At 39.4% G+C, this 288358-nt stretch overlaps 2 protein-coding genes and 1 long non-coding RNA gene across 3 annotated transcripts; 2 read left to right on the top strand and 1 right to left on the bottom strand.

Moving 5' to 3' along the window:
• Positions 1-68324: 68324 nt before the first annotated feature.
• EEFSEC (eukaryotic elongation factor, selenocysteine-tRNA specific) lies at positions 68325-246072 on the bottom strand. The gene is made up of 7 exons (XM_060766181.2): positions 245693-246072; positions 188885-189092; positions 180780-180876; positions 175699-175863; positions 137916-138557; positions 127767-127923; positions 68325-69259 (listed from the first exon to the last, which is right to left on the bottom strand). Exons 1-7 carry the CDS (start codon positions 245997-245999, stop codon positions 69075-69077), a joined length of 1761 nt encoding a protein of 586 aa, XP_060622164.2. The 5' UTR covers positions 246000-246072; the 3' UTR covers positions 68325-69074.
• Positions 246073-247234: 1162 nt separating this feature from the next.
• Positions 247235-251824, top strand: LOC132769317 (uncharacterized). The gene is made up of 2 exons (XR_009630834.2): positions 247235-250441; positions 250915-251824. It is a non-coding gene; the product is annotated as an uncharacterized lncRNA (long non-coding RNA).
• A 3090-nt stretch (positions 251825-254914) lies between these two features.
• RUVBL1 (RuvB like AAA ATPase 1) lies at positions 254915-275891 on the top strand. Its single transcript, XM_060766183.2, has 11 exons — positions 254915-255149; positions 258224-258310; positions 259392-259524; positions 261483-261634; positions 262618-262707; positions 263487-263636; positions 264639-264702; positions 266266-266464; positions 268976-269078; positions 273702-273793; positions 275408-275891. The coding sequence occupies exons 1-11, from the start codon at positions 255009-255011 to the stop codon at positions 275565-275567; spliced, it is 1371 nt and encodes a 456-aa protein (XP_060622166.1). The 5' UTR covers positions 254915-255008; the 3' UTR covers positions 275568-275891.
• The last annotated feature ends 12467 nt before the right edge of the window (positions 275892-288358 follow it).

Genomic DNA, 288358 nt, shown 5'->3' with positions numbered 1-288358 from the left:
CTCTGCGACGATGGAGAGCAAAGTGTTTTTTGTCTCGCTCCAACAGAGCTACCTGCATTTTCCTCTCCTTTTCCCTATATGAGGGGGGGAAGGGCAATGGGGTTGCCCTTTCTTCCATCTGATGTGGACAGAGTGCCAATGATTCTTATCTCATCCCCACAATATGATAGGGGAAGGATGTGCAGGGTGCCACAAGAGCCCCCCCCCACCCGCATTCCTACCATTTTGCCAGCAACTGCTGGTGAAATGGAACAGCGTATGAAGAGATCATTAGTCTGGATATTCAGGCAATGTCTCTTCACTTGTTGACTAACAGTGAATGTGTGAACTGCCTCCATTAGAAAGTATTACCCCAGTTGATCAAAGAGCTCAGTGATGGCAGCTTCAGCACTTGAAGTTTGCATTAAAAAAACCTGGGCTGTTCTAGAACGCTTCCAGACAGGAGTAAAACCCACTTTGGTGCAGGTTTTAGTCCCTACAGCACCCCCAAAACCTGTGCTTCCTCGGCAAGGGTGGCTACATGCAATCCTGATTAATATTGGGATGGCATACAGCCACCCTAAAGCCCCCCCAAAATTACCCCTTAAAATAAAATAAAACTTACCTGTCTGCCATTATATTCCTCCTCGCGCCCTCCTGTTGTGAGGAAATAACCAGGATTATGGCGCAGCTGGCTGAGTGTCAGCTGCATTAAGATCACTGACCAAAAGGTCATGAGTTCGAAGCCAGCCAGGGTTGGAGTGGGCTTCCAACCAATTGTGTAGCCTATTGTCAACCTTTGCAACCCGAAAGACAGTTGCATCTGTCAAGTAGGAAAATTAGGTACCACCTTGTGTGGGGAGGCTAAATTAACTAATTTACGAGGCCATAAAAAAGACTCCAGCAAAGCACTCCAGCAAAAAAGCATGCGGGAATGTGGAAGTACTTCATCAGTGTCGCAGATGGATGATGAAAGTGAAAGCTCCCCTGGCGGCCAGAAAAATGTAAATAGCCTCTGTGTATGTCTGTATACGTTGTATGTCTCATTGGCATTGAATGTTTGCCATATATGTGTACATTGTAATATGCCCTGATTCCCTGTAAGTAAATAAATACTGTTAATAGATAAATAAATAAATGACATACTAGGAGATGGGGGAGGAGGAAAATCCCTCCCCCCCCCCCCATCTCCTGGAATATCATTGCCTCATTGAAAAGAAAAATGGGTTCCCTTGGAATTAAAGAGACCAATATCCACTAATTAATTACAGCAATGCAAACAACGCATAGAAGCTCTTGTGTAATAAAGAAAATAGGACATTTACTGTGCAAGGACTTGGAGTCTAAAGGGCTCATCCAGGAGATCCTTTTTTTTTTAAAAGAGATGCTTATTCTACAAATAAATGATTCCCAGATTGAGTTAGAGATCGGTTTAAAAACAAGGCAGTCCCTGCTTTGTGATTTACAGTGAACAAAACACATAACATATATACAGTACATTAATTGGAGCCGGATGTCTTGTGTTTCTTTTCTATTATGATTTAAAACCGTTTTTAATGTGTATTTTTAAAACATACCTCTGGTTTGTTTCTTAACTTTTGTATTAAAATAACTTTTTAATAGTTGTACTGTGTTTTTAAATGATTGCAAGCCAACTTGAATCCTGTTCTTGGTGAAAGGTGGGGTACTTAAATAAGAGAGAGGGGGGCATCTACACGGCACCTAAAACACAGCATCTACCAGTTAAAAGGGGAGGTGGCTACATGACATTGCTTGTAAATCTGTGCTAATTCGCTGCAATGGATGAAAAACATAGGGTAAAAATGTCCCCTTTTATACCTATTCCAATAGGAAAATGCACATATTTGCATCATAGTATATCCGTGCACTCATGAAAAACATGGGATTTCCTTTCCTCCCCCCTGTGGGGACTGCTTCAGCACACGTCCGCTTTTTAAAAGCCCAAAAGAGATGATCAGCCGATTGGGCTGTGAAACAAACACACAGTTGATTTAAAGGAAGCATGAACTGAGAACAATTAGAACTCCCTGAAACTCTTTATTTAAAACTTTATAATATTCAACAGAGCTTCAATAAAAATTGGGGGAAAGGGAGAAATACAGCAGAAGTTTTTTTTAAAGGAAATTCACTCCATTATGTGCTGAACCTCATATGCACACGTGTAAATCTGCTTATATTTATATATTCACATGTGCACATAATCGCATATATGATCCAGTGCATAATGAAGTGATTATTTTATAAATTTTTAAAATACCTTCCGCCAGATGTCCCCTGTCCACCCTCTGTCTTGTTCCGATACAGAGGAAGCCTGTGAGGATGGTGGAGGACATAATCCTGGGACACACAGGTCTTTATGGGTCAGGTCCTGCAATTTTGAACCCCCATTTAAAACTCACATCTTCGTGCTGTCTGGAAGCGCAGAGAGAGAGAGAGAGAGAGAGAAGCTGGATCAGAAAAATGAGAACAGTTCAACTATTGTTTGCCTTGTATTTTGCTTGGAAGAATAAATTCCCATAGACTTCAAAAGGAGTGCTGTGCAGAATAGGTTTTTAAAATAATCGAGTATCATATATGAAGAAGCTATGGATTTTAATACAGCATACTGCTGCCTGGCCACAATTGTGACAGTGTAGGGAATTGAAACATACCATCATTTAAGCCCCCAGTGGTTAAACCACTGAGCTGCTGAACTTGCTGACTGAATGGTCGCAGGTTCGAATCCAGGGAGTGATGTGAGCTCCCACTGTTAGTCCCAACTTCTGTCAGCCTAGCAGTTCGAAAACATGCAAATGTGAGTAGATCAATATGTACAGCTCCGGTGGGAAGGTAACGGCGCCATGCAGTCCAGCCAGCCACATGCCTTTGGAGGTGTCTATGGACAATGCCGGCTCTTCAACTTAGAAATGGAGATGAGCACTACCTCCAGATTCGGACACGACTGGACTTAATGTCAGGGGAAAACCTTTACCCTTTTGTCATTCAAGTGTTCAGTATCTCACCTCTCTACACAAGTTCAGCAGCGCTGCTTTGGGAATCTATTATCCCTTGACTTGTCCTCCATACAGACTACATAACCCCACCTTCCTGGCCTACATCCTACCTGGCATGCATTTTGAGGTTGTTTAAATTTTATTTTACCACAGTTATGGAAATATGCAAAGGGGATGGGGTAAAATAATAGAAAGGAGTGTGGAGTTAAATTCTGTTATCCAGAGTTGTAGTCCAACATTCAAACCACTATCCCACACTGGCTTTCAACTCAGATTACCAATATATAAAACAAGCCTTGCATTAGGAATGGTGACTCTGACCTTCATCCATGGAACTTATTCCCAGGGATGAGCAGGTGCATAGATGGGTTTGAAAAGGCAAATTCTAAGAGGAGAGTTCAGTCACTGACAGCCATGACGGCTCTATGCCAGGGTTGGCAACTTGTCTTCATAGTCATAACTTTTCTCTTTCACCTCATTTGCTTCTTTTAAAAAATTCAAGTAACTGTGCCTCCAAAGGCAGTTTTGCAGATAATTCCAATCACTAATAGGGAGTTTCATTCATAATTCAGCATTTCCTTTTCTCTCTCTATTATTCGATTTTGCAGACCTCCAACTCATACATGCTTGTGCATTGCTAAACAAGGTTTGCCAATTACACTTCGCCCTTGCAGAATACACAATAACTTCACATATATTACAGAATAATACAGAATACAGAATAATACAGAATAACTTCACATATATTACATTGTACTATTTGGTATAAATTCGGCTTTCCATACGTACAGGTTCTATACCTACAGATTCAAAGATCTATGTCTAAAAATATTCCCCAAAGCAAACCTTGATTTTGACATTTTATAAAAGGGACAACATTTTACTACATAATGAGACTTGAACATCCATGGATTTGGTAGTTACAGGAATTTTGGAACCAAGCCCCAGCATATACCAAAGGTTCACTGTATTTAGTAAATGTAAAAATGAAAAATACTTTGTTTTGAAAACTAAAATGTGAATATACTGAAAATTATAAGGAGACTTTCTAATGGCTACACCTGTGCTCTGTAAGCATTATCTTCGTTTTTGCCATCAAAATGCAGGTGGGGAGATAAAACAGAATCCATAAGTATTGCAATAAACAATAGAATGCACATTGTTTGGAGAGCAATCGTCTCATATAGTCACAGTCTTAAGGACTACATTAGTAGCAGAAGTGGATATAAAGTTTAACCTGAGCACTGAAAATGCCAAACTCTTCAATTATCATATGCATCATATGGCATATTAACTGTGGACAAAACAAATCCACTAAACTAAAACAATAAGCATATTCTAGAAAATACCAGCATTACCGGTCTCTAATCAGAATCAGCCCTTAAAAGATTAACTTCAGAATCAGTCTTCTTTTTTTTAGTCTTCAAGTAGGTTAGAAAATGTAAGGTTTGCATGAATTGGCACCAGATACCAGGTCCTGAAATGCATCTTGGATGTCAGTGTTGTGTATGTCTACAAAAATATGCAGAAATTACTGTCCTCTAATCTTCTAATCATACATACAAATCTTCATATTACATGATTTCTGGTATTTTGTATGAACAAATCCTTATCTTTAAAACATTTACTCACAGTAAAAGAGAAAAATATTTCAGTGTAGTCTTTTTCTACACTGTCCAAAGCTTCAATTTTCCTCCTTTGGAATATTTGTCCTGGGGCAAAACATTTTTTTTCTGAAATTTTCCAGCCTCCTTCTTTACATTACTTAGTAGAGTTCTTCATACATATTTTCATACCATATTTCTTTCTATATTGACATGGCTTTCATACTGTATTGTCTTCCAATTGCTTGGAAGGTTTGGACATTTTAAAAGGGGATAAGCACTCCACATATAACCAATGTGTTTATGCATCCGATATATGTATAGTATAAATGTGTAAAAACACAGAGAGGGGCAAACTCTCAATTCATGCAAACCAACACAGTATTGCTATATAATTCTGGGTTTCTGCCTCTTTTATGCAAGCCTGACCTTTTACAACAGGCAGGGGATTCAAAGAGATGGCATTGTGCAGGTAGTTAGAGATGCTTAGCTTGAAAGAGGGAGTTCAAACACTGGGCCACCTTTTGCTGCATTGAGGGAAACTTCATTTATATATCCTTTTGAAATGTTGCTTTGGAATGTGGGGGATTAGTAGGATACAGGATAATTATATTCATTTGAAATGAGATTCAGTGGAATAAACTTGACACAGTGGGGAGACAAACAGGTAGAACAAGAGTATCAGCCCTAAAATTCAATGTGTTGATTTTGATCTATAAAGTTGTATATGGCTCAAGTGCAGGTTACCTAAAGGACCATATCTCCGTGTATGAGCCTTTCCCCAATCCACAACCTTCATTGGTACATTTTGATGATGACACTGGAGAGGGCCTTCTTGGTGACTGCTCTTAAGTTAAAGAATGCCCTCCCCAGGTAAGTTGGTCTGGCTCCTTCTCTGTTGTCCTTCTGGATGCAGATAAATCCTTTTTAGTATTTAAATAAGCCTTCAAGAACCAGCTGAATCCAAATAGACATGCTAAACTTTAGACACCTTAATATCCTTGTATACCAACATTGGGAGAAAAGTGGGGAACAATCAGAAAATCAACTGTTCTGAGAGAGCCCATGGTCTGAGTTCTGGTTTAGGACACCAGGAGCCTATTGTTCAAATCCCTATTTGGCCAAGGAATCCCTCTGGGCAAAATTGGGCAAATCACAATCTCTCAACCTCTGGGGAGAGTAATGGCAAAACCTCCTAGAGGAAATCTTGCCAGGAAAACCCTGCATAGGGTCACCATAGGCTGGAAACAATGTGAAAGGATACAACAACAATTACAGTCAGGGGTTTGCACTATTCTGGGGACAGACTTTCAGGCAGGCTTTCCAAGTTCCACCACACGCAGCCTGTACTGTTTTCCTCCCACTGCTTCATCTGCAACTGTGAATCATCGGTGCTTGCTGCAAAAAACATCCCTCCTTTATCTCTCTCCGTACATCTAGTAACATGCCAGCCATAGGCATGCAAACTCCCCCTACCTTGGCAATGCCTCTGTAACCTCCCTCTTCCATTATAGCAATTATAGCCGGGTACTCCTCTATAATTCTGATCGGCTAAGTATTTAATACTTTTGCTGTGGGGTCTAATAGAATCCTGCTCTAATTTTGCCAGAGGCCTTTATATCAAAGGCTTGAGCTGTGTGAAAGGTGATTTAGCCGAGATGGTGTCAGCGATTATGTTCAAAGGAACTGCTGCAGCCCCACCACGAGGGACACTGCAGCTCCAAGATAGGGGGCCCTTATCATATTTTCTATTCTCAGATAAGATTATGTTTCCTTTTTCACCCACCTTCCTGAATCTTCCTGATAACAATTGGGGGCCAGTTTAATCATGGAGGTTGAAATAACGAATAGGTCAAGGGGGTGGCAGTTGGGGGCCAGCGAGGCCTTGGCAGGGGAGAACTGGCTGGTACAAAATTCTGGGCCAGAACTAATCAAACAGAAATGCAGGCAGCCAGCACAAGGTTCTGTCTGTGGGAACAGCTGCTAAATGACGACCAAACAAAAAGCACATGCGGCCAAGGATCCTGTGGTTGATTGTCAGATGCGACACAAATTGTTTGCCTTCTGTGATCTGAGAAGGCAAACAAGATCAACTCAGGGGTTGGGTTTTGGGGGCGAGGAAACAGGGTTAGAATAGCAACAACTTAGCTTTTTGCAAATGGCTTTTAATTGTACTTTAATAAAGAATAAAAATATTAAAGTACTGCCTTCTCGGCATAAGCTTTACTTATTTTGGACAGAGCACATGAAAGATCAACTGTGTCAAAGAGGGATGGAGCACATACAATATAATTGGTCCTCTATTTTAATAAACCTGAGCAATTGGCTCTTGGACAGGGATGTCTGTTTTTTCCTGTATGTATATACTTTACCTTTCTTCCAAAAAACTAATGGCAGTTTACATGATGCTATCTCATTTTATTATATAAAAAAACAGTGATCCCATACCCTCCAACTGTTCCCAATCCAGCTGATTGGATTAATCCTCTTTTGTCATGGTTTCTGAGATACTTTCAAAAACCCTAGTTTCTCTCCTCTTACTTTCCCCCTTAGTTTTCAGCGTACTTCACTTGCTACCTCATTCGAAAAGCAAAAGAAGTTTCCACTCAACTCAACAGGTTAAAAAGAAGACAGGAGGGGACAGAATCTTGCCTTTCTCAGGGCCTGTCCAGACAGTACTTTTATCCCAGGAGCTTCTGCAACAAACAGGAGGGTGGCCATATGCTGTTCCCTATAAACACAGAAGCAATTGCTACAAAAGTAAAACAAACACGAGTTTTCCAGGTGTGGGAGTATTGCGGTTTTGAGTCAAATATCTGGATCTTCGCATGTCTACATGTCTTCATGTCCTTGCAATTGGAAATCATGGGATTTTTTATCTGGGTATGTTCCCAGTTGGTCGATTCCTAAAAAAGAAGGTGGCACTTGAATAGATGGAAGAACTTTGTTTTTGTGCCAGAAACTTCATGAAACATGTATAGGGCACATTTTCTCTGGCCAGGTCAAAGAACGGAACTTTTGCAGTGATTTGCTACAGTGATTCTCCACATATCCTCATAAAAAAACAACAGCCAAAGTTTCTGGTGGAAGTCTCACGGCGGCCATCATGGGGCCCTCTAAATCTCGCAACAAAGCATCAAGTCTGGACAACGGAGGCAGAAATCCCCGAACCAACAGGTCTGTATGTGGACCTCTTCTGAAGTCCCAGGATTTTTTACCCCTGTTTAAAACCTGTGATTAAGTGCTGTCCGGAAATGCCCTCAGTAGGTTCAGGCAAAAGCAAACTGCTGCAATCTTTTCTAGATTGTCTGTTTTTGCTCATAAATACCGTTTCTTTTTTTTTTTTACCACACTCTGATGTTGCTTGGCCACAAAGGTACCAGTTTTTATCTATGACAGTGGTTCTCAACCTGTGAGTCCCCAGATATTTTGGCCTACAACTCCCAGATATCCCAGCCAGTGTGATGTCCTCCAATTGGTAGGCTGGAGAGATGAAGGTTCAAGGTTTCTCATCAGTGAGTGAAGCTTTGATGATCCACAAGAGGGACTCTCTGCTGTGTCTAGAGTGAGAAACAAAAGGGCCTCCACAAGTTATTGTACTCTGTCACATTGACCATATTTTGATATATGTTGTTTACAGTATTTGTCTCTGAAATGTTGCTGGTTATGAAATGTGTCTCTTTTTTTAAAACATTTTTTTAATTTAGTGCTTCTAGCCAAATTGATTAAGAGCTTTGCACATTTTAGCCAGTTTGTATTTCTCAGTAGTATAACAGAAATCAATGAGAAATCTACTGTTAGCTTGTGTATTGGAAGGATCTTGTGCTCGAGTCCAGCACACTTGTACACCTTCTATGCTGACTAGTTCTGGACCTGCTTGATGACTTTATTACAATGTCCAGTAAATTCCCTGGACAGGCTTTAGGACATGAAGCGGCCTCTTCAAATCTGGCAAAGCAAGTGGATGGCAGCTTAGCACAGAGCTTTTGGTAATAAAGTCTATTTGAAGACTCTCAGTGAAAAGTGTGTTCCTAATAAAGGATAACATTTCATGGTCATTATGCGATACACTTAACTTTAAAAGGAACAAAAATGCTGAGAAAGTCATTTTCTGAAAAGGGCTCTCAGATTTCATTACTATGGGTCAAGTGCCTGGGGAGAAGAATTAAAGAAAAACACGAACTTGTGCACAAATTAATTAAAGATATTTCCACTAATAAATTGTCCCTGTATCCCAAGGCAGAGCCTTCACTTTGCAAAATGTGGTAATATTCAAGTTGTGGTTTTTCCACAAGAGGAACAGATAAGCAATGTTTAAAATCAAATGAAAAGAGTCACCATTCAGGGGTGTTTTTTCCCTTTTACTTTATAAAGTCTACAGAAAATGGCCAGTGTTTAAATATGGGGGTGGGAGACAGATGCCCCAACAATACTTCAGAGAGCGAAAATCTTTCTATTATTTCCGTCTTCATTTCTCCAAACATGATTTCTTCCTCTAACTCCTAGCCAAAAAAAAAGTGAAGGATTTGGTTCCCCTTTGATGGAAGGATAGTACCAAATGCTGTAATCTGATATCGTTTGCACCACCAAAGGAGGGGGAAATGAAGATAAAGAAAACAATTACTGAAAGCACCATTGCCAGCGCCAGGCCTGATACAGTTAGACACTGAAGATCTCTGGTCAGAGGAATAGAAGCAGCCTTTAGACATGACGTCTTTAAATAGCGAGTAAATGGAAATCCTAGTAAGATCTAAGCCCTGCAATTAACTTCCAGCGTGACCCAAGGTGAGAACGGTTACCACCTCTTCGCTTAAAAAAATAAATCACAGGGACACTTCGTTATGCTGCTCAGCTCAGGAATACCAGTCTCTTTCTCAGAGGTCATAATGCTTGTCACCCACCTACTCTCTGCCTTGATGCCTTTAAGGAGAGCTGTAATTTGCAGAAGCATTCCTGTGCCATAACATAACTTGGCAGGAAACCTTGGAATCATAGAATCATAGAGTTGGAAGAGACCTCGTGGGCCATCCAGCCTAACCCCCTGCCAAAAAGCAGGAAAATCTCGTTCAAAGCACCCTCGACAGATGGCCATCCAGCCTCTGTTTAAAAGACTGACATCACTATCCTATACGAATCTAACACTGCAGTATATAACACTATAGTGGCCCTGCAATGTGTTGGACTGCAGCCAATGACAGCTGATGGTTTCCATGACATAATGGATCCAAAGACCTCTTGGAGAATGCATCCATGCCACAGAACAGCAATTTCAATTCTCTTTAAGTGCTGTAGAACCTGCGAATTTTTAATGTGGTGAGGTTCTTAGCATTAAAACGAGAGTGTATCATCAGAAAATGACACTCCCCAGGGTGCAGGATGGAACCATGGCACTTAAAGCAACATCAGGCTGCTATTGCTGCATTGTTTGGATTCCTGCTTTCAAGGCTGGCTCTACACTGCAAAATTAATGCCATTTGACACCACTGTCACTGCCATGGCTCAATGCTATGGAATCCTGGGATGTGCAATTTGGTGAGACACCAGAATTCTTTGGCAGGGAAGATTATAGATCTTGTAAAACTACATCTTCCATGATTTCTTAGCTTTGGGCCATAGAAGATAAAGTGTGTCTAACTACAGGAATTCTGCAGAGTAGATCCACCCAAAATACTGGTCTTATTTGGTGGGATAAGCTTTACAATTGGATAACTCTCTTGCAATTTGGAATAAAAGCCAGAGTGGATTTACTGTCCCATTTGAAATGGGAGCTTCCAGCTACTATTGACCGCAGCTCCCATCATTTTAGAATGGAATGGTGGGACCTGTAGACTAGCATAACTAGAGGGCTGCCAGGCTAGGGTAGGTTGCATTAAGTACTGTAAACCTCAGTGGTACTAAGTCTATATGCACAGAATTATTCTGCACAGTCCAGCTTGTTGTGTGTTTATCCATTGTAGTGCATCTTCAAGTTGTTTACAACTTTTGTCAACTCTAGAATGAATCTGCCACGGGGCTTGTTTTGGCAGGATTTACCTTCCTCGGAGGCTAAGAGAGTATGACTTGATCAAGATCACCCAATGGGTTTCCATGATTAAATGCTAAATCCTAGTCCAATATTGAAATCCCTACAGAATATTGGTTCTCATTTAATTCACCTGTATGAATATTCCTGTTTAGTGCTCCACAAGGTTTTTTGAGTAAGTAAGTATGCAAATCCTTACATGTTGAACATACTTATGAGTCTGTGTATAGGATTGCATGTATCTGTGTACTGTAGAGCGTGTGCCATGGAGGTTCTGTTATCCAACAGTCTAAAACAACCAAATTCCTAGGGGCCTCATCTTATAGACCTTTCTGAATGCAATAAATTACTAGTTCTTGGTTGAGAGGACAATTTCAAGATATTTTGCTCAGGATTGCTCATGTTTTCTTTTTATTATTCACTGGGTGGGATAAAACATTTTCCTAGGAATAACCACTTTTAAGGAGAATGTAATAAATGTGGTAAAGTGCCCTTCTTTCATGAATATTGTTATTATGGAAGGTGAAGTCAAAATAATTGATTTAGTGGTTTGACATATATCTCATCTTTCTTCCAAAGATAGGACATAAGTTGGATCACAGTTGCATTACATAAAATTAGAATATATTAAAAGATTGCCTGTTCAAACAGAATTACATTGGAAGCCCAATTCAAAACAATGAAAAGCACAACTTAAAAACATTTCCCTATGAAAAATACAGAATACTTTGCATTTTGTACAGAATACTTTCTCCAACAACTGGTCAATTTGCCAAAGGCCTCCCTAAATCTTTGAAGGGTTTTACTTGTCTACTAAAAGATTGGAGGGAAGGTCCAGACTCAATTCCCTTTATGTGCAGTTCCAGAGCCTGGGAACCTTCACAAAGAGAGCAAAATAGATATTCTAGTTGTGCACACATCTTAAGTAATGTCTGTACATGCTCTTCATCATTTTACAGATTATGTTGTTCTTCTCTAGTTCTTTCAGGCATTCCTCAATGGGAACTGAAGATAGTCCGGAGTCTGATGCTAATTAGAATACTCTTTTCCTCAGTCCGAGATTTTACATTTTTATTTGCATATCCCTAAAGATTACAAAATTGTGTCAGTGGCTTCTCACAACAACCTTAATGTTCTAATTTGATATAAAATGTATTTGAAGGAAATTGGCTTTACATTACATCCAGATGGAAGAGAACAACCGCACTCAGTGTTTTCTATGAGCACCTGTTTCTGTATGAGTACCTATGCACTTTTAACTTTTGGAGCTCTTTCTCTTCTAAATTGCAAAACCTTGCTTTTGTAGTAGAAAAGGATGAATCTAGGGCTTTGCACCATTTCTTTCACACAACAATTGGCATTTTGGAATAAAGAATTGTCTATGTGCTATATTATTTCCTTCTCAGATGCCATACATTTTGATCCAACACCTCAATAAGCCCCCTGCCTCTAACTAGCAAGAGAACGTATGAATAGGGGGAGGGGAGAAAAATGCACCTTAAATCCAGAAAAAAGAAAAAAGAAAAAGAAAAGGAGAGCAAGTTTTATAATAGCTTGTACTTATATACTGAAGGTGGAAGTAAGTCTATTGAATGCTACCTGAATGAATGAATGAATGAATGAATGAATGAATGAATGAATAAACTTTGCCTATCATGACCAAAGGGTTGAACTGTGTTTATCATGACCAAAGGGTTGCCACCCAGTAATGCCACCCAGTGGACAAATACATTTTAAATTGTAATTTTTTTAATGACAAATAGAGCCAGGGAAACAAGAAGAGTAAGGAGATTATCAATGGATATAGCTGCTGAAAAGGCAAGTTCACTAGAAATCTATTTATTTAATATTTACTATACCCCTTTTCCCAGTATGTGAGCCAAGGGAGGTGAAAGATATTAAAAAACAAATTAGACCAGAGTTTCTCAAACTGTGCTCCCCCTTCAACTCCCACAATTCCTAACAGATCATAATCTGGCTGGGATTTCTGGGAGCTGAAGTCCAAAACACCTGGATTAGCAGAGTTTCAGAAACACTGAATTAGAGAGTTAATACAAAAAGTTAAGTTGATAAATGGGAAAGTAGAGAAATTGAAACTGAAGACTGAAAAATGGACAAAGAGAAAAAACAATTCAGACAAGATGAGGGAGAAATAATATTGTCTAAGATTTAGAGTGATTCCAGATGGGTCCCCAGAAAATATAAGAATGAAACTGATTAATGCATGCTTGGAAGAAACTAGATTTTGAGAGGGAAGGGGTTAATCAAATAAATTCTAAGCTTGCAAGGACAACAAATCTGCCAAATATCTATTTTCTAGAAAAAAAAATCAAGAATAAATCAAAGATTTAAAAAAATGAATAATTATTTTCAATGAAATTCCAATGAGAATGTTGTCTAACAGCATATGGTATTCTGGTAGACAAGTTGAAACAGAAAAAGATCCAGTTTAGATGGGAAAACTTGGAAAGACTCAGTCTCAGGTTTAAAAGTCAAAGATTTCAAACACACCTGATACAGACAGGAACAGATTTGATGAGAAAATATAGAAAGGAATTAGAAGGAGGCCAAGAAGATAAAAACAGAAATGTAACATCTAAAGAAAAAAAGAGAAATATAAAGGGAAACAGGCATCCTCGGATGCAGGGGTTCAAAGACTGGGTTAACAACAGTGTTCTAATTGTAAATAAGATATGGTGACACTGAGGACTCTTCTGATTAGTTGCTTCAATTATGGATTACAGCTGCTTTTTTAAAAACATAAATAGAGTTAACTCTCCACAGAAGGGAGACAGATATTTCATTATTTGACTAAACTTAACATAGATATAATCTGTCTACAAAAGACACATATTACAAAGAAGGATATAAAATATTTGGCATATAAAACATTGGGAGAATAATTTATTTTCAAGAAACAAAAGAAGAAGAACAGTGTGGCATTGTACATTCATTCTACACTGGGCTCAGAGTTGGCTTTGGCTGACATATGGGGGTCCAGACCGATTTGCAAATGATTAAATATTTGCTGGTAGGATATGAGCTCTGAGTGAAGAATAATAGAATAATAGATCTAGAAGAGACCACAATGGCCATCTAGTCCAACCCTCTGCCATGCAGGAAAAGCACAATCATAGCACCCCTGACAGATGGCCATCCAGAAGACGTGGTGGCCTTTAAAAAAATTAACTTTTGGATCTACCATATAACAATTGGTTTTTTCTGGAAGATTGGAATGTGGTGATTGATATCTCCACATTTAAATCTTCAGATATAAAAATTAAAACCTCCCAAAGCAAGTAACAAATATGTATTTTGTTGTAATGTACAACTTGGAAATAGCTGTTTCATGGAGGTACAAAATGGAGTTATAAAGGACTATACTTATTTATCTGAAAGACACAGATCTTTTTCAAGAATTGACATAATTCGGTCCACTGTTGAAAACTTTTTAGGTGAAATCTCTTTTCCTGTACAATAGTTTGAATCCATGGCTCTGTGTCCTAGTCTCAATAGCCACAGGAAAATAAGCTTGCTCTCTCCTTAATATGACATTCTTTCTAACACTTAAGTATGGCTATAAAGTCTCCTCTTAACTGTATTTTCTCCAAGCTAAACATACCCAGGTCTGTTCTGGCACAACTTACCTGTCCAAACAAACCTCCCCTTATGAACCTGTGAGGACTTTCAGATCATCTGGAGAGGCCCTGCTCTCGGTCCCGCCATCATCACAAGTACAGTTGGTGGGAATGAGAGACAGGGCCTTCTCAGTGGTGGCCCCTCAGCTATGGAACGCCCTTCCTAGGGAGATTAGATGGCTTCTTCACTCCTATCATTCCGAAAGCATCTTAAGACATGGCTTTTTGAGCGGGCATTTGAAAATACGGAGTAACAGATATAATAACGGAATAACTATATGGCGGAACTGGACACTGTTTTAAGGAATATTGATTGAAGTATGTTCTTGTGGGTTTTTTCGGGCTATAGAGCCATGTTCTAGAGGCATTTCTCCTAGGAGAAATGCCTCTAGAACATGGCTCTATAGCCCGAAAAAACCCACAAGAATCTAGTGATTCCAGCCATGAAAGCCTTCGACAATACATTGATTGAAGTATGTTTTATTATAATGTTTGATTTTATTGTTGCTACTGTTTTTATATTGTATATTGTAATCGTGTCCTTGGTGGCATTGAACTCTTGCTTTGTAAACCGCCTCGAGTCGCTGGAAGGCTGAGAGGGGCGGTATAGAAATGTACTAAATAAATTTAATCTAAATGATTTAGTGGAAATTTATTAACTCTCTATTTTCCAAATGAAAAATCAGCAGTGTTTTTGAAAGACTGGAAATCCCTGATTGAGTTTCGGGGGGGGGGGGGGGTGAATTGATGACTGTTGGGGGTTTTTTTAAGGCGAATATGAATTAAACTAATAGATAATAGTAAGTGCTAGACAAAGTAGGGAGAGGAGGGATGACAAGATTTAAAATATAACTGCATAAAAGATGGTTGAAAGTCATCTTTGTTAGTCTCAGTTTTTTGTGTGTGTTCTTTTGTAGCTTGTTTTGTTATATGTCTACTCATTTTTTTATTCTCTGTAGATTTTATTCAACTGAAGTTATATTTTAAAATGTCATTTCTATTTTACACTAAAATACAAAAGTTAGTAAATTTGGCAAAACATAAACAAACCAAAATAAACAAACCAAAAACTCCATAACAAAATATGAAGATGTGAAGAATCAGAAAAGAGGCCACATTTCAGATTGGTTTCACTATAACTAACCTAAGTCCATTCATTCCCATATGTCTCTTCTAAGCCAACCTCTTACCATATTTAGAGAGATATGTATGAATTAGGCACTTCAATGCTAGAGCAAGTGTGCACTTCATAAAGCCCTTCAGATGTTGCACTGCACTGCAATTCTTATTGGCTAGAGTCAACACAACCAATCCTTCAACATCTGGAAGGCTACCTGATTCCCACTTTTGTGACAAGGCATCCATGATTCAGAATAAGACTCTGTGGGACACATAGGCCTCCTGTCAATGCTTTAGACATGTTGGACTACATTATTAACTTTAAACATGCTGAGAAAAGTTGGGGTTCTCATTGCTATGTCTTGCTTTCAGACATGCTACATTGTAATAAAGTTCAGCGACCAGCTTGATGCCCTGCTATTACTGCTGTGCCACAGACAAACGGCAACACTGGAAAGGGACCTAACAAAATCATTAAAATCTGCCTTGCTGGGTCAAACAAAGATTCTGTGTTTGCCAACATATATTCCCAATCACAGCTTCCTATACGCACCCCAAGGTCATGAACGAAGAAGGACGTCCATTGGATCAGACCAAGGATTCATCTTCTCCAACATCCTGCTTCCAATGAAGGATAGCGAAATGCTTCCAAGGAGTATATGAATTGGGCATAAACACAGACACCCTCCTTCTGCCTTAATTTTCTAGCACCTGGTATTCAGAGGATTACTGCCACTGAGTATGGAAGCTCAATTCAGCTGTCATAACCTATAGCCCTTGATAGACTTGTCCTCTACGACCTTGACTCCCTGCTTTGAAAGCCATATTAGTTAGCGGGCATCCCCTGTTATTTGTCCTCAACATCTGGTGCTCAAAGACCCTTATGTAAGGAACAAGAGGCGTCCCTGTTTTGCTATGCATTGGCTCCATCTCAGCTGGCCCTCCTGCTTCTCACACTGACGAGAGCTGAAGCGGAAGGAAACAACGTTAAGTCCTGCTTTTCTTTCTCCCCCTCCCCTCATGCCTCCTCCTCCACTTCCCAGCCCCCCAACTTAAATTTCACAGGCACCTGAATCTGATCACAGCTTCCTCCGTTCAGTGTAAAGTTTAGTCTGAGACAGAGTGCATACCACAATGAGTTGGGATAATATTAATGTATAGTATTCAAAGCCCCAGGGCCTGTATGTTTCATTAATTTCCTCCCCATTAAAGTAAAACGAGGATATCCTGTAGAGAATTGCAGTGAACCGTTCGGACTGCGAAACTCGTCCTGACCTTGCTAAGAAAAACACACAGACAGGGAGAGAGAGGGAGAGCAAGAGAGAGAACGCAGCTGATGGCAATATACAGCCACCCGAATGAAATACACTCTCCTCACTCGGCCCCTGTTTGCACTAGTACTACTGTGCAAATATTTAGCTTAACAGGATGGGAAGAGCTGGGACAGCAGGCATGAAAGAAATACCCACTGATTTATTTGTTTAAATCCTGAAACATTTCCCATAAATTCTTCCCAGTGCATTCACCTCAGGCACAGTGGCTGCCCCTGTGACCAAGCAGACGGGGGGACAGAAGTTGAACAAGTGTGGAAAATGTAGTTCGCTTTGTTCACATTGTCCATCCACATGATTTCAGCCACCACTCGCCATACTGCTCAAGGTATGCCGAGCTCAGAGGCTGAGCCAAAGAATTGCCATTTCCTTTCTCAAAGGTCTGTCTGGCAATCAAATGTTCATTGAGATGCGCCAACTAAACAGGCTGTAGCTCTTTTTGGTTGTTGTTTTTTCCCTTAATGGCCTAGAGGTGCAGTGGAGGCCTGCCAACTCCAGAAATCTGTTTCCTTCTCTGGTTTGAGAGACCCCCAAAGGCTTTAAAGCGTAATGCTGTGTCCTCTGTGAGATTTCCTTTGTGTCTCAATGGTTTGTCCACAACCTGACCTCCCACCGAGATTAAGGAAACCGCCTTGCCCATTTAAATACAGGAGTTGATGCTTCTGGCCAAAGAACCTTTGCTGCCAAGCTGACATTTCCAAGAGTGTATACTCAAATTTTAAAGTAAAAAAATGTGTCTTCAAGTTGCCTGGTAACTTATTGGAAACCCATGAATGTAATATGATATATATATATATATATATATATATATATATATTGGCAAGGAATATTCAGAAGTGTCTTCCTCTGATAGCTTAGGGCACCCTATATCCCATGGAGGTCTTTACTCCAAGTATTAAACAGGACTGACTCAGCTTAACTTCCAAAATCAAACAGGATTTGGTTTTTCATACTGGATTCACCTAGGGCAGTGGTTCTCAACCTGTGGGTCCCCAGAAGTTTTAGCCTACAACTCCCAGAAATTCCAGCATATTTACCAGCCGTTAGGATTTCTGGGAGTTGAAGGCCAAAACATCTGGGGACCCACAGGTTAAGAACCACTGACCTAGAGTAAGTGCTACACCTGATGTGTTTTTAATTGGTACCTTAGATTCATATAACCTAGATATTGATGGGTTGGGGGTGGGATACAACCAAACAAATGAAACCCCAGATTTCTTTTGATCAAACTATTTTAAAATGCCAGAAGGAAGTTTTTGAGTCACCCATAACTCAACATTAGTCTCTTCTCTCAAATAATATGCTTTTATACTTGCTGCCAACATAAAAATTCTTTGTTATTTGCTGGTAGTATAGTGACCACCTGAGTTTCATCAAGGAAGGATGAGCATTGCCTTTAGAGTATTCCAATATATTGGGAGTGAGGCAAAATATTAGGCAACAAAACAATAACTCCACAAAGTTTAGTCAGAAGCACCTTCCAGGGAGGTCCAGTAAGACCAGCTCTCTCGTGTGTTTAAGATTGAAAGAATTCCTGAGCTTGGCATCTTATTTTCCCATCTGTGCTCCTTAATTGCAAGGTCCAATCGTTTGACTGATACTGACTCTAGGGCCCATCCACACAGCTATATAAATCAGAATATCAAGGCAGAGAAATCCTACAATATTTGCTTTGATCTGGGTTATCTGAGTTCACACTGCCATGTATTTCAGTTCAAAGCAGAAAATGTGGGATTTTATCCAGCTGTGTGGAAGGGACCTAAGGCCCCTCCTACATTGCCATATAATCCAGATTATCAAAGCAGATGATCCACATTATCTGCTTTGAACTGGATTATATGAGTCTAGACTGCCATATAATCCCGTTCAAAGCAGATAATCTGAATTTTATATGGCAGTGTAGAAGGGGCCTAAGTAGATGTGAATGTTATGTTGATGGTCATGAAAGGCTGGAAACAAAAGCATGGTGTGGAGGAGAGAGGTGCACTCCAGCAGTGATTTCCCCCACACTAGCCCTACTGAAATTAATGAGAACCAGGGGTGCATTTATACTGTAGAATTAATTTAGTTTAGCACCATTAAAACTGTGATGATTCAATGGTATGGAATGATAGGCGATGGTTTTTCAAGACCTTGAGCCTTCTCTGCCAAAGGGTGCTGATGCCTCACCATGATGCCATAGCATTGACCCATGGCAGTTAAAGTGGTTTCAAACTATATTATTTCTATTGTGTAGATCTATCCTTTCAGATAAGAGCACTTCCCAGCAACTGCTTCACTCCGCATTCTCTTCCTTAATCTCTTCTTCAAGCTTCTTTCCCTATTTCTGAAGCCATTTGGAACAAAAGCCCACTTGGGTATAGGGAACCAATTTCTAGGCAGAGCAGTATCTTCCTCCCTCTTCCCCCAGTGTGGACCAGATACATAGTGTAGTGATACCAAAGTAGCTTGGTACCACTTTGAACTGGATACTAGTTCCTAATCCATTTGAAATAGCTGCCACTTGTCTGGGAGGAGGGCTCATACCCAGTTTAAGGGTCTCTCAGCAAAAAAGCCTCTGGTAGGTCTCCTCTTACTTCAGAAGGCCTTGGGTATAGCAAAGCTGGCTTGATGTAGCAGGGCTTCTGGAGTAGTAGTGTTGGTGTGCCATTTGAAATTCCCAGTGCCATGAAGTGATGCAGCAAGCGCAATGTGAGAAATTGAAAGAGTACAACCCAACATTTGCCACTTATTCAGAATCTGGCTCCATTAAAAAAGGAAAATACTAAGGTAAAGGAAACGGGTGCATTTTAAGGCAACTCACACAGTACTGCAACTGTGATCCCCAGAGGCCATGGTAAGTGAGGGATTCTGGTAGCCTGAGGTCCGAAATGATAACTTTTTCAAGCTTTGGTAGTGAAGAAATTAGGCTTCCTGGACCCCAGCATCTACTAAAGGATTTAACATGATGGTTCCGTGCCTGATTAGAGATTCCACTGTCTTCCAGTAAGAAACCAGAAAGAATTCAGACCACTTCACATTTGCGTCATACCAGTCATGTGCCCAGTGTTGTCAAGTACTCATCCTACTCAGGTTTCCTTTCTTATTGTCATGAAGGACAAGCAACAGGTGGTGGCATTCAAGCAGAACTTCGCAACAACATGTATTTCCTTGTTCCGCTTGTGGTGCCAAATCTGGAATCTTCTCCAGAACCTCTTCTGTCCTTTCGGCTCTGTCGATCTTGACTTTTAGTTAGACCTCACTTTCCTCAGGATGTTTGTCTGAACTGCATTTAGACAGCTCCTGCTAGTATTATTGCCATCTATTCTTGGAGACATACAAGGGTGGGTGGATAATATAAGTGAAGAGAACAACCAAGATCTTTACAAGGCTTACTGTGGAACTCAGAGAGACTGTGTGGCTGTCATCCCACCCATCTGCTCCCCTTTTCTCCTCTTGACCTGAATGTACTTGTGTCATAATGAATGCTTTTGACTGCATACTGCACAGAATAAGGACAGAGTTGGGTCTGGCTTTCATTATGGGGTTTTGTTGTTGTTGTTTTAGCTGCGGCCAGCCGTTACGAGCAAATCCAAGAGTGCCCCTGACAAATCCTTTCCAACTGGAACTCCCCACGTCCAGTTCATCTCTGAATTCTATGAACTGACAAAGCACGTTAGACCTGGCACTCCCTACCTTTCTGTAAAAACTATTCACATTACCTTTTAAAAATCATACCCACAAGTCATTCACATGCTGAGAAAGAAATATGTTATGATTACTGATTACAATACTGAAGTATTCTTGGTTGAATTCCCCATGACTTCTCTGTTTCTCATTTTTGAAGCACTATGATGGTTAAAAGAATAAAATAAAACTTGAAAAATTATGATCAAAATGTCCAGAATGTCCTTAAAAGGTGACTAGAAAGACCAGGCAGAAAAGGTTACCCATGTTTCAACCTTGTTTTGCTTGTTACTTTATTTCTGAAATGTGCAATGATTATTCCATTGTTACTTTGCACACCATAGCCCAGTGATGGCAAACCTTTTGGACACCTAGTGCACAAATCGGGGGGACGGGGGGATGGGGGGGACACTCAGGGGTAGTGAGCGGGGGGGGGGGAGCAAACAAGTGGGAGTGAGCAGGCAAGCAGGAGAGTGGGTGACTAGGGGGGCAGATGAACCAATGGACCAACAGGTGAGCCAGCAAGCAAGCAGGTAAGTAGGAAATGGGGCACAGTGGGTGTGTCAGGAGAGACACACCCACTGATTCTGGCTGACATGCCATAGGTTCACCACCACTGCCATAGCCCAGAAGCCTGTTACAGGCAACTCAATTACTTCTAATTTGTTACTTTTCAATTTGGGACCTATTTTGGATGAAATAAAAATGTGCCGTTCAAAAGGAGAAATAGCCCAATCTATCTATTTCTTTGTAGAATTCTAAAGTTGAATCTCAGTGAACGTTCAGAAGAGGTGTGGAGAGTTGTTGCAACTCTGTGTTCTTCAGCATTGGCCATGCTGGATGAGGATGCTGGAAGCTATAATTCTAGGAGGTCTCCACAATTCCCACTCCTATCCTGGAGGGCGAGGGGGAGAGAAATAAATGAAAAAACAGATATGCTCACAAAGAGGTTAAAATTTCTACCAGAATTGACAGAGAGACTGATTATTTTACTACACACATGAGTACATACCCACACACGTCTGTGCACCAATAAACCCGACAAACATCTTGTTACTGCCAGTGGAGATTCTGACATCTCTTCACTTTAGCACTGGCATTTATAAAGTTTTCCCACACTAAATACGGAGAAACAAATACTTACCCCCTAGGAGGTTATAGTGTAATGAGTGCTCATCTGTGGGTCTTTTTGTCTTTTTTTTTCATCCTCCTATCTTTTTTGTATTGATTTGTTGCTGTATTGATTTGTTGTTGTTGTATTTATCATCCATTTTTTAAATCTAACACTGTGCAGTGTGTTTAAGCCAGTGCCAACTGCTGTCAATATCACAGAGACCTGCCAACCAGGCATTTTTACATATAATTCAGTCACCACAATATTAAGGTATTTTGAGATATGACATCTCTCACTGGGGGCACTACCATATGAATTGGGGAGGGCTTTTCAGCACTCTCCCTAAGTGGGCTCTAATGCTTAAATTGGCCCTGAGCAATGAACAGAGAACAGCCATGGAAATTAGGGTCAGCTAATCATGATAACAGAATCTATTCTCTGACAAGATTTGTAAAGATTTATAGCCATGTTTTTCTGTTGCACAGCATCAGTGCCAGACATGTCTGAAACAGCTTCTTCTGTCACTAATGCCTGTCTCCATGTAGACCAAAAGGCAAACATAATGTAATGAAAATTACTAGAGGTCATGGCGATGGTAATATGTGAAATGTTTCCCCTCATCAGGAACTTAGTTTGTGAGATTATGCCTGTATTATTATTATTGACTAAGAACCAAAGAGAAGCTGGTTGGCATTATAAACACATTGACATGAGATGCAAGAGGGTCTTCTGCTCTTGCTTCAAAGGCAGCTTCTACTGTAAGGTCCAGAGGGAATCTTCAAGCCACACACGAATCTGAAGGATCTTACTTAGCTGTAAAGATCACCTTCAGATATTTGTCATGGAAATACCGAAAGTAGAGCAAGGCATTGTCTGGTCTGCTTTTTGTCACCCTTGACTATGTCTAACATGGCCCGAGAACTAGTCTTGGACAAAGTCATCTCCTGAGCTTTCAATGTCACATTGATCTAAGCAGCATGGCCTTACTTTGGATATTTTGTGCTGCCTTCTTCATTGTCATTTGATCAGAAACACAGCTTTGGACAGAGTATTCCATGTTCTTTCAAATCATTTCCCCCCGCATTTGTGAGCACTGGGAGTTTCCATGTCAATGAGGTGGAGAATCTGTTCTAGATGTCAGTCTGTCCAAAGAGCTGAACCTTATTCCCCAAAAGAGTTTCAGCAATTTTGATGACTCATTTCAAGGTCAGACTAAAACCCAAGATGCTAAAGTAGAAATTGTGTGTGCAGTTCTATTTGGTGTGCCTTGTTCTCGTTGGAGTCTAACAGATAAACACAAAAACCATCACAACTCAGTTGAAGCTACAGAGCTAAGGCTGGAAGAAAAGTTGGAAAATGTTCCTATTCGTTGTCATCCCTGCCCCAACTTTTACATTTTTAGCGCATGATGCAGATGCCACACCTGAGGAACCATTTTTGTCCTGACAAGCCATTCCGATTGCACGGACATAATAAGTCTTCCTCCTGATTCTACAGTTACATATTGTCAAGGAACCATACAATAACATAACACACATAGAAAATGAAAGAAGTGCTTTTCTTATCTAAAATGATTGAGAATATAGGTTTTTCAGATTTTGGATTTTTTTTCCAGATTTTAGAACATCTGCATTTGCATATATGTGAATGAGAGGAAGGGGGTCATACATCCAGCACTCACTGGGTTTTTTTTTCCCTAAAGAAGCCCCAATGAGGAAAAGTGAAGAGGTCAAAGAGAAGATACCTCCATTTACACTAGGCTCCTGTAAAACGCATTTATTTATTTATTTATTTACAGCATTTCTACCCCGCTCTTCTCACCCCCGTAGGGGGACTCAGAGTGGCTAACAATGGTATAAAGGATTAAAGACTTATCAAGGCAGGGTGGACACCACAGATCCCACCTCTACCCTTAGAATTAGCGTGGAACAAAAGGCTGAGCCTGAGTGACCGATGCACTTGATAGTAGTAGCCGCCACCACCTCAGTAATATGGCCTGAGGAACCAAACAGGGTGTGAATGTATACGAGGTAAATTTGGCTTGAGTATATTATAACTATGATGAGAGAATTAATTCTAAAAGAGGCGAAAGGATTGAGGTCCACTCTAATTAGCGATGGAACAATTAAGAGTTTATTTTATATTAAAAATGAACAACTACTCGATGTAATGAGTGGTACAGTATCTTGAAGTAATCATAAAACTTTGGTTGCTGGAATCAAACACTTCACTCTGACATAAAAACTTTTATATCTGAGAATCTCTTTAAACCACTGTTCTACTATTAGACACAGTATTCCCTGGGATACAGACCCAAGACAAAATGGCAATAAGGTATCTGTGAAACCTTTACAAGGCTCACTAAGGCACAGCCTTCCTTTACTAGTTCTTCTAACTCAGTAAAGCCCTGGCTTCATGCCTTCCCCTTATTCCAAAACCTTAGAGATTCCCTAAAAGTTCTCTCACTTCTGTCAGTTCCCTGTTGTAACTCCTCTCTCAACAATCTGCATCCTACTCTGTCTAAATCTCAGACTCTTCTCCTTTCTGGCAGATAAGACAGTTCCTTTCCCTCCTTTCAGCTGACTCCACCCCTGATTGTTACACCCAATCAGGAGTCCGGCTGACTCCTCCTCCTTCTCTGTTCAACATCAAGGAGGCCAGCCACTGCCATAAAGGCTTCGGCCTAGCCAGCTAAAAGGTAGTTTTATTACAAATGGCAACGATTCAATGCCACAGTAATTACAATAATAAAAACAAAATAAAATCATACAATACAATACATTAAAACGACATTAGTTATCCAGTCATAAAGGCATTTCCATTATAACAACCATCAGGTCCAATTCACTGTTCAGGTGCTGTTAAATCCATTAGCCAAAAGCCTGGTTCCGCGACCACGTCTTCAGTTTTCTTCTGAAAGAAAGGAGGCAGGCCACTGATCTAATTTTGCTGGGGAGCGAATTCCACAGGCGAGGGGGTCACCACTGAGAAAACAGCATCTCCCTTTATGTCCCACCCCAGAGTTTGAGATCATCTGGGGAGGCCCTGCTCTCGACCCCACCGCTATCACAAGTGAGGTTGGTGGGGACGAGGAGCAGGGCCTTCTCAGTGGTGGCCCCTCACCTGTGGAACTCACTCCCGGGGGAAATTAGGGCATCAACATCCCTCCTCTCCTTCAGGCGGAAAGTAAAGACGTGGTTGTGGGACCAGGCCTTTGGGCAATCTGACAACTAGATAAGGACAATCAGACGATTAGGACTGACAATGTGGAATTGGAATTCGGACTATGAGATAGCGAACGCTGACTGTCAGTGAGGAGTAATTGGGTTTGTATTGGTTTTATTGGTTCTATTGTTGTAATGCAGGAACTGTTGTTTGATTGTTAATTGCTGCTATTTGTTTACTACTGTTATATGATGCCAGCATCGAATTGTGCCTTTGTAAGCCGCCCTGAGTCCCCTTCGGGGTGAGAAGGGCAGGGTAGAAGTAACCAAAATAAATAAATAAATAATAAACCTTGTCCCTGTCCCTCATTTGCGAAGCTGGTGGGACTGAGAGCAGGGCCTCCCCAGCAGATCTTAGACTATGAGACGGAACATAGAGAGAGATATTATGTTAGCAAAAAAGTTGGGAAGGGAAGAGAAATCCTCTCCAGCACCCCCACCAATGCCCACCTTAGACTTTTTCATTTTTTTCATTCTGGATACAGGTAGGGGTCAATTGGATCACTCCATGCATGTTTGCCTTCACTTCAGGGATGCCCATCCTTCTGTGTACTGCCATTGGTGGGTGCTGGATGTGTGACTAGCCTGTTTAATCACACAAAATGGAACTTCTCAGTGGGCATTAAAATTAGTTTTTGAAGTATTTCAGCTTTGCAGATAAGAGAGTATGGTGTGAATTACTATTTTCTATGGAAAAGCATCCCCATTCCTACTCCAATGCATGCTACAGTTTAAGTTTTTTTGTAAGATGGAGGTTTTCCTGGGCATCATTCAGGATCAAAGAATGCACCCACATCCATAGACTTGTTGGGTGAGCCATCACTGACGGGGGAGGGGTGTGTGTGTGTGAATCTGAGACTCACCACATCTCAGGTCTTATCACCTTCCTCTCTGAAAATATTTTCTTTCTAATATTAGGAGTAAAGCAGGGCATAAATAAAATAAAGAAATGTACTTCTTTAAAAAAAAACAAGCACATTGTGGGAGAAGAATGTAGGTGTATTTGTGAACTAATTGGCATCAGTCATTCAGCACTATATGCAACCAGCCTTTTCACAGATTGAAATAAAATTTCAAAAAGCTGCGGAGAAAAATATATATTATTAGATAGGACGTGATGTAGCATATCCCACTGACTTTCCCCATGGTCTTTATACTGAGGCAGGTAGGACTCCATCATGCTTTGGTCCTTCAGTTGATGAAAGGCTCTGCTTCCATTCCAACGGCCATTGATGTGACCTCAGAGGAGCAGAAGACCAAGCAGGAATGGATCTATCGTGCCTAGGCTCAGAGGCAAATGAAAAGGAGAAAAGAAGAGATAAGTACAGCTCCATCATATCTAGGCCCAGAAGCAGATAAAAGACCCTCGCATCCAACCCAGTTTCCATTGCTGTGACCTGGGCAGGGGAGTCGGGGAGAGAGGAAAAGACAATATCTGTTGTACTTAGTCCTTGTCTCCATTACTGTATCCTTTTCCTGGTTTGTCACGTCTCACGTAGATTATTCTGAGGGCAGGGAAATGTTAAATTAACCATGCTGTGGAAGCCTTTTTGGCTTAAGTGTGGGGTATAAATATAATAAATCAATCAATCACCATTCATCTCCTGTCTTTTAAATCTATCAGCACACATTTGCAAATCCAGAAGTAATTAAAAACTCTTTGACTCTACCTTATTTGGGGCTGAAAAAAATGTGTGATATAATGTAAAGATTCTTCAACTAATAACCCAAAAATAAAAATAAAAAAGCAGCCCACAATTCTTGACTTGTAAAACAGGGATGAAAATAGAAGTGCCTGTATGTTTGTGTGCACACGCACAAGTGTGTGTGTGTGTGTGTGTGTGTGTGTGTGTGTGGTGAGAATTATCTTAATTAAAATTCTCCCTTTCATCCTCATAATTACATTCAAACAGGCAACAGCAGCAGCATCGCTGCTTGTCACAGTGCCAATTTTTTTTTTTGATTTGATCACCGGGACATCGCACAAAATAAAATAAAATAAAATGGGAAAGGGGGAGAAAACTGCCAGGATAAAAAAAGTAATTAATTTTGGAGGGCTGTTAGAAACTCGGGGAAAGAAGAAGAGGGAAGGGAATGAAAGGAAAGAGGAGGAAGATGAAGAGAAGGGAAAGGAAGAGACACACTAGCAGATAATGTGGCAGCCGGGATGGAAACACCTGTAAGCCAGTGGAAATCTAGCAGCTATCAGCGCTGGCTGCCTTCCATATCCATTAGCTCCAGCAGTCTGCCTGGGCTCCAGGAAAGGAGGGTGTTAAGCTCCACCAACCACCGAAAGCTGATGAAAATGTACCAAAGGGGCAGTCATGGGGCTGCCATTTGATAAAGAAGAAGGTGGGGATGTGGGTGGGGGGGGGGGGAGACTGCACGAGGAAAGGGGGGGGGAGGCGAGAAGAGGGAGGCTAGAAAAAGCCAAGAGTAAATCAGTCTAATTAATGCCTTTGCTCATTTATCGAGGGCAAATGCTAATTATTCTTTTTAATCACTTTCTGCCGCAGTTGCTCATTCTCCCTCGCTTTTTTAATGCCTGGCTCTACCTAGTGCAAGGGGCTGTTGGGAAAGCATTCGGGACCTCAGGCCTATAAATAAAGAAACTGCAGCAGCAAAAGAAAGATAAAGTGCTCCACTGGGTTTGGTGAGCCATTGGGCATATCAGCGAGAAGGTGAGATGGGGAGACTAGGCAGCTCCTTGATCTCTTTGCACTTAAGCTGCAGTCGCACAGGAGACCTACCCCGGTGGAATCACACAATGCGGACCCATTCGTCCATGCCTCTAAATCCAGCAATGGGATCCTCTCTCATCCTGTGCCTTATTTCTGTTCTCATGCTGAATGGTTCTCAAGGGACCAAACAGTAGAGTGGGCTAAGAATAATATGTGGTCCTCCAGATGTTATAGGAATGCTGCTCACAACATCCTTCACCCTTTGCTATGCTAGCTAAGCTGATGTGAGTTGCAGTCCAACAATTTCTGAGAGGCTACGTGGTTCCCATCCCTGCAGTAGAGGAACAAATAGACTACAAAGCATAATGTCAAAATGCCAAACTCTTATGCTATCAGAGCATTGCAAAATGGCCCATGTCTGACTCTAGGCTCGTGGTTCTCAGTCTGTGGGTCCTTCAATGTTTTGGCCTTCAATTCCCAGAAATCCTAACAGCTGATAAATGGGCTGGGATTTCTGGAAGTTATAGGCCAAAACACCTCGGGACCAACTGCTCTAGGTACTAATTCACTCAGTAGAAATTATTGCACATACTAGTACAGGAATGGAACTGGTTACTTCTCTGTTCCTCAGTAGCAATAGTCCCAAGACATACAACTGAACAGGAGCACCTCTATTCCTTCCAGCACTTACAATGCCCTTTGTGTCCTGGGGTGAAGCCACACTGTGCCATTATAGTGGTTGATAGCCCTGCAACTGTTATTGCTCCATCCTATCTAATCCTGCAATTTACAGTTTGTTGAGGTGCTGAGAATTCTCTATTGCACTCCTCTGAATTAAGACATCAGAGCTCTTTGTCAGTGGGTTCCAAGCAGATCCCAGGCTTCCACAGAATGGAGTCAAGATGAATCAAGTCAATCTTATGCCTATCTGCTCTCTATCAGAGACAAATCTCAGTTTTGCATTCTTTCTCTTTTATAGGCTCCCATTCACAGCATTCCCTAAGCTCTGATGGGCTGATACTATCCAGGCTAGGGAGCCCCCAGTGGTGCAATGGGTTAAACCTTTGTGCTGGCAGGACTGAAGATTGACAGGTCAGAGGTTCGAATCCTGGGAGCGCATGGATGAGCTCCCTCTGTCAGCTACAGCTCCCCATGTGGGGACATGAGAAAAGCCTCCCATAAGAATGCTAAAACATCAAAACATCCGGGCGTCCCCTGGGCAATGTCCTTGCAGATGGCCAATTTTCTCACACCAGAAGCAATTTGCAGTTTCTCAAGTCATTCCACACACACACACAACCATCCAGGGTTGCTTAGCTTTTCTCTCTACAGCCCTCCAGCCGGACTGAATATTTGGATGATGCAGTCCTAAAACAAATGTTCAAATATTTAAAAAGCAGAGATATAGTACTATGGGAGACTTCAACCATGCTGATATTTGTTGGAAGTCACACTTCGCCAACAGCATGATGTCCAATATATCCCTCACTAGCATTGCAGACTGTTTCATTGAAGATGGAGGAAGAAACAAGGGGATCACATATTTTGGATTTGATCTTAACAAACAGAGATGAAGGACCACATGACATGCATTCTGGCCTTTGTTTCCATGCACTTTGGAAACAGTTACATGACTCCAAATGGGGGAAAGTGGGAAGAAGACAGACCTTGAGAGGGAAAGTATGTGGGATGCCAGAAGACAGATCTCTATAGGAGGACCTCCTGTAGAGGTCCTTCACTTCCCCCTGGTCATGGAAAGAGGTCCAAAGTGGTTAATGGAATAGAAACCATGGGATCTATAGGTGGAGGCACAGAGGAAATGGGAAGCTAAGCATAGCCAGAAACACTCTGGACTATGTTTTTGGTAAGCTTAAGGAAATACTGGGTGAAATCCCATGGCAGGAAATGCTCAAAGGGAAAGGAGTTCATAATACCTGGAAGTTTCTTAAAAGTGAGATACTGAAGGCACAATTGCAAACAAATTGAAGAAAGAATAAAAGGTTTCTAAAGAAACCAGGGTGGATTTACAAAGGACTTTCAGATGAGCTGAGATTTAAAAGAAACACTGATAAGAAATGGAAGGAGATGGAAACCACCAAAGAGGAATACAGACAAATAGCCGGTGCTTCCAGGGGGAAACTCACAAAAGCTAAAGCTCAGAATGAGCTCCGGCTCACTAGAGAGGTAGAAATAAAAAGGGTAGGGTTTTTTGCCTGTGTTCAGAACAAGGTAATATAGGACCAGAATATGTTGAAATGCTAATAGGGGACAGAAAGAAGTGTGAACTATTCCATCCCTTATTTGATTCAGTTTTCTCCCACAAGGAACACAGTGTCATAGCTGGTGACAATAGAATAAATCATGCAGCGAGGGAACTACAGCCCAGAATAACTAAATAGGTTCATAGTAAAGAGAATACTCACTAGTGGTTCCTCTTCATCCTGGAATGAAGCGACTAGTGGGGTGCCTCAGGGTTTTGTCCTGCATCCAGTGATGTTTAACATTTTTAGAAATGACTTGGGTGATAGAATAGAAGGCACACTTATCAAATTTTCAGAAGATAATATTCTACAAAAACTGATAAGAATTCAAAAAGACTGTTACAGATTGGAGAAGTGGACCACAACTGCATGAGAGAGGGCTCTGCTACATCACCCATATGAACCCTTCCAACTCTAAGATTCTATCTTCTAAGGGCCCTTCCACACAGCCATATAACCCACAACATCAAGGCAGATAATCCCACAACATCTGCTTTGAACTGGGTTATCTGAGTCCACACTGCCATGTATCCCAGTTTAAAGCAGAAAATGTGGGATTTTATTCAGCTGTGTGGAAGAGGTTGAAGAACACACAAGCTAGGAGAGGTGTCAGCAGTTTGCTTTGGCCTGAATCAAGCAAGAGGGATAGATTCTTCACTCCCCTCCTGCTGAGTTGAGGGCAAACTGCTTTTACTCTTTGAATTCATTTTGCCACAACTTAAGTATGCCGAGGACAATTAGGAAAAAATGGGGAAATGGGATGAGGAGAAAGAAACTGGGACATTTTAACAGCGGTGGGAACATGGGAGTACAGAGGATTAATCAGAACTGTCCATGCCAAATTGGGACTGTTGGCTGGCATGATTCTTTTCCTATCTCACAGCACTCACTGAGCCATTTAGCTCTTTTTGAGACTATTTTCTGATTTCACTCCTGGGGACATCTAGAGAGGTGCTGCTCCCTTTTGTGAGTAGCTCTTTGGCTACTCTCTCACACTTTTTCTCTCAAAAAAATATGCTGAAGGAAAAAATGCCCCCTCCCTTAAATTACTTTGTCCCACCTAGATAATAGCACTAAAGAAAAAAACATAACTTGATTGTATTATCATAATTGAAGCCATATCCATTTCTGTTTTGTTTGCTTTTGTTATTCACAAACATTTTATTGAAAATATCTTTCTTTGCACAAGAGACATTTCTTTGCAGGGACATCTTTTGTCATGTGAGGAGCAGCAGAGACACTGAAATCTGCTTTACATTTTCCTGCTTATTCTTTGAAAAAAATTGTACAGAGACGTGACCAGAAAATGGTCACAGGGACATGTATTTGTAATACCAGAAAGGTCAGATGGGAGTGCGAAATGTAGGAACTGAGACAAAGAGTGCAGTAGGTTTATATGACATACCTCTCAGAACGGGCTCAGAGTATTTAACATCTGTTCAAAGGACGGCCTGGCTCACAGATGTTTGTACATTATCCGATTACATCGACCTCAGAGACTCAAAGCTAAATGTGTGAATGGGCTTCATCCTAAAGCATAATAATAATAATAATAATAATAATAATAATAATAATAATTTATTTATATTCCTATTTCCCCGAGGGGACTCAGAGAGATGATAGTATATACAAATACAAACAAAGGCAAACATTCAGTGCCTTGATACAATTAGCAGAAATTCACAGAGATTCACAATCCAATCCAATAAGCCTTTATTGGCATATACATAGCAAACAAGTATAAAATACAGTGCAAGCCATAGAAAAGGAAACTTCACATTTGCTACACATTCAGTTTACAGACTTCATTCAGCAATCATGCCACTGAAAGGCAGCAGTTTCTCACAGAAAAGCACAAAGGCAAAGGCTTCCCCTTTCATCTCCGGTTTCTGGAGGCAGTGCTCAACTTCCAGCTCTGGGGGAGGTGTTCATCTTCATTTCCAAGCCAAGGAGCCTGCATTGTCCGTAGACACCTCCTGGTCATGGGGCCGGCATGACTGCATGGAGCACCTGTTTGCCCTCTCACCGAGGCGGTACCTATTGATCTATTCACATTTGCATGTTTTCAAAAACAAGGTTGGCAGGAGCTGGATTTAACAGTGGGAGCTCACTTCATCCTGTGAATTCGAACTACCAACCTTCAGGTCAGCAAGTTCAGCAGCTCAATGGTTTAACCTGTTGCACCACCCACGGCCCCTATGTGATGAAATGTTTTTATTTGTCATGTCTATCTACATGTATACAAGGAAGCCATTGCTTGATGCTAGAGTCAAGAAGTGATAAGCATCTGCCCAAGAACTGTATTGAAACATGGGCTTGTAGGGCTGGAGAAACCAATAAAAAGAATATTTATATCAGTAGGATATGGACATGCAAAAGCATTTGTTCCATTTTCTGGGAAATACCATACTATTATAAATGCAAAAAACATCATTTCTCTATCCCTCATAATGTGACCCACATCTAGAAACTATTATCACATTAACAGATTATGTAGATGATAAATCACAGTGTGTTCCAACTGCATCTCACCTTAGGGCAATCCATGGATTTGCTTGCTATGCAGGGTGAGCATTATTCAGATCAGTGTGTCAGAGAGCTTGAGAAAAGGATGAGCCATGCTGTATTTCTCACACCTGTATTTAAAATGTAATGTGGTCCTTGTCAATCATGAGGCCAGAAGATAACAGTAGTATTAGAAACAACTATGCTAGTGTACAATGGACTGAATCAGAAGATGAAACAGCCCTCATTGACAACACTGGTTTCCCAGCCAAACCCCAGGAAGTAAGCTTTGTTTCTCCTCTTTCTCCCTTGGGTGGGGGAAGTAAAGTAAAGGTTAAGCATTCTTAACACCCACGACAGGCCCTGAAACCTGGCAGCTCACCAAGTGTTTGCAAATGCTAGCTGAGATTAGCCATGACAGTTTCTCCTCCCCCTTTTCATAACCAGAAGGGAGAATGACGTAGGCACTCTCAGCCCCTGGGTCCAATCTCGTATCAGAAGTTGAGGTATGAAGTTCTCTCCTCTTCTCTTAAAACCCATCTATTCTGGGGTGGGTAGAAAACAGAAGCTGGTTTAGAGGCACTTCGGCTTATGATCCCTTTCCACTTCATCACACCAGAGAGAAAAATCCACTTAAAATCCAGTTTCTGCCTCCTGTAGAATTCTGGGGTTTGTAGTTTAGTAAGGCTGTTAAAGGCTCCTCCCTAAACTACAAGCCCCCGAATTCTGCAGGAGGCAGCAACCAGATTTCAAGTAGATTTCTTATCTAGTGTGTTGAAGCCCAAATAATTAGATGTACAGTGACAATACTATTGAGACAAGTGAGTTTTGAGGGAGATGGAAGTCACTATATAAAGGAGGTGTTGAATTCCAACCTCCAAAATGAGCAAAAAAAAGGGCACATACAACTGATGTGCCAGTTTATGTCAGTGATGCCAACCAGTGCTCTGAGGAATCAGCTCACTATGGACTGAAACGATTTTGAACACTTGAAAGACAGTCTAGCCAGGAATTAGAAAGTTTGAGGCCTCATTTTCTTCTCTCCTGGAGGAAAGGGGTGTGATAGCAGGTTCTCCATGACCAGCTGAAGCGTTTAGGACCAGACCCCACAAACACCAGTGTTCTTCCTATTTCCCCATTTCAAAATATAGCAGTTTTTTCTAGGTAAGTGCAGGTAGCCCCCAAGTTACGAACAAATAGGTTCTGTAGGTTTGTTCTTAAGTTGAATTTGTATGTAAGTCAGACATGTATGTTTTTAAGTGTAACTCCAGCCATATTAGCTTTGGATAGGGAAGGGTTAACACCCCTGAGGTGTTTGTTTGCTGTCTGTGCTCCTGTTCAGAAATTTTCACCTTGTTTTCTGTCCCTGTGATCATTGGACTTTGAAATATTTGACTTGTTATGGAGATAAGTATTGCAGATAACGTTTCAGTTGAGATACCTTTTTCCCCATTACATCTCTTTCAGGAGTGCATTTCCCTCCCTGTTATCTCACCCCTGTTCTTAACTGTGAGTCATTTGTAAGTCGGATGTTTTTAATTTATGGACTGCCTGTACTCCAATGGAAAAATATATTAAGAGAATGGCACAGCTGGGGAAGGAATTTGTCACTTGTCATCACATACTTACCAGGACTATCCAACAAACATATATAAGATAAAACTTTAAAAGTTGCATCTAAAATCCAGATGGGTCACAATTGTGGTATCTGATGGAAGAACTGCACATTCCCAAAAATCACATATTGCAGGTTAAGATACAGTATCTCAGTAACAAGTGCTGGTTATTTATTTATTTATTTATTTACAGTATTTGTATACCGCTTTTCTCACCCGAAGGGGACTCAAAATGGTTTCCACATAGGTAATGGCAAAATTTAATGCCAACACAAACAATTACAATTATACAATTATGGTTAGACATAAATCAAATTAAAATACATCCATAAACAGTAGAACAATCTTTATTTATTTTATTTTTATTATTACTGGTGCTTTTACCCCGCCCTTCTCAACCCCCGGAGGGGGACTCAGGGCGGCTTACAAAAAAGGCAGATTTCAATGCCTATACATAATAATACATAGTATACAAAAATATAAAAGAACGATATACAAAATGTAATTAAAACGATTATCACAATAAAACATCAGCACTGGTACCTAAGACATTGTATAAACATCATATAAAAACATCATATAAAAGTCATTCTTATAATCTTTAAAACAGTAAAACAGTCTCGTCTGTCGAATTTGTCGTTCCAGTCATTGTCTTTCCGAAATGCTGCATACATTTGTTTCTACTGCCCGAAGGCCTGGTCCCAAAACCATGTTTTTAGTTTTTTAGGTTAAGAATAATACGTCTGGATCCCATGCAACAAATGAGTGACAGCTGTGCTAAGTTTGTGCAAAAGAGTAGAGTAGAGTAGAGTAGAGCTGTTTAAGAAGGAAGGAACTTTGAAATCCCCAAGAAATCTGGACAATGGATATAAAAGTATAGCAGTAGTGCTTTAGTAACGGGCAACATAATCCTTTGCCTGTCTCTTCAAGAGAGCCTATTCACATGGAAGTGTAAATAGGATTGCATTCCTCTATCTCTTGAAATAAGGGGAAAGGTTTGGACTAAAAGAAGGTGACTGTGGCCACAGCTAAGAATATCTGAAATACAGCTATAGAACAGGGTTAACCACAGCAAGTGACAAACCATCTTTGCAACATTAATCCAAGACATACTTTCTTGGAAGTAAATCCCATTAAACTGAATGGGAGTTATACAATGGAAGCCAGGATAAGCCTTTTCTCCCCGTTTAATGAACGTGAACCCTGATGTTCTACAAGAGAGAAATTCCATATCCAGGAGGGATGAGGAATAAGATGGTCTTTCTAAAGACCTATGAATGTATAAATCAGCTCACTTTTCATCCTCAAGCAAACAGCAATAGGTAGTTTTGAAACAGATCAGAAAGTAAACAATAGAGTTTTGTAGTGCTGTGTGTCATGTTCTACAAGCTTCACTAGAGTTGTAGGGGTTCTAAAATACCTTGGTTATTGTGTCCCATCACACACATCCCTCTGAGAATAATAATAAATAAAATAATAAAATAAGAAGTGTGAGATCCTGAATGGTACAGTAGTTTGAACATTGGACAAGGACCCTAGGAGACCAGGGTTTGGGTCACTGCTGGACTATGGAAACCTACCAGGTGACCTTGCCTTTGAGCTAAATAATTCCCATCGAGTGTGTTCATATGCTTTTTAATGGTGCATTTAGAACATAGAGTTGGAAGAGACCTCATGGGCCATCCAGTCCAACCCCCTGCCAAAAAGCTACCAAACTATTTCACAAAGATTATTGTGTATATTTTGTTTCTTGTGTATTAGAGAAATACTCCATTGAAAAACAGAACTGGTATGGCTTTAAGTTGAGACCAATCTGCTAAAATGTACTACTTCCAAGTTCAAAAATCTCCCCTATGCATGCATGTCAGCACATTACAAATTTGTACATGTAAATGGAGAAGATACTCATTTGCACCATATTATTAGAAAGGTATTACATTTCTAATCTATGAATTATATTGGACTGGATCCAGACTATATTAGTTAAATTAGGTCCCTATGCAATTAATCTGGCTCAGATGTAACCCAATGTGTCTTATTACCTACCTGCAGTAAAAGGCAAGATGTATTTCTTTCTTTGGCGTTCAAGAGCAAATCAAGCCTGAATACTGATGAAATGGAGACTCTCAAACTTTGGATGTATCATGAGAAGGCAGAATTTATTAGCAAAGACAATTTCAGTAAGACCTTCAACAAGGTCCCCCATAAACTTCTGCAAACAAACTAGTCAAATGTGGGCTAGGCAAAACTATGGTTAGGTGGATCTGTAACTGGTTAAGTGAACAAACCCAGAGGGTGCTCACCAATGCTTCCTTTTCATCCTGGAAAGAAGTGACGAGCGGAGTGCTGCAGGGTTCCGTCCTGGCCCCGTTCCTGTTCAACATCTTTATTAATGACTTAGATGAAGGGTTAGAAGGCAGGATCATCAAGTTTGCAGACGACACCAAATTGGGAGGGATGGCTAATACTCCAGAGGACAGGAGCAGAATTCAAAATGATCTTAAGAAATTAGAGAGATGGGCCAAAACTAACAAATGAAGTTCAACAGGGACAAATGCAAGATACTCCACTTAGGCAGGAAAAACGAAATGCAAAGATACAGAAGGGGGGACGCCTGGCTCAAGAGCAGTACGTGTGAAAAAGATCTTGGAGTCCTCGTGGCCAGCAAGTTAAAGATGAGCCAACAATGTCATGCGGTGGCAAAAAAAAAGCCAAGGGGATTTTGGCCTGCATCAATAGGAGTATAGTGTCTAAATCCAGGAAAGCCATGCTACCCCTCTGTTCTGCCTTTGTCAGACCATATCTGGAATACCATGTCCAATTCTGGGCATTGCAATCGAAGGGAGATGTTGACAAGCTGCAATGTGTCCAGAGGAGGGCAACTGAAATGATCAAGGGTCTGGAGAACAAACCCTGTGAGGACTGGCTTAAAGAGCTGGGCCTATTTAGCCTGAAGAAGAGAAGGCTGAGAGGAGACATGATGGCCATGTATAAATATGTGAGGGGAAGTCATGGGGAGGAGGGATTAAGCTTGTTTTCTGCTGCCCTGGAGACTAGGACACGGAACAGTGGCTTCAAACTACAGAAGAGGCTATTCCACCTGAACATGAGGAAGAACTTCCTAATTGTGAGAGCTGTTCAGCAGTGGAACTCTCTGGCCCGGAGTGTGGTGGAGGCTCCTTCTTTGGAGGCTTTTAAACAGAGGCTGGATGGCCATCTGTTGGGGGTGCTTTGAATGCGATTTTCCTGCTTCTTGGTCTCTTCCAACTCTCTGATTCTATAATGATGTTTTATAAAGTGGATGGGAGTAGGAAGACTGCTGTAGAGGTAGATTGACTCAATCAAGGAGGCCATTGCTCTGAGTCTTCAAGACCTGGGCAGAGTGACTCAGAAGTATCTCATTCATAGGCTCACCATAAATTTAGTCCACTTGGTCACAATTCACAACAAAGACATTTCTTTCAGTCCTTCTAGAACTCAAATATTCAAAAACCTGCATATTATAAGGGGGCATTTGTAAAATTGGTTCTTTCACCCAAGAGAAGCAGACCCAACCTTTTTATTTAAACCGGCATTTAAAGATAAAGGTGTTTAAGATCTAGTCAGGGGATGCTATGGTTTTTAACTCTGAATAAGAGGTATGTATTGATGGTTTTTAACTGAAAAATTTAATGTTGTTTATGTTTAATTCTGTTTAAATGTTTGTTAATGATTGTGTTTAATTCTGTTTTAATGTTTGTATATTTTAAATTGGATACCAATGCTTTTATGTCAAGCCATTTTGAGTCCCTTTGGGGAGATAAAGTGGGGTAAAAATCAATATAATCAATATAATAAATATTATAATAATAACAACAACACTAATACACAAAAAACAATAAGTTAGAATCAGAAAGACTTCTCAAAAAGGTAACATAAGAGTGCCCCACTTATTCACGGATGCAAGAAGAGTTGAATTAACTTGGCATTGCTGGAACATGACTCACTTTTATGACTGTTCCAAAGATCAATTCACATGTGGCAGTAATTAAAATTTTGCCAAAATAGTAATCAACTCATACATTGATTAAAATGCTTTTTGCTTACAATGACAGCATTACAAGAGCCAATACCAAATTGCTCTTTTTGATTTGATGTTTTTGAATAGTTGTTCCCACTATAATTCATTATTTGAAAGGAAGAAACCATGTTTTTTGAAAGGTGGCAAACCTGATGTTTTCTAATGACACAAGATCATAATTTAGCATTAAACAATCTTTAACGCTTTAGCTCACTGCCTTTCCCTCATCACCATCGTCAGCAATCTACCCCCCCCCCCTCTCCTTTCGTTTGAGCAGTTGCTGGAAGCAGTTACCCCATAGTACTATACCTTATCCTCTCTGAGGACAGCTTATTCTAGAGGAGGAGAGCTGCTCAACCTTCATGCCCAGCCTGAGTAGGGCCAGAAGTGGGTCACCCGTGGACCTTACTTTCTTACTTACTTACTTAGATGATCCTTTGTAGCCCGAGGTTGGTGATCTTCCAAGTGTTGTGTCTTAGTGGTGAATCCGTAGGTAGCCATGGGGCCCTATTCTTGATCTGCATGTTCTCCTGCAGTGAGGACATCGGTTTCCAGACAGAAGGCAGTCCGCATCAGGGTTGGTTTAACATGGCTTCCTCTTGGCACGTTTCTCCCTTTTGCCCTCCATTCGTGCCTCTTCGAATTCTGCAGCACTGCTGGTCACAGCGGAGCTCCATTTAGAGTGCTCAAGGGCCAGGGCTTCCCAGTTCTCCGTGTGTATGCCCCAGTTTTTAAGGTTGGCTTTAAGGCCGCGGACCATAACAACATGAGGTCTTGTAAAGTTTGCGAGCTTACAGTGCAAACAGTACAGATTATTTTCAGGCATATTGAGATTCTGGATAAGAAAATGAATGTGATTAGAGTCGCAATAGGAGTGGGCGTTATAGAACTATCAGAGGGACTACTGGGCTTAGAAGTGGTGAAAGAGAGGCCTGTGACCTCGCTAGTAAGGAGAAGATTAGAAAAACAATACCAGCATAAAGCACTTCAACCACACAAGGTGGCATTAGATATCCTAAACACCCCACTAAATAGAGGGAGGTGGGAGTCTCAGGAAGATAGTGATTAAGTCCTAATGCCAATTACTAGTTTGAGAGTTGATGGAAATTAATATCTCTGCAATAGAATGGATAAAGAAATCGCCTTACATCAATTGTGTTCTCCTGACTTTCAACTCTCCAGAGATTCCAAAGCAACCGCAAAGTATGAAGGCCGACCTACTGGGAATAAAAATTAGGGTGTGGAGAATTTTCCAGGATTTGGTCATACACCCCTTATTGCCTGGAATCTACAGGAGACCTCAGAGAAAACAACACCCTCTCGACCAAGATAGGAGTTTAGATAGCCCAGACAGTCCCCTACTGTCTGGAATTAAATGGAGACCACATAGGAATAATCACAGAAGTGCTTCATCTGTGGATTCCTACATGGCTGGGGACTGGACTAAGTGTCCTTTGTAGCCCCTCCTCATTCTATAATTCTATGACCGCTTATATTAATTTTCTGTTTGCCAGTTTCAATGATATTATGATCTCTTATTCTAATATAGTTTGCTCACAGAGGCCACTATGTAGTTCTATAAAATACAGAATAAACTGGTAATCTTCTGCAAACTTATAACCACCTGTGACTTGTTTCTTATGTTCTTTGCATTTGTATATTGTATTACGGTCATAGGACAACCTCTGGGATTACAAAGTAAATAAGAGCAGCCTGCAGGTATAGGAAAATCCCAAAGTAGTGTACACACAGTAACAAAAGCATTGTATTCTTTCATTAGAGTATCTCCTGGTTAGTATTGATACTGGTAGTAGACACAGCAACAAGAGCTAATGCATCTGCAAGGGACAGGGAGGCACAATCTACCCATGTATTGAATGTTTCTCACTTCAAGTCTTTACTCACAGTTTAGCTACAAAAAATCAAAATTATCGTTAAAAGCTGCACCTGTAACCCTGCATTTGATCTGTCACATAAGCTTTTTGGTGTCCACCCAGTTTCAGGAACACCGCAGAGATTGCACAGCCTGTTTCTTGAAGACATTGCCGTGATAATAGCAACTCTTATTGCAACCAAATAACTGGGGGGAAAACCATATGCATGTCCAATTCAGGACCAGTAGCTGTTGCAGCAGGTTGCAAAAGTATGAAAAGAAAGTGAATTCAGTTAAAAGGTAATTTAAATTTTAATTGGAGGACCATGGTAATGCGAAGAGGGGAGGTTCAGTACCCTGGTCAGCTCAATGGAAACATAGTACTTGTTCCCATGAAGCCTCATCTCCAACAGTACTGTCATAATTTATATTTATTTATTTATTTATTTATTTATTTATTGCATTTATTGACCGCCACTCTCAGCCCTAGGGCGACTCGTGGCGGTGAACAACAACATAGAAAGACAATGTACAGTAAATCACGACAATACAAACCAAACCACTACAACATAACATATACTTATGCTAAAAATCCGCTTCGTCAAGTCCTGGGGTCATAGTCAATTTCATAGTCCTAGTCCATTCCAGTGTCGTTCCAAGATACACTCAGTTGAAGGCCTGCTCGAAGAGCCATGTTTTCAGGCCCCTACGAAAGGCCATCAAGGAGGGCGCCTAACTTCAGCAGGGAGGGTGTTCCACAGCCGGGGGGCCACCACCGAGAAGGCCCGCTCCCTCGTCCCCGCCAGACGTGCCTGTGAGGCAGGCGGGACCGAGAGAAGGGCCTCCCCGGATGATCTCAAGGTCCTCGTGGGCTCGTAGGCCGAGATGCGGTCTGCAAGGTATTTTGGGCCGGAACCGTTTAGGGCTTTGTAGGATAGCACCAGCACCTTAAATTGGGCCCGGTAGCAGATCGGCAGCCAGTGGAGCTGGGACAGCAGGGGCGTTGTATGCTCTCTGCGTCCTGCTCCTGTTAACAGCATGGCTGCCGCGCGTTGGACTAGCTGAAGCTTCCGGGCCGTCTTCAAGGGCAGCCCCACGTAGAGAGCGTTGCAGTAGTCGAGGCGGGATGTGACCAAAGCGTGTACCACCGTGGCCAAGTCAGACTTCCCAAGATACGGGCGCAGCTGGCGCACGAGCCTAAGCTGTGCAAATGCTCCCCTGGTCACCGCTGAAACCTGAGGCTCCAGGCTCAGCGATGAGTCCAGGGTCACACCCAAGCTGCGAACCTGCGCCTTCAAGGGGAGTGCGACCCCGTCCAGCACAGGCTGTAACCCTATACCCTGCTCGGCCTTGCGACTGACCAGGAGTACCTCTGTCTTGTCTGGATTTAGTTTCAGTTTGTTCGCCCTCATCCAGACCATTACAGCGGCCAGGCACCGGTTCAGGACTTCGACGGCCTCCTTAGTAGCAGGTGGAAAGGAGTGACAGAGTTGGACGTCATCTGCGTACAGGTGACACCGCACCCCGAAACTCCGGATGATCTCACCCAGCGGCTTCATGTAGATGTTAAACAGCAAGGGGGACAAGATGGAACCCTGAGGAACGCCACAGGTCAACGGCTGTGGCGTTGAACAGGAGTCCCCCAATAACACCTTCTGGGTACGACCCTCCAGAAATGACCGGAGCCACTGCAGAGCAGTGCCCCCAAGACCCATCTCTGCAAGGCGCCCCAGAAGAATACCGTGGTCGACGGTATCGAAGGCCGCTGAGAGGTCCAGGAGCACCAACAGGGACACACTCCCCCTGTCTAGCTCCCGGCGCAGATCATCCACTAAGGCGACCAAGACCGTCTCGGTACCATGTCCCGGTCTGAAACCAGACTGTGCCGGATCCAGATAATCCGTGTCTCTCAAGAATACCTGGAGTTGTGAGGCCACCACGCTTTCCATGACTTTGCCCAAGAAGGGAAGATTGGAAACAGGCCGAAAGTTGTCCAATTTAGTGGGGTCAAGTGATGGTTTCTTCAACAGCGGCTTTATCACAGCCTGTTTTAGGCTCGCTGGAATCTTGCCTTCCCGAAGGGAGGCATTAACCACCACCGTTACCCACTCGGCCAATCCCCCTCTGGCCTCCTTCAGAAGCCAGGATGGGCAGGGGTCTAGGATGGACGTGGTGGGTCTCATTCCTCCAAGTATCTTGTCCACATCCTCGGGTTTCACAAACTGAAAAGAATCCAACAAAATCGGACAAGCAGGTGCTTGTGTCACATCCACGGAGACTGCATTTAATGTGGCGTCCAGCCCAGAGCGGATCAAAGCGACTTTGTCTGCAAAGAACCGAGCAAATGCTTCACAGCGCGTTGCCGAATTGTCAGGGCTCCCACCTGAGATAGGGGGAGTTAAAAGACCTCTGACAATCCGAAACAACTCCGCCGGACGGTTTTTTGCAGACGCAATAGTGGCCGCAAAGAAAGTTTTCTTTGCGGCTTTTATTGCCGCGGCATATGCCCTTAAAAAGGACACAAACCGTGTTCGGTTTGGCTCGCTTGGGTCCGAGCGCCACACGCTCTCTAGAACCCTCTTCCTTCGCTTCATCGCTGCCAGCTCCTCAGTAAACCAAGGGGCTGGTTTAGCTCGGTTACTTGAGAGGGGACGTTCCGGAGCGATCCTGTCAATAGCCCTGGTCATCTCCCCATTCCAGAGAGCGACCAAGGCCTCGACATGGTCACCTACCGAGGTGGCGGGAAACTCCCCAAGAGCCGTCAGGAATCCATTCGGATCCATTAGCCTCCTGGGGCGGACCATCTTAATGGGTCCTCCACCCTTGCGGAGGTTGGGGGGCGCAGTGAGCCTAAATCTAATCAGGAAGTGGTCAGTCCATGGCAACGGAGAGATAGACAGCTCCTCCACACCGCCACCCTGCTCCCATCCCTGGCAGAAAACCAAGTCCAATGTGTGTCCAGCACAGTGGGTGGGGCCAGTTATTCGTTGGGACAGCCCCATGGTTGCCATGGCGGACATGAAGTCCTGAGCCGCACCTGTGAGGGTTGCCTCGGCGTGGATGTTGAAGTCCCCCAGCACAAGAAGCCGTTGGGACTCCACCGCCAGGCTCGAGACCACCCCCGCTAGCTCAGGTAGGGAGACTGTAGTGCAGCGAGGTGGACGGTACACTAGCAGAATCCCTATTCTGTCCCGGTCACCCACCCTCAGGTGGACGCATTCAAAATTTGTGGTCTGCGGGATGGGGCTCCTGGTCAGATGGATGGAATCTCTATAGACCACTGCGACACCGCCTCCCCGTCCTCCGGCTCTTGGTTGGTGTTGCACGGAGAACCCTGGAGGACAAAGCTGGGAGAGGTTTACGCCCCCCGCTTCATCCAGCCAGGTCTCCGTGATGCACGCCAGATCTGCCCGCTCCTCCAGGATTAAATCCTGAATCCAGGTTGTTTTTCCGTTGACAGATCTGGCGTTCAACAACACCACCTTCAAGCCAGAGGGCCCGCTCACCTGGTTACACCAATTTACCTTAGGAGACCGATTGGGAATAGTTAATTTGGATAAGCGGTCCGAATTAAGCCGAATTCGAGGTCTCCTTCTCCCGCATCTCCTCCTTCCCACCACGACCTCTATGGGGCCCCCTCGGCTAGTGGAACACCTCCCCCCCTCCATGCCGCAGTCCAGAGCCCTGAGATTACTTTCTCCTACGCTTGTTGTTAGGTTTATTGGTTCTTGCCAGCATCCCCTCACCCCCTCCTCCCCCCTCCCCACCACACTTTCAATCACAGGCTCCAGCCCACCTCCTCTTCCGCCCCCTCCGCTACACAAGAGCAACAGAGACAGTACACAAATGGGGGCAGGGGACCACATGGGTAGCAGCGATACAGATGGTAGTCGATGTTTCCGGCTACTTCAATGGAACAGTTCTTAAAGTGCACAGATTTTAGGAGCAGCCCGTCAGTGATCGTAAATGATCGTATTTAGTCAGCAGCAACACACATTCATAAAGGGCACATTAATAAAGTGCTAGGTCTAAAGTGCTCTACTTAGCGATAATAAAGTGCGGCACAGAGGGACGGGAAAGGGGCGTAAGTGCTGGTGCAATCTAGCAGCAGATGGCAGGCGCCTAAGTGCTCTATTTCGTTCTTATCACAATGGAGACAGATGACAATAGATGACCACCAGGAATGTACTAGTTGGTATTATACGACTACCCCTTATGGGTGGAAATAGTGGTAGTTAACTAGATATTGCTATGACCCCGGTAAGTCTCTAGACGGTTGGTAAACCAGCGGATGGGCTTCCGGAGATGATAACTCGGGGGTGGGGCAGCACAGATGGTCAATCACACTCTTGCTCAATAAGTAACAGCGGAAAAGCCAGCTTAAAGGTCTACACAAGAATCTACAAAAATGGCCAGCAAAAGGTCCATACAGCGGTCTACACACAGCGGTCTACACAAGAGGTCAGTTCACATCATTTCATAGGACCCATACATAAATGGTCAACACTGTCCTATGCAGCCAGATGGAATGGCTACACAGCCGTGGCCTAGCTAGGGCAGCGCCCAATGGCACCGCCAGCCCCTCAGGGGTCCAGTCAGCTCACCTCGGAGCTTTCTCGCTCCGCAACCTAGCCGTTTCGCCCGGAAGGGGCGAACCGGCCACTCAGTTGGTCTCGGCGTGGTTCACCTCCGCAGCGGCGGCGGCGGTCTCTCTCGGAGCAGCGGCTCCCGGCGGCGGCTAGGCCTCTTTGGCGGCGGCGGTAGCCTCAGGGAAGACCCCTGTGAGAGCCACAATGATCTTCTCCAGGGCGGCCCCCACAGGATCCTGGCCTCTGTGTCGGCGGGGGCGGACTCGCCTGAAGATGGAAGGCGGGGTGGACTCGCCCAAAGATGGAAGACTCGCCTGAAGATGGAAGGCGGGGGGCGGACTCGCCCGAAGGTGGAACGGCCTAGCGGCGGCCCAGCGGCAGCCCAACGACGGTGACTTCCCACCGGCAGCGGCGGCGGAGGCCAGGCAGCACCCGGCCTCCCCACCCGGCGGCCGGCGACGGCGGTCCGGCGACGGCGGCTCAGCGGCGGCGGCCCAGCACCCGGCTTCTCCACCCGGCGGCCGGCGGCGGCGGCGGTTTTGCGGCCCAGCGGCAGCCGGCGGCCCAGCACCGGCTTCTCCACCCGGCGGCCGGCGGTCGCGGTGGTTTGGCGGACTAGCGGCAGCCGGCAGCTCTGGTCCCCATTTCTTCTCCTGTGCTATGCTCCTTTAATGAGGAACACAGAGAAATAGTCCTTGGACCTGAAGGACAACTCTCCTAAATTCACTATCAGTTCTTCTCTCTCAATTCCTAAAGAGTATGTGGTTTGAGAAGACAAGCAAGTAAGGGACTCCCTGGTTTACACAAGGTGATTTCTTGGAAGAATCTGGCTCAGGGTATATTGCATTTGAGAGTCCTAACAAGGGGGATCTCTAGCATGAAAAGTTCCTGCCCCCAGGCTCAGGTTTGTATGAGCACCTAAATCTAGTGCCTTTGAAGTTTGTCCAGCTGTCTTCTCCTCACCAAGCTGAAAAAACCCAGATAATTCAACCTTTCCTGGTATGTTTTGTTCTCCATACCTCTTATCATCCTTGTTGCTCATTTCCGAACTTGTGCCAACTTGTCTATAGCCTTCCTAAAACTTGTCTATAGCCTTCCTAAAACGAGGTTCCTAAATTGAACACAAAACTCTAGATAAGGCCTAACCAGCACAGAAAATAGTGGAACTATTACTTCACTCTTTTTAGAGACTATGCTTCTATTAATGCAGGCTAAACATCGTTCACCTTCTTTGTTGCAGTATGAAAATACTGGTACATGTTTAACTAATAATCAACAATAACCCAAAGATCCTTTTTACACATAGTACTGCTGAGTCATGTATTCCCCCATTCTATACTTGTACGTTTGATTATTGTGGCCTTAATGTTGTACCATAGACTCTCAGTTAACCTGAATTCAAGAAACCAGAACTTTCAATCAACTGGCAAAATGGAAAAATATACTTTAAATAAAAAATAAAATAATTTTTATAATACGGTGGGACTGTGCTACATTAAGGGTAGCTTTATTTGCCTTTATTTGTTTTTAATGCTAGTATTTCAAAATTAATATCAAGTCAACATAGAGTTTATGTCATGATAAAGTATGGGGTATAGTATTAATTAGGCTCATTTTAATAGGGACACTCGGGAAACTAGAAACGACATTTATTCAGCATCTACCAATCTCCATGGGTGCTGGTTAACTATTAGTCTACTATATTTTGCATTTGTCTCTACTAAATTTCTACCTGTGTGCTAATAAGGAATTCCCTGTGTTCGCCAGTGTTTCAAAGGGATTTAACACATAGCTGGAGTGCATTGATCTTCTCTTCCAAGACAGCTATCATTTGCATTTGTTGCAGGTGGAGTTAGTGATGTTTTCCAGCAAAAAATCAAAACATTATACAGACACTGCAAGCAGACAACTCTGGATCCCTCTGCTTCCATCTCTGGGAGTATTTCTCCTTCCCTCCTCTAATATCTATATAGTATCTAGATGGGGTGTAATATCTATGTTACACCCCACTGCACACTTCCATCCCTTCTGTAGACTGACCATTGGGGGGAAACACCAATAGTACCAGGATTTGAACAGAAGCAGTGCAATAGATGGTGGCATTTGTCACCTTGAATGACATGTGAAGAGAGATGTTATCTTGACTGAGGCCTCTTGGTACAGGGCATATGCATTGGAGACACACAGAGAACGAAACAATTTATATACATATATTAACCTGCCCACACACCCCTCACTGGAAGAGATGGATTTTTTGTAATGTGAATTTTCCCCGATACAGTAGGCTTTCTTGCTCTCTTCATTTTATTCTGCTTTATCTATCAAAAATATATTAACCCAAAAGCCTGTTTCCATCAAAGTCTCGATTCCATGAACATTTAAAGATAAGGCTTATCTTATTACTGGTGCATTAACAACAGAAATCTAAAGGGCTACTGCCAATCATCCGCTTTCCACAGGTTCTTTCCTTCTTCTCAGGAAAGCTTTGCAGACAGCCTGGCACAGACTTCACCAGGCTGGAGACAGTATTACATGCACATAGTGTGTGCTACGCTGACTCACAATGAGGGAAGTAGCTATTACAGACAAGGCTGGATTATCAATGATGCAAATGGAAGACATGCTCCAGGGCCTTCAATGGTTAGGGGCCCAACACTGTTGCCAGCACCACAAGCAGACAGACAGACAGGCAAGCTTCATATGCTATGAGATGCTTTCCAGACAGAGAAATGAGCTGCAGATGTCTTTCCCCCTGACCACTTCAAAGTCTGGTAACATTTAGCATCCACTCTATCCCTATTTTCTGTGACATGAGAAAAGAGGTAAGCGATGCATTGTTGATGCCTCTGAGAATCCAGTCTCAGTCATGCCAGCTGGAACAGGGGCCAAGGGATGCCCCTCAGGGCTGAAAGGGCCGGTTCTAGGGAGAACCACTAAGCCCACTCTACCAACAAAACCTAGCACCCAAAAGGAGAACTCTCATATTACACTGAAGGGCCCTTCTTTCTGGAATGGATACACAGCCCCAATCCAGACTTGGCAGGAAATAATGTAACATGACATGTCTTCTCATCTTCCATCCTTTCCATCATTTTAATTTGTAATAAAAGGAGATATGTGACACCATCAACTTGCTGTTCCTGCATCCACTTATTGGCTACTGATTCTGTGAGGGAGGTAATCCCGTGACATGTATTTTATGAAGAAGAAGAAGAAGAAGAAGAAGAAGAAGGAGGAGGAGGAGGAGGAGGAGGAGGAGGAGGAGGAGGAGGAGAAGAAGGAGAAGAAGAAGAACTTTATTTTTCTACCCCGCCTCTATCTCCCCGAAGGGACTCGGTGCAGCTTACATGGGGCCAAGCCCAAGGCAAAATACAATTAAAAACAAAACAATAACAAATTAAAACAGCATAAAACAACATAACAATAATAAACAAGCATCAAAAGCAACAGCAGACTAATTTTGTAGGGGGGGGGGAGGAGGACCACTATGTGAACTGGTTAAAGGATAAAGTGATTCAATAAGGTGGATAGAAAAGTATAATAGCATAGTATGGAAACAGAACAATTAAACAGGTTCATTTCAACTTAACTTAAAAGTATATATAGTAATGTAATATAGGAATTCAGATTCAAGTCATGATTCAGGTTATGATATAGATCATTTGTCATAGGGGTCATCAATCAAATGCATAATGAAACATCCATGTCTTTAATTCCTTATGGAATGTGGGTAGGGAGGGTGCTAGCTTAATCTTCCTGGAGAGGGAGTTCCAGTGATGAGGGGCCACCACCGAGAATGCCCTTTCTCTCGTCCCCACCAACCGTGCCTGAGACGGGGTGGGAGCAAGCGAAGAGCATCTCCAGAAGATCTTAAGGACTGTGTGGGCTCGTAGGGGAGGATGCGGTCATGAAGATAGGCAGGTCCTGAACCGTTTAGAGCTTTATAGATAGACTCCTGCATATGCTCAGCCTTCCTTATGGTCCAGCTCTCACATCCATAGGTGACTACGGGGAATACCATTGCTTTAACTATGCAGATCTTTGTTGCCAATGTGATGTCTCTACGCTTCACTATTTTATCGAGATTGGCCATTGCTCTCCACCCAAGAAGTAAACATCCCCAAGAATGCTTAAATCATTCTCACTCATGGGAACTTGGAGATCTGTCCTTCAACCACTCTTCTTGCTAGACTAGAGTATTTGGCTGAACTCCTGAAGGGAGACTCACCTTCTGTAAGTCTTTTTCATCTTCTGAAGAAGACAAATTTTCCATAGGGAAGAGCATTAGAATAGATCAATTACTTTATAAGTGATGATGCTATTGCAGGGCAAATGTGGACATATAGTACAGGTGACTTCAGCTAACATACAGTGTGGCTGTCATGTGGTTTCAAGTTGACTCAAACTTGTGGTAATCCTATCCCAGGCTTTTATGGGCAATATTCATTCAGATGAGATTTAAATTGCCTTCTCTGAGGCTGAGATAGTGTGACTTGCTCAAGGCCGCCCAGTAGGTTACCGTGGCTAAACAGGGATTTGAGTTTTAGAGTTCTAGTCCAGTGCTGAAACCATTACATCATGTTGATTCACTGGCTCAATGTTTGAATTTCCTAAAGCACAGTTCAAATCCAGAACAATAAATTAATTTAAAGTATATATTTTAATCAGAAGCAGTTCAACTGTTGCATTTTTAGGTCTTCTCATGAAGATGAAAAAAAAACTCATGTAGGCCGTGAAATAATCATAAACCCAAGATTTCACATATTAAACACCAAAGAGTATAACACATTCCTTTTTTTTTTTTTTTTTTTTTTGGTATGATGATTTGTGAGCTTGAAATGCACAAAGTACCATCTAATGGTCCTGGTAAAAATGCAGTAGACATTGTGGCAAAGGGGGAATGGTGCCAGTGCAATCAGAGAGAAATGCAATGTAAAAACTACTAATGGTGAAATCCATACAAAATAAAACTATCAGTGAAGGCTTGCACTCTAGGTTTTATAAACTAAACCATTTGAGGAAAATATACCACACAGATGTGAAAGCAGTAAAAACTCTGTTTGAGCATGGGGATGTCAGGAGTTTATTTTTCAATGGGATATTTATATTCAGATAATGACAGAATGTTTGAACTGTGTATGTCAGGTCTTTGCTCACTGCTTATATTCATGTCACTCACTATCTAAAGAAAAATAGATAAATGGGAAATGAGAAAGAATCTCTATTTTACATTACATTTAACTTTGTGTTTATTTGCTGCTGTTCTAAGCATTGCATCTACAAACGGAGGGGGTGAATGGATGGAGAAGTGGCAGCAGGGGTGGGGGCCTCGCCTGGGAAATAATAGGTACTGAGCAGAATGAGAAACCCCCCAAACAGGTCTTGGAAGTGGGACAATGGAAATTCCATTGTGGAATAGTTCATGCTATTTTTCATAGCTTAAGCATGACAACCACACAAAGTAACTGAAGCTGCTTAGGCCAAAAAAGGACAGATGATCCACTTACCTGGCAGGCAATATGCAGCAAGCATGCCAGGGAATTTTGAACTGAAGGGATTGCGGGGCTGCCAAATCCTTTCTAATGTTCTCATCATTGGACTTCCACGGCATAGACACCTCTCAAGACAGAAGCCAGGAGGTAAGCGAGGGCCTTCACAAAACAGGCAGAGAAAGGAGGCAATTGCATTTGGGGGACAGGGTGAGCAGGGAATTCGTGCATTAACCTTATGAAGATTAAGTAGCCTGGATATATCCTTCTGTGTCAGCTTCTGACATTATAGCCCTACTGAGACCATAAATAAAAGACTAAGAGTAGAAAAGCAGAATTGAATGGGTTTGACCAGTGTTCATTGCAAAGCCAAAATGAGTAAAAAATCAGGAATTCACCTAAAAAATCAGGAATTCACCGTTTCAAATTAAGCTCATCGCCCAGTAATATCTACCAAAGTCAAGAACCCCCTCCCCAATTGGTTTCAGATAAGAAAAAGAAATTGGTCCTATTTTAATGTACATTTTATTGGGTTTGGTGAGATGATGACAACGTTGACTGCGGATTTCATCAGGCAGAGCTGGGGGGAAATGGGAAAGTGGGGGAAATAATCTTCTTTGTGTGTAGAATCGTCTTCCTTGCATGAGATTCCTTTAAAGAAGATGGAGAATTTACTTACCCCCATCAAACAGGATTGCCTCCTCCCGCCTCTAGCCCAACCATCCATAGAGGAGGCAGAAGTCATTGCTTTTAAGGCAGACACCCCTTCTCTGGACTCCCTTCCTTCCCCTTTCCATCTTCTTACTCTCAATTGCAGAAGTGTGAAACCTACTAGGCACTAGAGCTAAAGAGAAAACAAAGTTAAAAAGCTAGCAGTAGTGCAATTTTGAAAGCCAAGATTGTATTGAAAAAGAAATGATAGGAAAAACAAAGTGGTGATATGTTGTCATTGCAGTGTTTCTAATGTTTAATTTATTTAAAGGAAATTACCATGCCAGGCTCATGAAGCAGAATTCTGGGAAAGAATGTCAATGCTTGATAGAAGACCGCTTATAGGAATGTCTATTACTCCACATCACTGAAGCGATTCAACACAGATCCCATCTCACCTCCACCTCCCGCTTTCTCCCACTTCCACACAAATCATGAGCTCAGAGCAGATTACAATGCACATATACATGGCAAACATTCAATGCCAGTTAGACATACAACATATATAGACAGACACAGAGGCTGTCCAGCTGTGTCCAAGCTTTTCCAGCTGTGCCCAAGCTTTTCCAGCTTCAAGAGGGTATGCTGGATTCTAGCTCGATTCAAACCACAAGGGGAGCTGCCACTTCACCATCCATTGTGACACTGAGTCCTTTGATGGAGTACTTCCTCATTCTTCTGTGCACTGCTAGAAGGTTTTATGGCATCGTAAATTAGTCAAATTAGCCTTCCCACATAAGCAGTACTTAAATTTCCTACTTGACAGCTGTAACTGTCAAGTACGGCTGCATAGGTTGACAGCAAACTGGACGAATGGCTGGAAGCTCACTCCGACCCAGGCTGGCTTTGAACTCATGATCTCGATCAATAGTTATTTAGTGTAGCAGCTCTCAGCTAACTGTGCCACAGCCCGGTCCCTCCCCTGGTAAAACATTAAACATTATTAAGCACATCACATAAAATAACATCACATATCACACAAAGACATAGCAATTCTTTGTAAACAGTCCTGGGTCATTGTACTTTCAACTTTCACTTTAACTTTAAATATTCCTATGATGGGACGCTTAATTCCACAGCCAGGGTTTTAGCTGTTTCCTAAAGGTCAGGAAGGAGGCTGACCTGATCTCATGGATGGCTGATGGGCCAACCTAATCTCAATTGTCCATATGGGTTGCTGAGATAGTGACATCTTGGCTTTGTGATGGTTCAGTATATACAAAATTATTTAAAATCTTGTATGAAATTACTTCTTGGCTATGTTTATAAGTTGGATATGAAACATAAATGAATTTCAAGTTTCTACTGTTTTCTATCTGTGGCAAAAGCTCTTGGCCAAGACATCCCTCCCAGAGCATCTTGGCTCTGAGGCCAATTCCTTTCCCCAAAAACCTAGGCATAAAGAACATACCCATAAACCATAGTTAACATGTACACTTGAGGGACAAATAAATGGTTGTGTTTTGCTAAATATGAACAAGAACACAAAAGAAGAAAAAGTTGGAGTCTGATTTGGCTCTCGCTGGGAGTAGATGATGAGGATATTACCAATCATGGAAAATCACATATCAAATATGAGCATCAAGACATTCTTGAGGTCCAGACAAATGATACAAGGTTTAGTTCAAATTCATTTTATATCCAAATTTTAACAAAAGATGACTCATTCCCTTCGAAAGCACACCTCTCCTTATGGGATGCTTTTCTATGTTATCTTTATATCAACCTCTTCAGGCAAGTAATTAACTGATTCATTGATTAATGTACTACTCGATTCATTGTATCATAAACTTTTATAAAAGAAGTAAAATAGAATGTAAACATCCTAACCATTTCTGAGGTTGATGAGACGGATCCAGCTCAAGCAAGTGACGTCACAGTTGATAACATTTGAACTCAGGTCTTCCTTCCTTGACCCTGGCATTGTCTATGCTACACTTGCAACTAATTTACAGCATTGACAGCATCAAAGGATGACTAACGGCACCAATACGCATGACTGGAAAATCAGATTGCCCTGTGTAACTAACTTATTATTCATGGGTCACGTACTGAAAAGGAAGGGCTTCTATTAAGTAGAATATATTCTGCTATTATCTTCACAGGCAAAGAGTGCACCTTTCACCAGCTGTATAATATAAATGGTACCAAATGAAAGATGCAAAAGAAGAAACATCATACTTTCATGGCCGGAGTCACTTTCATGGCTGGAGTCACTGGGTTATTGTAGGTTTTTCGGCCTGAATGGCCATGTTCTAGATGTATTCTCTCCTGACGTTTTGCCTGCATCTATGGCAGGCATCCTCAGAGGTACCAACAACCCAATCATACTTGTATGACTATACATAGACTGGAAGGCAAACAAAAGGTGAGGGACCTCTATTCCAGTGAGGATCACATTTTGCCCATTTATATCCTTTAATAGATACTAGCCAGAGCTTTGAACTACTGCTCCCCAAATCCCCTGTGGAATTTTGGAAACTGTAGAGCAGGCAGGGCCGTAGCCAGAAAAAAATTTCGGGGAGGGTTGAAAATTTGGGGGGGAGGGGTGAAAACTTCGGGGGGGGGGTTGAAAATTTCAGGGGGGGGAGTTGAAACCTGCTCTTAGCTCATGCTGAAGCAAAGAGCACAGCAGGGGCAGAGCATCCTTCCATAGCCTACAGCTCTGCCCCTGTCAACCACCTCCACCAAGTCTGGCCTCCTTAATGAGAGCATTCAACCCCCCACCCCCAATTTGGTTGCTTTGCTACATCGGCTATTGCTGCAAGTAATGACAGTGTGAATAAATTGTCAAAATTTGCTTGAGATAGTGCTTGCAGTTCTTGAGGGACTCTTATTTTTTTGCGTCTCATAGCATGGGGATTTGGTTAACCAGTTAAAATTCATGAGCAAACCAGGTTTATTTTTTTAAACCTGAAAAAATTCGGGGGGGGGGGGGTTGAACCCCTAACCCACCCCCCCACCCCCCACTACAGGCCTGAGAGCAGGTCATCCACATTCACATGGGTTGGGGGGCACAGGACTCTTGTGAAAGTGGTAAACTATAAATTAAAAATGTATTGTTTTTACTTGTGAAAATATGTCTCTATAAATATGTAGTCATCCAGTGCATCTCTGTGGTCAACCTCTAGCAAAGTTGACCATGGAGTTGCACTGGAAAACCTAGAGATTTGTAGAAAGACCATATTTATCAAAATCCAAGCACATTAATCAAACCCGCCAATGTGGAGGGTTTGTGTACTCCACAAATGTGTATGCCACAAATGTAATTTTTCCAAAACAGAAATCCAGCTGAAGAATGGCCATGTTTCTTCATAGTAAATGCAGAAGAATCCATTGCTAGGCCTACTGCCAATGTCTGCACACCAGTCCAGCATAAAGTCAGCCCACAGTCCCTTTTGTCACCAATGCAGCAGGTGGAGGTTTCTAAGCAGGCGTCCAAATTTCAAGGTTTTTATTTCCCAGTCTCATCATTTGCCTGTTGCTGGTGGGGGGAGGGAGGGAGGGGGTTGGAGAGAGAAGATAAAGGCCGTCAGTCTGAAGAACAGGCGAGCTCTGTTCACAAAGTGCCTCCGCAAATAGAGGCTATGGAGCTTTAATGGGGTACTCAGGTTTCCACCGATGCCAATTGCAGATAGAATAGCCCAGTGGCAAACAAACTTAGGTCCCTGGAGGCTGCTCAGATTCTCCCCTCATTTGTTAGTTTACGTGTAAAATACAGTCCGGCTAATTCCTGCTTGCATAACTGGAAAGATACATTTACCAGCTCTTTAGATTCATAAAAACAATATAAATCTGAACAAGTAAGCAGTAAGCAGAACTAATGGACATTTTCCAGGGCCTAGGTAGCATGTTCTTTTGGTTTCATATGACTTTAAGGTGAGGTCGCATGCAGAATATAAAACATTTGAAATATTAACACAATATGCTTTACATAATCCTTCAGTCATATGGGCTTGAGACGTGTTATCGCTTTGGTTTTATAAGTAACTTGCTGAGGAATTTGCCCTGCAAAACCGGGTTTTTGTAAGTAACTAAAACAAATAATTTTCCCCATTACTTTCCATAGCATCATGAGCTTAGTGGTAAGATACACTTATGAAGAAATATTAGTAGTAGAATACATTTAGTAAGACACTTCACGCGCTAAAGGAATTAAACTATCTAAGTGGAGTGTGGTTCTATCAAAACAACTACAAGTATCAGCAAATATGTGAAGCCTATCACAGCCCTTCATTCATGCCTGTCTGATCAGATTTTTCTAGACAAAAGAAATTAGAATTACAGTAAAACTTGGATTGGAATTGCCCCAGATTTTGATATGCTGGAACTGCGTATCAGTTATCCAACTTCTTTTTTGCAAATATTCTTAATACTTATGATAACGTGAGGGAAAAGATCAGTGTTCAGAGTTGAAAAATATCATACTCTTGAAGAAAAAAGGGTAAACAGACTGCATGTACTTGATCTCATTCATTCATACTATTAGTGTGGCATTGCTGGAAAATTGCTGGAAAATTTCTGGAAAATTGCTGGAAGAAACATTAACAACCTCAGATATGCAGATGACACCACTCTGATGGCCGAAAGCGAGGAGGAACTGAGGAGCCTTCTAATCAAGGTGAAAGAAGAAAGCGCAAAAACTGGGTTGCAGCTAAACATAAAAAAACCAAGATTATGGCAACAAGAATGATTGACAACTGGAAAATAGAGGGAGAAAATGTGGAGGCCGTAACAGACTTTGTATTTCTAGGTGCAAAGATTACTGCAGATGCAGACTGTGGCCAGGAAATCAGAAGACGCTTACTTCTTGGGAGGAGAGCAATGTCCAGTCTTGATAAAATAGTGAAGAGTAGAGACATCAGACTGGCAACAAAGATCCGCCTAGTCAAAGCCATGGTATTCCCTGTAGTAACCTAAGGATGTGAGAGCTGGACCTTAGGGAAGGCTGAGCGAAGGAAGATCGATGCTTTTGAGCTGTGGTGTTGGAGGAAAGTTCTGAGAGTGCCTTGGACTGCGAGAAGATCCAACCAGTCCATCCTCCAGGAAATAAAGCCCGACTGCTCATTGGAGGGAAGGATACTAGAGACAAAGTTGAAGTACTTTGGCCACATCATGAGGAGACAGGAAAGCCTAGAGAAGACAATTATGCTGGGGAAAGTGGAAGGCAAAAGGAAGAGGGGCCGACCAAGGGCAAGATGGATGGATGGCATCCTTGAAGTGACTGGACTGACCTTGAAGGAGCTGGGGGTGGTGACGGCCGACAGGGAGTTCTGGCGTGGGCTGGTCCATGAGGTCACGAAGAGTCGGAGATGACTGAACGAATAAACAAAAGTGTGGCATATCATTTGAAAGATTTTGATGGGCTGAGTTTGTCATTATTTTGCTATGACTACACAAGTACAATTAAATTTTTATTTGTTACCCTTTTACATGACAATGGCTGGCTGGATTGTAAACCCAAAGAAAATATTTGGGATGGTCTGCATTAGCATATGGGTGCATGGCATATACAAAATTTGCCTCAGGACACCGCTATTATTTTCTTCATTCATCTGTATACAGTGTTTGGTGGCCAATCGGAAGATGCACATTCTCTCAGGGGGAAGTGGGACAGGTATTTACCACAAGGAACATAGGTAAAAGTAAAGGTTTTCCCCTGATATTAAGTCTAGTCGTGTCCAACTCGGGGGGTTTGGTTCTCATCTCCATTTGTAAGCTGAAGAGTCATCATTGTCCATAGACACCTCCAAAGTCATATGGCCAGCATGACTGCATGGAGCACTATTACCTTCCTGTCAGAATGGTACATATTGATCTTCTCACATTTGCATTTTTTGAACTGCTAGGTTGGCAGAAGCTGGGGCTAACAGCAGGAGCTCACCCTGCTCCCTGGATTCAAACCACCAACCTTTCGCAAGTTCAGCAGATCAGTGGTTTAACCCACTGCACCACCGGAGCTCCATACAAGTAACATATGAACACCTAAAAAGCAGCAACATTGGGTACTACAGCTAATTTGTAAATATAAATTTGATAGTAATGATTAGGGGGTACTTCTTATTAGTGACAAGAATTTTACTGAATACAATTATACTAAATGATAAATCATGTTTAATACATTGTAGCATATTTTAAATCAATGCAACACACACATATCTCAATGTAAGCTATCTTGTGAGTCTATAAAAACCCTGAACAAGAAAACATGGGATGGATGTGGGTTGAACGGAAGGTACAGAGACACACTTTAGTTACCAAAATATATGTGTTCCTAGAAAATGACCTTTTTAACAGAAAATTTGGCCCTAAAGGAAACCTTCTAAAAATCAGCTGTAATTCTTCTTCCACAATTTCTTTAGTAATGACATTTTTTTTAATTCACCAGCTTCTATTTTTTCATTGATTTTTATTTTGGACATCAGACCTAGAGTCTTTTAATGTACAGGGACAGCTATTGAGGCAGGTTAATGTGATTCCCACCTCCTCTGTTTTGCTGTCTATGCATACTTAGTCTGGGACTCTGGAAGCAGCTACTGTTTACCTTGCCTGTTGTAGGCAGGTGAACACAGTTACAGTAAGATTAGCTCAGGAGGGTCAAACTCATTTCTGTGGAGGGCCACATCAACCTTATGGTTGCCTTCAAAGGGCCATTGAATCTATGGATGGAAAATACATGGATACTGGGAACCAGCTATAATTATTTTACATTGTGATGAGTGTTCTTTAATTTTTACCCAGTTTGAGTCCTCAAATATTATGGAACAACAACCTCCATCACTTTTGATGTGCCATGCAAACAGATCTTGTGATTCTGAGGTTGGGGAAAGGTTAAAGGACATTTTAAAGTCAGACATCATATCCACAAGCCTTGTATCTAAATTTAGACCCACTATCCCAACTAAACTGTAGCCTTCTAGATGTTACTGTAATCAAACTCCCATCTGCTGTAATCATGATGTCTAATTATAAGGAATACAGGAGTTGTAGTCCAGCATCTGGAGGGCCACATAAAATGACATGGTGGGCCAGATGACATGTGGATTAGTTGGAGTAGTCTCCCATTCTTTCCCAGGTCAAGGTTTACTGGATTGTTTACTGTGGATACGCAGCTAGCACAAAAGACGGTGTTTCTCCAGCCTTCTTTCACCATTCTCCTAAAGCTGATGCTGTTAAAAATAAACCTCCAGCTAGAATGAGGAAAAGAAGAAAAAGGGGGGCTGGGTAGGCCCAAAAAGGCTGTTAAAGGACCTTTCTTATCAGGGACTTTGTTTACTAAGATATGCTTATACAGGCAGTTCCTGGGTCCCGTAGGTTTGTTCTCAAGTTGAATTTTTATGTAATTTGGAACAAGTACATTTTAAGTGTAACTCCAGCAATGTTTTTAAAGAGTTTTGGATAGCATAGGGAAGGATTAAGACTCATGTAATGTTTGTTTCGCTGTCTTTGCCCTTTTCAGAAGGTTTCACCTCACTTTCTGTCTATGACAATTGGATTTTGAAAATGTTGAGTTGTCGTGGAAACAAGGATTGGTAAGAAAGCTTCAGTGGAGATACCCTTTTCCTCATGATAACTCTTATAGGAGTGAATTTCTCTTCTGAGGGGTAGATTTCCTCTCACTTCCTGTTGTCTCACCCTTCTTTGTAACTAGAAGTCTTATGTAAGTTGGATGTTTGTAACTTGGGGACTGCCTGTATAGACCCTAAGAAAGTATTACATATCAACTAAACAATATAGATGTCTCCTGCTTAAACCATCAATGCAGGCATGATCTTTAATCTCGGTCTGAAACTCTGTATATTGCTTGGCAAGGGTACAAAATGTCTTCTGTACACTGACAACAAGAACAATTCTTCTCTGACTTTTATGTTATATTATATTATATTTATTTTGCATATTTGTATCCCATCCTCAGCCCTGGAGGGGGACTCATGGCGGCTTCACAACAGACATTCATTCAATTTCAACAACAGCAATTCAAACAATTTGTTAATGCTTTAAAATTACTAAAACATTGCTTAAATCACACAGGTTTGAAATCATAGTACAGGTTAATCCATTCTCATTCACACAGATTTGGTCTCATTCTAAATTTCTGCCTCTACTGTTTGAATACTTGGTCCCATAACTAGGTTTTGAGTTTCATTCTAAAAGACAAGAAGGAGGGGGCCAATCTAATGTCACTGGATAGAGAGTTCTACAGGCAAGGGGCCACCACTGAGAAGGCCTTGTCTCTTGTCTCTACCAGTCGCATTTGCGAGGATGATGGGACTTAGAGCAGGGCCTCTCCTGTCGATCTTAAACTTCACAATCGTTCATAGTAGGAGATACGATAGGTAAGCTGGGCCAGAACCATTCAGGGCTTTATAGGCTAAAGCCAGCACTTTGAATTGTGCTCGGTAGCAGATTGGCAACCAGTGAAGCTGGTGTAGCAAAGGGGTTGTATACTCTCTGTATGCTGCTCCGGTGAGCAACCTAGCTGGTGTCCGTTGGACTAGTTGGAGCTTCCAAGCAGTCTTCAAAGACAACCCCATGTAGAGTGTGTTGCAGTAATCTATTTGGCATGTAACGAGAGAGTGGACCACTGCTGTCAAGTTTGACTTCTCAAGGTATGGGCACAACTGGTGCACAAGTTTTATTTGTGCAAATGCTCCCCTAGCCACCGCTGAGACCTGGACAATCTACATGCACAATCTCAGCTGCTTTTGGGAAAAAATCATTCTGTGCACATTAACACTGACACATACAGACATATACATTTTCTGATACAGAAATAAATGAAAATCCTTCTGTTTCCAACATGAAACCAGCAAGAGCTGATTGGACACATGTGTGCTATTTGGGACAATAGTGCTGATGATGTGGCAGAGGGAGTGACAGATACCCGCAGGTAGAAGGGGCATGCCTAATCCCTGCCATGCAGCAGCCCGAGAGAGACAGATGATCCTTCTGCCCGCTGAACCGCCAGCAACAGCTCCGACATCTTAATACACAGCATGTACTAATTAAAATTCCTAATTAAAGTAATAGAACTAGCCAGCACAACTAATGCTGTAAATTAGCAAGCTTTATGTACCAACTGAAGAAGGTTTTGTTGCTTTTTCAAAGAGCATGCTGTGTTAGCATTTGAAGTAAATTATTCCGGACAAAGCCACGGTGCCTCCCGTCCCTTGTACCATTTCAGTAACATGCATCAAATAGCACTTTCTGAACAAATCTCTTTTGTTACAGCAGGTTCTTATAAAGCTTCATCTCTCAGGCTGCCTAGAAACAGCTCCACTGCTCAAGTGAGACACAAATGGAGCCAGGATGCCAGGCACACTGCCCTATTTCTCTTTCTCTTTCTAACAGTCATTAGGAGCTTAGCAGGATGGGTGTGTTGACTTCATGAGACGCCAATATTCTGAAAAATTCCTCCTTAGAGAATTACACTACTCTCCTTAGACAATTTTACTGCTCTCCTTAGAGAATTACTATCCTTAGAAAATTGTACTACTGTCTATAGAGGACTGTACTACTCTCCTTATAGGATACTTCTCCCCTAGGAGAACTACTACTCTCCCTAGAAAATTATGCTACTTTATGTTACCCCCCCCCCCCCCCGAGGATTATATCGTTATCCTGAGAAAACTGTCCTGCTCTCCTGTTTCACCAGATTTCTGATTCCCAGTTCATAGCACATTCATAGAAACAATTCCCCTTGTACTTTACTAACTAACTGTCTATCATTGTGTTGTTATGGTGTTATTAAATGAAAAATTAGACAATCAGCTCAATGTATGTTTGTGTTGATGCTGTGCTATTGTTGGATCAATTTAAATACTGTGAGCACATGGATGGTTCCAATCTAACCTTTTCCCCTTATCTTATTCTTTACTTGGCCACTCCGAAGCTTTGGATTTTTAGGGTATGTATGAGACAGAATTTCCAAAGACTGTTGTGTATCCTAGGACTGACTGAATTTGATTTTTGACATTGTCCCAAAGCTACCAAAGTTCACAGTCTTTTGGCTGACTTATGAATATATGATGTGGCTACAAATGTCAAAGATCTTGCTAAGTCTGGGATTACACAACCTTAAAATGTGCTAATGAACTCACAAGAGTATACACCTTACTATGATCTTTATTATTATTACCATCATCATCATCATTCCACCTTTTTCCCATTGTGGAACTTAAGGCGACTCAACAGTTAAAACAGTGTGGCAGTTTTTGGATTTAATCATAATAACACCAGCTAAAAATTGTGAACTTGCTTGGATGAGCTGGAACAACCAGCACAACAAATACACAACCAGAGTATTGATTTTGCCATAAATTTTAATATCCAAAACTGATGAATGAAGCTGACTCAAGTCGCCAGAATTTACCTTAGATTTTATTCCACAGCCCTATAGCAAGGCTGGGCAAAGCGCAGTTTTGAAGTTGTACTTGGGGTTCTCATTCCTCTCCCCATTCCCTGAACCACCCCTGTTCTGGCAAAAACTGATAGATAACATTTCCTGGAAATGGTTTACATTTTAATGGATTGCAGGGCTCCCTTGAAACTTTGTTTAGCCTATTATTTTTTTTCAAAATAAGAAGTGGACTTCTACCGTCTTCTAGTTTGTTTTCATATTTGGGGGAGTTTGGGGCCATTTGTGTATCTCTTGGAGGATTTCTGGGACAAAAAAAATGCACCCAAAGGCCTACCACAGTTGCCCACGGCTGCCCTACAAGAACATTCCAGGAGCAATTGACAGTGTGGCTAATGCAAGCAGTCTCCGAGTTACAAACATTCAATTTACAAAGGCCTCACAGTTAGGCTGAGACAATAGGAAGTGAGAGAAATCTACCCTTAGGAATGGAAATTCACTCCTGAAGGAGTTATCATGGGGAAAAGGTGTCTCAACTGAAGCTTTCTCGCCAATCCTTATTTCCACAATAAGTCATTTTTTTCAAAATCCAATGATCACAGGGACAGAAAGTGAGGTGAAGTCTTCTGAATAGGAGCACAGACAGCAAAACAGAAAAAAAACACTACAGAGGTGTTAACCTTTTCTTATGCTAGCTGGAGTTACACTTTAAAATTTATCTGTTCTGGCTTGGATACAAATTTAACTTAAGAAGAAACCTACAAAATGTATCTTGTTTGAAACTTGGGGATTGTCTGTACCATACTGGCTAGGGAAATTTGGGAATTAAGTCTCAGAAAGTAACTTTTCAACATTTTTCTTAATTACAAACATAGCTGCCTTACTTGCCTTGTGATTGTATGCAAATAACACAGAATTCTAACACTTTGCCTTAGAGAGAGAGAGAGAGAGAGAGAGAGAGGGAGGGAGGGAGGGAGGGAGACTTTTAACTACGAAAGTTTTTAGCACATTGAATTATTATTACCTAGGGAGTTTAATTATTTTCTCATTCTTTTAAAATAAACTCTTCACTGTTTTCTAATTGTATTGAGGGAGATAAAGAGGGAACCAAATAGAGAAATATTGACATGATGATGTGGGCGCCATTTCCCACAAAGACGGATGGGTGCATTATGCAGGCTAATCCCCAGACATGGCTTCGGATCAAATTAGGCAAATATTAACTGTGCTCTCCATTCAGGATCTTCACGTGTATATTTCAAGCCTAAAGAATGGAAGCAGAGCCAAAATAAAACATGTCATTTACTGAAATTAGAAGTAATATTGGAGTAGTTTAACTGGGTTTTAGAAGGAGTAAAACATACTTTTAAAAATAGAAATGCATTTAACCATAGTAGTGAAGGGGAGCTAGCATGTTTGTAGTAGTTTGAATGTTGAGCTACAACTTCAGAAACCACTGTGGGCAAATCTTGCCAAGAAAACCCAGTGAGAGGGTCACCAAAATCAGAAGCGATTTGAAATCACATAACAACAAAGTGAAGAGATGCACTTTTGTGCCTGCATATCCTAAATCTTGAATTACTGAAATCTTGGATTTCATTTTTGAAATGCAAAAGAAAGTTCATGGAGGACACATTTGCATCTACACTGTAGAATTAATGCATCTTGGCACCACTTTAACTGCCATGGCTCAATGCTATGGGATCCTGGCAGTTAGTTTTACAAGGTCTTTAAGTCTCCTCTGACAAAGAAACCTGGTGACTCACTGTTGAATAATGACAGTTAAAGTGGTGTCAGACTCTATTAATTCTACAGTATAGAACTGTAGATGGACGCTTAGTGACCTTCTCAGTGGAGAAGTAGCAACTTTTTCTCACTACCAAACCACCAACTTGAGGCAGGGGTGGGGAATTATATTTGGGCTCCGGGAATATAAGCGAAAGAATGAGTTCCACATTTGCTCCTGCCTCCTCCTCCTCTTGCCTCCCCCTCTACCTTCCGCAAATTATTTCCCTACCCAATTTCTTTCACAAACACCCCTCTCTGATAAATTCAAAGGTAGCATGTCTCTCATGTCCTAGAACAAGCATGTTATATTTGATCAAGTGCTATGTCTTTACCTTTATTGCTCTGTCGATGAGTTCCTGCGACTTAATGACTCAAGTCCTGTCATTAAGAAGTAAGATGTGAAGCAAACGTAGCTGTATTCTATAGCCCCAATTCCCTCTTTTTTCTGACTGGTGAACTTCTCTTCTTTATCCATTTTGCTGGGCTATTTTCTTTGGAAAGACCCCTATCAGTTGGTCTACTTACTAGAAATAACGGGTAAACCATTATCATTGGAACGAATTCTGACAAAGCCATTTGATATTCAAGCACACATTTGGATACTTCCTCATGCAGGTAATATACAGGCACCTGTATGATGGTATTAAGTTAGATTTAAATCTGCATGTATTTCTTCCTCTTCAGCATTTATATCTATTGATATAAAGATATAATTGAAGAAACATATAGATGAAGGAATGGTTCAAGAATCATGTGGGAGTCTGACCCCCAACAGTTCAATTTCAGAAGCACAATGGACCAAATTGGACCAAATTCCATGTGAAGGAATCTTGCCAAAAAACCTATGTGATGGACTCTCCTTACAGTCAATATTTATTTATTTGTTATGTCAGAAGCGAATTGAGAATAGTTATAATGTATAAAATACCACCAAGAAAGTTAAAAACTTGGAATTCTGCTACATGTCCCTTGACCAGAAGCTGGCCACTTCAAGTGCCTCCTGTGCTGCTGTAAGGAGGTCCTCTATTGTGCATGTGGCAGGACTCAGGTTGTATTGTAGTAAGTAGTCTGTGGTTTGCTCTTCTCCACACTCGCATGCCACAGACTCCACTTTATAGCCCCATTTCTTAAGACTGGCTCTGAATCTTGTGGTACCAGAGCGCAGTCTGCTCGGTGCCTTCCAATTTGCCCAGTTTACTGTGTGCCCAATAGGGAGTTTCTCACCCGGTATCAGTCACTGATTGAGGTTCCGGGTTTTAACCTGCCACTTTTGGACTCTTGTTTGCTGAGGTGTTCCTACAAGTATCTCTGTAGATCTTAGAAAGCTATTTCTTGATTTAAGACATTGGCATGCTGGCTGATATTCAAACAGAGGATGGGCTAGAGATGTCAATGCCTTGGTCTTTTCATTACTGGCTACTACTTCCTGATGGATGTCAGGTGGTGCAATGTCTGCTAAACAGTGTAATTTCTCCAGCAGTGTAGGGCATAGACAACATGTGATAATGTGGCATTGAAGACACTCAACAGCACAACAAATTAATCTGTAATTCTCTATGCTGAGCAAAAGGCAGGGGCAATGGGTTGGACCAAAAATGAAGCTTTGAATTAACACTTGAAGCCTATAGACAGCAATGGAAAGCCTTAATATTAAACATCTTTATAGGTTGACAGTGATGAAGGGGACTTCACTATTAGGAAAGACATTGTTGGATAACATAATGGCATGTTATGAATTCATGTGGGTTTGTTTTTAAGTGTTTTTACTTATTTATTTTAATTATATACAAACAGATTTTTTTAAATAACTGCAATGTTTAATTCTATTTTAATATTTATTTTTTGCATGTTTTAGTTGTATACTTTTTAAAGTTGGGGGCTGTTTTGGGTCTCAATCTTGAGAAAAAAGTGGAGTACAAACGAATAATAATAACAAAAATCACCACCACGACCACTTCCATTTTAACTTCTCTTCCAACTAATCACAAAGAAGTTGGCAGCACCAAGGAGCTCTAGTAGAGCAGCAACCTGGGTAAAGGACCCAGTGATAATAAATTCACACTTATGGAATGTGTCCTAAATAGCTGGAATTAGGCAAAGCTTAGATTTCCTTTCAGCGCCAGTGCTTAACTGATTTAACTGTGAGAAAATAAAGAGTGTTACCATCTGCATCATTAGGCTCTGGTTTCATTTATTGTGAGTTGCTTTAAGTGTTGCAAACAGAAAAGCAACTCAGATTTAAATTAATAATAATCATTGTTATCATGCTCAAGTGTCAAATGAGTTCCGTGGTATCAAAACAATTGAGTTTAAATAAATTTCAGCAGAGGGGAGAAGCCGGTTAAAACCCTTCGAAACCACATTTTCTCTATGACTCCATTTTCTGCTCAAACCAGCATGCATCGGCCTTTGTGCATCAATATCAGCCTGGCATTTCCTGGCTTTTCTCAGTCTTTTTTCCTTTTGCAATAATTACGGAGCATTGTCTCCTGCAACATATGCTATCAGTACGACATGTTCCATAACATTTAACTCCGTTTCCCTGCTGCCATTCTGGAGCTTCATGGCTTAATGATACAGAGTCAGTAGATCACAATATGACCCTGTTAATATTTTTAATGCCATTTTTACAAATTACACCATAATGCACCGATTACCAGGATGAAAGCAAAGTCTCGGCTGCGTCTGTCTGGAGCCCAAATAAAAGAACGTTTGAACATCTGTTCATCCTACAAATGTCTTTAAAAAGCTTTGATTTTCCTGTAATCATTTGGTTCCACCATTTCACTCGTTTGCTGAATGTGTATCCAACAGCCTCAGGACAGTAGCCAGAGATCAGTGGTAATAGTACATTATAATCAAAGTTCCTGGGTGCACTTCTGTTTTCCTTTCAGAATGAGAAAGGAGGGGAGGCGGCAGAGCCACTCTTAGCTGTTTGTCCTTTATGAATACTGAGCTCATAGCGACAGGCAAAATACAGTATATAGGTGTAGAATAACTCAAGGCAGAAGTTTAACACAAAATTTAAAGAACTTAGATATTTTTCAGACAAATAATTCTTGGTTCTAGGAATACAAAACTGATAGGTCAATGAGAGAGAGGGAAAAAACAGAAGTATAAAATCTATTTGCTAGCACTGAATATTAGGACTTACATAACTGTTGACTTACTATTCAATAATGTCTGTAATGAGTCTACTCTAGCTAGGACTAGCAGTTGGATTTAGGCTAAGAAGCTCAAGTCCATCTAGAATTCTTGTTCTTTTCCAGGAATTTGCACAGTACTACAAAAAGTATTCCCTGAACATGGCCAGAGGTCTTCCCTTTTTATGATTATGTATGCAACATATGGGATGGCTTCAAAATGTTTTCCAAAGGGCCACATTCCATTGCAATTAATTGGGATCACAGACTGTCGAGAAGAACAGGAAAATGCAATGACACCAAAAATGAACTTGGGGAAAGAATAAAATGTCAAGTGATAACTGACATCCATTTCCCTTTACACACTACCTTCTGTATCAAATTTTGCTGAACCAAAGCAAAATATAGAGTGAGAAGAAGCAAATCACCATTACAGGCTTGTGTCCACATGCACAGTTAATTCAATTACAAAAATCCTTGACACATATGAACTCCTGTTTATTGTAACTAAACACTAGCAGGGAAGTTCAGCAGCAGTGCGCTTACTATGTTCTTTTCGCATTTGCACAACTGCAGGATACACATGGAAAGAGATGTAGCTCTGAATGCTCCACACTATTAAAAATGGCCTGCATTTTCAACATTGATGTATGTAATACTAAGGAAAGGTTTAATTTGTTTTAGTTTATCTCCTGCGTATTATGAAGTTTTGGGTAAAGAAGATTAGTGAGTCGGTACTAATACTGCTTATATAAATAAAGCAACATCAAAGAAATAGAATGGGAGAAAACAGAAAGGTTTGCATTGTCCAGCATACATCTCATTTGTGCTCAATATTTTTTAGTCACTGAGGGACAAGAAGAAACAGATGAGGAGACCAACTAAATTGATTGGTGAAGTTGGGGAAAGTATCAGGAAACTCCTTAACTTTTCATAGACTATTTCCTTCATGTTATTTTTTCAGGGCCAAGTTTGACATCAGTAGGGTAGACTGGATATTGGGTATAGAAGACTGGATTTAATGAAGATGAGTAGAGGTACCGCTTTGAGAATAAATTTAGTACTCTGATTGCAAAAATGGACTGTATGCCCAAAGTTAAAATTCAGACAAGCTATTTATTTATTTGTAATACATATTTTAAGCTGCCTTTTCTTCCAAAAATTCAAAATGGAAAAACAGGATTGCTCTCTGGGTTGTTGTAGGTTTTTCGGGCTACATGGCCATGTTCTAGAAGCATTCTCTCCTGACAATTCACCTGCATCTATGGCAAGCATCCTCAGAGGTTGTGAAATCAGACCTCACAACCTCTGAAGATGCTTGCCATAGATGCAGGTAAAACGTCAGGAGAGAATGCTTCTAGAATATGGCCATATAGCCTGAAAAACCTACAACAACCCAGTGATTAAGGCTTGCTCTCCTTAAAACATTTTCTTCTCACTTTATCACTGTGATGTACATTAGAAACAGGACTAATGTAACTCAGTGGGCTTCATATTTGTGCAGGACTTTGAGGATTTTTGTCTTATTGTGATTCTGTAATGGTAAGCAATTATGGCCTAGTTTTTTTAAAAAAAATTTCAGATTTTGATGACTGGCTACCAACATACTTATCTTCAATACATAGAGCTAGGTGCATCTACACTGTAGAATTAATTCAGTTTGACACTTTAATGTTATGAATTCATGGGAGCTGCAGGATTACAAGATTTTCCACCTTCTCTGCCCAAAAGTGGTGGTGCCTCACCAAACACCAAAGTCCTGGGATTCTATAGCATTAAGCCATGGCAGTTAAAGTGAGGTCAAATTGTATTCATTCTACAGTGCAGAGACAGCCTGAGATCAACACCTATCTTGCAAGGGTTTCAGGGATCTTTCTAGGCATGTGCATGAACTTACACACAAAAAAGTACAATACTTAATGAACAAATTAACAAAACAGGAATGAAAAGAGAGCCATAGTTTCAGAAGGCTGAGATGGTATTTATCTTTTCTCAACCATTAGCCTTCAGATGCCATTCGTAACAGCATATAGCAAATATTGCTCTGAAGGATTCTGGCAAGAAGTGCAATTTTTCCTCTGCAGATAACGTTTTTCCTCATTGGGTCTGGTAGCACAAATCATACAAAGTAATAACGGAATTCGCCTAATTCCTTGTGAATTTGCTGAAAGCACACCCCATAATCCTGAAGGATGTACTAAAGCTTTGGCTGAAACTTATTGACTCAGCAAAAATAGTTCAAGATCGCTCCATACAGCACTTTTATCCTGTTTAATTTAAATGAGAACTCCCCAAACTAATTTCGGCACAAAATTTGCCACAATGCAGGACTACTAAGTAGAAAAAGTCTTTATGTTTTTTTGTTTTTGTTTTTTGTTTTCAGACTTCAACAGAATTACCAGATGATATTGTAACACAGCACATGACTTTGCTTTGCAAAGGAAAGGATCATAATACAAATAGTGAGAAAGCACTATGGCTGAATGAAAGACTAATTGTAAATGCATTATATTTAAATAAAACCACTGTAATTCTCAAGGCATTTTTGGTTTTGTTTTAATTCTCATAATTTGACAGTTTGATGATAACAGTATGCTTTTAGATACGTTGAGCAACACTGACGACCAAAAATACTCAATAGTAGATCCGAGTTGCTTATATTATCAGTTTTCCTAGAGGAAAACATTAGCCAGCAGATCTGAAAAGCTTGTACAAAAGTATTACACAAAAGCAGATCTGAACCCGGGAAACAGCAAAGGTTTACAATGCATACCATGAAATTATGTACATCCCTAAAGATGTTTTGACACTGAAGCCAGTTATAAATGGTGCTCAAGATACAAACCTCATTTACAAAGTAATCCCTGCTTTACAAATACCACATTTGGATTATTATATATAAGGGAATTTAAACACCTCATTTAGTTTGATTGTGCCATGTTTGCCTTTTTTACTTTCTCATTTCTATCGTAATATATTTCTTGCATTTGCATTTGTTATATATGAGAAAGTTTAGTTATAGATCGGGCTTTGTGTGTGTGTGTGTGTGTGAGAGAGAGATTGAGAAAGAGAGAGAGAACAAGAGAGCTTGCATATAAGACAGTGCATTTGAATTAGCTGTAAAAGAGCAATAGCAACAGGTCCTATCTTTCTGCAACAGCAGGTTAGAACAAAAAATATCCATGGTATCTTGGGCCAGCAGTAATCAACAATAAATGGTCTTTAGTCCATGGGAACTGACTTGCAAGTGATTTTGGTATCCAACCTTTAAAGGACACTTCAGATGTTTCTCAAGACTGAATCATTTTCTTCTGTGAATCAAAGACATATCTTTTAAAGAGAAGAGTGATATGAACAGGCTGGACTGAGTCAACCCTGCTGCTTTCATCCTCTTTTGGTGTATCCCCCTTCCCTGCCTTGGGCTTCTTCTTGGAGATGGTAGTCAGGAGCGCCTTTGTTTCTGGCTTCACCCCATCTGAAAAGAATAAAGAGACATATTTTAAAAAAGGAAAAACCTCTGGGCAAACATTTCAAAATTATTAGTATCAATCTCAAAGTGGTTTGAATGTGAGCTCATCCCCGCAGGATCTCAAAGTAGGAACAGCAGTCCAGAAATCCAGGAAAATTGGCAAGTTGACCACTTCAGTTCAGGCTTTCATTGAGTAATGGGATAAACAAACACAAATCATGAAAACACATTGGTTATTCTGCACACACTGATTCATTATAAACTCCAGCACCTCATCTTCCTTACACTTCAGAAACCTACATCTGATAAGCCAGCAATTGAGGCAACTTGTGCCTAGGCTGTTTTAGAAAATTCGGCATGTAAGAACAAGGATATGAGGGAGAAGGATTCTAGCCCATGCTGCTCTCTGCTAATTGTCCACACACAGAAAGGTTTTCCTTTTGTTTGGTAGAACATTTTGCCACATGAATGCCTTACTTGGGTGATCCCTCGTAGCTTGCGGATGGTGGTCCTCTAAATGCAGTGTCTTGGTGGTGGATCCGTAGGTGGCTGTGGAGCCCTATTCTTGATCTGCATGTTCTCCTTCAGTGAGGACATCAGTTTCCAGGTGGAAGGTGGTCCTAGTCAGGGTTGGCTTGACATGCCTTCATCTTGGCACATTTCTCCCTTTTGCCCTCCATTCGTGCCTCTTTGAATTCTGCAGCACTGCTGGTCACAGCTGGCCTCCAGTTAGAGCGCTCAAGAGCCAGGGCTTCCCAGTTCTCGATGTCTATGCCCCCGTTTTTAAGGTTGGCTTTAAGCCCATCTTGAAATCTCTTTTCCTGTCCACCAACACTATGTTTTTCGTTCTTGAGTTTGGAGTAAATTGGGAGACAGTGATTGGGCATTCGGACAACAGTTGAGTTGATGGTATAGGAGCATCGCTTCAACACTGGTGGTCTTTGCTTCTTCCAGCATGCAGACATTTGTCTGCCTGTATTCCCAAGAGATTTGCAGTATTTTTCGGAGGCAATGCTGCCTCCAGGAGTTGCGTGTGACGTCTGCTGACAGCCCACATTTTGCAGGCATATAGCAGAGTTGGGATGCCAGCTTCAATTTGAAATGGGAAAGTCTATAAACAGATATAGGGGAGCCTAGACCTAATGTTTGGAAGGCAAAGCTATTGGTGCGTAAAAACACGAATATCTGTCCCTTCTTATACTTATGACACATCAGAGATTTTTAAAGAGAATGAATGCTGTCCAGGCATTGCCCTTGAGACCTTTTAATGTCTTCAAGTGGATAAGAGAGATCTAAAAAGCATATTCAGTGCCACCTAGCTGAATATTCTGAAAATGTAATTCTTGGGCAACAAGCCAATTTCAGCTCAGGTATTTCTAACCTGTGGTGTCATATAACCTTATCTCAAACACTTAATCAGCTTCTCTCCTCTCATACTGAAATTCAGAGACAGATTCTCATATCGTAGCCCGACAAAAAGATTGAGATGTTTATGATTTACTGGAGACAGGACGTCTACAAGTACAGGTGATCTGTTCCATTGCAGACAAACTAAATGGCTATTCACGGCTGATTGTGGTGAATCAGCCTGGTCTTTTTTCTTCTAGCCTTGTCAGGCAGCTATATCCACTATGGGGTGGGTGCAACATGATGCAAAGACCGAAATTGAGACAACGCTGTAACAACACAAGAGTCTATTAACTTTTCTCTTCAACACTGCAAGCTATTTTTCATGCCTCCTGCATCACCTGATTTCTGAAATATGATTCTGTGAGCCTAACCTCCCGCCTGTTGGTGATCATTCATAAATCCGCAAGCACTTCTCAGATATATGAAAGAAGGAATGGCTGGACATTTTAAGGACCATAGCATACACCTGAGATGTTGTCCTGAGTTTCTTGGAGGAAAAATGTTATAACAGCAACAAAATCTGAAATGTCAAATGTGGATGCAACTAATTTTTTTTAAAAAAAATTTTTTTTATTGGTTTGTGGTGCATACAGAAAACAAAACCGACACCAAAGGAAAACCGAAATAAGCAACTAATTTTTAACATACCAGCAGCAGGCAAAATGCAACCATGGGGTAATATGCAGATGCCTCCAACACACTGTTTTTGTATCTTTGGACCTGTCTCATTTCCCCAACCTGCTTTTTTTCAAATAAAAAGAGGAGAGGGTGACTTACTTCTCTAAGAAACTTCTAAAAGTAGCAATTCGCTTTGAAAATAGGGGTCTTTTCCACCACAAAACAGTAGCACTATAATTCAATTTAACTACAAGGCCTTCATCACATGGGATAGTGGGATGTATAGTTTGGTGAAGTCCCAGAGCTCTCTGACTAAGAATTCTAAACACTCAGTCTAAACTGAAAATTCCATTGGATGGAACCAGTGCACTTCAAAAAAGTAGGAACACAGTGCTCTAATTGTTTGGTGTAGAAGAGACTAGATTGCAGGGCTATACTTTTACAAAAGTTTTATTTTCCCTCAAACCAGAAATGAGCTTCCAGCCACCTCCAGATTTATTTCTGGCATTTTGGATAGCGTTTATGCCTTCCTAGGGAATTCCTGGGACAAAGAAGCAGTTCCTATACTGGGTTACTATGAGTTTTCCAGGCTGTATGGCCATGTTCCAGAAGCATTCTCTCTTGACATTTCACACTTGACTCAAGCAGGCAAAAGTTCTTTCTCCCACTCTGGACATTCCACAGATATATAAACCTCACCTGCCTAGTTTCCAACTGACCTCACAACCTCTGAGGATGCCTTTCATAGATTTGGGCGAAATGTCAGGAGAGAATATTTCTGGAACATGGCTGTACAGCCTGGAAAACCACAGCAACCCAGTGATTCCAGCCATGAAAGCCTTCAACAACAAGTTGCTAGACTCATGGCAGTTGCCCATTCCTGTCATGTAGGCTCATTTAACAAGGGAATTGTGTTCATTTGGAGCTCTCTTTTAGGTATGTGTATGTGTGGGTGTGCCTTCAATTCGCTCACTGACTTAATTTCATAGTGTTTTCTTAGGCAAGGAACACTTGGAGTTGGGTTAGTTCTTTCTCCTGGAATACAATCTGCAGATCCTAGTATTCACTAGTGGTCCCCCATCCATTCCTAACTAAAGTTGACCCTGCTTAAATTCCAAGGTCAGATAGGATCTAGTGCCTTTAATAAAATTCCCAGGACTCTCTGGGGTAGAGCCACGTTGATCAAAATGGGATCAAACTGCTTTAACTATCTTCAAGGCTATGCCACCTACATCATAGAAACAGTCACTGGCCTTTTCATTTGATGGTTAACAGAAGACTTTCTCAGATTCTTTAGTCATTTAATTTATTTGTTTTGCAGAGGAAGAAAGCAAACAAAACAGCAACAACCAATCGTCACTGTGGAATCACTGTGTTTATTTGTAATCAAAAGCACCAGTCATCTATATTTTATTATGTGGTGGAAAACTACTATGAAGTCTTTTTGAACAACTCACATTCATTTATACAGGGCTTGCTCAGGAGTGTCTTCCATGGGCTATGTCTCTGGTGATCAAGAAACATCTAAATAAACCCATTTTCCCCAATCTAGCTCTAATGGTTAACCCTAGAACCTTGAATTGTGACCTGATGCAAAATGTGAGCCAATGTAACATATACAGCACAAGTTAGATATACATAAACACCCAAGGACATAGAAAATGCAGCTAAATTTGGGAAATGGCAGATAAAATTCACAACAAACTTCACAAAGAAGACCTCACTTCAAACTGTATTCTGTGGGAAATCAAAGAGTGCAGGAAGGAGGTACTTCACTTATGAGCTTTGAATTAGGGCATTGTCACCAAGGTGTTCTACAGCAAAGGAGGTTGTAATAAATACAGTAGCTCACTACTAGAGCAAGAGAAATCACTAGCTGCCAGTCAAAGCAGTTCAGGTATTACTACTACATATCTAAATTACTTAATCAGATCCGACTACCCCTATCCTGCAAACAGATTAGTGGCTGCTGGCATCACACCCTGACAAAATGGCATGCAGTGGGTTTTTCCCCCACCCTGGTGCCAGGAGGTCTATGGGCTGAAGAGGCTCTGTGACATCAAGTACACAAAGGGAGAAAGCACAAGCAGACAGGCAGAGGCACAATCTAGGTTTCATCTGCCTCGGTGGATTTCTCACATTACACACAAGGCATACTTTACATTTTACAAGACCAAGGAAATGAAGGAAAATATATCTGTCACCGAATAAGACATCAACTCCTTAATAGCTGAAATGACGGATATTTTTAGATGGAGGTCTAGTTTAACTTACTTGCATTAAGGGTCTAATCTCTTTTGAACAATAGCTATGTAAGCTTGAATACATAGTGAGAAATCTGTTCCATTAATTAAGTGCTGCCTGTACTACTCGGATTTGTATCAAACGTTAATAGATTTCTCTCCCTTCCTCTGTTGGACAATTACCTTATTTTGCCAACTTGCTAATGGATTAAATTGAAAAGGTCTATGTGTTTAAAAAGAGAGAGAGAAAGAATGTAGCTTCAAAGTTCTAACAGGCGACTGGCCCACATTGTACGTGAGGAATACTTACATATGTTAATATTATTCATGGACAGTCCTTTGAGGCATATTAGAAAGTAGGAAGCTTAGCAAATTCTTTCCCACCCATCACCTGCTTTTACCTCCAAATGTATAAGGTTATTGAAGCTTTATTGGCATATATAATTTTATAGAAGGCTAGCCTGTGGTACTGGGATAGAAATATAACCATCCATAACTCTTAACCCATTATCATGCTTGGCTATGTTTTGCTTGCTTATGCCTCAGGTTGAATATCTGGTTGACTAACAAGCAACTAAACTGCAGGATTTTAATGAGAGATATATAACAATTGGTTTATGTGATTGCAGAAATACTACTGATGCTTCCTATAACATGCAGTTCTTGATGCAAAATACCATATTTCACCAGCCAAGGGAGGCTCTGCAGCTCTTGTCACAGTTGTGCGGGTGGGTGAAGGCTCATACACCTCTCCTCTCTGAGCTCTGTCTCCGAAGACATTCCTCCGGAGATCAGAAGGGAAGGGAAAGGTGTACAGGGGAGTTAACTCCCTGGCAGGCATGTGTATAGATGAACCTTCACCCACCTGAATGCTTGCCGCAGAGACTTGGGAGACTTTCCTTGGTTTCCCCCAGCTGCTGCCAGCTGATTGTGGTTTCCCAGTTCTCCCCAGCAGGGGCGACTATTATGTGAGAAATTGTAAAACCCCAAAGCTGGGACACTAAAAGGGGGTGCAACTATTATGTGATGAAATACAGAACTTTCTAAAGTCCATCTTGTTCATTTCCAAGAAAATGAGGTACATGTAATTGACCCATATGCGGCAAACAGCATTTATGCTTCAAACAGCAGAATGTCGCAGGAAGGGGCCAACCCATGGTCCCAATCATTATATATTTTGTAGTTCATTAAGATACTAGTTTTGCATACACAAATGGGAAAAACAGAAAAATTAATTCTAAGTCACTTAAGGGTTCAAAGTGGAGAAAATTTTCAGGACTCTTGTTATAGTTGTACAACATTTTCTAAACAAACGCCTAGCTTTGGTTACTTTAACGCTCTTCTGAAAATAAAGTGTAGCCTAGATTTTTAAAAATTAATTGCAATGCAAATTTTCATCTCTAGCTTGAGTATGCAACTGAATATAAACACATGCAATCAGAGTAATTTGGTATTCAAATTATCCACAACAAAAATGTAGGCTTTTATTCCTTCAGGGAGTAAACTGCAAGAAATGGCAAAGGTTGCTTTTAATAATTTTTTTCTTCCACCATGTAGTGCCTGATATTCCATATCCCTCTAATCAAAATGAGCCAGAAGCACCCAAATGCTGCTAGAATTTGATGCTTCTTCACCGGGCAGGACATCTGTCTATAAGGTTCTCTCTTTGTCTCTCTCTTTCATCACACACACGTATTTGGTTAAGTGTACATTATCCATGCTAGGGGTCTGAATACATAGGCAGACGAGAGAAAGTTCAATGTGTTGTCGAAGGCTTTCATGGTCAGAATCACTGGGCTGTTGTAGGTTTTTTGGGCTGTATGACCATGTTCTAGAAACATTCTCTCCTGATGTTTCGCCTTCATTTGTGGCAGGCATCGTCAGAGGTTGTGAGGTCTCTGAGGATGCCTGCCACAGATGCAGGTGAAACGTCAAGAGAGAATGCTTTCTAGAACATGGCCATACAGCCCGAAAAAACTACAACAACCGAGATAAAGTTGTTAAAAATTCCAAAAGGCTGAACACTGCTTTTCTGTTGTTACAAAGTATAACTATTTTGTAAAGAGTTTCAGGGAAATTGAGGCTACATCACACACTCATTTCAGGTGTAGTTCCCAAAAGGAACTACACCTACTGCTTATGGCCACATCTCAAAACCAAGTAAGTGACCCTCATGTTCATTTTGCATTTGTTGCTGGGGCTAGTCATATGTTGAGTACTCATTGAGATTTCCCTCAAGAACAGTTAGAGAATTTTTTTCTATCCTTTAGTAAAATAGCTGAGAAGGAAAAATCCCCTTCCTCCCAGTGGGTTTTTTTCTCTTTGTGTGGGCTGGATACAGGTGAAGGCCAATGGTACCACTTTGTACTTACCCTCATGGCTATTTCTAGAGCCTTTCCATGTACCACCATTGGCCTGGTGGCAGGGAGCCTGGAAGCATATGATATGCCTGTTTTTTTACAGAAGTCTTGTATAAGCAGAAACCTCCCCTCCCTATCCCAAATTCTCTTTCCTCCATCAGGTTCTACCTTATAAGATAACTTTCTCAATCCTACTTTGACTAAATATTGGTATGCACAACAGACATTTGGGTGGGACAGATGAGTGTGGATCCATCTCAACTATCTCCATTGAGTACTTTGGGCTGAATACCATGTGGTAAAGATTATATTAATATATATCTTACAAATAGTTAATTTAATGTACATACAATTTAAATTATACAATTTTATATATGAAGTTACAATTAATTTAATATATAATTATCCATAACAGATAATTTATATGTGAGTCATCTGAAACTTATATCTGGAGTGGGCAACTACTAGATATCTAAGGGCTATATCCATCTTAAGGGAACTTGAAAGGTCGGAGCTCCAATTCTGTGGGTCCTCAAATTGCTCCAAATTGGCTAATCTTGGAATCACTCTAAGGAACATGATGTACCTATTTTTCCCATTTCTACCATCCACACATGTGCCTGATTTATACCAGAAGAAACCTCTTTTTTTCCAAAACTAAAAGTCACTTCTGGGTTTTTGATGAATTCTCCCTGTACCCAAAGTATGATTGATGGACAAGAGGAACTTAAAGAAATGACCAACTATGCCTCTTATAGGGTACCATTAGCCTTTTAGATCCAACATTTACATTGGCAGGTGATGAAAAGAGATGGGAAGATAAATTTGAATACTAACTTTCGAAATAGATTCATTGGGTTCAGTATTATCTGTGGTCCTCATACTATCCAGATTGTTCTACCCCTCTGCCATTTCTATCACCATATTTTTTATAAAAAATTCACAACCTTCATGTTTTCTATCCATCCATCTCAAGGTGGTTTTTCCGACGCTTTCTGGGACATTACAAAAGATTTTCTAAAATACGCATGGCTTTTCTAACAAACCATCTTTTGTAGTCTTATCCTTCACCTCTCTTGCCTCTGCTCTGTCCTTTACTTCAGCCATGCTCTCCCAGTTTTTGAACAAGAGTGAACAAGCAAAAATTGCCAAGTTAATGGGAAAATGATTTTTAAAATGACCTTTGCTTATTGGATGAGGGGTAAGACAATCCAGTATCTTCTAGACTGAAAAGCGGAAAACAGCCAAGCCACAAACTAATCAGAATATTGTGAACAGGTGCCATAATGTATGCAAGAGCTGAGCTTGCCAACAGAGTTGAGGGGGGGAAGGTAAATTTATACAGCTGTGCTTTAAACCCACAAAGAGAAGTCTGTTCACAGGCTATATTAAGTATCAGAGAATTAAAAGTGCTAGTTTTGAATGTGATGACAGTTATACTCAAACATGGATGCACTATCCATATCAAGAGCATTTTAATACTGAATTATTCCAAACAAATGCATAGGTTGGAGCACTCCTTGAACACAGCTTAGTGTTGGAACTGCCCAAACGGTTTTATCATAGCAGACATATCCCCAACTAAACTGTAGCTTACATAGGCAATCCCTCGTAGCTCGAGGATGATTGTCTTCCAGATGTGGTGTCTTGGCAGTGGATCCATAGGTGGCTGTGGAGCCCTATTCTTGATCCGCATCTTCTCCTGCAGTGAGGACATCTGTTTCCATGTGGAAGGTCAGGGTTGGCTTGACACACCTTCCTCTTGGCACGTTACTCTCTTTCGCCTTCCGTTCATGTCTCTTTGAATTCCACAGCACTGCTGGTCACAGCTGACCTCCAGGTAGAGTGCTCAAGGGCCAGGGCTTCCCAGTTCTTGGTGTCTATGCCACAGCTTCTAAGGTTGGCTTTAAGCCCATCTTTAAATCTCTTTTCCTGTCTGCCAACTTTCCATTTCCCATTCTTGAGTTCGGAGTAGAGTAGCTGCTTTGGGAGACGGTGATTGGGCATTCGGATAACAAGTCCAGTGGAGTTGATGACGGAGGAGCATCACTTCAGTGTTGGTGGTCTTTGCTTCTTCCATTTGTCCGCCTGTCTTCCCAAGAGATTTGCAGTATTTTTGGAGGCAGCACTGATGGAATCGTTCCTGTAGGTAGTCCATGCTTTGCAGGCGTATAGCAGAGCTGGGAGGTCTACAGCTTTATAAACAAGAACCTTGGTCTTCCTACAGATGTCCCGGTCCTCAAACACTCTGTCAACATTGACACTGAAATACACCTGAGCTCTGCGAGTGCAGCATTTTTCCGAATGAAGCAGAGAGTATTTTAAACTATAGCTATACCACAGCATTAAGAGATACAAGATGGACAACTCTCTTAAGTGAAGTTTTAGAAGGATTTTTGTGAAGCAAGAAAGAGAAATGAGGCCAGTCCATTTTATAGTTAAAATGTTGGAAGCATCATCTTGTAAATAGTTTCCTGAAAGACTTACGCACAAATGGAATCATTAAACACAAAATATATGATCAGAGCCAATCACATGATTAGCCAACAACCATCTAGTCAATTCTGTAGTAAGATCTTTCTGTAAGAAAAGATGTTCAACCAGATAGTCCCTGAAAACTTTTAAGGAAAGTCTTATTACTTATTCATAGACAACTTATTAAACTGATCTTTAGACATGTACCACAAAAAACTTCCTACTTTGAGCATGCTAGTCAAAACCACTACCACCACCACCACCATAAAATCCACCTACAAAGTCAAGAAATAAATAGTAAAATCCAAATTAGGAATATATACAGTCTCTTTTATATATAATGTAAAATATTTATTTCCTGCTATGTGAACAAGAGGGGTTACACTCTAGTCCCATATCCACATTTATGTTTCAGAAGAGGAAACTAGAACACTTGCTTCTGATTTCAAATTCATCAGAGTTCTGTGTGGAATCCAAACCGAGGAACTGAAATTTCTTTAACGTTTAATGAGAACAAGCCAAATAAAACAGAGTTTCAGGTTAAGGCTTCATCTCAAGGGCATCTCAAGCAAAACACCTTTATTGACATCACAGGAACTATGATGCTTTTTGACTCCTCCGTTATTTGAAACAGAGAAGAAGATAATGTGCAGCTTATTCACACAATGAGGGAATCTCACTTCTTCACATAATAGACAGATCTATGGGGAAGCTTACTTAAACACCTGAAAAAAAATCTACTAAAGCAACATGGAAAGAGAGATCGTCCACAAGCCATTATCTGAATTCCACAACATGAACTACTCATTATCACCATAGATCAAGGAAGCAAAACTCTGAGATGTTGATGGTGTCCCAATTCCTAGCAGCCCCAGCCAGAAGGGTCAATAATCAGGGAAGATGGGAATCATAGCCTAAATCCATGCCTTTAAAATCAGCCAGTTTGAGAGTTAACTTGTATAACCTTGCATATGGACTTCAGTTAAATACTGCAAATATTCTGAGGAAAGAAAAGCCTAATGAATATTCTATTTTGATTCAGAAAATGGCTGAATTCAGACATCATGTTTCATGATCTCCAAACTAAATCCAGTTTTTACAATTCCAACCATCAGGAAATGAGAAAGCCCAAGTATTTCTGTATAATGTAATACTTTTATCATTCCTTTAGAGTTTCTGAACTCATTCTAAGAAAAGCGTTGTCACTCAGTTCAGAGTCAGGATTTAGCCTGAGCTTTTCCTGAGCACAGGAGAGATTTTTTCCATCTGCTTTCTTGTTAAGATTGTGAATACAGATAAAAATGGGAGCTATTCCTATCATTTCTAGCCTTAGAAATTCAGTATCAAATTAAAATGACTGGTCTGTGTATACAAACTAGGTATCTGAACCCACTTATTCACATGGAATCTACTTTTAATACTTTGATATATTTTTTCAGATCCATCTCCTTTTTCCCCCCTCAAAGCATTCAAGGGACTTTCATTATAGAGGCCAAGCACAAGTTGTTGTGGTATTTGCATGAAAAATATTTTCCTATGGCTAACAAACATGAGACTATCCCAGAACTGATTATAAATTGACATTATAGCTGGGTTAAAATTGTCATGAGGGATTTTTGGAACTGCAGAGGTTATCTTGTGGCTGATAATTGCCATTTCTTTTCAAAATTGTCCACAACGCAGGGATGAGCAATGTTAAAATGTTCTACCCCTGTGACCCTCTTAGAAAATACAAGTGCTACCAAAAATGCCAAAAACTGCGGTGGAAGATCCCAGGAATAGCTGGAAGTTATTTAAAAACAAACAAACAAACAAACAAAAAAACACCACTGCTGTTATGTGCCTCCAAATTAATTTCAACTTATGCCAATGTCTCATAGGCTTCTCTTTGCAAGATATCTTTTGAGGGGTCTTTACCGCCTTGCTCTTTGTCTGAGAGAGTGTAACTTACCCAAGGTCCCCAAATGGGTTTCTGTATTTGGTGGGTATCCAATCCCTGTTCTTAGCTCAACACACAAACCACTATACCACACTGGCTCTCAACATGAACCAGTGTTTTTATTTTATTTTAATATCAAATAATTTCTGGAGACTTACAGAAGAAGAAATTCATCCTTCTGACAGAAAAAAGGAAGGTATGAGAGAGACTAAATGAGGTCTCGGTCCTGTATTTTGACCATCCTTGCCATGAAGAGACTAGAAAATACTATACAACCATGCCCTTGCTCTACTGAGATTCAACTGATGGGACATCACTTAAAATTGCTAAAAGCAAAGGCAGTGTTTCCTGCTCTTACTCAAGGAGGAAACTTGGGACGAATGTATGTGAATTCAACAACTGCCAGGAACCCTGAGAGTGCTATAAGTGCTATAAGCATCTAGAGCAGGGGTTCTCAAACTTTTTAAACAGAGGGCCAGGTCACAGTCCCTCTGTGGAGGGCCGTATTATAATTTGAAAAAAGCATGAATGAATTCCTATGCATGCTGCACATATCTCATTTGTAGTGCAAAAAACACTTTTAAACAATACAATAATTAAAATGAAGAATGATTTCAACAAATATAAACTGATTAGTATTTCAAGGGGGAGTGTGGGCCTGCTTTTGGCTGATAAGATAGGATTATTGTTGTTGTTGTGTGCTTCCAAGTCATTTCAGACTTAGGTTGACCCTGAGCGAGGGCCGGGTAAATGACCTTGGAGGGCCGTATCCGGCCCCCGGGCCTTAGTTTGAGGATCCCTGATCTAGAGACTCTAAATAAGAAATTAGATAATCTCTTTGCAGGCATATCCTTGATGATGCCTTAGTCTTGATGTCACAACTGTATTTCTTTTTAGATTTTTCTTGGTGTGTGTGTGTGTGTTTTGTCCTTTCATTCCAATGCAATTCCAACTTGAAATGCAGAGCTGGACCCTGAGTATGTGCATATCAAATTTCATTCATATTTGGTTTTTTTTAAGTGCCTGATCCATGAGAATAATATGGAAAGGTGAACACTGATTTGAATTGGAAGATGGAAACATCTAGTTAGCTACCAGTCAGAGATTACTGGTGCATAATCACGTCTATGATCATTTACATGACTTATTTCATTAGGGAACAAAGGCTTTCATGGCCGGAATCACTGGGTTGTTGTAGGTTTTTTCGGGCTATATGGCCATGTTCTAGAGGCATTCTCTCCTGATGTTTCACCTGCATCTATGGCAAGCATCCTCAGAGGAAGTGAGGATGCTTGCCATAGATGCAGGCGAAACATCAGGAGGGAATGCCTCTAGAACATGGCCATATAGCCCGAAAAAACCTACAACAACCCGAAGTACTTTATATATTTGTTAACTTCACCAGTACTGCTAGAAGGGAACATGTTCTATGTTTATGGTTATCAAGGAGAGAGACTCCTTTTTAGTAGACTGAAAGCAGAGGAATAGCATAGGTAGTCTCACTGAAACCGGGTTTAGAAAATCCTCACATCAAGACGGGATACATCTCTTTCAAGCAGAGTGCCAATTCTACACAATAGAACTCTCCAGTAGTCCTTAAAGGCACATTTGTATCTTGGCTTTCACAGTGCTAGCAATCAAGAAAGAATGCAAGAAAACAAAACTGTTTCCCAAGCAATGTTTGCTGGTGCCATTATTAATGTAATCGAACAATTCCACAAATTGCTTCCAATTGCTGGCGTCACTTTCATGTGCAGAGCCAGACTTTAAAAGAAGGGCCCTTCTTTCCCTAAATCCTTACAGTGGGAACAAGGCTTTGCTAAACAGTTTAGGATAATTTGTACTGTAACAGGTCCCCAGGCACTCTTGACACAATTTCAATTGCCAACTAATGTTCCTGAGTAATTGAAAGGCAGCTACTATATTTAAATAATTACAATTATAAACAGTTCACAGGGGTCAGTTCAGAAGTTCCCACAACTGAAGTGGAAGTCTTTGAGAATAATAGTTTTTAAGGGCCTCAACAGCCTATGCCCTTATTCAATTGAAGGCTATGAACTTGGTTCATTCTATTACTTTTATACATTGTACATCAATAGAGTTTAGGTTTCAAGGCCGAGAGCCACCCAGAAAGCATAAACGTATAACAGTTTCTGAAAGTCTAGTCAGTCTTTCTTCACTCAGGTTAGGAACAAAGTTGACTCTTTCTCCCTAATATGCTAGTTCTCTATGTGAGTTTGCTTTTGCCACCACAAAGTGTTTGTTCAAATACATAATCTACTTCCTACAGCTTCAATCTTCAGTTTTCTAATCCTGCTGAATATACAAATTGGGATTTAAAACCATAGCAGACAAACACTCAGAGAATCATCCCTCAACCCACTACTATGTTATAGTAATATGAGAGCACTGTAGGCAGGGATACAGCTGGATTGCCTTGATATATCACTGGGCTTAGTAGCTCTGGTAACTGTCTGTTTCACAAAGCCTCAAAATCTAATCTCAGTACTTCCAAGAAATACCATGTTTTATCAACCATAAATAAACATTTCCATTTCCAAATAGGACTATTATTCCAACACACCATCCTACAATGCATCTACTGTACCTCACTTGCCTAACAGCTGTTTATGTACACCTGAGAATATACACTCTGGGTACATCCAACCATTATTATGCCTTGGCTAATCAACATGGAACTGGTGTAGTTTAAAAACACTTAAAAATAAAATAAAATATGACTGTAGCCTGGTTAGCATTGGGCAGATACCCAATTTAGGGGAGATTCAGAAGGCCCTGTGCATTCTGAAATTGCTCTGCCATATTGATAGCAATCACCCACAGCAGTGAAATGTAAAACAACAACAACAACATACTTGCCTTCCTCATGGCTTGAGGCATGTTGCAACACAATCAAAACAATCAACATAAAATACATGTATCAGAACACACCACTATAAAATACATACACCAAAACATATGGTACAAAGATTAAAATATAGCTGCAACAGAATGCAAATCCAAAACTCATGGTTCAAAGTTGACTGGGTAAGCCTGCCAGAAGAGATGGGTCTTCAGTTGTGTCTTAAATTTTGACATCTCATTTAGCTATTGGATCTCTTCTGCAGGTCATTCCACAGTCTTGGGGCAGCTGATGAAAAGATCCTCTGGGTGACAGTTGCCAGTTGGGTTCTGGCTGGTTGGAGTAAGCGTCCCCAAGAAGACCTCACATGGATACACGATACATCAGGTAACCTGGACTCAAACCATGTAGGACTTTAAAAGTTATAAATAACACTTTGTACATTGCCAGAAATTAATTGGCAACCAGTGGAGTGACTTTAGCGTGGTTGTGATATGCTCACTCCTACATGTTCACATAAACGATCTGGCTGCCAAGTTTTGAACTAAGTGGAGTTTCCAAACTTGGTACACAGGTAGGCCTTCTTCATCACTTGTAGTAAAGATAAAAATAAAAATATCATAGAGAAAAATGATTTTTTTCTTCAATAGAATAGGATATCATCCTTTAACAAAATACATGACATGCAAGCTGTATGCCACAACGAAGTTTCTGAACAATAATGGACAATTATATCCATTATGCAAATAATTATGAAAAATGGGCCTAAGCAGAATTATCTGTTGCCTGTCCTTAATATAGAGGTAGGAATTATGTGGCTCTCCAGATGTTGGACTTCCAGCATTCCTCCTCATTGATAATGTTGGGTAGGGCACCAAGGACTGCATGATTCCTATCCCTGCATTAGCAGTTTTCAGAGCACAGACCCTGCACATTGAGAAGACAGTCAGAACATAGGACAGAGGAAGCATTTCCAAAGAACAGAACAACACGAGAACTGTAGCCCCTCAGTTTTCATGCTCATTAAGAGTCCAGCACTAGATAAATTCGGGTCTTCAGCTTACTGTTAGCTGAAACATTAGGACACATCCCAAGTGTTTCACCTAATCCTGATGAGGAACAACAATGGGAAGTTTTTAAAGAGGTTTGGCTTTATCAGACATAATTAGTTTCCATTATCTCAGGGATGATGTGCATTTGTTGCCACTCTTGAGTGCCTGCTTTTTGATCAGAGGGCTGCAGTTAAAGCAAGGGTGACCTTGTGTTAGCTTTACTTGTTCTTTTTCTTTTTCTTTTAAGATCAAAGATCACCTCTGTCTCTAATATATTTCTATCCAAAAAGATTTAATTAGCAAGATAAATATTGACAGTGAAACAATAAAGGGAGCTCAAAGCTTCGGTATGTGTTTTCTACCCAGGATAGTGCTTTTACAATTTTTGAAAAACCAAAAAATCCTTTGGGGTTAAATATGATGCTTACTAGCAATCATGGAAGGAGCAACAATGCAACCATTTGGCAAACAAACTGGGAGCATTTGTTCCTTAGTAGCATTCCATTTTTTTAAAAAAAGGATAATTCTTAAAGGGGAAAGTTTTGGTTGGATTAGGTGCTTAATAGGTAACATGATTGTAATTTCAATATAATATTGAACATAGTATGCAAATATGGAAAGTTATTAAAACTCTCTATCACTGCCAGGCCAGCTATAATTTATAATGCAGGACTGCAGGTATGTGCTTTGGCATGTTTTGAAGATGGCAAAATGGAACTGGACATTATTTTAACAAACAAACAGACAGACAAGGGTATAATGATCCATGGGGGAAAGTAGGGAACTTTATTCCATAATAAAAGTCCCAACGCTGCTTCACTAAAATTATAATGACCACACAGCAGCCTACCAAATTATAACAATGACACCACTCCAGATTAGCTCATCAAAAATATAGAGGGAGAACAGATGTTGGACCAACTGTCTATTTAACAGTTAGGAACTGGGAACCACTGGAACTGAGAGACTTAAAAATGATTCTTTAAAAGGTTTCCGCTGCCACCATATTACTAAAGAACAGGGTGAGGTACTATTGAGAGGTTGCTCAGTGACACACTCTATGTCACTATAGGTTTCTGTGAGGCTGGTAAAAAGCTGACTTGAATAACCCTTTTACCACAAAGGTATTTACACTGAGGCTGGTATAAGTTGGTAAAAATAACAAGAACTTTTATTGAACAGACTTGAATATTTCAGGTACAAATGCTTGATGGTTTCAGTAAAGTTCTGGCATACAAAGCTTGTGGTTACATTTGAGAAGAGATCTTAAAAACTTCTGGGTTACAAGTCTTAAAGTTTCAACACAAAAAATTACTTCCAAGCTCCAACTCCCAACTGGCAAACTGGTTAACTCAGAACCTCAGTTTAAAAGTCACTTTTTTTTCCTTCAGATCCCTTAGGCTCCGCCCCCATCATTCTAAACCAATCCTAGCCTTTTGATTTTCCCTCCAAGACTAGAACACGCCCCCTTAAGGCAAACCTAACCTAAGATGGTGTCTCCCTGTCTCCCTTCCCTAAAATGGATGCCATGGCTTCGCCAGGCCCACTCTCTTAGGCCTAAGCTAGTTTGCCAAGGTAAGGGATTTATTACAAAGAGCATATAATGTTAAAAGAAAGTATCATGTCAAACCACACCACCACTACTTGCCTCTTAATATGTGATCAAAATTTGTCCATATTCTGGCACCAATACCCTAAGGATGCCTAATTACTCCTCCTGCAAATAGTAAGCAAGGATGTAGAGAGGAAAACAGAAAGAAACACAATGTAATGACACCATGCATGATGAGATATTTTAGTGATTACAAAAAAGAGTGATCAAAGGTGTGCAAGAGGGCGAGTGTGGAGGTTCCCACACAGGAGTTGGAAGGAGCAAGTTCCTTTAAGACAGGGGAAAGAGACAAAGACACTGGCTCAAAGCATGTGTCTAAACAGGTGATGGTTAACTCAAAGAGAGTGGGTGAAAAGGGGAGCGGAGGCTGGGAAATAAAAGGGAGAAACTTCGGAGGAACTGGGACCCATACACCATTGGATTTGTCTGTTTGGTATATCTCAATACAGGAAAAGCAGTAAGTGCCTTGCCAGCTTGTCTGTTTATTTGAGGACTGTTTTTTTTTTTATCTCAACCTAATAAAAAGGCAGCTAGCTAGCAATTAAAGAATGCAGGCTGAGGATTATGCAGCCTCGTTACTCACAGAGGAAACCAAATCCACACACAAGGTGATATATGCCCATTGTTTTGAATGAGATCCTTGGATATTCTATAATATGCACCTTCATTTTCTTTTCTAACGACCCAACCTGGCATTATGCACATGTATGCTCAAAGCGGACACATGAACTTTTGTAGAGAAGAGCAATGGAAATGTCCAAATCGCTATTGCATTGGGAAGGCAAAAGGAATTTAATAATACCTTGATTACTTCCCTAATCCAGGAAGACTATGCAGTAAGTGATGCATAGTTTTTTTTACCACTGGTCTACTAATACTGTGGAGTTGTGAATCTTCAAAACAATAATTAAAAAACAGCAGCAGCAACCCACTTTATCAACTATGCAGTCTCCATTTGTGTCAAGAATACATTTGACCTAATAAGGGGGCAAAGTGTGTAAAAATATATTTAAAAACCTTCAAGTTGAACTCATCTGAGAATATTTTTTTATCCCTTACCAAGTTATTTTCATACCAAATGTTGTCCCCAAATGGTACCAATAGATGCTTACTGCATTAACTTAGTGGGGCCCAATATAACACAGTTAACAAAAAAATATTCCTCTATCTCCATGTAGGTAAGATCTGGTTCAACAGTACAAGATGCTACAATGCCATCAGGAAAGCATAATGAAAGTACAGAGAGACTAACACACAAAAAGATCAGTGGCTCATAAAATAAGCCTTCAAGACATGCCCACATTGTGGGGAAAAGTTCAGGCAGGTACATCTAACACAGAATCAAAAGGCAACTTGTTACAAAGGAGTTCCCAATCAAAGGGCCACATTTGTGGGCTAGTAATCCTGCATCTTTCTTGAAACCCTTGACGCAGAGTAGGCACCATGGAAGCCCGTTAAGCCGGCCCAACTCCGCCAATTTATCTGGAGGCATCTGTTACTTGGAGCCGGTTCAGGGTTTAAGTTGAATGATATTCATCTTCCCCTGGGCTGCCTTTTTAAAGGAATCCTGAACAATGGGACTTCAGAATAAAGAACATTTTAAAAAATATTACACTTCTACGCAAGGGCCTTTAATGCGATTAGGGGGGGGGGAGTGGGGAGGAAGCTGGATAGCAGGCTTTTCTTTTTTAATGTTATGTATATTGTGTGTAAACAAATATGCAATTTGCTTTAAAAAGATAAGGTGATTAAATTTTTATCAGACTTGTACTCTGTTGTCACCACAACAAAGAGAATTAGGAAGAGGGAAGAAAGGCCTTTTTATTTGAATTGTGCTCTTACCAGAGGTTCTCCACAACACAGCTGTAAAGCCACTCAATGTTCTCCAAACAGGCTCTTTGATTGCATTTTATTCAACTTGTTTGCATTTGGAGCAATCGAAAGGAAAAGAACGCTCCACATTTTGATGTCTTAATGTTCCTTAATACCTTCTTTAATTTATATTAAGCTTCTTAACTAGGGTGAGGAATTCTTCAAAAACAATAAAGACCCAGTACAGAAATCTTTCACACACCATGAAAATTGAAATTATAATATATTCATGGCTTTTTGCATTTTTTAAAAAACATTATTTTGAAGAAAGATTGAAAGCACACACACAAAAACATCCTGAAGTTGTAAAAAACCGACTTGAACCACAGAAGTAGATGAAACTTTCAACTAATTACTATATGGCAGGGAAAGTACTGGGAAAGGATGAATGAAATATGTGCAAGTACACATTTAATACTACAAAGTTTTAGACTTAATGTCCTACTTTTCCCATAACTTTCCACTGTAAAGGATATTTTGTTATACTCTGAAGGAGCCAGACCTTTATCTTTTTTTTTTTTACAACATAAGTCTTATTGTTCTTTGTCTCTATTCCTAAAATGGACTTTTAGAACTTCTGAAGTCTCCATAACATAGTGCCCTATTTATATCTTTTGGAGTGAGCCAAACCCAACAGTATGCATTCAGTTTCTGAAATTCTTAATGATGAATTCTACTTCCCTTTTCAATATCCAGCAACGTAGTATAGTATCAGACTGCTTACATCCCTTCTCTCTTTTGTACTATTAAAACTCTTTTTGCAGGAAAGAGGAGCAGCTGGTGAGAGGTACAGAACAAGAAACTGACTCTATGGAAAGACTTAAGCATAATCACAGTCCTGGCTTCTTCTCCACTTCAAATCACATGTAAAATTACTCTTAAAAAAAAAGCACAGTTGCTGATATACTGTGACACGTTTGCATGTAAAATATGCATAAATCACAGCATTTTGTGGTGGCACACCAAACACACCTAAAATCTGTAGAATCTAACACAGTTTTTACTTTATTTCCCAAATGCATCTAAAACTTTTCTAATAAAATGTACAGAATGTCTGAACTTTTAAATGTATTGCATTTAAAAGTTCAATGGCAATGGGTTGGATTGGATGGCCCTGAGGCCTCTTTCAACTATGTGATTCTAAGAACTGAGCAACTAGGACCTCTTCTCCTCCAGAATCTATGCAGCAATTCAATCGGCTGTTGCTAATCCACCAGAAAAAGCCTTACAGTTGCTACAAACAAGTCCAGTTTTCCTATTTCCTGCGAATGAGGCAAAAAGAAGATGGGCAGGACATATGGCACGAACATGTCGACTAATCAACTGGATACCAAGAGACCACAAGTGGCCTGTGGGAAGACCTCATATTAGATAGGATGAAGCAATGGTTAAGCTATTTGGCCAGAAATGGAAAAGAAAAGCACAGGATTGTATATTTTGGCAAATGGTAGTTTTGCATGATGCCCAAGGGAGTGGATTGATGACAAATTGGATAGGGTAGTCCATAACGCTAAATGTTATGTGGAGAATATTGGTGTAGCGTGATACGTAAGTTGCACAAGTACTGAGAACAGTGAATCTGCTCCAAAGAATATATAGCTGGATAACCAAACTTTGACAAACTATTTGATGTTTGATGTTTTGTTTTGTGTCTGTTATAACAGGCTTTGTTTTTTATTTAGAGTTGTTAAGTCATAATTCATGTTATGTTCGGTTGTTTAAATGTTGTTAATATGGATGTATTGTTATTGTATTCGGGCATTTTTATTTTATTTTATTTTTTTGTCGTGTCAGGAGAGACTTGAGAAACTGCAAGTTCTTGTGTGAATGCTTCTGGGCATTGAATGCTTGCCTTTTATGTTTGGAATCCATCCTGAGTCCCTTTGGAGAGATAGAAAGGAATAATAATAATAATAATAATAATAATAATAATAATAATAATTATTATTATTATTATTATTGACCACTGTCAAGTTCCATTTCTAAGGACGAAAATAATCTCTGTAGCAGAGCCTCACTTGTTTGGCTGGATCCATCTCTTTTAAGCTCCCAGCACGCAATGATCTTCCGCATGGCATTAAATGTCTGAAGTTGCTATTTTAACAATCTTAAAAGGATTCTAGGAATGGGTTGTTGTGTGTTTTCAGGGCTGTATGGCCATGTTCCAGAAGCATGTTTTCAGACTGCTTTTCAGAGTATATTAGGCTGCTTTAAAAATGTTTCCATCTCTGCATTGTTTTCATTAGTTTCTGATTGTTGCTTTCAGACCCTTGTGGGCTAGGAGGTAAAAAAGAATTACAATAAATAAATGTGGCTAACAGTAAAAACTACAGCAATGTGTGAATTAAAACCTCATGCATGCAAACATTAAAATAGGATTAAACATTAGATGTATTAAAAATAAACAGTTAAAACTTTTAAAGCAATTTAAAATACATAAAACACCACACAGAACTCCCTGATGTGGTCTTAAAAACTTCCTTAAAAACAATCAAAATCTTTAATTGATCAAAAAGACATTCCAGAAAGGATCAAAATAGATCGTCATTTATCTGGTTCTGCCTTGAATGTATGACAGTACACCATTGGTGCATTCTTCCAAGCACTGCTGGGACACAAGCCAAACTAGAATACATGGAAAAGGCACAACAACAATATTTAACAAATTAGACCATTAATTTACCAGACTGGGTAGGAAGATTGAAACTTATCCATCTCACTCACTGCTGATAGTGGCTCTCCAGAGTTACATGACAGGAATCTTTCTCTGTCCTTCCCCAGAAATTCCAGGAACTGATTGTGCATATTTTATGTATGCATTTGAATATTTATACCCTGTTCATTAGCCAGGTCTTCCAGGTCTTTTAAATTGACAATTGTCTGCTCCTTGGACTTATAAGAAGACATACAAGGTCAAAAGATGATACTGGGGGAGGGAAGTAAATCTGAGAAGTGCTGGCTGTTCTTTTCTCCCTCTGAGGCCAAAGCAATGACAATCAGAAAATGAAGGAGGGCCTCTCATCAGCCACTGGGGCCAAGGCACAATGAGGTTCTATCTGGCTGCTCTTCTCTCCTTCAGAGACAAAAGCAATTATATTCAAAAATGGAAGGAGGGTGTCCTGAGACCTGAGTTCCAGTACAACAGCACTGGGCCCAAGACCGAACCCTGCAGCACTCCACTAGTCACTTTTTTACAGGATGAAGAGCACCTTTCGGGTTTGGTCACTTGAGCAATTATGAATCTACCTAACAATAGTATTGCCTAGCCCACATTTTACTAGTTTGTTTGCAAGAAGATCATAGGGGAGCTTGTCAAAAGCCTTACTGAAATCAAGATATGCTACATCTACAGCATTCCCTGCATCTACCAAGCTTGTACTCTATCAAAAAAGAGGATACGATTAGTCTGGCATGACTTGTTTTTAAGAAAACCATGCTGACTTTTAGTGATCACAGCATTCTTTTCTAAGTGATTACACACTGCCTCCTTAATGATCTGATCCAAAAGCTTTCCTGGTATTGATTGTCAGGTTGACTGGGAGGTGATTGTTTGGATCCTCTTTTTTTCCCTTCTTGAAGATAAGGACAACATTTGCCTTCCTCTAGTCTGCTGGGAATTCGCAAAGATTTTTGCCAGTGATTCTGAAATGTCTTCTGCTAGTTCTGTCAATACTCTTGGACGTAGTTCATCTGACCCTGGAGAATTGAATTTACTTATAGTAGACAGGTAATCATTGACTACTTCTTTACATATTTTGGCTTTCTTTTCCCTTATTGCCTCGTTTGCTCCAAATTGCTCAGGTTGAACACTGATTTCCTTTTGGGAAAAGACTGAAGCAAAGAAGGTGTTGAGTTGGGCTAATTTAGGGTAGACCTGAGAAGAAGGAATGAAGTTTCTTAATCGCATGCTGCTTGCCCACTGTATTTGTCCTATGGGCTGCCAGTTGCTTATAACCGACAAAATATAATACTAAGAATTTTATATATTTCTTTGAAAGCAGTTTCTGTATTTAGGATATTAAACAAATGTAACAAGGGATAGCTTTTGGATAGATTTGTTGAAAGCTTCATGCCTTTCTTACAACACTCATTTAACAAACCAAAGTTGCTGGTGAGAAACTATACTTTTTAGTTAATTTCATCAGTGGAAAAAAGCTTGTAATCATGGAACCTTAAGATCAGCTTGCTGACTTCTAATGAAGGGGAGTGCGCACAGCAATTTAAAATTAGAATAGACATGCTAACCTATTCTCACCTTTTATTGAGGCCTATTTTAATATTTCAAATATACACTACCCAAATTTGTATACTCTTTAACAGTAGTTAATCTTCAATTAAAATACCTAGAGCAGAAACTAAGATAACTGGTTTAAAAGGTAAAAGCTTATTGACAAGGAAAAAAGTATTCTTCATATTGCCTTTTTTAATTCTGCATATTAAAAATTTCATTTTTATGAGTTAAAAAAGTCTTCAGGAATAATGAAGGCTAACAAAAGAGTGAAGAGTAGTAATTTAAAAAGCTCCATATGTGGCATCCTGATTACTGTATCAGTCCCATTTCCATAACGAAGGGAGAAGTCACTGAACTGCCACTCGCCCTTTCTAGTGACAAGAAAAGGGCAAAAAGGACAGGATGTTTTCAAAGTGTCACTCTTCGAGCTCTAGCAAAAGGAGTCCTTGTCATCTTCTGCAGTTACCAGTGTGTGGGTGCTGATGTCTGGCATTTTCCTGAAACAGAGCAAAGCCCCCAGCTCGTGTGGTCCCTGCACATGCACTTAATTTGGAAGTAGCCAGGTTCAAAAGTTTATCCTCACTTTTTGACCTGAAAAATGTTTAGGATGTAGATGTGCATTTGAAAGTACACAACATGCCACACAAGTTGAGGAAACAGAGTCCCAGGAAGGGAAATTGGTGTGAAAGGGAAGTTTGTATGCCAGGAAGCAAATAGGACATACTCTCACATTTACAAGCGATATATGTATGTATTTATTTATTTACAACATTTATATCCCCCCCCTTCTCATCCTGAAGGGGAATCAGAGTGGCTTACAAGTTATATGTACATACAATATATTATATTATTAACATAGCACAATATTAGCATTATATATTACTATATTGTATTATATCACTATATTGCAATATTATTAGTAATATTACATGTAATATAAAATATATAATGATTATATTGTATTATTAGTATTATATTGTATTACAATATGATTAATATTATATGTACATACAATATATTATAATTATTAGCATAATTCAATATTAATATTATTATACTGTACTATTCCACTATACTGCAATATTATTAGCAATATTACATGCAATATATAATATAAAATTATTATATTGTATTATTATTAGTATTATATTGCATTAGAATATAATATTATTATCAATATTATATGTATATATAATATATTATAGTATTAGCACAGCACAATATTAGTATTATATATTACTATATTGTTGCTGGGGGGAGGGGCTCCCAACTGATGACATAGGAGAGAAAGTGGAACTGGCTCCCCATCTTTCATAGAGTACAATAGACATATATGACACAACTACTAGAACATGTGTTTGTCAAATATGCACAGTTAACCAGTTAAAAACAGAAAGGTGGTGTTGCAAAACTAAGCGAGATGTTACACTTGTATTCATTTTGTGCAGGCCACCCTCCCTTAATACACAATGGCCTCTACCAATAGTGTTCTTGATCTCGAAATAGGCAGCTGTTCCTCCAATGTTAACAAAAATCTACACTTCTCTTTTCTTGATCCTTCTCTTCAAGCACCGCTGTGTTTGATGATCAAGTAAATATCTCAATTATTGAATTTCACTACCAAGTGAAGAAGGTGTTGAAATGCCTAACATGATCATGGTAACCTCTCTTTAAACCAGGATATACATTTCCAATATTAATATAAGACATAAATCTAACAATGCATTGTGAATGGAAGTGCAACTGACCAGGAGCAAGTGGTTTCTGAACTATCCAAAAAGCTTGAATTCAGTATACCACTAATTTCTCCTTTCATCTGAATTATTTTTAATACAATGTCTATGTTCATATATATTCCAACAAGACCTACATGGATCAAGGTCTTGTGAAGATTTGATTGCTTGCTGGACTCCCTTCACTATTAATAAACTGATTCCTTTGCTTAAATTCTTTTGGATCTTACAAAAAGGTAATTGTAGAAAAGGGATAATACCATGTGCATGTGGAAGAAAAATAACTGCGAACACACCCAGTTATCACTAATTTACCTACAGCAAAGCATTTCTTATCTTGTTTTTACATATTAGTCATGCTATAAGCTGTTAGAAGCACGGAAATTCAAATCTGAGCAACTCAAGTCTCTTACACTACACAGAGAGCATGGAACTTTGAAAAGACAGAACAATTAACATACGAGAAATTACTACCTTGTACTTGTAGATGTTTAAGATTTATACACCATTGGATTAACAGTTGTTTGTGGGGAAAAAGCTATGAAAGGGAATTGTAATAAAAGTAACGGTTGGAATTCCCTTAGGAATTTACACCTGCGTAAGTGAACTTGCATCTGCAGGAAATAGACTAAGCTGTTTGAAATGCCTCATATTCAGCAAAGGACTGCTAGTACATTGGGACACCGACTTGGGAATGACATTGTGCATCAATAAAGTCATAGTTACATAGGGGCTCTCTTGCCACTGTCCCATTATGAACCTTCGCAATTTGTTAACATAGTTCCTTATTTATTTCTTGCACTTATTGACCGCCACTCTCAGCCCTAGGGCGACTCGTGGAAAGTTATGAACTATGTGGAAAGTTATGAACGAGAAAGAATTCTAGTCAATCTTAATAAAACTTACTTAAAAATCGGAAAAAGGAATTGAAGATTTACGTCTTCCCATATGTGAAATGGTGGTGGTGGCCAGAGGCGGCTGGCCCCTGAGGTGCCTGAGATGGTACTGGTATTTTTTCCTCCCTGTAGAATGACCCCAGATTTACACACAGGTTTATTAAAATCCACAATTTTGGCCCAAAACCTCAAAAAATTAATATCTTTATTGCATCTTTTCCAAATAAGATAAAATATCAAAAAGCCAAGAGAGAAAAAAGAAAAAGAAAACGGAAAATAGCAGGAAAAAAGACAAAAATATATAAAATAAAAAATGTCTATGACTTCTAGACATCCTCCTTGAGGTTTCTACCTCTTCCTTCTCTCTCTCTCTCTCTCTGCTTATTGGGAATGTGTTTGTTTCTTTAAATAATCATGTTCCTATTATCTTGTTTTAGGTATTCTATCACCTGGCTCCAGTCTGTCTCTTTTCTTGATTTTTCCTTAATTTTTTTTGAAATGAGATATGTTAGTCTATCCATATTTCTTATTTCTAAAAAATTTATCAACCATTATTTTACTTTCGGAATTTCTTTCTTCCTTCACATCCTGGCATAAAAATTCTAGCTGTTGTCATCATTAAAAATATAATGTTGTCCTCATTCTTCTCCAAGTTTTGGCCGTTCATCCCTAATAGGAATGTTTCTGGCCTTAATGGGATCCAAAACCTCAAATTATGAGGTTGAATTATATATGTTCTGGTCTATGAGCAAAATAAATCTACTCAATTTATTTATCTCCAGGTGCCTTTGCCAGGAGCATTGTGGCAAGTACTGAGTAATCAAAGGCTATTTCAGTGGTGGCATTCTAAGTACGAACATCCTCCCACAAAAGACTCACCTAGTACCAACAGGTTAAGCTTTTAATCTTGATCTGGCATTATCACTTTACTCTTTAAGGATATGTTGCATTTTACTCATTGTAAATAGCTAATGAATTTTTATTTTGTGCTAGAAGCCTTCATCAAAACCTTGTGTTATACAGAAGTTGTAAAGAAATAAAACATAATAAGACCATCCTGTTAGAATTTTAAAAATCAAAACATTAAATAAACATGTGGGTTTTTTGTATGTCTGAAACATTTCAGTCATGCTCACATTGATGTTTTAGTGTCTCAGATATAAAATTAAAGAGAAAACGACTTTGAATACAGAATACAAACTGAACAAAACAAACAGACATTATACACACAGACAAAATGGCACACAAAGGAAAGTTGTTTAACAAAACAGTCCATACATCAGCAACTGAAGAAATGGGAATTAACACACTAGCAGCTAGTGCCCCAGGGAGAGTATTCAGCACAAAGACACTACAGAAGAGAAGTCTATGAAGACCAGACTATTTGGCTGATTTCAAAAAATGCAAGTCTCATACTTCAGAAGTCTGAACTGTACAAAAGGAAGTTGCTGATCACAATGATTGTGCAAGAACTTTCTAAATGAACAGATTTTACTTTATGCCTGCACTACAAATGAATTCTGTAAGGTTTTGCTCTTGCTGAATTGCCATCTGCAAACTGAGAAATTATCGTTAATGAATATTAAGGAATCGGGTACAATGAAAACAGCTCTACTTCAAAAGAATGACTGAAAGCAGAACCTCTATTGGAGGAATGGGGAAAATGCGGACCCCAAAATTTATTTATTTATTTATTTGCGACATTTATATGCCGCCCTTCTCACCCCAAAGGGGACTCAGAGCGGCTTACAAGGTATATATACATACAATATATTATTAGCATAGTACAATATCAGTTTTAAGTATTGCTATATTGAATACTTATACTCAGAAGGTGGTGCTGGGGGACAACTGCTCTACCTCACAACCATTGTCTTGTGGGGTCCCGCAGGGCTCAATATTGTCCCCCATGTTATTTAACATCTACATGAAGCCGTTGGGAGAGATCATCCGGAGTTTCGGGGTGCGGTGTTATCTGTACACAGATGACGTCCAACTCTGTCACTCCTTTCCACCTACTACTAAGGAGGCTGTTCAGGTCCTGAACCGGTGTCTGGCCGCTGTATCGGACTGGATGAGGGCGAACAAATTGAAACTGAATCCAGATAAGACAGAGGCACTCCTGGTCAGTCGAAGGGCCGAACAGGGTATAGGGTTACAGCCTGTGTTAGACGGGGTTACACTCCCCCTGAAGACGCAGGTTCGCAGCTTGGGTGTGATCCTGGACTCTTCGCTAAGCTTGGAACCCCAAGTTTCGGCAGTGTCCAGGGGAGCATTTGCACAATTAAAACTTGTGCGCCAGTTGCGCCCGTACCTTGGGAAGCCTGACTTGGCCACGGTAGTCCACGCTCTGGTTACATCCCGTATTGATTACTGCAACGCGCTCTACGTGGGGTTGCCCTTGAAGACTGCCCGGAAGCTTCAGATGGTCCAGCGCTCGGCAGCCAGGTTGCTAACGGGAGCGACACTCAGGGAGCGTACCACTCCTCTGTTGAGCCAGCTCCACTGGCTGCCAATCTACTACCGGGCACAATTCAAGGTGCTGGCTTTAGCCTATAAAGCCCTAAATGGTTCTGGCCCCACTTACCTCTCCGAACGCATCTCCACCTATGAACCGACTAGAACATTAAGATCGTCTGGGGAGGCCCTGCTCTCGGTCCCGCCTGCGTCACAGGCGCGCTTGGCGGGGACAAGAGACAGGGTATTCTCAGTGGTGGCCCCTCGGCTATGGAATGCCTTACCGGTAGACATCAGACAGGCACCATCGTTGCTGGCGTTTCGGAGAAAGGTCAAGACCTGGCTTTACGAACAAGCGTTTGGTTAAACAGTGCAATCGAACACAGGAAGACGGTAAATGGAACATAGGAATGGCACAAGGATTATGAGACCGGATCTGATTTCACTGAGGCGCTATGTTTGTTTTATGTTGTTTGTTAATTCTTGTGGATTGATGTGTTGATCCTGTCGTTACATTTGTTGTGTTTTTAATTGCACTGACATTGTTGTGATAATTTTGTACCATGTAAACCGCATTGAGTCGCCTGTTTGGGCTGAAAAATGTGGTATAGAAATAAAGCAAATAAATAAATAAATAAATAAATAAATATTGTACTATATCAATTATACTGTAATATTATTAGTAAAGGCAATCTTTGAGGCCTTCGGGGTCTCCCAAGCACCCCTCTATTTTTTCTGACAATTTAAAAAACTCAAAATGGCACACACTTTGGTTTAGGTAAGTACTGTGTAAATGCAGGATGGAATATAGATGAGCCTGCCCTGAAACTATTCGATCAGCCAAAATAGAGCAACAGCATTTTTCAGAAAAGCCTTAGTAAGGCTGTCAGTTTGAGATACAATATGCCCGATACTAAGAATTGACATTTCTAAAATATTTTGAACCACCCACATGACTCAAACTATGGATGGAGTACATACAGACAACTACTGTCATCTGCCTAAAGGAAAATAATGACAAACACTTTAACTCCATTATTTTTCAGAATTCAAGAGACAATACAGTCTACTAGAACATCAGATTGTCTATGAGCTCTGTAGGCAAAGTTCTACCTCCAATCATCCGTAACATCAGAAACAGCAATGACTTCTATGCAGAAAACCTTGGACTATCATAAATACAGAAGCATCCCATAGTCAGCAAGCCTATCTATCTGTGGCCCTGTTATGACTGGCAATGCTTTGAGTGGGCAACAAACGGCCTTCTGGATGTTGTTGGCCTGCAACTCTCATGATCAAAATTGCATCGGGATGGGGTGTAAGCCAACAATATTTGGAGAGCCACCATTTGAAGAACCCGGATTTAGGATATCACACAAATGGATATTCAATAATTTTGTCAATGCATGATTTCCGAGGGGAAAGCACAGTTGCTATTTCAATATCATAGCTCATGTAATACCATCTGTATTATGACACTCCATTGTTATACTATATGCCTGGTCGTAAATGGCTTATGGAGAACATTACTGAATAGTTTTATTTCCTATGTACTAAAACTCATTTGTGAAGTACCATTCACAGAGTCTTTAACTCTGCTGTTCTCATTGTATAGAAAAATCAAACTGTATCAGAAAAGCAGGGTGTTTCTCTCTGATGCTTTTTTGATGTTGCTGCTGTTTAAAATTCAGATGGATGACATCTCTGGTGACAATGCTTACTTTCTGGGTTTGACAGAATTTTACAAAAACATTTTCTTGGCGGGGGATTTGAAAAGTTTAATGCTACATCAAATATGCTTTTGTTAAATGCTGTCAAACATGAACATAGCTTAAGGTCATAACAAACTTCTACGTCAAATCACAGACAACTTCTGCAGCTCCTGCCCTCTTGTGAGGCCTCCATGCCTCTGATACAGAAGGCCAATTATGTCAGAGCAGGATGTGAAGAACGTTCTCTTCCCTAGAGCCATTCTTGTTCATTGATTTCCTCCTGCTTGGATGAAGGCTCAGATTGTGCTTCCAGACCATGGACTCCTTTCTACAGTTCCTATATTCCCACAACAAAATGGCTCATGATTAACATCGACCCCAGCAACCAAAACCCACCTCACAAAAAGACTTGTAATTATGATAGTGGGTTCACATATTAGTTTTCAATACAGTCCAGTTTTAGGTATAGAGCATAAGAATACAGAGATAAATTCTTCTCTCTTAAGGCTCTAAAACTACAAAATCCATAGAATATTAAACTACAAAATCCATGGCCATATCTAGCACTTTTAAGATATCTTAGAAAATATAATACTAATAGCACGTATTGGCTTTTATTCAAACTTAAATAATGATTCACATAAATAGTTAAACATCATCTATTAAATGTAACATTACCAAAACTTTGTGTAAATTGATATAAACACAATTCACGCAATTACAAAAAACTGTGTAAATTGAAATGGAACATAAATTGTGCACACAAATCCTAAACATAATTTTAACAAGGAGGGGAGGAGTGATTGATCGAGAGAATGTTCTTTAAAACTGACACATTTTTGATGCTCCACCATTATCACAGTCCAGTCACAAAAAATGGAGCTTCATTTGAAATTCTGGTGAAGTCGTCTATGTCACCTGCATATTTTAGAAAGTGTACCTTCCAGAACTGGGCTTGGATGAAGGCTCAAATCATTATTCAGATATGAAAGACATTGAGTAACCTCAGACCAATCCCTCAGACCAACATATATGTGCATTTATGTGCTCTTAAGTCATCTGTCAATTTATGAGGACCCCATTAATTTTATAACGTTTTCTTTGGCAAAGAATACTCAGGGGTGATTTCTGCCATTTCCTTCCTTTGAAATACAGTTCATGGCACCTGGTCCAAGTACTAACCAGACTTTGTCTTGCTTCCAAGAACAGATGGGATCTGGTGTTTGAGGATATTTAGGCCCTAAATAACATACTTCACATAATTGTCAGAAGCTAAGATACTCAACTGAGCTCCTTGGAAGACATACAGGATAGAACTACAACAAATAAACTAGGACTGAGGAAAAACAGCCTTTTGAAATTATGTTATTCTATTTGTAGATAGAAAAAGCTGTTTGTGTTGGGGGCGCATTCCTTCCTTCAACAACACCATATGACACTCATATCTGTGGACCAGTATTTGCAGTTTCATGAAAGAAAGTTAACTCCTAATGTGATAGAATATATTTTGATACTCCTATTTATGGCCTTAAGATCTATTTATATCAGTAGAACTTGGTTGCTTTACTTTTTTTCTTCATTATACCCATTTTCAGCAGTAATAAAGATACTGCTGAAATTTACTTGCTGAAATCCTTTGTGTCTTAATGCTTGTACCACAAACAAATGTTTTAAAATTTGCAAAAAAAAAAAAAAATGGTTTGCAACCAATATAGGAACTGTTATCACCCCCCCCCCAAAAAAAAAAAAACTAGAAGAAATTCTTATATCAGGTTTGGGAGCGAAATTATTTGGAATCAATATAATTTTGTTTTAATAGACAGTGGTAAAGAGGTATCGTTCTGAAAATTATATATATATAAAAAGAAATGTTACTTAATTTAAAGTAAGAAAAGAGAACAAAAGCATTAAAGCAGCTATTCAATTTAAAATTATAAAACACACTCATAAAGTCAGAAATATTCATCTGGAAGGGTGGCAGCCTAATAAAAGTTTTATGAAACTTTTACAATTCTTCTGTTAAGGAGCTAACCACTTAGGCACTTCCCTCCCTCCTAAAACCAACATGGGTAAAATGTTCTATGTATTAAATTCTGCAGCAGAATTTAGAAAAATGGAAATGCCTCTCCAGGTTTCTCATAAAAGCTGACAGAAAATACATTCCTCTACCTGTCACTATTTTCTATAAAAAGGATTCTTTGCACTGGCTGTTTCATCTTCTCATCCTTTGAATGTATACCCTTGTTTACACCTGTTTTTTCCCTGTAATGTACTGTACAATCAGCCCTCTGTATTCACAGATTCAAACAGCATGACTTAAAAAAGTATTTTTAAAAGATCCCCAAAAGCAAACCTTGATTTTGCCACTTTATAACTGTGTCTTGTGCACAGTGAATCTTGAGCACCCACTGATTTTGGTATCCCACAGGGAGTCCTGCAACTAAATTCCAGTGGATACCAAGAGGCCTATCCTTTTTACAGCTTTTAAAAAAATGTTCCCCCTTATACCAATTAAGCATTCTCACCTGTCATGAGCATAACTCATGTGAAGCATGTGCATGAGGTTTCATAGGTATAGGTCTATCTCTTCAGATATATGGCAGAGATTATATCCACAAAGGCTTACGTAAAAATGAAAAACAGTTAGTTATAAAGGTGCTGGTGCATCACTCTCTTTCTCTGCATCTTCCTTTTTAGTAATGGGGAAGTCTTATTCCCTTAGCCCATTGCCCATAAATAGCATAAGCCAGCATATTCCATAGTTTTGCAAACTTTCTTCTCCCTTTCTATTTTCTGGCACTGACACTGGAGACCACATTTATGGCTTTATGGTCTGTGCTCTGTGACACCTAGACCAAGATGCTGATATCTGAACTGCTGTGCCCCTTGCTTAGCTGCAGGTGGAAGGTTTGTGAACATAGGCATTAAGACACAAAAAGGCTTTAATGTTGAACATTTTTATATTCAGCTTAGTTTCACCAAATTTGTTTCATTTTAATTTTTGACATATAGTGTTAACTGCCTTGAACAAGCATGGAAAGTGAAGGTATATATTGTTTAACTATATATAGTAGATTGTTGGAAAAAGCTGTCCTTAGATCATTGAATCCAGTAGCTGCTTCTGTGATATTTGCAAAGCTGAAATTATGCTGCCTGGACGCTAGAAACTGTTGAAAACATGTTGCCTGTCAGGAAATCCTAAAATGAAGAATCCTGGATAGATTAAAAATTTCACAGTTTGAAACTCATCTTTCACAAATCTTGCACATGTTTGTGTATGTGCAGGAAACTGCTTTTTCTACAGAGAAAATACATTTTTTATTTTGTTCTGATCATATAAAATGTGGTGTCTCCTGTTAATCATTCAGAATCCCTACTCTTGGTTTAAATTTTCCTATTTCCTCAGAACTTGTGGAAGAGGTTTTACTTTTTTGTTACCTTTTATTTAATTGCACAGATCATTACATTACTTCTCTTTATCTCTGAAGTTAAATTCAAGGGTCCTGACACTATTTCTGTCAATTTCTACTTTCTTCCTTACAAGTGTCTGAAGGGCCTCAATGATAGTTCCTTTTCTTTCTCTCCCCCTCACCCATCTCCTTTTTTTACAGGCTACAAACAGTATCTTTTGGCATTCTTCCCTGATAATGTTCCTGGTTTCAGTACAGAGTTCTTCTGTTCCTGCTCAATTAGGTTTAGTAATATTCAGTAAAGATGAGGAAACTTTTTACAAATGTAACAAATATTTTTTGAAAAAGGAAGAATATTTTTGAACAAAAATGCAAAGTTAACAGTAATGTCTAGCTATATTACTGAGTTTCAGCCTTCAGTAATATGGTGAAAAGAGGAATAACTCAGATCCTCTGAAGATGCCATTCACAGATACAGGTGAAAAGTCAGGAGAAAATGCTGCTAGAACATGACCATACAGCTTGGAAATCACACAACACCCCAACTTAGAACAATTTGCAAAGTCAAAGGCTCAAGATGACTATGTTTCTCTGCTCATTTACTCACCCAATTTTGTGTAATAATCATTTATTAGGAATATGAAGGTAACTAAGACTTTATATTCTGAATGGTCACAGCAAACTAATTTCAACACTAAATTCTCCGCTCTCATTTTCAAATGATGCCCAACAAGATTTGCCATGAAAGTTTTTTTTAAAGGGGGGGGGGTCAAAATGTTATTGAGCTTCCATAGCATTCAAACATGCATTCAAACGAGAACAGTTTCTTTCTCTCAAAAGCATGCTCCTCTTAGTAGAATTTTACTTTATTATGCAGTCATGTATCATAGCATGAACACAATTTCTTTTTCCTTGAAAGGAAAGAAGGAGCCTTCCAGTGTAGAGCTGCATCCAGAATCATTTGTAGTAGTTTGCAGACAAGACAGATGCTTCCCATCAATGAAGCTGTGTTTGCATTAAACAACAGATATTTTTAACATATTGTGTTACACCATCCATCTCCGTGAACTGCCCATCTTGTAAAATTATTTTAATTAGGTTATTTTCTTTCCACTATCTCCACCATCTACAATTATTTATAGTATTATTGTCTTAGTTTCTCTCTAGACTTAGCTATTAACATTGTTGCAACAGTTCCTAGACGAGGAGGTTTATTTGATTTAGTGTTTAATAACTAGCCTGAAATGCTTCAATGGGAATTGTTCCTTTCATATACATTCCTCCCTTCACATTCCCCCAAATATTCGGGGCACTGCTTTGTCTAGGAAACAAGACTGACTTCTCTATTCAATGGCAAATCTTGCCCTGCCCCTGCCACTTATTTCCGGGGAAGCACAGTAGTATAACCTCTGAACACTGCTGGATTAAATTTCAGCATAATGTTCTCAAGAATCTGAGCAACATCACTAAAGTGCATGAGGAGGGTAAAACGCCAGCCACCAAGACGGATGATTTGTTTTTATTTTTACAGAGATTTTCTGAACTTCATCTTTCACCCGGTGCTCTCCCCTTCATCTCACTCTTTCCTCCTCCCTTCCTCGGCCACCTCCAAATGCCCATCTGTCAGTTTCATTTAATAGAAACCTATAATTCCTAGCTAATGGAGGCACTTGGCTAAGGAAAGATAATCTCTCCGGGCTCGCTTCAGTTGTTTCATCCCTGTTATCATATTAATATTGATTAAATGCAAAGCACAACATTTAAGTGAGACCGCACACGTTATTTAAGAGGGATAAAAGCATACAATGTTGGGCCTGAACACTAATCTGCATGAGAAAAACTGTCTCCCTCAAAACCGACCGAGTCTGACTTCGGCAGTACATGCATCAGGCAGCTAAATAACCCAGCTGGGCATTACAGTGAACCACAGCAATCCTGCTGCACTGCTTCAAGAAGACCCAGGGCTAAGAGGAGGAACTAGTTTGTGGAAGAGAGTTTATGTGATGCTGTCAAAATTATGTGGCCAAGCCCTTGAAAACTGACTCAAGCTGGCATGTGTTTTAGCTGAAGCTGTTCATGACATTGACAACCTTTTTCAGAGGATTCTCTCACTTTACTATGACTTCTCTCATGCTCATGAAACAAAATTTAAGAAATTACAGAAGGAGTTTTGAAACAAAACTCCAGAATTTGAACTTTTGAAAATCCATTTTGGAGTTCCATCATTCACATAAATAGATAATATTGATATACAAGACATGAATGTATGAGGTGTAGTCAACATTTCAGTGAGGCAGTGTGGTGGTATGAGCACTGAACTAAGCCCTAGAAGACCAGGATTTGAATCCCTACCCATACATGGAAACTTTTTAGATTACCTTGGGCAGGTCACATTCTCTCAGGACATATCTACCCATCCCAAAAAGGGAGCAAATAAGCTCTGTGGTGGCTGCATGTTGACCAGAGCTAATGAAGATTAATGTGGGTCAAGGCCTTGAATTACCTTAACAAAAGTTGTAGGTTGCTCCAAATTCTCCCCAAGAATCCAGATGGCAACTTTGGACCCATGTAAGCAGTTGCATGAATTCCGAGACAGAACTGGATTCATACAGCTTGAGTACAGAGTGATATTCACCATTCCCCTCCTATTCACGTTATCACAGTGGACAGTGAGTGCAATATGGCAAGTGTCCATTGCTTGTCTTCTGATGTGAACTAGCTGATGCAGTGAGATGACCAGAGAAGGGATGAGGGAAAGGAAGGGCCAATTCCTTCTCTTTTCCCCTCCTGCATTGTTCTGGCACCCCAGCAGACGTCACTCCAGCAATGAGTGACTGACACTAGCCATGTTGAGCTCACTGGCTGCTGCAATGATGATAGCAAGACAGGGATGGAAAGGGTGGCCGTCCAGCAGGTCCAAACTATATGTACAACATAAGCCATGTTCCTGAACCACTTCTTATAAGTAAATAGTCTGATAAATATTATTTTTAAAACTTCATGGAACAATAATGAATTGATATATAAAGCACCATTTCCCATTCAAGTGTATTTTAATGGTATGTCTGCACCAGGTCTCATGACACATTTCATGTGTGATTGTAATAGGACTGTGGAAAGTGCTGGGACCCAAATAGTGGGACTTGATAAGGCCAAAACATTTATTACAAACAACATTCAAACAACCAGGGAAGATGATAGTATAAGTAGTCCTCATGATATCAACTGCCCTTAGCTGGAAATCCATTGGTAACAAGTTATGGTATCAAATGAGATTATCACGGATTGATCCTGTCAACATTAAATGCAAGAGGCGAACTGTACTCATCTTTAATTGCCAGGGAAATGTAGGCATTCAGAATGGCCAAAAGTGTGTACAGGATGTTACCAAGCTTCTTAATCCTTCAATTCTTAATACACACCCTTGCCTGAAGGCAATGAACCCCCCCCCCCCTTGGGCACGTCACACTCAGGACATATCTACCCATCCCCTACTGACCATCATATAACTCCCAGAATAATTAAGTCTACTCTTCTCCTTCATCACCATGAAAATAAATCACTTACTTCCGTCTGAGGTTTCAGAGATGGCTTTTTAACCGCAATTCTGAATTTGAACATTGACACCCATACAGTCATATATTTATAGTTACTTTAATAAAATGTGATTACATGTGCTCCAAAAACTCTGAGATATGATGGAACACAAGCCAGGTTTTCGGCTCCTGTTAGTGAGCAAATGTATAATTTATATGACTTTATTTATAATTTTTAAAAGGGGACTGCTGTATGATTAAAGGGCCATATTAGCCAGGTTAAAATTTTTGAATACGATCTACCACAAAATTTATACTGATGGAGGAAAAGTCCAACATCAAGTACATGCAGCAACAACTCACAGACTGATGACTTTACTGCTTTCTTTTGGCAAACAACAGCAATGACAGATGATATAGAATGCTAGTAGTCTTCACATTTACAGAAGAAACATTTTCTTAGATACCTAGACTGCAGAAAATCCATATGTAGTATCTTCAAGTCAACTTATGGCAACCTCATGAGTTTCATAAGTTTTTCATAGGCAAGGAATACGCAAGGATGGTTTTGCCAGTTCCTTCCTCTAACACAGTGGTTCTCAAGATTTTTTTCTGTTGGTTGTACTGAAATTAGTTTGCGTTTTATTATTGAAGGTGTCTTAGAATTGAATAAATATGATATTAAAGAAAAAAATAAGAAAATGTTGAAGAATATGGGACAGTAGCTTTGTTGTCGCAAGCCACTTTTCCAAAATATATCCACCTTAAGCACATATACAACAAAACACCACTGCTATCACGTTAAACATAAATTTATACACAAAGATTGACATTACTGCTTTATTGCTTGAAAGTGCCTTTCTCTATGATACAACCTTGCTTTCCTGTATGATTTTTACAAACTACATGGAGGAAAGTACTTGGAGTAGCTGCCAGGCTGCAGTGCTGTCAAGGCCACTAAATACTGTGGAAAATGTACTTCCAACTAAACAAAGTGAATCAGAGAAAAGTTCAGATTCCGATATGTAGACATTTTTAAATGGGCACATCTACACTCTTATCTGCAGAGCCTGATCACTAGCCAGAAAACACCACATTTCAGTTTATCTGGTGCCTTGCCTAAAGACAAATGCTAGGAGCTGGGAGTTACGCCATAGCTAAGAAGGTCCCTCTGAGATGTCAAGAAGGCTAACCTAACCTTTTGAGATCCATATAAACAAGCAACTGAACATGGAAAGCACTGAACCAAGGGTCTGTTGTTTATTTAACCTCTGCACTACAAGAGACATCAATCCCTGCCTTATTAAAGAAATGCACACAATACCAGCCCGGCATGTCTGCTCAAACAGCTCTCTCATATTCACAGTTTCTCAGGGGTCGGAGGAAGTTCTGGAGGGGCCTGTTTCATAAATAAAATCCTTGTGCTTGCCGATAATTGTATTAAGACTGGCTCTGAAAGCTCCAATTAAAATCCTTTGGTGGGGAAGGACTAGAGAGCTCCATCCAAGATTGCTCACAGATAGGGGATTTCTTATTATCCCATTCTGGTCATCTCTACTTTGCTTGCAGATGAAAAGAAGCAGGGGATCTGGGATAGGAAATCAGAAAGGTTTCAATCCTACTCCCCACAAATCAGGTCTACCATCAGATTTGAGGGTTTCAGGTTCTTCCCAAGATACTCAACCTTTGTAGTATGAAAGGCTAATATACAAAGGTAATCAACAAAAATCAGTATAGCTATATAATATGATTTGGAGCATATTGACAACTGTCAACAGTATAGCTGCATGCAATATTCAATCTAAAAATCTCCCACAACATAAACTTTTCATTTTTCTAGCAATTACTTTTTAATTGATTCCATGAAGTAAATGTTAGGCTTGAGCATGGATATGGTTTGGCCAGTTCCCTTCGTCCAATCCGGCTTATTTGTTCTACATAACTGCAAGGGCTCAGCCACCATGATTGTTTCAGCCAAAATGGGTCACGTGGCAGTCAGTCATGGCTCCTCCTCTCCTATTCGGAATCATGTGGCACGCGAAGAGGCTGCTGGGTTTCCCTGTGAGCCCTGCCTGTTGGGCCAATCAGAATCGAAGAACACCATGACATGTTTTACACAAGCTGTGTCTATTTAATACCTTTTGGAGATTTTTTTAAAGATTTCATTTCTAAAAAGAAAATACATTCCTAAAAAAAAATCAGCGGATTACCCAAACATTATGAAACTTGGTGGGCTAACAGTGGTAGATGTTTCCTCCAAGTGCAGTCATTTTCATCCCAATAGCCCTAAAAACGATGGGAAGGGGAGCCCGGGAAGTCTCCCCCTCCCCACTGATGCTAATGGGCTGGATCTAGCCGTAATTTTTGGCTGCAGACTGAAAACATCTATTTGGCTACTCACCCATTGGCGTCATTGAAAGGGGATAGAGTTTGAGGTATGCATAGATCCAAAGATACATATATGCTTACAGGAGACAAATACTAACGATGGTATACCACGTAAGAGCCAGGAACAATGTTCCAAGAGAAAGAAATTACTCCATTCGCTCTGGAATTCCTGTTTGCCTTCAGAGGCTTAAGGACTTACACTTTCTTGCTAGCTTTATGGATGCAACTCAACCATGTTACATGGTTAAAGAAATTCACTGAGCTGTTACCTACAAAAACCTGGTAAATGGAAAAAGTCTGAGAACAAAAAGGTTGCTTTATTAATAAGTGGGCTTCATTATCTTGGACTTGTTCATGAGGGCTTTCCTTTAAGATAAGACAGGTTGGGTTGCTGCTGGGGGAAAATGTATTCATGGCAGCTGAAGACAGCATGTGCTGCCCCTAAAAGCAGAAGACTTTAATTAGTGAAAACCCATTGCCCAGCAAGACAAGGCAGAAAAAAAACCCAATGAAGCCATACATGAAAAACATTTTAGAGTGAAAAAATGCAGTACACTAGAGTAAAGTGCTGGAAGCATAGCAAAAGCTTAATGGTGATTAATGACAATTCAAGCGGGCAGAATCAGAGTCACAATCTAAGGTTACCTAGGTCAGAAATCTTTACTTTACAGATTCAATAACTACATAGCAAGGATGACTTTCTTTGTGTCTGTTTATAGGGAGCTTATATAGGGAAGTTAGGCTACCCTTTCTTGATTGCGCTTTTGTTGGCAACCAATATTTATTTGGACAGGCTTTCAACAACTGACTAGCTGTTGAATAAGGAGCTTTTAACATGTCAATGCATTCTTTTTTGCTGCAGTTCTTTTAATTGTTACATTTTAGTATTAACAATTAAAACTGTGTTTCTGTATAATATGGGTTGAGTACCCTTATCTGAAAAGCTTGAGACCAGAAGCATTTTGGATTTCAGATTCTGGAATACCAATATTGGCCTATATACACATAATAAGATATCTTGGAGATGAGACTCAAGTCTAAACATGAAATTCATTTATGTTTCATATACACCTTATACACATAGCCCAAAGGTAATTTTACACACAATGTTTTAAATAATGTTGTGCATGATACAAAGTGTGTATTCATTGGATCATTAGGAAAAAAAAGTGTTGTCTTCCCAGTCACCCATGTGAACAATTCTGAATTCCAGAGTATTTTGGATTCTGGAATTCTGAGTAAGGCATACACAACCTTTATGGAATTTTATATTTTAATTTGTTGTTTTTAGATACATTTACAGTGAACTGCCATGACTCCTCATACTGGTAACAGGAAAGAAGGAGAAAGGAGGCAGTTGCAATGACCATGTCAGTAGGGAAAAAACAGGGAATACACATAGGTAAAGCATATTTTTAATTTTTGTATTTCCAAGGTTAGGTTTCCAGAAGAAAAATAATGGTATGTTGCACATCAATGGCTCTTATCGTAAATAAATAATATTTGAAATAAATCCTAATGATTTTGATTAAGTTTATTTAGACCAGGGTTAGGAATCATGCAGCGCAATGCCCATCATTTCTCATTTTTGGTTATGATACCTAGGGATGCTGGATTGTGAAATCCAGTAACATCTGGAATGTCACATAATTCCCACCCTTGATTTTAAATTATATAATGTATTTATTTTGCAAGTATTCACTAATACCTCAAATTACAATGAGGAAAAATACTTTCAAACACAATTTGAGAAGACCGAACCCTGTTCTGCTGTGGCTGTCTACAACTATTCCATGTCACCATCCTTGCTTTGTAAACTGTTCATCAGCTATAATGTGACAATTTCAAACTATCATGGTTTTTTCTCAGTGGCTGTACCTCGTACAAGGAAAAGTCCTTTCATCAACTTTACTGGCAAGATTTCCAGTAAAACATCAACCAGCAAGTAAAACACAGCATTTCCCATAAAATTATAGGCTGTCTTGACATGCTGTCACAAGCTGGTTTATTTTGAAAAACCACTCAGCACTGGTTGAATTCACTTTCTGGTTTTGGACTACACAAGGCCACTTTGGGCACCCTCAATGGGGTAAAAATGCAGTACAAATTGCTTTAAGAAATAAATAAAATATGTAGGCATACACTCAGTGGTTTGAATCCTTCTGGTTAGTCTTAATTCAAGAAAACATCTTGAAACAATTGTTGAATAGTGAATAAATACACTATTAAACGAAACCCCTTTGTTTCAATGGGTCTACTCTAGCTGGGACTATCAAGCGAAGTCAAGTTGAAAAATCCTGAAGATTAAGCTATACTTTCCCCGCTCCCCAAATGAAAGAAGATATCAGGGATACATATAATCTAGATGCTTCCATCAGCTTGCTCTGAATAAAACTAGGTCTAGGATGCCTGCTAGGTTGGCTTTAATCTCCTGCATTCTCTTCGGGTTCCCACTGGGTTGTAGAACCTGAGGCTTATTCAGAGTATCTATTTGAGTAAATGGGGAAGAGTGGATGGGATGACTGACACAGAGAGAGGCAGACATCTGACTGAATGAGAGAAGCAGACACAAGTATACCATGGATGTGATCTGCAAAACCTAGAAATTAAGGGCAGCAGAACAAATGGACCACAGGCTAAAACTAGGGCACAATGGCCATATCCAGATGTCATACTAACGTATTCATTCAGAAGATATCAACAGGATATGTGGACTTGCACACTTACTTCTCCTCCCACATGGTTGGGAAAAGTTCAGAAACTTTCGCATGTGCTTATGGTCAACCACGGGTTGTCACGTCAATCATGGTATAGATGTGTTTAGTTTTTAAAAAGCCAATTTCAAACAATGTTTTCTGAAACTGGCTTATAATCATATTTAATGAAGTTAAATAAAAGTTAAGTGGTTAAGTGAAAGCGGAAGTGAAAGCTTCTGGAATCTTTTACATCTGGCTGAAAACAAGTTTAATGTGCAAATGCAACCAAAACCAGAGAACAGCATATCTGTATAAAGGTGGCACTGGTATACAACAACGGAATTTTAGTCTGAACTTTAAAGATATCCTATTTACTCAAATCTAATGCTCACCTTTATTGGCTAAATGACCTCACCAAAATTAGGATGAGCATTAGATTCACATTAGTGCTGAGCCAAAGCAAAAGGGGAAGCTGCTTAAGGGGCACCTGCAGGTATGCAACCCTGGGATTTGCAGTTTGGCGGGGCATCAGCATTATTTGACAGAGAAGTTTCAATGTCTCTTAAAACTACAGTCCTCATGAGTCCATAGCATTGAACCAAGGCAATTAAAGCATATTCATTCTACACCATATGCACCATATGCAACAATTGTTTTTGTTTTTTTGGGGGGGGGGGGTTGGCATTGCTGAAAGCTTTGGTATCCGAATTCTTTTGTTTTAAAAGAAGGAATTCTAAGCAGGCAGCAATTGTAATTGCACACCTTTTTTCACCAAATTACAAAGAGTGTACTTTTTGCTGCACTGCATTACATTTGGCAGCAAATCCTTTTTTTTTTTTTTTTTGGGTTCAGGGTTTTGAACATTGGAGTATGCATTAGATTCGATGGTGCATTAGACTTGAGTACCTATGGTGCATTAGACTTGAGTACCAATAGTATTATCCAAGGTTCAGCTCCTTAGACAGATCCTTTACATTTCAAGGTAAAACCCAGAGTAGATTCCCCATAGAAAACCACTCCTTCATAGTGCATGATGACCAAATGCTAATAAGTCTCTATCTCTCTATCTATCTATCTATCTATCTATCTATCTATCACACACACACATAAACAGCTCAAATCAGATGCATCAAGCCCAAAATCTAATTCACATTTATCATTGAAGAATACTAAGTACAAATTTCAGTTTCTAACCCATGAAGTTGAGTCAATAGATCATCTTATTTGATATGTACTTTCAAAAGCCACCAACAGTGTACTTAGAGAGTAGACAAGATTTTCTTCCAGTCGATGCCACTCTAATCAATAAAACCCAGCTTTTCCACCTCCTCAATGTGGTCAGCAAGACTTTTATACTAAAACAGTTTAATCCTCTCAAGAAGGGATCATAAAGGGAAGTGATGCCTCTCTGGCAACCAGCCTCTGTCAGCTTCTGTGTCCATGTCACAGCAGCCAAGTTTTACAAAGCAGGAAGAAGGAGATTTATGCTTGAAGTACCCCCTTAAGGATTTTCATTTTTTGTTTATTTTAGAGGGTTGGGGAAGAGAGACTATGAAAGAACAAGCAGAGCTAATCTCCAGCTTTGAAATAAAATGTAACTTACACAGTTGTTGTTGTTGCCGTTTGCCCTTGGGCTTTTGCATTCACCTCAGCCGAAATCCTCCTGCTTAACTTCATCTGATATGCTAAGAGAAGGCAACCCAGAAAGCCTTCTGGCTACTGGCTCTTCTTTTTCCTCTAATAAATGGGAGTACAAAGAAACCACCTAAATTCAATATTGCTGAATGACTGCAACTAAATTGTTTTAAGGTAATGTAAACAAAGATTTGCAAATAGTATGGTCACCCATAAAAACGCTATTTTGGCTGGATCTGTCATCCCACGTAACAGTCTCACTGGATTCCAGAATAAGTAATGGTTGCTAACCTGTAACATTGTTTCTTTGAGTTGTCATCTGTGAAATGCACACATATGGTATTTTCTGCGCATGCGCAGGCAGAATCTTCTAGAAAGTTTTAGATACATTTAGAAGATTCCATCTCTGACTTTGCAGACACAGGAAATACCGTATGTGTGATTTCACAGAGACCACAATGAAGAACTACATATATTGTGACTCCCTTAACTATAGTTACACATATTCGTGCTCCAAAAATATTCCCATCTGGAAGTTTTTGTGGGCCTTTCTTATAAATCAGAGTACATAGCTCTTTAACATTTTCTTGGCTTGATCTACCTGGTTTGAGCCCCTTTAACTGTGCTACTTTATAAACTAGTCTCTACCTGATGGCCTATGTGCTTGCTAGAGAATCAAACTGCTGCAGAGCACGGCTTCTGAGAACTTGTAAGTAACCTATGCCTGTTTATTTGTCCTTTGTTGTTATGCATACCTTAAATGTGAGTAATACATACAAATGTTTATCCCCTTTTGAGACATACTCTAGCCACCTTTGTATTTTCCCTATAGATCCACTGTCCCATTGTATAAAACACCCGAGGAGGGATTACTATTGTGAAGAACTTGATGTCTCATATATCCACCTGAGGAAGACTCTAGTCGAAACCGGTCGTGGATGTGGATATCTGTATATAAAGAACCGTAAATTTTCTAAAGCAAGGGATCCTATGCCCTGAAGAGAAGTTGGTTTTACACCAAGAAAGGCTCTTTACATTACGCTTACTCTAAAGCAAGGGATCTTGTGCCCTGAAGACAAGTTGTCTTCACCCCAAAAGACTCTTTATGTTATGCATGTGTAATCTTTGTAAACAACTGGTTGTTGTTCATTATACATTGTGTTATGCCTATACCATATAAATTTGTTGTTTGTTGAATATTGTAATATACAAACTGTTAGGCAATATTGACCTTTGTCATTTATGTACCACAACTTCTAGTGGATTTGTGTTTTTTGTATTGGTGGGAATCCATTGTCTTCTTGTGCCTTCCTAGGTCCCCCAGTGATATTCTATGGAATGCTTTCAACCAAACATAATAAAAATATAAAGTTTGCTATTTTCTACTGTTTTAGGTATCTATGGGGTCTTGGAACATAACTCTCACAGATATAGTGGCCATACCAAATATAAAAAATCTTGTACTTGTCTTTTTTTATTTTAACTCTACCCTTTTAATTTTGCCCAGCCTGCTGTGCACAATTTTATTATTTTATTTCATTTCCTGTATTTGATTTTGTATTAATTTGTTTTGTTTATGTTTCATTTGATGTTATTATTTGCTGTATGCATTTTATTTTGATTTGTTGTAATTGTTGGGCTCGGCCTCATGTTAGCCACCCGAGTTCCCATTGGGGAGATGGTGGTGGGGTGTAAATAAAGTCGCCGTCTTCTTCTTCTTCTTCTTCTTCTTCTTCTTATTATTATTATTATTATTATTATTATTATTATTATTAAAGTGCTGGGAAGTGAGAAAATGGAACATTAAAGACTAGGCTCAGAGTGGCTGCCTGCTCTTGAAGTTTAACTTACTTTCTGTTCCCCATCCCTAATAAGGCACTAGCTTAATTTAGACCTCCTCTTGTCATTTAGGTAGAAATTGAGGCTACTGTTTAGAAAGTTTTTGTTAGCAAACACATATATGTCCGAGAGTTCTTTGTGCTTCAAGCTGCCTAAATATCTAAGCGAGAAGCACTGTGCATCACTTGACTTCAGTGCATATGTATGTAAATGCAGCACATGGGCTCAAAATGTTACTGTACTGCTTTCCTTTCATCCTCCAATAACTGCTTTTCCAGATAGTAAGTGTTACTAAATATGTTTAAGTTGCATTCTTTGTATAACCAGATCCATCCTGAGATTAAACATTCCAGTTAGTGTTCTTAAAGGAGAGAAAAAAGAAAGGGAAGTAAAGAAACTTAATTTTAGGAATGGGCAAGAATTATCATGCAATTTGAAAATTAATAAAGCTTTTACATGTTTTCATTCTATGTGCTAAAACAAGGAAGGTTGCACTAATCATTCAAAAGATATATTTGGGAGGCCAAAAAGATGCCAAGCTTCAACTATATTATCTCTCCTATGGGCAGAAAAGAGGGATGAAGGAAGCCAACAAAGTAGGACTCTGAGAAAGACAATGCTGTAGGAAATGGCATGCTTAGCATTTTTCCCAATAAGGGATCATGGAGTTAAATCATGACTCTTGGGGAGAAAATGACGCTTGATATCTTTTCCTACCACAAGAGAAGCATGTTGGCACACTTGAGAGCCCCTGCTTCTACCTGTGAGGTTTGCTAATACAGAACTCAAGGAATAGGGTATTGTAGACTAAAACAAATGCAGCTTATATTCATTTTTAAAACTACATATTCTTCTAAAATCTCAGAAAAGAACTACAGATGAAGCTTGTACTAAAACCAAAGATACTCCATGTGAACACTACATATTTGAAAACAGGATTTACTCTTAGCTTTCATTCACATTTAGTTAGGAGACAAGACCAAATAGAACAGGCATGGTGATCCAAACAATACATGCAGTTTCCTAATAAAAAAACTTCACTGAAGGTTTTGAAAAGACTATTCTATATAAATACATTTTATCATTCTTTTTAAAAGCTTACCTCATATTCTTTCATTTTCAGTAAGACAGTTAGCTGAAACATCCCTGAGGATATTTAGCACTTCTTGATTTATCACTTTTACTCAAATTGAAATAGGATTGTTCTAGCACTGAAATCACATGTTTTCAAAATATACCACTATCGCAGTAATATAGAAATGAGAAATTTTAATTCACATGTTAATCAATAATTTGCAAATAACCAGTAGCATTTTATCCTCTTCTCTCTGAAAGTAATAACAGCCTTTTCTTTTGGATTAAATAAAATAAAGCATTTAATTTTTTTAAATATACTGTAAACTAACTTTAATCTAGTGAGGGAAAGAAAAACTGCAAACAAATACAGTAATGGGGAAATCAAAGAAAATGCACCATGAAAAACAACTATTCTTACCAGTAAGTTTGTCTATCTATCCACCTTCAGAAAATGTCTACTGAAATTAATAACGAAGGGAAATAACTGATACTTCAGCTTGGCTCATTTGTCCTTTCTTATTAAAAGCATGATGTTTTATATTTAAAGTCAAACTAAATCAGAAGCATTCACTGAATGGTTATGAATATGTTGGACATGCACGGCTTATTCTGAATGAAAAACACGGCTGCTTTTAAACAACACATTCATATAGCAATCGCTCATTATTCAGCTCATGAAGAGTAAGGGGCAAAACCCTGCAGGCAAAAAGTGCCACAGAGCAACAGGAAGAACAAATCTTTTCCTAACAGCTACCTGATTAGGTCCAAGTCAGAACAATGAAAACCAGCCCGAACGCCTGGGAATTATCTAGTGTATCCAAACAAAAAAGAGAGGTAAAAAGAAGAAAAAGAAGAGAGAGAGAGAGAAAGCAGCTTTAAAGAAATGTAATGCAACAACACCAAATTGAAACCAAGCACAGCAGCATTCTTTTATACTTTAATATATATTCATAGCAACTGATAGAACAAGTGAAGTGGGATTGACTATGATATCAGTTTCTGTAGTTCACTTAGATATAATTCTTAAACTTCCTGGATAAAAGAATCTGGGACCTGTTATCCAATGGCTACTTTCCCTTCTTCTTTGTTGACCTCCGTCTGTGAAAAAGACCCAGAAAAAGAGGGTGCATGCCTGGATATTTCACTCTGAAAACGCACACACACACACATGGACTTTTTCTGTGCCCGAACTAAAATATTGGAATTTTTGAGCATTAAACACAGCATCTTTTGGCAGGACCTCAATTTCTCTAAGGCACTTGTCCACATCTTTCATTTTATTTCCACTGAAGGCCTATAGCCCAGAAACACTTACGTACATTTTGCATGTATTATTTCAGCAAACACAGTACTTTGTTTTCAGAAAACAATCTCTCTCTCATGAGAGAACCAAGCTGGACCAAGGAACACACCAGAATTGATTTCTAAAAGTAATGTACATGCCTTCAAATTTACCTGCCAACAAATGGCAACCCCATGAATGCTAACCCCATGAATTTCATGGAGCTGTCCTAGGTGAATAGGTTTCAGAGGTGATTTACCGTACCATTGCCTTCTTTTGAATATTGCCTGCATCACCTGGTACTTCTTGGCAGTCTCCAGGTCTGATCCTGCTTAGTTTCCACAATCAGACAGGAACTTCGGCAACTCATTCATTTTTAATCCAAGGCAAAGAAGGAGTTTGTCTGTCCATGCGAGAGAGTTCTTGCCACAAGAGGAGCACTTCTTGAAGAGAGATGTTGGTCACGTGGATTACTAAAGTGCATGTGTAGCCAATACAACAGAAAGAATTTAGAAACACCAATTGTGAAGCATTTATCTATTATTATTATTATTATTATTATTATTATTATTATTATTATTGAAAACCTGATGGAAAGGAACTAGAAAAGTATTATGCGAAGAAAACAGGTACAGAAGTGACTAAATGGGGAGAGGACAGCATTTCAAATGCTGCCTATTGAGTGCTGGATGAAAAGGAGCTAAGTTGAAATGGAAGAGGATGAAGCTCAACATTCAAATGTTCCTAAATTAAGACATAAAATGAATACATACTGTTGCAATAGAGTCATATGCATGTCTACTCACAAGTCTATTAGGTTCAATGGGAATTAATTAAGTGTGCACAGGATTATAGCCTTAAGATGACAAGTCCAGCAGTTTACCTTAAAGGATGAACATCATCTGTTCTTTAACTGATTATTATCCAATATGGTAAAATTGTTCACAGATTAGAAAAGATTTCCTTACTGTGTATTCACACATTGTATGCACTACTACACAGGTTTTTTTTTTCCTTTTCTACAACAATTTAAGTAGGGCTCAAAAATTATGTCATGTATATCTAAAAGAACCTATCAGGTTTCTCAGCTTCCAGTCATCCCTCAACAATGTAAACATTTCATTGTATTCATGAGGAGTGGGAGACCTTGTATGCACCAGTATTGAAGGAATCTTCAAGAAATCAAATTTAATTATTTTTATAAAGTTAATATGTCTAAGCCTTTATGAAAGAAACTTTAGTAGAAAGAATAAGAAATCTAACTGTGTATATAGGGGGAGTAATAGAAGTTGGGGGGGGGGGTGAGCTAAATTTAATTTTAAAAAATCTTCTTTAAAAAGAACCACAAACAGGATACAGACATATTAAAAAAGCAACACTGACCTAACAAAGGAATGTGAACTGTATTTGACTTAAACAACGTCATACTCACTACTCTTCTCTCCACTGAAATGCTGGTAACGCTAACAGAAAAAGAGACACTTCGCAATTTCCTAATCATGCCATTATTTTTGAAAGACCATTCTGTTTTGATTCTACAAAACTATCTTGTTCAGGGCCCTATCCCTACATAATGGGGGGCAAAGCCTGAAGCTCCAGGCTAGAAGGTGGGCGTGAAGGACCCTTAGCTAAAATATTCTGTTTTGTCTTATAAAAACTTAGCATGATCCTTATAGTGAACAATTCAGTGAACCGAAACTGGCAATGCTATATTTTACTATTCATTACATTGTGTAACACTGAACAAAGTCATCAGAATGATATACAAGCAGAGAAGAGAATGGGTTTTGCCTTTAGTTTTGTTCAGAGGTGAGCATGCAGTAAAAGCAAACAATTCAGAGGTTAAAAAAATACTTGATGTAACTAGAGACAATCACAACCTATTCTGCTTGTTCTGTAGACCAGTGCTGCTCAAAGTGGTGTTCCCTGGACGATGTCAGTTACCAAGCCATTAGCAGCAGGTCCCTGACATGTTTCTAAGAAAAAAAGAAATAAGCAAAGGGGCGAAATGGTGCCCATCTCTGACACACTACGGGAAAATAACTGCCACCCCCCCCCCACCCCCCGGTCAAATATCAGATATCCTGAGAAGCATTGTTGCAAGGATTCACCTGTTGTCTGATAGCAAATTTTAAATGACACATAGTTTTTTTTTCCATGGTAACTATTATCTATCTATCTATCTATCTATCTATCTATTTAGAACTTTTATATACCGGTCTTCTCGACCTCCGCAGAGGGACTCAGTCCGGTTCACAACAAAAGATTCATAAAACAGTAGTTTAAAAACATCACATCCCATGATACACTAACACATTAAAATACAGTCATATAATTACATAAGGCCAAGTCGTCAGAAGGAAGTCACAATTCATCACCATCCGTCCGTGTGGTCAGGAGTTATTGACTCACTCATCAAATGCTAAATTCCAGGGCCAAGTTTTCACCAGTTTTCTAAAAGTCAGGAGAGAAGGGGCAGTTCTAATCTCCAGTGGGAGAGAGTTTCAGAGCTGAGGGGCCACCACCGAGAAGGCTCTTATCTACAGTAAAGGACTTATTAAACAAGTGAACGTCTGCCAAAATAATCTAAATGTTTCTTCACTATTGGGGTATTTTTACATGTAACATCCAGAAACAACATATAGATACGTAGTATAGTTTTTCTGAATGATGGCAATAGTAACTCTCCATGTGAGAATCTTCTAAATATCCATCTTCTCCAACTTTTGTCAAGATAAACACTAGTGGTTTCTTTTTTATATAGAACAATATATTTCAGGATTCCTGTTATTTAAGTTCTTTACATACATGCTAAAAGAAGAAGAAGAAAGAAACTCTATATAAAACAGAATGAGTGTAGACAAAATGTCTGACCTAAGCTTTCGCTCAGTTCTGGGTACCGCAATTCAAGAAGGATATTGACAAGCTATAACCTGTGCAGAGAAGAGCAACCAGAATGATCAAAAGTGTGGAAACCAAGCCTTATGAGGAATTATGTAGGGAGCTGCATCACCTGGCTTCCCCTTCAGCCATCCTACAGAGAGAAATGTCTGGCTCCCTCCACCCACCCATCCCAGTTGTTGCTATGCAATATGAGACATCATTCATGTTGCTGCCAATATTGGCTTACAACGCTTCCTCTTCACTTGCACCATGGAGCCCCGCCGGAAGTAAATATATGTCGTGAGATGAGAGCCAGGGCATCGTACAAAGAGGGGGCATTGTACAACAGGCAATTCTTCTTATCTAATGAGGTAGTGAGCCTAATTTTCCCATCCATAAAATGAGGAATTTATTCTGATATATTGAAAAAATTAAGACTAAAAAAGGTGGCCATGTCTATTTCACATAGCATATTAAACCAAATACCAAAGTCAGAAACATATTAGAAACATTGGAGGTAAATTTCAGGCAAAAATTGGCATGATAAGAAACAAAGATGGCAGGGACCTAACAGAAGCTGAAGAGATCAAGAGAAGGTGGTGAGACTATACAGAAGATCTGTATAGGAAGGATAATAATATCAAGGATAGTTTTGACAGTGTGGTGAGTGAATTAGAACCAGACATCCTGAGGAGTGAGGTTGAATGGGCCTTAAGAAGCATTGCTAACAACAAGGCGGCAGGAGACAACGGGTTCCCAGCTGAACTGTTTAAAATCTTGAAAGATGATGCTGTCAAGGTGATGCATGCCATATGCCAGCAAATATGGAAAACACAAGAATGGCCATCAGACTGGAAAAAATCAACTTATATCCCCATACCAAAAAAGGGAAATGCTAAATACTGCTCAAACTTTCGTACAGTGGCACTTATTTCTCATGCCAGTAAGGTAATGTTCAAGATCCTGCAAGAAAGACTCTAGCAATATATGGAGCAAGAGTTGCCAGATGTACAAGCTGGGTTTAGAAAAGGCAGATCAATGAGAGGCCAAATTGCCAATATCGGCTGGATAATGGAGAAAGGCACAAAAACATCTATTTTTGTTTCATTGACTATTCTAAAGCCTTTGACTATGTGGATCATAATAAATTGAGGTAAGTTCTTGGTGGTATGGGCATACCAAATCACCTTGTCTCTCTCCTGAGGAATCTGTATAAGGACCAAGTAGCAACAGTAAGAACTGACCATGGAACAACAGACTGGTTCAATATTGGGAAAGGCGTACAGCAGGGTTGTATACTCTCACCCAACCTATTCAACTTGTATGCAGAACACATCATGCAATGTGCGGGGCTTGACAAATGCAAGACTGGGGTAAAAATTGCTGAAAGAAATATTAGATATGCAAATGACACCACTTTGATGGCCGAAAGCGAGGAGGAGCTGAGGAGCCTTCTAATCAAGGTGAAAGAAGAAAGCGCAAAAGCTGAGTTGCAGCTAAACATCAAAAAAACCAAGATTATGGCAACAAGAATGATTGACAACTGGGAAATAGAGGGAGAAAACATGGAGGCAGTGACAGACTTTGTAGTTCTAGGTGCAAAGATTACTGCAGACGCAGACTGCAGCCAGGAAATCAGGAGATGCTTACTTCTTGGGAGGAGAGCAATATCCAATCTCGATAAAATAGTGAAGAGTAAAGACATCACACTGGCAATGAAGATCCGCATAGTTAAAGCAATGGTATTCCCCATAGTTACCCACAGATGTGAGAACTGGACCTTAGGGAAGGCTGAGCGAAGGAAGATACACGATTTTGAACTGTGGTGCTGGAGGAAAGCTCTGGGAGTGCTTTGGATCGCAAGAAGATCCAACCAGTCCATCCTCCAGGAAATAAAGCCCTACTTCTCATTGGAGCGAAGGATAGTAGAGGCAACTTCATGAGAAGAAAGGAAAGCTTAGAGAAGACAATGATGCTTGGGAAAATGGAAGGAAAAAGGAAGAGGGGCTGACCAAGGGCAAGATGGATGGATGGCATCCTTGAAGTGACTGGATTGACCTTGGGGGTGGTGACTGCTGACAGGGAGCTCTGGCGTGGGCTGGTACATGAGGTCACAAAGAGTCAGAAATGACTGAACGAATGAACAAACCAAAGTCAGTGTATTATCACCACCACCACCATTGTTGTTATAAATATAATTTAAAAAAATGTAAAGGCTACTTAAAAATTTAAATCAGACTTCAACAGCTTTTTTTAAAAGCCTAGGTCAAATACAGTGTGCCCCTACATAAACCAGAATCTAGGGAAACTCAAGGCCCATCATATAGAACACAGAATATTTTCAAACTATGGTTTGTGGATCTTGTGGATGCAGAGTCTGTGGATAAAGAGGACGAACTGTTTACCTTCATCCTAATTATACTGTTTCTAATTTTATCGTATGAATATGTCAACAGGAATTTATGGGGATATAGTGTAAATGGATCACTCCTATTCTATTGATATGGAAAACACTTTATATTCTGATATACAAGAAATGCCTATATTCCTTACCTCTCTCTACATGCAAAGAATGTCAATAAACAGAGAATTTGGAATGATGGAATAGGATGAACAAGGAGGAAGGGTCTGGTTAGAAATGTAAGTGGTTCATAGAATCATAGAATCATAGAATCAAAGAGTTGGAAGAGACCTCAAGGGCCATCCAGTCCAACCCCCTGCCAAGAAGCAGGAATATTGCATTCAAATCACCCCTGACAAATGGCCATCCAGCCTCTGCTTAAAAGCTTCCAAAGAAGGAGCCTCCACCACACTCCGGGGCAGAGAGTTCCACTGCTGAACGGCTCTCACAGTCAGGAAGTTCTTCCTCATGTTCAGATGGAATCTCCTCTCTTGTAGTTTGAAGCCATTGTTCCGCGTCCTAGTCTCCAAGGAAGCAGAAAACAAGCTTGCTCCCTCCTCCCTGTGGCTTCCTCTCACATATTTATACATGGCTATCATATCTCCTCTCAGCCTTCTCTTCTTCAGGTTAAACATGCCCAGTTCCCTAAGCCGCTCCTCATAGGGCTTGTTCTCCAGACCCTTGATCATTTTAGTCGCCCTCCTCTGGACACATTCCAGCTTGTCAATATCTCTCTTGAATTGTGGTGCCCAGAATTGGACACAATATTCCAGATGTGGTCTAACCAAAGCAGAATAGAGGGGTAGCATTACTTCCTTAGATCTAGACACTATGCTCCTATTGATGCAGGCCAAAATCCCATTGGCTTTTTTTGCCGCCACATCACATTGTTGGCTCATGTTTAACTTGTTGTCCACGAGGACTCCAAGATCTTTTTCACACGTACTGCTCTCGAGCCAGGCATCCCCCATTCTGTATCTTTGCATTTCATTTTTTCTGCCAAAGTGGAGTATCTTGCATTTGTCACTGTTGAACTTCATTTTGTTAGTTTTGGCCCGTCTCTCTAATCTGTTCAATTTTAATGAACTAAAAGTAAATTAAAACAATATATAATGATTGGTTAATACGTACCTACCTTTTAATAAAATCTACGTTGAGCTTATAGTAAACAATAAGGTACTATTTCTACTAAAATAATTAAACAGAATTACATTATTCACTAGTCACTAGTTCTTCATTGTGATTTTAAATAATGAAAACTCAGTAATTCAGAGGAATGATTTAAATCAATTTGTTTGCAATTGAATCCACTCTGATTGCAGGAGGGCCTATGATAACACTGTAGCCAGATGCGTATTTCTGTTTCTCTTTCTGTTTGTTAGGTTTTATCTCTTTGTTACTGTTTTACATTTGTTCCATTTGGTCCTGTTTTGTTTTGTCTTTTCTTTCCCTCTTGTGTTTGACTAGTGATTTGATTTTCTTTATAGTTTATATTTGTGGTGGGTTGCTTACTAAGCAATTTGGCCTCATATAATACAGCTGAGCATCCCCAACTCTGTTCTCTCAGTAAAACTCAGCTTGTCACCTTATCAGCATATCCTTAAATTTTGCATTTCTACGTCTATGCACAGATACAGCCTGCTCATAAAGATCAGCTCACTCCTTTCATCAGAGGAAGTAGACTAATGTCTACAAACAGTTATGCTACCAACTTCTTTCCACTCAGTCACAAGATCCTTTTGCACTCTGTTCGCTCAATGACTGAGCTATAAGTTGTAAAGCTTTGTAGCTCAGTATATTTTTTGCTATGAAATAGTTACAAGTGCCCCCAACCTACTGTATCCTTCCCCAATTGCTCCAAAGCAACAACAGTGCATGACGTTTTTTGTTTTTTTTTTCGTGTCAGGAGCTACTTGAGAAACTGCGAGAGAGTTGGCCATCTGCAAGGACATTGCCCAGGGTACGCCTGGATGTTTTACCATCCTGTGGGAGGCTTCTCTTATTTTCCTGCATGAGAAGATGAAGCTGACAGACAGGAGCTTGCGCTGCTCCCCGGATTTGAACCAACAACCTTTCGGTCAGCAGTCCGGCCGGGACAAGGATTTAAACCATTGTGCCACCAGGGGCTCCAATAGTGCATGATATATGCCATTGAGAATTATAATCAATTGTGGGAATTATAATCAATGAACATTAATGCCCTGTCCTGTATGAGCAGAAACACTTTCTATTTGTACACTAGGATTTGTACACTGGATCTTTAGATCTTTAGATCCAAAGCACTGCCCACAAACAAAATCCCTGAAAGTATCACAGACCCATCTACTGGATTCTCCTTAAACATAATTTAAAAGAGCCAGTATCTTTCATGAATATTCTATCTTGGTTTACAAACAACAATAGGATTTAATTTTCACAAGTTCTCAGAATTTTTGGTTTAGAAAGCTAAATAACAGGATAGATTGCATCTCAAAATTAGTATGTCAAATGCATATTATACTGTAATGATTCAGTATAATTGGAACACCATGGTCCATGAAATAAGCTAACAAAATTCTTCTCTTGCGAAAAGAAAAAGAAAAAAGAACACTGCTTATTACCTCTCTGGAAAAACCCAGATTGTGTGAAAGGTGTTAACAAACCCTATTTTAAAATTGCTCCGTCTATAAAGGTCATACAAGAAACAAGGGGTAGTTAGTCAAAGTTTACTTTCATAATTTAAATTATAATATATAAAGTAAGCGATTCCAAAATTAAACAGATCAATAAAAATGTAAAATTTCAGAAAAATGCTAATATTTATGTGCATATATTACATAATAATGAAATGTTAATTTGACCTCTTCAGGAACACATAAAACAAAGGTTAAACTGTATTACAATGTGAGAACAAAGTGTAAACTACCTTTTAGCAAATTAACATTAATGCAGTCATCATCAGCATCTAATTCTATTACTTGTATATGCTTCTCTCAAGATGACACTGGTAATGTTTGTGTTTTCTGTACAATTGTGCCCACTTTTTCCCTCTCGACATTAAAATGATAGTGTCGAAGGCTTCCTCTGAGGATGCCTGCCATAGATCTGGGCGAAACATCAGGAGAGAATGCTTCTGGAACATGGCCATACAGCCCAGAAAACACACAACAATCTAAATGATACTTTCTAAATAGCTTATCCATTTTAATCCCATTTTCTCTTACATACAAAAGATTTCAGGTTTTACTTTGTAATTTAGAATATAGTCCTGATTGTGCTTGGGGCAATTTTCCTAGAAAGGCGGTATAAAAATAATTTAAATATATACATCAATGAATAGCTCTCCTTGAGGGAAAAGCAGTGCATATGCCAATGCCCATTAATAATTATCTCTCTATATTAATGCCTCTTCCTCAATAATTTTTATTTTTGCTCAAAGCGGGAAATAGATACAGTACTCATCAGGTGTCAGAAGCATATGTAGCGATAAGGTAACTTTCTCCATATAGATAAACCGTTAATAAAGCATCATTAAAAATAAATTCCCAGTTTTGGATATAATGGGAAACAGAGGTTAAAGAATTGGGGAAATGATGGGGAAATAAGAGAAGTGTACAAGAATGCTTCTTGTTCTTGGCTATATAAACCATATTTTATTCAGCCACAACATTATGATTCAGAAAAGTTAATTTGTTTAGCTCCAACAGAAAATGAAGTTTAATTTCAGAATTTGGGAATTCCCCTTCTTTGTCTGCCTAGCAAAACTGCATGGCTAAACAAATAATTTCTCTCATTTAATTTGCAGTTTCTGTTTAAAACAGTCAGTCGAAAAGCATGTAGATTCAGTCTGAGACTCTCTTTTTGTTTTGTTTAATTGTAAAGAAGAAGACTGTGTTCCCAAACAGGGGTTGATGATGAGTAGCTTTCAACAGAATATTAATTCCTCTTATCTAGCCATTTCTTAGGAAATACTTTCCTTTACTGGTAAATATTTGAGGAAAAACACAGTAAAATTAACTTTTAAAAACATTCTCTTGAAAATCAAACTATCTAATAAAGGATGATTAGATCAACCCAATGGATAGCATCTCCTCGGTCTCAGAGAGGGCTGAACCTTAGATAACAATTTCCCCCAAATTTTACTTTTAAGTTGTAATAAATCAGCATTAAATGCTCTTTAAGGAATCATACTTGGTTGGAACAGCCTAAATGTCTTTAACAAATGATATACCTATCTATATCTATTTATATCTATCTACTAATGTAGATAGATTTTTTCAAAGAATCTCACATTTTTGCTTTTACTGCAAACTATTATTAATAAAGAGTGAGGGTATAGGAAACAAGCATGTCTGGATCTTAACTTTGGTAATTAGTGATCCTGCAGAGGCCAGAGAGCTGTCTACAAAATGGTACTGAAAGTCCCTCATATAGACTCATGGGGCATAGCTACATTGAACACTTATGTGCAGTGGCTGAACACTACAAGGAGCTGATCCATCTTAATATTTGTGGAAACCTAAATGCTGCTCCAGGATTTGGTTTCTCCTCCGAGTTTGGGGAATCAAAATAGCTGAACAAGATACCTTCTTGTGGGTGCTCTGGCTGACATCAACCAGAGCTCACACTTACGGAGCTTCCTTAGCAACATAGGGCTCTGGCTGATGTCAGCAGAGTGCTTACAAGAAGGTATGTGAGGTTGCCACAACTACCAACACAGGAGGGGGTGGGGTGGTTACCTGTCCATTCTGAGGTGGTTCAGAGAGTCCCAATTGGGCTGCCATTCAGGGCTATTCCAATATCTGTGCTGCCTGACTGGCCCATCATTATTGATCAGTTTCAAACTAATGCTTCATTGCCAGGGGTGAGAAAGGTGGTATATAAATACTGTAAATAAATAAATTACTAAGTATCCCGATTGCACACAGTAAATATCAATATGGTCTTCTGATTTTCCCTAGACGCTTAAAAGTCTGAATGTTCTATATCACTCTGAACATTTAGATTCTTTCCCTGTCCCATTCTCCATTTGAACCTTTAATAAATAGTTACTGGGTTCATAATACAAATATTCCAGACCCACCTACCTTCTTGTGAGCGCTCTGTTGACATCAATACTAGACCTAGCGTTATACTCTTGGGTTATACTCTCTTTAATTTAGCCAGTAACATTACTGGCTAAATTAAAGAGAGTAATTCCTACAGGTAGCAATGAAGATGTCTCTACATTATATAATTATGGTTAGTATTTTCTGCCCATAGCAAATCCCCTTGAAAAATAGTTCTAGAGTGCTATTATCCAACATTAAATTGTTTATAGTGGCCTACCTGAAAGTAAGCTTTCTGTTACAAAGCAGAGAAGAGATATCTGACACTTATTTGCATTGTCTTTATACTCTATGGTGGGCTGTTATGAATGGGAGAAAGTCCTTAGAATGTAAGAAGAGAGACAAAGACTGTCTCCTACTTTTGTGTTATGTGAATTACTATACTATATGCTTTCAATAAATAAACATAGTTTTAGGGTTGTGCTACATCACCGTTCATGAACATTACACGCCTAAAAACAGAAACAATTTAAAAAAATAATCAAGGACAGCTCTTCCCTTTTCAAACATTTTCAGCCATTAAATCATTGTCATTTTCACTTCTGAGACAGTATGGGCTAAATCTAGTTGTTAGTTCTGAGCAGAACAGGCTTACTGAATCAAGGAAGTTCCTACTAATTCAGTGAATTGTCACCCTTTAGTTTCAGCCCTAAACATAACCTTTCACATGAGTCAACTTTACAATACATACCTGTTTGTGTACCACAGATTACTCTCAATGCATATTTCGATTGGTTCATTTGGATCTTATGGTTATTAGAGTAAAATAGTCCGAATGAATGTAAACAACAAAAACAAATAGTTACCTGGAATGCGAATTTTAAACTTTCCACTCTGTCCAAATCCACCTTCTATTAGGCCTTCTTCTCCTGTAGATAGCTTGACTTTCAGCCCCACAAATATCTGGATGTTTGTTTCTTTTTTAAACAGTGAACGACCAATCACACTGTAATCATCACAGAGCTAGAAATTAAAACAAAAACATCTCAGAGTTCTTGATTTTTTAAAAAAAGATTTATTTTATGGTACCTACAGTGACAGAGCTTCTACCCTCATTTCTGGCTTAGTTTAATTACAAGGGATGTTTCAATTGCTTAGGAAATAAAAGTAACATAAATATTACAATCCAACATCTATAAGTAAATGGACAGTTCTCAGTTTAGCTGCTGTTAAGATCCAGCAATGGCTCAAAATATGGCTTTACTGCACAGTCTGAGAGTTAAGTACAAGAAACTCATGAGAAAAAGACTTTAGATTATACATAAATGTAACTAATAAGAAGATACAGAATATGAGAAAAAGAAAACTGAGTAAATTATATGAACAATTTAAGGAAAAGGGCAGGAGAAACAAATGAAGCTAAACATAACAGGTGAAAGCAGGAGGTGTTTTGAAAAAGCCAGAAGCATTCAAAGTCAGAAGAGGCCATGGGATATATAGAAAGACAGAAATAACGGGCAAGCTGATCATGAGACACAGGTGGCTTTTTTAAATTAATATTTTATTGGGGGGGGGGGGGGAATGTCATGGGAGTACATAAACAAGCTATTTCAAAATTTGCATGAGACACAGATTTAAAGGGAATACAATAAAACAGACAATGGCTGAATGAAAAGCAAGGTAGCACGGAAACAATGGTTGGTGGGAAAAGGAATTATGACTAAAAATATGGGACATGGATTTTAATGTCATAGTGATAAAAAGTGAGAAGTCTAGACACACAAAGGAGCTGGAGCACTTTTATAAATTGCACAGTAAAGAAATGCTGCTAATTCTGTCTTCTGTTATGTTATGTGACAAAATAATCTTAAGGACATAATAAGAATCAAGATTCAAGAGCGTGGAGATGCTAATACTCTGGTTTGAGCTAACCATTATATTCCTGGGCTACAAAGTTCTCAGCCACTTGGCATTGCAAGTATAGCTACAACTTTCACCTTTACGCTACCCTTCTTTTACCTATATCCTTGTACCTGCCTGGATAAAGCAAACTGTTACCAACATAGCTTTTAAAAATTCAGCTCTGAAAGAAGTTTGTCATCGTGTTGATTTGTTCAACCTCATGTCTTTAACCACCTGTATTGAATTTTAATTTAAAAGAATTATTAAACCAGTGGGAGTCATCATTCCAAATTTGGATTCATAATTAAGCAATCAGGTACAAGAGGCAGCAAGCTCCTTGCACAGGGAAAGATAAAGGACCCTCCCTGGGGCATTGGCAAGGCAAAGAGCAATCAAGTGAGCCTAATCCCCAAGGTGTGAATATCTTCATATGCTACTAACCCCTGAAGTCACGGTGCCTCTGTGTCATAACAAGAGTCTTGACATGCAAAGAAATAAGAAAACGTTGCCTTACTGAAGGGAAAGCTACTATTCGATTCTTCATTAAAATCAGCATTGCAGCTCTATTTCACAATGATAACCCAGCATAAGAAACACACAACAAAACAGGTGAATCTTTTTATAAGTGGCATTTAAAATTCAGATTACAAGTTCAGGCGCTGCACAGAATTCTTTCTAATCTGGATGGCTGGTAAAATAACAAATTTCTCCAAAATATTATGTGCAAATGTCATGGGGTTCATGGAACAGAATTACTACAAGGACTGTTCCAAAGGCCAAGTCAACAGTTGTCACTAGTGGTATCTTTTAAAATATAGTGCACAGCATTCCTATAAACACTACTGTGAAATCACAGGATGGCTACCAAAATGGGGGTAAGGAATGAGATCATAGAATCATAGAATCAAAGAGTTGGAAGAGATCTCATGGGCCATCCAGTCCAACCCCCTGCCAAGAAGCAGGAATATTGCATTCAAATCACCCCTGACAGATAGCCATCCAGCCTCTGTTTAAAAGCTTCCAAAGAAGGAGCCTCCGCCACACTCCGGGGCAGAAAGTTCCACTGCTGAACTGCTCTCACATTCTTCCTCATGTTCAGATGGAATCTCCTCTCTTGTAGTTTGAAGCCATTGTTCCGCATCCTAGTCTCCAGGGAAGCAGAAAACAAGCTTGCTCCCTCCTCCCTGTGGCTTCCTCTCACATATTTATACATGGCTATCATATCCCCTCTCAGATTGTGAAGAAACGTGCCAAGAGGAAGGAGCATCAAGCCAAAACTGACCAGGACTGCCTTATACCTGGAAACCTGGAAACCGATGCCCTCACTGTTGAAGAACATGCGAATCAAGAATATGGCTCCACAGTCACCTACATATCCACCACCAAGGCACTACACTTGGAAGGCCATCATACTCAGACAACAAGGGATCCCTCTTTTCAAACAACCACCCCAAAGCTACCGACAATTATTTAAAGTATTAATACAATTCAGTAAGTTCATCAGCTGTAATGGAAGCAGCAGGTGGCTTTCAGTAACCTGGCAAAACACAGAGAAAACAAGTAACTATTAAGAAGCTGAAGTTCTGCAATTATAAAACCAGAGTTATCAATAAAATAAGCTTGTTTTATGCCTGACTTAAATACATGCATAAACAGTGACCACATCTTCTTTTGCCCATGAGATGATATAAACAGTGTCTATTCCTAGTTTTGCTTTACAATTTACACTAAGTATAAATTACCCAGCCTAATCATATAGATTATTTTTTGATTTTTTTTGGGGGGGGGGAGGAGGACATCCTCTCTGTTTGCCTGCATACCCTAGGTCCATGTTTACTAGCTAGTTATTAGAGACTATGGGGCCATGACCTTTATCTTGAAAAAGAGACACACTTGACAAATGTCGCATTTTTCCTAGTGTGAACAGTTATTGTATTCAAAATTGTCTTTATTTTAACACAGTCCTCTCCTGCTTTCGATACGTTTTACAAAAGCTTATTATCTGCTCCCACTGAAACCCAACTCGTATTATTGTACCAGCAATTTAACTCCAATCACTGGATTCTGCCTTAATCCCCTTTGAATGCTCCGAACATCTCCTACAGCAATCGCTTTGCCCATTAACTGAGCAGCCTTTTGGGCTTTGGTTCTCTCTCTCTCTCTCTCTCTCTCTCTCTCTCTCTCTCTCTCTCGTCTCCTGTTTCTTCTAGTTATAAAATATGAAGTTGAAAAACCAAATGCTGCAAAAGACAACAACGGATTCATACTCTTCTTTTGAGGCAGCAGACAGGGGCCTCCTCGTGAGGGCAGACTAATTTTATTAACTTCAGGGAAACTTCAAAAAGCTTAAGGGCTTTAATGCCAGACAGAGACGACCCCAAAAGTCAGTTTAAGTGCTGCATAAACAAAGGATTAGGTCAAGAAAAAGCTGAAGGCTCATTGCATTTCTTGTTTATATTGTCATATGACCTAGTGGGAGTGGAAGAGGGTTGCCTTTCTAACTTTAATCCTCCATGGTGTACGGTGGCGCTTCAGTTCACTGACCTACATTACAATAATATTTTTTTAAATTTATGGGAAGAGGTGCAGCATCAAACTCACTTAGGGAGCTTCCCCCCACTTCTAAAAAATAGAAAAATTGGAAAGGGGGAAAAGGAACAAATGTTTCTGACTAGTAAATTCTCCCTCTCTTGCTTAGGTTAGATCAGCAGCTTAGAAAGGGATTTCAAGTTCAAAGGGATCGTTTCTGTTGCTCTTGTTTTATGGCTTAGACCAGAGGACACAATAGCATTGATTTTTTATGAAATATTCCCTCCCCCTTGGCTTTTGTGTTTGCAGGGGGGGAAAAACAAATAGTACTGTATTAACATAGGTGAAGACTCAGTCACTCTCGCTCTCCCTTACACACACAAACTTTAATACAGAGTACACAGTTTTAAAATCCTTTGATTTAAATATTATTTGCATTGCAGTATTATGTTTGCAATGCTGTAGCTACGTTTTGCGTGATGACATCCAGCACAAACTCATGGTTTTAATTCCACATGAAAAAAAATCCTTCAACTGTACCTCCTCCTCCTAAGAGATTCTAAAAGTCAATTCTAATTTTAGAATAATGCAAATTGCAGTCACTTTGTCAGTCTCTGAAATACCTCACTGCTCATATTTGGAAGGTAAAAGTCACTCATGCACTTTCCTTCTACCTATCGGGGCCAAGGGAAGAATGAGCACAGAGCCAGAAATTAAGGGATGGAAAGAATTAGAGAAGTCAAGGAGGGGAAAGGGGACAACTCAAGAATTAATTTAAAACCTCCATGTCCAAATTGTACAACTCAGGTGCATATTAAAGAGATTTGAACTTACTAAAACAAGAAAAGTTCAAACTATGGTTTATTACACTCACCTTTTCAATAAACAATAGTTAAGATTAACATGACATAATGTTCAATTATTGCTAATGGAAAATTCAAGAACAACTTTTCAGTTTTTTCCTTATGGCCATGAGGGAGAAGCACAACAGTTCAGACCTATGTCCGCGTAGAGCCAGCTTGGCATAGAGTTTTTGTTAATTTGTCTGAGAATGACTCTATATTGTAGAGTTGTAGTGTCCACAGCATTGAGCCATGACAGTGCCAAACTACAGTGTAGATGCACCCTTGGTCTCCAGGAGACTAGAATTCAAATTTCTACTTAGCTATGGAAACCTACTAGGTGACCTTGGACAAGTCACACTCTCTCGGAGGAGGCATTGGCAAACCTCCCCTGAATAAATCTTATGAAGAAAGCCCTTAATAGGTTACCATAAGCTGGAGTTGATTTTAATGGACATGACAACAACAATCAAATGAAAGCTGCCCACTCTTTTGTAAGATAAGAGAACAATAAAAGTAGATTTCTAGGCTTGGCCTCCTTAGAGAAAAATGAAGATTGCTAAAACAAGAATGGAGGAGGTGCTATAGCAAGGTCAAAAGCAGTAATAAACTGTCAAGGAAAGACATAAATGTGATAAAGGCATAGAGTGGAACACAGTTACTTCAAGAGCAACAGGAGCTGAAAACATTCCAAACTTCTGGAACCAAGAAATCACCATCAGAACCATTCCAACTTAATGGTTCTGATCATTCCGGCAGATGAGAGTTGCTACATACTATGATCAAATGGCTCACCTTCAGAACAGAAGTGACTTTGTCACTACCTGCAGGAGGAAAAGGAAAGCAATTGTGGGGATTTACTACTAAGAAGCATTAAAGCAGCTGTATGCTGTTAATGTGTGGAGTATATTGGGGAAAAACTGTCCGGCTCCAGCAAGATACTCCTTCTAAAGAGGGCTTTAATTGAATCCTATCAGGAAGAAAATGATAGCCCAAAAGGAAGTACCAAAGTAAACACTAAAAACAAAAGATCTGGGTGCTGGAAGTGAAACCAGGGGACTTAGTGGGACATTAATCAAACCCAAACATCAAATAGGAAGAAAGATACAAAGTGTGCAAAACAAACAAAATGATCTTGAACCTTTAATATAGGTAGAATCAGAGGTTGCAGAATATGAAACCCGGTGGAATGATTTTGGAAACAAGAATGATATAAATGAAGAATACAACTGGCTTAAACCCAAAATGGGTGGAAGTTCCTGAAAGATAAGTTACTAAATAATAATCAGTTCCAAGAAATGAGAGACAGGTAAAAAGCCAATGTAGTTTCACTCAATTAGAATCTTTAAAATTATTTACCTTCAAGGGGGTTCTCAGTAACATGCAATAATGTTAAAGTATAACAAGAGGAGGAAACAGGAAGCATAAGGTAGGACATGTTAGTCGCAAATATCTGTAAAAGCTGACCAAATGTCCCAATAAGTTCACCTGTAAATATTGTTTATGTACATCATTATTTTAAATGTTGTAACTTCTGTTAGCTCTCCTATTAATTCAAAAGGAAAATAAACACTACCTTTCCAGTAACAAAGTATCAATGTTTTAGCAATCAAAGGGGAATGAGAAATCCACTTTCATTGGTCATTTCTTCATTTCCAAAAATAACTCATAAGAACAATCATATCCCTGAATATCAAGGAACTTTCCAAAAAGGTTTAACTAATGCAATTCCTTCCTCCTCCTATAATGTAGCAACCCAAAACATATGGTTTAAACAAGTATTGGCAGTATTACATCTCATGGACCTAGACCCCCATGACACACAAAACATCTTTAGAGGGATTTATAGAAGGTGTAGTTCACCTACATCAACAGAATGCAAACTTATTCTTGATCTCATGCAGTTCACCATATTCCCATTGTAACCAGGTTATTTGTAAATTACTCTTATGCAAGTTCAAAGAAATAAATGAGTTGTCCAAACACTTGTGCAAGCCAAAACATGTTAGTGTATCTAATAGCAACAAGAGCAATGGTGAGTGACAATTTCTGTTAGCAAGCACTGCCAAATAAATGCTTATCCAAAGCAAGTAATATTATTGTTACATTCAAAATAAAATATTAATTATTCCCTTGGAATTGCCTTCACAGGAAAATTGTGTAACCAATTAGCCAATATTGTACAATGACTCATACTCTGTATATTACCATATATTTCACCTATGCCATTAAAGTTCTTATTTTTGTCCCTCCATCTTCTGCACTTTGAAAAACAAATGGTATTTCAAATGAGAATGCCATTATCTCCACATTCCTAAGCTTCACAAAATTGCTCAATCGCAAACAGAACAGCAGCCAAAAAATAAATACATCTCTTATGCTCCTATTTTATTGCGGATTTTAACCTGGAAAAGCATTGTGCATTTTTATTCACTGAGCGCCCTCATTGCTGTGTTATTATCACATTTAGCATGCCATCAGCAGCCAAGCACAGCCAAGCAAACCCATGTTCAGACTTCAAAGCAGCTGAAACATTAATGGTGGTAAAAACAGGTTCTGCTAGGCAGTTCAGTTTGCTGCCAAATGCTGACATCATGCAACATCAGATTTATACAACAGGATTTAAATGGGGAAACTAGGGAAGATCTACTTTGCCAATTCTGTATCCCTTGGGCATTGGCAAGGAAGGAGACTAGCCATAAGAAGCTCTACAGAGATTTTTGTGATGCTCACAGACTTTTTAAAACCACAGTAATATATCAAAAAGGAGGTATTAAGGAAGACTTGCATAAAGCTGTGATTTCTATTTCATAGTGTAAACACAAAATAAGATGGGTCAGCACATATCAGACATTATGATCTCCAAAGCATTGGTCACTTGGTAGGTTTTTCAACAAGAAAATCCAGAAACTGAGCAAAGTATGCAATTATTAGGTTCTTGTAGGTTTTTTCGGGCTATAGGGCCATGTTCTAGAGGCATTTCTCCTGACGTTTCGCCTGCATCTATGGCAAGCATCCTCAGAGGTATAGATGCAGGCAAAACGTCAGGAGCAATGCCTCTAGAACATGGCCCTATAGCCCGAAAAAACCTACAAGAACCTAGTGATTCCAGCCATGAAAGCCTTCGACTATGCAATTATTGCTGCAAACAAATGCAGTACTCTGCCTTACATAAATACGCCCAAATGAAGCCTTGTTGGTCAATGACCTTCTAGTATTTCTGCCCATGCCAAAGGACTTCTGTATATAGTTTCAGCAAATAATAATTCTCCCTGAAATATGTGTTTTATTTTCACTAAACAAGTCCAAAACAACGACAGGCAGGTCAGGCTATGCTTTGCAAATACAGTGAAGGGCTTTATTTTTCCTTCTCTTTCTATTCCAACAGGGTTACTCATTGACAAGTATCCCACACCATAGGCAAAGCAGTAATATTTCAGGATCTAATCTTGCTTGCACAAACATTTGCAAAACAAAGGTATGCAAAAGGTCAGCGTATGAATCTATGCTTCACCTTTCACTTTTTGAACTCATGGCAGATGGCCCCATAAATACTTATGATAAACTAGATGTAATGGAGTTTACTCATATGATTACATGCCCACTAATACTTTTCAACTTTTGGAGAGCATTAGAGATTTTGTGTTTTCAACCAACTGAAATGTTAGGTAAAGTAGTGAATCTTTCTACCAGGTAAGGGTTTTCCACAGACAATCTTTCATTAACTATTAAGTCATAAAAAGTGCATAAATTGATGAAACAAAGGGTAGATAAACTGCATTACTATTATTCCCACTGTACCAATGCTCCAGAGATAGAGAGAATGGAAGAGAATGGCTTTCCTGAGACCACACAGTTTGTGGTTGAGGAAAACACAGATCACCGTGGCCTCTTCATAAATCAACACGTAGATGGATATGTACACACAAATGGTATTAAGATACTCTTCCACAGTGCAGTTCCACAGCACTGGGCTACTGGAAGGTGCATGTATGTGTATGTACATGCCCATGCCTGGAATGGTGGAAACTGCAGGTGAAATGACCCACTCTTAGTCACTGTGTTACACTATAACTAATGAGAGAAAGAGTGTCTCTTCACTGTGATTGTAAGAGCTGTGCTGGTCTGCTTTTTGGAGATGGAATATTAAAAAAGAACACTTTCTAACTACCCTACATTCTCTAGATAGAGACAAACTAGAAACATCTGATAACATACAGCTTTGTGAGAAGTAGGTGGTCCGTTGAAGCATGACAGCTGGAGAAGTAGGACGTGGCTGGTGGCACCAGAAGTAAAGACTTGGTTATAAATCTTTACGACCATCTAATCCAACCTCCTAAAGCCATCATCCTGACTGACAAAAACAGATGAGCAATTATTTGGTGAGTGCCAGAGTGATCTGCAGTGGATTCTCTTTACTTGTTGACAAGGTAGAGCAGAACCAGGGACACTGAGTGACCAGTGCTAATAAAGTATTACTCAAGCAATTAAAATAATATAATTTCTGCAAGATAAAACTAGCTTCTAAATCAGTGGATGGAATGATATTAATTCTAGCTTCAAGAATGAGGAACACGGTAAACCAAAACTAATCTTTGAACACTATAAATATTGTGCTTTTTAGGAAGAGACTTCCATGAAACTGGCAAGCTTTAGCCAGTTTCATTCTCAGTTGGCCCAGACATTACAAATCTAGTTTGGCCCTTGGAGTATTTTTAAGGCAGATTTTAATTCCTTGTTAATGTAAAACATACATTTCCATTATTATTTAGTGCTTCCCTATTGCAGTGAGGAGGGGAGGGGAGCCACCCACTTCCTTTCTTGACAAAGAGAATGCAGTTTTCCTCTAGTAATGCCAAGAATAGACACTGTAAATTCAGTTATTCTAATCTCCAGACATCCATCGGCAGCAGGGTGGGACCATTTGAATCAGTAGTTCTATTAAATCAGAGCATGGTCTTTTCTTAAAGCACTCAGTGATTTCATCACCCATTTGTTCATACTTTCCTGCACTGAAACCAAACATTTCACTGCAACTTTCTCCAAAAGTCATTCCAAGATAAGCAAGTCTCAAATCAAATACAAGCAAAATAAAACAATGTAACATCGTTACAACTTTGAGCCGGGAAAGCTGTACCTCTATGTCTGCATGACCCCTGTAAATACTTTAAAAATTACATTAAGGAAACCCTCCAGAGGAAAGAAGATAGAAACAGAGTAAGTGGTATCTTCTCTGCTGTCCCGAGTTATCCAGAACATTAGGACTTTCCAAAACAATTTCCAGCCCTGTTTGAAATGCCCCCAATCTTCAAACCAAGACTTTGGACTGGATCCAGACTTGTGCTAATCGGAGTTTTGCATCCAATGACAAGAAAGCCAAGTGGCAACCTTATTCCATTCCCGTATGCCCCATGCTGTTTTTGAGAAGGAATTTCCCCAAAACAAAGGGAGAGGTTGTTCCTCTTTACTTCAGTAGGAAGCTATTACTGGGCCATGGTTCCTCCGTCTTCAATGGTTCCTCCGTCTTTTTTTCATGGAGTCAGGATCTCAATCTTTTGATTCTGTCAACTTAGTTCAATTTCCCCTATTACTACAACACTGCTACTACACAGCTATTTTCTGTTTTATATGTCCACAGTGTTGCATGTCACCTTGCTATTAAGTTTTCCTTCACCTGAAGATATTTTTGACAAATGTTCTAATGGCATTAGGGAACATTCTGTTGGGATTATACAAACTTACCCGTTCCACTTGCCCTTCTTTATGTTTCAGCTTGTAAACTTTGAGCTTTGGAAGAAATGTCTCTGCATAATTTTTGTCTTCCATTCCTTGTAGGAGTACACCATGAAATGCTAACCTACAAGTGTTTGCATGAATATCAGTATCCAGCTTTGAGCCAATCACAAGGCACAATTTAGGACAAGTGACTGGTTTTTCAAACTCAAGTAAAGCCCACTGCTGTTTAGGGATCTGTCTTTCTCCAGCTTGGTCATTCTCCTTGTTTTCTTCTGAAGATTTTGGGTCTCTCCAAAGATATTCTTCTTGGTAAAGATATTCCTTGCCAAAATCCAAACTGTTCTCCATGGGTTCATCATTGAAGTCATCTGGAGCAGGGCTAAAAAACATGACTCTTCCCATAACAGTTTCATGGCCCACTGTGATATGAAACTTAGCCTTTGTCTGAAGAGTGCCTCGGAAATATGGAATTTTCTTTAAAGAGATGATAGCAGCATGAATGGTCTGGAGAGATTCAGGAGTACAGATCAAGCCACGTTCCAACAGCTTTGGATCAAACTGAGTTACACAGATTCCTACTCTGTCACCCTGCATGGCATAAGTGACCGGAGTATGAAACATCTGCATGGACTTGACTTTCTTGGTTACCTATTTTTGGGAGAAAAGCAGAAAAAGGAAAATTATTATGGTTTATGTACTTAGGTATCAAAGCATTTTTGTTATTAAAATTGATATCCCATTATATAAAACGAGCAATACTAATTGAGATAAGAATTATTTCTAGGTATTTATACACTGTTCTTTTGTAGGGAGCTAATTATTCAAGCAATTACTTGTTAAAACTATCCACATGCATGCTTTCTGCTAAAACTTTCTATCTCATCTTTATCTACTTTTTGTATCATAAAATAATAACAAGAAATATTATTTTTAATCTGTTATCATTTTTAGTATCAGAAAGGAGTAATCAGATGGGTTTGTCCGCATAGACATTCACTGATTTATTTTTGAGAAGTGAAACAAATTCACGTGGTAGCAACTTTGGAATGTTTTTTTTTAATGTTGCCTTCAACTTTTCACTTATTTCTTATTTCCCATATATGTTTGCTGAAGCCTACTTGCATTAGGCTATTCTCTTAATATTACAATGGGTCATAGCTAAAAACAATAAAATAATCTGGTTTAGTTTGGTTTAAATTAGGCTAGACCGTTGGCTTTTTCCCTGATCAATAAGAACTGCCTCTCTTATATTATTTTATAACAAGGTTTTGAGACTATGTACTTACATAGTCTCAAAACCTTGTTATAAAATAATATAAGAGAGGCAGTTCTTATTGATCAGGGGAAAAGCCAACAGCCTAGCCTAATTTAAACACAATTCTCCAGTATTGTGTTTAATGATACTTCAATAATATATTTATGTATGTTTGATGATATACGTATTTGTGCAACAAATTCATGCAAATACATGTTGTGATTTAACATAAAGATTACATTCTAAGACATAGAAAACAGGCAAATACTATGAACTTTTAATCCTTGTAAGATCACCTTCCCTTGTCATAGATTCGTCCACTAAAACCATACTGTGACATTTATGAAAAGTAAAATCTACTTCAGCTTGCAAATAATACTTACTTATTTACTTCATTTACTCCCGCCTTTCTCCCCTTCAGGGGACTCAATAATAAGCACAAAACTAGTCTGGCATGCCCAGGACTACACCCATCAATATAGTTCATTTACCCTGTTCATCTTGCTCTGTTAAGAAGTAAAAAAGCTTTGCACTTATTAGTTTGATGCTAATAGCTTAGAGTTACATCAGTTATTCTACTTCAGAAACTTCTAAGGGAAGGGAAAAAAATCTGCCACAAAAATCAACTTCCTCTCTTTTCCAGTGCTGAATGAAATTCATCAGCAGAGTGATCGTGTTTTTAGCTACGTTTTAACCTGCCTCGGGCCATGAGGAAAGGCAGGTAAGAAATAAAATAACAACTATTATTATTATTATTATTATTATTATTATTATTATTATTAAAAGTGGATACAGCAGTCTTGTGTTTCTATGGTGTGTCTCTCACTCAATTAATCAAACTAGATTGGTCTGAGAGAAGTGATTTAATATTTTACATAAATTCAATATGCACAGAGATGATGAAGCCAAGATATTTTTCAAACACATTTCACTAAAATTCCTTTTCCTTCCTTGAAAAGCTTGCAAATTATTGACTGTACCAACCTGGACAGATAATGCACTCAATTTTCATCAATAATAATAATAGTAATAATAATCATATAATTTTTATATCCCGCCAACATCTACTCAAAGGGTCCCAGGAAGGCTTACAGGTACAAGTTTATAAACAAGAAACAAATCACAAAAATCATATTTTTAGGTTTAAAGCTCTATATAAGTGGATTGCTACACTAGAAGAATACAAGTACTACCTCTAGGTGGAAGAATATTTATTTTAGTGCTGTCCTACATGAAAGATCAATCTTGAAAGCTGACAAGTACATAAAGAAGAAACGTTCTAGACTTCTCCCTTCCTTCCTACTACCCTGCACCTCATCTCAGTGTTAAACTCAACCATTTCTTTTTTAGAAGAGAGCATTCAAAAATGTGGTTTCCTCACTTGCAATATAAAACCATACACAGTACAGATTTCTTCTACCTTGCATTATTACTCTGGAAAAGAACATAAAATTTGACTGGATGGCCCTTGTGATCTCTTCCAGCTCTGTGATTTTATGATATGTTGAAACCATTCATAACTGTGCTGTGACAGGATGATGCCTTGAATTCCACATTATCTTCCTAGTACCGCTCAGTTATGGATGGCTGCAGAAATATGGCCTCCCTAAAAGTAATGAGTATGGAACATCTGCTAGGATGGTGGTTCCTCTGATGTTATCAAGACACTTTTTACACATGCCACAGAGCTCTGTTGACCTCTCCCAAAATTTTGAAATTGAAGATATAAGTCAAATATAAATACACGTAATAGTAACAATATTTAAATAACTGTAACATCTTATAACAACTTGTTCAGACAGTCTGAGAGAAGTATGTTATCTTTATGTGTTTCTCTGAATTTGATAGGAGAAAACAAGAATATAAATGATGGGAAAACTGTGGCCATTCAAATGTTGCTGAACTGAGACTCCCAGCTTTCCTTACAGCCGGGTACAGGCTAAGACTGATAGGAGATTCAATTGGGCAAAACCTGGAGGGCTGCACTTTGGCAGCTCATCGAATAAACAAAACCATATGCTCAAACTCTAAGTTTAAGACACCATAAATGGAAAAAACTAAACATGGCTTGCTGTCTAGTAGCATGGCTATATGATACTTTGAAATTTTCATTTCTTGTTTGTACTCTTTTAAAACTGTGTAATCTTGTTAAACTTTTCTGAATTCTTTAAGCAACATCTACTGTTTCTATGGAAGCTCACTGGTAAACTGTTCTATGTCTTTGGTTAAAGTGAAATTTGGATCTAAATTCACAATGGCTTGCATACCAGCATTCAAAATTCAGATTCCTTTCTACTCTTTTTTAAGCAAATGTACACCTTCATCGTAAGAACCAGAACCATGAAGCATAAACTTTTCATTTCAGACATATACTGTATATACTCAAGGATAAGACTAGTTTTTCAGCACATTTTTATGCTGAAAAAGGTCCCTTCGGCTTATACTCAAGTGAGGGTCCTGGCAGGAAGCCGTGGTAGTGAAAGAAGCCCTTTATAGGGCTTCTACCAGCTACGTGCCTCCTCCTCTTTCGGCACAGCAACGCAGCTGGATCGCTCTGCCAAGAAAGGAGAGGAAGGCGCGCGGTCTCTCCTCTTGGCACAGCAATCCAGCTGGGTTGCTTTACCGAGAGGATAGGAGAAGCTGTATGTAATTTTAATGATATCTGTTTTTATTTTGAAATTTACCAATTGCTGCTGCATTTCCCACCCTTGGCTTATACTCTCTGTCAATAAGTTTTCCCAGTTGTTTGTGGTAAAACTAGGTGCCTTGGCTTATATTTGGGTCAGCTTATACTCGAGTATGTATGGTAAAAATTGAGATTCAAAATAAAAGGCTAGCAACAAATTTGGAATGCATACATTTTTCTAAATTTTGTTGTGTCTCTATTCAATATCCTCAAGTAAATTTATGGTTAACTTAAATTGGAATTTCACCACTCTACAGTTTTTCTTTCCAAAAATTATGTGAGGAAGTTGGACTGAAAGACCAAAACCCAAAAGTGGGCCTAAGGCTACCAAAGAACGTTGAATCCAGGTTTTCCAGTCCACACACTACATTAACCACTACATCAAACCAACTCTCAAAGAGAATGTAATCATATCACATATCTTTGTGATTTTATTTTCACATCAGAATTTTTAATAACGGACACTGTTCTCTTCAGGTGAACACTCTCCAAAGGGAACAATATTGGGAGGGTAATGGGCTTAGCCTACCTCCTGCTACTACTGCATATAAGTTAATCTTATCTGCAACATTGGAATAAGATTTATGTTGAAATTAATGTGTGAAGTTCAATATTTTAAGAGGGATCTTTCTCTCACTGATTTACATACTTGCCGCAGTCAGAGTTCCCATTTTCATGCCATCCATAGATATATTTTAGATGGCACATCTTTTGTGCAGTTCCTCAAAAAGAAAACAGTGTGTCTAAAACTAATCATATAGCAACTTGAGGTTCATAATAACTTATCAAGTAGCACCCACATTTTCCTGAAGAAACAAACACGACACTATCGTTTCTGCTCCGAACAGATGCATATTTAACAGAGGATAGGGTATGGGTGGCATCTTAGAATGCCAGGAAAATAAATCACAAAATAATGTTCAATATTTTTATCTGGATGATCACATTAATATTTCTAAAAATGATGTAGAAGCTTTGTGGATAAGAAGGACTACGGAAGTCCATGTGTTCATATGCAGATAAAAATGCAAAAAGGAGAGATAAATTAAAAGCACCCAAACTGCTCAGGCCCTTAAGATAAACAAATGTGTTCAATATAAGAAAAGAACCTGTTATTTGAAGACCAAAGGAAAAGCCCACTAAGATTTTCAAAGCAGTTTAACTAATAGAAAACAGCATACAAAAACTGCACTAATGGCTTTTTCTCCAGATACAATGAAGCTTCTTTTCCTTTATTTATCCAACTTTCATTAAGTTATCGGTACTCCATATGCCATAGCTCTCAGCCTTTTCAGATAAGAGACCAAGCATCCTCCTACCTCCAGTGCTGTCACTGCATCTGACTGATACAAGAGATAAAGGCAACCTAGACGTTCTGATAAGTGGAATCACAGCAAATTCACCTAACTAGCAGATTGTTATAAAATGGAATTTTTTTGGGGGGGGGGATAAATAAAAAGCAGATTGCAACACAGTTAAGGCATTTGGTAATTAAGTCATTTAAAATATGTTCGACTACTTTAATTAAGGCATAAACATAATGTGTAGTCCCCCTCCAATAAAATGAGGCTACCGGCATATACTTTAGTGAGAGATAAATTATATTAATGAGACAGGACACTGTATTGGCAAATAGGGGAAACTGAAAAAAAAAACAGCTTAATTTTGGTTGTTTCCTAAGAAAGAGAATGTTAACTACTCTACGCAGCAATAGAGACATGAGAAAGAAAAAGGGAATCAAGCATATTTAGTTTTTCACATGTTCACAATACTTTTCCTACAGAATTTGCACAACCCAAATATGCCTCACAGAATATTAACATCTACTAACAAAAAAAATTCCAGTGGGAGCTTATTTGCTCTCACTGGAATATACGATGAATATTGTCTTATAAAACTTTGCTGAGAGTCATTCTGAAAAAAATATCTATCCCAGAGGTCTTTAAAATACCAACATTTGACAATATTCATCCAAAATGCAACCTTCTGTTTTAAAATAAATTCTTTTTTCTCACAAACATAAATAAAAGATTATAAGTGTGACAAGAGGATTACTGGCATGGTATTATCTCCTCGGCTCTGGCGACAACACAGACCATTAGCTCTGAGGGATGTACCAAGCGTGCCATACATCTTGGTGAGATGTTACACCCTAAACCTGACCATACAATTCTGAGAGATTCTTGGGAAAAGCACAATCACAATAAAAAAAAAACTTCAGCAGAGACATGGTAAAAAAGCACAAGACATTCCAGATGTCTGGGTTTATAGTCACCTTCCCCTTAACTCTGATCCATTACTTAAGCAGGCGAATAGAATGCAGCTTCAAGAGGTTCCATGGAAACCTCTTGAAGTTTCACTCTGAAAACTTTGATCAGACAACATCATGACAAGGAGGGACAAAATTAATTTTAAACCATGTTGACAAAAATGCCAGATGTGAGGAATGACCCTAATTCAGGATGTGCATGTACCTATATATTACATTGCACGTATTATTACTCTTGCAAAGAAACTATGCTACTATAAAGTATGCAAACTAATTACAACAAATGATCTTACTATATAACAAGGGGATTGGAGTGTTTCTGTTTTGTTTTGTAATTCAAGAATGTACACCAAACCAGCCCTTTGACTCCAATGAATAGAAAATATTGCAAACGGATGACTGCATCACTATTTTCATACTGTACAAATGATACTGTACAATATAGTACAAAAATCTCAGCTCTTGGAATGAAAGATTTCTTCTAATATCTGTTATGTTTACAACTGCCTTGAGTCACCTTCGGGCTGAGAAAAGCAGTATATAAATATGGTAAATAAATAAATAAATCATTTCCATTGCCATCTGATGCCTAGGTAAGTGAGCACCTGGAAAACATGCAGATGCTTGAATGTGCTTGAAAGAGCAGATATAAATTTAATAAATATGTCTCTTCAACACTGTCATTCAATGAGTATTCAAGGTGATGCTTACATTAGATGAAACTACATAACTAATGGAGAATGGACTGGCATTAGAAAAATTGGGTGTGTGATCCAGAGAAATGTAAAACTTTTTGTATATTCTTAGGGGTTGTTTTGAAGGATTCCCCTCTTCCACTTTGCAGGACTATACCAGTAGCAAAAGAGGTTGATTTGCTAAGTCTCCTAAAAAGCATCTTTTGGTCAAAAACTCATTTAAACAGCTCTCTCATCAAACTCTCAAACTTTGAATGAATTGCCTTGAATCTTAAATAAACAAAATTATCGGATATGATTAAAAAGAGACTAAAAAAAATAAAGTATGTATCAGGTTGCCTTATCCGGGTGTCTTCAAAAATAAGCTAACCAACTAGCTCTAGCTGGAGATCCTACAATGAGTGGTAGATTGGACCTGGTAGTCCTTAGGGCCCCTTCTCATATATTTCTGTTTCAGCTCCCTAGGGTGATTTGATAGCAGCATGCTGACAGCACATACCTGAGCCACATTTCTGGCCAGAGAAACACCCAAAGTTGTCAGGATACACTTACTACAGAATCCATTCAATAGCTACATTTACAGAACCAGGAATTCCCATGGAGAATGGTTAGATTGTGTACCTTTATTAACTTTACTGAGGTATTCATATACTGCATCTATTGTGGGTCTGATGTGGATTCTTCATTCCTTTCTTTTCTATTCCATATTAGTGATTATATTAACATGTATGTAAGGTAAGTTATGAACTCCTAATTAACTGGAACTTCTTTTCTTCTATTGACCTTATTGACTACACTAAAGGTTAGATTTATCAGTGTGCTATAAACAAACATAGATGAACAATGGATCTTCATTAAAGAAACCTGCTTTCTTCTAGATCATGGGATCTCAACTGTGCTTCGGGGAGTCCTTAGGGCTCTGTGGCACTATGCTGCTTCCCACCTTCTCCTCTTTCCTCCTCCCGAGAAATGCAGGTAAAATAAAGTTTTGAGCTGCCAGGAACAGCAACAGCATCCTCACAGAGCACAGACCCTTTCTCCTCTGCATCCCTTGCTGCCCAGGCTCTTTTCCTTGCCACCCAGACCCTTTCCCCCGCCCCCTCCCTCAAGTTTCTGTTGTTGTTTCAAAGGCTTGGGTGACCATTTGCAGGGGGTGCTTTGATTGTGTTTTTCCTGCATGGCAGAAGGGGGTTGGAAAGGGTAGCTTCTGTGGTTTCTGCTACTACTACTACTACTACTACTACTACTACTACTATTTCCAAGATTGGATTGCCATCTGTTGGGGGTTCTTCGACTGTGCTTTCCCTGCATGGCAGAAGGGGGTTGTACTGGATAGCCCATGGGGTCTTCCACTGAAATACTGTTCAGTTTATATTAGTTAAATTTGTGCTTCAGTCTAAATATTGTATTGTTCTTTCTTTCTTTCTTTCTTCTTTTTTTTCACTGTGTGAATTAATTCACACAAACACTCTCCATCCATCTGACACTGGCCCAGCCCATGCCTGATATATATACACTGTATATATAATATATCATATTGTATAATACAATGTAATATGAAATATAAACATTTACTGGGACTCCATGAGAAACGTTTGCTTTAAAAGGCGCTCTGTGGCTGAAAAAGTTTGAGAACCCATGTTCTAGATCCTAGGTTATCAACTTGAAATTTCCTACATTTGATCTAGCAAAATGGAATTTCTCCCATATGCAAATAAAAAGACTTGAGATGTCTCCAAGAAATAATTACAAAACAGTCATATGCTTTCCATCACAAAATCTGATGAAACACTATAACAAGCTACAATAATTAACACGTCTTTTATTGATAAAACAGTAAAAACAGGCTAAAACACAAGAAAACCAAGTACTTTAACAAAACTGGTAAGGACTGAATCCCTTTCAAAAAGGTAAACAAAATTAAGCCATAAACATAATTTCAATTTATTGTGAACCAAAGAGCAGACCCACTGTGGAGACCTGAATCCCCATAAGCATATCAAATAATAGCACTAGAAGAATTAGACAGGCCCACAAACACTACCAGGGAGGTAAAATATTGTAAATGGCACCAATATTAATTTAAAGTTTAAGTAAAAGCTTTCGAAAGAGTCACAATATAAATAAATTAAGAATTTTCTGACTGAACAACCTGAAGTATCTGATGAGCCAAGTACATCCATACCTAAATCATTGTATACACTTTGGTTCAACATAACATTTTTCCCATATAGATGCAGAATAAGGGAATTTCAGCCTGTTCTTCCTTAATGTATGTATTATAAATGAGCTTAAGTTTTAATACCAATTAAACCTCAAGTTATCAAAATTGCTTTCAAGCTACATTTTTTCTTCTTCTGCCCAATTCCCACAACCATTACACAAGGGGAAAGCCAGGTAATAAAAGTTAAATTCTGGGAAATTCATTCTTCCAGTGAAATGAATGATTTTTTTCTGTTTTAACTGTAGACTTCGGTTTAGAACAATAGCAGCACTTTCATCCAAAGACTTCAAAGTGTGCCACAAAACACTGCATCGTAGCAAACAGAGGGCTGAAGGGTTTATAGAAGAACGTCCACAGGGAGGGATCTCCCTCCCCCTCTTTTAACAGGATATTTTTGTTTATTACTCATATCTTTGAAAAAGCATAAAAGCAGGGAAACTATATGCTAGAGAAGTAAAACTTTTTATGTGTAAGCAACATTTGGAGCTTTGTCAGGCGGCTGGTTTTGGTAGAATGTGTGACATGTAGCCCAATGTGAGTAATATTATATCTCAAATAAAAATCAGCCCATGAATATACATAATCCAAAAGGTAATTCTCCCAATCTCTGAAATGTAATGGAGCTACTCTAGATCACTGAGGCATGAATATTTACCGTATTCAGGCTTTACTGCTCTCGATCTGGGTTCAATTTTGCAAATTAAAATGAGAGCTGTGTGGATAGAGAGATTAAAGAGCATCCCAAAGCTCGCCTGTTTCCTTGGTGTGGCAGCAGCGATCCGGTTACCCTTCCGTTAGGTTATTTCTTTTTAACTTAACAGAGTAGGTCAGAAGCAATTAAGAATGAAGAGTAGAGGTCACAATTAGTTCATAACCCTGTAGTTAAAAAACAAAACAATAATGCGCACATCCCTACCATCATCACCACAACCACACACTGAGGCCAAAGGGAAAAGTATTTAAAATAATGTAAGAAATGGAAAATAGTATTATCAAGTGTTTTACCAGAGGAGGGGGGTGGGGTGGAGTAGCTTTCTTATGTTAACTTCTTTCGTATGAGAAAAAAACCCTATTTTTCTAAAACTATAATATCATCGCTGTGAGTCGCCTTCGGGCTGAGAACAGCGGTATATAAGTAAGGTAAATAAGGTAAATAAATCTTGCTATTAAAACGTGTTAACATGCCCAATTTAAAAGGGGTATGGGGGGGGGGGAAACAAACACAGACAATTTTAAAACAATGTATTGTCGAAGGCTTTCATGACTGGAATCACTAGGTTCTTGTGGGTTTTTTAAAACAAATTTTAAAACAACTTTGTTTCCATTAGTCTTGGTACATATTTATTATTTTACAGAGATATTGCAAAATGTTAAAATTATTAAATTAATATGATTCTATATGTTATGTATGATATATAATGAATTAGAAAGAACATCCAAAGGCTTATAATAATATAATAAAACTTTATTTGCACCCTGCCACCATCTCCCCAAAAGGGACTCAGGGCAGCTCACAAAAGCACTCAAGGTACAACACACAAAATACAAGAAAGTGTCTAAACAATATCACAATAACAGTAACATTTATACGTATTATATGCATTTATACATTTTTGGCCCAAAAAAGAATAATTCTTAGATTAGGTACTTTTAAAATTAGTACACAAATTCCAGACCTATTTTTCTTTTCTCCAAAGAATAAATCAAAACATTCACTTTCCAGAGAAAGTGCATATGCACAATGGCACAGCCGGAGATTTCAGGATCCCAAATATAGCTGTAAATTTTCCATTTACAAAATCTGGAATGCAAAAATAAACTGGAAAAGTATGTACCCTTGTAATACCTTTACTAGGCACTAATGGTGTAAATTAAAGAATCCATGATTAACTAAATTATTATTGCACACAAACATATAGTTGGTTTCATCATAACAACTTTGTAAAAATACACTTACTCTAAGCCAGGTGGGGACCACAATAAAAATTAAGAAAAGGTATCTGAACAGCGTACAGAAGTGACAAATAAGCTAAAATGAAACATTTATTCAATAACCAAACAAACAAACATAAAATTGTGACAAAACAGTAGAAATTGTTTATGAAACATAACAAATTCACCACTTTTCAGCCTCTGAGTAGCATTCTGGTACCAAAGGGTTACTGCCATTTGAAAACCCCCACCAGAAGTCTTAATAAACGTTTAATATTTTTCTTTCTACATTCTTAAAGGCCCCAGATGTGTTCTTGCAGATCAAAAGAGGCAAACTTATAAAGTTAAACTAAATCAAGAGCTTTTGTTCCAAGGCATCGTTGCTGAACTAATTATTCCTGGATGTTGTTTAATGAAACAGTGGTGCCATATATTAAAACATTTAACAGGATGAGTTGTATGAGTTATAGGGAAGGACTGATCTTGGCTTATAAATTTAACCTTTTCTTCAAAAGAGATTAAACAAACTACTCAGAACTCCCTTGCACTAGCACTGGGAGACGTAAAGTCAAGGCACTAATCTATATCAAAGCTGAAGTATATTGCTATTTATATGCCTCTTTCATGGGATTGAAGATGGGGGAGTGGACAGACTCTCTAGACATCTTCCCGTCTACCTCAAAATAAAAGCTTTACTTGGGTTTCTCATCCTATTACTAATTAAATTTCTCTTAAAATATTTAGTTTTGAACCCAGGCCAAAATAATAGGACTCGAATGAAGCTATCATTGTGCATTACCATGAACACCAATAAACCATTCCTGACAAATCCAAAAGATTTTTTTCTGCCGATGGATCTCTTACTTTTAATGTTACTATGACCAATTAAATAGCATTTCTCCCTTTGTCTCATGTTGAGTTACTAGTTAAGACCAATGCAGATGAATGTTTTAGTTAGAAATTAAACGTCGGTATTGGGCCTCAAGAAAATAAACTGGTGATGTCTTCCAACAGATTGAGAAAAAAGTTATCTTCTCAATAATTTCCGTCTCTTTGTATATTTCTATATTATGGATTTGTGTCACTCAGATACAGTCTGAGTTGTAGCAGTTCTCTGCAGACCAGTTCTAGTGTTTTCCAAAGGGAACCAGATTTCTTCTGGAAGCTTACAAAGCTGAATTTGTTTCAACTTCAGGTTTGAAAAGACAGTCAGTTTAGCACCAGAAGTAGCAACATTTTAAGGGACAAAACCCAAACTAGCAGAGAGGGAAGGAGAAATGAGGGAGGTCAAATGAATGACAGACGTAGTCAATGGGCATGTCTGACAAGGGACTTTCTAATCACAGTGTTTTGGGGAAGGAAGCCAATGTCTCCCCATCTTCCAGTTTTTGGAACTTCCTTTCTAAGTGAAGCACTGTACCCATCCTTCTGTAACTTGGCAGTCTCTTACTTAGTACCATCCGCAGAAATGAAGATTAAGTGCATCCTTTTTTTCTGAGTAACCTCAAAATGAAAAGTCCAGTTGCTCACAAACCCCATTGTATCTATTTATCTACATTTTGGTAAGCCTAATCCTCTCATAAGAAGTTACTAAGTCTACAAATCCATTCTAATTCTGCCAAGAAACAACAAAAAAAAAACCTTTTGGAAATGAAAGGTCTAGTACAAGTTAAAAATATTAAAGGTGAGAAACAGAAAACAAATACTTATTTATTTGTTTGCAATTTGACAGATGCACTCTCCCCAAGGCTGGTAAAATTGCAAATTCTACCAAGTTATGGCAGAGAGAACAAAGGTTGTTTTGTCCCAATTGTAAACTGGAGGCTACATCTCTGCATCTTTGTGAACGTTATACAAAAACTCAGTTTTGATACCCAGGTTGAAGCAAACTGGTGCCAAATCAGAATATATACATGTCTACTACCAAGGAGGAAATGTTGCTTCCCACTGCCCCAGAAAGAAAACAAAAATCTAAACCTACTAAGAGGACCACATGGGGCTAAAAATGAAATACTTGGTTTTGGTCCAGGTTACCTACAGGGTCACCTTCTCCCATACAATCCGCCCTGAACACTTAGGGACATCTGGGGGACATCTACTCCAACAAGCCAGAACTCAACTGATGACCATCACCCCAGAGGACCTTTTCATCAGCTGCTTCAAGACCTTCTGGATGAGATCTGACAGCTAAATGAGCTAGCAGAATTTAAGAAGCAATTGAAGACCTATCTTTTCCAGCAGGCCAATCCAGTCAGTTTTTAACTATGAATTTTAAACTCATGTCCTGTGTTTACTGTGTTTTAGCCTTTGTTCAGTATATTTTAATATATGTATTTCATAGAAATACGTTTTAATTTACTTATTTTACATGTTTTATAATTGTGTGCTGTGCCCTGCCTCGAGCTTCAAAGACAGGAGGGTAAGAAATAATAATAATAATAATAATAATAATAATAATAATAATAATAATAAAGCACATCTCCCTGATTTAAGATGAAATTCTTACCCAGTTAGAAAGGTTCTATCCAATATTGATTGACCAGAATTCCACTCATATCATAAGACCTGCCATATTGCTCAAACCTGCTCTCAAGGTGACCTAAACTCTTTAGAACAAATGTGGCGTATGAATGTGCAAGACTAGAATCTACTGATGGATTATCGCAGTTGGAAAAAAAAAAACCCTATAGTCAAACCACACAAGTCCAAAAGCAGTACCCTAGCCATTTCAATTTCAGACTATCCCACTGACATGGCCTGACCCAACATTTGTCACCTAATTAACAGATGTAAAAGTTGTAGCTCCAGTTATTAATAACAGTAGCTGGTATTAACTCAAAATAAAAAGTTCAAAAGGTCTTGACCAAACTATGCCACAACAAGTGTGACAGCTGCTATGAATTTGCATACCTAGTCCTCCACACCTCTGTTGGGAGAAGTTCACTTCCATGTGCAATATAGCTCTCTGAGATCATAAAAGTTCACTTAACAATGTCAAACTGTGCGGTTTTATAAAATCCCCACTTGTTTGCATAAGTCTTTATTGACTCATTGAAGTAGGCCCGTTATGATAGCTTTCCTTGAAACAGCATTGAGGTTTCTTTGTATGTAAGAATTCATATATATATAGAGAGAGAGAGCATGGAGACTCATTAAACAGCAGAAGAAAAGCTGTTCAAGTTTAAAATTATTCTACTCACCAAGATAAACAGTTCTGTTTGCTTATTACATTCTGTCCCAGTTACTACAGCCACATTTAAATGCTACATGCTTAGCTTCCAACTATTATCTTTTAATATATCACCTACATGTCTAAACCTTTAAGCTATCATTTGAAAAAAACAGATTCTTTTATTTACATTTCTGTAGCTTTGGTAAATGTAAACCGCATTCTAAGATACCAGCTAACAAAGTGGGGGCAGGATTACAGTTTTACCTGGGTCCAAGAGCCCAAAAATGCCCCAGACCCAGGCCACAAGTTCACTTGTGGGGGGTAAAGAATGGAAAATAAGTTATGATCATGCCTCAGAATGCCTCTTATAGTTGCTTTCCCTTGTAGCATACATAAATCACCTAGTAGTTCCTATGAGATTTTTCAAAGCCTATCAGAAGTGCTTTGATTGTATATTCCTGCCAGAGATTGAACTGGATGGCCCTTGTGGTCTCTTCTAACTCTATGATTCCATAGTTCTAAGTAATCTTTGAAAACAACATAGAAGAACATAGAACGTTTTGGAGCCCTCCTCCAAAATAGTTGTACTGGAAACACTTGGGGCTGTAATTTGAGAGATGATGCTTATAAAACCATGCATTTAAACTTAATGAGCTGGAACAAGCCTCTGTGAGACTTACATGCAGATACTCTGCCTCTTCTCTAACATAGGCTGGGGTGGGCTTCCGTAGATTTAGTTATGTTTTCACAGAGTGTTGCACGTTACATAAGAAACAGAGATTGTGGTTTATAACTTTCAATAACTTTAGTTACAAGGCAACATCTTAGCTTATAGTGTGAAGACCGCTATAACTGACCGGTGGCTTCCTTTTTGTGGGGCAGTAAACCTTGGATGCCTTGGAGTAATTTTCTTTAAAGTTTTGAAGGAACTGAGCCACCATCTGCCTTTGAAACTAAACCTCAAATCAATGGTCTGATTCATTAAAAAAACTCTTTTGAAAAGGAAAAAGAGCAAATTTCTTTTCCCACCTCTAGAAGAAAACAGTGAGAACACGGCTAGCCCCTGAACCTTGTTAAGGCTCATTCCAGTTCATATGCATTCTGCTCCATTCATTCTAGCATTAAGTGGTAGTTTGAAAGAAAGAATTGTGTCTTCAGATAGGATACATTCTCGCAAGAAACATGTACCTCAGATTTATTCTTTCCTGCTAGTTCATCTATGTAAAATAAGGACTATGACACCTCACTGAGTGCAAGGAAGAGCAGCAAAACCCGTGATGATCAGGGACAATCCCAGGAGAATGAGAGATCATCAGGCTCCCTTCCATTTTTAACGCAGTGAGTTATGCCTTTGGGCTCTAGAGCAAGGCTAGATCCCAGGGACAGAGGACAGTTTCAAAGTGGTTTTTCATTCACCAATAAAACACTAACACACATACAAGGCTACCATATATAACTATAAACACAAAGCAAATATCCAGAAATAGAAGAAGTTTAAAAAAAAACCTAAAAGAAGCTACAATCAGCCTTAAAATATTTCAAAATATACAAGAAGTGTCTGGTAGGGAGGAACTGTGTTATAAGTTTACACATGGCTGGGAGAACTGATGCTTGGCTATTCCGTGCCAATGTGTTTCAGCAATTTATCATTCTGTGAAGCACAATAGGTCACTAGTACTGGAATGCAATAATCAATACCACATTTCAAACATTCCCATTTTTTAAAAACTATGTAGCAAATCCGAGGGGTAAAACTTCTATCTTTCAGCTTCAGTAGACAACCACATCCATATAGACATATACAACATAACCCCAAACTAGCCCATATTGGCTATTGTAGGCCTAGCTGTAATAATTTCTCCAGAATGTCTAAGTCAGGGATCCTCCAAACTAAGGCCTCGGCCCTCCAAAGTAATTTAACTGTCCGCTGCTTGAAACTTTAGACTCAGCATCGCTCTAAGGCTAAATGACTTGAAGGCACACAACAACAACAATCCTAATTAATTTGACTATCTCACCAGTCCAAAGTAGGCTCACACTTTCCATTGAAACACTAGTAAGTTTATGTAGGTTTAAACTATTCTTAATTTTAAATATTGTATGTTCTTTCATGTTTTCTTGCACTACAAATAAGATATGTGCAGTGTGCATAGAAATTTATTCATGTTTTTTCCAACTATAATCCAGCCCCACAACAGTCTTAGGGACCATGAACCAGCTCTCTGCTGAAAATGTTAGAGGACCCTTGGTTTAAGTGATGCACCCATAACCAAGAGATATTGGGAGGGGTAAGGACTTTTTATAAAATGATATATTTTTGTTCATAGAAATCACATTCATTTCCAGTTATTGCCCATTGCAATTTGGGGCCATTCAAATTTTCTCTGAAGTTTTACATGAGAGAAATAAAACACGATACAACAATACACAATTTATACAGTTACATGAAAGCATTAAGAGTGGACTCTAAAATTTATAATTACATTATAATGAATACAGTATACAGGTATACAAGTTACAAACATCCAACTGACAAATGACTCATAAACAGGGGAGAGACAACAGGAAGCGAGAGAAATCTGTCTCTCAAAAGGGAAATTCACTCCTGAGTTATCATGGGGAAAAGGTGTCTCCACTGGAGCTTTCTCGCCGATCCTTGTTTCCACAACATGCCAAATTTTTCAAAATTCAATGATCACAGGGACAGAAAGTGAAGTGAAATCTTCTGAAAAGGGGCACAGACAGCAAATGAACGCTACAGGGGTATTAACTCTTCCCTATGTTATCTAAAGCTTAAAAATATATACTTTTCGCTGGAGTTACACTTTAAAAATGTACCTGTTATGACTTACATACAAATATGCTGCTTTCCCCCCAAAATTAGGACTCAAGGCAACTTACAATTTCAAAAACCAGTAAATCTAAAATATGCAAAACAGTGAACACTAAAATAGAATTAAATTATCAAAATGTAAAATTTAATAGATAAAATTTCTTTAAAACAATTCAACCTAAAACAGTAAAGCACCCTTTGCCCATTCTTCAAAACCTTTCCATTACAAAAAGCTTGCTAGAACAAGCAAGTCTTTGCCTGGCAGCAGAAGGACAATAGGGAGGGGGGCCATTCTGGCTTCCCCGGACAGGGAGTTCCAGGATCCAGGAGCAGCCACCAAAGGGGCCCTCTATTTTGCCCTTACCAAACACGCTTGTAGTTGTGGTCGTGGTACCGAGAGAAGGACCCAGGCAAGATCAGGGAGATATGGTCAGCCAGATATAACCAAGACTTCAGCCATATAAGGCTTTCTAGGTCATGACCAGCACTATGAGTTGTGTTTCAAAACAAACTGACAGGCAGTGGAACTGTTTAAACAGAGAAATAGTATGATCCTTGTAACCTTAATACTATGGCTGGAGCCATTTATACCAGCGGACGTTTCTAAACATTTTTCAAAAGCACTTCCACATAGAACATATTAGAGTAGTCAAAACAGAATGTAACTAAGACCACTGTGGCCACATCTGATGTTTCAAGGAATGGGTGCAGTTGGCATACAAACTTTAAATGTGTAAAAGCACTCCTGGCCACAAAAAAAATCTGGGCTTCCAAGTTCAAAACTCAGTGCAGTACTGCCCCAAACTGTGAATCTATGTCTTCAGGGGAAGTGTAAACCCATGTAACACAGGCCGAATTTTAATTCCCTGTTGTGCTTCTAAAAAGACATATTGTATGACTTGCATGCTACACAAATGAAGATGGATAGAACTGTGTTATAAAACAAGGAGCATTCCAAGGTACTGCTGGCCCAAAACAGCTTTATGGAGGGAAATGGGGGTTCAGGTTTGGAAGAATTAGCAGAAATTGTCATCCTGTCCAGTTCTTCCAAGAAAAACCAAGACAAAGGTCATATAGGACACAATGCAAGGCTGCTTGAATTCCATAGCCTCTTCATATACCTGAATCATATTTAGGACAGGATACAAATGTCCGAAATAAGTAAATGAATAAATAAATAATGTTACTGAACATTTTGTGTTGAAGAAAAGCATGGCAAAAACAACACAAATAATGTTTCATCCGAAAAAACTGTAAGAGTCAAATGTTCAAAGACGTTTCTTTAATTACTTTACCTTCTACTACTTACACATCCACTATGGATGGAGGTAAGGCACTCAAACTAATCAGCTAGGTTTTAGTCACTTTTCATATATCATAATTAGAGAGAGAGAAAGGGGTTTTCACCAGCTGATATCTATGACAGTATTAACAGTTGTTAAATGTACAAGTTCTAAGGAATTGCAATGTCCCAATGTCACACCCCAGAGAAAATAACTAGAAAAAAATAGTAAAATGCTGTATCATGAACTGATTACAACAATGACGAATGCTGGAGTTCCCAATAAGCTTTTAGCTATTACTTTATGAAGAAAGTTTTATAAAACTACAGGGGACTTTAAATCTTTAAAACGTGTCTCACTGATTTATCATTAATAGAAATAACATTTAAACTCATTGGGGAAATAATAAATTGAGAAAAAGAATGTTAGCTTCATTTTTATTGTTTTTATATTTGCTAGAGTCTCTACAGAGTCAGTGGTACAATTGCACTCTGCATGTGTACAGCTGTAAGGGTTAAGGGTGTTTGGAAGGGTTTCTGAGATAACACTCATTTTTCAACTCGTTTGTTGAACTGGTACTTAACAAAAAGAAAAGTATATTGTTAAATTACAACATTCAACAGCAGTAATTTTTCCTACAAGTCTTTGGCTCCATCTGCTGACTTTTAATGCTAGAAATAATTGACAAGGTAAGCAGCTTAATTTTTCACTGAGTTGTTTAACCACCACCAACAAAAGCTCATCCTAAATTGTCAAAATATAATTATTTGAAATAGGTGGCATCCCTGTTTCATTTAAGAACAAAACTCAAGTATCGAGAAGAAAAATTCTCAAAAGAAATATAGCTGAAAAAACTTTCCAGTAAGTTAAGCCATCAGAACTTAGGAACTTTCTGCAGATAAACCAACCTTGCATCCACACTGCAGAATTAATGCAGAGTGACACTATTTTACTGCCATGTTTCAAGAGGCCTCAATGAAAAAAATGTTTCAATACTCATCACTAAATTGGGGGGGGGGGGTCATTTCTAAAGTGTTCTTAAAATATTGTAAGGGGTCGGTATCAAAGCTATTACAATATAACTAAATTTTAATCACTTTTGCGTTATGTAATTGCACAGGAGGAGAGCTTCTGCGGCTCCTTTTTCCCTCTTTTTAGAGCTATCGGGATGAAACTTGCTACAATGGTAGAGCATATTTATTTACCACTTTCCTACCCCCTCCACGTGAGTTTCAGAACGTTTCACACGTTCACTGATTTTTGGGGATTTTAAAAAGTTTTTATGAAAAACATTTGAATTTTCAATTATACAACATAACCAGGGCATCATTCAGAAAGATTTGGACATCCACTGATTTTTAGGTGATTTTAACCAATATAAACTTAACAGTATTATTTCACTGGAACACCCCAGGGGCCATCCAGTCCAACACCCTTCTGCCAGGCAAGAAAAGTACAGTGAAAGAACCCCCAACATCCAGCCTTTGAAATAATAATAATAATAATAATAATAATAATAATAATAATAATAGAAAACCTACCTCACAGGGTTGATTCGTCTACCAACAATCCCTTTTATCTCAAAATCCTTTAGAAAATACAGACAGGTTTTTCCCCACCAAAACTTTCAGGGTGAAGGAGGTGGCACAAGCAGAATTCTGGGAAATGTAGTTTGGGAAGGCAAGGACCCTGTGACACAGAATTCAAAAGGCCTCACTATAAACTACATTTCCCAGAATTCTGCTCTTTCTCGTGTTAAAGCCTCAATGTGAGTGTGGTTTCTGCCTGTCTCTCTCTGGGCTGGCCATATGCAGGAGGGACTTCTTCCATCTGCCTGCCCACTTTAGGGAAAAAGCAGGGCTATTCCCTCCTCTCTGGCCTCACCATCCTTCTCAGGGCTCTTTGAGGGAACCAAATCTGGCCCTTTTGGGGCAGATGCGAGGCCCACAACAAAGACCTGGAGCCATTTACGAGACTTACATAACTCATCTAAAAGTCATAGGTCAGTGTTTTGAATCTCAAGTTTATTATGTGGGTGCTGTCAGTGTTTCTTATTATTGAATTGTTTGTATGAATCTTACAAAATAGATACAACAAATGAGGCACAAACAAAATTTTGCACAGCCCTACTCAATAGTACAGAAGCTTGAGGTCAATAAATACTGACTGCCTCAGTATCAACAGCAGTTATGATAAGACTACAAAACCCCTTTGCAGTACTGAACAGTGCTCGCTACTTACTTGCCTTCACACATTTTTTTTGTTTTTATGTAGCAAAAGGTAACAGTCCATGACTGCCCTATCATCTGTTTCTTTATCTGATTAAAGGCTTCAGTCCAGCCATCGGAGCTAAAATTCTTCTGAGCTAAAACCCTGACCCAATGTTGCTTCCACACATGAACTGTCCTGGTTTTAGACCCCTCAGGTAGGCAAAGCGTGCTTCACCTAGTTATGCCATATTTGTTTACTCATTTAAGCCCTGTATCCTTGTATAGTAGATGGTTATTAAAAATCAAGTTGGGAGTGCTGTGGCTTTAGCTTTGAATATGCTTTCAATTGGTTTTTACAGATTTTAACTGTGATTTTTTTTAATACCATTGATATTTAATTCTGTTTTAATGTTTGTATATTTGTAGATTTTAAAGTGCATTGAAATGCTTATAATGTAAGCTGTGTTGCGTTTGCTTTGTGAAGAGAAAAAGCTGGCTATAAATAAACATAGTAGTAGTTGGTAGTAGTAATAGCTGAGTGACTCAAAGTGCCATACCAGAAAACCAGTTTTAACAATGTAAGAGAGTAATAGATATTTCAATAGACTAAGACATATTAAACAATTTGAAATTTCAAAACAAGATATTTTAAAACGAACTGCAAGCACCTGCTTAGAGTAAAACAACTACATCCAAAAGTTCTAGCAGGTGTTGTTTTTTACTTGATGACTGAATGACACCTGTATTTGGTGCCGAGGATGGCGTTCCATAATTGGGATGCTTAAGCAGCTAAGGCTCTCTCCCACATCTTTCCACAATTCATTGCTCCCACTCATAAGGCAAAGGTTGGGGCCTCTTGGACAGATCTCAATTCCCAGATAAGCAATCTTTTAAATACTGATGATCTTAAGGTGATATTGTAATTTAGCCAACCATCTGGTTGAATTACATCATATTCAGGGCAGTGACTGAGGTGACTTTGGACAAAACCTATGAACTTGACTGGAGACTTTTAGCCTTTCGGGTGACTGCAGCTGCCAACATCTATCATTATTCATATTTCTGGTCAGACCTGGTGGGAGCTGCAGTTCAACAACATTTAAAGGGCTAAATATTTTCTACCCCTATCCAGAGTTTTAACGATCACTTTTGTTCAATGCCATCACTTCACAATGTATTTTAAAGAAAGGTCTTGGTTTCCTTTAAACACTTTCAAAAGTACACTATACATTCTGAACTGAAATTCAAAAATGTATTTTTCAGTTGTAAGTGGCTCCTTGTTGAAGTTCAATTTTGGAACGATAATTAAGCACAATAATTAAGAAATTCCTATTTTGGGTCTGCAATTGATATTGGTCCATTGTCTGGAATTTACAAAGGAGTTTGTAGTTGAGGTAGAAAATCCCCCCAAGCACATATCAAATTGTTGTTGTGTGCCTTCAAGTCATTTCTAAGTTATGGCAACTCTAAGGTGAATCTATAATGGTGGTTTCTTGGCAAAATTTGTTCAGAGGGGGCTTGCCTTTTGCAAACCCTTTGAGACTGATAGTGTGATTTGTTCAAGGTCACTCAATGGGTTTCCATAGCTAAGCATCAATTTCTCCAGAGTCATAATCTGACACTCAAACCACTATATTACATTGGCTCAATATCACTTTAAAAACTTAAGATGATTTATTTGGGTGTTTCGGTTGTTACCCACCCACACAGTAGGCAGTGATAGTCCCTCTAATCAAAGTGCTGTTGCCACCCCCACCACCATGTCTTGTAAGGCATTAGAAATGACTAGAGACGGACTTCCTCCCAAACCCACTCATTTTTAAGAAGTTAAGTGGACCTTGAAAATGTCACAAGAAGTTGCTATGAGAAATGAGTGAAGCGGGTTTTGCTGCCTTCTGTAGGATTCATTTTTGGTTCAGTTGCTTGAATAATTTGGTGCTATTTGAACTAAGGGCACTTCATTCACTTATCTGCTGATAGGCCACTATTCTCATTTTAATGCAGACTTATATATGGCAATGTGATATATAGCTGATTGTGAAAGGATTTCTTCCAGGTTTATATTTCTAAAATTCTCTTTAAAACAGTTTCACTTGGAGAAAAATTCTCATCCTCTCTGGGAAGCAAGATGAAAAAGATTTAAATATTGTGTGAAATGTTATGATGTAGTAATGACATTGCAACATAAGGCTATTTCTCTTCCCACTTTGCTTTAATGCTCCTTTCCAAGGTAAAAAATATCACAATACAACACAAAAGCAGACATGTTTTACGATATAACCATAAAAGTTATTATTCCTGTAGTATCAGTGCATCTCACCAATATTAAAATGCTTAAATCACACACCAACTTGTCAAGTAGAATCTGTTCACATTTTACAATGAAAGTACTATAAGACAAGAAATAAAAGAGTAATCCTAAATTGAATTAGGAAACTTCAGAGTCAACACAGCTGGGAAATAAAAATGGAGATCTATTGAGGGCAGAACCAAGTAAAACAAAACATTATTTTATTGTTTCTATTAATAATTCTGTCTCATCTTCCCCCTCACCTCTTATTGGGGGTTCCAGAAGGGTTTCTTCTTGTATCTACCCCTCCCCCCTTTTGTTTCATGTATATTATTTATGCTACAAGTATATCTTACAATCTTCCCAGGATTGTTTTTTCCTTCACTTACTATCCAATAATTTTAAACTGTCTTTTCTTGAAGGCCTTCACTAAAAAAAAAAAAAAAATAATCTGACCTTTTCACGTTTTCCCCCAGGCTGTCATTTGTCCTTCATGGTATTTTCTTTCTTTCTTTATTTCTTTCTTTCTTTCATTCATTCATTTTTGTTTTGTTTTCGATCTTCATATATTGGTGATGTGGGTGCTTTATTTGACTGACCTTATCACTAAAATAATTGTCATTACCACCTGTGAAACATCTCTTTTGCTTCCATTTTTTTTCTTTTGGTGTCAGAAAAGTGGTGTTTAGACTAACAAGATGATGATGGTGCTCGTGATGATAGCAACAACAATGGACAACAATAACAATTTGGCTCCCTAATCATGTTCTTTTCTTCAGTGTGAACTACCTTGAATTATCTTACTTTGAGTCTTATTCATGTCTCTCTTCTTAGTTTTGTCCTAAATTGCATTTCACACTGTTACAATGTGCTTTACATTTGTGTTTTGATTGTGTTGTTCTCCACCTCATGACGTTAGGAGAGGCGAGTAACAAATAAAATTTATTATTACTATGGTGATGATGAAGATGTTTGACAAACCTTTGTTACTAGTTTATGTAAGTCTTCATCCTCCTACCATTATACCTTTCCTCTTAGCTTTTCAACTCACACACCATTATTTTCTACTCATATTTAAGTTGTGATCCACTAAAATCCCTAGATCCTTTTTCTCATGTACTGCTTTCAAACCAGATGTCTCCCATTCTAAACTGGTGCATTTCATTGTTCTTGCCTAGATGTAGTATCTTATGTTTATCTTTGTTGAAGTTCATTTTGTTTTTGGAGATCAGCGAGTATTTGAATACTCTGGTCTCCTGGAGTCCTAGTCCAGCCTTCAAATCACTATATCAGTCTGGCCCTGTAGTTGATAAAAACCTTCCTAAAACAGAGAATGTCTCATATAGGGGGGAAGAAGAAGGCAACTTTTATCAAATGTACAGCACATATAAAAACTAGCTATTTCCAGCCATTGGACTCCTCTGAGTAGAAATGTTTATGGAAGGTTTCTAATCCAATAAAACATGGCAAAAGGAGGCATTTGTTTGTGACATGCGTTCAGTAGCTGTGCAGATGCACTAGGAGACTCTACAGCTGTCGCAGTGTCCAACAAAAAGCCTTCACTTCACTTTCTATAGCTAGCAACATTCTATTGGGAACTCCACACTAGTGCTGTTAGTGCCAGTGGAAGGAAGTATTCAATGCAACTCAGACAAGTACTTTCTGTTGTTGTTAATGCGCCTTCAAGTTACTTCTAATTTATGGTGGCCCTAAGACAACTCTATCATGCAGCTTTCTGGGGATGAGAGTATATGACTTGCCAAAGGTCTCCCAGTGGGTTTCAGTGGTTGAGAGTAGAATCAAGCCGTGGCATTCAGAATCATAGGCTAATGCTCAATCCTGTCTGAAAAATTAAGCTTGGTCTGCCTAAACTGGGTCAACTCTGTTTGCATTTGCAAGGAAGACTGCCAGGAGATATTGGAGGTCACCACTTCTCAGATTACTTGATGTGAGGGACTACCAATTATATTGTTTAAAGTAGCCAATGGCAAACCATTTATTAAATCTTGCCAAGGAAACCAATGGGAGGATCACCATAAGATGGAGGTGACGCAAAGGCACATAACAACAACAAAACAGCACAATACTAGATTTCCTACATAAATGATCTGCAGAACTCCCCTCAAGTTAAAGGTCTTACTCCAAGAAAATGCGAATAATATGCCATCCCAACATTCCTGATGACACCCACAAGTAATATATTCTACTATTTGGAGTGCATTTCTATATTTAGAGGTTATTCCATCTATTATTGGTAAATCTTTGGATTTATATTCATCTGGGTCAGACTATTATACAATTTTGACAGTAGGCCTTTAAAACTTGATTGACACAAAGCTCTTAAAAGACTACAAACCCCTTGCAATGTCAAAAAGGTACAAATTGATAAAACAGTGATCTATTTTCCTCAATGGCATTGCAGATCTTCTCATCAGAGATTTAAATGAAACCCAATTCAACTTTTCTCTGTCTGGAGAACTTGTTTCTTGGGTTCAATCTCAATTCCATCCCTACAACATACAAGTGTAACAATTAGGCTTGGTTGATTAAAAAAAAATGGTTCAAAGCTCATTTCGGATATGGGGGGCACTGGTGGTTCAATTCGAAATTGAATTCCAAATTCCCCCCCCCCAAAATCGGAACTTTCTGAACTTTCCAAAATTTACGAATCACTTCGTTAATGGCACATGCGATTGCACAATACACAACTCTTAGGCAACTCACAACAAACAAAAAAAGAAAAAAAGAAACAGCTCTGAGAGCTTATGGGCCTTTTGAGCAGATTTCACCAGTTAGGGAAGTATAGGCACTAGGCAGGAAACTATGGGATTTCTAGTGTCTTCTTAGGCAATTCACAGCAAACAAACAAAGAAAAAAAGAAATGGCCCTGAGAGCTTTATGGGCATTTTGAGCAGGTTTCACCAGTTAGGGAAGTATAGGCAGGAAAGAAACTATGGGATTTCTAGTGCCTTCTTAGGCAAGTCACAGCAAACAAAGAAAAAAGAAACAGGCAGGCAGCCAAGCACAGCTAGCAACAGCCCTTCTCCCAGCCCTTCTTCTTTTCTGCTTGCTTGCCTGCCATGCTCTTTTTCCAACCTCCCTTCCCTTAGTCTTAGTCTTTCTCTTTCCCTTCCCCCTTCTCTCTTCCCCCTTCTCTCTTCCCAGCTCTGAATGAGCCTCTGAGCTATGTGCTCCCTTTTATATACAGCAATGGCGGCCAGTGCTGTAACCCCTCCCCTCCTCAAAACTTCTCCCCTGATTGGCTGGGAGGGGAGGCAAGGAGCCTCCCAGCATCCCAGCAGGATAGAAGGCTAAAAATACACTGAATCATTTCCAACTCACTTCCCGAGTCATAACAACATAAATGGCAGAGAAAGCTTTGGAAGGGCAAAGGGACTTCCGTGTTTTTAAAATGCTTTAAAAAGGTAATTTTAATGAAATTATTACGAGTAATGAGTAATCCGATGTGGCTCTATCCATGCCTAGTAACAATACTATTACAAAAACACCCCTCACAAGTTTCTGCAACACCTTCTCTCTAAACCGTTCAAAATGTGGGTAACATCACTGAATTACATTACAAATTGAATGCAAACTATGTTCTCTCAGCCTCAGAACTATCCCATCCTCATTTTGAAGGGACTGAGGGAGTACAATTCAGTTCAGGAAGAAAAGCATCAAGATTATTTTCTAACAGAAAATCTGCATCTTAGGGCACCTATTTGTAAAATGCTAACTCAATATTTAACCATAGTGTCCATGGAAATCCACTGGGTGACCTTGAACAAGTCGCACTTTCAGCTTCAAAGGAAGGCAAAGGCAAACTCTGAACAAAATGTGCCAAAAACCTCCTTCTGATAGGCTCACCTTAGAAACAACATAGATGATAACTTGAAAGCACAGAACAGCAACATGAAGTACTAACAGAAATGCCTCTGAACATGAATTCTGTCATAATTACAGATAACAATAAAGAATGTATTTGTGTTCAAGAATTCAGTGACTAAAACAGAAAACCAAATGTCGCTTTCTTTTCTGCACATTTTTAAACAGAAATAGTGAGATTCCATTCTAAACATCTTTATGGATGCCTTTTGAAAGTACTCTTTAACAGTACTTCAGATGTCTCCCTGGTCTGTGAAGATATTTAAGACCCAGTCCTGTCAAAGTATGAAGTACTGTGCATGTCTGACCAGTGTTAAATCGTTGTGGTCTGTTGGGCTAGTTAAGAAAGGTTCCACTACTCAATGAATCTGAAGCCTGAACAACAGAAAGAGAGACAATAACATTGACAAGTCAAACATTAGTATAGCAAAATAAGCTTTAAACTCTATCTATACCAGTTATATTGGAATGAAGTATTCATTCTCTACTGCACCTCCAGTTAATTACTTTTACTTGAACTGGCTTGAGTAACATCTGGCCTCAGAAAAAGCATATGGTCCTAGACGGACATTGCCCTTTTTTACTTTCCCCCAAACTTCCAGGAGAGGAAATTCTGCTTTTCAATAGGCTGCGCTCTAACACCACCAGATGGTTTAACATCAATAATACTTCTATAAACAAACGTTTTTTCCAGCTACTCCCATTGGTTTTTGGCAATCTGTACAGTCCCTAAAGATTACCAGGGATATAAAATTGACCCCTGGAGCCAACAGGGAGCCAAAGCACAGTTGAATCACTCCACCTTTGCCTTCTACAGGAAGGGAAGGCCATACTCAGACTGCACTTCCAGGAGCTGACAGAGTCCTGACCTTGGTACTCAACAAGTTCTTGTCATATTGGCTGGATGCACTTTATTTCTTTGTTTTTCTTGGCTGGGGAACATAAACTGGAAGAAAGATGGCTATTTGGCAGAGACACAAACTTGAGATGCTTCAGCCAAGAATCAAATGATATCAGGGGGTGGCCATGTTTCTGACATGATCTGCCCCCTTCTCAATTGCACATCCCTGCCTTGAGCAGTATAAAAGATGTAATTCAAATAGGAGAAGGCTGAAATGAGAAACCAGGCTAGCACTAGAAAGCCAGTCAGGTTTAAATGGGGAGCACCATGCACAACTGGATCAATTCACATTCCACTCCCAGAGTTGTCTCTATTTTACTTAAAGTAAAAGCATAAGCACCTTTGTTTCACTAAACTAAGAAAAACCTAAGAAGGTATTTGCATCTTTAATTTAATAACAAAAACTATGCACTAGAATCTGAACAAAAGAACAGGAAGGACTGACGGACCCAAATCATGCACTGGTAGCAGTCTTTTGAAATATCTGATATCCAAAGTGGAGGAATGATGGAAAGCAAGCACAGTGACCAGGGTAATATAAACACAATCCACTCACTTGTCAAAAAGAAATTTGAAAGGGCATTAATTTGGAAGCACTCCCATTTCAAGAAAAATGGTTACTGGGTACAAACACTCCTCAAATCCCAAATTTGGGAGAATTCCTAAGCTCTTTATTGAAGCTGTTCTAGGAAGACTCAACCAGTGACATAAGGAAAGGAGGATTATTTAGAGATAAATACCAAGTTAGCATGCATTTCTTTATAGGTATGTTCTTATGAACAGAATAGTTTTACAAATCGCAGTTATGAATATCAGATTGTGCCAAAAAATGGCTTGTATCCATGCTCCAAATCATTTTCCTACTAGATTATTTCCAGCTAAAAGCAAGCAAACAGATCCCCTGGAATCATGACATGCAGTTGTTTTCAAATTTACCATATGAAGAGTTAATAAAAGCAGTGACCAGGCCATTCCTTGCTGGAAAAGACTGCATTAAATACACAAGCACAGGAGATGCAACGTATGGTTTATATTAGTGGTGTTCAGCTTGGCGGCGCTCCCTCTAGCTTTCTTTCCTTCTCCTCTGACCAAGAAAAAGAAACAAACTATCTATATGTGTTGTCGAAGGCTTTCATGGCCGGAATCACTCAGTTCTTGTGGGTTTTTTCGGGCTATATGGCCATGTTCTAGAGGCATTTCTCCTGACGTTTCGCCTGCATCTATGGCAAGCATCCTCTACCTCTGAGGATGCTTGCCATAGATGCAGGCGAAACGTCAGGAGAAATGCCTCTAGAACATGGCCATATAGCCCGAAAAAACCCACAAGAACTGAGTATCTATATGTGTATAGTGGAGCTCTCCCATTCTGAACCTTAAACCTGGTCCTGAGCAAAAGAAGTCCTTCAAGTCAGCCCACATCTCATTAATGAGGCAAAACTGCCCCTTAGACACAAAAATAAAAGGTAACAAAAATAACCTACATTACATCACATGCCACTCATCCAAATCACAAATGAAATGCATTTTATAAAAGTTCAAAACATTAATCTAATTTGCCTTTTATATTTATGTTTATTTTGCAAGCGGGATAAATGTAGGACATTTTATTTTAAGTTTTAAAAATTACACAAGAAATATTAAATCTTCTGATCAGCATTTCCATTGAGATAGTGCTGATCAGCTCATCTGATCAGAACTTCCATTGAGATAGTGCTGATCTTTGTTAAGGTGAAAAATGAAGCATGGTATCTGGGGAAAGTTCAACATGATTTCTCTGCCCTAAATAAAGACATATGAACAACAATTACAATATCAGGTTTAGATTTAATCTAATTTTCACTTTCAGTTCATTGCTGCCATAGCCATCAGAATAGCATTTTTAACCAAAATCTAGCAAATCCTACACCAGCAATGAACACTGAACTAATAATGAACTCAAACCGGAAACTAAAAAGCAACTTTAAAAAATACGCAACAATTACTTGAAGTTCGTTTTGACATTTACATTAGTTGTGTGATTTCTTCTTCCCATATATTAGCATTACTATTCTCCTACTAGTTTTTACCACTCAATCAAGATTTAATGAACTGGCTTTCACTCTGCAAATCAAGAGCTGAAACATATAAAACAAAGTAAAACAAGGCTCCCATAGAACTCCTTACATCAGAACTTTCCACAAATGACAAAAGATCTGAAAACCTCACAGAGCCACAATGGACAAGGAAGGAACAGAAGAAGTCTTACGAAAACAAATGAGAGTGGAATGAGAGCATAGCTGTGATCTTGGGAAACATATTCAGTTCAACAGGGTCTGTGCAAAAGGGTCTGTGCAAAAGAGGTTCTTGGCATGCTGTCATCTTCTATAAATACTTGCAACAAAGGGGGCTCCAGATTCCTTTTTCTTTTTAAACAACATTCGATTATAACTTTATCTTAAAATCTATTGCACCAACAAATAAATGCCTAGGAAGCTGCATGCCAGCCACTCTTGAAGGAATGGAACCACACACTATGATTGTTTGCCCAGAACAAGTAGATACACAGGCATCAGCATATATTGCTGGGTTGGCAGGACAGACCCATCACTGAACTAGAATATGTTTCTCATTAAATTTTAACAGTCCCTAGTGTACGATAACTCTGACTCAGACAAAATCAGCTTGGAGTAATATAGAGATAAAGCATCGTGAATAAGATGCACATTCAACTAAAGCAAATCAAAATGAAGTCATTATAAAATTGACTATTAACACCTCACCTCTAGAACAGGCCGCCTCTTCAGGCATCATTCTTCCAAGACTTTACAGTTTATGAGACTTTCTACAATTTTACTGTTTCCCCCTTAGTCATTACAAGCATATACAAACAAGCAAGTAACAACAAAAGAATGGTGAAAAACATCACATTAGGCAATATGGAATCCTAAGAGAATATTTGGTGAAAGCCAGTATAAGAAGAAAAAGGTTAAGATAGGTTTTCTAAAATACTTCATTTTAATTTGCAAATAGTTGCTATAATCTCCACTAATCAAGGTTTAATGTTAAATGTCAAAATAATTGAAAAATCCAATTTCAATAAACACATATGGATAGCTGGGTAGTAAGGTAGGTAGATACGCATACTTTCTTCTCTTTTCCAGAATTTTTAACCTATGAAGTTCACCCACATCTCTTAAAGCTACTAATTTGTATTCAAGTAACTCAGTGGAACTCCTGAGGAATCTGTACAAGGACCAAGTAGCAACAGTCAGAACTGACCACGGAACAACAGACTGGTTCAAAATTGGGAAAGGCGTACGGCAAGGCTGCATACTCTCATCCAATCTTTTTAACTTGTATGCAGAACACATCATGCGATGTGCGGGGCTTGATGAATGCAAAGCTGGGGTGAAAATTGCTGGAAGAAACATTAACAACCTCAGATATGCAGATGACACCACTCTGATGGCCGAAAGCGAGGAGGAGCTGAGGAGCCTTCTAATCAAGGTGAAAGAAGAAAGCTCAAAAGCTGGGTTGCAGCTAAACATCAAAAAAACCAAGATTATGGCAACAAGAATGATTGACAACTGGGAAATAGAGGGAGAAAATGTGGAGGCCATGACAGACTTTGTATTTCTAGGTGCAAAGATTACTGCAGATACAGACTGTGGCCAGGAAATCAGAAGACGCTTACTTCTTGGGAGGAGAGCAATGTCCAGTCTTGATAAAATAGTAAAGAGTAGAGACATCAGACTGGCAACAAAGATCCGCCTAGTCAAAGCCATGGTATTCCCTGTAGTAACCTATGTGAGAGCTGGACCTTAGGGAAGGCTGAACGAAGGAAGATCGATGCTTTTGAGCTGTGGTGCTGGAGGAAAGTGCTGAGAGTGCCTTGGACTGCGAGAAGATCCAACCAGTCCATCCTCCAGGAAATAAAGCCCGACTGCTCACTGGAGGGAAGGATACTAGAAACAAAGTTGAAGTACTTTGGCCACATCATGAGGAGACAGCAAAGCCTAGAGAAGACAATTATGCTGGGGAAAGTGGAAGGCAAAAGGAAGAGGGGCCGACCAAGGACAAGATGGATGGACGGCATCCTTGAAGTGACTGGACTGACCTTGAAGGAGCTGGGGGTGGTGACAGCCGACAGGGAGCTCTGGCGTGGACTGGTCCATGAGGTCACGAAGAGTCGGAGACGACTGAACGAATGAACAACAACAACTCAGTGGGAGGAGAGCAGAGGAAATCTCATCTCTCTCTACTGAGTAATTTGAGTGCAAATTACTTTGGTACTTTTAACTCAATTTGCAGCAGTTGGAAGTGCAATAAGGATGAAAAGGGAAAGTGGGAGGAAGAGGAAAAACTGGGACATTGTAAGAGCTTCTGGAAAAAGTGGGATGACAGAGAATTAATTGTGACTGTTCTTGCCAAATTCGGACAATTGAAAAATATGCTCATATCCTATAACAAACTGGTGGGAGGGAAGTTGATGAAGTTGCTGCCATGAACCCTAGGGGGCATGAAGTGCCTTTTAAAGTAAAACAACAGCAACAGCAACAGCAACAGCAACAACAGCAACAGCAACAGCAACAACAACAACAACAACAACAACAACAACAACGGTGATATCTATTTGGAGCAGGCCTCTGAACTTCTGGGAGTTATTGTTGTTTATTCGTTCAGTTGCTTCTAACTCTTCGTGACCTCATAGACCAGCCCATGCCAAAGCTCCCTGTCAGCCGTCACCACCCTCAGTTCCTTCAGAGTCAAGCCACTCATTTCAAGGATACCATCCATCCATCTTGCCCTTGGTGCCAGACATCCATCCAGTCAGTGAAAACAGGACTTGGGGCTGACTGTAGTTCAGATCACGAAATTCTTATTGCACTTCTGGGAGAGGCACTTGTAATATCAAGACTTAGGGAAGATTCCCTATCTCAATTTAAATGAAGAACTAGGGATAGAAAAATATTTGAAAATATTAAGTCTAGAGATGATTTACCAAGAACCTCAACAAATGCGACCCCCTCCCCCTGCCCCCTTGTTTAAAGATGGAGTTCCACAGAGCCCATCATACGATGCAAGACTACTTCCAATGATCACCCTGTGGGACTTGTTTTAAAAATGCGTTTAAAGTGTGTAGAAACAGAAGTTTTAAGTGTTGGGTAGCAATCATCTTCAGAGTTCCCAATTCGCACAGAAACAGGTAAAGGCACTAATTTAAATGTGGGATGTGAACTGTCAGATTTCCTGTGCTACATCGTTTTAGTGATGTTAAAGAGTGGGCATTCTCTTGGGCAATCTCGAAATCAGCCTCAATGCTTCTTTTCTCACCAGTAATCCTCTTGCATGAAACTTCTACAGTATTTTTTAAAACATAATTTATTTTTCAGAAATTACACAATTTTGATATATCACCACTTAGCTGTGCCTATATCCCCCCCTTTTAGACCTACATGACATACTTCCACATTTTCAAAATATTCCTTTTTTTAAAAAAGAAGAAAATTGCAGAATAGGCGGAGATTACACTCACCCATGTGATAACTCAGAACAAAGATAATTACAGTAGAAATGAACAAAAGTACATTGCAGTGAAAATATTATCCATTTTCCTTAGAAGCAGAATGGAACACTATGGTAAGAAGACGATCTCCCCCTCTCCCCCCACCCCCATGGGATAATTTCCAAGTGTCAGGAAACTTTGATAAGGAGAATTGTCTCTCAACAAGAACACTGATATTTTAGATTATTCGGCATGTAAGACTGTTGCGTGTGCATGGGTAATACACCTCCCTCCAGTTAACCAAGAAGACACATACACAAATGGGTTAGAGTAGAAAATGGCCACGACTTGTTGACTGATTATAGGAACAAGGGTTGGCAGCCATGCATGGGTCCTGGATCAGGGGTCGGGTGGCCCGCTGCTGTCAAATGTTGCTTACACAACTGGGGCGATAAACCAGCCAAAACCATGGCCCCATGCCACATGCCAAACACGGAGTTGTGGTAAGAGACAACAAGCTAACAACAAGACAGGCTAACAGACCACCTAAGACAATCAGCATGCAGGGTGGGAGGGATGGAAAAGCTGAAGTTGGTTCAGTGCCTGCTGGAAGGCCTCAGGCAGCCTTAAGTAGGCTCCCCGGGCAGAAGAGAGAGCTGGCCACAGCCAGGCCCAAAACGGGGTGGGGCGAGCCCAACCATTGGCCAGCTGGCCCTGCTGGTGGGGAACATTCCCACCACCCAAGCCACCCAGGGGGCTTCTGGGAAGAAGAAGCCCCGAGGCCCAAGATGGCGGCGAGGACACCTTTCGCCACAACACGCTCAGCCCAGTAAATCGGGCCAAGCCATCCATTTTCTACACAGCGATTTTCTGTGCAGAAAGTACTGCTTTCTGTGCAAAAAAAAAAAAAGGGGGGGGGGGTTCACACAGAAAACTATCAAACTCTGAATAGTCTACAAAAACTGCAAGATTCTGAGCACTTCTTACATTTCTCACATCAGGAAGAAAAGTGTAGTTTTATAGGTCTTAGAGTATGGGGACAAAATTTATGAAGACTTGCATCCCTAACAAGAACCTATAGGGAAACTCCTGCTAGATCAAACCACAGGCACAAAAGCAACCTTCGATTCATGCTTCTCAACAACTGATACACAGAGGCATACTGCCTTCAGTTCTAGAGGGAAAATATACCTTCATAAAATATTACTTTTATGAATATACAGTAGCCCCTTCACTTCTATTGTCCACTTAGATGCTCAAGACCCTCATGGAAATGAAGAAAATGTTAATATTTCTACATTTTTTTTCCTTAGGTAACACCTCACACACCATATGCACATACACAATCTAGTGATTGTGGCAGAGAAGGAGTGGTGACAAGGAAGAAAGCCTCTCCCATATCCCAGAGATTGGAACCAAAATTATTGTTTGCCAATCTCTAGTAACACAATTAAGGAAGCAAAAGAACAGGTTTTTTTCTGCAGTTGGCCCACAGAGGAAGTGAATAGGATCCCACTGGTGATGGGCATGCAAGGTGGCAAGTTGCACACCATTGCTATAGATCATTGCTTCCCAGTCTGTAAAGTAAAGACAGTGATGACAGCCCAGTCTAACCAGTCAAGAGGTCATGCCAAAGTTTCTGAAATGACTGGAATAATATGCAAAAGCATTCATTTCCCCACGTCCTCTCATGTCTGAGGAGTTGGAAATGCTCCACTGGATGTCATCACTCAGCAACTTTAAAGAGGCAGCAACAGCATACTTGTTACACCATGTGCAAACACTTAATTTATTAACTTGGATATGTGGCAGTTTAAAGATTTTAATGGTCATTAAGATAATCCCAGGGGTCAGCCACAACTGTGTTATCATCACATTTTCACAGTACACATTTTAGGCTAGAGCTCCTTAATATAAATTTCAAGTAATGTTGGGCAAATAGTATTAAATTGCATCATTGGAAAACTGTTTGCTGCGTCAAAGGTTTTAACCAACATGCACACACTTCTCTCATTGCAGTTCCAATAATCATCCCCAGATGGCAATTTACATAGGGAACAGTGTAAAGGAATCCATGTGCTGCTGGCGTTCTCAACCTCAATCAGAAAGTATGGGCGTTCGAGAATGTCACTGTTTATTTTTAATTGCTCTGTCCCTCCTTTGCACAAGTTCAAGCGGTCACAGATGTCCAAGTCTATTAGCAGAATAGGTACGAGATGCTACTTTATTTGCTGGGAGGGTTCCTTGAATTTGGAAAGCAGCTGTTTTGCAATGTCCCCAATGCCCAGTGGGCACCAGCCGTCAATCTCAGTTAGCAAAGGGTCAGGGCAAAGAAAGGTCAAGGAGTGTCGTGATCCACAGTATGTTAGAAAAACTGCTTCCACGATTAGTTTGTAGAACAGTATAACCTCTCACAGGTATCCTAGCCTAGCATTCCACAAACCAGACCAGTGGGAGAGAAAATATAACCTAACTTCCTAATATTTTCTGTCTATCCATGTATACTGACAAGAGGCAATGAAGGGATAGCCATATGCAACAAGCAAGGCATGAATTAAAAATATAACTATAAAAGTAAACTCACATATTTGCTAATTTTGTTCAGTTTCATAAAATGAACATGACATTGTTACAAAGAAGTATTGCCAAAAGAAGGTTGTTATCGCTGCTTTTATTATGTATTACTTGTTTATCATTGTATCATATATACACCCCAAAATATAGTTATTATTCTCCATCACATGTATACTGCTACCACTGCATAGCATGCTATGAATTTTCTTAATATTATCGTCCATGTGGATAATTTTAAACACATCTGACCTATATACAGACTTTTTTATATCACCCAGGGTCCCTCTTTCTCCTCTTTATCCATACATAGATCAGCTAGAACAATGGTTCCCAACCTGTGAGTCCCCAGATGTTTTGGCCTTCAACTTCCAGAAATCCTAACAGATGGTAAACTGGCTGGGATTTTTGGGAGTTGTAGGGCATAACACCTGGAGACCCACTAGTTGAGTACCACTGCGCTAGAGGTTATTTTAGCAGCACTGGCATTGGGAGGATGGGTAAGGAGGTCTGATGAAGAATAGACTTTTAGTTTTGGGTTGAAGTAGTCTGACGGCAGTAAACAATCCAATAATAAAGGCTGAGCTGGGAGAGAATGGGGATTCTGGCTCTAGCCAATCCTGCTGTAACTATGTGTTCCTATTTACAACAGAGTAAATAGTAGCCCCCGGAATTCCTTACCAAACAGTCATGAACTGTAGAACAGATTAAAAAGAGACAGGCAATAAGCCTGCTTCATCAGCTACCTCTAGCAAATTAAAATAAAATAGAGAGCAGAAGGTTTGCCCCCCACCCCCAACCCACCCAAAATGGCACTACTAAATAAAGAGGGGGTTAGTAAGTGATCCCTGGATGCATTTTCAAAGAAGCCTTCAAGTTTTGTCTAAAATATTCAAAATGTTATTTATTTATGAAAGTTACATTTGACATGGTTATCCTAGTTCATATGGGAATATTATTCGTTTTGCATAAAATATTAATTGAAACATGCCCAATTGTTCCTTTTCCTAGTCTATCCCTACTCTTTCCATGTTACTTCTGCCTTTAGTACCAACTTTTCTAGAAAAACATCTGCTTCATAACTGAAATTTGTCTACAGCTGCAATCACAAGTCCATTTAGATGGGAATGCATGTCACAGAACGTAGTGGGACTTCTTTCTGAGAAGGCTGCATAGGATTTAACTGTTTTAAAAGATGAAATGTTAAACATACTTATATTTGAATAAGTGGAAACCCTTCGGGTTTAGGTAGAAAATTCATCTATAGCCATTAATTAACGTGGTCAAAGTCTGAAATATTACATTTTAAACATGTTAATATCCTATAACTTCTTCTCCATGAATTTCAGAACACATACCATTTGAATCTCACAGGAAAATAATAATACTCATATGTTTTGCAATCTTGTCACACGATTTTATTGTGATAGCTCACTATTTATTTTTCCAGTGTCATTCACAAATGTTTATACCTTGCTTAAGGTTACCCTCAGAAAAGAGTGCCAGAGCCTTTCTCTGGAAAGCTTTTACTGCCTTCTCCATCATAAAAATATTGGCCAGAATGATTTCTTCGGTCTTTTCAATATTTTGACAGCCAGATTTAGAAATACTTACCTGTTGCTTCTGATCTCATTAATAACATGTCCTGAAATTCACTTCTCACTTTCTCCCTGTCGCAAAAATGCGGCAAGACTAGTTGGTTGTCCCATCTATCCAAAAATGTTCTTTCTTTAAATATTAGACATACTCTTTTTAAAAAATCAGCCTCTGGCTTCCATCACCTTTTCAAACTACTTTTTTTTAACAATTCTGTCTGAAATCTAATTGCTACTCACTACTACAGTACATTCACTGAATCAAATCCTGAAGGGCATTAGTTGCATTGATGTGATGGATAATAGCATTTGGATTTAGAACACTATATTGCAGTTGCACACAGTACTATGTAGTATTTTCAAAATAATTATTATGTTTCTCAAAAGTAAAATGAAAAACAAATGGATACATGGGGGATGTGGAGCAAAGACAGTCTTAATTTCAAAGTATCTCATTTCCTCTTTTTTTATGAAGATGTTAGAGAAAGAAATAATCAACTTACCTTCAGGGCAGGGATCTCCACATTGTCCCCAACACTAACAGAGCCGGAAAGAATAGTTCCTGTCATCACAGTGCCTTGACCTTTAATGGAGAAGCAGTGGTCAATAGCCATGAGGAAAGGTCCTGAGGAATCTCTTTTTGGTAAGTAAGCCTCTGCTTTCAGGACCTAAAAAGGAGACAAAATATGCCCCCATCTTGATGAAATATCACATCAGTCATGCAAAAATGGAAGAAAAGGTGGATGAATGATTTCATCAGCCTATCTAAAAGTGCTAAATCAAAGTTGGAACAGGCTAATGCCAAATAAACAGCACATGCTGCTGCGTGTGTGTGTGTGTGTGTGTGTCAGGAGCGACTAGAGAAACTGCAAGTCCCTTCTAGTGTGAAAGAACGGGCTGTCTACAAGGATGTTGCCCAGGGGACATCCGGATGTTTCTGATGTTTTACCATCCTTGTGGGAGGCTTCTCTCATGTCCCCGCATGGGTAGAGAGAGCTCAACCTGCTCTTCCTGGATTTGAACCACTAACATGTCGGTCAGCAGTCCTGCCGGCACAAGGGTTTAACCCATTGTGCCACCGGGGGTTCCAGCATTACAGTGAAGAATAACAGCTCCTGAGAAAAGGAAGGACACATGTCTATCCGCCAGTTTGCAACTGGACATCATTAAAAGCTCCAGTGGGCAAAAGTTTCCACATGTCCCTTGATAAGAGTGAAAAATTCATAATCATTATTGCCCTTGTAAAGGAGAAGCAAAGATGCTGTCTTCTTCCCTCCCTCTAATTTAAAAAAAAAGCTTGACCAATCACAGTTTAATCATACCCAGTATTTATTTATTTACAGTATTTATATTCCGCCCTTCTCACCCCGCAGGGGACTCAGGGCGGATTACAATGTACATATACATGGCAAACATTCAATGCCATAGACACACAACACATATAGACAGACAGTCAGAGGCTATTTAACATTCCAACTTTTTCTGGCCACCAGGAGAGCTGTCACTTCACCGTCACTATCCATCTGCGACATTGATGAAGTACTTCCTCGTTCCCCACATGCTTGTTGGAGATTTTTATGGTCTCATAAATTAGTTAAATTAGCCTCCCCACATATAAGTGGTACCTACATTTCCTACTTGACAGATGCAACTGTCTTTCGGGTTGCAAAGGTCGACAACAAGCTACACATTTCGTCGGAAGCTCACTCCGACCCAGGCTAGCTTCAAACTAATGACCTTTCGGTCAGTAGTAATCTTAGTGCTGTTGACTCTCAGCCAGCTGCGCCACAGTCCCGGTGGCGAAGTTGGCTGAGAGTACTATCACAAGCAAAGGCCCAAAATGTTAGATTTTTTTTAAGTATTCTAATTGCTGATGAAAGCCTATTTGGTTTTGGCGACCCATGCTTTGTAAGTGTAGAAACAAATTTGTTGGAAGTAGCTGTTCATAAGAGTATCTCCCAAGGAGCATTCAATGTGAGGTGCACTGGATTCAGTATTATGTGAATGCTATCATAATTTTCAACCAGAGTAGGCCCACAGACTCCATAAGATTTGCATAAGTGTTGACTCAGAATTTGAGAAGTGATCCAATAAGTTTTCTCTGGCTGAAACTAGCAACAGGATTCAAGGCATTGCCTTGTCTTTCCTTCTCTCACACACTTGTAGTCTGAAAGACTTTAGGAACAAACGAAGTGCTGGATCTTTTATCTATGGAGCTTGAAGTTCCAGAAGATAAACTATGAATTCTTAAGTAACTCACTTTTTCTTGGGTTCAGTACACCTGACTCAATATGTCTCTGAGTAGCCGTATGTAAGACCGAACAGAAAACCCATATGACATATTGTAAATTAAACTACATACAGTAGCAGGGCTGATTTAGAATTCTGCAGTGGGAGAAGAGAGGGACGGAGTCTTAGGTATTTAGTTCAGTTTTCTGATAAGAAGAATTTCTGATTGTCCAAATGAATTAACCAAGGATATCTGTATATGCTTTATAAATATGCATTAGATTTAAATCCCTTTGTAATATTTACTGTTAATATTATTTATTTCAAGTTTAAGACCACATCAAAGCCTTCTGAAGAGCTGTTATTTAATACTAACAGTATGGGATAGTAAATTTATAAACTAAGATTCTAGTATACATCTCTGGCCCCTACAAAAAAAACCCCTTGAACTAAACTTAGGAATATTTACTTGCTTACTTACCACACTTACTTTATTTCTACCCTGCCTTTCTCCCCACGGAGACTCAAGGTGGCTGACAATCACACACTTTGATCACAATTTGAAACAAAACCAATACATTTAAAAAAAAATTAAATAGTACTGTGTGGGTTTTGGTTAAAATGAAGTTAAAATATAATAAATCCACTTAAAATAGCATTAAACCCCCAACCTCCCGAATCCCACTCACACCTCTCCAGCAGTGTGCCCCTTATCCTTTTCCAAATGCCCACTGGCAGAGAAAGGTCTTTAACTGCTTTGTATTTTGTAATTCTGGATGTTTGAACTTGTAACTTTTGTATAAATAATTTGTTTTAAAAGGTGTAGCTGGGCATGTTTAGCCTGAAGAAGAGAAGGCTGAGAGGAGATATGATAGCCATGTATAAATATATGAGAGGAAGTCACAGGGAGGAGGGAGCAAGCTTGTTTTCTGCTGCCCTGGAGACTAGGACACGGAACAATGGTTTCAAACTACAAGAAAGGAGATTCCATCTGAACATTAGGAAAAACTTCCTGACTGTGAGAGCCGTTCAGCAGTGGAACTCTCTGCCCTGGAGTGTGGTGGAGGCTTTTTCTTTGGAAGCTTTTAAGCAGAGGCTGGATGGCCATCTGTCAGGGGTGCTTTAAATGCAATTTTCCTGCTTTGATCCGCTCTGGACTGGACACCATATTAACGGCAGTCTCTGAGGATGTAACACGAGCACCTGCTTGTCCAATTTTGATGGATTCATTTCAATTAGTTCAAACCGAGGATGTGGACAAGGTGCTTGGAGGAATGAGAGCTACCACATGCATCCTAGACCCCTGCCCATCCTGGCTTCTAAAGGAGGCCAGAGGGGGATTGGCCAAGTGGGTTAAGGTGGTGGTTAATGCCTCCCTTCGGGAAGGCATATTTCCAGCCAGCTTAAAGCAAGCTGTGATAAAACCGCTGTTGAAGAAACCATCACTGGACCCCACTCAATTAGTTAACTATCGGCCTGTTTCCAATCTCCCCTTTTTGGGCAAAGTCATGGAACGTGTGGTGGCCTCACAACTCCAGGCATTCTTGGTAGACACGGATTATCTGGATCCGGCACAGTCTGGCTTTAGGCCGGGGCATGGTACCGAGACAGCCTTGGTCGCCTTAGTGGATGATCTCCGTCGGGAGCTCGACAGGGGGAGTGTGTCCCTGTTGGTGCTGCTCGACCTCTCAGCGGCCTTCGATACCGTCGACCACGGTATCCTTCTGGGACGCCTCGCGGGAATGGGTCTCGGAGGTACTGCTCTGCAGTGGCTCCTGTCATTCCTCGAGGGCCGGTCTCAGAAGGTGTTACTGGGGGACTCCTGTTCTACCCCACAACCTTTGTTTTGTGGGGTTCCTCAGGGTTCAATACTGTCCCCCATGTTGTTTAACATCTACATGAAGCCGCTGGGTGAGATCATCCGGAGTTTCGGGGTGCGGTGTCATCTGTACGCAGATGATGTCCAACTCTGTCACTCCTTCCCACCTGCTACTAAGGAGGCTGTCGAGGTCCTGAACCGGTGCTTGGTCGCTGTGACGGTCTGGATGGGGGCGAACAAATTGAAATTGAATCCAGACAAGACAGAGGTACTCCTGGTCAGTCGCAGGGCCGAACAGGGTATAGGGTTACAGCCTGTGTTAGACGGGGTCGCACTCCCCCTGAAGACACAGGTTCGCAGTTTGGGTGTGATCCTGGACTCATCGCTGAGCCTGGATCCCCGGTTTCGGCGGTGACCAGGGGAGCATTCGCACAGTTAAGACTCGTGCGCCAACTGCGACCGTACCTTGGGAAGTCTGACTTGGCCACGGTAGTCCACGCTCTGGTTACATCCCGCCTTGACTACTGCAACGCTCTCTACGTGGGGTTGCCTTTGAAGACGGCCCGGAAGCTCCAACTAGTCCAACGGGCGGCAGCCATGGTATTAACAGGAGCAGGGCGCAGGGAGCACACAACTCCTCTGCTGCACCAGCTCCACTGGCTACCGATTAGCTACCGGACCCAATTCAAAGTGCTGGCTTTGGCCTTTAAAGCCCTAAACGGTTCTGGCCCTACATATCTATCCGAACGTATCTCGGCCTATCAGCCCACCAGGACCCTAAGATCTTCGGGAGAAGCCCTTCTCTCCATCCCGCCTGCTTCACAGATGCGGCTCGCGGGAACGAGAGACAGGGCCTTTTCTGTGGTGGCCCCGCGGCTTTGGAATGCCCTCCCTATAGAGATAAGATCAGCCACCTCGCTGATGGCATTTCGGAAAAAACTGAAAACATGGATGTTTGAGCAAGCATTCGGCTAATCCGATGCGATGAAGTTTTTGGATCAAGGACTGGCAATCACAGACAACGAAACTGGATTATGATTTTAACTAAGAGATGCATTGGTCTGTATTGGTGGCCCAATACTGTGTATTGTATATGTATGTGTTTTATATTTTTAATCGAAATTATTGTTGTTTTTAAATGTTGTAAACCGCAATGAGTCGCCGTTTTAGGCTGAGATATTAGCGGTATACAAGTGTACTAAATAAATAAAATAAATAAACAAACTGGTCTTACAATCAGTCCCTGATGTGGAACATAGGTGCACAATAATGCAATAATATGGAGAGGGGACTTTTGTATTTTAATATGCCATGACAGGATAGGCACAACATTGAGATGTCATTAACTGGCACATTAAACATTGGGGTAAATGTCAAGAGGACTATAGAAGCCTACTTTCCACTATTTATTTACAAAGCATTACTTTAAACTTTTTCCTCAAGAGGAAACTCATTACACACATCAAATAGTACCCTTCATGCATGAAAATTTCTATCATGCAAACAGATTTTCACTATTGATGATAAGGTACATACCTCAATTAGTTCAGAAACTCCTACTGGAGTCACCGTTTCTGGGGCTTCTGGTCCTCCAGGTTTTGCAGCAACAGAAACTATAGGGCATCCATGAAACCTGACAACAAAGAATTCCTTCTTTTAAACCAATCATTTATTTAAGAAAAAATAGATTTACAGCCCACACAACTCCCAAAGTGATTCTGGGAAGAAAACTACATTATTAAATGGCAATACTACCCCATTTCTCTTCACCCAAAAAATCTAAGAAAACAAACATGTCAACCATCAACTCATTCAATTAACGCTGTTGCTTTTTTTAAAAAAAGGCAAGCATAAGTGGACCAGATATATGTTCCAGAAGCAATATAAATGCTTCAGGAACATGGCCATACAGCCCGGAAAACTCACAGCAACCCAGTGATTCCAACCATGAAAGCCTTCGACAACACATTGGACCAAATATAATTTTTGTGAAAACTAACCACTCCAGACCATTCTCTCTAAAATGCGGTATGAATGAGGATGTTTTACGTTTCTTGCAGATGAACATATGTCAAGTCTCCATGTTCTGCTCTCATCAGAAAAACAATGCTTTCTTGAATGTGCTGCGATGAAGCTCAAATAAATAGTTGGAAGCAGATTACATAATGGAACACCTCACTTGCCAGTTTTATTGAGTGATATACCCCTTAGTTTCTACAGTGTTCTCCTTTGCCATATGACCCATCAAAGTGGGATACAATGAGATCACTGCACTCTCACTTGTTGCTATTTACCATCAAGCAAGCTTCGACTAATAGTGATCCTATAAATAACACATCTGTCTAGCTACTATGCGAACAAAATACTGGATTCCCCAATTTCTCCCCTTTATGCTCACTTCTGAAATTAGAAATCAATGAACCTATGAAGTTAACTTTATGGCTAAATTTAACATAGTCTAAAATCTGGAGTTCCACGGCACATCAAAAAGGAAACAGTAAAAGGACCAAGTTACTTTACTTGTGAATATAAAAATTCAGTGCAAATATGTTGACTATGGGTTTGACAGTGTTAAACAAGAACAAAAAGAACCCCCCTCCATTACATTTTCTTCTTCGCCTGAGGCCTTAGAAGTTGTTCGCCTCACACTGCAGTTCCAAAGGATCTTAGATTTGGTTGGGTTGGAAGCAGTGCCAAAACAGAGGGAGCCCTAGTCTCCAAAAATCATAATAAGCAAGCAGATAAAGGGCGATAACAAGCTGGCTCCAGGGCCATGCTTCCAATGAATCAGATTCTTTATTTATCCTCTCTTATTCCAATATAGCTTCTTCACAGAAAGATGAGGAATTTTGTACTAGTATCCCTCGTAAACTACACATTCATTTCCCAGACATTGTGAACAACAGATAGCCATTCTGTTTATATATATTTGCAGCACTGAGCAGCAGCCAAAGGACCATCAGTACTATATATATTGATACTATTTTGGACTTTTCTTTCTTCTGAGGCAGGTAAGGCCTCATACTGTCTGGATCCAGTAAGGAAAGAATGGCTAGTCCCCATGGTACAAAAGAACAGGAGAAGAAAAAGTTCCAAATATATTAAAAGCTCAGTTGTACTGAGAATTCACTTGAGCCTCGTAACAAAAACTGGCAAGAAATTTCCCAGTCACAGGCATGTCCTTTGCCTTCCCCCCACAGGCTTAAAAGCCTTAGATTTTCATCTCAAAGGACCAGACTCTGGGGAAAGGAACTTTTTGATACAGCATGAATGTTCATGGGAAGTTTGATTCTCAAAGCTGTTCCAATGCAGACCCCACTGGGATCACCACTCAAGTGTGTTGCCCTTCCACCGAAGTTATCTAACACTAATCCTATATACAAGGTATTTTCTCTGTTTATGTGCCATAAGCCTAGGGTACCCTGGGACAAAGCATGATAAAAATGTGTACTGAGAATTTGAGTGATTAGCCATAAAGCCTCTAGAAATTTAATTATTTTTATCCAAATACTTTTGGGCAATCTCCCACTAATACATATAAATTAATGTTGAATTAGAGGGGTTTTTTCTCAGTTACAAAGCTCAAACACATTGTGTATTGCTCTTTCAAATTTATTTATACAGAGAAAACCTTGTGTGCAAACAAGTTTTTTCCACAACCACTAGTATTACAATAAAATGCAAGATTTGCAAAACTTCTCATTGGTATACATATTTTAGGGGAACTGTTCTAAAATACTGTACAATAGTATCAAGCAAGGATCAAGGCTACCACTTTTCTGATTATTTGTTCCCTTTACATCCAAATGTCTCCTTCAGGGTAACTCACAATAAGAAAATTTATCTGATCCATGGCATAACCACATACTAAGTGTCAGGAAAAGTATTACATGTGCCCCCAAAATAAGTAACACGAAGAACAAACAAAGCACATTTACTATGTTGCTTTTTTGACCATGTGTCTTAGAGAATTTCTGTCTGCTTCTGACAATTGCAGGTGTTTTCAACCCTGCTCTCTCTCAGGTACTAAAGGTTTTCACAAGCAAATCATCTTCGTGAGTAGACATAGTCTGAATTTTATAAGTGGGCAAAACTGTGAGAAGTCATAGAAGATATTTCAGATTATGAAAATAATGAAAACTTGGATAAATCCTGTGTCCTTAGTACATAAAATGGAAGCAAGAATGACTTTATTGCATGTGGAGTAAAAAACAAAACACAGTGTAAAGTAGCACTGAGTATTTTGCCCATGGGAACTACTAGACAACAAATCACTAAGTCAAACAAATCATAAATTGGAAGAGTTGCCTTCAGGTGAAGTCCACAACATCAGTGGTTTGGTGGTACTTTGGGTCCAAACTTAGGTTTTGCATTTGCAGTTAAAGAGAGCGGAACTGGTAAATAATAATAATAATAATAATAATAATAATAATAATAATAATAATGAGTTACTTTGGTCGTGCTTTTCCTGCATGGAAGGGGGTTGGACTAGATGACTTATGTTGACTCTTCCAACTCTTTGATTCTATGATTCTACTATATTGCTCAATGATACATGTCTAAAAATGTGTCATAAAAATGTTTTCCAATATAAACATGTTTGGAAAGCTCTGCTCTGGAGGATAATAGGACACAGAAACCAACACTGAATATTAACACTATTGTGCTGACAGTTATATAGGAAGGAGTTCAGAAGGGAATATGAAGGAGTCAGCTTTTCATATGATCATGCAACTGGCATTTGAGAAATACAGATGTTCACACACATATCTTCACCTGGCCTAATCTGTGTACACCACGAGAAAATCAGTCTTCAGTGCAAGTAGTCTGATTAAATGGCAACTCTTCCTTCCTAGCTTTACCACTCCTTGACAAAGTTTTCTGAGGATAGTCAGCAAGGATGCAGTCCTACATTCAGCAGACACTATAATCTGTGAGCTAAAAAAACTGGCTGGATGTTATGTTTCTCTGTTAATGAGGTTTGCATTACTAATTGTTTAGTAAGTATCAGTTCAGCTCAGTGGAAGTTTTTAAGTGCCTTTCTGTATTCCTCTGCAGCCCCCATACATTCATTAGAGCCTACATGCATTCAAAAAGAGAGAGAAAGGAATCCTTTGTGTGGAAATATATGCAGTTCACTAAAAATACCCAAACTGGCAACTATAAAACAGTTGGCAGTTGGGGCACAACAGTGCTATAGGACAAAAGAGCAACTACTCTAACTTCCTGCATCATTTAACCCAATCTTCAGACCTGAAAAAGAAACCCCCAAAGTGAATAGAAAAACCTTTAAAAAGAGGGATGTTAGAACAAGTTATTAAAAAATAAACCCAAGTTACCCAAGTGATTAGATCTATATACCCTAAAGCACCTTTTCTCAATCGAACTTCCTTGGTCACTATGGATTCTGCAAAATATGATGATTGGGGAAAAACACTTTTGAGGAAGCTGCAGATATATTATATTTTCTCTGTCCTGAAAATTGTTTTCTATTTCCAGGATAAAAAGGATGAGGAAAGCAGCTCGAAAGGAATGCTGATATCCCCAAGAGGGCATCATTCAGACTATCTATTCTATTATACAGAAACACATGACAGATTATTAGTGTCATAACATAATGAACAAATATAGATGTTCAGAAAGATAAAGTTCAGCTTTAGAAATAATTTCCCACCCCCTCAATTTCATTTTGCCCTTAGAGAGTCACAAGGCACTCACAAGGGGGATGGAAGATGAGCTACAAAGCTTCCCAAGGAGATACTGGTAAATACAAATACTTGTTCATTATTACTAGACATTTGATTGAGAGCAGTCATCAAAGTTAGCATAGCTCCATCAACTTTTGTTAATATGATTTGACAGAACTGCTGCTAGACCATCACATTGGGTAGTCAATGCAGTTACAACAAGACTGGCACGATATTAGAGTAGATGAGGGGACCAGCTACCAACCTTTCCCTTTTCCTCATTCAATACGTATTTGCATTTTCTTTAACATGGAAGCAGTAGCTGCTGCTGCTGCCATATTGCTGCTGCTGTTTATACAGAAAAACCAAATGTATATTGGATTATGGTAAGGGTCTACCAATATCTATAGATTACAATGTGCAGGCCACTGAGGTTATCCATAAAAATTATATTAAAAATCCTAAAGCCCCGCTTCTTAGGCCGTGTAAAGGTTGTCAGGTTCGAACTGGCCTTCATTGATATGCCTTAACCCTAGCAGTCTGATCATTCCCTATTATGGGCTACTGGAAAAGGCTTGCTTCCACAGGAAGGTTTTGACCTGTGCACGAAAGGCCAGTAGCGAGGGGGCCAATCGCATCTCTTTGGGGAGGGAGTTCTAGAGCTTTGGGGCCACCACTGAGAAGGCCCTCTCTCTCTCTCTCTCGCTCCCACCAACCATACTTGTGATGGCAATGAGACTGAGAGAAGGACCTCTCCTTTTTAAAAAAATGATCTTTATTAATAGATTTTTAAATGATAATAAAATGAGAATGTACTACTAGGTAAACTAATTTAGGGAAGGAGGGGGTGGAAAAACGGAGGGATTGGGGGGGGATTGGAAATGGGGAATAAGATACCGGGGTAGGAAATTAGGGGACTATCTTGGCTTCCCAAGACAAATTTTAAACAATGGAGGGAAGAAGAATAAAGAAATTATGCCTGCCAGATACTATGAAGACTCAAAGAAGATGACTGGGAAGAGAAGGACCTCTCCTGATGATCTCAAGGCTTGTGTGGGCTAGTAAGAGGAGATACAGTCCTTCAAGTGGGCTGGGCCTGAACCATTTAGTTATATTGACCATTTCTGCTACCTAGACATCCACCTCTTCACAAAAGCCAACATCAACACCAAAATAAAACACCGTCGGAGCGCAGCATATTTTCAAATGAAGCAGATAATGTTCAAGGACCAGGGCATTCATAGAGATACCTATGTCCTTCTACCTATGTTGTATGCCTGAAAAGGTTACTCTCGACTTCTGGAAAGATTCCATCAGCATTGCCTTCGAAAATCTTGCAAATTTCTTGGGAAGAGAGACAGACAAATGCCAGCATTCTGGAAGAAGCAAAGACTACTGGCATAGAAGTGATGATCCTCCACCATCAACTTTGCTGGACCAGCTATGCTGCCTGAATGTCCGATCACCGACTCCCAAAGCAGTGACTTTACTCTCAGCTCAAGAAAAGAAAACGGAATGTTAGTGGACAGCAAAAGAGATTTAAAGATGAGATTAAAACTACCCTTAAAAACATGGAATACACACAGAGAACGATTAAGCCCTAGCACCTAAGCATTCTAACTGGAGGTCAGTTGTTACCAATAGTGCTGTGAATTTTGAAGAGGCATGAATAGAGGGCAAAAGAAAAATATGTGCCAAGAAGAAGGATTCAGTAAACTCGTCAGGACCGCTTTCTATCTAGAAATGTACGTCAGCGTTACGAAATACCATGCAGATCCAGAATAGGTCTACAATCATTTATGGACCCACTGCCAAGACTCTGCCCTTAGAAGACAATCATGCTCGGATACAAGTGACAGTCCGTCATGAGGAGCATCGTGGTTGGTGCACAAACAAAACGCTAAATATTTCCTGACACTCAAAACTGTATAGTTGTCAAAAATCAGAAGTGTTTTAGAAATAACTAGTAATGGATACAAAATTCAAAAGTTGATTTTGGAAAGTCAAAGACTAAAAGAATAAGCATTTAAACACCAATTTGCATTATTTCAATTAAAAAATGTTATGATACAGTTCCAGTACATACTAAATCACATTGATGTTCACCTGGAAAAAAATTGAGAATCCATGACCCTCTCCTTAAATAGACAAAGGAAAATCAAGCATTATAATGTATGAGTCCTTTTTTCCATAAAACAGAACTTGTGCTTTATATTCGAAGACATGCTAGAAGCCTGGTGGCATGGCTTCTAAGAAATTATGGTCTTCAGACAGACCCTAAGCTTTAATAGAGCCGGAGGTGAAAGACCTTTTAAAATGACATTTGTATTCTTGATATATATTTACAGTTTTGGTCAACCCTTCAGTGAGAAACATAAAGACAAATTTCTCAGGATACTGGAGGTCATGCAACATCTCTTTAAAGTGGTAATTTTCTTTTGATTTATAATAAGTTTTCATATTTAGCCTGGTGTCAGTAGTAGCAATAATCTCAACACACATAAAAGAGCAAAAATATTGTTCATTTTCTGGAGATAGCATTGAAAACTAAAGATAAATTCAATTGAAAGGATTCAATTTCACAATGCAACTCACCTGAATATGCCTCTTAACTGAACATCTGTTGCTATTATGCTCCAACATAACAGGTGCATCACAGATGTACTGTAAACTGAACTTCTAGCAAGTAAATAACATTTCAGGAAATCCTTCAGTTCATTTTGTTATAAAATAATAATTTTGCATAGTTTTTGCAATCCCAAGGACCTTGTTATTGAAAGCATATTCTTGTACAATACTGAAGCCAGTGATATTATATTACCTAGCTGATTTTACAAGCAGACAAAATTATAAAATTCTTTATCAGGCCATTGGTGTCAATCAAAAATGAGGGCTTTGTATTTTTAAAGACTCCTCAGAGCGCAGTTGCAGATATTTACTTTCAAAGAACAAGAAAAGGGATGAAAAATACAACAACCCCCCCCCCCCCCATTTAAATTTATTTGACCTCCAACGACTATCTCGAAAGAGAGCTTTTAAAATGAGATTTTGGCCCTATCAAATCTAAAAGGAGAAATTTCACTCAATAACCTTTATAGCATACTGATCAAAAAGAAAAAGAAGCAAAGAAGAACAGAGCGACTGATAAAACTTAGATATTTCAGATTGTTCAGTTGAACAAAAGACACTATCCTGCAATCAGAGTAAGACATAGGACAGTTTGTGCAATCTGGTTTGGTTAGCTTTTTTCATCCTCTTGTACAAAATACTCAAATATTTTGTTTTCAAAATATATACCCTATTTGTTTCTGCTGCAATTCTATAAACTTGACAGGAAAAGCAATATACAGCAGGTGAAAACAAAAGATTCCTTTGTTTTACTTTCTTTCTACACTGTGACATTGTGAAAAACACTTAATTTTTCCACTTTGCTTCCTGGTCTGTCATCATGCCCTACAAAAAGCACCTCCATAAGCTCCTTGAGCTACAAATATCTCACAGAAAGGGGAATTTTTGTCCCTATATGCATGTTTACCAGAACATAAAAAATAACCCCTGAATACTTATTTCCAGTATCAAGGCTTATAAAATAATTGACCATTGTGATTTTAAAAGTATATGCTATTCAAAGACGTTCACTCTTATTTACCCACAGCTCTCCTAAAAATGGATTACAGAATTTTAAAAATTTACAAAACAAATATAGATTGTGCCTGTCTTTTTAGCCATAGTGTGTTCATATACAATCATATGAACTGCAGCTAGAACCCAGAGAATGTCTTATGACAAATTACCTAGTAATCTACTCTGAAAATTTGTTTTACCATGTACACTCATCTAATGATGCACAAAACCAATCCAAGAAAGAATATTCAATCATAAATTTCCAAAAGACACTGGTAGTAGCATGGAAGAAAACAAGTGAGAGCAACAGAGACTGGCGCAGTAACTTACTTGGTATTTTCCAAAGTCTTCTGCATTTTCTTGGTCATCTTCTCAATGGCAGCCTGTTGTTTACCTTCAGGGAGAAGATCTATTTTGTTCAAAACCACAATCATTTTCTGGCACGCAATCTGCCCAATCACCAAGCATTCTGCTGACTGAGTCTGCATCCCTTTTGTCACATCTATCACAAGCATCATCAGGTCAATGATCTGGGCACCTGTAAAAAAAAAAAAAGAAGAATACAATCAGTGACAATTTTGCAAAGAATGAAATATTCATTCTTAAAATACATAGATTTGAATTATAACTATATCTGTAGCAACTCAGATGAAAGGCTGTAGCGTACCTTCTAAAACAGTCAAGAAATTTCAGTGCTAGAAGAAAGTAATAAAAAACCACAGAAATCAAGAATTCCTACATGTTTGCTCCAAAAGGTCAGTTTCTCATTTTAAAAATCTATTAGAAGTTTCTTTAAAAACGCACCACTATTCCAGGATTCCTTCAGCTCCAACTTGAAATAACAGAAATATTTTAAAAGATATGAATCTAAAAAAAAGATAAAGTGCTACTCTAAGTTTTGTTGGAAAATACAATACAATACAGTGCTTCACAGCAGATAAAACAACCATTTTGACTCACAACTGAAAAACATGCCATGACAACCGTATACGTATTATACTGAACTGAAATACACAGTAAAATGTCAACAACTCCAGTGCAGCTCTATCAGCCCTTTTGATTTCTAGTTCTAGGTTATTTCATATTTCCCTCTAGTCCCTTCCCTCATCCAATGTTATAACTATTGTAACAGATTTGCGTTCTACAGAAGGAAGCAGACAACATCACTGAACAATAGACATGGAGATTTTGAACTGCATTGTAGTTTTTCAGCTAGATTCTAATCTGTATGCTTAAAATCTTGCTGCTTCGTTTAAACACAGGTAATCAATCCAAAGCAAAATCACTGGCCCAATTCAAAAGTAAATATACCAAATGAATAATCTGAAATTGCATGAATATTTATCCTGATGTTTTTCACCCTCGGCATGCTATCACAACCAGTAACCAATTGGTTATTGTTTCCCATTCTATTCCAAAAAGGATTCTATGATTAATAAATTTAGAACAAGCCAGTCTCTTAAATCACAGTGTGAAGATCTTTTAAGATACTGATTTGTTTCAAAACGGGTGACAACTGAGCTTCTGACGGCAATGTAATGAATCACAGTTTGCCAAGAAGTAGAGAAAGAAGGGAAAGCATACACTACATTCATTAGTATCTTCCATTAGACAATTTCTGATATCTTTTTTTTTTTGGGGGGGGGGGGGAGAGCAAGATTCTGGAGCATGTTATGGCCTCCTAGCTCCTGATGTTCCAGGATGTAGAACCTAGATCCATTTCCGTGTGGCTTCAGGCATGTTTATTGGATAGAAGAAAGACCTTTGGTCATCTGAATAGAAGACCTATGTCAGGAACTGGACAGGGGGAATGTATCCCACTAGTTCTGTTGGATCTCTGAGCGGCTTTTGATACTAAGGCATCCTTCTGGGCCACATTTTCACTGTTTTACTGTGGCTTTAGTCCTTCCTGTAGGGATATACTCAGAAGGTGATTCTGGGAAATTTCTGTTCAACACCCTGGTCACTGATCTGCAATGTTCCTCAGTTTTGTCCCCTATGTTGCTTATCTGCTGGGAAAGGCTCTCTGTGTGCTCTACACTCTCCTTTTTTCATTTAATTCCAGGAAAGCTGTTTGATTACTAAACCAGTGTCTGGTGTAAGTACTGGACTGCACGAGGGTGATGAAATTAAATTTTACTCTAGAGAACACAGCGCTTTTCCTGTTCATTTGGAAGACAGATCAGGGGAAAACAATTCAACCTATACTCTCCCTGAAATCTTAAATTTTTAGCTAAGGTGAACAATGAGTATGCAAGCCCAGGTTTCAGCAGTGGCCAGGAATATATTTGCAGAATTAAAACTACTGCATTGGTTGTCCATTCCTAGAGATGTCAGATCTGGCCACAGTCTTTGAGAAATTACCTTTCTGTAATCAAACCAGAGAATACATCAATTTCTGATGAATCTATCAGTTTTGACAACAATTTCTCCATAGTGAGTAGTGTTGAATTCTTCCGTCTTAGTGCATACAACAGTCTTGCTGCTGTTGCCACATAAGTAATTTCCCATGACTATTTTCTGGGCATATAGTTCTAAAATCCATATTCTGTATTTCTCTTTTTAGAACTCCACAAAAATTGTAGAACTCTTCTCCAGTCCATCTCAAGTTATTTTCTTCTTACAGGCTTTTTTCAATGTCCAACTTTCACAACCATAGCTCGAAATTAGAAATACAATGGCATTGATCATTTAATTGACCAAATTTTGATAGCGATTCAATATAAAAGCTCAGAATCACTGCTTCTAACACATCAAACATGTGGCTAACTTTGTATATACATTTAATAGACTAGAAAGGCCCCAAAAAGCATATTTCTGGTGGTAGAAGTTGGTTCTACCAATTAAACTGGAAGCAAATATCCATTATTACTTCTTCCTGACTCTTCAGTATTGAAAACTTAGCATAGCAAGACAAAACCAATAAAATGGAAGCAACAGTTATTTACTCACAAGTCTATGAAGTCAATTGACATCTTTCATCAACCAATGGCTGATACCAAATGAGAGACTCCCCCTGGGCACACAGAGGACTGGGCAACTTGGAAGGCGCTGAACAGACTGCGCTCTGGCACCACGAGATGCAGAGCCAACCTTTGGAAATGGGGCTACAAAGTGGAATCCTCGACATGAGAGTGCAGAGAGGAGCAAACCACTGACCACCTGCTGCAATGCAACCTGAGCCCTGCCACATGCACAATGGAGGACCTTCTTGCAGCAACACCAGAAGCACTCCAAGTGGCCAGATACTAGTCAAAGGACATTTAATCAACTACCAAACTCACAAATTTTGTATTTTGTCTGTTTGTTTGTTTGCTTTGTTCTGTTAGAAATGTAATATAATTTGACTGGTTGTCCTGACACGACAAATAAATAAATAACCTGTAAGTGTCCAAAGTAAATTTGATAGCAATTCCAGAAAGAAAAGCAAATAAATGGTTGGTGGATGCCCTTGGTTTATATCCTCAGACTCAAAAAACGAAAACCCATCCAGCAATATTATACCAAGGATGCCCTGGGCATACCCATACATTAAACAGCTAGCGCTAAATGACATAGGGCTTGATGGATATAAGTGAATTTGTTGTCAGAATGACTTGCAAACTTGTCACAATGTACTAACAAGAGTTCTATCAGAAATCATATTAGTCCAAATCCCAAAGACCCAGAACAACTCAGAAAAGCTTTAATGGATAACAATGAGAAGATGCAATGGTTAAAAAGAAAAATTAGTTCCATCACTGCCACAAAATAAACTTGATAAAGTCTCATACATGCCTAATACAATCACTTTTCCTCCATCCATGCTCCAACCATCTCAGAACTCATTTCATTTCCCCAACTCAGATCAAGCAATAAGGAGGAAAATGGGCTCTGCAAAACAGGAGAAAATGCTCAGGAGTAATCATATTGGTTGCCCAGGTCATCTTCATATACTTCGGAGAGACAAACATTTTGATAGAAACACTAACTAAACTAGCTGAAAAATTCCCCAGATTTTAGAAATCCACTAGTCTCCAGAGCATCAGCGCCCCTCCCCCAACACCAACGGCCACTCTGGGGCCAGAATAAAGAAGGGGAGCCGGGAAAACATTGCCATCTTGTCCCCTGTGACATCATTGCCCCTCCCCCAACACCAACGGCCACTCTGGGGCCAGAATTGTTTTTATACTATGTCTTGAATTTTGTTGTTCCTATGTTGTACACCGCTGTGAGTCGCCCCTGGGCTGAGAACAGCGGTATATAAGCAAAGTAAAGAAGAAGAAGAAGAAGAGCAGATTGTCCAAATAGATTTCCTATTTCTGCAAAAGATACTAGTTACTGCATATCTAAATATCAATAAAAAGTAGTAAAGCCATGACAAGACAATTAGCCAAACCACCTCCAGAAATTACACTTATTATCTCTAAATATCTGTTTATAAAGATAAATTTTGATATGCATACATTGGATGAATCTCTATTCCTTTTTGTCCGCTTTATTGGTAAAGTGTTAGCAATCAATCCCTCTGCTTCCCATGACATTCCACAATCTCCAAAAAGGCCAAACATATTGTTTCTACTATATGCAATGAGAATAAACTAGTAACACTTGGAGAAATAACCTCCTTGGCCACCCCATAAATATCCACATCTAAGAACCAAAGGATTTTTTTTTTCAAAAAAGGGCATATTTACTTTTTTAAAAAAGTTGTATTTCATTTACCTGCTTGACAACATTCCAAAATCAAACATATTTATGAATCAGAAAGACACGCACCACAAAAGAAGGTAGTATACTTTGCTTCGGGGGAGGGGGGGTTAATGTACCACATTAACAAAGTAGAAAAATTTGGGGGGGTGGTGGTGTTAAAACTTTTTTTTAGAAATCATGAAGAGTAATTCCATAACACAACAACATTTTTAATACAGTCCAAAGACCCTAATACAGTCCAAAGGTATAAGATACAAGGTATGCAAGGTTAGTAAGGCCACAAATAGCAAAAAAAAAAAATGTTTTTTCTAACCTGAAAAATTTTTGGTGGGTTGACTTATGCACAGGTCATATCAAAATTCATAATTTCATTCACCAAACCTTTCATTGACTTACATATATATATATGGTCGATTTATACATGAGTATATACAGTAATTCAATCTTAGTTTCAATGCTGAGTTCTGGCACATGTAAATATAGGTAACAGACTAGTGTTGAAAATCATACTGGAGATAGAATAGAAATGAAATGTACTAAATAGAGCACTCCAGATTCCCTGACATTCATAGGGCTTAAAGACAGAATGTGGAACTAGACATCTCTTTTTTTCGTGGGAAAGCAAGAGACAGGAATACATTCAGGTTATTACAATGGATTTGACCTTGGGCATTTTTCCCTTTCAATTTTTTACATACATGTAGCATCTCTCATATTACGGAAAACAAAGTGAAAAAAATACTGGACCCTACATACATTCTTCCACTCTGGAAAAAGCACTGCAGGGTGTAGTGCTGGATTACCATTTCCACGTAAAAGTAAGGCTCACGATGTGCCAGATACACAAAAATGAATTCCTGAATTATATAAAATAGCTGACTAGCAAATCAAATTTATGACAATAAAAAGACGGCCAAAATAGACTGAATATACTCTTCAGAGACTAAGGACTTAACAGGGGGAATCAAAAAATGAAGCTATGTGACTACACAATATTATGCATACGATCTCACGTGCAGAAGACTTTTAATTCAGGTATGAAAACAGTATCAGAGCAGTAACAGTAGGGACATCAGAAACAATGACAGAAATAAAACAAGCTGATGGTATCTAACCATAAACCTTCACAATTTGCTCAGAGAACGTCTTCCAAAGGCACTATGGGGAAAAGGAATAAAAAGAGTAACTGAACTGTTTCAGTTTTTCAGAGGATATTATTCCATACAGATAAAAAGTGATCTGAGAGATGAGAAAGTTCTTCAGAAACCACCAAAGGCAGACAAGTGGGACTCAAAATGAATCTGAAATAAGCAGACATGCAGAAGACTGATCTGCATACATGAAAGCATCACTGAACAAGAAAATGATTATAATCTCATCGTGGATACAGCCTCCACGGATCAGATAGAACCAATTACAGATTAGGAAAGTCTTCTATTGAAAAGGAAACAATCTACAGGAGGAAATATTTACATATGCCTTTTTCAACACATGAGGTGTTCTCCAGTGAAACTAAAGAATGTCAAGATTCAGAGAGACTCAAAATTTTTGAGTTAAGGATCATTCTCAATATTGATGATGTCAAATCATTGAGTGCAACAGGACTTACTCCTTGGTAAAGTATAATAAGGCTGCAGTCAAATAGTCTTCAAACTTCAAATATATAGAATACACCAAAGGAATCTTCCAAGGCCAGAGAGGCAGATGGCAAAAACAGAAGAACAGTCTGCCTCAGGGGAGTGTGCTTGCGCCATCAATGTCTACTATTTACACAAATGATCAGCCACTGCCAGAAGGGACAGAGAGTTTCATCTATGCTGACGATAGTGCCATCACTGCCCAAGCAGAGAGCTTTGAAATGGTTGAACAGAAACTCCCCAAAGCTTTAGGTGCTCTTACAAGGAAAACCAGCTGATTCCTAATCCACCTAAAACACAGACGTGTGCTTTTCACCTTAAGAACAGACAAGCATCTCAAGCTCTGAGGATTACCTGGGAAAGAATCCCAGTGGAGCACTGTGGCACACCCAAATACTTGGGAGTTACCCTGGACCGTGCTCTGACTTACAAGAAGCACTGATTAACTATCAAGCAAAAACTGGGCGCTAGGAATAATATCATACGAAACCTGACTGGCACAACCTGGGGATCACAAACAGACACAGTGAAGACATCTGCCCTTGAGCTTTGCTATTCTGTTGCTGAAAACACATGCCCAGTGTGGAACACATCTCACCACGTTAAAACAGTGGATGTGGATCTTAATGAGACATGCCACATTATCACAGGATGTCTATGCCCCACACCACTGGAGAAATTATATTGTTTAGCCGGTATTGCACCACCTGACATCCGTTGGGAAGTAGCAGCCAACAATGAAAGGACCAAGGCAGTGAAATCTCCGGTCCAGCCCTGTTTGGATATCAGCCAGCATGCTAACCCCTTAAATCAAAAAATAGTTTTCTAAAATCTACAGAGATACTCAAAGGAACATATCAGCAAACTAGAGTCCAAATGTGGCAGGCTAAAATCCGGAACCTCAAGCCATGACTGATACCGAATGAGAAACCCCTTCCTGGGCACACAGAAGACTGGGCAACTTGGAAGGCGCTGAACAAACTGCGCTATGGTACCACGGGATGCAAAGCCAACCTTAAGAAATGGGGCCACAAAAGAGTTCACAACATGCAAGTGTGGAGAAGAGCTAACCGCAGACCACCTACTACAATGCAGTCTGAGCCGTGCCACATGTGCAATGGAGGATCTTCTTATAGCAACACCAGAGGCACTCCAAGTGGCCAGCTACTGGTCAAACGACATTTAGTATAATGCCAAGTTTTTCAACTTTGTGTTTTTAAATACATTACAACTATACCCTCAGTTCACTTTTGACATGATAAATTAATACCAAAGGAATATTTAATTATCCAAGATTCATTTTGGATGATTCAGAACAGAAAGTCAGAAATAAAGTAATGGAACCATTTCCCAGTCTATGCATGATTGCCATAACTAACAAATAATTTGCATAATAAGCAACCTAGGTTACTCAGATACAGAAAATTGGAATACAGCAATATTACTGATGGCAGACATGTTGCACAACCGTATGGGTAGGACCAATCACAAGATCCTCACACAACAAGCATTCTAGCTAAAGGGTTGTGAACAGAGATGCAACAGTGTTTTTGTTTAAAAAGTTAACAAGCCTTTATAATTCGAATTACAACCCAGAACAGATTCATTCCACCAACAAGGAACCCATCAGCCAGCATGGCCTATAGCACCACAGTATTTATAAGAAGACCTTTATAATGATCTGATTAAGTGGTACACCAATATTAAAACTGGACCTCTTGTAGGCTTCTTTTTTTCTCAAGACACCAAACAATTAATACTATTTTTATAAGCTTGCTACATCTAATAAGAATGGCTATAAACTCAAGGCATGTGTTGTACATCCAGGTGTTTTTATAAGTTGATGTGAACACCAAAGATGAATTTTCAGCTACTCATTTCAAAGCATATGAACTTTTGCCCCCTAAAAAATGAAAACTAAAAGAGGTGCCTGGAGTTTGGCACATGATCAGACTGTTCCATCACTATCTATCAATATCAAAAACTGTAGATGCCTTGATCTCCAAACACAATAAAATTGAATGAGTAGAGGAAGAGGGAAGAGGGTCCAAGTGAGAATGAGTTAAGAGGTTTCACATGTCACAAGAAGATTGAACATAAGCACAACAGTCTGACTACTTGCCTCTTTAAGCTACTGCTCTGTTCTTTTCTGTTTGGGTAATCTCTTTAGTTCACTTTGCACAAATAGCACAACCTCTCTTCCTTCACAGGCAGTGCAAATAGCAGAAAATGGAATTTAAACGTTGGAATAAAATAATTGTGGGCCATGGGCTATAATTTGATTTCATGCTTTACAACAAAATGAAATAGCATTTCCTTGAATGTATTTTTTTAAATGTGCTTTTTACCATGTTAGGATTTCCTCTGGCACAGAAGAGAAAATGTGCTGTTCTCAAGTATCACTCCTATTTGGGGGCAAAGCTGTTTTAATATGCACTTCCCATTCTGGGGAAGAGGAAATTCTTCAATTAATAAACCGGGTGGACTGAGGCGAGTTTTAAAAGATTTAATCAATTTCATCTGCACTTAGGATAAAAAGACTGACTATTCTACTTCGCTCCCCCTACATAGTAAACTTAAAAAAAGAATCATAAACTAAATATTTTATTTTAAATTCTTTGAGGTCAGTATCTCCTGTTTCAGGAAATATTGTCTGTTTCATGCAGTGAGTATGAAACTTCCCCTTACCACTCCTTCTTAACTTTTTTTTTTTTTTTTGGCTTTAAATCCCTATTCAGAAGTACATAAATTATTCCCCATTTCATATATAGTAACACCTTGGGAGATACTGCAAGCTGGACAGGATTTTTTTTAGGTACCTTGGGGAAGCTGACAAAGTGAAGAAAGAAGATTTTTCCAGGATATGTAAACCTTCATTATTCTTCACAAAAGGGAGGGAGGCAACAGTGCATGACCTATACATGGGGAGAAAAAACTATTCCATAAACCAATGCAAATCGTGTACCAAAACCGGATACCAGAGGTTTAGACAGACAACATTTTGAAAAGAAACAGGAACTCCCAGTGTGATTCCAGCATCCCATAAGCATTTTGCAGCATGCTGTTCCATATGGAAGGTGTCACTAAATCCTAATGGTTGGAAATATGCCGTAAAGAACAGAGAATCAGTCATTCCTTAATTTCTCTGTTGCTTTCAATGAAAGCCTAACTTTAATTTCATTAGTAGTTGACATATTGGTTTAGAGAAACATTTGAACAGAGAATAGCATATATGGACATCATGTATAAATTGAGATCAGGTTTTGGAGCCAAAAATGTAGATGTATATATGACTGAGGATAAGTCAAGGGTCAGTTCACAAATATGGGAAAGTACCAGTGATGATTCATGTGGCTCTCCACCCATGGCCGCCACTACCAATTTTCCGACCAGGCATTGAAAAAGGCCAAAGCCGCACCACACTGGAGAAAGTGGAGGTAGTTGACACTTTTTTTAGGTTCTTGCCTTAGGTTTTTTTAGGTTCTTGCCTTTCAACATTCTACTCAAAGAAAAGGATAAGTCCTTTTTCAGGCAAGTTTATTTTTTTTATTTACTCTATTTATACCCCGCCTTTCTCTACCCCGAAGGGGACTCAAGGTGGCTTACATAAAAACAATTATTAAATGCATTAAAACACATACAATTAAAATTGAATTAGATTAAAATTAAAAACATATTAAACATTTGAAAACAGTAGTTGAAGTCCAAGCCATAGTCATTCCATATATTTCAGATCTGTTAATTGCACTGCACTATTCTCCAAAGGCCTGATCCCACAGCCAAGTTTTTACCTTTCATCTGAAGGCTAAGTGTTATGGTACAGTACTCACACTGACCTATGGATATGTCAGGTTTAGGGAATTGAGTGTTTTGTTTTTTTACTATTTACGTGAGCACATAGGATATGTAGTATTCAAACTTATAAACTGGTTATTCTAGACAACTCAATGTCGTGACTTACTGTAGTTTTCTAGGCACCCCCCAAGATAATCTTGTTGACTTAACTCAATGCATAAAAATCACACAGATCACCCCCTCAAAACATGTTAGCATCTTCTTTCATCGAACCATCTATCTATGGTGTGGTATATTGTAAGAATATTGGCCCTGGATTGAAGAAATCAAGTTTTAAATCCCTAATGAGTCATAAAGGTCACTTACTAAACTTAGGGCTAGTTATTTAATTACACCCTACCTATATTGCAAAAATAAAAGTCAAAAGGAATCATGTATTTCTCTTGTGCTCCTTGAAGGGTGGGTTATAAATGTGATAGAGACATGCCATAAATGCTTGTCAGAAGCAGAACCAGAACCCAATCTCTGGCTATTCAGATAATAGGGACGGGAGTAAATGCACACTAGTGAGTGAACTATCATTCATGCAAAGGCTCTGATTCCCTTTCTCCTCTTCCAAGGAATCTGTTGTTAGGTTGCCATAAGTTAAATATATATCACCATCTTTTTTATAGAATCTATTACATTATTACACTCCATACATACATAAAATGCTTCTTGCATAAATTCATCATCCATAAGATGCTGCATATTAGTAAATCAAGCTGACCCTAAAGGCATGATGTTGCTGTTCCTCTACAGAAATCTCCTATCTGATGACCTCCTGCATCTCCAGCAACAATTCATACTGTAGTTTACTGAGAGGACCTTTTCACCTCCACTCAGATCCACATAATTGGAAATCCAAAAGTCAATGCACATCATAGATGGTAGAAATAAGTACAACCGGTGCATTACAGTGTAAGTGCTGAATAAGCAATACCAAATGGCAGGTTCTTTACATAGCAATCATGTTTATGTCTTAAGACATCCCTATTCCGAATAGTTTATAACCTAAAATGTCATGTGTATTGCTTCACAGTAGACTTTACAAAATTTTATTTCCAGTAGTTGTAATATATTGTATTGTGCTCCTCACATCTACAAGCCAAAAGCTTCAATGTAACCTTTAGCAGTATCCCTTAAAGGAAAAAACAGTAGACATTAATATCTCCCAGTTTTCACAGATAAATGAGCTATTAGAAAAAAACCAGATAAATCTCAGAGTGGATTCTTGCCAAAGAACAGCAAACAAGCAGGTTACTTTTTTGTTCTCTAACTAGATTGTTACTGCCAAATTATTTCCTTCATTCCCTATTCTGCAGCTGTGTAGGGGAGCAACTCTAGTGCTGGCCTTTCTTATCTCCAGGATCCTCAAACCAACTTTTTTTCTGGCCAAAAAGAGGGTGAACTGCTTCACCACATGTCAAATATATTTCAAATAGATATTCAAATAGACTGTAAGTCTAACATCAACATTAAATAGCATTTTAACAAATGATTTCCACCACCTTTAATTTATGTTTCAGTTGTTCTTGCGGCAAAAGCTAGCATAGTTTGAGCACACTCCAATATGCTGATGATATTGTAATCCTAAACGATTTGGACCCAGGCTATCTAGAAAACTGCATCTCCTTGTACAAACCTGCACGAACTCTTCGATCAGCCAAGGAAGCCCTACTCTCAGTCCCAGAATGTCAGAATGCCAACCAGCAAGGGAGGTGGGGTTAGTTTCTAGGTATATATACCAAGGGCATTAGACAGCATGATTAGAACTGAGTTTTTTGGAGTCTGGCAAGAAGGAAAATAAAAGGCTTTGTTTCTAATGTGTTTTACTTCCAAAAGCTTCCAGGTTCTGACAAGAGTTGCCTTCAAAAATCCTGCAAATCTCTTGGATAGACAGGAGGAAAAACGTCAGTGTTCTGGAAGAAGCAAAGACCACCAGCATTGAAGTGATCATCTTCTGCCATCAACTTTACTGGACCAACCATGTTGTCCGAATGCCTAATCACCATCTCCTGAAGCAGTTACTTTACTCAAGAATGGAAAACAGAATGTCGGTGGACAACAAAAAAGATTTAAAGATGAGCTTTAAACTGTGGTATAAAGACAGGAAAAAATGGGAAGCCCTGGCACTCAAGCATTCTAACTGGAGGACAGCTGTTACGGACTGTGCTACCGATTTTGAAGAGGCACAAATGGAGGGCGAATGGGAGAAATATGTCAGGAGGAATGCATCTCAAAGACACTGGGGAGACTCCTCTTGTGCTGGATCAGAAGTGGAACTGGGGAGGGGGGAGTGGGTGGGAAGGGGGAGTGGGTGGGAGGGAGGGCTTCTTTTTGTACACTGACCCCAGATTTGTACGGAAAACACTGCAAAGATTTGGTTCAACAAAGTCATAGTAATAATAAATAAATAATAAATAAATGAAAATAATAAAAAAAGGAATGCGTGTCAAGCAAATCCTTTCCATCTGAAAATCTGTCCTTATTGTGAAAAACCATGTGAATTCAAAATAGGTCTTCACAGTCCTTTACGCAAACACTCTACCCTTGGAAGACCATCATATGCGGTCATGAATGATTGCCTATGACGATGATGACTTTGGAGACCAGGACAAACCCTCTCTGAAGAAAGTCCATTTTGGCTGAAATACTTGTTGTATAACTTAAAGCTATTTCAAACTTATGACAACTCTAACCTTTAATTTTGCATAAGATCCCTTTGCTGTCCTTTGAAACTGAGAGAGTATGTCTCGTCCAAGGTCACCCAGAATGTTTCCATGACTAAGACAGATTTGGACCCTGGTCTGCAGAGCCATAGTCCAACACTCACATCACATTGGCTCTCCAAAGTAAAAAAAAGTGGTCCCTACACCTGCTGAAATTGTCCACCCCTTCTCGAATGCCATAGAGTAGCCACTAGCCATCAAAGGCCATTAAACAGGCATTTAAAGCTCATAATCTATTCAAAAGTTGGGTCTCAACTAATATAAAAGTTTCACACCATAGGACCAAGTAGAAGTTGGGTCGACGTTCTTAGGGCTTGTTTTGACATGAAGCCTTATGCCACTCTATTGAGACAATTAGTTTGTCTGCCCCTCTCTGGAGTGGTGGTCAGAGGCGGGAACAATTCTTGCTGAGCCTGGGTCTGGGGTGCTGGAGGTAGGAAAGGTTGAGTCAAGGCCCTGATGACCATATGAGTTGAACAAAGTGGGGAGTCCTCGATCTTTCCATCTGACAATGGCTCTACCATCGAGTCCAGTGATGACCAGACAGGTTGGCCTGGCTGGAGAGAAGGAGAGGATCATTGGGAGGAGGCTTGGTCCCTCCTTGACAAAGAAGAGGATGAAGTTTGCTGTACCCTTCTCTTCTTGGCAGCCACTTGAGCTTCTGCAGGAAGCTGCGCTTCTAGTGATTTCCCCAGCATTGGGGGAATTGGTAAGGAAGAAAGTTGTGTTGGTCCCTCTACCTGGGCTGGTCTGGACTCTTTGTGTGCACGTTTGAATGTAGAGAGTGGTGTCACTGTGATCAAACGGGTTGATCATACCAAGGTCATGGAGCTTGAGTTCAAGGGAGGCTGGCTAGCGTTGGGCAACTATGTTGTTCACTGAGGCCCATTGGTCCCAAGGTCGACACTCTGGAAGATTTTGAACCTGTTGACATGTCTGAGAACCTCGAAGGAACTACCAATGGTGCTGAGATCGAGGGGGCATAGATGTTGAGAGGGCTAAGGACTGTTGGTATTAATTATTTATCGTGTCAGGAGCGAACCAAAACAGCTGTATTGCATTAAAAACAAACAAACAAAACACAAAGTTTCAGTCGTGGATTCCACTTTGTAACCCCATTTCTTAAGGTTGGCTCTGCATCTTGTGGTGCCAGAGCACAGTCTGTTTAGCGCCTTCCAAGTCGCCCAGTTTTCTGTGTGCCCAGGAGGGAGTCTCTCATTTGGTACCAAGCGACTCTTAGTATAACAGTGCCTTTAGCCTGGCTACCCTGTGCTGCCTGACTTAGGCCATAAAGGCTTGGCAATGGTGGCAGGAGACAACCTTATGGCCCTCTTCATGGCAAAGTAGGCACTTTGCATAGCTGTCGGAGTCCGTTACCTTCTATGCATGCTGGGTGCTGCGTTTGAAGTGGGTTGTTGACATCTCTATGAAGTTCCAAAGAGAGCTGCGTGGCAAAAAAAAAAAAAGGAACTGGGAAATGCGGAGGCCTTTTATGCCCTGGGAGGAGTGGGTGGGGTTATCACCAAAATTTGAAAGATCACAGCTTGGAACGCTTTCTGCATAGGCACAGTAATTCCATATATGTGCATTCACAAAGACCACAAAGAAAAAATGAATATGCAGATCGGCCCCTATGGGTGTTTTTTAAAATACAATTTATTTTGCCAAAGCAAATGCATTAATAAAAAGAACACACTATAAAATACCAGTTTGCAGAAATAAAATTTAAGAAGAGAACTCTTTATTACAAAAGACCGCAAGAATCTTAATCTAATAATTAACCATGCCATAAGATCATCCTATTCTCTGCCCACATCCATACGTAAATTGCCCTTACTTGATGTTCTGTGTGATCACTACTAACCCTGGCTCATGGGCCTGCTAACCCAAAGAAGCAGATTCCTAAAAAATTCTTGAGATCCCTGAATTAATTCCACACGCTTTAAGGAGCCAATCTTAATAACAAAGTCAACACTGTAATATAAACATAATGCTAGGAAGTTCATAGCGAGGGCATTAAAGCAATATCCATCTACTGTTGTTAAGTCCTGACCTCTGAAGGTCAGAGGAGTAACATATGTAAAAGGGAGGCTGCAGCTATGGTTTACATGAAAAGTAGCCATTGTTAAGACTCATTATATTAGAATCAACAGCCGCTTAAGGAAACTACTTAGCATCATAATTAAATAATAATAATCACATCCGTTTTTTTAAAGAAAATTAAACCAGGATTGGACAACTGGCAGTGCAACTGGCAGTACAAATCCCAGATTTGTTGAGTAAGATATAGAAAGCATAACCAAACTGTCATTTTATCTGTGCCAATTTTATACTCCTGCTCAGTCCTAGGAGGAAAAAATGGTATTGTCTTCCACGGGTTGCAGCTTCCCTCACAGCAAGGCATGTAAATAGTGACAATTGCAGCCAAATGAGCTGTTCTTGCATTGCCAGACACTACAGTTACTACTGTCAAGTTAAAATCCCCACGATGTTGGCATCCCTGAGAAAGTGTCACTTCCAAGCACGATGATCCATGTGAACTTCCACTGCTGTCTAAAAAAATTTAAATGGTAAAAACAGCCATAGTGCGTAATTATTTATTTAGTGTTTCTTTTAGCCTGTTTCAGTAGTAGGGGAAGAGACTACATTTGCCACCATTACCTTGTTTTCAAAGAGCCGTGTGTGGAGCCGGGGAGCTTTACTGACTCTGCCATTCAAGAACAGCGGCAATTAATGCAAAGCCAGCTTTCATCAGGCTACAAGTGCCTGCTTGCTTAACATCAGCTAGATAAAATAAGAAGAAGACAGTGGAGGTCTGATTGAAACCATCACTAGCTGAACGCACTTTTTGCTTCCTGCAAAGGGTAATTCCATTCATGTCACTTTGGGAAGCTAGAAGGTGGCTTCATCAGCTCCATGATCTCTGTTTCTGAAGACTGCCAAGGGTCCCAACAAACTTATCACAGCTTCTACTCCAAGATCAAGGCTTGGGAAAAGATATAAAAGAATTATAGAAAACAAGTAACCATATATATTTATGTACAAATCACGGGCAGGTTTTGAGGCCAAAACTATGAATTTTGATATGACTCATGGATACGTTGAAGGTGATTCTGCAGATAGTGAAAGTACCAGCCTTGCTTCAAGAGCAACAATCTTCTTTGACTAGTGGCAAAGAGTGAGAGATTCATCCACCCTAAGAGAACCATTCTACTTTCTAGACTGGAAAACAGCACTGGTATTTCTTTGGCACTTTCCTTCAAAGGAGTGCTGAGACAGTAAAAGAAGTCGGTGCACCTTTTAGGTTCTCCTGGGAAGGACTAAGCTGTCACCTTTCAACACCCTACTCAGAGAAGGGGACAAGGTACAGTGTTTACACTATCCCATGGATAAATCAACCGAGGTTGGGGGGGGGGGGGAGGGTTGATTTTTTTTACTAAAGTTTCTTGACTTATATATGAGGATATGATGTTCTACCATTAATTAGCATCATCTAGAAGAGCCCTGCTTTGCCACTCCTCCCCAATGTATCAGAAGTATCAGTATGAGCTAAACAGAATTTACCCACCTGTTGCTTGTACCAACTAGTGTTTATTAGGGGGAAAGTTTTTACAATAGGGAAAAGGGGAAAACAGTAAAATGAAACCTCAGGGAAAATCAGGTAGAAAAGAACTTATTCAGAACACTTAGAAATTAAAAAGATGCAGAAAACACAATTCATAGTAAAAGCAAGCCATTTATATTTATAGAAACAGTAAAAAAAATGGCAATCTAGCACTGTTATATTAATTACTTTCTAATGTGCTTTTTTTCATAGGGTTTGTATTAAGAAGTCCAATCACTTAATCTTTAAAATGCAGCCACCTACATTCTCAATTGTAACACTGCTTCCATTCCAAAACCTTGCTTTAGAGATTTTCTGTTGATGGTTCAGAAAAACAAAAACTCAGCACACCTTCTGAAACAGAAAATGTGGCATATTCACAGTAATATAGGATCGCCCTATGGCCTGCGGAGTTGGTACTGAATATTCAATAGAAATGTGATTAGTTCAAGCTTCAGTATTCTTGTTGGGAGGTATTTTGTTTTGGTATCAAGGCCATATGTGCACATGCAGTGCTTTGGAAAATTAAACGTTACTTAGCATTTAACCTTGGGCTTACACATCTGACCATAAATGGCATCTGTGACTCAGTAGATCTTTTTTTAAAAAGAGATCTGAAATGCAAATAGGATGGAAAAGTCTAATTTTATAAAATGCATTGACTTAATTTAAATCAGATTTATGTATATTGTCTGCAAAATTTTCTAATAAATGTGTACAGACAAATAGGATAGACCATGTGTAGTTAATAAATTCTAGGTGAAGTAGTAAGGAAGAATCTCTTGCCCCAAAGTGCTTCCACTTACCACAAAGACCTCCCACCACCACAAGTTAATGTCATCCCAGTGACAAAAAATCCCACATTAGGAAATGCAAAACTCAAGATCCAGCATGAAAGGTGAGGAACTAGAGAATTTCCAAGGTAAGAAATCACTTGAGACTGGCATATAATCTGAGAATGTTTATGGAAGACATTTTTAGTAAGTCTCCTCCAAGTATTAGTGGGTTTAACATTGAACCTAGAGGCCAAGGTTTCAGTGGTGGAAAATATTGGAATAGGGTGATATCCATAAACCCAGGGCATTCAAAGACAGTTTTGCATTACCGTAGAAACTGTCAAAAACTAAATCAACATTTGTCCTAGTAATTCTTCTCAGAAATACTCCTAAAGTCCTCCTGCAAGTTATAGGATGATATCACCAAGATTGAATATGTACAAATATATTTCTATTTTAATATTATGAATAGTTTAATTACGGTATATTTTAATGCTATCCTTTGTATGTTTGAGCAATATTGTACTCGTTTTAAATTGTAAGATGCCTTGAGTTTCAAGTTTTGAAATGGCAAATGTTAAATTAAGTTAACAACAATAATTAACAAAGAAACGTACTGAACAGCTACATAGTCTTTTTTGAGTATTCAGAACACTGCTCATACATTTGCCTGTTTTAGACTATGGTTTAACATTTGAAGCAGTCACAACAGACCTTGACAATTTTCCTCTCTATTTGTTCCTATGAAACAGATGCTAAATAGAAATTTACTCCTTTTGTTTTTGCATTTCGTCTGAACACTGGAAAGCTCTTTGCCTGAAGTACAAAGAAATGTGATCTAAGATTTGATTGGTTTATTAACCATAGTTAGGATAAATTCCAGTTTCTGAAGACACAAAGTAACATTGACCTAAAGGAGACTGAAGTTTGTTGCACACCAGAAGCAGCTTTCAATTTCTAATATACAGAAAAAGCATGTATGAATTCAAAACACATCACAGCTCATTCTTGTTAGCACTAGTTACAAATCAGTATAATATCTAAACCAGGATAAGTATCTCAGAAATCCTTACAATAACCCTTTGAAGTAGATGAATATATTATTCTTATATAGAGAACTGAGACTAAGTTACACAGACTTGCCCAAGGCCAACACTTAAGTTCATGTCCAAAGTAAAATTTAAGTTAAAATGCTACAATGGTATCTGATTAAGTCATTTCATTAATAATAGATTAGGAATCACATAGCCTACAGGCTGTATACAGATTGCATAAGGACCCCATGTCACAAGCTTTGGCCAAAAACTTGGGATCTTCAGTTAAAAAACCCTTTGGCCATAAAGTAGACTAATGGTTCTCAAACTGTACTCCTCCAGATGTTTTGGACTTCAGCTCCCACAATTCCTAACAGCTGGTAAGCTGGCTGGGATTTCTAAAGTTACACGTAGATGAACACAATTTGAGAAACACTAGAATAGACTATTGCTTTCTATTAGATAACAGTCAAAATGTTATTTTGATGGAGGATAAAGATTCCCTCTGCACCACCAAAATGATGCAAGGGGACAGTGCAGAAGATTGGACCTCTAAGAGCTCCTAGGGACCCCAAATTGAAAATGCAAGGCTCCCTAGATGGACCATGTCCATCTCTGCAGCAATTATACTGCTCTTGCCAGTGAAATGGTTCCCTATATTCATGCAGGGTCCCCAGGCCTTCAAAAACTATTTGTTCCAGAGCAAATCTAAGGAGATATGGAGCACCTCAGGAGGAAGGAGAGAATAAAATAGACTTCTACTCCTACATAAATGGCTTTCACTCAGAGCTATCAGCTATTGACATGATGGTTTGTACTTCTCTTTGAAATATTAACTATAATGGGATCAGGTTTTGTGCCTTTTCCACAATTAGAGTATCTAAAATGTATTTTGACCATTGGACCCTGCAAAATTCCTTACAGTATAAACAATTGCACATAAAATTTATATGTAAGAGATTTTGCAGTGGGTAGGAGTCCCCGGTGGCACAGCGGGTTAAACCACTGAGCTGGCAAATTGCTTACTGAAATGTTGCAGGTTTGAATCCTGGGAGCGGCATGAGCTCTTGCTGTTAGCCCCAGCTTCTGCCAACCTAGCAGTTCGAAAACATGCAAATGTGAGTATTTATTTATTTATTTACTGCACTTGTAGACCACCGTTCTCAGCCCTAGGGCGACTCACGGCGGTGTACAACATATAAAAACAAATTACAATATAGGCAATATCACAAACAACAATAACAATATCACTATCAATAATACAATTACACTAAATCATTCGCGACGTCTCATCATAGAATCACAATCCAATCTCGTTATCCATGTTCCGTTCCAATCGTCATTGCCAATTGTTGTAGCACTTAGTCAAACGCCTTCTCAAACAACCACGTCTTTAGTCTCTTGCGGAATGTCATAAGAGAGGGCGCCTGTAGATCAATAGGTACCACTCCAGCGAGAAGGTAACGGCGCTCTATGCTGGCCCAATGACCTTGGAGGTGTCTATGGACAATGGCAGCTCTTCAGCTTAGAAATGAAGATGAGCACCCCCAGAGTCAGATACAACTGGACTTAATGTCAGAGAAAAAGCTTTACCTTTAAGGCATATAATGATTTATTCTAATATAGCAAGAGAAGAGCATATAGATTTCAAAGACTTTAAAAAGAAAAATCCTATAGGAGTACAATGAAAAAGCTCACAAAATGCAATAGGTGTGGTGAAAGGGTTAGTAGCTCCTCACTGACAACACCAAGAAATTTACTTCCTCAGAAACAATATCTGTACTATACTTTGAGGGTTCCAGATCTGCAATATAATAATAATAATAATAATAATAATAATAATAATAATATGTATTTAGATAATCTATATAAATAAAAATGTAATGTTCATTTGTGGGATTAACATAACTCAAAAACCACTGGACGAATTGACGCCAAATTTGGACACAATATATAGTTTATTTGGGGGGGTTACGTCTGTTCTGCTGGGTTTTTGTGTGTTTTTAGGGGTGATGGACACTCATTGGCCTGATAGGTATATTTTGTTCAAATTTGGTGTCAACTCGTCCAGTGGATTTTGAGTTATGTTAATCCCACAAACGAACATTACATTTTTACCTACCTACCTACATACCTACCTACCTACCTACCTATCTATGCAAACACACATATATATACACACACACACACACACACACAACATATATACAGACTGGGCCACAGCAACGCGTGGCAGGGGACGGCTAGTACAATATAAACATTTAGCCTTGAAAGAACAACCTTGTAATATGTGTGACCTTGGAGCAATAAGAAAGAACAACCTTGTAATATGTGTGACCTTGGAGCCTATAAAGCCCTAAACGGTTCCGGCCCAAAATACCTTACTGACCGCCTCTCGGCCTATGAGCCCACAAGGACTTTGAGATCTTCCGGGGAGGTCTTGCTCTGGATCCCGCCTGCCTCACAGGCACGGCTGGTGGGGACGAGAGATAGGGCCTTCTCGGTGGTGGCTCCTCGGCTGTGGAACACCCTTCCCGTGGACATCAGGCTAGCCCCCTCCCTGCTAATATTCCGCAGGAAGTTAAAGACCTGGCTATTTAAGAAGGCATTTGACCAATAAGTGCAATGACTGGCAATTGACCATAGGAATGGAACACTGGAAAAGAGATCGGATTGTGGCTTGACGATGAGACGACTCGGAACGTAGTAGTGATTTTGTAGTGATGCTGTTGTTTGATAAGATGTTTTTATGATTAGGATGAATTGTACACTGTTTTGCACTATGTCTTGTTTTCTTGCACTTGTTTTCTTCATGTTGTACACCGGATGAGTCGTCCTGAAGGGCTGAGAATTGCGGTATATAAGCGCAGTAAATAAATAAATAAATAAATAGATAAATAAATATTTATTGCACATAAAAGGGATTATGCAGAAAGACTCAAAGTTAGAATTCATGTTTTGTACTTAAAAAGACGTATTGCTCACCTTTGTAACTTAAAATGAAATTGTGTCCACAAGTGAGCAATCCCAAGGAATCACCCCCTGATCCACAGAGTTCTCCCAGATCTTTCAAACATGAATGATAAGCCAAAAATATTGCTTAGAGGCAAATCCAGAAATGTGTTTGTTAGTTTTCTCCCACCATCTCCAACATTGGAATAACATCACTCAGGGTTATAAACATCTGTACTAGCAAAGGGAATGTACAATACATTAAAAAAAGTCAAGGCCCACATATCCTGTAGCTCTGCACTTTACAAACAAAAGGTTGGGGGAAGTCAAAAGAGGGGGTGGGGTACAGGGAATAAAGGCTTAAAGATTAAAGTCACAGGCAGAGACAGACGGCTCTGTTTTTTAATAACTGAAAACATGAGTTGTGCCTGAATGTGTTCATTGTTTTACAGGGGGGGGAGAGACTACGCACGCAGGACTTAGTGGCGACAGGGCTGCCTTTCCATCAAAAGTAAGGTTTTTTTAAAAAAAAGTGGGAAGGAAAACTTCAGCTCAATGCCTTAATTTCCCTTCTTGTAATGTTTAATGATGCAAGTCAGGTAGAAGTCAACCCAAGCTACCTCTTCTATTTCTCCCACTCCCTTCATTAAACTGGAAAAAACTCAGCGGGGAAAAGAGGGAATCTCATCATTAAGAATGTAAAATACAAACTGAAGAGGATTTAAATCTATGTTATAGAACAGAAATATATTCAGAAGATTTTGAACATTTTCATTTGGATAAACAACATGGAAGCTACTACCCTTTTAATTGATTTATTTTAATAGTAATTATATACAGTGGGATAATCTGTTTTATTAGAAAACTAGGCACATAAGATCATATTCATAAACCTTTAGAATCTGATCATTTCCCTTTTGTTTTGTTTTTTTCAGCACAATAATATAAAATAATGCATATTGGTTTACTACAGTTCTAGTTTTGACATTCTTACATCCAGGTCTTCTTAAAGAAAAATGACGACTTAACATAAAAAAATAGAATTATATTGGAAAAATGTGAGGCCTATAAATTCTAATAAAAGTAAATCGTGTGTGAAAGACGGAGGACACAGAAAAAGAAGCCGGGTTTGAGAATGAAAACTCAGAAACAAAAAAAAATCATTCTTTTTGGACAAAGTACAACCCGCCAATGCAGCACAATTCAGTTTTCTACACATTATTTCACAATTAGCAATGAATTGCAAGTTTTAAAAGTATTTTAATTAATCTTCCTGTCAACGCATGATTTCCAACTCAATAGTGCAGGCTATACTGCACGACACAGAAGAGCACACTATAAAGAAATAAAGAGACAGAAACAACAATTCACAGTCATGAATTGCATCAATGAGTGTTTCCAAATGCAGAACAGCAGCTGCTACACAGGCAAAATGATTGTGTCACTTTATGAGCCAAGGTAGGATGTCGCTGTTGTTTGTAAAGAAAGACACATACTACAATGCCAGAAAAAGCCATAATCACAAGATGCAACACTGTGCATACTGCAGAAAGGTGGAAAATTAAAGTGAGTATGTAAGCCACACTATAGCAGTATAAGATTTTGAGTCTAACATTTTGCAGCAATCGTCCAAAATCAGAGACACAACTTAACAGGATGCATAGCACAGCACTCTGTGCTATCCCTCCCACCATAGAATATTGCTTTCAGTCTGTAAAAACACTATAAAGCGTTTGAGCTATTCTTAACTGTACAATGATAATGTCCAACCACTCCTCACCCACACTTCACAAGAAACCCGAAAGTTTGGCATTGGGATGAGATGCCAGAATTAAATCGAACATCAAAACATCATTCTCCAAAAAGTTCAACTTTGTGGAAACGTTGCTCCCTGCGACCAAAGCTCTTTTGTCTCCAAAATAGCTCCAGGGCAAACCAGTAAAAGACAGGGTGGGAGGCAGGCTAGGTCTGTCCTCTGCTGTTTCTTACTGCTACAAAAATGTAGCCAGGGTGGTAATTTACCTTGTACAACCAAATTGTACATGAAAGTTTTGAAACAGCCCATTAAACATAACATTCTGGAACAAGACCGAAGGTCCGAGTGGAACACATTAGTCATGCATTCCAAATCAAGGCTACAAGAATTAGTCTACCAGGCAGGCAATTGTCAGCAGGTGGTACAAATGGCCCACCGGTTCGACCAACGAGGCACTATAATTAGCCCACAGGCTACATTGGCAACTTCCCAAGAAGCCAAAGGACATCACTAATTTGCAGAATGAACCACCCACCGTTAAACAGTAGAAGGCTGGTCTATGATGAAAAGATCTAATTAAAATGTACTCTAACTTGATAAGATTTGGTAAGATGGGAGAACTAATTAGATTGTTTCTCCCCAAGGCCCTTCCATACAGATGAAACCCCACATTATCTGCTTTGAACTAGAGTATATGGCAGTGTGGACTCTTATAATGCAGTTCAAAGCAGATATTGTGGGATTTTCTGCCTTGATATTCTGGATTATATGGCTATGTGGAAGGGGCCCTATTAGGACAAACTCTGAGAACCAACATAGGCATTAGGAGATGGTGGTGAAAAACATTACGGAGTCAGACAGGGTTGCATATACTCTACGGAAGCAGTCGTGGGGCTGCGATATCTGCTCCCTTTCCCAATTTTTTCTCAAATATGGAGCAACTCAACGATATGGTTCTTTTCAAGTCTACTCAGTTCTATGGTATTTCAGTTGAAGCTCTGCAAAGCTGTAAGAGCATATCAAGTAATGCACTGAGATTAAGGAGATTATACATTATGCAAGGAGATTACACATTATACATAACAAATTATACAAAAAACTAGAGTGAACAAAAGGAGCACTATTTTTTTAAAAAAAAGAAAACATTTTTACAATACTTTTCAACTGTAATTCTACCAAAGCAATTCACACAGTTACTATGTTAAAAAATAAGGAAAGGCAATGAAATCAAGGGATAAAACAATAGAAAAATAATAAATGATAATCAAATCATTTAAATCAAACAGGTAATCAGCAAACCCAGAAATCAGAAAAATTACTGACCAGACAAACCAACTGGTAGTGAAAGTACCCTGAACTGGGAAGCAGAATAATCTATACAACATGGCAGACATCACTGTAAGCGGTGCATCCGTTTAAACCTACTGGGTGTAAAGTTTATGGCAGTCTATAGGGAGGAAAATAATCACTCAAATATTCTACTGCTGAGTTGTTCATGTGCTTATAAATTGTGAATAAAACCTGGTTCAGTAGCTAACTGGCAGCCAGTGCAGAGCTTTCAACGCAAGAGTGATATGTGCATGATAGGAGATGTCCCTATTTATTTATTTATTTATTTATTTATTTATTTGGGGTTCTTTTACCCCGCCCTTCTCACCCCGAAGGGGACTCAGGGCGGCTTACAAAAGCAAGGCACAATTTGATGCCTGCATCTTAAAAACAATCAAACACAAAATTACATCAATACACAGTTAACACCAAATATACATTATAACCATAAAATCAATAAAATCAATAAAACCAAATACAAACCCTAAGTAGCTTTGCATTCTAAAGTCACCAAATCAAGCCAGGAGTAGCCCTATAAGATAAAGCACAGTCCAATCTTAAAGTTGTCAAAATACCGGAGTCATATTTCAAGTTATCCCTGTCCAAGAACGGTAACAATTGCCAAGCCAGCCCAAACTGGTAGTAGACACTCTTCCTCACTTAGGTAGCTATCTGCCTTTACTGTAAGTGAGGCTCATGACCTACAGGTAATTCAGGGCCCTTCCACACAGCCCTATATCCCAGAATATCAAGGCAGAAAATCTCACAATATCTGCTTGGAACATCTGAGTCCACACTCAGATAATGTGGGATTTTCTGTCTTGATATTCTGGGATATAGAGCTGTGTGGAAGAGTGCTTAATCAGCAGGATTTTCAACAAACCTGTGGAAACTCTAGATATATGCAAACATATTCACTACCCAAATAAATCAACCATAACATAAAAAGTAACTTAAAAAATATCTTAACATCTTTAGTGAGAAATAATCTCCAATCCTCAAATTTCCTTAACACAAGAAAAATCAGCAGATTAAAACACCAGTTCCTACACCTTGCATTTTTTTTGTTCTGTGAATATTTTTGCTCTACCTCTCTGTCTTCAGAAATCTAAATTTTGTTATGTTTAATCACCCAGACCACATTTAATAAAAAAAGCCAAGAATATTTGGAAGGCCCTTGCTCATTCTAAAAGCCAAGAGGCTCAACCATTTCCTTTCTGGGCACAACCCCAAGTTGTAATTAGTAATACAGTATGTAATGTATTTCTGAATTAATGTAGTCAAAACACCTTATTTGGCCTATTCTACGCCACCTGGACCTATTTTTTTGCTCTCCTTTTTAGTTTTTGCTTGAACATTACTCCATTCACATTGTGCAAAAATAGTAGATTTTACCATGTAAATTACAATATTGCAACAGCCATGAGGGTAGGGGTTCTAGAGCAGAACTCGGACCTACAGAATGTGAATAAGCCCTTTTACAGTGTGGCCCCAGCGAAAGTCCCCCCAATCTTCTATTTTCCATGGGACTGCTTTTGCATAAAAAATGAAAAGCTGGGCAGGGGTGTTTTAAAACAACTTTCTTATCACAGTCACAGGGCAACACCAGTTCTGATCAATGCCCCTTTCAGCTTTTTAAACACTTTTAATCACTTTTTTAAAAGCCACATCCCACTACGAACCGCCCTGAGTCCCCTTCGGAGAAGGGCAGTAAACATATACCACAAATAAATAAATAGATAAATAAATAAGCTACATATTTAACATATGCTGGCCCAATAACTGCAGGTGTTAAAAAGTAATAATCCAAAGAAGCCAAAAAGTAACCCTACTTCCTCAATTTAAGATGTTACGGAGCAGCATTCCAGAAGGAATTATTACTTTGGAACATAATATTTCTCTTTTCCCCTTTCATGCAAAGACATGTAGCTCTTTTGTTAAGAAATAAAGATTGTAAATTATTGTAAATTTTAAACTCATGGGCTCTTCCCTGTTTGTTTGTTGTTGTTGTTTTACTGGAATGCTTGGTCCATCCATTGACAATGGTCTGGGAGTATGGCTGATTCTAAAAGGCATGAATTGGAAGAATCTGCATATACCAGTTCAAATCTAGAATTCATTGCTTCAGACCAGGGATTCCAACTACCAAGTGCTGTTGCCGGTGTTTTTTAAGTTATTATTAAACAGCAAAAAGTCAATGTTATTGATCTACTACAAATCATCCAGCAATCTACTAAGGGCTCTTTGTTGACATTATGCCCAGCACTGCTATAAATTATCCTCTAAGGAAATATGGTATTTGCAAAATCCATGTTGAGCATTAAACTGAAGCACTACTGCATTCATACTGCAAAGATAAAGACATTTTCAGCAGAATGGTTATTTACTGCTTTAAATTTTTAGTTTCGCCAGCATACGAATTGGCATAATTTTCCATCCCACCATAAATATTCCTATCATATTAGTTTATAGTTCCAATTTCTCTAATCTCCTATCACCCTTCTCAATGCATCACACATTATGCTCCCAGCTTCACTCTCCTTTTTATAGATTCAGTAAGGGCGAAATAAAGTGAAGATAGACAAGTGATGCCCTCCAAAACTGAAAGCCAATTTCCAAAGTACCTGAGCATTCCTTTCTAATTTTGGAGGAAAAGTGCTTCACTTATTCAGAACAGTTGGAGGAGGCAAAATATACTGTTAACAAGAATGGTTGCATAATGCAGGCATAATATAAAGAAAAGGAAAATGCATGTCTGAAGACAAGGATGCAATGAACACTAGAATATATCACTAAGAGAAGAAACAGTCGTCCACTATGCTTTCTGCACTCACTTATGCATTTGAGACCAAGGATCAAAGCTTAACCCGCAAATTCCCTGCAAAACTACTCCTATGGGTTTGTTAGTGCCCCTAGAACAGGATTCCCTATTGTGCAAAAAACTTCATCCAGAAGGGGAAATGGCAAACTTATTTATACATAAATATGTATCCTGCCTCCACAGGGGGGCTTGCATCTCGGTTGGATCCTGGAATCCTTGAAAGAGGACACATGTGATGAGAAGTGACCATGGCTTTTCTCCTACAGCAGAGAACTACAGGCATTGAAGAGTGACACTGCTTAAAAGAAAATCGGAAGAAAATGAGTCAACATACCTTTTAAACCTGACACTTTCACAGTACTAAGAAGCCTTGAACTTATATATTTCTGAAGCCACTTTTGGCTCTGGTGTATTATTATAATTGGAAATATTCCATATTCTTAGATTTGATGAGAAAGGAAATAAGATATACTACTTCCCTCTAACAGTGAGTGGTAGCTTTTATTTAATCTCATGCTGAAGAGGATTTTTCACCATCCTTCGGAATCTTCAAAAAGGTAGCCTCACTGAGGTTTAACAAATTAAAATTTACATTTTGCAAACCAGTTAGAGCCATACTGTTAATTGATTAAAGAATCTTTTATCTCTTGACAGTCCTAATTTCCTTGCTTGCAATAATTTTATGCTACTGTCATACATTTTCTCTCTTGGACCTCTTGAATTTTCCATCTTACTGCTCAAAGACAGAAGCAAAATGGAGATCAAAGCTCAAGGTAGAACCCAAAGAAAAGTAATACGCAGGTAGGAAAACTCAATTTTTGGGAGAAGAATGGGAAGGTAATAGCCTACGGGTCAAGAAGGGAAAAAATGCAGACCATTAAGGGAAATCATATCAATACAAATAACCTATTCATTTTCTCTTGGTTTACACTGAGCATCTTTTTGACTCCTACAAATATAAGGTAGGTGGACATGTGTGAAACGATTACAAGACCCACCGACTGTGGGCCACAGCTACTGAATAGTGCCCCTATTAATATCTTAGCATTGTTTTAATTTTGTTACTCTTTTTGTGCTGTTAATTTATCACACTCAGAGGAATGCAAGGCCAAATCCCCTCTCACAAATTCTACCAAGAAAGTCCCATGAAAGATTTGCTTTAGGGTTCTCATGAGTCAGATATAACCTCAAGGCACCAAATAAAAACACATTACTTTAATGGTGTGGAATTGAGTCCTGTTCTTGAATTTTTTACGCTATTCATATTTCTGCAATGTTTTGCTGTGATTGTGTTTATTTTAACCCCTTCTTTGGCTATGTTCTGTACTATGTTCTGTACACCTACATATCCACCGCCAAGACCCTACATTCGGAAGGCCATCATACTTGGACAATAAGGGATCATCTAAGTAAGTCTGTACTGTGGAGATATGTTCTGTACTGTGGAAATATCGAACCATCAATAATAGCTAACCTTATTGAAATGAACGACTTCCAGTAGAAACATATTTTAGAATCCTGCTGGAGGACCTAGAAAATGCCTAGAGAGAACTTTTTTTTCAGACTTATGAGTATATGTAGCCACTTGTACCAGTCCCCCATATCATAATGCATCTCTAGTCTCATACATGAATCAATAAGTGCCTCCAAACAAAACAGCAGGACCATACACTGCAAGTCACTTGTGCAAACAACCTACCCATAACCGCACCTACACTCTGACAAGGTCAAACTGCAATTTATTAGCTCCCATGCAATCCATTACCATGAGCAGACACTGGTTCAGCCCTCCATTGGCTCAAGTTCTGTTGGATGATACAATCAGGACACAATGGTGATAGAGAAAAATGACATCTTCATCACCATCACCACAACCCAGACTTTACAAGATCTCTTACTGGTACTCACAAGCCTTTTTTCTATTTGCATCCTAAACATCCTTCAATCTGATCCACTCCTCTCATCTCAATGATTAATTTACCATGTGAGTCATCTTCACATTCCACAAAGAGAGAACAGCAGCAAGTATGCCAATCAGAAAAAATACCTAGATATTGGTTATGAAGATTCTGATCAAAGATTAGGAAAATCTGCCCACAAATCTGGTGGGTACTCTTTTCACATCTTCAGAACCTAACCTCCACAAAAAAACCCATACCAATTTACTAGCCAAATCCACATCCTATTTCTCAACAGAATCTTTCTTGACCTCACTTCTGGACCTCCTACCCATCCCATGCAGCTGACCATGTCTGCTCTTTGGTAAATAATTATAAAATGCTGTACACCTTGAAGAAAGGCAACAGTTGTGGTTAAGACTAATCCTCAACAACATTGCCATCCCATTTAGATTACCATCCCATTGCTCACTAAAATGTCTAAGTGCTATATGTTGGGCTGATATCTTGTTGTAGTGTCCTAGTTGTCACAGTAGCCATGCATTCCTGGGCTACCCAAGATACATCCTAGTTTTAGGTAGACTGTGGCAGTCACCTCAGCTTACAAATATTTGGTGCTTATGCCATATACCTTGCCCTCTGCTCCCTAAGCTAGCCTAGTACCTTAAGATATACTGGAAAGTAACATTAAAGTTCAACTGCAATGAATTCATGTCCTCCATTTATCAGTTCCTTTGCATTCTACTTTAGTCTACCACTTTTATGTATAGCCAAGGTCAGCTTCACTCCCTCCTCCCAATTGTAATGCTGGGTTCTGAAGTAGAAAGTTGGCAATATCTCTAAGGAACTGAGATATCTAGAGAACTCTGAGAGAGTGTATGCACATGTAAATGCACACACAAAACAGTCTATTCAGAACTTACATTGTTTCACCTTGCTCATGTGATTTGGCTCTGGAGAATACTAACATTGTTCCAGTTATTTAATGAAAGAAGAAGAAAAATTAACAAACCTAGGTAAGAAATAAAGATGGCATAAAACAACACATTGTGTATACCATATATCCAATACAATGGCAATATTTAAATATATGCAGTATAACAGAAAATGATGTGTTTTACACAGCACCGAAACAAAACAATCGAAAACCACAACCATTAATGTACTTAGCCATTTTATCAGTCCAAAATATCTGTGTTAGAAAGTAAGGAATTCCACCTGTGATTCACCATATAAATTTAAATTAATATGTTTCCTTAGAAAAAGATTCTTTAGTACAGATGAAAAACACAGACTAGGGCAGGGGTCCCCAAACTACAGCCCGTGGGCCGTATGCGGCCCGCCGAGGGCATTTCTCCGGCCCGCGCGGCCTGGCCTGGCCACACCCACTCGGTGCCGCTCCGCCCATCGCGGGAACTCTCTGCTCTGGCCGCTCTGCTCATGTGGGAGGGAGAAGCCTTTTGTAGTTTACCTGCCTCCTTGGAGACCAGAGCAGCCGGAGCAGAGGGTTCCTGCAAAGGCCGGAGCGGCGACGGGCGGGCGTGGCCAGTGGCGCCGGGTGGGTGTGGCCAGCGGCGCTGGGCGGGTGTGGCCAGTGGCACCGGGTGGGCGTGGCCAGCGGCGCCGGGTGGGCGTGGCCAGGGAACGCTGGCATTCTCTGGCCATGCCCACCCGGCGCCGCTCCGACCATCACTGGAACCCTCTGCTCCGGCCGCTCTGGTCTCCAAGGAGGCAGGTAAACTACAACTCCAAAACCAAAGGACACTGCCCACCAAACCCTTCCAGTATTTTCTGTTGGCCATGGGAAAACTGTGTGCCAAGTTTGGTTCAATTCCACCGTTGATGGGGTTCAGAATGCTCTTTAATTGTAGGTGAACTATAAATCCCAGCAACTACAACTCCCAAACGTCAAGATTCTATTTCCCCCATACTCCACAAGTGTTCACATTTGGGCATATGGAATATCAGTGCCAAGTTTGGTCCAGATCTATCATTGAGTCCACAGTGATTGATGGAGGCAGGTGAACTACAACTCCAAACCAAAGGACACTGCCCACCAAACCCTTCCAGTATTTTCTGTTGGTCATGGGAGAACTGTGTGCCAAGTTTGGTTCAATTCCATCGTTGATGGGGTTCAGAATGCTCTTTGATTGTAGGTGAACTATAAATCCCAGCAACTACAACTCCCAAATGACAAAATCATTTTTTTTGTGTGAAGGACCTACATTGGGTTGTTAGGTGTCTTGTGTCTAAAATTGGTGTCAATTCGTCCAGTGGTTTTTGAGTTCTGTTAATCCCACAAACGAACATTACATTTTTATTTATATAGAAGTGTGGGTCTTTGTTTTTTGATTTGGGGGGGGGGGGGGGGTTGAACTGCAAATAATATATGTGCAGAGTGCATAGGAATTCATTCATGGTTTCTTTTTTTCAAATTATAATCCACCCCCCCCCCAACAGTTTGCGGGACTGCGACCCAGCCCTCTGTTCAAAAAGTTTGGGGACCCCTGGACTAGGGTATATTCATAGCATCATTGCTTTCATGAATTTTGTAAACATATTCACTGCAATTTACAAGTTATTCATTTTTACACTGTAGCATTAATAGAGCTGGTGTCACCCAATGCAGTATGTCATGATGCTCCTAATATGGACCTATTCCTATACTAGGCTATACCACAATATCACATTTAAAATACCAGAACATTTGAGAAAATCAGCAGCTATTTTAAAAACAGTGTCATCCAGTGATGTTTGCAATGTCTACATAATGCTACTGCTTCTACCATATATCAGCATGGAGATTGCAGTCACAAAGTCTGATATGATGGCACCATGCAAGATCCTAAAGTATAAAGATATAGCACTGAATACTAAAGTTAGGGTTGTCCATGATACATATTTCCAATTTCCATGTAAGTGCATATCTCTCTATGACCTCAAAAGGCTATATAAGTCCACAGACCCCTTATTTTCTTTTTAGGGATAACTTTAAAAGACTTCACATAACCTCCTGAAACTATAGGGAGCAATTTAATTATGCCTTTCCCATCTGGCTTGTTTTAGGCCTTGGGGCAGCTTTCTTTAAATAACGAAGTGACCAGACGTCAGTACGCTGCACTTTATATAAGCTGCTGAAACTTACTTAGGAGGTACTAAAGTATAAGGTCACCTATAAATTACTACATGCCTGTGAGAGTATATATTTCCCCTAGTAACTTATCTTGGATCATTTAATAAGTTCTAGCATTGGCTGAGTAACTGCACTAGCTTATAGGAATGGTCTCTCTCTTATGCTTGGCTGCTCACGTATAACACTGCCTCCTTAGCTGACTGGCTAAGGGCTGCCTTTCTCCCCAAGCAAAAAATGTGGTTTGGCTCCCACAGACCTAGACTAATGAGGATGGCATCAACATTTTAAAAAAGAAGCACCTCACAGCCTACCTTGAAGGTGAATGCCTTATTTCTTCTCCACATGTCCACAATTCATTTGTAATAGGCCCTTAGCTATTGTTTCCATCTCCTCTTCCCATTGGAAGTAATGAAAACTCTCACTTGTTGAGGACACACTGGTCTCTTACCATAAACCACTCGTGCAACCTCGTTCATAATTCCTATACTTTATAGCATCCTAAGCAAGCATTGCTTATTGACAATCCAAGTAAGTTGCTAGATATTAATTTCACATCCTAAGGTCAAATACAGTGTATGCCAGAGAACTCTCCTGTGGATATATTGGTACCCGCCCCCAACAAGATGGCGATTACAGATCATTTTATTTATGCCCAACTCTTTTCCAACTGTTGATTGAGACTGGGTATCCCTAGACTATCTGTATTTGTACATAACAAGATACCTTAGAGATGGGAACCAAGTCTAAACATTGAAATCATTTGTATTTAATATACACCTTATAGAATCATAGAATCAGAGTTGGAAGAGACCTCATGGGCCATTCAATCCAACCACTTGCCAAGAAGCAGAAATAATGCATTCAAAACACCCCTGACAGATAGCCATCCAGCCTCTGTTTAAAAGCTTCCAAAGAAGGAGCCTCCACCACACTCCAGGGCAGAGAGTTCCACTGCTGAACGGCTTTCACAGTCAGGAAGTTCTTCCTAATGTTCAGATGGAATCTCCTTATATGCATACCCTAACTTTTATACAAAAACTTTGAAATTTTGTGCATGAAACAAGGTTGGTGTGCATTGAACCATGAAAAAGCAATGACGTCACTTACTTATGGATTGTGGATTTTGAAGGATTTTGGAGTTCCAGAAAAGGGATGCTCAACCTATATGGCCAAATGCTCATTAATACAATATCTTTTAATACCAGGTGCAGGAATATCTCATAAAGGGAATATTGCATTCTCTCTGGATACAAGTGCTTCTGTGATCAAGCTTCAATTGCACAGGCACAATTGACTTCACATGGATTGTGCCCTTGTTATTTTGGTCAACACAGAGCAACTGTCTATGTTCTTGAATCTGGAAGCTTTGACATTGGTACTCCATTGGCAGTGTACTTCTAATGCAATGGACTTTTCTTCCTCTCCAATGCCTACTGCAGCCCTCAATGCGTCTAGTTTAATAAACAGTAAAGGTATGTGTTTATGCAAGCAGCTTCTATATATCTCACAGAGGCAGAATGAGATTGCAACAGAATTGATTAATGACCTGAAAGCAAGAGGCTTTTTGGTGACTCCCTTTGGAATCTCTGACTATCTTCCAACAGGAACAGGTAAATGGAGAATATACTGATAGAGCAATATTTTTTACTTCCTGAACTTATTTGAACATTGCTGAATATTAATTGTTTTCAGCCAGGAAACTTGCTGAAATTGCTAAGTATACGCCAGATTCAATAAACCACCAACATCCCTTAACTGCAAATGCTTTGCTAAGATAAAATTATGTTTAATTAAAGAGTACTGATCGCTTTTTAATGAAATGCTGAAACTACCAAATGAGCCTGGATCTGTAGAGCAAGCAGATGTTTAAGCTCAAGTTTTTGGTACATAAAAGCAGGGAGGGCAAAAGATGTAACAGCTAAGAAAGGTTTTCACAAGAAGCATACAATCTCATTTCCATACAAAGCAACAAAAGCTATGCCCATGAATTCATTTATTTTTGGAAAATTAATCTGTTAATTATTTCTCAAGCCGCAGGGCAAATTGGCATTTGACATCAGTGTGCTCTTCTACTGCTAACTTTCAAGATTTCATCAAGCCGGTTACTGTAAACTGCTCTATGGTAAATGACTGTGGTACTTCAACTGAACTGGCATAGGGTTTTTCGTTAAATGCTGCTATGGTCTATGTCTGACCCCTAGGATTTACTTAAATTAGATTTACAAACACTACCCTCTTAATCTAACGAAAGTGTCATATTCCTAATTCACGGAACACTTTGTTGTGTTCTATAATAAGCATCTAAGTACATGAGGATGCAAGAAAGAAAGAACTCACAGTCATATTTTATTCATTCTACACAAAACAATTTTTTAAAAACTCTATCTCCTGTAAGAAAATGTAGCTAGTTCTTTATATACTAATTCATTTATTGAATTTATACTCCACCTTCCTCCTGGGATGAGATCCAAGCCAGCACTCAGATGTTTAAAAAATACAGGTTATTTTTAAAATGATTAAATAACATAATTATTAACAACCTGGTTAAAATAGTTTAAAACACATTGAAAACACAATTACCCTATATATTCACCCATAAATCTAGCAAATTTAGTCAAAAATCAATCCAAAAAACCTGAGTCAACATATTCATGGGTCGATAAAAGTACTGCACCTCCATTCATATTAAGAAGGGAATCATCCTCTTTTCTGAGTACAGTGGTAACAGGTAAGAGCTTAGTCTGTCCTCAGAGAACCTAAAAGAAGCACTGATCCCATCTACTCTCTCCACCATTGTACCAGATCTTGTCTTTGTGAATGTCTCTGTAGGGAAATAACGATGGCCAAGGGTGAGTGGCCCCCTAAGGCATCATTAGTACATTTCAGTCTCTGCAGAATGACCCCCAACTTATCTACAGGTCACATCAAAATCCATAATTTTGAACCCAAAATCTAGCGTCAATTTATACACGCGCATATATAGAAGTAAATAAAGATTTTAAATATAAAATATGACACATTACTTCTCGTGCATTACAGTTATATAATTTAAAACTGAAAGGCCTGCAGGAAAAAAAGATTCCATATAAAAATAAGAAAGAACTTCCTGACAGTAAGAGCTGTCTAGCAGTGGAATATGCTGCTTTGGAGCATGGTGGAGTCCCCTTCTCTGGAGGTTTTTAAACAGAGGGTGGATGGCCATTTGTTGGGAATACTTTGATTGTGTGTCTCCTGCATGGCAGGATGGGGTTACATCGGATGTCCCTTGGGGTATCTTCCAACTCTATGATTCTATGTTCCCATCTACACTGCCATATAATCCAGTTTAATGCAGTTAAATTGCATTCTGAAATTGCATTATACGGCAGTGTAGATGGGGCCTATGATTCTAAATAAACAGATCTTCACCTAATAATAATAATAATTATTATTATTATTATTATTATTATTATATTTCTTACCCGCCTCTCTACATGGTTGGAGGCAGGTTATAGAATAATTAAAACACATAAACATTGAAAAAAATACTACAAATCCACATATTAAAATTCATTTTTATAAAAGCTACATATTAAAGTGTATTTCTATAAAATACATATTAAAATACACAAAACAGAGATTAAATATGAGACACGCATTTAAAATTTAAAGACTAACTAAGTAAGTCTGCCAGAAGAGATAGGTCTTTAGGTAAAGGTAAAGGTTTCCCCTTGACATTAAGTCTAGTTGAGTCCGACTCTGGGGGTGGTGCTCATCTCTATTTCTAAGCCATGTTGTTCATACATGCCTTCTAGGCCATGTGGTCACATAACTGCTGGAGAGCCGCTACCTTCTGGCTGAATTGGTACCTCTTGATCTACTCACATTTGTATGTTTTCAAACTGCTAGGTTGGCAGAAGCTGGGGCTAGCAACGGGAGATCACCCCATCCTGCAGATTTGAACCTTAAGTCTAGTTGAGTCCGACTCTGGGGGTGGTGCTCATCTCTATTTCTAAGCCATGTTGTTCATACATGCCTTCTAGGCCATGTGGTCACATAACTGCTGGAGAGCCGCTACCTTCTGGCTGAATTGGTACCTCTTGATCTACTCACATTTGTATGTTTTCAAACTGCTAGGTTGGCAGAAGCTGGGGCTAGCAACGGGAGATCACCCCATCCTGCAGATTTGAACCTTAAGTCTAGTTGAGTCCGACTCTGGGGGTGGTGCTCATCTCTATTTCTAAGCCATGTTGTTCATACATGCCTTCTAGGCCATGTGGTCACATAACTGCTGGAGAGCCGCTACCTTCTGGCTGAATTGGTACCTCTTGATCTACTCACATTTGTATGTTTTCAAACTGCTAGGTTGGTAGAAGCTGGGGCTAGCAACACTTTTCTACACTTTTCCATCAGCAAGGAGCTCACATGCTCTTGAGATAATTCTTCAATTGACACATATCTTTTAAAATATTGGAATGATGTAATTATGACTACATCACAGCATTTCAACAACTTTTTGGAAACTAAGTATAGAGTGGCTTTTAAGTATTTGCAATCTCTTGAAATCATGTCAAACAGATGCCTGTCATTTATTTTCTCCTCCAAATCTTTGTAGGAAAAATAACAGCTTAAATTGTCTAATCTTTGCACAAGAAAAAGTGCTAGGGATGCTAAATCCTCACTATGCATGTTCTCAAGATTTAACTATAGCAATGTAGGGTGAATTAATGCTCCTCGACACTACTTTAACTCCCCTGACTCAGTGCTATGGAATCATGGAAGTTGTAGTTTTACAAGGGCTTAAATCTATGCCAACTTGTATAGTTTGGTGCATTGAGTCATGGCAGTTAAAGCAGGGTCAAACTGCATTAATTCTACAGTGTAGATGCAAAATTAGTTGCCACCTGAGAAGCCATAGTGTGGTGGAAGGGAGCTGGCTAAGATACACAATTACATTAATTTCGCGCATTTCTACCCCTCCCTTCTCAACCCCCGAGGGGGGACTCAGGGCAGCTTACAAAAGGCACAATTCGATGCCAACAAGAGATAATAAGTTAAAACATGGTTCAACAGCAATTATAAAACAATTAAAACAATCAAGTTATACATCACAATCAATTATTATTAGCATTCACATGTAATACCTAATCAATAGTTTAAGCAAAAGAGATAAGATAATGTCAACAGTCATTTCAACACAAATGTGATGGGGTGACAAACAAAAATATATGAAACAAATCATACTTCTATACTAAGATCTCATATCAAATGTGTGTTGCAACAGTTTGAGTTATGCTAAAAAAATGTGGATTACTTCCTGGTGTTGGTACTTTTTTTCCTTTGCTCTTCTGAAATTAAAATTTTCACTACAAAGTCACCATCTGAATTCAGCACATAAAGATCTTAAGCGACAATCCCAAGGCCATTTTCAGAAAAATTTAGCAAATTACAAAGTTGATGGATCATACCTAGTGCCCTCATAAGATCAAACTGGCAGACACAGTATGCATTGTCAAGATAAAAGTATCATCCACGTCCTTCCTATGAAAATTGGAAAGCACCTCCTGTGAAAGCTAAGAGCCCTAGCATCTCCCACTGCCTTCACATAATTAATAGGACAAAATAGCACAGTGCGTGTGGTATAAGGATACCAAGTTGCTGACACTATTAAAATCTCCCCAGAATACTCAAAACTTTTGAACACCAGGTATTACACATTTTACTAACCTGGCATCCTTCACATATGTCAAGGCTACAACTCCTACTATCCCCAGCCAAGTGACTTTTAAAGACTGTTTGACATTTTAATTGCATGCCACTTTGAGGAATGCTTTGTCAAAAAATGCAAATGAAAAATGCCAAATAGAACCCGATTTTTCCCGTATGTTGCATAACTGTGAGCATGGACCATGTCTATTTAAGAGATATATGCACTTCATCAGTTTTCAACAAACAAATTGCAATGAACAGGGAAACTCATTGTAATTTTGAGATTGTGTTATTGTTAAGTGTCTTCCTATAAAATAAACAAACCATGAACTAGATTAATAAATTCCTTCTCAAAAGGTTAAACATGCATTATATTTGAAAAAAACATCAGCATCCTGTGTCCTTCAGTAAGTCTCTCCAGAGGAGTGGGAGTCTTGGGAGCTGCCATGGAAAAAGAGAAAAGGTCACTCAAAATGGAGTGGAGATACCGTTGGAAGATGAAAGGTTTCATTGTACTTGTTGCTTTCACACAATTTTGGGAGATTCCTCCTTTCTATGAAAGTCCCCTCCAATCTTGGGTAATCTGGATCATGTCATAGTTTTCAGAATTCATGGCATAATTATGTATTATTAAATCTTACATTTGTCTTAAGGCCATTATTGCTTCTCTTAAGGAGGTTCACAACCAGAAAGAATCTACAAGATGACCTGTCTGCTACTAATACATAAGGAGAGTCATTTTGCAGTTTGGAAAGTGATTGTACACAATCAACACCTTCGCCCCGCATAAGATACTATACTTCATTAAAAATGTTTTGTTGTTGTTGTTGTTGTTGTTTCATTAGCAATAGATTTTTTTAATACTCAGATTTAGGCGGGGGGGGAGTGAAAAGTTGTGAACTTAATAAAATAAATCATAATGTTTGTTATGCAATGCTTATAGAGAGCGGGCATGCAAACATCAATGGCAGACAGAAATACATAACTAAGCATTATGTTCATATTATATCTGTGCCACCCAAACACAATGAATCTTATTTTATTTCCAGAATCAGTTCAATGGCTCCTTTTATACTGCACAATCATAACACTTTCACACCACTTTAAGATCCATAAATATATCCGATTGAATTCTGGGGTTTGCAGTTTAGTGAAGTATCACAACCCTTGGGCAGAGAATGCCTAATACTTCACAAAACTACAAATCCTAGGATTCCTCAGGAAGGAACCATGGCATGTTTATAGAGTCAACATGTTGACTGTAAAAACCCTTCACAATTCAGAATTGTGAGTTCTGAAAGACAATTGACTAGGCCATGAGCCTTCCCATACATCAAGACTTTTTAAAAAGGCACTTCTTTGGGTATCCACACTCTCTAGGTTGGAGAGAGTGAATAGCTATGGCGAGAACAGCCTACTTGGTGGCAACACCCAGACCCTGGAACACACTTCCCAGGGAGGGTCTACCATAATATCATTCCAGGGTTTAGTTTTCCAAGATTTTCTAATCTTCTGGAGATTATTTTCATTCTGCCTTGTGACTTTCAGATTTCGGCTGCCTTTATATACTAGTCTTTTACATGACAATGTATTTTGTTTTTAAATGCAATTTCAACATTTTATGAGCTCACAGAAAATAAGAAAGAAATCCCTTAAACAGACAAAGAAACAAAGTGGCAAATGAATTAAAACTCTGGCCCACATCAATGCAATACAATATGCATATTTTGCAAAGAAAATCCATACAATAATATTTCATCTTCACGTTTCTTTCTTTTTCCTACTTCTAGTGTTACTAAAACAAATTACTGTCTGAGGAGGCAGGTAGTACTGCAAGTCATTAGGCAGCACTGCCAAACTGCTGCTACCATCTGAATTGCTGAAATGGGACCCATATAAAATAGAAGCTCAAACCTTTATTTGTTCCTAGTCTTTATCCTACTCATGTTCCTCACACAAGTATAGATTCTGCTTTAATGTAATAATTCAGAAGGGAAAAGGCAAGGACAGACTCCAGTGTTATAACTGTTCTGTTGTGATTCAATCCAACACTTTTTTCACCATTCTATAATCAGCTATTCTGTGATCAAGCCATTCACTGTCACTGTGGAGCTTCTTTAGTAGTAGTCTAGATGATGCAGCAGCATGCAAAGCCCATAGCCACTTGAGGCATACCAGCGGTAGTTACTCACTCGTTAAAAAGCCACACTTTAAATCATTTCACATACTAGAATGTCAGGGGTGGATAACCGCTGCCCGAACACCACTCAGAATCCCCCAAAGTCAACCACAGGTTCAGGTAATTGTGACCTCCCACTTTACAACAGCAATGTATAATTTCCGTATTGGTCTTTGATGAAGGGACCACAGACTTGAAAAGAGGAAACAATTACCCTTATTAGACTTTCACCCAAGCATGAGATTTACTCGTCAGCTATGGACCTGCCAATGGTTTTGGGGTTTGCTCAATGGAGATCCAATATGAGTGATGGACAGCAATGGTGCCACTGACCAGCTAGGGACTGTGCTTTCTTGTCTGCATATAGAAAATCTATTATACCCTCACTTACAATTTGCAAATAAGGGAGAAAAATCATTTCTATCATGCAGACATAGCTTTTGCCTACTTTTAAAGGCTTCCCTGTTGAAAGAAAAATCTGCTCTGCTGTAGCAGGGTAAATAAATAAGGTGAGCATTTTGTTCTTATGTTTAATGAAAAAAAAGAAAGGGTATGTTTATACCTGATAAACTTTTCATGTGATAAGTTAGCAATGCTTTAAAAACTGTTAACTTATCCCATGCCCATGTTTCATAAGTTCAGTACACGCAACAATTATTAGAAATAACTTAATGCTTCACATATGTTCATGTGGTAGAAAGGGTATCAGAGCACCCTCAGAAAGAAAGTCCACATCAGTAATAAGCCCATATGCTATCATTAGTCATCTGAAAAAGAGGGATTCTCTTTCTGTGTATAAAGCTTCCTTCCTGGTCACCTGCAGAAGAGAATTGGTTCTTACCCGGACAACCAAGCAAGTATCTATTTCAAACTTACATCAGAAACGTTCAAATATATCAGGTTAAATTTTGATTCTTATTAAGAAAAGAATCTGACCCAAACAAGTACAGTACACACAATATGAAACTACTATTATTTCATTGGATATAACCTAGGTGTAAAAAAAAGACAAATTCATTATGTTTGCCTAACTAACAGTAAATTTCAAAACATGTTTACCTGGAAAGGCAACTCATGAAAGATATTTCTTCTGTTGTGCAAAACAGTTGATGCATAAACTAAAAAAAAAAAAGCACTGAACAACTTCAAACCCAGTATACATGGTTATAAGTAAAAGGTAATACTAAATTACCTCATCTATTTTTTACTCTCAAAGAGACAGAGAGATAAAAGAATATCCTACCAAATCAATGGTTCTTAAACTGTGGGCCGCAAGGACAAAAATCTAGTCTATGAACCTCTTTCCTCTTTATTTATTTATTTTATTTCCACTCCTTTTGCGCCATCTGCCACTCCTTCCCTGTCACTGACCAGCCTCACCCCCTTGGATAGACCACATCAGCTCTAGATTATTAAATATGGTTTTCTGTGGTGATTACTGGATGGCATACGTACTGGATGGTATCAGAAACTCGAGCTGATGAGGTCTATCCAATACAAATTTCTGAATCAGCTTCCCAAATAACCAAACCAAATCTAAAGTTGGCCAAAAACTGATTTGTAACCCTTTTAGTACTAATGTTGGAGAGTGGTCTCTGGCCAAAGCGGTCCCTGGCCAAAGTGGTCCTTGGTCAAGTGGTCCCTGGTCAAAAAAAAGGTTGGGAACCACTGTACTAAATCCAGAGAAAAAAAGTAACTTAAAAGCAGAAACAGGAAATTTAAGAAGTCATATTTTGTGCATCTTATCACAAATAAGATTCTTTTGAGAGATTCCACTTCTCCAACTTCCCCCAAATTAAAAAAAAACTGCACCCAAGAAATAACAATAGCAAACAGGAAACACATATTTCAGAAAAGTAGTTTAAGAGAGCTACCACCTCTAACACTGCACAAAATGATATTAAAATGCTTCCTAACATTATTTTCAATCATACCCTCCATGCAGCCCTATGTGCACAAGTATTTTATTTACACAAGCACAGGGATGGGTATGGCTGGCTGCAACCACGCCTGATGCTGGTAATGCTGATAATTACAATCTAATGCAGAACTAATCATCTTGGGCTTGAAACAGAAATCATAATTCAAATTGGAACCCGACACTAATCATTTGATGTTCACTTGAAGAGATTAGATAGGCTGTGCTAGAACGTTTTGGTAGAAGTACAGATAAGAATACAGGAAACAGGAATTATTGGTATTTACTCTGCCTGTAATGCTTAGGGAAGCAAACTGTTTAAAAAGAGCAACACTTCAGAATAGCTATTTAATCTGAAATTTACAGATAGCACAGGAAATATCTTCTCACAGAATGCACAATATCTCTGCCATCGTATCTTTCCTGTAGGCTGTTCTTCTCTTTCATTGCAAGAATCTTACTCAATTTTGCTCCATTGTGGGGTGCAACCCAAGGTACACAAAGCATTAAAAAAACCCATCTGAAAATTACTAAGAAGCTTTGCTTATTGTCCTCTAGCTTGCCTCTAGTAAACCAAAATGAAACAGTAACATCCTTCATATCCAAGAAAAATCTGGAGCTTGGGTTTATTTACTCTGGAAATATAAATGCAGTAGAACGGGGAAGATGCAGAGAACAGCAATAGTTTAATCTGAAGATTATGGAATGCCTAGAAAATTCTGCTGTAGGATGTTACAAGGGAGATACATAAAACCTTCCCTATAGATGCCACTTTAACAACAATAATGGCAGAGGATGGGGATGATGATTATTGCTACAAATAACACAGAAACTTGAGGAGCATCTTGCATTGAGTACCAAGAATAATAATAATAACAATAATAATAATAATAATAATAATAATAATAATTTGTATTCCTTCTTGCAGTACCACATATACAACAGATGTGTGCAATCTGAAAAGTGGCATAATTCAATTAATCTGCAAAAAGCTCCGCCCTTGAATTGTAATACCATGAAAATGTTTTATCCTTTGCTTCCCATCTGGAATCCCACCTCTTTCCCCCACTTCCTTCACAGTAATTAGAAACTAGAGGAGGAATGCTTTATGGAGAATATGTGGCCGGAGAGGGGCACATTAACACAATAACCCATACCTGAAATTCTCTTCCTGATCACACAGAAATTAGTCTTCATTTTTTTTTTTTGCCATTGAATGTGTCTTCCAATACTAATGCAATGTTGGATGGCCACAATGAAGCTGGGGAAGTAACTTGGTAGTAACCACAACTGATTCCTCCTCACATTGCAATCACATTTGGGCAACACTTTCCCTTTGGCCGAATCTAGACTGCCCTATATCCCATGATCCGATCCCAAATTATCTGCTTTGAATTGGATTATGTGAGTCTACACTGAAAAATAATCTGATATAAACAGATAATCTGGGATCAGATCCTGGGATATGGGGAAGTATAGATCCAGCCTTGAGCCCCTTGAAGGCCCAACTCTTGGGGGATGGGCACAAAGGTCCTAGAGACCATATCCAGACTTCAGGCCAAATATTTCTTACCTGTGATCTAGTCTAAGCTCTACAATGCAGGAAACCCATTGCTACAGCTTCCCTCAAAGATGGCCATCCAGCCCCTATTAAAAATCTCCAAAGAATGGAAGTCCAACATCTTTGAAGATAGTCTGACTACCTCTTTTCCATCACTCAGTTAAACAAAACCTCTCTTCTAATTTGAACCAAGTAATTCAGATCCTAACCTCTGGAGCAACAGAAAACAAATATGTTCCATCACTGCTTAAATGTTTGAAGATGGCTATTATATATTGCCCCTTAATTGCCTTTTACTGAAGCTAAAATACACCCAGCTCCTTCAAACCTTCCTCATAGGACTTGAGCCTTAATCCTATTGGAAATGAGTAGTGAATCAACTCTTGAAAATATGCAAATCTCATTAATTCAATGGATCTACTCTAATTGGAATGAACTATAAGACACAGGCCCTCATCTGGAAGCATCCTCATCTGGAAGCATTCTACTTTTTCAGGCATGTTTTGTCTGTTCGTGTATTTCTCAGACTGTGGTGTTGAAAATCTAATACAGTATTCAAGTTCATGTCTAACCAAAGCAAAATATACTGGTTTCATTATTCCTCAAGAAAATATCTGTTCCTTCTATATTTCAGTAAGATCTAGCCTGGCAAGGAATCATATGAGACTCAAAATTAGCTCGGTTTTTCTTACTTTCTGCTGCTGCAAATAAAGATTCTGAAAGGTAATTTACAGTGACAGGAATACATATTATACTATAACATGCATATATTTGCCCATATTTTAGATAATTAGAGAAATTCTTAAAAATAAATGTCATTGAGTTGCTGTGATTTTTTGGGCTACAGAGACATTTAGCTTGATCCCATATTTCACTCTTTTTTTTACTATAAGTATCTTTTTCTGAACTCAACTTCCTGTGAAAACATTCCTTCATCCCAAAAAAGGAATGCGAAGGTAAGCAATTTGGCTTTAGAAAGATTACAAGAATGTAAATATGAAATGCATATATTTTAAAACTCTGAAAACCATAAAACAAAACTGAAATATGCACTTTAAAAATACTATGTGCAAGAAATTCCAATTTTAGAGTGTTAAGAGCCAAAATAATATTTTACATGAAAGCCACTACTTCATTCCTAAGCTCTTTTATTAGTCTTAGTTTATTGAAGATCTTGCTGAAGTGTATTCTACACAAGGGGAATGGTAACCGGAAAACAAGTAGGAGCCTAGGTGATTGATTATTTCTACTATGATTATAAGGTGATCCTCCGTTAATGCATTAGTATATATTAATAGTACATTCTGCAAGATTAATGTCTTTCACAAATCACGTAGCCCTTACAAACACTAAAAAATGACTCACTTACCTACAAGCATGAAACAAGCAGTCAGTTTCTTTTCCTTATCAAACCACATTTAACATTACTTAAATAATTAATACTGTTTATTTAATACAGCATAAAACAGCTTTTCCTGATGAGAAAAGTGGCAGGACTCCAGAAAAAAAAAACAGTAGCATTATTTTAAAAGGAAGCTTGTTGACAAAGTGTCCTCACCTTTTCTTTGATAAAGCAAAAAAAAAAAACTTTTTGAAAAGAGCTGGAATTAATACTTGAAGGTTACAGTACGCAGAGCTTATATTTAATTTTCCCCCAGTCCAAATCCAAGGACATGTTACCCTAAGCATTTATCATAAATATCCAACTTTGTAAGCAAACACTGCCCTCTTGTGCACTAGAATATCCAGCAGAGTGAATCTGACTACATTTTAATACGCATTTAATGCAGGCAGCAGGAAGTGTAACAGGTTTAAAAAAAACAGTTCAATGTATCTGGCCCAAAAGAAGATCTAATAACTAGGTAATACAACTATACAATCAATGTAGAAGCACTTTTACAGCAGTGGCATCATGTTTACTCAGAGAAAAGTGTGCACTCAAGTACAATAAAGAGCAATGTCATGATATTAACTCCCGGAGCAGGTCTCATTTGTGTTAAGTAGGGCATTACTTCCTTGTAATTGTTTTGCTTCAATTGTGAAAAAGCCTTGACGCAACTGACTGGCAAAAAACACCAGTTAGAAAGGGTTCCAGTGGTGTCATATGAAAAGTTGCTGTTGTTCATTCGTTCAGTCGCTTCCGATTCTTCGTGACCTCATGAACCAGCTCATGCCATAGCTCCCTGTCAACCGTCACCACCCCCAGCTCCTCCTACTTGTTAAACCTCCCCATTTCAGCCCTGTATCCCCTACAACCTTCCAAACCAGTCTTCCCTGTTAAATACAGGAGAAAGGACTGAAGAGAGAGGGAGGCAGAAAATGAAGAAAGATTTAGGGCAGTGGTTCTTAAACTACTCCTATAGGTGTTTTGGACTTCAGCTTCCAGAAATCCCAGTCAGCTAACCAACGGTTAGTAATTGTGGGAGCTAAACCATCAGGAGAAGCAGTTTGAGAATCACTGATTTAGGGGCACAATCCATGAGTAAAAACAACTCGGGCACTAGGTCTAAGTTTGCTGTTCCACACATACTTTGGACACAAATTTATTTCTGTTTATGGGCAACAGTCTGTTTATAGGTAATAATCTCTACAAAAACATGAGAAGTCATTTCAAATAAGCTCATTGTAACAGTTTAGTGTTGCGTGCTATTAGCAGATGTCAAGACTGTTTTTAAAAATTCTTTTTGCTCACTTAAAAATAAGATTTGAGCAGACAATGTCTAGGTTCAGATGCGCTGCATAACTAAAATCGTATCCTAAAATCGTATCCTGTTTGTTTATAATAGTTTCAATGTTTTATCCTAATTTAGAGTTTATATGTTTTGGAGGTTTTTAATTGTATTTTAGTGTTGCTTTTAGTGTTAGCCACTTTGAGATAAAGCAGACTATAAAGAAGAAAGACAAGCAGACTAAAAAGAGAAAAACAAGAACTTCAACCAGTTCTACTCCAACTTTTGGGGCGGGAAAGGAATGATTTTAGTATCCTGAATAGACTACTGCAATGTGCTCTACATGGAATCGCCTTTGAAGACTGTTCGGAAGCTTCAAGTATTCCAACAGGCAGCAGCCAGATTGTTCACTGGAGTGGGGTGTTGGAAGCATACAACCCCCCCCCCCCCCCCGCCCATTACACCAGTTCCACTAGCTGCCAATCTGCTACCGAGCACAATTCAAAATGCTGGCTTTAACCTATAAAACCCTAAATGTTTCTGGCCCAGCTTATGTGTCCGAATGTATCTCCCACTATGAACCATCTTGGAGGTTAAGATCATCCAGGGAGGCCCTGATCTCAGTCCCACCTCCTTCATAGGTGCAACTGGTGGGGGGCGAGGGGCAGAGCCTTCTCAGTGGTGGCCCCTTGTCTGTGGCACTCTCTCCCCAACATAGAATCATAGAATCAAAGAGTTGGAAGAGACCTCATGGGCCATCCAGTCCAACCCCTGCCAAGAAGCAGGAATATTGCATTCAAATCACCCCTGAAGGATGGCCATCCAGCCTCTGTTTAAAAGCTTCCAATGAAGGAGCCTCCACCACACTCCGGGGCAGAGAGTTCCACTGCTGAACAGCTCTCTCAGTCAGGAAGTTCTTCCTTGTGTTCAGATGGAATCTCCTCTCTTGTAGTTTGAAGCCATTGTTCCGCGTCCTAGTCTCCAAGGAAGCAGAAAACAAGCTTGCTCCCTCCTCCCTGTGGCTTCCTCTCACATATTTATACATGGCTATCATATCTCCTCTCAGCCTTCTCTTCTTCAGGTTAAACATGCCCAGCTCCTTAAGCCGCTCCTCATAGGGCTTGTTCTCCAGACCTTTGATCATTTTAGTCGCCCTCCTCTGGACACATTCCAGCTTGTCAATATCTCTCTTGAATTGTGGTGCCCAGAATTGGACACAATATTCCAGTTGTGGTCTAACCAAAGCAGAATAGAGGGGTAGCATTACAAGATTAGATTAGCCCCTTCTCTCCTTCAGGAAAAAAAACTTAAGACGTGGTTGTGGGACCAAATTTTGACGCAGTGCAATGTGACCAAGTATTATTGTGATTGATAAATGGAACATCCCTGGATTGTTTTGGATGGCATTATTTTAATTGATGTTTTAATAATTCATGTTTTAATTGTTTGGTTTTAATCGCAATTGTTTTATTTGATTCCTGCATGCATGGCATCAAATTGCTGCCTGTTGTAAGGACACCTTAAGTCCCCTCCAGAGTAAGAAAGGCAGAATTTAAATATGGCAAATAAATAAATTAAATTAAATGTCTAAATTCCACAGTGAATGTACATGTAGGATACTGCCTGCCAGATTTGAAAGAGCAAAAGGAGAAGCTGAGCACAAGTGTTTTGAAAAGCACAATGAAAAGTCTCCTATAGAAATTTTATGAAAAATTGTGAAATATACAAAGATTTTGGACAATAATAACAACTCCATAATGTTCTCCCTATTCCAAGACTTTTACTGTAGTTATTGATATCAGTCAAACTTGGTTTTGCAATATATGGCTCCCTCTCCCACAAGCCCTCCTCACAAGAGTTCAAAAGTCTTGGCCCCTCCGATGTATCAGGTATGAATTAATACCCTTCCTTAAAAGAACATAGCGGCAAAGTGAAAACAGACACAGGCAGGCAGCCCGTCTTTGAAAAGAAAGGCGGGGACAAATGGTGACAATGAAGCCTCGGTCAAAAGTAAAAAGGTCAAAGGTTCAGACAAGTGTAAGGAATTACAAAAGTACATGCTCGGCTCAGTTCCTCTCACAGCTTAAGACAATCTGGGTCAAGCAGTAGCTTTTGAATAAAAAAGCTCCAACAACAACACACTGGCTTTTCTCTTCCATAAAGGATAATCTATATGTGTGCGAGTGTGTGTGTGTGTGTATTTCACTTATAGAACTTCTCTCATTTAATACAAAGTCAGCCAAATCAAGGGTATCTTAAAAACAGTTTAGCCTAAAATTTGGGGAGCTTGTGCTCTGTGTGTGGGGGGCAGGAGTGAGGGGAGGCCAAGGTGAAGTAATCATGTTCTCCTGTATTAGTGTGCTGACCCTTTGTAGGGCATGAAATTAACTATCAGCAAGGAAAAAATCTGCTACTTGTTAAACTACTTTGCTACGCAGAGTGGCCTTAAAATAAAATATGGGGATTGAGTTTCTTATGAAAGATTAACTTGTATAACCTCTCAGCAGGTTTCCCCTATCACTGAACTCTGGCAGAAACCACTCAGGACCAAATTGGAGGTACAGGCATTTTGCAGGAATGTACAGAATAATTATGAACAATGGGCTGCCTCGAATACCTTGCCTTGACAGCCATCTCTTCTCTAGGAAGAAAGTTTAGCTCTGGCTATTTCAGGTGTGTGTGGTTTTTTTAAAAAAAAAATGTTGACAGAAAAGCAACAGAGAAAGAAGTGGCAGCCAAAACCACTATTTAAATCCAACCTGACTATAAACTTAATCTTAGCACCCAACCTTTTAAAAATGTCAGGAATGGAACTATCTGAAGCATTCACTATTCCTAGCATGTAGGTAAAAAATTATTTTGATTTAATACATGATATGCGTTGCTTTCAAGGGCAAAGACTATAAGAAAAATGTAACCACGGAAAATGAAATATGACTTCCATCTTCCATTTCTCTTTTATTTAGTAACTGTTCAAATATTCTGCATTTGTTTAAACCAAAAGTTTTATCCCACAGGAAGCTTCTTTCTGCTATCTCAAAAAGTATCTCCAAGGTCAGATATTGTCCAACATAATAAAACAGATTCTGTCATAAGAAACTCCGTTAGAAAAGTACCTAGACAAAACACAGTTTTAAAGGATGGAATTTTTTAGTCAAACTTTTAAGTTTATGAAGAAAAATTGGGGTTGTAAAAAATATTCAGATAATTCAACCAACTGGGGCCATAATGTACCTGGACATTTAAATACAAGTGTCCCTTTAAGCTCGGTTTTATACACATAATGAGCAGCTCTGACCTCCCAGTGAGAAGTAACATGCAATTTCTTTAACACAAATTGGATTAAGGATAGAGCATTTAAACAAGCCTTTTTTGCGGCAAAGAATGAGAACCAATCCATATTAAATAAGCTGCCTAAAATAAGTTCCTCAATACTGATCAACTTTATATTCAGATTGCATAGATCATGGCATTCAGAACTAGCATACAAGTTACATGTAATTTTTAAAACTATATTCAGCAATTGTTCCTCCAGATTTTTAATCAAATCACATGGTCATTCAATATAAACAGCTGATTTTTACATGACTGCTAGTAAATATCTTTTTCTTACCTCCAAAAAACACTTAAAAGTACCAACAAAAAATTAACTGCAGTTAAATCCTCTTCCTCTAGGTTTTGCATAGTATCCAAAGTTCTCCAACTTAAGATTTTCCAAACACCATGAATTAGAGAGAGAGGGAGACCAAGTACTGGAGACATTTGGGACATAATTTCCTTTGCTATCTGTCCCAGAACACTACTTACACAAAAAAGGAACTGTGCAAACAAAAAGATGAAGCTTAAAAATGTGAAGGCAACTGAGTTTTAATCTTACAGCCACCACTATCAATAATCTACACTTCAAACTTGAAAAGTCGCTTCTCACACCAGAAGCGACTTGCAGTTTCTCAAGTCGCTCCTGACACATAAAAAAACAAACTTGAAAATGTGAGGTTTGAACTACATTTTGTTAAGAACCACATTTGCCAGTCTGCCTATAATGTGAAGGGGGAGAATATCTTTTTAAAAAATATTAAGACATAGTAGGTGATAAAGAAGAGTGAAACCCATTCCTCCCTAACACTTTTGACTCCAAATACAAGAACATTCAGCCGTTTCCCCTCCACCAATTCTTTTCGAGAGTCTGTGCCAAAATGAGGCAAAAACATCTTAAAGTAGTACAAAGAGCAGAATTGGGGGTAGCTCTCCCTTTCTTTCTCCACCTCCTTGTTGTAAATGATTAAACTTTCAACCCATCTTATTCCCTCACGAGGAGGTATAAAAGCCACTTTCTCCACCTATTCCTGTGCCCTTTGCCAAACGGCAGTTACACCCTTCTTTTCTGGAATATAATTTTTGAGATCCAACATATTGTAGTGGTTTGAGTGTTGTACTATGACTCTGGAAAACAAGGGTCAAATCTCTACTTGGCCATGAAGTCCCACAGGTTGACCTGGGGCAAGTCACACATTCTCAGCCTCATAGGTAGACAAAGGCCTGCTGAACAAATCTTACCAAGAAAACCACATGATAGGTTGCCATAAACTGCAAATGATTTGAAGGTAGCAACAATCACCGAATTTCCAAACAAGTGAGCAAATGGTTAAGAAACAAGCACTAGACTGATATGTCCCCTACTGGTCACATGGACATTTGATCTGGAGAAAAATGCCCTGGCCCCAATTCTTATGAAAGACTGGGAAAATCACACTTAAATCCGGTATACTTTTTTCTTACTTCCAACAATAATTAATATTCTGCCTCTATTACACAGCAGTAGTTTTCAATCTGTGGAATTCACCTCTTAAGAGTTGTAAGGCAAAGCTAGATTACCAAAGTCTAGAAAACAATCTATTTATTTAAAAATTTATCTCAACACTTCTAATGCATCTGCATCATTAAAACAAGCTAAAGACCTATAAACCAGTAAAATCTCCAAGTCAACATATCAGCCTAAAATAATAAAACAGTGAAAAGGAAAGTGTACCAGCATATAAAAACAACTGAACCTGTTAGTTCAAATAATTTCTAGACCAAAATAGTTTTAACCATGCAGTAAGAAATGAGAGATGGGGACCACACAAAGCTCTTAAACATGTTATATTATCATGAAGTAGGTGGTACATTTTGCCTGCCATAGAAAAACATGGACCAAAACTGCAGCTTCATTGACTGATCCTGCCCAAGTGGAAGGAAATGCACCCATTCTGCCACATTATCCCATAAGCTTTGTCAACTCTGAATCCTGAAATTGTTAATCTCACTTCAAGCCTGCGCCAGAGTTTTGCAAATGTTTTGCAGTTGAAAACTCTTTATACAGTGTCCATAAAACGGAGAATCTGACATTTCATGTTGAGGTTCAACGCAATTACTACCTTATGAGAATAAAAGAAGTCAGAAAAAGATGCTGTTTTAGCTGTAGAAGACATTCAGCCACATCCAACCTCTCAGAATGTGAATACATATTAATCCAAACAGCAACTACGTATATCCACATGAAAGTAGGTATTTTCAGACTTAAATAAACTGAGATTTGCATAAATACAAAATCATATTTAAAGGGAACCTTTAAAAAGAGTGGACTGGGGGGACAAAAAATAACTGAGTATGGTATGGGCACATAATGCAAGCTCACTTTGGAAGAAATAGGAAAGTGTGGTGGAAAACAACTAGAAATGGCAAGGGGTATCTTAGGAAATGGGTATGACCGACTGATAACTGAATCAGGAGAACTCCATGCTAAAATACTGTGTTTGTATATGATTACTACACCAATCCACACATCCTGTTGAAGCAGGTGACACAGCATGATTGCCCATTCACTCATGAAAGGGATGAATGGTGACAGTGGGAAAGGGCATCCTGAAGATCGTAAAGAAGGTTCAGGGGAGACATACTTCTTTTAATCCTTCTAGAAACGTTCCTAAATATTTACACAATATAAACTGAACTAATTAAGAAAAGGTAGTGTTTGGGAATGAAGGTGCTGCGCAAAAATCAATGTTTCCTATAGTCTGCAACCTTACACTTAATGGAGGAGTAAAACCAGTTCCTTCAACAGGACCTAGATCTAAGAAGATGTGTGCAGAGCTGCTTCAGAGGTAAATGGCCAGTAGAAATTTAATTCATTTTACACTGATAGCCTTTAACTTACCTGAGGGAAGCTATAAACAACTTGAAGATTACTGTGGAAAACCTGAAACCAGGTCATGTTATAGCCCAGTAATATTGCTTTTCTCAAAAAAAAATGAAAACAAATAAAAGTTTATTTCTATCACTCACTTCAAATCAATATCTAACCACTACAAAAACAAACAATAAGAAATCAACATCAAATATTTTTATTCCTTTATCTCAGAACCCCAGAAGTGGGCTCTCATCTTTCACGGATGCACTTATATTATACTATATTTATATTATAATGAATCTATTTGTATTTAAAGATGTCATATGATTCTTGCTTGTAAGGCTGAAACAGTACACTTAAATACATGTTTACTCAATACTATAGTCCTAATTGAGGGCTGAAAGATAAAGCAGGTATAGCACCATAGCCTATACAGCTTACTTCTCTGTGCACTTTCCCAAGAGAATGAGAAACAGTGTTATACCCACACTTCTGCCCATACAGTGTATACTCTGTACATATGCCCTCCTAAACAATGTAACACAAAGCATTCATTTCCTAGTTTTTTTAATCCACAAGTTTTGTAACCAGCCATCTCACAATGATAAACAATTTACATTCCAAGGAATGAGAGACCTGTGTTCCACACACAAAAATCTCATTTTTTTTACATAAACATGACATAAGGAATCCTACTAATCGCAATTTAAGGGTACTCATTATCAATTGCCATCAAATCAATTTTGACTCATGGTGATCTTATGAATGAGTGACTACCAAATCACCCCGTTTTCAACAGTCCTGCTCATGTTCCAGAGCCGTGGCTTCCTCTAATGTGATCTTTCTCTTTTCCTACTGCCTTCTACCTTGTCTTTTCTACTGAAACATCTTCTCATGATGTGTTCGAAGTACAGGCAGTTCCCAAGTTATGAACAGGATCGGTTCTGTAGGTTTGTTCTTAAGTTGAATTTGTATGTTTTTAAGTGTAACTCCAGCCAAATATATGTACATATATTAGCTTTGGATAGCCTAGGGAAGGGTTAACACCTCTATCGTGTTTGTTTTGCTATCTGTGCCCCTGTTCAAAAGATTTCACCTCACTTTGATAATTCGATTTTGTGGAAACAAGGATTGGCGAGAAAGCGTCAGTGGAGACGCCTTTTCCCCATGATAACTCTTCTGGGAATGAATTTCCCTTCAGAGGGGTAGGTTTCTCTCACTTCCTGTTGTCTCACCCCTGTTCTTAACTATGAGTCATTTGTAAGTCGGATGTTTGTAACTTGGGGATTGCCTATATGACAATCTCAGTCATCTTGGCTTCTGTGGTAAATCCATGCTTGATTTGTTCAATACATTTGTCTTTTGTGGAAGTCTACAGAACTCTTCTCCAGCACCACATGCCAAATGAGTTGATTATCTTTCTATCAGTTTTCTTCAGTGAGCTGTGACACTCCCTGAAAATCTTTCAAGAGACAATGGCAGCAGAATCACTGCTAATCTTCATTAGTGCTATGCAGAAGAAAACACCAGTAAACCACTTTTGAATGTTTTAACCAAGAAAACTCTATGATAACACAATCTAAATGTAGACGTACTAATAAATGAGTAAATATACCTGGGATAGTACTATTAAAAACGGCTTCTCTCACAAAGTTCCACAGTCACATCTGCTATCAGGGAGTGTCTGCTAAGAAGATCAACCACTAAGAGGGATAAAGTAGTGGCTAATCCTGCCTCCCAAACATTGCCTCTCTTTCTGGCCAATAGAACCCCAGTTCACCAGTGCAGAAAGGCAGACATGTACCTCAATATGTTCACTTTCTTAATAATGCTGTAGGCAAAAAGAGAATCATAGAATCATAGAGTTGGAAAGGACATCATGGCCCATCCAGTCCAACCCCCTGCCAAGAAGAAGGAAAACTGCATTCAAAGCACCCCGACAAATGGCCATTCAGCCTCTGTTTAAAAGCCTCCAAAGAAGGCGCCTCCACCACACTCCGGGGCAGAGAGTTCCACTGCTAAACAGCTCCCACAGTCAGGAAGTTCTTCCTAATGTTCAGTTGGAATCTCCTTTCATGGAGTTTGAAGCCATTGTTCCACGTCTTAGTCTCCAGGGCAGCAGAGAACAAGCTTACTCCCTCCTCCCTTTGACTTCCTCTCACATACTTATACATGGCTGTCATGTCTCCTCTCAGCCTTCTTTTCTTCAGGCTAAACATGCCCAGCTCTTTAAGCTGCTCCTCATAGGGCTTGTTCTCCAGACCCTTGATCATTTTAGTCACCCTCCTCTGAACACATTCCAGCTTGTCAACATCTCCCTTCAACGGTGGTGCCCAGAATTGGGACACAGTATGAAAGTGAGAAAGAAGGTGCAGTTAGCCTCTGTGCCAACTCACACAGTTTTTCTGGGCGATGTATTAAGAAGAATGGAAAAGAAGGAAATACTGTAGAGTCAAAGACTGTAAGAAAATTTGGCCTAGACTAAAAATAAAATGACGCAGAAGAATGACTGATTGAATGTTATGAAGCCAAACACATTGCAAACACAGTCTTTAACTTATCAAAGAGGTGAGTATAATCATGGACATCATTTGATGGCCAAGCTAGAAATCCAATAGACTAAATTACAGGAAGCAAAAGATGGAAAGTTTTGTTTTTGCAGGCATAGTATCTCGGCAAAAACAAGATAAGGAGCAGATTGTGGCACAGACCATGAAATGCTAATATAAAAAATTATAGAATAAAGCTAAAACAGATTTGCATTATTAATCCTAATTGACCAGGAGCCAGAGGACCTCTAGGCTGAAACCACATGCATTGTTAGGGAAGAATGCAGAAAGATATCTGCAGTCAAAGAGAAAAGGAGCCTCAGTAAAACATATAATCATAGAGTTGGAAGAGACCATATAGGCCATCCAATCCAACCCCCTGCCATGCAGGAAAAGTACAATCAAAGCACCCGTAAAAGATGAAACTTCTTAAGCATTTAAGGCTAGATGAGAAGTAAAAGGGGTCTAAATGCAACTGTTCAGTGACTTATGCACAGGGTCAAAGTGAACTACTATAATAGCCAATGCAGAGAAACAGAAGATCACAACTAAAAAGGAAGAACATAAGCCCTCTTCCACAATGTCCAAGAAATCAAAGGGAACTATAAACAAAGAATAGAGGTGTCTTATAACCAACAGGGGAACACAAGTAGAAATAAAAAAACCCAATAGAAACAATAAACAGATGAAAAGATGACAGAGTCATTCAAGGAAGAACCATTTGTAGATAAAGCTCCAATTTTAGAAGCTTTACTTAGGGAAAGTGACAATTGCAATGACAGAATACAGAGAAAGGGAATTATTTCCTATTGGTGATGGGAGGGAAGGCTGCATTTTATCACCTTATTTGTTTAATTTGTGCACTGAACATATCACGTTAAATATCACGTATTATTCCAAATCTATTCTGCTGTCCCTCACTTGGAAAACTGTGCCCAGTTCTGGGTGCCACAGTTCAAGAGGGATATTGACAAGTTGGGATACATCAAGAGAAGGGCGACTGTGCAGGTACAGATGTACCAGGAGCTCCAATTTTGTTTGCTTTGCACTGAATGTTTGTTGTAGTCCTAAGTTTCAGGTACTCTGCAGCTAGGTGGCTTCTTTTGGCTGCAATCATAGGGCAAGCCACCTGTCAATTATAGTTAAGTTCCCTGGTCCCACCCCCTTTTTGGGGTTTTGGAGGGAATAGGAGCCTTTTTTGGGTTCAGTCCACACAAAGAAGCTTTCCATGCAGGACATAATACCAAGAGCTCCTGTAGAAAGCTTCGTCTTCTACAGCTTGGCCGGGGAGATATACAGCCTACAGCTTGGCCAAGGATCATACAGCCTTACAGCTCCTTTGCTGGGGGACTTCAGCAAGCCATCACTGAAAACTGAACTCCTTTTTCCCCGGAAGTCTACAAAGCTCTGCTTGGTAAGGGTCGCTCGCGGAAGCCAGACGCAGTTGGTACTGGGTGCAGGGGCTCCACACCAACAGAGGCAAAGACAGACTGCCCAGATTAGAAGTTAAGGATTTCCCCATTAGTTAAAATACCAGTCATGAAGATAGTGCCTGTTCCCCGTGGACAAGATTGAAAGAGTCTATAGTCTGTTAAAGTACCTGTTTGTTTTCATTAATAAAGAACATTGTTGAACCTTTAAGAAATCTAAAGACTCTGTTTTAAGGAAATCCAAAGGCCTTTAATCTGAGGCAGCCTCAGCGTCCCACTAGGCACACGGAATTTATGTCCTGTCTACAGTCTTATGCACAGGCCCAACGTGCGACAGCACAGCGACCGAAAGGGTCAAAGGTTCGCTAACCAAGCCTAAAGAAAGAGCTGGATGTGTGAAAAGAAGGCTGAGAGATGGGACAACATGGGCTATGTTTAAATATTGGAGAAGATGTCATATTGAGGAGGGGGCAGGCTTGTTTTCTGCTGCTCTGGAGATGAGGGCCCCTTCCATACAGCCATAGAAGGGTTCTGCTTACCTGTCTGAGTGTATCTCTCTCTCCCTGTGAACTATCTAGGAGTTTAAGATCATCTGGGGGTTTTATTCAGCGGCGTGAAAGGGGCCTAGGACAAGAAGCAATGGATCCACACTGCGAGGGGAAAGATCCCACCTAAACATTAGGAGGGACTTCCTGAAGGCAGTGGAGGGTGGTGCTGCTGCTGCTGCTTGAGGATGCTGGGAGAGTCCCTCAGCCGGGGTGGCGCTTGCTTGCTTACCGCCGATGATGGTGCGGATGAGGGAGGCGTGTCCGGGGCAGTCCACCAGGGTGAGCTGCAGGAGGCCCGGCCCGGGACCCAGGTGCGGGGGCAGCGGGGTGCAGAGGCAGGAGAAGCCCAGGTCCAGCGTGATGCCGCGGGCTCGGCTCTGCGGGGCCCGGTCGAAGGCGGCGGTGGAGCCCACCGTGCTCAGGGCCCGCGCCAAGGCCGTCTTCCCGCTGTCGATGTGGCCCAGGACGCCCACGTTCACGTTCAGCCGCCCAGGCGCCGAAGAAGAAGGCGAAGGAGAAGAGGAATCTGCCGCCATTCTGACACTCAGGGACCGGTCCGTTCCCGAACACCACCCCCGCGGCAACCGAGGCCGCGCTCGGACCGTTCCGGCTGCAACACGGACCGCGCCTCTGAGAGAGTGTGCGGGTGTGGCTCTACCAAAACTGTAGACATTGACAACCTTCTGATTAGGTCCCCGATAAAACCTAGCATGAGCAAACCCCTTTGAAGAGACTGGACAGGCCTGGGCCAACTTGGGCCCTCCAGGAGTTTTGGACTTCAACTCCCACCATTCCTCACAGCATCAGGCCCCTTCCTTTTCAGACCAGGCATGAGCAAACCTTGGGAGGCCCCTTTGAAGAGACTGGACAGGCCTGGGCCAACTTGGGCCCTCCAGGAGTTTTGGACTTCAACTTTCAAGGGCCTGAGGCTGTGAGGAATGGTGGGAGTTGAACTCCAAAACTCCTGGAGAGCAAACTAATCATTATAAATAAATTATAATAATTGTTGTTGTTCATTCGTTCAGTCGTCTCCAATTCTTTGTGACCTCATGGACCAGCCCACGCCAGAGCTCCCTGTCGGCCGTCACCACCCCCAGCTCCTTCAAGGTCAGTCCAGTCACTTCAAGGATACCGTCCATCCATCTTGCCCTTGGTCGGCCCCTCTTCCTTTTGCCTTCCACTTTCCCCAGCATAATAGTCTTCTCTAGGCTTTCCTGTCTCCTCATGATGTGGCCAAAGTACTTCAACTTTGTCTCTAGTATCCTTCCCTCCAGTGAGCAGTCAGGCTTTATTTCCTGGAGGATGGACTGGTTGGATCTTCTCACAGTCCAAGGCACTCTCAGAACTTTCCTCCTAATAATACATAACCATAAATAGGATTCTTTAGTCATAATGATGATAATAATAATGCCTGTCTACATTGTGGGATCCCTGGAGTTGTAGTTTGGCATGGCACCAGCACTGTCTGGTTCAGACCTTAGTTAAACTTGACCTCCCAAGGGTTCTACAGCAAAAGGATGCTTTCCAAGGATGTAGTTTTGCCAGGACTTTTCTGCTAAATCACACCGGGGACTCGCCCCACTACAACAGTGCAATGAAGGCATGCTTTGGCACCACTTCTGATTGCTGTGGTTCAGTGCTGTGGGCCGCTGGGATCTGTAGTTCACCGTGGTCCCATTGCTCTCTGATAGGCTGCAATGCTGGGTGAGCCCCACTCAAACTTCCAGGGCTCATTGCTATGGAATCCAGGAAGTTGTAGTTTGGTAGAGGAGGCGAAAGGCTGCCATAGCACTGAGCTGCAGCAGAGGTGTAGTTTAGTTATAGACTTGCATGGGAGGCTGGGAGTTGTAGTTTGGAGAGGTACCCGCACTCTTGTGCATAGGAGGCGAAAGGCCTTGCAAAGCTACAACAGGGTGATATTATTATTATTATTATTATTATTATTATTATGTGTGGCTAAATAATAGATCAACAACCTACAGATTAGGTCCCCGATAAAACCTAGCATGAGCAAACTTTGAGAGGCCCCTTTGAAGAGACTGGACAGGCCTGGGCCAAGTTGGGCCCTCCAGGGGTTTTGGACTTCAACTCCTGCTTCAGCTGAGGGAGAAAAGGAAAGGGCCTGAGGTTGTGAGGAATGGTGGGAGTTGAAGTTCAAAACTCCTGGAGGGCCCAAGTTGGCCCAGGTCTGGTCCAGACTCGGAAATTCAAGACTCCTCATAACCTATTACCATAGCCATGTTGTTGTGTGCAGTCTGTACCAGGCCTGGGCAAACTTCAGCCCTCTGGGTGTTTTGGACTTCAACTTCCACCATTCCTAACAGCCGGCAGGCTATTATGAATTGTGGGAGTTGAAGTCCAAAACACCTGGAGGGGCAAAGTTTGCCCATACCTGCCTAATAATAATAATAATAAATAAATAAATAAATAATAAACTATATCCTCAGCTGTTGCAAGAAAATTGCACAGACAGACTACAAAGACACAACTCTGTGGCCCAAATGATTCACTGGAACTTCTGTCACAAGTACTACCTGCCAGCAGCAAAGAATTGGTGAGATCATAAACCCACAAAGGTAATGGAAAATGAACATGCAAAAATACAGTGGGACTTTCGAATCCAGACTGACAAAGTTTTGGAACACAACATGCCAGACATCACGATTGTGGAAAAGAAAAAAGTCTGGATTATTGATGTTGCCATTGAGGAAAAACAATAGGAAAAACTTAGCCGCTATCAAGACCTCAAAATCAAACTGCAAAGGCTCTGGCACAAACCAGTACAGGTGGTCCCAGTGTATATTGCCTATGCTTGGCCCCATGTAAGCCGCTCCGAGTCCCCTCGGGGAGATGGAGGCGGGGTAGAAAAATAAAGTTCTTCTTCTACTACTACTACTACTAAGAAAAGTCATGAAATATCTAGGTTTTAATTTATAGTAAATTCAAAGTGAAGAAGCCAAACTCAAGAAGAGTGATGCAGCTCTTCCAAACTGACTACAAAAACAGCCTGTCTATGAATGCTGAAAGTGGTCCTTCATAATATCTGCAACAGTACATCATGTAAGTACATCTCATAAGATTTTAGTGGATAAAGAAGCAACATAAATCCAAATGCAGCAAGAAGTGTCTATAGAATTGCAACATTGCTTGCATCAACCATCAAGAATTAGTCCTAGTGAAGAAAAGAGTATGATTTATATGTATTTATAATTCCCCCCCCCCGTTATTTCTACTTTTTTTTCAAGAATATTTCTTCAGACAACACATATGCTATTACTCATTTTTCATGTTAAGCTGAGAAAAAGTTGCAAGAGTGTTGAAGCCAGAACACAGATTGCCTAAAGGCTCTCATATAATTTACATCCAATGTAAAATAGCATATATAGTTACACTATATCATCAGGAAAAAAAACATTGAAAATCAGACTAACACTTCTCCCCCCTTTCATTGGCCATATAATTTAATCTGAAAGTAATCATGCGGAAAGTATTTGTACAGGCTTTGTCTCAATTGTCAACACTATTTTTAAGAGAATGCAAAAAGACTTTGTCATTCCTTTTAGGTTTGAAAGGCCTAAAGTATAATTTGATATTGCACTAACCAGAAAAATAATACTGTTAAGAAAAATTGACCTGTTGGTCTTTGGGTTTAGTCGGCTTATTTCGCCAACATCTCTTCTCTTATTCTCTCGCCTCTGTTCTTGTGGGGTTTGTGTGTGTCTGAACAGCCAGCCCTCTTCAGCCCAATGTCATGCGATACCCAAGGAGGGAGCTGGAGACTTCAGCCTGGTTGTTGCTAGACTAAACGTTTGAGGTTACAGGACATAGTCTAGTTTCACATAAGCTTCCAAATTTCAGTGGGACATGCTGAACCCTGAAATTGTCAAATAGTATATTATTTTTGGAGAGAAGGAGGGTGTATGAGTGTGTGAATGACCTTCGCATTTTTAACCCATCCCAAAGGTCTGACTTCCTGCCCTTGATCCCATGAGTTTCTGGAAACTCTAGCAATTAATAGTAACATTTTGTAAAGGGGCAGCTCAATGTGTGGAAAAGGAAATTGGAGAGATGGGTGTTACATCTAATTAACAAAGAGGAGGAAAATGTTTTTGTGCCCTCTTCTGTTTCTTTATTTATGATTTGTAAGGGTTCTATTTTTGTAACCTTTCTAATAGCAAGTTTTGGGTGTCTCTCCCCACTTTCCACATCTTTGCTGGCGGTCCCTTTTGGAGGGTCCAGGAAACTAAACTTCAACTTTCTTGGCCTTTAAAAAAAGAAGGAATGTTCAGATTTACAGATACTTTTACATCTCACTGAACAGCAATAGAATTACTAAATGTTATCACTCAGCTTTTGTTCATTTATGTTCATTTACTTTATTGTACTTATAACAAAAAAGATTCTTTTTTAAAAAATCAGTAGGATAACTTTTGTATATAATTAAGGTTTGTGCATGTATTATAACTAGAGCTCCATCCACACTGCCATATAATGTAGCGTGAAGCTGTATTATATTATCAGAGACTCATATAATGCAATTAAACTGCACTATGGCAGGATACATTGGGCCTAGGCTTGTCAGGTCACAATTATCCCAGACTCCAAGATTTCAGGTCCAAAATGGATACCAAAGTGGATACCAAATGCTGGCATCCCTTACAGAAAACAACTCAAATGACTACTGCAGAAAGCATGAGAAACTGTGAAATGGCAGGAAGCCATGCCTACTCATCAATGTAGTATTCAATATGCGGCGAAATCAAGCTTTGCTTTGGGTATGTGTGTATGCATATGTGTGTGTGTATATATATATATATTTCAATGCTTGATTGGTTGATTCTGTTGAAGCAGAACCTGTGGATACTGAGGGCTTGCTGTATTCAAAAATATAAAGGAATACTCAACCTTCCAACATGGAGAACAGAAAGAAAATCCCAGAATAAGCTTTCATTGGTTGCAGTCTACTTCATTCAGAAAGGTTTGTAATAGGTATTTTTCTCAGTCACCAAGCTATTAACAAGATTCTATTATATCTTTAAATACAAGTATAAGTTTATAATTATGCTGGGGAAATAATTTATGCTGGGGAAAGTGGAAGGCAAAAGTGGAAGGCAAAAGGAAGAGGGGCCGACCAAGGGCAAGATGGATGGATGGCATCCTTGAAGTGACTGGACTGACCTTGAGGGAGCTGGGGGTGGTAACGGCCGACAGGGAGCTCTGGCGTGGGCTGGTCCATGAGGTCACGAAGAGTCGGAGACGACTGAACGAGTGAACAACAACAACAAGTTTATAATTGTTACTGTATATATATATATTTAAAGAAATGTAAGCACCTTACAGCCCACAAGGGCTCCTTGGACTGTTATCAAGCCATGGTAACCCCCTCCCCACCCCAATGCTTTATAGTTCACCAAGGACCAATATATGATTTTTCCTTCTTTATTAAAAAAGGTCGTTTCCAGAGGTCCAGAATAGCACAAGTTCAGGACTTCAGAAGATTGAGAACAGATCCAGCAGCAGCCGTACTCCTATTAAATATATCATATCTAACCCTTTAATAAATTGTATTTATTTTATTATTGTTGTGTAACTTGTATCTTTTAGCCATATACTGTATCTCTTTCCTGTATAAAATGTATAAATTACCTTGTAGAAATGTATCAAAATGCAGCCCGGAGACAGACACCCTCTGAGATAATCCCCTGAGAATAGGAAGGTTGGGCAAATCCCTCTGGCTATTTCCCAAGCCAGATAATCATCAGGCTCATTATGTACAGAAAGGTGATTTCCCCTGCCAGCAACATAAGCCAGATGTTGGTGTAATTCACCTGAGGTTGAGAGCCTGGTGCTCCGTCATGGGAACAGGAGCTTAAAGTGTGAACTTTCATTAACTCCATTGTTGACAGCCAAGCCCTTGCTTGCCTAGGACTGGCACCTTTGTCCTCCGAGTCTCACACCTTTATTTCTGGAGCTCCATATCTTCGTTTAACATGGAACTGAACAATTGAGCTACTCAAAAATTCATTAACATATAATTGGTATTATCTTCTCCAAGATCGCTCCCTCTGCAGCTGATTGGTTCTTCACTCTGACCAATCTCCGGCTGCCATCCTCCCCGACAAGCAAATCCCTGCCTGGAAGCTGTGATGTCAGCAGAGCTTTCGATCAATCCCAGCAGGGAAAAGAGCCATCCTCTTTTCTGGCCAATTAGAGGAGGTGGCGGGAGGTTTGAATGGCTGTCAGAATTGTATAAGATGTCTTACATTCCCCGCATGTTTATGCTTGTACATTTTAAAGCAAATTACTTGTACCTGCATCCCTTCTGGCTGAATTGTAATAAATCTCTGTGGCTTATCTTCAACCTGATGAGTTGTTTTCTCTGTCCTGGCTTTTTTGGTTTAGCATACCCTCATCGGGCACAAATCCTCCTATCTGTGGTCCTGGCTAAATCACTTCAAGACAATGAACAAATGAAAACAATGAACAAAACAAGATGATTTACATGCAATGTATTCAGGATATATTCATAGTGTACTTTTCAATTTGATGGGTGGAGTTTTTATGTCTTAATTTATAACTTTTAATATAGAAACAGATCAACAAGGCCATGTCTACTAGAAGTATGGCACAAGATTGTTGTACTGCTTGCAGCATTGAGTCTCGTGAACTAGTTTTTCTGATCAGCTATGTCAGTGGGCAGCTTGGTCTGAATAACCTCAGTCCTTTGTTATGGGAAACAACCATCCACTTCCATGGAGAAGGCCTAAAGCAACATACAGGTTCAACATCCATTATCTGAAAATCTGAAATACAATACTCCAAAATTAAAAAATTGTTCACATGGATGTGAGAAACTGACATCTTTGCTTTCTAATAGTTCAATGTGCATACACTTTTGTTTGATTCACAAAATTATTAGATATTATGTACCAAGAGGCTATGTGTACAGTGTATATATAATCAATTTTATATTTTGATTGGTTCCCACCTCCAAGACATATCATGATGTGTGTGTGTGCGTGCGCGTGTGTGTTCCATTATAAATATGAATCCAAAATACTTTTGGTCATAAGGATTTTGGATAAGGGATACCCAATTTGTATTGGCTGCTCCAGAAATATGCAGCATCACATGGGATGTGCTGTTTATAGGATCCAGCTATGCTGACATTTTTTATTATTTGCTAACTTGTCAACTATATCTAGTCACTGAATTTTAACACCAGATGAATAATAATAATAATAATAATAATAATAATAATGAATTTTATTTATATCCCACCCCTCCCCACAAGGACTCGGGGCGGCTCACAACGGAATCAAGTCACAATACATACATAAGCAGAAACTAAAAAGACAAGACACAATATATAACCAATACTCATAAACATAATGAGAAGACAGGAAAGCTTGGAGAAGATGATGCTGGGGGAAAAGGAAGGAAAAAGGAAGAGGGGCCAACCAAGGACAAGATGGATGGATGGTATCCTTGAAGTGACTGGTTTGACCTTGAAGGAGCTGGGGGTGATGATGGGCTGTCAGGGAGCTCTGGTGTGGGCTGGTCCATGAGGTCATAAAGAGTCAGAAGCGACTGAATGAATAAACAACAACCTCATAAATGAAAATTTTTAAAACAATATCACAAGAAATACACAGTTAAAAAATTGTATTGGGTTTAAAAATGTATTGCACTGCGGAGGCAAAAACTAGTTAAAACCAATAGGTATTGACAAGCCTGAAGACGAGAAGGCTGAAAGGAGACCATGTGTAAGTATGTGAGGGGAAGTCTTAGGGAGGAGGGAGCAAGCTTGTTTTCCGCTGCCCTGGAGACTAGGACGCAGAACAATGGTTTCAAATGACAGGAAAGGCAATTCCACCTGAACATGAGGAAGAACTTTCTGACTGTGAGAGCTATTCAGCATGGTTTGGTAACTGCACAGTGGCAGACACGAAGGCACTCTAAAGGATCACCACTTCTGCACAGAGAATCATTAATTGCTCTTTCCCCTGTTTGGAAGACCTTTATAAGTCCTGTTGCTTTAAGAAAGTTCAGAACATTCTTGGGGATCCATTTCACCTGTCATTTTTTTTTTAATTATTGCCATCTTGCAGATGGTACAGGGTGACAAAGACAAGGAGAAGCAGACTGAGAGATAGCTTTTTTCCTAGAGCTGTGGCTATGTTGAACTCAATAGTTTCACACTGATGTGGCATTGGGGGCAGTGTGGTGGTGGTTGGGGTGTGGAGGGATTGGTGTATTGTTTTGTGGTGTATGATGGGGAAGGCTTCAAACTACAGGGAAAGATATTCCACCTAAACATTAGGAAGAACTTCCAGAGAGCTGTTCAGCAGTGGAACTCTCTGCCCCAGAGTGTGTTGGAGGCTTTTATGCAGAGGCTGGATGGCCATCTGTCTAGGTTGATTTGAATGTGATTTTCCTGCTTCTTGACAGAAAGGGGTTGAACTGGATGGCCCACGAGCATTTTTTGGCTCTAAGCTTGGTAAAAGTTGTTCATTTGTTCAGTCATTTCCGACTCTTCGTGACTTCATGGACCAGCCCACGCCAGAGCTCCCTGTCGGTCGTCACCACTCCCAGTTCCTTCAAGGTCAATCCAGTCACTTCAAGGATTGCATCCATCCATCTTGCCCTTGGTCGGCCCCTCTTCCTTTTTCCTTCCATTTTCCCCAGCATAATTGTCTTCTCTAAGCTTTCCTTTCTTCCCATGATGTGGTCAAAGTACTTCATCTTGGCCTCTACTATCCTTCCCTGCAATGAGAAATCGGGCTTTATTTCCTGAAGTATGGACTGGTTGGATCTTCTCGCTGTCCAAGGCACTCTCAGAACTTTCCTCCAACACCACAGCTCAAAAGCATCGATCTTCCTTTGCTCAGCATTCCTTGTGACCCAGCTCTCATATCCATAGTTGACTATGGGGAATACCATTGCTTTAACTATGCGGATCTTCGTTGCCAGTGTGATGTCTCTACTCCTCACTATTTTATCAAGATTAGTCATTGCTCTCCTCCCAAGAAGTAAGTGTCTCCTGATTTTCTGTCTGCAGTCTGCGTCTGCAGTCATCTTTGCACCTAGAAATACAAAGTCTGTCACGGCCTCCACGTTTTCTCCTTCTATTTCCCAGTTGTCAATCATTCTTGTTACCATAATCTTGGTTTTTTGATGCAACCCAGCTTTTGCCCTTTCTTCTTTCACCTTGATTAGAAGATAAAAGTACAACGCCCTAATTCTTGTGCTGAGCCACCCTCAAAAGGCCCAATGCTAAATGATCTCCTCGCGCGGTACCTTCCTCCCTCAGTGCCAGGGTGACACCGGAGATCTTTCTACGCCGCACCAAGTCAACTTCTGTAGGCGGGGCTTGAACTGAGTGACAGCGGTCTCGTCCAATGGCCAGGGAGAATCCTCTGCCAGCAGCCAATGATTCGGAGGGGGCGGGGATACGGAACTCGAGCGCCGGGAGCCTTGGTAACGCGCGGCACATTTGCTTGTGAGCAGCGCGTGGGGCGGAGGCGAAGAGAGAGGCGTCGAGGATGAAGATCGAGGAGGTGAAGAGCACCTCGAAGACGCAGCGCATCGCCGCCCACAGCCATGTCAAGGGCCTGGGCCTGGACGAGGGCGGCGCGGCCAAGGCAGCGGCGGCGGGGCTGGTCGGGCAGGAGAACGCCAGGGAGGTGAGAAGGCCTCAGGCCAAGAGGGAGGCCCCTTTGAAGGGACTGAACAGGCCTGGGCCAACTTGGGCCCTCCAGGAGTTTTGGACTTCAATTCCCACCATTCCTCACAGCCTCAGGCCCTTTCCTTTTCCCCCTCAGCCGCTTAAGCTGAGGAATGGTGGGAATTGAAGTCCAAAACTCCTGGAGGGCCCAAGTTGGCCCAGGCCTGGTCCAGACCCACAAATTCAAGACTCCTCATAACCTGAGTGAAGGAAGATGCTTTTGAACTGTAGTGTTGGAGAAAAATTATTGGACTGGAAGAAGATCGAATCAGTCCATACTCCAGGAAATAATGCCTGACTGCTTACTGAAAGGAAGAATATTACAGGCAAAATTGAAGTACTTTGGCTACGTAATGAGAGGACAGGAAAGCTTGGAGAAGATAATGATGCTGGGGAAAAAGGAAAAGAGGTCAACCATGGGCAAGATGGATGGATGGCATCCATCTGGGCCAGAGTGAAGAGATAGGGGGCCAGGGGACAGTTCCACCTTGTCTCCTGTGCTATTCTAATAATATAACATAATGTAATATAATATATTGTATATACGTATAATATTTATAATGTTATAATGTAATGCAATCTAGTACTATTTTTTTTTGTCGTGTCAGGAGCGACTTGAGAAACTGCAAGTTGCTTCTGGTGTGAGAGAATTGGCCGTCTGCAAGGAAGTTGCCCAGGGAATGCCCAGATGAATTGATGTTTTTATCATCCTTGTGGGAGGCTTCTCTCATGCCCCCGCATGAGGAGCTGGAGGTGATAGAGGGAGCTCATCCGCCTCTCCCCGGATTCAAACCTATGACCTATCGATCTTCAGTCCTGCCAGCACAGGGGCTTAACCCACTGCGCCACCGGGGGCTCCTTATAATACTAATAATAATATGATATTATAATTATATATTTATATTACATGTAATATTACTATTACAATATAGTGGTATAGTACAATATAGTAATATTTAATACTGATATTGTACTTTGCTAATAATATAATATATCGTATGTATATATATACACCTTGTAAGCCGCTCTGAGTCCTCTTCAGGGTGAGAAGGGTGGCATATAAATGTCGTAAATAAATAAATCCTTGAAGTAACTGGTTTGACCTTGAAGGACTTGGGGGTTGCCACAGCCGACAGGAAGCTCTGGTGTGGGCTGGTCCATGAGCTCATGAAGAGTTGGAAATGACTGAACGAATAAACAACAACAACAAAATCAGCCACTGATTGAGGTTCCAGATTTTTACCTGCCACTTTTGGATTCTCACTTGCCGAAGTGTTCCTACGCCCATGATGGCGAACCTATGACACGTGTGTCAGCACAGACACGCATAGCCATTTTCGATGATATGCGGCAGCATACAGAGAAGACATTTAATCCTCGGCTCCTACACCAGCATTTTTCTATGATGCCGAGATATATGGCATTATAGAAAAAGCAGGTAACTTAAATAATTAGTTTTTGGTTTATTAAATACAGTTATATATTACAATAATATATTTTTGTTATTAAACTATAAATATCATGAAATTATGGGTTATTCTCGAAGTGACACCCCACTCGAGTTATGCTCGGTTTTTTGGCGAGTATTGACACACCAAACTCGAAAGGTTGCCCATCACTGTCCTACGCATATCTCTGTAGGTCTTAGGAGGCTATTTCTTTATTTAAGATATTGGCATGCTGGCTGGTATCTGTACAGAGGATGGGCCGAAGATGTCAATGCCTTGGTCCTTTCATTACTGGTTGCTACTTCCTGAAGGTTATCAGGTGGTACAATACTGGCTAAACAGTACAATGTTTCCAGTAGTAAAGGGCGTAGACATCTTGTGATAATGTGGGTGGTAATACATCCAGGCATTCCCTGGGCAACGTCTTTACAGATGGCTGATTCTCTCACACCAGAAGTGATTTGCAGTATACAATAAATCAAGTAACTTGTGTAGTTACATACTCATATCCCATTCTAGGCACATTTTCATATATGTATGCTCCATATAACAAGTCTAGCTTCTTATAGAAGTTTTAACTTATTTCACTGTTGAATATCCCTGTGGGCAGAAAAATTGGGCTATTCCAACTCGATAGCCCCCTACGAGGATCTTCCTCCAGGGGCAAACCAAGAATGGGCAACTTGGAAGTCCCTGAAGAGACTCAGAAGTGGTGTTGAGAGATCAAAAGACAATCTGGCAAAATGGCAGTACCTAGAACAATCCTCTACCTTTTGCTGTTGTGGAGCAGAACAAACAACTCCGCATCTGTATGCTTGCCCACAATGCCCTGCCACATGCACAGAGGAAGAACTGTTTAAAGCTACAGACAATACAGTTGCTGTTGCCTGTTTTTGGTCTAAATTTTTAGCTGCTTGTGTTCCCTTTATTTTATCAGTTTTATACTCATTTATGCAATGCTTTTGACACAAAATAAATAAACTTATTTCACCATTGTGGCTCAGTTGTATACATTATATTAGTTAAGCATTGCTATAACCACCTAGCCAGAGAGGAGTTATGCCAGTTAACCAGCATTGCAGAGTGTTGCAAATAGCCTTAGAAGCCGGGATAAATTGTCTATTTCTATAGACAGTTTTTCAACTGGAGAGGTATACGTTTTTATTACTTTCGCTGTTATTTGCTTATATTGAGTAAGGAGTTGTGCATTATTGTATATTTGGGAAATAATAAAAGCTGGTTTATATAATAATAATTATCAAATTTATAATGGAATTACTAATCATGATCACAGCTTAGATTCAGGTTTTTATTCCACTTAGGAAACTCTTGTGAGCTGAGGAAGAATTGTATTTTCCCCAGTTCCTGTCTTCATCAGTCCATGGGGCCACCTGCCTTACTGTATCAGAGACTCTTTGAGCCTTCCAGAGCACATTTTAAAGAGTAGGGCACGATGGATTGAAAAAAAAAATAAACAGAAAGATCTCCACCAGAAGACTCCTGGATCAAAATCTTTTTATGGAAGAATTACTTGTGAATGTAACCATTCATGTTTCTTATTAATTGTAGTATTCTGATTTTCTAGGCATGCGGTGTTATTGTGGAATTGATCAAAAGCAAGAAGATGGCCGGCAGAGCTGTGCTATTAGCAGGACCTCCTGGAACTGGCAAAGTATTTTTGCTTAATATTGTTTGTGAAAAATGCATTGTATTTTCCCCCATTGCAAGCACTGATTATATTGGTGTTTTGGTATGCGAATGCTGAATTCATGTATATTTGATTGATAGCAGGCCCTATGTTTTTATAATTTCTTATGTGTGGGAGTTAAGAATTGTCTTTCTAACTTGTTTGATCCATTTTCTGAACATACACACTGAATCTAAACATTTCTTAGTATAGTAGATTCCAGCATTGGGGATGGGGAGGGCACACCTGCACCTGCAGCATCATCCAAAGCGTCATTAGCAGCAGTGTCCCCTTGGCCAGTCGTATATGGGCAAGTGGATGGGAAAAGAGTTTTCTGAGGAACTTCATCACATTGTTTTGTATCAACTAAAGCTTATTTATATGTTGCAGTTTGGAAATGGAGCACCCAGTGGTGCAGTGGGTTAAACCTTTATGGCAGCAGGACTACTGACTGAAAGGTTGGGGGTTCAAACCCAAGGAGTGGGGTGAGCTCCCATCTGTTAGCTCCAGCTTCTCTTGGGGGGGCATGAGAGAAGCTTCCCACAAGATGGTAAAGCAGACAGCCAATTCTCTCACACTAGAAGCAACTTGCAGTTTCTGAAGTCGCTCCTAACATGAAAAAAACGTTTTGAAATCTTAATTTCACCTTAGCAAAATGCAGAAATTGAACATTTAATACTCAATATTATCTCATCCTGAAGAAGGAGAAAACAGCAATCCAGCTTTCAGGTCCCATAGAAGAAACCCATAATTTGTGGATGATCTCAGAGTGCATGCCTCCCAGCATGACAAAATGCCTTTTCATCATAGTCCCTCTGAAAATCGCAAATTGAAATAATATTGTGTGAGTTCCATTTTCTCTTCTGAGAGGGACTGCCATGAAAGCCCTATTACTGGGAAATGTGTTTTGCCTTTTTGAGGGTCACTTGCCCATCTGAAACAGAGTCCAAAGTAAGCATTTTTGACAAATCTTGTAGTTTATGGACATCCTGTTTCTAATTTTATATTGATTTACCTAAAAATTTTGGGATGTAGGTATATGGTGATGTCTTGTTCTTTTTTCTAGACTGCTTTGGCACTAGCTATTGCACAGGAATTGGGTAGCAAAGTTCCTTTTTGCCCCATGGTTGGAAGTGAGGTATATTCTACTGAGATAAAGAAAACAGAAGTTTTGATGGAGAATTTCAGAAGAGCAATTGGTGAGTATTGTCAAAAAACAAAATAATTGTTAAGCTATATTTCTATTTTTAAGTTGAATAAAAACCATTTTTAGGAGTAGTTAAGAGCTTGTGCTCACAAGCTCTTAACTACTCCTAAAAATGGTGTATTGCAGGGATGGGCAACCCCCCAAGGGTTCAGGGCCATGCAAACCTGGGAGGGGAGCTACACTGAAACAAATATAATCTTACATCTCATTGATTTCTTCCTAGGATAGACCTGTGAAGTTTAAGCTTGTTGTGATAAATTCACACAGTTCATTTCAAGGTAATCACTCTAGATGGGGACCGATTTAGATATAATCCTGTGCTGGCATTTTTCTCAACTTGTGTCAGTTTGTTTGTACAAGATCTAGTAGCAACAAGATGAGTAGCCTCCCGATTAGGTTAATTTTCTCTTTAGTGTTTCTGGACTTATCAGCTGGATTGTTTTATGTTTCAGTTTGTCAGGAGAAACATTTGGATTTGCCAACAAAACATGCACCTAAAGTCTTCCTATGTTACTTACTGCTGACAGCTGATGAAACTGTCCTTCCAGATCTTTGGATTGCTTAAAGATAGCCTAATTGTTTTTATTATTGTGTCCAACATCCCTTAATTCCCCTGGGCTCTGTATCATGATTTACTACAGTCTTCATCTAAGTATTCAATGGCATTAAGGTGAAGAAATGTTTCCATCAGTCTTTGCAACTGGAAAAAGAGTGTCCCATTGATTTCTGTAGAAAAGAGACTTTCAGTCATCTGTGGTCTTCAAGTTACAGTTAAATTGGCAGCATTGAGGCGGAGAGAGTGCAGAGATGGAGAGAGCGCAGTCTGCAATATTTCCTTGATGTGATGAAGTTTTCTGTCGGATTTGGAAACTTGAACTGGCAGTTGAAATTTGTGTCATCCATGTTTGTCATTTCTAAAAGATAACAAGAATTTAACAACCAGCCACATTGTTGGTGCTCCACATTCCCTAGATGCCAGCATGGAGATGCTTCTAAACAAGTAATTAGTGTCAGTGAAAGATATAGGGGGTTTTTTAATATCCCATTTGTTGAATTTTGTGTCAGATTCACCTAGAACAAGTTATAATTAAAGCATTTCTTCGACTTTTTTTCCTTTTTGTTTTTAATGACTGACAATCCAAACATTTTCCAAAACCAGTAACTGCCTGAAATTTGTCCTCATTTTTATTTGGTTATCTTTTTTTGTTCTCAAATTTAAAAAACTTAAATGATGTTTTTAAACTATAAATTGTTTCAAATAATGCTTTGAAGAACAGTGTTCAGTGATTATATGAGGGAGTTATTAGAAAGAAGTGATATCTGTATAATTATATCTGCAATCCTCCAGTTGGTGTTTAAATTCATAGAACTGGAAGAGACCTTAAGGGCCACCCAGTCCAACTGCCACCATTCAGTATTACACAGTTGAAGCACCCCGGACAGATGGCCATCCAGCCTCTGCTTAAAAGCCTTCAGAGAAGGAGACTCCACCAAGCTCTAAGGAGGCAGCATATTCCACTCCTGAATTGCTCTTACCATCAGGAAGCTTTTCTTAGTGTTTAATAAATCTTTTTTCCTACAATTTGAATCCATTGCTCTGTATCCTAGTCTCCAGCAAAGTTACCATTTGTTATCTTTATAAAATCTGTTACAGTTTGTTACTTCTTCCACAGCAGAGTTTTAAGTAACGAAGATGGCTTTACACATCAGTCTTCAGGAATCCTTCATTATAATGGAAGTGTTCTATTCTATTTGATTTGTCGTCGATCCACTCCTTCATGCAAATTTACCATTTGCCAAAATATGTGATCTTGTGCTTTTCTTTTCCATTTCTGGCCAAATAGGTTAAGCATTTGTTCGTCCCATTGAGTATGAGGTCTGCCCAAGGACTGCTTGTGGAAATGTGTAAAAATGGAAATGTTTAAAATTTAAATAATCAATATTTTATAGGATTGAGGATTAAAGAAACAAAAGAAGTTTATGAAGGTGAAGTCACAGAATTAACACCATGTGAGACTGAGAACCCCATGGGGGGATATGGCAAAACCATTAGTCATGTCATTATTGGGCTTAAAACTGCAAAAGGAACCAAGCAGTTGAAGGTAAGTATGTTGATTTCTCTTTCATATTACTGAGACTTTTGGCTTTTAATTCAAACTTTAAGGGAACTGTTCATGCATGGAACCTTACTGCAAGTAAATTCACTGTTTTGGACAGCTCCTTTAAAATTGGACTGAAACCTAGAAAACATTACCTCTCCATTGACATGGAAACTTCTCACTGCCACCAAGCTATCTATCTATCATACATTCATGCATTGGTCCGTTATTGCATTTTAATCCTTTCACATGGTTTCAGACAATAGCCTGACATTTCAAGTATATACAGTCTTGTAAACTGTAGTCTTGTACCCTCATGCAGTTCACTTACGCTGCAGTCCCCATAACTTGTCTATTTTAACTCATGATGAACTTCAGTTCCCATCAAATATAGCCAGGGTGATGCAGCTCACTATTAAGAAGGCTCAATCCCTCTGTGCAAACCTACCTGGGAATCAGGTTCCATTGAAGTCAAACAGGCTTACCTTGGAATATGGAGCCCCGGTGGCGCAGTGGGTTAAACCCCTGTGCCAGCAGGACTGTAGACGGACAGGTTGCAGGTTCGAATCTGGGGAGAGGCGGATGAGCTCCCTCTATCAACTGCAGCTCCTCATGCATGGACATGAGAGAAGCTTCCCACAAGGATGATAAAAAAAACGTCAAATCATCCGGGCGTCCCCTGGGCAATGTCCTTGCAGACGGCCAATTCTCTCACACCAGAAGCGACTTGCAGTTTCTCAAGTCGCTCCTGACACGACAAAAAAAAGCAACCCTTGGAATACGCCTTGCTTGGCAAGGAAGTATTACTTGCACTCCGTTCCCCTTCAGTCTCCCTAGATTTTGCTTGGGGAAGACGAAAATACAGGAATTTATTGCTCCCTCGATTTTTATTTTAAACTACAACATACTTTTTAATGGAAGCCCTTATTTTGGAATTTTTGCATAATGCGTCTTTTTTTTCTTTTTTTTTAATTCTTGGATTCTAGTTGGACCCCAGCATCTTTGAAAGTCTGCAGAAGGAAAGAGTAGAAGCTGGCGATGTGATTTACATTGAAGCAAACAGTGGAGCTGTCAAGGTAAAAGCAATGAGAGCAGTTACACCATAGATGTAGAGTGCCTCTTGACAGGGCTTCCCATCTTTGGTCAAAGTTCTGTTAACAAGAAAAACCGGGACTTTTCCCCCTCTGGCATGAAGTGAATGCCACCTCAAAGGAGGGGTGATTGATTCACAAGAAAGGTCATCTAGTCTGGGAACTCCAGTTACAGCGGCATTGAATGTGATATTAATTTTAGTACTTAACTTTGTACTGGATGTGCTCATATGGGATATATAGAGAACATCTGAAACAATTTTAGTTGCGCTCATAAGAAATGCATGGAGGCCTTAATCTTTATCTCCCTAGTATTTTTGCCATAAGATATATGCATCTAGAAGCGAAAGCGGCATTAGTTAACATGCTGCTCATATCTGATTTAAAATGTAATGTAGAGAGATACTTGGTGTTAAATGGATGGGCATAATATTTTGTATCAAACAATAAATCATCCATTTCCAGAGGAGTCTGGGACAGTTTCTCCAATCTCTAGCTAATCTGCTAGATTTGTCCTTTAGCAAGAATTTTGTGCATTTGGAAAAATAAAGAAAATACCCAGAGCTTTTAGTAGGATTTCATGGACTGATCAGCCATCCGTTTCCCAAGGACAAGCCTGGCATTTTCAGAACTGTCAGCTAAAACCTGTCAGGATTGCAATTGTAAAACAAGACCTTTGTTTATAATTTCTGTGTCACTCTGAGTATTGGCAATAACACGGACTATAAATATAGTGTATGTGATTTCCAATTTTTTATCCACAGAGGCAAGGCAGGTGTGACACCTATGCAACAGAATTTGACCTTGAAGCGGAAGAATATGTACCTTTGCCAAAGGGAGATGTGCACAAGAAGAAAGAAATTATCCAGGATGTCACCCTGCATGACCTGGATGTCGCCAATGCCCGGCCCCAGGTACCAACCTCTCCTGATGGAATGAATGCTTCACATAGAAATCTTAATTGATATTTCCTTCTTTGTGGAAACAGGTGGTACTGCCCTATTGCTACAATAAAATAATGCTCTAATATTGCTTTCTAAGTCAGCCTTTCAAAAACATAAAAGCCTATAAAGCAGTGGCTCTCAAACTTTGTTTTGAATTCCTGTTATCTCTGATCATTGGCCTTGCAGTTTGAATTTTTTGAGAAGGATTAATCAAAAGCATATGTAATACTGAAAGAGCTTGGGATCTATTGTGAACTTAACCCAAAGAGCATCAACTGCTTGAAAGAAGACATGTAGACTTTTATAGTAAAGGGTGGATTTGAAAAATACCACAAATAAATAACACTGAAGTGTAGGTAGCAGAATCGGATGTCCGTTATGATGATCTAGAATATAGAGCACTCCAAAAATCCTAGGTAGATACAAAATCTATTTTCCAATTCAGTAAAGGCAATTGGCTGTCCATTGTGATTATGAAAACACTGTAAGTGACCTCAAATGAATTTGTGGAGACATGCCCTGAGAAGGGGTTGCTAAGACAGCCAAATCGTAACAGCTTCTAAATTTGTATGTATGTGTGTCACCCCACTCCCCAGATTCGAACCACCAACCTTTTGGTCAGCAGTCCTATTGACACAAGGTTTTAACCCATTGCACCACTGGGGGCTCTTAGCTTCTAAACAATTGAAATTCACAAAATTGGTATCAGTCAGGAACTGAAGCCAAAGAATTTGCATAGCTTGGCCAGTGCATGTTGATCAAATGAGTTAAGAGACTTTGCTAATTGGAAGTCTCTTAAATCTGCCTTTATTTCTTCAAGATAATTGTTCATTACTTTAAAACCGGATGTTATTGAACACCTGAAATGAACCTTTACACTGGATTATATTCTTCCTGACTCTTCTATATTCTACATGCCTTTAGGTGTGACTTTTATAAAAATACATTAACTTCCTGGTTTCTTTTTTGTAGGGTGGGCAGGATATACTCTCCATGATGGGACAGCTGATGAAGCCTAAAAAGACTGAAATCACAGGTAAAGACAAAAAATGCTACCTTTTCATGTTTCTTATATGTAAGTTCACATCTTGGTGTCTTCTAGATTCACAAGATTGCCCCTATTTAAAAAGAGGTAATAGAAAGAGTAATCAAAATGTACAGAAGTTCTATTGTGCAGTGCCACTAAAACAGGCGGATTTGGAAGGAATATTCATTCATTCATTCATTTACTGCATTTATATACTGTCTCTCTCAGCCCGCAGGCAACTCGGGACGGTTTACATTTGGTACCAAGACCATAAAATACAATTTCAATATAATAAAACAATCGAATAACAAAACCATAACAGAGTCAATAAAATCAATAAAACCATGTATCTTTAGGGTTAGTTTTTTGCCACTGTGTGACATGCTACTTCACACTAGAGAATGAATCCACTTTAAATTCAGTTTCTGCCTCCTGCAGAATTCTGGAGTTTGTAGTTTAGTGAGGCTGTTAAAGGCTCCTCCCTAAACTGCAAACTCCAGAATTCTGCAGGAGGCAGCAACCAGATTTAAAGTGGGTTCATTCTCTAGTGTGATGAAGTTTTAAGAGTCTCTAAAGATTACACTTCAGTAGAAATGTGGACCAGTGGCAGTTGATGGTTTCCATTACTCTGGAGCAATATTCAGACCTTTAAAGAGGCCGTTAAAGCTGGTGAATACTGACCTAGTCTTCCAATAGAATGAACACTGTAGATCACTCTTATAAAGTTTGGACTAAAAACTGCACGGAGGGGTTGTATAGTAGCTTGAGTTGCAACCAACTTCCAGAGGGATGAGCAGCAAAAGGTCTCCTAAAGTATTCTATTGGTGTTTTTTTCCTTATTCTAGAAGTTTTCTTTTATTCTTCCCTGGATTTTTATTCTCAGTATATTTTGCATTTGTCATATTAGTCCTGGATCCTTTTGATGCTCCAGATTAAAGTAGACTGATTGAGTCAGTGAGATTTCATAAGTGATGATAAAATATGGCTTACTCTTTATAGGGCTACTAATAGGATTCAAGCTTTGAGCTATAATTATATGCAGTGTAAAATAGCTTTTGTTTAGAATTCCAGTACATGACAATATATTAAGCTCTCAAAGTTTTTTTTTTCAAAATGCTAGACTGACCCAGGCCAAGAATGGAATTGTAGAGAAAAGTGGAAGAATCATGCATTTTGGCAGATAGCAAATAATGTAGGCTTGGGAGATTAAATATAGTAGTTTAAATGTTTATTTCACTGTTAACCTTCTTTTTAAATTATTTTTAAATTGGAATTAAGAGAACTCGCTCCCTCTACAATGATGGTTCAAAACAATCTGCTGGGCAGTAATTAATTTAAGTCCATAATTTTGAGAAACAATTATCTCATTATTTTTCATTTTAAAGGAGCTAAACTAAAATGTAATGTTTCTCATATATTTGATTTGAGTGGGTTGGTCTTTCTTGGTTCAGTGGGGGATACTGGTAAGATGGTGCAAAAGGGACATTCTCCCATTATCAGTTACATTAGGGGTTTTATTCAAAAATAAATCATTTGAGAAGGTTACTAATTTGGAGGTTTTCCCTCTGCTAGACAAACTTCGAGGGGAGATCAACAAAGTGGTGAATAAATACATTGACCAAGGCATTGCGGAGTTAGTCCCTGGAGTGCTCTTCGTGGACGAGGTTCACATGCTGGATATTGAGTGCTTTACGTATTTGCACCGAGCGCTGGAATCGTCTATTGCGCCGATTGTCATCTTTGCTTCTAACCGAGGGAATTGTGTAATCAGGTACAGTCCTTAAAGCTTAGTCCTGCACAGTTTTCGTCTTCCCATAAGCCTCAGTGTTAGCTGCTTCAGCACAAAGAGGTATGATCTTCCAAAGCTTTTTATCCCTGGTGCTGATACATCTGTGATAATGATCTTGATGGGTCACAACCATATCTGCGACTGCAGGGCTGCTTAAGGGCTTCACTGCAGGGGAAACACACTTCACATGGCGGTGACCAAGAATTAGTAAGTTTCTTGGCAAGAGCAGTTTCTCTTCCAGATTTCCCTTTTCCCTCTTTGTCTGTACATTTGCTTTGCTCTCCCTTCCCGAGAAATGGTCTGAGTCGTGATGCCAAGGCCCTTCCTTTTTTAGCACTTGCAGTAAGTGGCTGTGCTGTGCCTGTACCTTCTCCCTCCGTGTTGCAATCTTAGTTCAGGCTTATCTTTTAGTGAACGAAATCAGGTTTCTTTTTCTTACTGGCAGCTCTTAGTTTTGCTTTTCCAGTGATTTTGAGCTGCACTGCTCTGTTCATGAACAAGTTTTACTTTTGTGTTCCCTTCTTGGATTTTAACTGTTCCTGTTAGAGATTTAACCTTAACCTACATAATACTAATTAACGGCTAAATATGAAACAGGTGACTTTCAAGTATTACTAGGATCATTTCTGTCTTTCCTTAAATCTGCTAATGATACCCTTCAAAGATCCACCCTGTTTTAGATTTTTATTTTTCCATCTCTTGTCTATATCTGCTTTATAATATTTTTTTCCTAGAACTGCTAATTTAAGTATTTCGCTTTTCATATAGGTAACCAACCTTATTATTAATATTATTAAGGCAGTGAAGAGAATCAACACTGCATTAAAATAGTGACAACGCAGATCGTTTTTGTGTTCATATAAAATAATTAAAACAAAAAAATATTTTAACACATATAATCCAGTAGAAAATTAAAGAATTCTCAGGTTTTTTTTGCTATTCCTACCACCTTACTACAGCAAGCATGTCAAATGATAAGCGAGCCCCTTCTGATTACTGAATTTTTCATGTTTGGAATAAGAGATACAGATTTAATGGAGGAGCCCAAAACTACCACTGAGACTATAAATAGAATATTTATGTCAGTTGCTGCAAAAGCAGCATTTTGGTTCATGACTCAGTAAAATACACACATAGATGTATCTACCAAAAATGCTATGCCTGACTGTTGTGTAAATCTTATGGAAGGTCTAATAGTGATATATATTTTGTTTGCATATCCATCATATTATTCTGTTTACATTGTTACTTGACCTGCATCCTTGACTTTTAGCCCATTTTCTATTTTTGAAATTCTTAACGGGTTCTTCCACATTGAAGATCCTAAGAGAAAGTAATGAGTGTCCGTGAACCAGTGGATAAATAGTATTATATTATTTTGCATCACTATGTATAAAAAGGTGGGTCCTAAATGACTGACTGCTTCCATTTGCACATTTCTTAGTGGAGAGGAAACACAGTCAGTCCACCTTCCTCTCTGGCATGTAGAGCACACTATAATGCATGTTATAATCCGTCTTGAATTTTTTAAAAGTCAAGATACAGTGTCTCTCCAGACATTTTGAGTCGTGGCTTAGCAGTTGCCAGACCATAATGCCCTACGTTCTGTTATCCATTTTTGGTCTGCCTTTGTAGTTCTTAAGACTGTGTGATATTTTAAAATGGACCATACAACTACAGGTAATTTTTAGTCTTCAGATAAAAAGAATTACATTGGCACATCATGGATCCTTGCAAGGACCAGTAGCCTTGCCCCATGTTACATAGGTAGTATGATTGTGACTTTTCTTCTTCCTTTCAGTTTCTACCAAAATGAAATTTAATTCTGCTTTTCCAAAATATACATTGGTCCCATAGAGTGAAACCTCTTGTAGGCTTAATTTTCTTATATACTATGTGGCTCACTTGTAAAGACATTCTTGGATATCATTGTGGTGGGGAATATATGTGCTCAGTACTCTGTTTATTGCGAAAGGATGCCTCAACAATTTAATTGGGGGAGAAAGGGAGAAACAAATCAAGTTAAAATTGTAATACTAAGTTTGTGGCTTTCTTCCTGCCCGCAGTAGAATCTTTTTTTAAAAAATAATCACCTGAAATGAGAAATAGTTTCCGATGAAGCTCGGCTGCCCTCTAATGGAGAAGTATTCTGAAATCACTTTCTTGTTTTACATAGATAAGATGTTCTGATGGGGTGGGAGACAGGAGCATTCATCAGGCAAATGGTTCACAATATTTGCACTAAAACTGTAAATTAAGATACCTTGAGATGACAGGTGATTTCTGCAGTCTTAGTCAGTAATTTGAATCCAAATTTCTGGCTCTTAAGAGTAATATGATCCATTCCCCTTTGAGGAGTGGAGGCAGGATTTACAAGCCTGCCCCCTTGAGAGTACCAGGAGATATTCCTTCCTAAGAGTGCTGGAGGCAAACCTCCCCCTCCCTTTACCTGATACTGTATGAAGCCTAAACTTTCTCTTCATACCTTTTTAGAGGCACAGAAGATATAATCTCCCCTCATGGGATACCACTGGATCTTCTGGACAGAGTGATGATAATTAGGACTATGTTATATACACCACAGGAAATGAAGCAGGTAATTTTTATTTGTGTAAAATTGGGAGTGGGAGCATATGTCAAGAACTGTGTGTTAATTGGGTTGTGTGAAATAGAACTGGATCTTTGCCATTAACATATGACTGCTTTCAAAATTTCATCTTTTGTGATATTTTAAATTTTTTGCAGTATGCTGTTGACTAAATTTTATATCAGCAAAGCTCTTTCTTAGACCAGAACTGGACCAAGTATAAAATTAAACTTTTTTTACATTGTAAGAAATTGTGAAACTTGTGGCTATTTCATTAAGTTACAGTTTATTCGATATTTTTCTGTCACATACTCAGCCAATTGAGATAGCATAGTGAAGTGACTTAAGGCAGAAATAAGACATAACTTCATTCAGATCCTAATTATTCAAAAACACACAGTAGTTCAAAATCATGTAGCCAAAAGTCTTACTTCTTTGCCAAAAACTTACTGATGGAACCAGTAGAAAGCTTCTGCATGTTAATCTCCATGCAAACTAATATGTTGGACTGATTTCAGTTTATATGAAACCATATTTTCACTGAATTTAACATGTTGAAAATATTGTTTACAGTTCCTAATACTGTTTGAAGTTTTTAAATGTTATTTTATATCTAATCTTTCTCTGAAATACATAATCTTTTTAAGCAAAAAGCTTTTTGTTTGTGGAATTTACATTACTTTGAATGGCATCACTCTATTTTAGTATTTTGGACAGTATGCAATCATTACATCCTGATATGCAGCTTCTCTCTGTGCTTTAAATTCTGTATGTTTTATTCCTGTGTTTTTATGTTTGTCTTTATTTAGGAAGACCAGTTTCCTAGTACAGGTTGAGCATCCCTTATCCAAAATTCCCAAATCCAAAATGTTCAGTATGTTCAATATTTATATTCCGTCCTTCTCCCTCCAATGGGGACTCAGTGTAGACCACAGGACATACAAAATGGCAAACAATGCCATTTATGCATAGACAAGACAGACAATCGTACATAGGTAGTATAGATAGATAGGTGTGGATAGATAGATAGCTGGATGGATAGATAGGTAGGTAGCTGAGAGGGACACTTTTGCTTTCTGGTGGTTCAGTGTGTATAAAATCACCTTCAGGTTATGTGTATGAGCTGCATATGAAACACAAATGAATTTCGTGTTTGGACTTGGGTCCAACCCTAAGATATCAACCCCAATATTAAAAACTACCCCCCCCCCCCAAAAAAATAAATAATAATCCAAAGTGCTTCTGGTCTCAAGCATTTTGGATAAGTGCTATTCAACCTGTATTTTTTTTATTTCCCAATGAAATTTTTAGCATTAACAACTTTCCAGCATGTAGGGGAAGATTCCTCAAGTTTCCAGGAATTTGTTGTGAGGTGCAAATCGCTATACTAATATAAGATTATAATCCTTGTGTGCCATAATGAGGCATCTTTTCAAAGATCCCCTCTCATTAGTGTCTCAAGGCTGTTGATTGACACCATACAGGAGCCATTACGGTTTATCATGTCAATTCTTTGTATTATTTAGTAGATAGCGTCAGTGGCGGAAAGCATTGTCACTAGATAATAGTCTCAGCTGCTGGATAAGTGCCAAGGTGAAGCAGAGGCATTTATTGAATATAAACATAAAAGCAAAGCCTCATTTCCTTCAACATGTTTCCCCTTTTTAAAAAACATACTTGGAATGTTTTTATGTACCTAACAAGATGGCTGTAGCACCTTAATACAGATTACAGCTAAGGCGACCAGAGGGGAAAAAAATGTACAATGAGATTGAATCTGTATTATTAGCATAAGAAGATCCTTCAAAAGTTCTGCCATTTTCCAGAACCCTGAAGGTTCAGCAAAGGCTACTTCACTGTCACTGACTCTGTGGCTTGCTCTTTCAGGGACACAAAGGAAAGGGAAAGATAGCAATATGTTATTTCAAGTTACTTAGCTTTTTATTAAGTATGTTATTATAAATTGTATATCATATTGGACCACCTTCAAGCTTTCCAAATGGGAACTGCCCACTGCTGAAAGGGTTTGGGCTGTGAGTTGTGTTTTGATCAACTTCTACTCACCAGCAAGAGAAATCCCTGCCAGATTGATTGTATGGAAGCACCGGCTCCTGCTTTAAGTGGGATATATAATAGCATTTAGTACTTCAGTGATACTGGGCCTCCTTCCTGGGGTTTTTAAATAGAAAATTGTGTCCACTGAATTAGTTTCTCTGTGATGAAGAGTTAAGAGTAGTGTCGTTTCAGACTACTTAAATGTATGCTATAGGTAGGCAATCTTGTCACATTTTTCTAAGTACCTTATTGACTTAAAGATAGATATCTCTGGTTTTTCCTCACAGTTTCTCCCACTTCTCCATTTCAATTGGACAATGTTTAGATTATGCAGCCAAATGTATTTAATTCTCAACTTGCGATTGTGTAATATCTGTATGCAATGGGAGAGAAAAAGAAGGTCTTCCCTATCTCTCCACCATCTGTCTGTAATTCCTCACTTTGTCCATCTAAACTAAGATGTTTCTAAACAATATTATTTACTGGATCAGAAAGAGTGGCTCTAAGTCATTCAGGTGCCTATTCAAGTACTAGGGGGCCTTCCTTTCAATCTGCTATTGCTTTCAATGGAGCCCTCGGTGGCGCAGTAGTTTAAAGCACTGAGCTGCTGAACTTGCTGACTGAAAGGTTGCAGGTTCAAATGCAACCTTTCAGTGAGCTCCCGCTGTTAGGCTCAGCTTCTTCCAACCTAGCAGTTTGAAAACATGCAAATGGGAGTAGATCAATAGGTACCACTTTGGCAGGAAGATAATGGTTCTCCATGCAGTCATGCCGGCCACATGACCTTGGAGGTGTCTATGGACAACGCTGGCTCTTCAGCTTAGAAATGGAGATGAGCACCAACCCCTCAGAGTCGGACACGACTGGACTTAATGTCAGGGGAAAACCTTTACCTTTTACCTTATTTATTATAATGGAATGCTAATTTAAATGTATGTTCAAAGTGGTTCATTCTTTTAGAAACAATGCAGATTTCTTCCAGACTGGAGTTTGCATTTGCCCCGTTTATCCTGTTCCTTTTATTGCAGGTAGGGGAATTGGCCCTCACAATTCTGAAAAATCCTGCATATATGAAGAATTGGACTTTGATTCCCAGAGTCAGTCCCCACTGTTAGACACACAGAGAACTTTTTGAACTGCAACACAGTCCACTCCTTTTACAAATTTCTAAGGATGTTGCTCTTGTAATTCATATTGATATTTCATTCTTGCACATGGACCTGAAAGACAGGATAGCAAAATATTTTGACTGTGTTAAAAATAACATTTTACTGTACAGAAATTACAGTAGATTTAGAAACTGGGCTCAGAGTCTATCCATTTTCTCACACAAAAACGTACGTGTGACACAGACATATCCTTTGCAAAACTTCAAATTTTGTATTAGTCTCTATTGTAATTCCTAAAGAATGGGTTCATCTCAACAGTATTCAGTGAGTGAATTTCTTGATTTATTATTGGAATAGCAGAACCAATGCTATTAACTATTATTAACTATTTTGAAACTTTCCTGAGATTGTCATGAGTCTTTGTGGATTGTTGATCCACAAACACAGGTCCAATATGCAATGTTTTATATCAAAGACAAGTCTTAGATAGGAAGATGGGATTAGTTGCCATTTGTTAGAAAAGCGGGGGGGGGGGGGGGGAGGAGTAAATATATGTACAAGTTTTCCAAAAGTAACTTAACATTACAGTGTTCTTTTTTTGAAAACCAAAAAGCCCACAGCCTCTATGTCAGGCCTGGTTCTGTGCTCAACCCTCCCTCTTTTCCACACACTGATTCCCGCGGTGCATTTTTATGGCTTTAATTTAAACGAGTGCTTCTTGATATCTTGTTTACAAAGCTGCCAAAGTGAAAAATACCTGTATTATATGAGACTCGCAGTTCCAGAGTTATCTTAACACTACAACGCAACATCATTATCCAGTCTGCCCCTTATCACTCAGCTGGTAATACGGACTGCAGGGAGCCTAGTGCCACTTTTGTTACAGCTCTGTGTGCTCAGGCTTATTGGCGATATCTTCCTCTTCTTCTTCTTCGTCTTCAAGTTTACAAAGATCTTCAAACTGGTACAAGCTGGAGACTGTTCTTGATAGATTAGATTTATCTGAGTGGTTTTTGTGGGGCAGGTGAACCTTACAAGCTTTTATTTATTTATTTTCCCATCCTATTTATCAAGAGGCTAAAACATCTGCTATGGAGTTGAGCAGCAAAAAGAGTGCTGTAACTTTCCAGGGGAATTGTGTTATACAATATTCCAGGTGTGGTAATGCTGGTCATTGATTTTCTCACTCAAATCATGTACAGGCCCCATCTTTCTCTTCATTTGGGGAATAAAAGGAAGTTTAAATCAGTGTCCTCAAATATTCTCCCTTTTGTCACCATGAGAAGTCCCTACCTTGGTCCCTGTTCTCAACCAGATGCAGTAAAATATGAAATTAAACTAAATTTAGCTTTGTTTGAACTATATTTTTTATATATAGAAGATAATTACACGCTGTGCACTCAGTTTTGGGAAAGCATTGGAAAAAATAGAACTGTTGAATATATATTTTTGTCATATTTTTTATTAGATCATAAAACTTCGAGCTCAAACAGAGAGTATTAATATTAGTGAAGAGGCACTGAATCATCTTGGAGAAATTGGCACCAAAACAACATTAAGGTAAGCATGAGGAGTATGAAATTGTAGTTTTTACAGTTTTTGCAGAGACCATGAATGTAGGCATGGACAGATAGCTGTAACCATTTCTAGTGGAATATTTCATCCTCATCACTGATAAAACTCCAAATCTGGATAATTATTCTCACCATGGCAGCTATCAGAATAAAATCCTGTTAATACTTGTGGTTGTATTGTTTCCAGGGTTGTACAGCAGTGGCAAGGAAAGACATACAACATCTCACTCTGAGCAGCCTATTTCTCCAGTTCCTTACTTCCTTCATAGCCACTACAGTCTTTTTCCTTCTGTCTATGTTACCATAATACACTGTGATATGATTCTGCACTGAGAGTGGTAACTCTCAGTGCAGAATCATATCATATTATTAATGCACAAAAATTAACAGATATAAATATACTCAGGACAGATTTCTAACCGAGAAAACACTTTGTAGAAATTATTGATCATACAGTTAATGAGCAGAGTTGAACTTCTCTTAAGCTTCCTGCAGAGCTTCTTACTGCATTTGGTGAATGGACATAATCAGCAAATTGGCCATTATGGTCATATGCTAAATATTTTTGTAAAAGAGGCAAAAACTGGGATATATCCAGTGGCATCTACAAAAGAAACAAAAAATACATTTTCAAGATGCTCAGCATGTGAATTGTTCATTTTGTTGCTGTGAATTTTCTGGGCTGTATAGCCATGTTCCAGAAGCATTCTCTCCTGACATTTCGCCCACATCTATGGGAGGCATCCTCAGAGGTTGAGATGTGAGTGAAATGTCAGGTGAAATTGCTTCTGGAACATGGCTATACAGCCCAGAAAACTCCCAGCAACCCAGTGGTTCTAGCCATGAAAGCCTTTGACAACACATTGATTCTTCATTGTTACAGGACTCCAATAATAGCCATTTCTGAACTTCTTGAGATATGTCTCCTGTTTCTCCTCAAATCTCTTTGTACCCACACATTCATGATTGTGGGATTCACACCTACAGGCGTCATATCAAATTAAAATAGCTGTTGCTAAACAGAGTTCCATAAATGTAATGCAACATGCTCATGGATTAAGCTACAAATGATAGGCAATTGTAGTAACAATTCTTGTCTTTCCTACTCTGTGGCCTCTAGAAATATCCATTTATGAAATCTTAATTAAAATTAGGATATTTGTAACAAAACCTTAAATCCTATAAATCTTTGCAAGCCGTTAAGTGCCATGCAGATAGGTGCTAGTCAGTATAACTTGGAGGAAGGAGATGGAAAAACCATGTAAATATTACCATGTAGCCAGACTGATTCTGAAGTCTCCTTTTACAAACAAATTTGCCCTTCCACATCATATATTGCATTTGAAATTCACATTGTTTTTGGTGAGCTGAGATTGGAGTGTGCTTCACTGCAAAAAGTCAAACTTTTGGATGTATCTTAAATAAATCTTGGACTGTTGATCTAAATATTTAATTTTCCCAATTACCGTACAAAATGTAGTAGGCACTTCTGGAGACCAGATTTATGTATTCATAATGAAAACTATATATGGCTGCTCTTTTGGTGTATTGTCTGTATTCTAGGTTAATTTCCCACTTACTCTTTATTATTTGACTACAGGTATGCTGTGCAGTTACTCACCCCAGCAAATCTTCTAGCAAAGATAAACGGGAAAGACAGCATAGAGAAGGAACATGTCGAAGAAATAAATGAACTCTTCTATGATGCCAAATCCTCAGCAAAAATCCTGGCTGATCAGCAGGAGAAATATATGAAGTGAAGATGTTTTTTCATCTTTGTAGTCTTCAGATCTTCATATTAACTCAAAACCAGTGACTGGAAGAAAACAGCCAAGAGAAATGTTACCTTTCATTGAACCTGAGAAGCTCCTAAATAACAAAATAGTATTTTCTGGCAAGATGTAGAATCTTTTGTCTTCTCTTTTACTCAGATTGAGAGCTAATGCTCTTGTAGCATCCTAGTGTTTGCAATCTTGGGTGTCTCTATGGATACATTCATAAAGGTTTAATGGCTAAACTACTCAAAATAAGCAGGTAATGATCTGTGCTCTTTGAATTTTATATTAAAAGTAATTGGAAAGCTGTTTATTGTTTGGCTTGATTGCTTAAAGAGGTCTGACTAATGGGAACATTTTATTGAGTTGTAGTCTCGTCAACAAAGAATAACCTAGTAAAGATATATTCTTGCCTATTTTTAATGTTCTGGGACAAAAACTGAAGCATCACTTGACTTGAGTTTTTCGATAAAGGGGTGCACATTAAATAGTGATGTTGCAAAGGAATCAAGGAATCAGAGATTATGGAAGAGACTCCAAGGGTCATCTTGCCCAACTCCATTCTGCCATGAAGGAAAACAAATTAAAGCACCCCTGACAGATGGCTATCCAGTCTCTGCTTAAAAACCTCCAGAGAAGGAGATTCCAGGCAGTATAATCTTACAGTCAGGAAGTTCTTCCTCATGTTTAGGTGGGATCACTTCCTGTAATTTGGAGAAGATGAAGCTTGGGTGGTTTGGACTGCTTCCTAATTGGGCCTTTAGTTCAAGCCCTTCCTTTCTCCCCTTTTCTCTTAGTCTATGTCAGGCAATGTTGTATGATGGCAAGGAATCTCACCCATGCTCTAGAGTACTGTGCATTAGGGATGAGGGGTTGTGCAGTAAATATACTTTCCATTTATTCTCTTTGTCTGGAGCAATGATGAGAATAGGCTTCCAATGCAAACTGTGTTTGTCTCTCTGAAACTCCCATTTCTGGTGATGGCTTATATTCAGCTGCATCTCATGAAGAGTGACCAGTCACTGCCTGTATTTCCTTGACAGGAAATCTGCAAACCAATGTTTTGTGTGTGAGGGATGACTGACTTTTCTTTGGTCTAAAATGTGAACTACCAAGTTCATTAGAAGGTACACTTAGAATGAAAGGTGCTATCATCTCACCCTATTCCACTCCTGGCAGCACACATCTAGAGGCTAATATTTATTTATTATTATTCATTTGTATCCTGTCCTTCTCAACCCGAGGGAGGACTCGTTGCGGCTTACAACGGCAACAATTCGATGCCAATACATAAAAACACAATATAAGACGTAACAGAGTAGGTAAAAACATTAGGCTAAAATCCATTTAAAACATTATCAACCATATTGTCACATCCAAGTCTGATTCAGTGACCAACAACCCAATCCAAAGCCTGTTACCCAAATGCCTGGTCCCAAAAATTGATTATTATTTAGATAATAATCAGGTTTTACCTCTGATAAAACATGTATCTAATTCTAATTTTATCTATTTTGATTTTGATATTGTTAGGGAATACTGGGAAAGCAACTTCCTGCTTTCACTGAATATTAATAGCTAGAAAATGGCCAGGAAAAATGCAAACCGATGATACAAAGGGTTAACAATCCTTGAATGCTAAATGATACCTGAATGTTTATCTGGTCTATTAAGAGATGGCCATTGAAATTACTGGTGTCAAAGCATTGTCCAGGAAAATGATTGTCATATACCTGATAAAATGTGCAATTGAAAAAATAACAGCACCACACTGTAACTTTCATTTAAAATCAATAGTCAAAATAAGAAGGTACTTATATAGGGAGGGCACGGTGATCAAGAAAGTGAGGAAAAATCCCATCTTGGTTATGGTTTGTAATTAAATGTGAAAAAAATTGCTGCATTATTTTAATTCAGCTCTGCTCATTTCCCACAAGTGCTGCGCTTATTGCATTAATCTTCCCTGCGAAGTTTTTACGACCGATCGCCTGCAGACTATCAGAAGTTTCTCCATCCATTAACCACCGAGAAACGGGCCTTGCTGGGTAGGAAAATATTTGTTACATCTTATCAGGGTGACACATAATCTAACAACAATTACAGCAGGCCCATATTTTGTACTATTTCAGTTTCAGTGTGAAAAATAGTTCTAATATTAAACCTGAAGTGGGTGGGTGCTATAGTAACCAGCTGAATATTATACGCTCGGCCCTTGTGATTTTCCCTTCAAGTTGTCGGTCTTGGGATCCTGCCCTAAGCAAGTGAGTACGTTATAAATCCTGTGTACATGGGCTGTATGCAAATTATACTGCATGTGCTGGAAGGATGAGTCCATCCATATCCATATGAATTGCTGAAATGGCATTCTCCTTGTGCTTTATGCTTCTGTTAATGTAAAAGCTCTTCTAGGCACTTCAGGTCAAGCTCATTCTTTCAAAGGTTAAGCATGCACCAAATGTGTGCCCACCCTTCCCTTCTTCCCTGCATGGGGAACACAACATAAAAGCTGTGATTATCTTAGAATCTTTTCCTGCATATTACTGATGAATGAAATAGCGAATAGATCTAAACGCAACTTTGCTGCTCAAATCTGATACAACCTTGTTTTATCCTGGTCAGTCGTAAGGCCGAACAGGGTATAGGGTTACAGCCTGTGCTGGACGGGGTCGCACTCCCCTTGAAGGCGCAGGTTCGCAGCTTGGGTGTGACCCTGGACTCATCGCTGAGCCTGGATCCCCAGGTTTCGGCGGTGACCAGGGGAGCATTTGCACAGCTTCGGCTCGTGCGCCAGCTGCGCCCGTACCTTGGGAAGTCTGACTTGGCCACGGTGGTACATGCTTTGGTCACATCCCGCCTCGACTACTGCAACGCTCTCTACGTGGGGCTGCCCTTGAAGACGGCCCGGAAGCTCCAGCTAGTCCAGCGCGCGGCAGCCATGTTGTTAACCGGAGCGGGACGCAGGGAGCGCACAACGCCCTTGCTGTCCCAGCTCCACTGGCTGCCGATCAGCTACCGGGCCCAATTCAAGGTGCTGGTGCTAACCTACAAAGCCCTAAACGGTTCCGGCCCAAAATACCTTGAGTACCGCATCTCGGCCTATCAGCCCACGAGGACCTTGAGATCATCCGGGGAGGCCCTTCTCTCGATCCCGCCTGCCTCACAGGCACGCCTGGCGGGGACTAGAGAGCGGGCCTTCTCGGTGGTGGCCCCCCGGCTGTGGAACTCCCTCCCTGCGGAAATTAGACAGGCGCCCTCCCTCTTGGCCTTTCGTAAGGGCCTGAAAACTTGGCTCTGTGAAAAGGCCTTTAATTAAGTGCTGTGTTTTGGAATGACCACCGGAATGTACTAAGACGACGAGACGGATTACGACCCAAACAAGACGAAGCGGATTTTTAGTTTAATTAGTTGTTGTTAGTAAGATGTGTGTTTGACTCTGATTTGCTGTAATTGTTGTCTCTGTGTTCTGTGTTTTGTACACCGCCACGAGTCGCCTTCGGGCTGAGAGTGGCGGTCAACAAATGCAAATAATAAATAAATAAATAAATTATCAGAAAAATATACAGAAAATAGGCACATCATTTGGTAGCAGCTATTTGTCATCTTTAAGGCAATACTGAGGCCTGGACCTAGATCCCATCTGCTACAAGTAAAGTTTTGCTGATGGAATCGGGCTTTTGCGCATTACACCACCTGAAAATCCAACACAAGTATTCGTGGACATTTTGAAAGAGCATGGAATGTGGCCTGTGGCACTGAAGCAAAAAAAGGTGATCAATACAACTCTGTATTTTCCCCAAATGCAAGCAGAAATTAATAATAATAACAACAACAACTTTATTCTTATATCCCACCAACATCTCCCCCAAGAGACTCGGGGCTGCTTACATAGGGACCAAGGCCAACAAAAACAGAATAAAATATAGCACAATTAAAATACATTGCATTTCAATCATTAAAACAATAAAACCGAACAACAGACATCATAAAAACATAAGAACAACAATAACCATCAACCAGTAGCCTCTACACACTATTATACTGACATAATGAAGTTTAATTTTTAGATTTTGACAAACTGGGTGTTTGCATTGAATTAATCTAAGGACTTCATCTCATGGATTTAGGACTTCATTTCCATGTGCTTTGGAAATGGAGCCCCACAGAGGCCATCACATGATGTAAGAGCACTTCCGGTGGGATTACATGGGGCTCAGTTTCTGCAATGCATGGAAACTGAGCCCAAAACCTGTTTTCGGGAGTCGGGTGTTGCTCGACTCCAAATGAAGAAAAGTGGGGGAAAGACAGACATAGATGTTGAAAAGATGTGGAATGGATGGTCATCACAAAAGAAAGAGGAAGACACTCCCCCACCCCCAACTTTCCTTCTGCTTGTGGGATGATGTCCTAAGTCATACTGTTGCATTAAGGTAATATAGGTTTGGTATCCCTTATCCAAAATACTTGGGACACACCTGTTTTGGATCTTTTCAGATTTTGGAATACTTATATTTGCATCTACATACTCCAAGATTTCTTTCAGATGGAACCCAAGTCTAATCATGGATAGTCTGAAGGTGATTTTATACACAATATTTGTAATATTTCTGTGCATGGAACAAAGTTTGTGCACATTGAATCATCACTATCACTATCTCAATGTGGACAGTAGTATTGCTGATTTCAGAACCCCAGATAAGGGATAAGTATTGTTTTACTTTATTCAGTGTGTGACCTGCCCTTTTAGTTCTTAACAGACCTGCCTAAATATGACCTTAGCGTATGTTAGATATAAAGTAGATAACAACTCTCAACCTAGTGAGGAACAATTCAAGAATGGAAACTAGATTCCATGGCATTGGCTGAAATGGCAGCCAGTGTTGCGATGCTTGAGAATTGGGTGTACAGAAGGAGAGAGGCAAGGCAGAAAGAGGCTTACTAAAATACATGATCAAATTATTTACTTCTGATAGCTGAGATAGATGAATATTGTGCCCTGACAAAGCTCACTCAAGATTCTAGTTTTTGAGGCAAATCACACCAAAAGGAAACATAGGTTTCTATTTGGAAAAGAGGTTTGGAAGGCCTAAGAGTGCATATTATGGTTTTTGGAATAATCTCCAACTCTAACCAAACTTAAAATCTAAAAAGGAAAATAGATGGAGAAAGAAACTACAAGGAAATAGAATGTTCTGTTTGGGTCACTGCTTTCTCTTGCTGAATAAGTATGTGATTACTGAAACTGACAAAACCTTGTCCCCTCAGTAGTGGCAATTTCTGTGATTTTAAAACAGTGAAAACTACCATATGCCACGCAGCTGTGAACAAGTCTACATAGGGACCACCAAATGCAGCATTGCCCAAACACGAATCAAGGAACATGAAAGGCACTGCAGACTACTTCAACCAGAGAAGTCAGCCATAGCAGAGCACCTGATGAACCAACCTGGACACAGCATATTATTTGAGAACACAGAAATGCTAGACTACTCTAACAACCACCATGTCAGACTACACAGAGAAGACATTGAAATCTACAAGCATGTGGACAATTTCAACAGAAAGGAGAAAACCATGAAAATGAACAACATCTAGCTACCAGTATTAAAAAACTAAAAAACTAAAACAGTAAATAAAGAACAACACTCAAAAACGGGGGAATTCCAGACAGGAAACAATCAGGGACAGCTAATTACCTCCCAACAAAGGATTCCCCCAGGCAGTAAGCAGCCAGACCTTGAAATTGCAAGGCCATTAAATGCTAGTCAAGGTGGCCAGTTACAACATTCACACCTGCCTCAAGCAGACAAGAGTTGTTTCTCCCACCCTGGACATTCCACAGGTATATAAACTCCATTTCCTAGTTTCCAAAAGACCTCACAACCTCTGGGGATGCATGCCATAGATGCAGGCGAAATGTCAGTACAGAATGTTTCTGGAACATGGTCATATAGCCCGGAAATAACACAGCAACCCAATAAAAACACCATAGCTGCCATCTTTTCTTGGCAAAGTCCTTTACTGAACTAATTGGACTGAGACTGACAATTGCCCAGTAATGTGTTCAAATTGCTTTAGAGATGTGCTACTCTTAATTTCTCTGTCACCTGTAGAAGTTGAGGTGCTTGGTACTGTCAATCCTATTTCATATTCAGCACCCTTGCTGTGAAAACTTCATAAAGGAGTCTGCCTTATGCATAAATCCAAAATACTCCAAACCCAAACTTCTTTATTGCAATCTGCACACTTCCTTCTTTGGGGAAAGGGGGCCAGTCACACACCCAGTGCCCACAAGAAGCCCTGGTGGGGAAAGAGAAGAAAGGGAAGCTGGGAGGACTCCACTTACACAAAAGGCCTGAGAAAAGCAGATGTCCCAGATGCTTCCACACCTGCCTTTGACCTGACCATTATCAATGCTGGGGAGAGGGCATCCTAGAAATGGCCACAAGTTCAAAGCAACCCAATTGGCCTATATCCATCCCAGAGAGAATGAAAAACACTCATGAGGTGAAAGGGGAAGGTTTTCCCCTCCCTTCCCAGCTATTTCACTAAAATAGCAGAAAGTATGCAGGCAGCCAGGAAAGTTTCTTGAGAAAAAACTCAGAAGGGGGTGGACCTGTGACTAACCCACTTTCCCTCTAACCCTCATTCCAAAGATTCTATTCCAAAGGGACTCTGCCTTTAAGGATTCAGGTGCTCCTGCATGCCCCCCACCCTATTGTGGCCAGTGAAAATGGGATACTGGAGAAGCATCCAGCTGTTTGCCTATAACTGATCCACCCAATGACATCATCCTCCAGGGATCTTGCAGATCATAGGAAGCCCCAGCGAATGCTCTACTGTTCCCTGCTCTCCATTGGTCACTAAATGGTTATGAGAGAGCACCATGAAACAGGTGGTGTGGTGGAAGTTTGGTAGAGCTTCTCCATCACTATAGGGAGAAGGTATCTATGGGATGTCAAGAGCTTGGTTCTTTCAGTACTCAAGTACTGAAAAAGCCAAATTCTGAGGCCAAGATATTGATAACACAACTTCCAATGCATGCATTTTCACAGATAGCCGCTGGAGACTTGCTGTAAACTAAAATGGAAGCTGAAATTGAAACATTAAGTTCTTATGCTCCTATGTAACTAAGCATAGGAGTATTATTAAAAGGAATTGGAGGAGGAAAATTATAAGGAGGAGGAGGAAAAATAGATACAAGTATGCTTCAGTTAACAGAGCTACGAACCAAAAAAGTGCTCTCTTTTTTTTTTTTTTTACAAAGCATAATACCTCCCTCTCTCTTTTTCCTTGAGCCCTCTGTCTTGCTAGAATTTTTTCTTAGTAGCATCACTATTGGAAAGATAGGGAAGATCTCAGACTTTCAGGCTCGTTTACAGAAGCATGCCTGCAGTAAATAATACAAGAGACAGAGTCTGACCTGGAATAGAATTATGTTTTGACCCAGGCAATGGTAGCTGTGTGTGCCTGCCTACAGCAGGCAAAGTAAATGTCAATGTTCCCATAAACTTGTACTGCGCATGCAAAACAGAAAAAAGTAGAGAGCAGATCAATCAGCCTCATCTTTAAAAAAACAGATCTGTAAGTTTGATCACCAAAGTAAAAATCATAAGCAAAGTGGAGGCTGGTAAAAGAAAAGAAAAAAACAACAACCCTGGATGGATTTTGGAATAAACTTCAGGTGGTCTTTATAAGGTTCAAAATGGTTTTATTTGTAATGCTTATTTGTTTCATTTCACATCTGATTATTATTAGTTTAGAAAAAAACATATTGAACTTCTCTTTTTTATGGTGTAGAAACCCATCCTTTCCATGTCATTGCTCTGGTACCAACTTTTCTATTAAGAAGTCATACTTTGGTAAGGAGACATTTGTGATAATGTTTTTTTGGCTTTGTGCTGTTTTTATACTATATGCTAAATGTTTTAATAGTATTTATGACTGTTTAATTGTCTTTTAATTGTTGTGGCATGTAATTGTTGTCGGCTGTGAACCACCTTGAGTTGCCTCCAGGCTGAGAAAGGCAGTATACAAATATGGTAAATACATACATACATACATACCCAGGAACACATCAGTTTCATTAATGGCGGCATGCCTGTACTTTCTTAAGAAATATCTGGAAAAAAATATTTAATCATTTTGGAGTTTTTCTTTGTTTGTTCTTAGACTACAGTACTGATCTAAAACCTAGCTGGATTTTGCAAATGTAAATCACATATATAATGCACCATGTGTAAAATTATTTGAAATGTTTTATTGATGTTGTTTTACTTTTGAAAGGAGGAACAGCATCAATCCTACACTGAGATTGTGTAGCATAAATCTCCATATGCAGAGTCCAATATTGATTGTGCTACACAACCCTTGTACTATATGATAACATTGTCAACTGAAATCACTTCTGAATGTGAATTTGCATGTCCAGTGCCACTGCTCAACTCAATTCCATGTCCACAACCTTGATCTGAATGTGGACATTTCACATCAGACAAAAATGTCCAACCATTTCCCCCTGGTGAATGTAGGACTTGAGAACAATCTATTGTGTTTTCCTAAAAGTTGCCCCCTTAAAAAAAAAAAACAACTACATGATCTATTTACACATCTACCACCTGTTGGACTATTTCAAGCAAGAGGCATCTCTGTTGTAGGTACTATCATCACTCCCAGGGGGGCTGGCAGAGGTGCTTTCGGCTAAATGTAGATCTGCACTTCCTATAATATATATCTTCATTTAGCAGCTGTAGCACCTACTAAGTGGAATGCCACTTTAAGACTGTAGTTCAACATATTACCACAGTCACCTAACCTTTCTGCATGCTTATGTGATTGCTAGTTTGCATTGTAAATTAAGATTTACAGAAACTTTAAATAACAGATAGGAATGCAGAAACAACACTTAAAAGGCATTTCTTTGGAGAATAAGGCATAGGTAATTCGTTAGGATGGATACCTTAAGGGTACCTCTGTACTCTGTGCAAAGGTACAAAAGGAAGAATTAAAGCCTAGAACAAGTGCTTTCACTATTAAAATGGCCATAGGTCATGGTGTTCCCACAGTGCTGGAATACAAAAGCTTATGTTACCAACTTCATTCTCTCAGTCCCTGAGGTGCTACAAAATCCATTTGGGTACAAAGGGTGTTACACAAGTATTGGTAGATCCAACTTCAGAATATTTCAGTTGTTATCTAGAAAGGGGAAAATGCCAGGCATGAAAGTATTTGCTTTTTATATCACAGGTAGTATATAAATGTCTCCACAAAATCTTAGTACTTAACAGCTACAGTGACAATAACTGAAGATTCAAAATATATTAATGAAAACCCAGGCATGTCAGATGCTGAAACAGGATGATGTGACAGAGGAACAGTATATCCCCTTGGTTAAGAGCTCTAGCAATGTCTTAATAAGCTACAATAGAAAGTGACGTTATTACTCTTGGTCCTTACCAAAAGAGAAACTAAGCCTGTTCTAGAGCAAGTGTTCTAGAGCATAGTGAGATTGTATTGACTCCAACATGAGTAATGCTGACTGAATTGTGCTACACACTCACAAGAGGAAAAAGAGCTACATCAAGAGTGCATTCCTACAGTGATATCAGGTATAAATCCATGCCCTTCATACTTCCCAAGTAAGTGAAGAAGTACTAGGAAACTGCTCTGCATGGAGTCATTGGCCTGGAATCGAAGCTACAAAGGATTGCTTTGAATTTAAAGCTCTTGTAAGTGCCATTCCAAAGGCAAAATCAAGAGAGAATGAAGAATCCATCAAAGATAAGGCACCTTTTTCAGAGGACACACTTTGTTCCCGTGAAACAGGAAAATGCATACTGGGAAAGGATGACAGTGGTTAGGGTATGTTCCCAAGTCAATTCCATAGACTGAGCACCTCTGATTTCACACTGCAGTTTGAGCAGAACCTAAGCCTACCAAGTATTTCTCAGATCACTATTAGTAATTGCTTCTCAGCACAAAAGAAAAATAAAGTTTCCAAAGTTGATGCCTTTTTTTGTGGGTTGGAAGACGAGAAGAGATAGTCACTTCTTCCTCACCATGAGAGCATCATCACTCTGAGGTGGCGTGAACATAACAGGAAGCCTAAGCCCAGAGGTCCATGCGCATGCATCCACACACCCTTCAGCGCCATATATTGATGGTGCTGTCGCTCCCCATAGCCGCCATCACCTCCGGCTTCACTTTTTGATTAATGCTCTTCCAAACTTTCCTTGGCTCCCTGCGCTCCCACTTTGTGTCACACTTCTCATTATGAATGTATCTTTGCATCGAGGAGAGCGGGAGGAAAAATTGTTCTTTCAGGGTGACAGCTGAGCGAGGGCTATATTATTAAAGGTACCAATCATAGGTGCCCAGCTATCATCTCACGATGAATGCGCTTGTCAGGAGACCGAGGCGGCTAGGGGGAAAGAAGGAGGGAGAAAGTGGTGGGACAGGACTGCTCGCTTTCTCTCTCTTTTTGTCCCCCCATCACCCCCCACTTCTCTTTCTCCTTTAATGTTGGCCACCTCTGCTCGCCTGAACTTGGACCTTCAGCTGCGACAATTTCTCTGGCCTCGACAGCAGGATTAATTTCTTCTGCCCTCCGCAGGGCCTGCGAGTGCTGTGGAAGTCCAGCTGGCCTGCTGCTGATAAGATGTACCTTTTGATTTGTTTTGTCTTTGATTGCCTTTTCTGTCACCTACAATGGCTGGCCGCCTAGAGACCTTCACATTGCCTGACTGACGGATCTATTTATCTATGGGCCTCTTCTCTCCCAGCTTCTCTCGTCTGGTTCCCCCACCACGCTTCCCCCTTCCCAAACCTCCCCCCACCCCACCCTACCCCACTCAAACCACCACCTTGTACCACTGAAGTCCTAGCCTAATAGAAGCTGTGAAGGCTCATCCACCATAAAATACATCTGCCATCCTCCTTCTCTCCAAGATAAAAGCCTGTCAGTGTTACTTTCCAATTCCAGGCAGCTTGATTAATGGTGAAAAGCCACAGCAAGATCGACTTCTGGTTTTTACAAGCGCTGTCAGCTGGCCCAGGGTTATGCGAAACACACACTCATACAAAACAAAACAAAATGAGAAAAGGTTGGGTGGGGAGGATGGAAGCAGGGGGGAGCTTGGAAATGTAACCAAATCATATGAGGTTCAAGACTAAATAAAACAGAAGCTCAGAGAGCCATCGAATGACTGTCACTTGGGTGCAGAAATATGTTTGCTGGCTCATTGTACCAAGGCAAATTATGCCAATAATAAATCATTGTTGAAGGAAGATGGTTGATAAATTTCAGGGAGGTGGCATTCGGTGGTGGGGGTACTGGGACACCTGCTACTAAGCGCAGCGTGGGAAGGGGAAGATTATTAGTCTGTCATTCACACATCGACACAACAGTAAGATGACAGTGGGCCTGGAATGAACAAGTATGGAGGAAGGAGTTTGGAGGGAAACACAGCTATTTAGAACAGAAATACAGGTGTGAACATATTCCCCATAGGGACAGGTTCAAAGAATGTGGTGACATTCGGTCTTCGAATGCTTGGAGGAAGATCGGCCAATAGCAATGGTCCAATAGACTCATTCCTCTTATTTTTCATATCTCATTCTTAGGATTTTACAAAAAGGTAACAACGCTTTACTTAAAATTGTACTCATGGTACACATTTATACAATGTCCCACAAACAAATTAAATAAATAAATGCTACCAATGATCACTAGGTGCCAGGGGTGGTGAGCTGACATCTGGCCATGGTGCAAGATGAGTTTGTAGTTTTTGTTATTGCTTGGCAAACTAGTTTTGAAGCTTCTAAGAGGAAACTAGCAGAAGCAGACAATATCCAAAATTATTGTCAGTCAATTCTTGCCCCTTGGCTTCAAGAATTCCTGAGGAAGAGACACAGAAGAGCCAGATCCTGGTAGGAGGTGCATGCTGCGTAACTACTTTTGACTCTCATACGAGTATGCACTGTCAGTAAAGATTGTCCACTACTGTTTCACTGGTGTCTAGAAGTGATTATATTGTTGTTGTTGTTGTTGTTGTTGTTGTTAGTAGTATTTGAAACACAACAAGATGAGTCCACAGCAGACACTCTGCTGGCTGTTGTATTGGATCACGCATTGGACACTTCCCAAGTGTCTAGGACTGTATGATGTATCAGCGAATAATGCGTGCAGATCCCAGTAAGGTGGCCTTCTGCAGCTGGCAGATGTCAATTTTGTCAGCGCCGATTGTATTTAAGTGCAGGCCAAGGTCTTTAGCCACTGCACCCAGTGTGCCAATCACTACTGGAACCACCTTGACTGGCTTGTGCCAGAGTCTTTACAGTTTGAATTTTTAAATCCTCATATCATGTCAGCTTTTCTAGTTGTTCAGTCCTGCTGTCACCTGGGATTGCAACATCAACAATCCATACTTTGTTTTTTAACACAATCATGAGGTCAGGAGTATTGTGCTCCAGAACTCTGTCTGTCTGTCTGAATTCGGAAGTCCCAGAGGAGTTTGACATGTTCATTCTCTGTAACTTTTTCGGGCTTGTGATCCCACCAGTTCTTTGTCGCAGGGAGATGGTATTTTTAGCACAAGTTCCAATGAATCATCTGAGCAACGGTGTTATGCCTCTGCTTGTAGTCTGTCTGCGTGATCTTCTTGCAGCAGCTGAGGATGTGATCTATTGTTTCATCTGTTTCCTTGCAGAGTCTACATTTGGGATCTGTCATCGACTTTTCAATTCTGGCTTTGATGGCATTGGTTCTAATGGCTTGTTCT

The sequence above is a fragment of the Anolis sagrei genome, chromosome 2, assembly GCF_037176765.1.
Source record: "Anolis sagrei isolate rAnoSag1 chromosome 2, rAnoSag1.mat, whole genome shotgun sequence".
NCBI lineage: Eukaryota > Metazoa > Chordata > Lepidosauria > Squamata > Dactyloidae > Anolis > Anolis sagrei.
The sequence above is the reverse complement of the archived record's forward strand: the minus strand, read 5'-3'. Positions and strand labels throughout refer to the sequence as shown.

What these genes read in the sequence shown, in the direction of transcription:
- EEFSEC (XM_060766181.2), bottom strand. Translation starts at nt 245,999, where the DNA reads ATGGCGGCAGATTCCTCTTCTCCTTCGCCTTCTTCTTCGGCGCCTGGG. An exon ending in TGGAGATCCCTGCCCTGAAG is followed by an intron (nt 138,558 to 175,698) that starts GTAAGTTGATTA and finishes TCCCAAAAATAG; the next exon opens with GTAACCAAGAAAGTCAAGTC. An exon ending in GTTTAAAATTCGCATTCCAG is followed by an intron (nt 69,260 to 127,766) that starts GTAACTATTTGT and finishes TATTCTTTTCAG; the next exon opens with ATGGGGTGAAGCCAGAAACA.
- RUVBL1 (XM_060766183.2), top strand. Translation starts at nt 255,009, where the DNA reads ATGAAGATCGAGGAGGTGAAGAGCACCTCGAAGACGCAGCGCATCGCC. An exon ending in CAAACAGTGGAGCTGTCAAG is followed by an intron (nt 262,708 to 263,486) that starts GTAAAAGCAATG and finishes TTTTATCCACAG; the next exon opens with AGGCAAGGCAGGTGTGACAC. An exon ending in TAAAAAGACTGAAATCACAG is followed by an intron (nt 264,703 to 266,265) that starts GTAAAGACAAAA and finishes TCCCTCTGCTAG; the next exon opens with ACAAACTTCGAGGGGAGATC.